Raw genomic sequence first — 252,945 nt, forward strand, 5'->3', positions numbered from 1 at the left:
GTATTGTAATCGCGAAAAGTATCGGTTTTCAGATTTCAACGGAAATATCCATTTTCATCATCCCTGATTTCATTTTGACTGGTTTCGGGGTGACCTCTGTACGATTGTCAAAATGTCTCTGCTACAAAACGGTCTAATTTTTACTTCTTTGTACGAAGTAAAGGAAGTATTGTAATCGCGAAAAGTATCGGTTTTCAGATTTCAACGGAAATATCCATTTTCATCATCCCTGATTTCATTTTGACTGGTTTCGGGGTGACCTCTGTACGATTGTCAAAATGTCTCTGCTACAAAACGGTCTAATTTTTACTTCTTTGTACGAAGTAAAGGAAGTATTGTAATCGCGAAAAGTATCGGTTTTCAGATTTCAACGGAAATATCCATTTTCATCATCCCTGATTTCATTTTGACTGGTTTCGGGGTGACCTCTGTACGATTGTCAAAATGTCTCTGCTACAAAACGGTCTAATTTTTACTTCTTTGTACGAAGTAAAGGAAGTATTGTAATCGCGAAAAGTATCGGTTTTCAGATTTCAACGGAAATATCCATTTTCATCATCCCTGATTTCATTTTGACTGGTTTCGGGGTGACCTCTGTACGATTGTCAAAATGTCTCTGCTACAAAACGGTCTAATTTTTACTTCTTTGTACGAAGTAAAGGAAGTATTGTAATCGCGAAAAGTATCGGTTTTCAGATTTCAACGGAAATATCCATTTTCATCATCCCTGATTTCATTTTGACTGGTTTCGGGGTGACCTCTGTACGATTGTCAAAATGTCTCTGCTACAAAACGGTCTAATTTTTACTTCTTTGTACGAAGTAAAGGAAGTATTGTAATCGCGAAAAGTATCGGTTTTCAGATTTCAACGGAAATATCCATTTTCATCATCCCTGATTTCATTTTGACTGGTTTCGGGGTGACCTCTGTACGATTGTCAAAATGTCTCTGCTACAAAACGGTCTAATTTTTACTTCTTTGTACGAAGTAAAGGAAGTATTGTAATCGCGAAAAGTATCGGTTTTCAGATTTCAACGGAAATATCCATTTTCATCATCCCTGATTTCATTTTGACTGGTTTCGGGGTGACCTCTGTACGATTGTCAAAATGTCTCTGCTACAAAACGGTCTAATTTTTACTTCTTTGTACGAAGTAAAGGAAGTATTGTAATCGCGAAAAGTATCGGTTTTCAGATTTCAACGGAAATATCCATTTTCATCATCCCTGATTTCATTTTGACTGGTTTCGGGGTGACCTCTGTACGATTGTCAAAATGTCTCTGCTACAAAACGGTCTAATTTTTACTTCTTTGTACGAAGTAAAGGAAGTATTGTAATCGCGAAAAGTATCGGTTTTCAGATTTCAACGGAAATATCCATTTTCATCATCCCTGATTTCATTTTGACTGGTTTCGGGGTGACCTCTGTACGATTGTCAAAATGTCTCTGCTACAAAACGGTCTAATTTTTACTTCTTTGTACGAAGTAAAGGAAGTATTGTAATCGCGAAAAGTATCGGTTTTCAGATTTCAACGGAAATATCCATTTTCATCATCCCTGATTTCATTTTGACTGGTTTCGGGGTGACCTCTGTACGATTGTCAAAATGTCTCTGCTACAAAACGGTCTAATTTTTACTTCTTTGTACGAAGTAAAGGAAGTATTGTAATCGCGAAAAGTATCGGTTTTCAGATTTCAACGGAAATATCCATTTTCATCATCCCTGATTTCATTTTGACTGGTTTCGGGGTGACCTCTGTACGATTGTCAAAATGTCTCTGCTACAAAACGGTCTAATTTTTACTTCTTTGTACGAAGTAAAGGAAGTATTGTAATCGCGAAAAGTATCGGTTTTCAGATTTCAACGGAAATATCCATTTTCATCATCCCTGATTTCATTTTGACTGGTTTCGGGGTGACCTCTGTACGATTGTCAAAATGTCTCTGCTACAAAACGGTCTAATTTTTACTTCTTTGTACGAAGTAAAGGAAGTATTGTAATCGCGAAAAGTATCGGTTTTCAGATTTCAACGGAAATATCCATTTTCATCATCCCTGATTTCATTTTGACTAGTTTCGGGGTGACCTCTGTACGTATCTCGTATAACTCAAAAACGATTAGCCGTAAGATGTTGAAATTTTGGGTTTAGAACAGTTGTAACATCTAATTGTGCACGTCTCGTTTTGATTGCAATCAAGCGGACCAAAAATGTACAAAACAGCCCGAAATCCAATTTTTGTTCGGATTTTTGAGGTTTCTTAACTGCAGTAATAAGTCCTCATCGAGAGCTTGTCAACGATATATCATAAGCGGTATTTATTTTCATCGGTTTCATAGTTATAGCTCAATAAAATTTGAATTAATGAAATATTTGGATCTTACAAAGGGAAGACACATCGGTTCAAATCTGATTTCATATACATATTTTTTATTTATTCAAATATATTGATTTATTAATAATTATTAACCTCTGATTGTAATAATAATTTTACAATAAATAATAATTCAGTAATAACAACAAAAAAAAGATATGAAAAAATCAGAAGTTATTAATGAAGTAAGATTTTATGTAATTTTCATTTAAAAAAAATATGTATATGTAATATAATAGGCGTACAAAGAAGTCATGTGGTATCCAGAAAAGATATTTCCTGTATGACACAAGTACATCTGGGAGGCTTCATGGAGAAAATCTGAAGTTTTTAATCGAAAGAGTACCATAACTTAGAGGAAAACAAAAAACTATTTTCAAGTTAAAAAAAATTTAATTAAATCTCTGAACGGGTGGGGGGTGGGTTTCGAAGTAAATAATACGGGATTTTTTCTTTACCTTCTGTTCACTAAAGATCACGTTTCGAAAATTTTGATTTCTTTTGCTTTCCCAAATGTCACATTTCTTCGGTCCATCCGTTCAGGTTTATACCTTCTTTGTTCTTTTTCACTGGAAACGTAGATTTCAAACCAATTTTCTAAATTTATCTCTGTCTTTACACAGATCATTATAATGTTTATTATTTTTAGATGTTTCTTTTTCTTTAAACAGGGTGGTGTTTGAGGCTCTGTTTATGTAGAGACTAAATAGGGTTTAGTCAAGCATCGATTCCAGTGGCGGCTCGTACTTAAAATTACTGGCGGTGCTGCTCCAGAAAAACCTTTTCAAGGCCGTGGTCAAATTTTTATGGAAATTAAAAGAACCGACAAAAATGAATCGAATAGAATAGCTGGAAGCAGGATATTAATCTTATTCTACACTCTATCGGGTTTTTAAGCACAGCACATTCTGCTTTAAAAATCGTATTCGGTTTAACCGAATAAATAATAAAATGTCAATACGGATAATACTTTTCAGTATTATTAGATAATAACTTAATAAAATGTCGGTTTAAAAACACTGTAGTCTAACGGAGCTTAATTTAAATTTCTATTACACAGAACGTAATTATTTTTTACTAATTGCCTTCTCTTTTGCCCTTCCAGCGTATTTTTGGACGGTTGTGGCGATCAAAGAGTTCTTGCTTTACACAATCTTCTGATCGCTACTGAAAAACAACTAAACCGCTTTCGTATTCCTTCCACCGACTAAACTAGAAAAGGGAACGAACGAGGAACGTTCCACACACGCGCGGAGTAAAAACAAAACTACCTTCTACCAGCACGCAAGGGTCAGAACTGCGGGAGCGACAGTGCTTTCTCTCCCTCAAAGCATCGTTCAGCGTTCTTTACGCGCACGCGTAGAATAGCCAAACAGCACGCCGCTGTAACTGTGAAGCTCACAGTTCCATATAAAGATTTTTGTATGTTTTCATAAACCGCGGCACGGCTACTGAAATTAAGCGTAAGGATTATATATTGTACACGTATAAAAGGAATCGTTATATTAAATGTTATCGATAATATCAAGTGGAAATAGGGGGTGCTGCAGTTCCACAGTGCCTGTACGAGAGTCGCGTGTTTGCTACTGAATATTATCGTCGCGTAATTTCTTTTATATGCATCAGCATATACAGGAGTTGCTTGCGAATCGGCCACCTGAATACTCACACGCGCAGTTTGTTTACTTGAATTCTATAAGGTTACCGAATAAGATATACCTGAAAAATTTATGATTTGTGACATGGAAGTAACTTAACTAGGAAGATTTCCTTCATTTTTAACCCGATTCAATATAATTGTGTCAAGAATGCGTAACTCTTGAAAAGATTTAAATAAAAGCTCTTTCTGCAGTTCTAAATTATTTTATCAGAGCAAAGGTATTATTTTACTTTTCGCTGAAAAAATAAGAAAATAACAAACTGTAGTAAATCATAAAGATACCCTAATAGATTTAGACAGATCTTAGAAATAATAATATGATTCGACACCCTCCAAATTTATTTTGTATATAATCGTATAATTGAGGGTACAAATTAAAATAAAGGACTATATAAATTTTATAATTGAATTTATTCATACGTATAAAAAATTTTACACCGCAATAAATTCATTAAATAAAAAGGCGAACCTTAAATTCACTTCTTTGATTATTTCTGCAGTTCTTTCTATTTGTATTGAAACATTCCTTTCTTGATTGTAATTAGCTTAAATTGTATGACACCCTACCACGTAATGCGTAGAAAATTGAAATATAGCAACTATTTTAATGACAATTGAACGCCTACCGCAAAAAAGTTGACGACACAGTTGTAGGATTTTCCCGTCACGCGGAATTTCTCTGATGCACGGCTTACACACGCAACTTAATTTAAAATATTTATCTTTTTATTTAAATATAATATTTTTTATTTAATTCGGTGATTCTAACTAGAGTGCGCGTGCATACAGTATATTATTCGCGAGTGTGTGGCGGTACTAGCGGTCACTTTAGATAATTTTTTATACTTTAAACATAATTCATTTATTTAATTCTACCGCTCGCTCTCTCTCTCTCTATCTATATCTCTCTCTCTCTCTCTCTCTCTCTCTCTCTATATATATATATATATATATATATATATATAGTGATTCAGGAGAAAGGAAAAATAACATAAAAAAACTGATTCTACAACTTGAAATAAAGAAAAATGTTCATACAAAATTAATTTAGTGGCTTCTAAATCAGCCGATCTTAGATTTAATTCCTGATAAGGGTTCGATATTTTTTCACCGATCAATTTAAATATATTACCTTAATAAAATATATGTCGCTTATTGGTGAGCCGCGACTCAACCGACCGATATTATTATTTTTACCTTAGGCTTGTCACCCGTTGATGAGCAGAACGATACCGGTCCTGACAAGCTGTTGCTTGCCGGTGAAAGATAAGAACCCGTGACTCAGACGCGCGTCGGCGACACGCTACGATATAAGATTCGGATTATCTTAATCGCGTGATATGCACGGCTAAGCCACGGCCTTTATCTTTCGGTAGTCACGCGCTACACCGGAAACATCCTGCTTGTCACCCAAAGGTTCAATAAGCCCAGTATCTCAACCGGTGCTCAGCCACCCGTTGGCGTGCCACGGTTTCACGGCACAAACCACCCGTCGATAAGCCCTGGGAATGTAGTATACGTCTTTACCTGTCTTCTGCTTTATGAATTTTATTTCAGTTACATGTTTTGAACTGTTGCTATGAAACAGTATTTATAATAATTTTATTGTTACTTAAATTTTATATACTTTAAACTTTTATTTATTGTTTTTGAATTTGTTTTTTTTTCACTAAATATTTTGTGTGTGTGTGTGTGTATATATATATATATATATATATACAGTGTTTCTAAAATGGTGGGCTGGCTATACTTTTTCGGATTCTACTTGTAAAACTAAACAAAAAATATCCTTAGGAAAAATGGCGATTTCTCCTTGGTTCTCTCACTGTCCGCCATTTTGTTATTTTTATATAAAAATTAATATCTCTAGTTCGGGTAGACGAATCACATTAATATTTGGTAATAAAGTTTTAAAATTACCAAAAATTCAGGACTCAAATACCTTCGAAAATTACAAAATGGCGGCCATGTTTATTTTTTAATCCGTTATATCTCCGTATATATTATTTTTATAAAAATTTATTATTTGCTAAAATATTAAGCCTTTTATTTTGAACAAAATGTCATTTTATTTTTTTAAATCGGTTAACAAATAGTCGAGTTATTGGAGAAAATTGATGTAATTTTGTGTCTGTTTTCATGTCCTCCAATTCTATAATATTTATTGTTAATTCTAGTATGTATCATATTAAGTAATAATTAAAAAATAAAACAACTACCTGTGATAATCTTTGTTATTGTAGAACATTAGGTGTAATTAAACGGTTAACAATTGTTAAAAGTTATCGTGCGTGTTTGAACACCACTCTTTAAGCCGCTCATCACGTTTAAGAATAAATTGTCAAAAACGTCAAATATTGAATCTGAAGCTGTGACTTTCACATAATCTTACATGTCACCGTCAAATCCGTTCTGAGATACCGTCCAAAAATTATTTTTTATATTTTAGCGGGTTTAATTTACGAGTGGTGTTTAAAAATATTTTTTATTTTCTACTTTTCAGTCTCGATATGTTTATACTTTGCAGCTTCGCTAGCGCACATGTTTGAGCGTATTTAGCGAAAGATCTGATCTGTACGTTTTACGTCGGGTGAGTGCGATAAAAATATAGGGCTAAACGATTAATTTCCGGATAACCAATATCCGGTCGATCAAGAGCGTACCCGATAAGTTAGACGGTTAGCGCTCGACCTGCCGATTCTTACGCCGTTTGAATCGTAAAAATCGGACCGGCGGTTGCCGAGATATTACGGCGGCACCCCGTTCCACCCCCTCCCCGATTTCCGAACGGCGCCCCGGGGGCGCTTGAAAATATTATCGTCTGACGGGAACGTTCAGACCGCTAGGACCGAGCGTTTTCGAGATATTTGCGATTTTCTTCCAAAAATTCAGATCCTGTTAAAAAGTACTAAATTTTCCCCATATATATATATATATATATATAATAATAATAAAAACAATTGTAAAAATTAAAAAATACACAGGAAAAATATTAAAATATCTTTTTAAAGAAAAAGACAGTTGAATTTTATTCAACTAAATAATATTAAAAAAGAAAAAATATTTAAATAAAGAAGGAAACAGTTACGCGGTATTTAAATATTAAATCAACTGAGAGAGGTTTAATTTTTAAATGGATTATGACGTTGTAGAAATAGAAGGTAATTAAAAATTAAATATACTCACCTGTCTTATATCGATAAGAAAACATTTAAACACGGTTATTTAAATATAAAGAGCTCTTTAATTCGATTAATCGAAAAATTCAATTATCAGAGACGTTTAATTTTTAAATAGATTATGACGTTGTAGAAATAGAAGGTATTTAAAAATTAAATATCCTCTCACCTGTCTTACAACGATGAGAAAACATTTAACTGCAGTTATTTAAACTTTAAAGAGCTCTTTAATACGATTAAACAAAAAAAAATACTTTCAAATAATTTTAATTTTTATATATATTTTTAATAGGGACGATTACGTATGTGTATACAGCGTGTTTCTAAAGTACTGGGCTGGCAGTATTTTTTCGAATTCTACTTGTGAAACTAAACGAATTTTTAAATATATTTTTAATAGCGACGATTACGTATGTGTATACAGCGTGTTTCTAAAGTACTGGGCTGGCAGTATTTTTTCAAATTCTACTTGTGAAACTAAACGAATTTTTAAATGTATTTTTAATAGGGACGATTACGTATGTGTATACAGAGTGTTTCTAAAGTACTGGGCTGGCAGTATTTTTTCGAATTCTACTTGTGAAACTAAACGAATTTTTAATAGGGACGATTACGTATGTGTATACAGCGTGTTTCTAAAGTACTGGGCTGGCAGTATTTTTTCGAATTCTACTTGTGAAACTAAACGAATTTTTAGTTTTCGAGGTACGCCCTTTTTTTATTTAACAAAAGATATGTCTGAGCGATCCCGTTTCTTATGTATAATATAAATAAAATAATATCGGCTGTCGATAGTTAGCTATTACAACTATAAAAAATTAAAAATCATCCGCTTTCTCTGAAAGTAATGGTGACTGCTCGATGCGGATATTCGTTATAAATTTACAGCGTTAACCGAATAGCTGTTAGATTATGAAAACCAACAATAATTTTAAAGGTCGAATCGTAAATAATGATCGTTGCGTATATTAAATAACGATCGACGATATACACACATATCGCTGAATGTAATGATGACCTACATCGTCATCATAAATTTAAAATTAATTGTTCTGTTTGCAGTTAAAAACATGTTTTATTATGAATTTTTCACTGGATCGACTGTTTCGACATGTGAACACACATTCGTCATTGGAATGTATTCGAATAAACCCGTGAAAAGAGACGTGGAGGTTCTACAGTCAATTTCTTTGTTGTAATTTTCTGGGCGTCTCAAACCCGTGTTTTATTACGTATTTTGCAGCAAATCCAATCTTTCAGCGGGAAAATTTTACTACATACACGGGATAATCGTGGAAAAAACACGTTTAAATTGGTTCTAGGGGTGAAAGGTTAAAGCGGCTATTGAATGTAATCGTTATACGCTACTTGTAATATATAAATATATATATTAATTCGAAACGATTGCGACCCCATACAAGTTTTCACTTCGGCCGTGCGGTGTGAAGCAATTTTTTTACCTACGCTCGCTGACATCGACAAATTAACAATAATGTTTTCATTATTTAAATAATAAATAATTGTCAGAATTACTGAATTTATTATTTAAATACTCAAAACATTACTGTGTTAATTAGGCAACGTTAGCGAGCGAAGCGAGCTTAGGTTAAGTTTGATTAAATTATATTTATAAAATAAATAACTATAGATGGTTATATTGAGTGAATTCCTAATATGTTCAAACTTGATTATCGAGGAAAAATATTTTTTTTTTCATTTTAAAATTATTTTTATGCCCAAATTCAAGGAAATACAGGTGATTCAGGAGGATAGGGCAATACTTTGACGACTCATTCTAGAGGCTAAAAATAAAAAGTTCATATAAACATAGGTCCGAAAACGCTTCGTTAGCGAGTTATACAAGATGAAAGATTTCACCCGAGTTTCAGTTCTTCCGGGTAAATTAAGGCTTTCTGAAATTCTGGGAAGGTCAATTAAGGGGCAAATTCAATTGTTTCTTATGGTTTTTGAGCTGGGAAATCGAAAAAATATGTCCCAGAACTGTATCTCTCTTAGTTTCTAAGATATCCCGTGTAAAACGCCAAAAGTAGGGTCAAAAAACACATTTTTTACGTTTGACGTCCGAATGTTTTGGAGCCCAAATCTAATAATAAAGAAACTTTTGACCTGAAATCTCTCAACTATACAACTGTAAGCTTTGAAGTTCCGTATTTTAAAAAAGAAGCGGTCCAATGCAAACGTTGCCAACGCTTTGGGCATACCAAAAAATCTACGCAATCGCCCGCACCGTTCTGTAAAATGCGGTACAGATCGTGCCACAACAGTCTGTTCTAAGGCACCAGGTTCCAGCTTCCTGCGTCAGCTGCGGCGAGTTACAAAGGGTGTAAAATCTATCGATAGTATAAAACTGAGGTATATTCTATCAAACCCGTCCTATCTTCAAGAATTGTAACTAATAACAATTCTACTGATAATAATAATTATACTAACGTCAATAATAACAATTTGAGTGCTAAAAGAGAGACGATCGTGTAACTAACTCTAGTAACAATGGCTTTCATAATTATAATAGTAGTAACATTAGTGTAACAATAATAATGAATATAATAATGGCTGAATATTTCCGGTACTACATACGCTGAAAAAGTTAAAATGAGTTGTCCCTATGATCAACAAACTATTGATAACCAAAATTTTCACGGGCCGATGAATGTCCTTGACCGTATGTCGCAAAGATTTGAGTGAACGCTTGAAAATATGAACCGGACTATTCATGAATCGTCTTGAGAAAAAAGCAATCTGGAATGATAACGGGTTGTCTGATAAAAAACTAGAATCAAAAGCTGTTTTAAATATTAAGAAAGACGTAATGCTTATATCTGAAACAAGGTTTACTGACACATCCTGTCAAGTTTCATGGCTAAACAATATATATATATTATGCTAACTGTTCGGTCTCCCACCCTGTTTAATAAAGGAAAATACAAGGTTGGACGTGTCTTTAAAATCACCCGCCCAAACGGATAATGCAGTACACGAATCGACCAAATTTATTCAGTCAGCGACATGGTCCCTCAATCCCAATTTGGATTCTGCTCCCTCCCCATAGCTCTCTTTTTTCCTGTTTAGCTTCCGGAATGTGGTCTAACCAAGTTTAACTGACGTAGGTGGATGCCCACCATTCTACTCCCCAGCCCCCTTCCACGCAGTGGTGATCCTCACTAACTCAGAAATCACATTCGATTATGTTATTCGTGTCTAACAGGTCCATTACATATCTCGCCCTTGGTTTTAGTCCACTTGATGCGCACGAAGATCACGTGCTCAACATTATCGAGGGTGCCTCAATAAAAGGACAAATCATACTCGCTGCACTACAGGTTCGACCTGAAGCAGTCATGACCTGGCAGGAAATGATTAAGGAAATAGTCTACATTGCAGCTGTTTCACACTGGCATCAGATGACATTATTAGGTGGTTTATTTTTTAAATTGGTTTAACGTATTTTAGAATGCGTTTGAAATAAATAACAGCTGATATAAACTTTTTTTAATGCGACTAGATATCTATAATTTGTTCATTCAGGACAAACGTACAAATGAGGTGAATGAATGTTTGCAAATGTTTTTAAGGAGTAAAACTCAACGGTAAAAGTTAAAAAATAATTACTTCTTACTTCCCTTAGAAGGATTTACTTCTTAAAAATCTTGAATTTTAAAAAAGGTCAATAGGATGTAAGCGTCAAATGCGGTTTGAAAGGTTAATCGACAGAACATTTGGATGACCGTTGAGTTTTGATTATTAAATTGAGATTTCTTCTATAACTGTAGGTATGTGAAGAGTCGTGTACTCTTATTTGTAATGGACCGAGGTAAATCTGTGAACTGTAAAAAACTGTGGATTGAAAATGTAATATAATTACGTTTAATTTTATTAATATTCCCAGTAGCCGGCTGCCATAAATCCAGATTGGGTTCAGGATGGCTTTGGAAATAATTAACTTGTTCAGAGATAATTTTGACTTTCAATTTACAATCCGGTACAACCGACAAAATTTAATATTCGGTTTTCTCGTTTTTCCAAACGCGGGCCTTTTGTCAAGATGAATACCAAAGTATTTTGTAGAATTTGATTGCGGTAGCTGAATGTCATCGATTACAACAAGTGGAGATTTGTTCAGAGAGTGAAACTAAAATGTGTACTTTTATTTTTGTTAGACTTCTTTATTTGCCACAACTTCCACCGTGCTTCAATGTTGTTTAACTATTCTTGAAGGTGCTGTGACACGGTGTCTAGTGATGCTTTAATTATTTTCACGCGGTACAAGCAAAGCACATAAGTAAAGGCGACTATTACAGTGTTGGGAGAAACCGACATATTTGGAAGCGTATGAATATTACACTTCCTTGAGCGATCCGTATATTTGTGGAAAATAGCGGAGACAACTGTCTGGAAATATCTATTTAACCTTGAAATATCTATTTCTTAAAAAATAACTGAAAATGTTAAAATACTGAAAAGATAGATGTTGATTAATTTTAAAAAGGCCAGAGTGCTACACCTAATCTGAAGACTTGGCAGATATAATAAAAACTGGTAGAGCAGACGTTCTTTGTCTGAAACTATCTGAATATTAGAAAGAACTCTATGAATCTGTTCGATGGTACTATGAAATGTTTGAAAGCCAAACTTGTAGCCAGATGTTAGTTTGTTTTGTTGAAAAAAGGTTCTATGTTGAAATCTTCTATGTAGAAATTTATCGAAAACTTTTTAAAGTACAGGTAGCATACTAATCAGCTGATATAATGTTATAAAAAAAAATTATTAACCTTTGATTGTAAAAACGTTTTACAACAAATAACAATTCGATAATAAAAAAATTTATATGAAGAAAAATCTGAAGTATTAGTAAAATAAAATTTTATGTACTTTTGAGTTTATTTCAAAAATTTTTACAGAGGTTAATAATTATTAATAAATCAGTATATTTAAATTAAAAAAAGCTAAAAAAAATATATATGTATGTAAAGTTGGATTCAGACCGATGAGTCCACGGTTAACCTTCTCGCTTCACATAACTACTTCAACAACGTGAAACAAAATTAATATACAAACTAATATAAAATGCTTATACGTATCATTTTTATTTATGTGTACCGGTATTTTAAATAAAAGTGGCTGTCAAGGTCTTTTGGCATTGCGTTGCAGCGATTCATAAAAATACTCGTTTACGTCTGATGTTTGTTTTTAATAATTATTGACTTCGGATTCATTGAAAGATTTATGTGATTTGAATCGATTGAAAGATTTATGTGATTTGAATCATTATGATTCGTTTCTCCCAAATCTAGATCTTTGCTGACCACTTTTGACTTGTCCGGTCTTCCCGAGTCAATTTTTAATTTAGACGATGTCACAAAAAAATGACAACTAATTTTTGTAAAATATGTTAAGTACATTTTTATAGAAGAAAAAAAAATAAATTTGGTGCGGTGTGCCGTTTCAAAAGTATGCATTTTTAAATTATCACCTCCGATCGTCATGGTCAAAAATGTATAAGTAATTAAAAATGATTACTGGCTGTTTAATTTATTAACGAAAATGTTTTGAATTTTTACGTATAACTACTGCGTTTTTGTGTTGCATTACTTGCTTAACAAAAACATTATTATTATACAGCATTATAACGAGATATCGTATGCGTTGAAGTATACAATTGCATTTGTTGGCATTATTGAACAATCATTAATACTGTGAATAGTTGTCTAAGACCGTTGTGAGGGAGGGGTTTATATTCTAATATAAGTATTATTTATTTGGTGGTGTTCACTTTTGTTTATCTGACGTAAGTAACTAATTTTATACCGTTCTAATATAAATTAATAGAATTTAAGTTTGATTTTTCTTTTATGATGAATTTGTCATTACTAATGCCGTACGGTTAATTGCTCTACAATGTAATCATTTCTTAAAACATTACTGTGTTAATTAGTCTAAGTTAGCGAGCGTAGGTTAATTCGTTAAATTATATTTATAATATAATTTTTATATCGGGCGATATTGACAATAATCCAAAAGTTTGCTGTTTATAGTTATAGATATAAATTAACCAAACTTAACCTAAGCTCGCTAACCTCGACTAATTAACACATAACCTATACGATAAAAAAACATTGGGTTGGAACAAACTGCATAAGTTCCGTGATTATCTTTCTATTTATTGGAAATAATAATACTCATATTCTACGATACTAACAAATAAGAACAGCGGATAGTTGACAGATTTGCAATAGACTGTTGAAGTTTTCAATTAGGTTATAAATACAATAGGACGCCGATTGTTCGTTACCCGTAAATTCATCTCGTTCAATAATTCGTCATCCCTCTGTAAAAATTTGTGATTTTTATTTTAGAGGTACAATAGTGATACACAAAAGTAAATTCAATTTTTAATTATTAATAAAAATTACACCATCTGTTAGTCCTACAGCATAAAAATTCACTTAATTGCGACTGATGTTTTTATATTAGCCTATTGTACATTATGTATAAATTACAGTAATCGTGTGAGAAAAGAACCGATAAAATTACTTTACATATCTTACAGACACTAGCTGGCAAACAGCGACCGAGGCGTGGCGGTTTAAATTGCCGTCTTTTAAATTGTAACTTTTATTGTTTTAATTGTAACAAGGGGTGCGCCTCCCCGATTTAGTTTTAATGTGACAAGTGAGCGGTAGGGACACATAGGCGGGTGCTGTACGGCGCCCAGCTTAACCGCTTACGCAAGATAGGAGCAATTAGGTAACGAGGTCGCAAATCTGTTTCGAGGCTCAGTAGCCGTTTATTGGCACAGTACATTTGGTCTATGCTCTAGGGCGACCGAATGGGGTGGTGGCGGGAGAAATGCCAGCTAACCAAATATCTTTCATTCATATAAACATTTTCATTTGGGCACTATTATTTAATCAGTTTTTTCATATTTCTTACACAGTATAGTACTTTATTATCAAAAGAACTGTAATTACATCATTTCCTTTTCGTTTCTAAAATTCATTACAGTAGTGAACTTTGCATTATGCGAGTCAGTTCATACTAGTGTCGTACTATTACTGTGTACTGTACTTACGAAGCAAAGATGTCTAGCAAATGTGGAAGTTATAAAAGTTTGATTCTTCAACACCTGTATAAGGGTGGAAAGTACCCGTTAAACACACAGGAGTTCGCAATCCCTCATACATCAGTAAACAATATTAAAAAAAATGCCTATAATTTGAACAATTGATGAGTAAAATGGAAGTTACTGATGGTGATGCAACAACCAGAAAGAGAATGAAAACAAGTCATAATTTAAGTCATGCGCAGGTGTATAACTGTAACGAAATGGGATTGTCCTGGAAGGCGCTTCCTTAGAAAACATTAAGCATCTTTTTCCGGAAGCTCTGAGGCTGGATACAAAGTAAGGAATGAACGCATCTCTAATCTTGTATGTTCTATCGCAAGTAGTTGTCATATAGACTTCCTCTAGCTGTTATTGGCAAGTCAAAAACCCGAGAGTTTTTAAACTCATAAATCGTGACTTATTACCGGTGAAATATTTTTCGCAATGAAGTGCTTGAATGACAAGATATTTTTAGCCAGTGGTTTTACGATGTTTTGTGCCTGAATTCCAGCAACATCTTAGAGAAAATAATTTACCAGAAAAGGCAGAACACAAAATTTAGGTCTTAATCGGCAAATTTTGAAAAACCAATTTTTAAATTATGTTTTTCTTTGAAGGCTGTGTACAATTCCAGTCAGCTTGTCTTACAGAGACACAATCCTTCTTGCCTGGCATCATTCAGCTGTGCTGATCATTGTGGTAAAAATGTTGGTCACATTTAATAACATTTTCATCAATTACGTGACTTGATTTCTTTTTGCCGATTTGTGGCAAAATTCCACTTGTTTTAACTAATTGTTTGGATTGAAGGGCTAAATACTGACCAACACTAAACTCATTTTGAATTTTTTGATTGTTCCAGCTTCTTGGTAATAAAATATTAATTTTTTCCTGGATTGATTTAACTGTTTTCATTTTATCTTTTATTTTAATGATTAATTCGTATTCCCTACCTAAATCAGCATAATTTTGTGACTAAATATTACATTTAATACAGTTTGTGAACATACATACATTTAAACATTTATGTTTGTGTACATTTATTACAGTTTGTGACTAAACTGGTTTCTTCTGTAGAAATATTTAAATGAAAGGATTTGTTTAATTTACTGGTAACCGACTCTGCTATTTTTGTAACATTATTTTTTGAAATTGGTACCTTTGTGCTTTTCGATAATTTTTTAACTTTATCGGAGGAAATGCCAAGTGTTGAACAAGCTTTATTCACAGACATGACTATAACATATTGAGGCTCAAATATATCTTCACATTCCGGTTCGCTTTCTGTATCATCATGTGGTTTTTGTATTTTGTTTAAGCATTTTGTACACAGTGCTCTGCCTGGAATTAATTTTAAATTTGGATTGCATGTTGAAAGTGTCAAAAGATATTTCTTAAAGAGAGATCACCTGCTTAGTGTGATTGTATATAAATATTAATACCCCCTTAAAATTATTCTGCCTCTTGTTTATTAACTTTTAATATGTAACATAAAATTTGTTGTTAGATTTGATGATAATTGAATAAATTGGTTTGGCCAATTGAATAATTGAGTAAATTGGCAGTACTCGCTAAAGCGAGTACTGCCATTTCCTGAGGGGTGCTAAGAGACCTAAGGATCACCTGGATTTAATTTAAGTTTAATAATTTATTTATTGAATTTAAAATTTTATATGCACACAATTCGAAATATGTTACATGGTGGTAAGCAAGGTATAACATAATGTCGAACTTAGATATGAGTAAACAAAGATGTACACAGCAATATTATGAATCTGTTTCACAAACATGACACAGTAATATAATAAATAAAAGTTCCATAAACTTGTGCATATTTTGACGTTTATATATCTAAACAAGCTTGTGTTATTTATTTTGTAAATTCTGTTTAAACTGATTAATTCTTAGTTAGTATTTTCCCCCGTTTTTAGTAACCTTTATTAGTGTGGGCATGTTAAAAAAAAATATTTATTCTAAAATCAGTTATTTATTGTCATCAGTTGAAATTGACCGTTTGCAAATATTTTAATGTATTCTGTTACAAGGTTTTTAGCTTAATTTATATGATTAAATCTCTCATAACATTCATTATACCGCATCTAAGTTGCTTCCACATAATTTTGCTGTTTTATTTTTAATTATTAAAATTCTGTATAATTTACATTGACTGCCAGTAGATATTTGTTGTGCTCCGTTAAGCATCAGGTAATGCATAAAACCGATATCTGGGCATGAGAATTATCTTCTTTAACAAGTCATTTAAATGTAATATTTATTAAAATTGTAACAAATACGCACATGTACAAAAACTCATTTGAGCCACATGTGGCTCACATAGCCTCCTGATGTTCTTTAGTTTTTAATTTGAGGTCCATGTGAGCCTTAGAGGGATCACATGATTAATTTTGGTATTATTTAACAAAGTATTCTTGTATAAACAAAAGTTATATTTATAACTCTTAACATTACATCAATTCTCTTCATAAATTCTATCATTTAATGATCAATTTTGTTATAAAGAATTCAATACAGAACTTTTTTACACAAAATCATGATCAACAAAGTTTCTATCAAAGATTTTATGTCATGACAAAATCAGTCAACAGCCGAAGCAATCAAAAATAAAAGAAGGCATCGTACACATAACATTTTGTCATCACCCTTTTGATAATTTTTGCTGAGGTTTCTCTATGATCTGTTTACCTCTTCATTTTGTAGCAGCCACTGCATCTCTGTCTTGCTGTTAACTTCTTACCTTCAGTGTTGATCAGCCTATTTACTCTTGCAGTTTCTTTTGTAGATGCATCTTGATTGACTTCAGTTTGCACATCATTGTCAAACATCTGTAAAAATTGTAAAGTCAATTATTCCCTAAATATTTGGGTTTTCGTTGGAAGTTTCTGTTCTTCGATAACAGGTTGTATGAAAACCAAGCACTGACAATTGATTTTTGATGAAAACAGTATTTCAAAAATGATTTTTTTATATCACTTAACATCAAGGCTGGTGGAATATGAGCTCATTTGGTCAGACAAATCTACACAGTATGTCTGAAAAGCTCCCGATCTAAATAAAGTAAAAATACAAATTTAAAGATAAACGAATTTACTCACATCAGCCCTCTACATAGAACCCTTCAATAGTTATACAACTGTAGTGCCGGTAGAGCCTGTGAAACGATCTGGAGAAATCACTTTGTGGGATCACCTTTTTCGGTGCAAGCCCTTTGGGTGGCCAAAATGTCGTTGAAAAAGCGGCCTTTCAACTTTAACTTGAGTTTCGGCAACAGAAAATACTCAGCTGGTGCCAAGTTGGGTGAATTGGCCCTTTAAGACGGTGATTTGATTTTCAGCATAATAATGTATTAAAAACTGCTGCCATGTGTACCAGGGGGTTGTCAAGCAAGAGATCGGGCATCTGCCCGATCCCGGTACTCGGGCTGGATTCGAAGGTATCAGGCCTTTCATTACCTCCAAATAGAATTTAGAATTCACGATTTGACCAGTTTGGACAAATTTATGATTAATCAGGCCCTTTGAATGGGAAAATGCCATCAACATTTTTTTTCACTCTTGATTTTTGCTGCCTGACTTATTCCGGTCTTTGTGTTCTAGGACTCAACCAAGCAGCGGATTCACGCTTTGTTTGTGGATCATACATAAAGCAGCAGCTTTCATCCCCAGTTACAATTGTTTGCAAAATATTTGCGTCACTATAGGCAATTTCAATGAAGTCTTGAGCGCAAGAAAGACTTTTTGTTCTGCAATCCAACAAATGTGGAATGAAATGAGAGCACACCTTTCAGCAGTTCATTTTTTCTGTTAAAATTTTACGTGCCGCATCTTTACCGATGTTTAACGTTTCAGCTATGGCCTGAAGGGTAAGATGAGGTTGTTTGAGCAGGAGCGTGCGCACTTTCACAATATTTTCATCATGATCAGCTGTTGACAGCCTTCCACTTCGTTCATCGTCATCTAACGACTCTATCACATTTATGTTGAAGTATAAGATCGGGTTCATCTCCGAATGCTTGTTGTATCAGAGAATAAGTTTTAACAAAAGATTTTTGAAATCGAACACAAAATTTTATCGCGCTTCTCTATTCCATATTGCAAGCTCCCACAAGGTCACAGGAACACAACGTATGTGGCCGATGATGTATAACTCGAGACGAGTGACGAAACGTGATGAAATTTTGTACACACATTTGTCAGGCATTGTGCAACACATTTCCCTGATTGTTCGAGACGCTACTTGTATCGAATACAGAAATTTTATTTAGGAACTTTTCAGACCTACTGTGTATGTAAGTACTACTGCAATGTTGTAATCTGTAACTACCTTGGGTTTCGTGGTGGGCTTTCCTTCTGTTTTGTTGAAATCATTAACAAATGTCTGTTATTTTTCCATTTCAATATATATATATATTTTTTTTTACCTGAACCTTGGGCTGTAACTACTTCAATTTGTTTCAGTTTGGTTTCTGTTAATTGTTTTGTATTTCCTTTTTGATTAGCCATTAATATACTAGCAAGATTTTTGTGTAACAATCAAGTAACTAAGAAGTCAACGTTACCCTTGTATACCAATTTCCAAAAAAAATGTTCATCCAACATCAAGTAATGGTCCAATGGAACCCTTTTGCTTGAAATTACTTCTTTTCTAGCATATATCTTGAGATTCCATATATACCCACAGACAAAGCATAATTTTATAAGTTTCACCCTGTGCTGATGTTTTTTTTATAGTTTTGATGAAAGACAAGCTGTCCCCCTGAAAAGAATTATTTTTCATAGATTTACATCTCTTCCTGAGGATTCATTCCGTCTTGAAACTTTGGGAGAAGCTAGTCGATGAGTTGTTGAATTTTGTACAGTCTTTCATCGTATGGAACATTTCCATTATTTGAAGCATGGAACATTCTCAGAAGAATCTCAAATATGTTACAATAAATTAGCTTACCAACTTGGTTATAATACAACAGACTTGCTATATCCTCAGCAATTTACTATCACCCATCCACAAAATTATTCCACAGAATCTTTGCATTACATTTATATCAGGTGTATACCATTTTTTCACTCTAGAGCTTTTTTATAATTATTGATTGCTCTGTTCTCCTTCAAAATTCAATCTTTTGTTTTGCATAATGATGTCTCATTGCCGTAAGAAATTGAAAATGCATGATTAATGAAAAGTGCATAATACACTTCTTGGGGGTTGGCATCTGTACCTTTGCTATTATTTTTCATCATTAACTAATAGTGCAAAGGCATTGGGATAAAATATCATGTATATCTAAGTTATTAGATTAAGTTAGATTAAATTCATTATCTCCTTTGTTGTTATCATTGTACCACTCTTTTACCACCTATCTCTCTCCATAAACCTCTAATTTTTTGTCTTGTCATTTACGATTGGTTTGTCAAATTTTGATCTGTATTCAGGGTTTTCATCAGTCAGTGTCAAAATCAGCATTTTCACTAGAACTCGTTTAAAAATAAATCAAAACATGAAAGTGTTATGCTGGATAACACTAGAATTAGGTTTAAAATAAAATAAATGTTTTTAGGTATAGAATAAAAAATTTTTGTTAATTTTCCAGTAGACAATTAAACATTTCTAGTTTGTAGAGAATTTACTTCTGAGGATATAAATGTAAATAACATCGGTTAAAATTAAACAGAAATTTAGTTTAATAAAATAAAAAAAAGAAACTAGATCTGGAACTAAATGAAAACAAATAGAAAACTTATCAATAACAGAAAAAATTCATAAAAAATATAATTAAAAAAATTAAAATCATGTACATTAGTATGTATCAAAGAATCAGTGAGCCAAGGGCCATGTCACATGGCCTCTTAGAGAGATTAATTTGAGCCACATATATGGCGTCATCTGTTAATATCATTCGTCTGTTCTTGTGTTCTCTTACCTTTTTCATTGAGAAAGCTTGCATCAGTATCAAATATAACCCCATTCAAGCCACCACAAAACATAAACAAAGAACAGTCATTAAGGAGTTAGAGTAAGACAGTTGTTTATGACAGCTTATAGAAACCTATTTATGAAAAAATCAACATTATTTTTACACAGAATTTTTTTTAAAATTTTTATTATGGATATTTATTTTGATTTTTGGTGTTTTTTTTTTTGTAGATAATGAATGGGCGTGTAAATAATACTTTTAGTAATGAAGCTGTGCCTCTTAATAAAAAATATTAAATTAGAGACTGAACAGGATAATGTAGCACAAATGATATCCTTTTTTTTTACCACATCATACGACTGAAACTGTGATGTATTCATCACATGAACATGTAAGTTTTTTAATTTTTTTTTTTTGTACGTTTGAGGCAATATTTTACTTTACATTCATTTCTTTCTAAATGTTTATTCCTGTTTTCCAACAGTTCTTCATTCTTTTGCTTTATTTTTCCCTTCTCTCTTCTGAGCAAATGTTGTTTCTCTTTTGTACCTTTCTGTGAAATCTTTACTGGTTTTCTGAACATTATTCTGTATTGTACTATCTCCTTGAAAAAATATTAACATTTTCATTTACAACCACTGAAATCTGTTGATTTTCATTCTTTTTTTCTGTAAATGTGGTTGAAGATCTGTTTTGTGAGACTGAAAAAGATTTGGCTCTTCTTTTTCGATTGAATTGACATTTTGTCGGTTTCATTGCATTTGTAAATGTCTTTATTACTTCTTAATCTGCATTCATTTTCTTGCATTCTTATCGGTTCTAGAATCTTTTTCAAGCTTTTACTCTATTTTCTTTTGGATTTATTTTATCTGATTTCAAAGTTAAGATGCATCTGATGCAGATTCCGCTGCTAAAGACGCATATAGTCAACTATCCTTCACTACCTGTATTACTACATCCAATTTTATTAACCATGTCAAACACACACTTTGTGCAAGGTGGCAAAATGACTGGATTGCCATGGTAGGTAACAAACTTTGACATCTCAAAGGTACTGTGTTACCACAGGATTCCTCTCACAGGAAAATTCGCTGAGAGGAAGAGGAAGTGGTTCTCTGCCAATTACAGATAGGATGTACAAAAGCTTCTCACGGGTATCTGATTTCAGCAGAAAATGCACCGATGTATGTACAATGAGAGTGCTGCTTGACTGTGTGCCACATCCTTGTGGATTACATTTGTTATGCGGCCTTGCATTGTAAATTTAAATTGTCCAGGAATTTTCATCATATCCTGGGCAGTAATAAAGAAGTTTTGGACTGGGTATTTTTATTTCTTCCAAGTATTAGTATTTTACATATTTTTAATAATAGTATGCTTAATTTTTTTATGTACAGTAGTTTTATATTTTTGTGTTTCACATTTTAGTTAAGTTTTTTATTTTGTCATTGCTTTCAGTATTTTAGTTTGAATTTAAATTTTTGTTTTTAAGTTTTTATTTTATTTTAATTCTGTTGCTGTCTTATTAGATTTTATACTTTATTTCTATATTTCATTTTTTTCCCTGGGCATCATAACGAAAATGTTTTTTGCCCAGAAAAACACTGAAGCAAACAGGTCCTCTGGTTTGATTACTGTATTTTAGTGCCTAATTTTGGTATCTACTGAGATGTCCTTTTTGCTCAAAATATCTTTTGTTAGTTGATCGGCTAATTTTATTTTTCTCACTTTTGTTTGATTGCCTTTTTCATCTAAATCATTAATTTGGATTATTTCTCCCATATATTTAAATTTGTTAACTTTAATTTTTACCCGAATTTCATTTTTAGGGACTTGAGGATTCTTGGTTGGTTGTGAATTATGCCTTTTTGAAAGAAATCTTTAGCCTTATTTTCCCTGCAAATTATTTTAAGTGTTTTACTTGTTCCGCTGCCTTTTTGAGGTTCTCCAAGAAAATTGTAATGTTGTCAGCAAGGGCTAAGCACTTACTTTCAATTTCAGACTCAATTTTATTTACTGGTCTGTTCCAATGTTTTTCATCTTGTTTTTCCAATCTTTTATTACTTTCTGTTGGTCACACATAAAAAGAATTGATGCTGAACTCTCTGTTGTCTTACTTCTGTTTTAATTTCTAATTCTTCCGACACTTCTCATATGAATTTTACTTCTGATTTTGTGTTTGGAAGAGTCTGTTTAGTATTGTTAATTATGTTGGGATCCACACCAAATTCTTCTAGGATCTTAAATAAGGAAGTTCTATAGATTGAGTTGTATGCCTTTTTGAAATCTATGAAGACAATTACTTAGTTTTTATACCTTGTAATTTTTTCCCTTATTATTGTTTTAAGGTTTGATATTTGTTCTTCGCATAATCTTACTTTTCTGAATCCTTCTTCATATAGTAAAGTGCATAGAATCACAGATTTTATAGGCAGCATATCTAAGAAAGATTTTATGTTGTATTTCTAGTAATTTTAATTGCAAGTCAGCAAAGGGTCGCCAGACAACAGAACCGTAATTGTGTACTGTATAAATGTATGAACTGCAGAGTTAATATTTTCTATGATTTGTTGAGAATCTCTTTAATAAAATTGACCATTTTTAGTGACTTAAAATCTTTAATAGAAGATACCTTTTTATTGCAGTATTATTCAGTTGGACAGTGTATATTAACATTTGCAATAGCTTCCAAATTGACTATGAAATCAATTTATTTTAAGTTAATATAAATACTATTTAAGTCAAATCATTTTTGCACAAAGTTCAATCGGAAGTAATTGAATATAAACTAGATTTGTAATAAGCTTAAATAATTTCATATCATCTGCAAAAAATAGAAAAAATGTGAATAGTGTATGAATAAACTATCGTTTATAAATACTATGAAAATTGGAGAACCCAAATGCATGCCGTGTTTTACTCCACATGTAACATAAATAGACTAGAGATAAAGTTATCGGTTTTAACATAGGGTATTTGTTTGTACAAAAGAAATGTATACAAGACAACAATTTATTATTAAATCCACATGCAGCGAGTTTTTTAATAAGTAATTTGATATTAACCTACATCAAATGCACAACGAAAATCAGTATAAATTGCATCAACATAATTACCATCATTTAGTACATCACCAGTATCTTCTGTATATTCACACAAGTTTGTTCGCGTAGATTACCTTCCAAAAAACCATGTTCTTCAGGAACTATATTAATTTGTTTATGCAAACTGTGATTTTCATACAAAAGAGCTTGGCAAAAAATTGCATTTGATGGGGTAGGTTAAATGATTGTTTCTCAATAATTATTATTAAGATTTTAGCCCAAAACTAGTATTATTGAAGCGTACAGTGTTTTTTACGAGACAACATATCTTTAGTTTCAATGATTATTTTATGGGGGAAAACACATCATTGTAATCATTGAAACAATTTGAATAAGATGACGATATTTTGAAAGTAAAGTATTTAATATTAAGCTTTTAATTGAGGTTGGGATGATTTAAAAAAGATCATTCAAAAAGTACAGCTGCAACTAGTAGTTCAGCATGTTTGTTGCTATAATGACCAGCAATACTCAGACATGGTTTAATAATGCCTTTCACACAGTTTTGTCAGACTACTTTATACATCGTTAATATTACAAATTTTAGTTTTTGTAAGTAGTATTATTATTATTACTATACTGTTGGTGTTGTTATTTCTATTTATTTTTATTTTTACAATTATTCGCAATATTTCTATCAAAGACATCTATATAAAAAGAATAACAGATTACATAAAGGCATTAAAATCGTATCTGTAAACATTATACATATTATTAGAATGCTGTAATTTAAAAAAAAAAGTGTAAAAGCGGTTGCAAGCAACCACTTTTTCTTAAAGCTACTGTTTTGATTTCAGCTTTCCTCCAGCTTTTGTGGTAATTTTATGTACCACAAAAGGGAGATAAGTTGTGTTATCTATTATTACTGCACTCCCATGTTGTAAGTTATTTGTACTTCATTCATAAACCAATTTTTATGATTTTCATTAACCCATGTCTCATCAATGTAAAATATAGCAACCACCTCCAATACCTCACACGGCTTCCTGGGGAACAGTACCTCCACGCAGTCCTCCAGTAGCCCCTCAACAATTCAGGTAACGCTCTCCTGAACTTTTTACTAACAATCTTGAAGGCGTCTCCCCATTCATTGCAAACCACACATTTTGATCTCTGTAAACTACTTTCAGTAATTCTTTCCTCCACATCATCGATAACTTCTTCAATAAGATTCTAAAAAAAAAAATGTAACTGTTAAGTTAAAAGTCTGTCGGAAAAATTTGTTATTTTTAATAATTCCAACTACAAATTGACAACTTATACTTTAATATTAAATATCTTATGTTCATATTTAAGCAAGCACAATATGTTTGTTTCAGAGTAGCAAAAATAAAAATTTCATTTGTATTAGCAGTTAAAATAGAGGACAAAATGTAACACAAACTATATGCTACATTGCGCAGAAATTAAAACTGGTCAGTCAACAGGCAATTTCATAATGCAGAATAAAAAAAAAACAAATTTAAAAATAATTACTGTAGTTTATTTCTGTTTAAATTAACTGAAAATAGAAACCTGACAATAAGTGTAGGTATTTTCCAAACTCATCCACAGATTAAGATATTGGTCATTACAATTGTTCTTAAAAAATCAAACACAGAGAAGAGTAATAAGATCAGTTTATCATTTTCATTAGATATTCATCCACTGGAAGAATTGAATGAAGTGAAAAATAAGAGAAAACAGGTTTAGGACTGGATGGGTGAGTCAAGTTAATAATGAAAGAATTATATACTGAAGATCCAAAATTATATTAGTAGATCATGAAAATGTCAAACAAAGATTTTAATTTCTCTTTAATACATTCTGATACACAAAAATGAGAGTGCCATGAGAAAAACAATGTATGCTGAGATTAAACTTGAATGAAATAATTGTGTTATTTACCTACAAGAGTGAGCTACACATTTCTCGAGAAATGTTATCATGTTTCTAAATCACATATATTCAGTTTCATACTACAAGTGTTTAATGCAATTTAACCTGCTGAAGAATAATTGGTCTTATTTAAAAGATTCTTAAATGTGTTCTGATTTTAAGAGAAATCTATGAGCAACAAACTTTAGATCCTTAAAAACATAACAAAATTAATTAACATGCAGCAATGACATTTAGCGTTAGCTAGTAAACATCTCCCTCTACGAACATGAGACCCTTGACGTTGGTATGGGGGCTTGAGTGCTCAGTGATACAGAGTAGCTGGACCGAAGGTGCAACCATATCAGAGAGGTATCTCTTGAGAGCCAGACTAAGGAATGATTCCTGAATGAGGGCAGCAGCTCTTTCAGTAGTTGTTAAGGGTGTAGGTCAGGACGACTTAAATGGTCATATCAACATCACTCAGTCCTATCAGTCATATCAGCAGTACTCAGTCCTCTGAATACTGCGAACTGAAACCAAGAAGTATAATTTAGTAGTTGCCAACATCCAGTTTAAAAATCATAGTAGAAGAATATACACACGGAAAAAGCAAAGCGATACTGCAAGGTATCAGATAGATTATATCATGGTTAAGCAAAGATTTAGAAATCAACTCACCGACTGCAAAACTTACCCTGGAGCAGACATTGATAGCGACCATAATTTGGTGATAATGACATGTAGATTGGGGTTTAAAAACCTAAAGAAAAGGAGTGAGATGAATCTGTGGAATTTAGAGAAGCTTGATGAATAGGAGGTAAGAGGATTTTTGAAAAGGACATCGCAAGAGGTCTCAGTAAAAACAATAAAGCAGAAAATGTAGAAGAAGAATGGGTGAATGTTATAAAGGAAATTCTTTAATCAGCAGAAGTGAACTTAGGTGGAACAAGAACAAGAAATACAACAAACAGGAAGTGCAAACTAGCGAAAGAAGAATGGATTAAAGAAACGTGGAAGAAGAAACCAAAGATGGTACACAGATTTATAATATGAAAGGTAAAGTCGATAGGTGGGTGGGATATATTGAAGAGTTATACGGAGGAAATGAATTAGAAAATTGTTACAGAGGAAGAAGAGGAAGTTGAAGAGAATGAAATGGGAGAAACAATACTGAGATCTGAATTTTAGAAAGCATTAAGAGATTTGAATGGCAGAACGGCATCTGGAATAGAAAGAATACCTGTAGAATTACTGCGCAGTACAGGTGAGGAAGAGATTGATAGATTATACACACTGGTGTATAATATTTATGGAAAAGGGGAAGTTCCTTCAGACTTCAAAAAAAGTGTTATAGTCATGATACCAAAGAAAGCAGGAGCAGATAAATGTGAAGAATACAGAACAATTAGCTTAACTAGTCGTGCACCAAAAACTTAACAAGAATTCTGTACAGAAGAATTGTGAGGAGAGTGGAAGAAGTGTTAGGAGAAGACCAATTTGGTTTCAGGAAAAGTATAGGGACAAGTGACGCAAATTTAGGCCCAGATTAATAGTAGAAGAAAGATTAAAGAAAAACAAACCAACATACTTGGCATTTAAAGACCTAGAAAAGCCATTCGATAACGTAAACTGGAATAAAATGTTCAGCAATTTAAAAAATTAGGGTTCAAATACAGAGATAGAAGAATGATTGCTAATATTTACAGGAACCTAACAGCAACAATAATAATGGAAGAATATAAGAAATAAGCTGTAATAAGAAAGAGAGTCTGACAAGGATGTTCCCTATCACCGTTACGTTTTAATCTTTACATATAACTAGCAATTAATGATGCTAAAGAACAATTTAGATCCAGAGAAACAGTACAAGGTGAAAATATGAAGATGCTACAATTTGCTGATGATATAGTAATTCTAGCTCAGAATAAAAAGGATTTTGAAGAAACAATGAACGGCATAGATGAAGTCCTATGCAAGAAATACTGCATGAAAAACAAGAACTAGAACAAAATGAAAGAAATGAATTGTAGTTAAAATAACGAAGATGGACCACTGAATGTGGAAATAGGAGAAGAAAAGATTATGGAGGTAGAAGAATTTTGTTATTTGGGTAGTAGAATTACTAAAAATTGACGAAGCAGGAGCAACATAAAATGCTAAATAGCACAGGGGAAACGAGCCTTCGTCAGAAACATAATTTGTTTACATTAAAAATTAATATAAATTACAAGAAAAGATTTTTTATAGTATAAATTTGGAGTGTCGTTTTATATGGAAATGAAACATTGAAAATTGGAGTATCTGAGAAGAAAAGATAAAAAGCTTTTGAAATGGGGTACCTATAGGAGAATGTTAAAAATCAAATGGGTGGATAAAGTGACAAATGAAAAGGTGTTGCGGCAAATAGATGAAGAAAGAAGCATTTGGAAAAATATAGCAAAAAGAAGCGACAGATTTATAGGCCACATATTAAGAATACCTGGAATAGTCGCTTTAATATTGGACGTACAGGTAGAAGGAAAAAATTGTGTAGGCAGGCAACGTTTCGAATATGTAAAACAAATTGTTAGGGATGCAGGATGTAGGGGGTATACCGAAATGAAATGACTAGCACTACATAGGGGAACTTGGGGAGCTACATCAAACCAGTCAAGTGACTGAAGACAAAAAAAAGTGAACATCACTTCGTATCAATTGTGAATTTGTTGCAGTATCAAAGCTATAGTTCACTGTGTTCATTTAGAAAAATTAGTTGATAATGAAGTTACTTATTTTTCTTCAACAGTCAATATTGATCAAATTTCGAGTAATGATGAAAGCATCTCTTTATAAATAAATTATATACATTTCATTGCTAAGATCTCTAAAATTGTTTAACAGGGCAAAGAAGGAGACTTTTTTCGTACCCTTTACAACTCACACAAAGCCACACATATTTTTTTCACAGCTATTTTGGTAACAAAATATTGAGTAACAAGATTAGCATCTTTTTAGAAAAAATATTCACCATCTAACTTGATGAAAATATACCATTCTAAAGCGCGAGCTCTAACAGGAAGTTCATAAACCAGTGCATTCGAAAAGTAACTACATAAATGTGATTATAGGTTGAGGAATTTTATTCTGTGTTAATATGAGTAATACAAAGGTTACAAAGGTTTTCTACAAAGGTTTGTAATTCTGTATTGAATGCAGTTAGCTTCCATGACCCGATCAGGATGTTGCGACAAGAATATGACCCCTCAACTAAAGAAGATATGATTCTTTCCTGTCACTGTTTGTTCATTACATTTAAACGATTGAGTCTGTCTTTCCATGTGCACACTGAACAATGAATATTTCTCATTTAACACATCTTCATAAGCATAAGGAGTATATACAGACAGTGAAAGATTAGTATTTTATTAGATTTCCAGGTATAGTGGTCGATATAGCGTAAGAACACTAATCGAAGACTTTGGGGAGATTGGTTCAGTTAAGAAATATGAGTGAAGTGGTAGACCATAAGTACTTGATGAAGACGTATCGACTACTATGTGATGTAGTCTTAACAAATCCGTGCAAAAGTTAGCTTAACAGAAAAACAACTGCAACAAGGCAATTTGTAATAAGCACAGTCTTTTCCCATAAAAAGCAATTCAAAAGTTATTGGCCAGAGACTGTGCAAAGTGAATTCAATACTGGGGATGGTTTCTACAGTTTCTAGTGGATGTTTGTGAGCTGCCAACTATTTAAGCACAAATTTTACTTTATACTACCATTTAAATATGAATTCAATTCTCTGTGAAAAGAAATTCTAAAAAATTAACTTTGTATTGAGGAAGCCGATACCCTCCATGGCTTCAAAAAGGCATGTTTTTTTGCTAAAAAATAGTAGTATTTCAATATATTCTACTAATTTTCAGATATCATGCAATAGTCATATTACTACTGCATAATCATTTTATTATAATTACCGTTATAATTTAATACACATGAAAAAAAGATTCTAATCAATGAGTACTGAAATACCATAGAGAAATCGCAAAAAACCCAAGGATCCCTCAGAAAACACATAAATACCACACTAAAAACTATACATGAAGTATTAAGAAGTACAATATTTCCTACATTTATTCATTTCTATGTTTTATGGATGATTCAACAGCAATAATGCAACATGTTGGGAGGTAAACAAACAATTTGTTCTGGCTGTGCCACATTTACAGTACCATAAGAGACACAATGAAGTAGTTTCTCTGAGGACAACATTGTTCTTCATAAAACTGGTTTCTGTGAAAAGATTATAAATTTACTTGCAAGAATATATCAACTGCATTTCAGTAGGTTTGTTGTGTGATTAGGAACAGTATATTTTGTCACTATGAAGAAAGAAACAACAACCTAATATAAAACCTTGCACGGAATGTTTATTCTTACTCAAAAGCAACGAGTTTTCAGTGACTTGTCAATCATACAATCCTACACATACTTTTGATCATTTCACATACAGTTTGGTATCACTTTTTTAAGTTTTAGTCAAAATATCCAGTGTTAAACAAGAATGCTAAATATTAGGTAAACCATCAAAAAGTAAATGAAAATATGTTACTTGTCTAGGTGTTGTCGGTTTATCATCTGCCATAGCAACAGGAGAAATAAAATGTTCTGTTCCCTCTGTTTCATGCTTAATACTAGAAGATGATGGATCTTCATCAAAAAATGAACTATCAGTTTGTACATCCATACTCTGGAGCAAAACAAAGTAATAATAATAATAATTTATTATCTTTATATAATTAACATATATTAAAAATATATCTATTTTTCTTATAATGATAAAACAAATTGGTTTTCATAGAAATAACTCATCCATGTGAGTAGTTCTATAATAATATTCAACTGGAACCTTTCAATATATAATCACACATGATAGTTCCAGAAAAGTGAAATATTGTAAGCATTGGCAGTAAATTAATATAAAAAACACATCAACCTTGTTTGGAAACAAAAATGCCATAGAATAAGAATTATCGAAACCTATAACAAAGTAAACAAGGTTCATAAAGGAAAGGATAGCTTTATATTCTTATAAAACATTTTTATAAACAATGTTAAATGTGGGTATAAAAAAATTACTATGTTAGTCACCTTCATTTAAGGCGTGAGGCACCTGCTCATTGTATTTTATTTGTTACGTATTGTTGATAAAATGTTAATGCAATCTGTTAAATAAAGTTATTTATTGCCCTATACTCTACTAAAATGTTTTTTACACCATAAACCAAAATATCTCAAGCTGGACATAAATGCAAAATAATTATATGTGAGCAATAAACAATAAATAAAAATATCATAATGAACAGAATAAATAAGAATTCTTACAATAACTAGGTTTTATGTTTATAACATAAAACAGGGTAAAGAAGAAAATATCTTGCTTGTTTAAATATTGTCAGACCATCATCTGTCTTGGCAAGATGTACAAACAAATATTCTTGTTGCCCTTTTTCATGCGTGCTTTCTTTTTTTAATGGGCAAGGATAATGGATTTTCTTCCAAAACTGAATCACTAATTTGTGCATCCATACTCTGCAAAAAAATATGAAGTAATAATAATATTCTATTATTATAGTATGACTATCAAAGCAGGTTTTAAAGCAATAACATGTATGTTATGTCTGGAAATGATTTTTTATACAAATAATTTATATTTATAACTAACACCACATGAAAACCACAGTTTATGGTATAAATGAATTTCTAAATCTCCAAAAAATATACATGAGTAGACAATAACAGTAGAGGTCATAATTTTTTATTACCAAAAATGATACAATATTTTTTATAAGAAAAGTATTCACTGGGTATATAGACTAAATTATAATGGTATAATTATAATTATGTGGTATGTAATGGGTATAGATACTAAATTAAACAAAGATTATTGCAAGTTTTTTTAAGTATTAATGGAAGCCAAATAACTTGTATAAAAGAAGAAAATTTAATTTTTACAGAATCAAAAAATTTTCAATGTAAAAAGATAATTCAAGAGTTAAGATGCCAGTAACATAAAATAAGGCTGTCTTCCATGAACTATTAGAAGAACGCGAGTCAAAAAGGCGTGTCCTAACCTGACCCTAGTTATAACTCTCTCACACAAGCATCTTGAACTGATAAATGCCAGAATTGATACTTATCGATTAGCATATTATGACATGACATTTCAATGTTATACTATGTTTTTAACACAAGCATAGTATTTGTTTACTGTACTCACAAGCTACTTTCCCTTTTACCTAACTGCCAGCAACATTTGACAGTATAACTTTTAATACTGCAGCTTCTCATAAGCCCTTATGCACCATTAATAAACACATTACTGATTTTTTGGATGAAAATTTCAAGAGAAGCATACGATTAACTAAACATCTAAATTTATTACGCTGTTTCTGGTAAAGCCAGATTGCATTAATTTTCTGTGGTACAAAGAAGCCATTGTGGAAAAGTTAAAAATTTAACAGAAAAATATGAGATTATCTATCTCTTCTTATAGAAAGTTTAAGAGAACGTTCTACAACTATCTTTCAGAGAACTGAACAATCACATCCAGTACATAAAATTTAATATATATGTAGGATATGATTTTAATTGAAAAAACCCTAGCACATCGAAATTTACTTATTTCTATAAATATGTTTACTGTTTTTCTTATACTTGTTTGAGAATACTTCAAAGTATATCGCCTCCAGAATAAGACTGAATATCTGTTTCTTGTTGTTCATGTCTAATTTCCCGTTTGCTAATTATGAAGTCTTTCTCCATCACGGGTGAGCTTCTATAATTTACCAAAAAATATGTAAGGATTTCTTACCTTCTAGCTATGCAAATAAGATTAATTATTAAATGTGTTATTATAGAGTTTTCTATATTATTATATTTAGTTATATTAATATACTTACGACACGTATATAAAACACACTTCTTTCACTTAATAAAAATAACATTAATGACTACCAACCACCATGTGACAGAACAGATTTCATATATATGTTACCGAGGATGTCACATGAAAGGAATGCATATCAATTATACTACTGTGCTATTGGGGTGTTCGTAATCTCACATTACAGTCCGCAATATATGTAAAAACAATGAAATTGGGTGGCAGTTAGCAACCACCATGAATTCTCAAGGCTTCTACTGAACAAACGTGTGTGGAACTAATGAGTTTCCCACGCCTTCTGTATCATTCTGAATATCTGTCTGTTGTTGATCATGACTAATTTCCTATATTCCAACAGGGCGGTTATCACTTGGTCCCATTATTTCACAAAAAATAAGTAAACTTTACTTATCTGCTGGCTTTCCTGATATGAATCAATATTGAATACAAAATAATAATTACATTGTTTTTTGGTTTTGTTGGGGAAACCATTCCCAATACTGGAAATGGTTTCAACAGTTTCTAGTGGATGTTTGTGAGCTCCCAACAATTTAAGCACAAATTTAATTTATACTACCATTTAAATATGAATTCAATTCTCTGTGAAAAGAAACTCTAAGAAATTAACCTTGTTTTGAGAAAGGTGATACGCTCCATGGCTTCAAAATGGCAAGTTTTTTTTGCTAAAATATAGTGGCATTTAAATACATACTACTAATTTTCAGATTTATATCATGCAATACTCTTATTACTATTGTATAATCATTTTATTATAATTACAGATTATAATTTAATACACATGAAAAAAAGATTCTAGGCAAAGAGTACTGAAAAACCCTAGAGAAATGGCATAAAACTACATTAAAAATCCCAAGGAACCCTCAGAAAACACATAAATACCACACAAAAACTACACATGAAGTCCTGGAAGAGTAGCCTCATGGCTGTTTTGGCTGGCCCCAAAGACCAATAGGAATGGTATTAAGAAGTACAATATTACTTACGTTTATTCATTTCTATGTTTTATGGATGTTTCAACAGTAATAATGCAACATGTTGGGAGGTAAACAAACAATTTGTTCTGGCTGTGCCACATTTACAGTATCATAAGAGACACAATCAAGTAGTTTCTCTGAGGACACCAATGTTCTTTATAAAACTGGTTTCTGTGAAAAGATTATAAATTTACTTGCAAGAATATATCAGCTGCATTTCAGTAGGTTTGTTGCGTGATGTGAAACAGTATATTTTGGCACTATAAAGATAGAAACAAGAAACATCATATAAAACCATGATCGGAATGTTTATTCTTTCTCAAAAACCATGAGTTTTCAGGAGTGACTTGTCAATTGTACAATCCTACACATACTGTTTTATCATTTCACATACAGTTTGGTATCACTTTTTTAAGCTTTTAATCAAAATATCTAGTGTTAAACAAGAATGCTAAATATTAGGTAAACCATCAAAAAGTAAATGAAATTATCTTACTTGTCTAGATGTTGTCGGTTTATCATCTGTCATAGCAACAGGAGCAATCAAATGTTCTGTTCGCTCTGTTTCATGCTTGATTTCTTGTTTAATATTGGAAGATAATGGATCTTCATCAAAAAATGAACTATCAGTTTGTGCATCCATACTCTGCAGAAAACATAAAGTAATAATAATAATAATTTATTATCTTTATATAATTAACTTCTATTAAAAATATATCTATGTTTCTTACAATGATAAAACAAATTGATTTTCATAGAAATAACTCATCCATTTGAGTACTTCTATAATAATATTCAACTGGAACTCTTCAATATATTATCAAACATGATAGTGCCAGAAAATTGAAATATTGTAGGCACTAGCAGTAAATTAATAGATCAATAGAAAAATGCGCTTAACCACAATCTAAATGGTTTGGTAAAAGAAACAGGTTGTTGGTGTAAATATAAAAAAACATATCAACCTTGTTTGGAAACAAAAATGCAGTGACATAGAAAATAAGGATTATCGAAACCTACAACAAAATTTCTCGTAACTAAACATGGTTCATAAAGGCAAGGATAGCTCTGTACTCTTTTAAAAGTGGGTATAAATGTTAAATGTGGGTATACAATGAATATGTTAATCACCTTTGTTTAAGGCATGAGGCATCTGCTCACTGTATTTTAATTGTTATGTACTGTTGTAAAAAATGTTTATCTAACGTAAAATGTTAGATGCAATCTGTTAAACAAAGCTATTTACCGCCCTATACTCTACTAATAAATGTTTTTTACACTATAAATCAAAATATCTCAAGCTAGACATAAATGCAAAATGATGATATGTGGGCTATAAACAGTAAATGAAAATATCATAATATCGATGTAAGTTTTGGAGTCGATCAAATAAATCTGTTTTCAGTATACTTTTCTATTTTCATTTTGTCTTTGTTATTTAGGTTTTAATTAGTAAATATTTTTCTAAAATTTGAATACGCATGTCTTTATTTAAATAGAGACATAACATTTTGGGAAGAGGAGAAAAATTTGTGTACCAGAAAAGTTTAAAAAAAAACTTTCTGTGTTTATACACATTCAAACAATTTTAGTTAAACGATCGACTGACGACATTAAATACCACGAATAAAAGTTGAATAAATAATCCTCAAATTAAATAATATTTATTTTATACTGTTTAAAAAGGATTGAAGCATTCGTTGTCATGTAAAACAAGTTCGACGAATATATTTCGATTAGTTTAGTTCTATTAAGTCTTCGAACGACGATTCACTAGGACGCGACTGTTACCAACGGGTTGTGATACGAAAAATATGATTCAAACAGTTTTATTTTATGATAGTACAATTTTGAAAAATTTTGTTTTTGGTGAATTTCAAATTATTTATGCAAAATCAAGAAATTACCTGATACTATTTTCTATGTCAAATAATTTTTCTCATAAAATATAATACATAATCTCAAAACTTGATACACAATTTTCAAAAATAAATAAATAAATATTCGCTGCAATATAAATAAAGTTTTATTTTTATGAACAACAATAATCACTGTTTTCAATACCCGTCTTCAGAAATGCGTGTATATAATTTCACATTAAAATATATATTTAAATGTGTGGGGAAGGCATGATTTGTAAGATCCCCGTGTAATCACATGCAAACTAACAGCTCCCCTCCTTAATAATATGTTGAACTACAGTATGTTCCAAGTTATCATGGGATCCGATATAAGCTCACCTAGGAAACTCAAGAACGGCCTTCCACAAGGGTCGGTACTTGCGCCTCTCGGTTTCAGCCTCCATGTTGCAGACGTGCAAGAGACTCCTGGTTCATGTACTTAAAACAGACGTTTTCTGAAATTAGTGATGCAAAAATTACAGAAGGATTATTTGTGGATTTACAAATACTGTCACTAATAGATAATGAAAAGTTTGAGAAACTATTGTGAATCCCCTGGAGAAAAAAGCTCGACAACCATTCAAAAATGTTACTCACAGTTTTTTAGGGATATCGAAAGGCGGAAAATTATTGTGATATTGTCGACAATTTTATAAAAACTTCGGTAGTAATGTATCCTTAAAAGTACACTTCCTGCACATGCACATAGATTTCTTCCCGGGAAATCTTGGCGTAGTGAGCGATGAGCACGGCGAACACTTTCCTCAGGAGATTTCAGTTACGGAAAAGAGGTATTAAGGCAAATGGAATACTAATATGCTGGCTGATTATTGTTGGACCATCAAGAGGGATGCTCCACAGGTGAAGTGTAGCAGAAAATCGTCATTTCTTACTTTCTAGGTGAGCCAAATGTTTGAATATTTTGTAGTGAAGAATGCAGAAGGCATTAAAATGCTTGAATTATAAATGCCTGTCTCTTGGAAACCATGCGTGATCGTGTTTGAATTCAGAAGAATAAAATACTCTCAGAATCACATATTTTTCTTCCTGAGACAAAAAAAGAATTCTTTTTTTTCCCCAGTGTAAGCTTTTGAATTATAACAATCAACATACATGTACAGATAAATTAAAATATTTTATAAAAGAATCACTTATTCTTACACGAATGGCCAAAAAGGATTGTAATGTAATTAGAATGTATGTAAATTATTATATAATTTATTAAAATATACATTATATATATATATTTATTTATATAGCCTGTGACACTTTCGGTAACATAAGGATTCTAATGCGGGGTCGTACATCTAAATCGGTTGAGTCATTGAGCTAATATGATGGAACAAACATACGCACACTCTAAATACATAACACTCCTTTTATCAAGTTTGGTTGCATCGTGATTTTCTATTGTATTAGTAAATACGCAGTTTCAATTTTGAAAATCGGAAGATTGATTGTGAAAATATAACATTTCTGAAAAATCATCATCTGTTAGATCAAGAGTATACCTGATGCATTGAAAAGTTAGCCATCAGTCCACTAACAAATACCCCCTTTTGAATTTTGAAAATCAGACGACTGTTTGCAGCGATATAAGAGCACCTCCCAAAACAGCGCCCTAAAATAACACTCCATTTTTTACAATTTGATGTTGATAACTGGTCTAACCTCGCAAGAGTTGCTTGCATGACACCAAGTTCCCGCAGGAATCCCGTTATTATAAACAAAAATTTTTTTAATTTATTTTTTATTATTTTATTTTATGTAAGTTTAATTCTATTATTTTTGTAATTTTATTCATTCGATTGATTTGATTCATTCAATTCAAACCCAGCTAACACAGTGATAGAGGCTCACAGTTCATTAAAGTTTGTACTCCCAACTGGCAAATCTCCACTAATAATATATTTTTATAAGTATACATACATATATACATATTTTTATAGCCTATGACACTCCTTGTAATGTAAGGATTCCAACAGCGAGGGGGTGGCATAGATAGTGTAAAATTACTTATACTTCCCATCGCCTTACTACCAGTAAGATAGTGGAGGAATGGAATTTCCCGGAATCCAGGAATAGCCAGTACAAAACTGTAGATGGCTTACTGATGCATCTGGGAAGAGGACATTGCCTCTCTGGTCTAATTCAATATTGTCGTTAGAACAGTCAGTATTACAAATATACAGCACTAATGACTTTTAACATTCAACTTCATCTACATCAACTTCCTGTTTTCATTTTTATGGCCATAAATCAGACCTTGCTTTTATTCGTATTATATTATATTTTTGAACACTACATAATGCTGTAGAAAGCAATTTGTGGTTCAGGTTTGTATTCACTTTCTTCACCATTCACTTGCCTCTCATGCTGCTGGGTAGAGAGTAAGATCACCGATTTTCTCCTTTTTGGAACATAGGAAACTACAATCGAGTCATTTGTGAGACGAAACATTACAGAATGAACTTCTTTTTTTCGGTCAGGCAAAAATTCCTTCAGTATCTCTTTCTTACTGGAACGCTGGATGCCAACCAGTATCATGTTTCATTTTAGTAGTTGAGCAGCCAAGGGAAAACCGGTGAAAAAATTATCAGTTGTCATTTTTGACAAATAAGAAGATAAGACTTTCCATACCAAGCAGGGTAGTCTCACAATCCCTCCAATGTATCCTGTCAATAATACCTACAAAAATCATAAACATTGGTCACTCACAAGTGTGAATACAATATCAATCATTTTAGATTAAAATCATGAAACACAACTATGTATGTCTTCGGATAAAATTATTATAGGAAAAAGTAAACCTAGATTATTCAGAATACCCTGCTTGGTAATGCAAGGGTTAAAGAAGTTTCTTTTGCAGTACTACTAACAGGATAAAAAATCATTATATTAAAATGATTTTTCATAATTCTGACAAAAACAAAATCAAAGAAATACAGTACTTATATTTTTAATTAGAAGTCATTATTAGTAGTAAGAAACAAGTAAACTCAATTGCGTTTAGTATATTTATTGCTCAGTGTAATAATCATTTGGAAAATAAGTTAAAATTCTTTCTGAACCCTTTAATATTTTAGTTCTTTTGTTCCATATTACATATTATCCCTCAGTTTCTTTCTTTGCAACATTACAGTTTCTGTCCCAGTTTATAAACTAGAACTAAGAAATCTAAAAATTCTATAGAGTTTTTCTTTCACTAATGGATTAGTTCTGAATAATAATTAGGCATTTGTTATGTTTGTAAACAAATTTTATGATTTTTAAATTCAGGAATTAACATATTTTTTATTGTAGCATTCATTATATTCAATAATTTTATTTATAATTTTTATTTTTATAGAAGCCAATTATAATGAATTCGACTGTAATTCGGTAATAAATGTAATCGATTCATCCTAATGGATAAATTTAAAAATAATACAAATGCTTTCAAAAAAAGGAAAAGAAAAAAGACATTTACGTTTAATTAAAAACAAAAAATATATACAGTAAACATTAAAAATTCAAAACAAATCGAGACACAGTTAACATGAATTCTCAATACGATCAAATTTGAATATACACTATGTTGTTATAAGATAAAATTATAATAGAACACTAAAATTAATTATGGAGAAACAATAAATACTTAAGTCATTTATATATCTTTATTGCGGGTAGAAGAAAGATACAGCTTGAACAATATAAATTAATAATTTCAATAAATTGCATAGAAATACCTTACAGTAGGCAACAGCACAATATTTTTAGATGGTCAGAATCATAATTAACAAAATAATATTCATTAATAAAATAATATCATTTGAAATGTTTGATAATTTTTTGCAATTTACAATTTATTATCTTCTAATCTTATTATCTGAATCTTCTTGAATCAGAAGATTCAAGACTTCAAGAAAGTTCCAGTACATTACAATCTCGACTTGAAAAACATCAAGACAGGATGCAGATGAATCAGAGAAATAAGAGAGGATCTGAAGGAAATTGGCCATGCACCAGAAGACACCACGGATAAGATAACATTAAACAAGAGAAACACTTGCTTCACACTCACAAGAAAAATACACACAAATATTTCTAACACTAGAAAGGACACAAAGAATGGAACATATTAAAAAAGTTGTGGGAGGACTGTAAGGCCCAAATAGTCCCATTGAAGAGACTTGGATAATGGACTGACTAAAATTTTCTTACGCAGTCATAAAAAATAAATTGTATATCTATATATATATATATATATTTACATATTCAAAGATAACAACTTAACCACCAAAACACAGTAACAAAAAACCTAAAAAAACAATACCCAATTTTTGCCGGATCCCGCATCATCAGTCTGAACACAATTCTATAATTACATCAAACAAATAACAAAGAAATAAAATCTTAAAAATTTAGAAAACATAAACACCCTACCACAATTTTTTTTTTAACATCCGGATCCATCGCTAAGTATTGCTTCAGAGGATGAGATGAATGATTTGTAGCGTGTGTGGAAATGACATGCCTAACCGGGATTCGATCCTGCGACCTCCGGATGAAAGGCAGAGACGCTACCACTCGTGCCGGCCAACCACAAAATTTGTAATAACATAACTCCACTTTTTTAGGTTTTTTGTTACTGTATTTTGGTGGTGTGTTTATTTTTTAAAAAATTTAATTAGCACAGTGGTCAATATTTGAATTTTCAAAAAAAAAAAAATTTTATATATATTGTTTAATCACTTTTTTTTTTTTTTTTTAAGAATTATGATTTTGTAATGCTGCTGTGATCAAGGTTTTACCACAGTTCTCCTTGGTCTATACAGGCAAATTCTGAAGTAGTTCCTTTTTTATAATCCACGGAGTAGCATAACGATGTATATAATGTATTATTATATAACGATCAGAATACAAGATTTAATTAACTCGTTTAAATAAACACTGTTGGATGCTAGTCAGTAACATAGTCAAGAGAAAAACGGTCTGTCATTAAGGGTGACGCTTATGGCATAACCCATACTGCTGGACTGAATGTACAGGAATCAGTCGATTCATTCAACTATAGCCAACAATGTCTGTTTTTGTGAAGGTAGATCCTGCCATCGGCTAAATTCATGCTTGTGACCATAACGGTGTACAGACATCGACCACATCGGTAATCGTACAGCTAAGAGAAGAGTTGTTAGCGGCAAATCAGTCTAGTGATAAAAGGAAAGTCTGTTCCTAGTATGCCTATGTACCCTATTATTTATTTTATACCTAAATATAAGTTTTAAATATTTAGCTTTAACAGTAAATTGATTGGTACGTAAGATTACAATTAGATCGGACTGTGGGTCTATATGCCATCGATACATAGCCTAAAGAGGTAGCAGAAGAAATATTAGTTAAAAAAAAGATTGATTCGTTAAATGTTATCTCCGTCATCTAAAGTTGAAATCGATTTGTTTGTTTACATCGTTCATATGAAAGGCACAATTCTGTTCATACATTGTAAATTGAGCATATTAAACAATCTTTGCTCATTAAAGCACAATAATTTTTTTATTTATTTATAATGGGAAAATAACTGATTTTTTTTTTTTACTTGCAATGAACCATCATTATAGATGTGTTTTTTCACTCAATTCTTTCTATTTTCTCCTGAAGATGGGGATAACAGGTAACAATATTTTATTGATAAGAGATTGTAGATCGTTATTGTAATAATTTTTGTTTTTTTTTTTAACAGGGAAAACTTACATGGTTACGCTATTTCTCTACATAGTTGCCACTCCAATTTAGACATTTGTCGTAGCAAGGTACCAACTTTCCGACACCCTCGTCATAGAACGGAGCCGCCTGTGTTTTCAGCCATGTTTCTACGGTGGTCTGCAGCTCGATGTCTGTGCCAAAATGTTGTCCTCCTAGCCAGCGTTTTATGTGAGTAAAGAGGTGAAAATCGGATGGAGCCAAGTCCGGGCTGTATGGTGGGTGATCAAACAATTCCCGACGACATTGCTGCAGGAGCTTCTTTGTTACAGCTGCAGTGTGCGGCCGACCATTGTCATGGAGAAAGACAATGCCTGATGACAACATTCCTCTCTGCTTATTCTGAATCGCCCTTTGTAAACGTTGAAAAGTCACGCAGTGATGGTCGTACCACGTTCCATGAATTCCACCAAGAGAACTCCATTCTGGGGCCAGAACACAGTAGCCATACACTTTCTGTTGAAGAAGGCTCGCTTGAACTTCTTTGGTTTACTGAGAGAAGGAGAATGCATCCACTGTTTGGATTGTTCTTTTGTTTCTTCAGTTTCGAAATGGACCATGTCTCGTCCCCTGTGACAATTTTGTTCAAAAAATCTTCTCCTTCATTGTGGTAGTGCTGGAGAAACATTAGGGAGGCGTCCATTCTCATTATTTGTGATGCTCGGACAGCATCTTGGGAATCCATCTCGCACACAGTTTGTGGTATTTTAGTCTCTCACTCACAATGGTGTACCATTGTGAGCAGTGTACTTTCACGTATCAGCATGACAATGCCGTTCAAAAGTAGATGATGTATTCAGCGCTTCATGGACTGGGTATACAAATTGGCATTACTCTACCAGATGTTTCATATACGTTACAGTCATAAAGATTGTTAAAGCATCACTTAAATGGACTCCTTTCAACGAGTTATACAATTTCTAGTAAGTTAGAAACAGGATTAACTAAATATAAAATAAAACTATATTTTTAAGATAAATGAAAAAAAAAATGTTTTCTAAAATTTTTTCAGGAAAAATTAAAGAATTTTATTACTATTTTTCTCAGTTTTTAAAAATACCCTAATTTTATACAATAAAAACAAATTTTTTTATGTTATAGCTAAAATTAATAATACAGTTTTGTATTGATTAATCTTTAAAGAATATTTTCGATCCCGAAATAATCTATCAGAAGAGTAGTATGAAACCTTTTCCCAAATCCCAATACATTTTCCTGATTGTCTATAGATTGTTATGAATACAATTTAAGGAATTTCAATAAAAATAAATTTTTGTAATAACATTTTATTAGAACATCTTGCTGCAAAATTTTTTGTTTAAAATAAATTATAATCACGTTAAAGCAAAAGGCTTTAATATTATTTAATTATTATCTGCTTTTCAAATGCATATGTCTTATATAAAATAACTTTAAATTGGTGTGTATCTGTATGTATTATATTTTTCTCAAAAAACCATAAGCTGAACATAAACTATTTACTGCAAGTCAAGCAATAATAACCGTGTGACAATTCTGTTTATTCATTTTGACATACCTAGAACTATTTAAAACGGTTTATCCCATGAAATGTTTTGCGTAAACGATGGGGAGGGGTTATTTCATTCTCTCAATACTCAGATAAATAAGTTAATATTATTAAACTCAAATTTTGTGTTTCGGTGTTTCAAATGCAGTTTATCAGCCCGTTAAAAATAAAAAGCATTAATTATAAAGATTTTTAGAAATCTAACTTTATTATCATTATTTCTACTTATCAGAATAATCGATTTTTTTTCAGTCTCTGCAACAACACCTGAATGGTGTTAAATTAGTTTCAAAAACGGTCTGTGAAAACCAAAAGTCAAACACCAAAAGGTCGGTGAACAGAAACCATAGAGGTTCTATAGTGTAGGGTTTAAAATGTTGCATGTGGTCTCAAAATGTTAATTTTCAATAACCATAAATGTATTCACAATTTTGTCCTACATGTCTCCATATTTCTTAAGACAAACTGAAAACAAGGAAATATGAATCATTTAATAAACAAGTTATTAAAAAGTTTTTTTATTAAAAGAATTATACATACATTATATAAATCATTTCAAATCATCTTATGTATAAAATAATTAGTTTTAATAATAGTGTATATGCAATAAAATGTTTTAGATAAAAATTACATGTAATATTTTTCTAACCAATATGAATAGAAAGGTGTATTTTTAAATTATGCTTTCGATTAAATGTTTTCCTACAAAGATTACAAGTGAAGTTCTTCTCAGCAGTATGAATAGAGAGATGTATTTTTAAACTACTGCTGTGTCTAAATGTTTTCTTACAAAGATTACAAGTGAAGTTCTTCTCAGCAGTATGAATAGAGAGATGTCTTAATAAATTACTCTTACAACTAAATGTTTTTTTACAAAAATTACAAGTGAATTTCTTCTCACCAGTAGGAATAGAGAGATGTCTTTTTAAACTACTGTTATGTCTAAATGATTTCTTACAAAAATTACAAGTGAATTTCTTCTCACCAGTATGAATAGAGAGATGTCTTTTTAAACTACTGCTGTGCCTAAATGTTTTCTTACAAAAATTACAAGTGTATTTTTTCTCATCTCTATTAGTAGAGATATGTGTTTTTAACTTACTGTGTCGAATAAACGTTTTTTTAGAAAAATTACATTTTAAGTTTGTTTTGACAACATGAATAGATAAGTGTGACTCTAATGTAGATCTCTGAGTGAAAGACTCCTTACAAAAAACACATGTGTGAATAGGAAGATGAGAATATATGACATTCCTTTCTCTAACTGGTTTTTCTGTAATTTGCAAGCACTTTTCTTTAAAAGAAAAAGTGTTGAAAATCATATTCTTCATCGCTGGAATTATCACATATGCACTTATATTTTAATTCATTGCAAACCACACATTTTGATCTCTGAAAACTACTTTCAGTAATTCTTTCCAACACATCATCAATAACTTCTTCAATAAGATCCTAAAAAAAAATATGTAACTATTAAGTTAAAAGTCTATCGGAAAAATTTGTTATTTTTAATAATTCCAACTATCTTATGTTCATATTTAAGCAAGCACAATATGTTTGTTTCAGAGTAGCAAAAATAAAAATTTCGTTTGTATTAGCAGTTGTAACAAAATGTAACACAATGAAACTGTACGCTACATAGCGCAGAAACTAAAAGTGGTCAGTCAACAGGCAGTTTCATAATGCCGAATAAAAAAAAACAAATTAAAAAAAAAATTACTGTAGTTTAGTTCTGTTAATATTAACTGAAAATAGAAACCTGGCAATAAGTGTAGATATTTTCCAAACTCACCCAAATATTAAGATATTGGTCATTACATTTGTTCTTAAAAAATCAAACACACAGAAGAGTAATAAGATCAGTTTATAATTTTGATTGATATTCATCCACTGGAAGAATTGAATGAAGTGAAAAATAAGAGAAAACAGGTTAGTACTGGATGGGTGAGTCAAGTTAATAATGAAAGAATTATATACTGAAGATCCTAAATTATATTAATAGATCATGAAAATGTCAAACAAAGAATTTTAATTTTGCTTTAATACATTCTGATACACAAAAATGAGAGTGCCACGATGATGATGAAGTAGTGTGTATACAAAGAAATTGACAAAGCAATTAAATACATAAAAGGAGATGAAAATTTAATAACAGATAGGAGACCTGAATGCAAGCATTGGAAAAGGCAAGGAAGGAAATATAGTGAGTGAATACGGGCTGGGCAAAAGGAATGAAAGAGGGGACCGACTTATAGAGTTTTACACAAAGTATAATTTAGTAGTTGCCAACATCCAGTTTAAAAATCATAGTAGAAGAATATACACACGGAAAAAGCAAAGCGATACTGCAAGGTATCAGATAGATTATATCATGGTTAAGCAAAGATTTAGAAATCAACTCACCGACTGCAAAACTTACCCTGGAGCAGACATTGATAGCGACCATAATTTGGTGATAATGACATGTAGATTGGGGTTTAAAAACCTGAAGAAAAGGAGTCAGATGAATCTGTGGAATTTAGAGAAGCTTGATGAAGAGTAGGTAAGAAGATTTTTGAAAAGGACATCACAAATGGGTGAATGTTAAAAAGGAAATTCTTAAATCAGCAGAAGCGAACTTAGGTGGAACAAAGAGAACTGGTAGAAATCCTTGGTTTCAGATGATATATTGCAGCTGATGGATGAACGTAGAAAATATACGAATGCTAGTGATGAAGAAAGTAAAAAGGAACTATAGACAATTAAGAAATACAACAAACAGGAATTGCAAACTAGCGAAAGAAGAATGGATTAAAGAAACGTATTCAGAAGTGGAAAAGGAAATGAACATTGGTAAAATAGATGGAGCATACAGGAGGAGAGTTAAGGAAAATTTTGGGGTACATAAATTAAAATCCAATAAGTGTTAAACAAAGATGGTACACCGATTTATAATATGAAAGGTAAAGTCGATAGGTGGGTGGGATATATTGAACAGTTATACGGAGGAAATGAATTAGAAAATTGTTACAGAGGAAGAAGAGGAAGTTGAAGAGAATAAAAGGGAAGAAAAAATACTGAGATCTGAATTTAAGAATGCATTAAGATATTTGAATGGCAGAAAGGCTCCTGGAATAGACGGGATACCAGTAGAATTACTGCGCAGTGCAGGTGAGGAAGCGATTGATAGATTATACACACTGGTGTGTAATATTTATGGAAAAGGGGAAGTTCCTTCAGACTTCAAAAAAAGTGTTATAGTCACGATACCAAAGAAAGCAGGAGCAGATAAATGTGAAGAATACAGAACAATTAGCTTAACTAGTCATGCACCAAAAAACTTAAGAATTCTGTACAGACGAATTGAGAGGAGAGTGGAAGACCAATTAGTTAGTTAGGAGAAGACCAATTTGGTTTCAGGAAAAGTATAGGGATTGAAGGGATAGGAAATTGACGCAATTTTAGGCCTTAGATTAATAGTAGAAGAAAGATTAAAGAAAAAAAACTAACATACTTGGCATTTATTAGAAAAGCCATTCGATAACGTAGACTGGAATAAAATGTTCAGCAATTTAAAAAATTAGGGTTCAAATACAGAGATAGAAGAATGATTGCTAATATTTACAGGAACCAAACAGCAACAATAATAATGGAAGAAAATAAGAAATAAGCAGTAATAAGAAAGGGAGTCCGCCAAGGATGCTCCCTATCCCAGTTACGTTTCAATAACAGTACAAGGTGAAAATATAAAGATGCTACGATTTGCTGATGATATAGTAATTCTAGCTCAAAATAAAAAGGATTTTGAAGAAACAATGAACGGCACGGATGAAGTCCTATGCAAGAAATACTGCATGAAAATAAACAAGAACAAAACGAAAGAAATGAATTGTAGTAAAAATAACGAAGATGGACCACTGAATGTGAAAATAGTAGGAGAAAAGATTATGGAGGTAGAAGAATTTTGTTATTTGGGTAGTAGAATTACTAAAAATTGACGAAGCAGGAGCAACATAAAATGCTAAATAGCACAGGGGAAACGAGCCTTCGTCAGAAATATAATTTGTTTACATTAAAAATTAATATAAATTTCAGGAAAAATTTTTTTATAGTATACATTTGGAGTGTCGCTTTATATGGAAATGAAACTTTGACAATTGGAGTATCTGAGAAGAAAAGATAAGTAGCTTTTGAAATGGGGTGCTATAGGAGAATATTAAAAATCAAATGGGTGGATAAAGTGACAAATGAAGAGGTGTTGCGGCAAATAGATGAAGAAAGAAGCATTTGGAAAAATATAGCTAAAAGAAGAGACAGACTTATAGGCCACATATTAAGAATACCTGGAATAGTCGCTTTAATATTTGACGTACAGGTAGAAGGAAAAAATTGTGTAGGCAGGCAACGTTTGGCATATGTAAAACAAATTGTAAGGAATGTAGGATGTAGGGAGTATACCGAAATGAAATGACTAGCACTACATACGGAAACTTGGAGAGCTACAGCAAACCAGTCAAGTGACTTAAGCCAAAAAAAAGTGAACATCATTTCAGGTCAATTGTGGAGTTGTTGCAATATAAAGCTACAGTTCATTGTGTCAATGTTTGGGAACAATTCTTGCACAATTTTGGCCAAACAATGTGATAAAACAGTACAATAGCATCTTAGCATGTAATTAACACCTGAGATCTAAATGCAATTACACATCATTTAGAAAAAATTATTTGAATATGAAGTTACTTATTTTTCTTCAACAGTCAATATTGATCAAATTTCGAGTAATGATGAAAGCATCTTTTTATAAATAAATTATATAAATTTCATTGCTAAGATCTCTAAAATTGTTTAACAGGGCAAATCAATCACTAAGTTGTTTGCATTCTATGGTCAATTTTTAAAGAAGGAGACTTTTTTCTCACCCTTTAATACTCACACAAAGCCACACATATTTTTTTCACAGCTATTTTGGTAACAAAATATTGAGTAACAAGATTAGCATCTTTTTAGAAAAAATATTCACCATCTAACTTGATGAAAATATACCATTCTAAAGCGCGAGCTCTAACAGGAAGTTCATAAACCAGTGCATTCGAAAAGTAACTACATAAATGTGATTATAGGTTGAGGGATTTTATTCTGTGTTAATATGAGTAATGTTTTCTCAAAGGTTTGTAATTCTGTATTGAATGCAGTTAGCTTCCACGACTCGATCAGGATGTTGCGACAAGAATATGACCCCTCAACTAAAGAAGATATGATTCTTTCCTGTCACTGTTTGTTCATTACATTTAAACGATTGAGTCTGTCTTTCCATGTGCACACTGAACAATGAATATTTCTCATTTAACACATCTTCATAAGCATAAGGAGTATATACAGACTGTGAAAGATTAGTATTTTATTAGATTTCCAGGTATAGTGGTCGATATAGCGTAAGAACACTAATCGAAGACTTTGGGGAGATTGGATCAGTAAAGAAATATGAGTGAAGTGGTAGACCATAAGTACTTGATGAAGAGGTATCGACTACTATGTGATGTGGTCTTAACAAATCCGTGCAAAGTTAGCTTAACAGAAAAACAACTGCAACAAGGCAATTTGTAATAAGCACAGTCTTTTCCCATAAAAAGCAATTCAAAAGTTATTGGCCAGAGACTGTGCAAAGTGAATTCAATACTGGGGATGGTTTCTACAGTTTCTAGTGGATGTTTGTGAGCTGCCAACTATTTAAGCACAAATTTTACTTTATACTACCATTTAAATATGAATTCAATTCTCTGTGAAAAGAAATTAGAAGAAATTAACTTTGTATTGAGGAAGCCGATAACCTCCATGGCTTCAAAAAGGCATGTTTTTTTTGCTAAAAAATAGTAGCATTTCAATATATTCTACTAATTTTCAGATTTATATCATGCAATAGTCATATTACTACTGAATAATCATTTTATTATAATTACCGATTATAATTTAATACACATGAAAAAAAGATTCTAATCAACGAGTACTGATAAACCGAAGAGAAATCGCATAAAACCACATTAAAAATCCCAAGGAACCCTCAGAAAACACATAAATACCACACCTAAAACTATACATGAAGTATTTAGAAGTACAATATTTCTTACATTTATTCATTTCTATATTTTGTGGATGTTTCAACAGCAATAATGCAACATGCTGTCTGTTGGGAGGTAAACAAACAATTTCTTCTGGCTGTGCCACATTTACAGTACCATAAGAGAAACAATGAAGTAGTTTCTCTGAGGACAACAATGTTCTTTATAAAAATGGTTTCTGTGAAAAGATTATAAATTTACTTGCAAGAATATATCAACTGCATTTCAGTAGGTTTGTTGTGTGATGAACAGTATATTTTGGCACTATGAAGAAAAAAACAAAAACCTTATATAAAACCTTGCACGGAATGAATATTCTTACTCAAAAGCAATGAGTTTTCAGGAGTGACTTGTCAATCATACAATCCTATATATACTTTTTTATCATTTCACATACAGTTTGGTATCACTTTTTTAAGTTTTAGTCAAAATATCCAGTGTTAAACAAGAATGCTAAATATTAGGTAAACCATCAAAAAGTAAATGAAAATATCTTACTTGTCTAGATGTTGTCGGTTTATCATCTGTCATAGCAACAGGAAAAATCAAATGTTCTGTTCCCACTGTTTCATGTTTGATTTCTTGTTTAATACTGGAAGATAATGGATCTTTATCAAAAAATGAACTATCAGTTTGTGCATCCATACTCTGCAGCAAAACATAAAGTAATATTAATAATAACAATAATAATTTATTATCTTTATATAATTAACATGCATTAAAAATATATCTATTTTTCTTACAATGATAAAACAAACTGGTTTTCATAGAAATAACTCATCCATTTGAGTACTTCTATAATAATATTCAACTGGAACCTTTCAATATATAATCACACACGACAGTTCCAGAAAAGTGAAATATTGTAGGCATTGGCAGTAAATTAATAGATCAATAGAAAAACAATCTTAACCACTATCTAAATGGTTTGGAAAAGAAACAGGTTGTTGGTGTAAATATAAAAAAAACACATCAACCTTGTTTGGAAACAAAAATGCCATAGAATAAGGATTATCGAAACCTATAACAAAGCTTCTCTAACAAACTAAACTAGGTTCATATGGCAAGTACTCTAAAACATTTTTATAAACAATGTTAAATGTGGGTATAAAATGACTATGTTAGTCACCTTCATTTTAGGCGTGAGGCACCTGCTCACTGTATTTTATTTGTTACGTATTGTTGATTAAATGTTAATGCAATCTGTTAAAGTTATTTATCGCCCTATACTCTACTAAAATGTTTTTTACACCATAAACCAAAATATCTCAAGCTAGACATAAATGCAAAATGATGATATGTGGGCTACAAAATGTAAATAAAAATATCATAATGAATAGAATAAATAAAAATTCTTACAATAACTAGGTTTTATGTTTTTAACTTAAAACAAGGTAAAGAAGAAAATAGCTTACTTGTTTAAATATTGTCAGACGATCATCTGTCTTTGAAAGATGTACAAAAAAATGTTCTTCTTGCACTGATTCCTGCATTTCTTCTTTTTTAATGGGCAAGGATAATGGATTTTCTTCCAAAACTGAATCACTAGTTTGTGCATCCATAATCTGCAAAAAATATTAAGTAATATTAATATTCTATTACAAAACTATACCTTAAAATAAGCATGTTAAATGAAATATTACTGAAACGTAAAATCTGATGAAGTCAACAGCTTGGAGCTAACTATTTTGTTAAAAATAATTTAAGACTTGTTATATATCAAAGCGGGTTTTAATACATTAACCTGTGTCAGTTACGTATTGAAATGACTTGTTATACAAATAGTGTAGATTTATATAACTAACACCACATGAAAACCACAGTTTATGGTATAAATGAATTTCTAAATCTCCAAAAAATTTACATGAGTAGACAATAACAGTAGAGGTCATCATTTTTTATTACCAAAAATGATACAATATTTTTCATAAGAAAAGTATTCACTGGGTATATAGACTAAATTATAATGGTATAATTATAATTATGTGGTATGTAATGGGTATAGATGCTAAATTAAACAAAGATTATTGCAAGTTTTCTTAAGTATTAATGGAAGCCAATTCAGTTGTATAAAAGAAGAAAATTTAATTTTTACAGAATCAAAAAATTTTCAGATGTAAAAAGATAATTCAACAGTTAAGATGCCAGTAACATAAAATAAGGCTGTCTGCCATCAAATATTAGAAGAACGCGTGTCAAAAAGGTGTGTCCTAATCTGACTCTAGTTATAACTCTGTCACACAAGCATCCTACTGAAAAACGCCAGAGTTGATACTTATCGATTAGCATAATATGACAGATGTAGTATGTAGACATACACATATGTTATATGTAGTTATATTAATATACTTACGACACGTAAATAATACACGCTTCTTTCACTCTTGGACCAAGGCCCTTTCATTTTTAGAGATCTTAACAATGAAATTTATAGAATTTATTTATATAGAGATGCTTTCATCACTACTCAAAATTTGATCAATGTTGACTGTTAAAGAAAAATAAGTAACTTCATAAACAACTAATTTTTTTTAAATGATGTGTTATTGAATTTGGATCTCAGGTGTTAATTACATGCTAAGATGCTATTCTACTGTTTTATCACATTGTCTGGCCAAAATTGGGCAAGAGTTTTTCCCAAACCTTGACACAATGAACTGTTGCTTTTATACTACAACAAATCCACAATTGACCTGAAGTGATGTTCACTAGCTAACACCAAATGTCATTGCTACATGTTACTTTTGTTATGTTTTTAATGATCTAACGTTGTTGCTCATAGAGTTCTCTTAAAATCAGAACAAATTTAAGAACTTTTTAATTAAGAAATTATTCCTCAGCAGGTTATAAATTGCATTAAAAACTTGTGATATGTATCTGAATATATGTGATTTAGAAACATGATAACATTTCTCTAGAAATGTATAGCTCAATCTTGTAGATAAATAACATACAATTATTTCAAGTTTTATCTCATCATACACTGCTTTTCTCATGGCACTCTCATTTTTGTGCATCAGAAGGTATTAAAGAGAAATTAAAATAATTTGTTTGACATCTTCATGGTCAATTAATATAATTTTGGACCTTCAGTATGTAATTCTTTCATTATTTACTGGACTCACCCATCCAGTACTAAGCCTGTTTTCTCTTATTTTTCATTTCATTCAATTCTTCCAGTAAATTAATATCTAATAAAAATGATAAACCGATCTTATTACTCTTCTCTGTCTTTGATGTTTTAAGAACAAATGTAATGACCAATATCTTAATCTGGGGATGAGTTTGGAAAATATCTACACTTATTGCCAGGGTTCTATTTTCAGTTAATATTAACAGAATTAAACTACAGTAATTTTTTTAAATTTTGTTCTTTTATTCGGCATTATGAAATTGCCTGTTGACTGACCAGTTTTAATTTCTGCGCTATGTAGCGTATAGTTTGATTGTGTTACATTTTGTCCTCCGTATTTTAACTGGTAATACTAATGAAATTTTTATTTTTGATAAATTGAAACAAACATATTGTGCTTGCTTAAATATAAACATAAGATATTTAATATTAAAGTATAAGTTGCCAATTTGTAGTTGGAATTATTAAAAATAACAAAATTTTACGATAGATTTTTAACTTAACAGTTTTTTTTTTTTAGGATCTTATTGAAGAAGTTATCGATAATGTGGAGGAATGAATAACTGAAAGTAGTTTATAGAGATCAAAATGTGTGGTTTGCAATAAATTAAAATATAAGTGCATTTGTGATTATGTCATCAATGAAGAATATGATGTTTTCAACACTTTTTCTTTAAAAAAAAAATTGCTTGCAAATTACAGAAAAACCGGTTAGAGAAAGGAATATCATATATATCTTGTCATCTTCCTATCACATATGTGTTTTTTGTAAGGAGTCTTTCACTCAGAGATCTACTTTAGAGTCACACTTATCTATTCATGTTGTCAAAAAACGTAACATATAATTTTCCTAAAAAATATTTATTCGACGGAGTAATTTAAAAACACATATCTCTACTAATACAGTTGAGAAGAAATTCACTTGTAATTTTTGTAAGAAATCATTTAGTCAAAAGAGTAATTTTAGTAAATTTAACAATCGCATGTGGCATTTTTCCACACAGTGAGAAGCCTAGAACATGATAAACAACAGATATATGGGATCCGGGCCCTTGTTTGGTCTTGACTTTACACCCAAAATAAAGTTCATTACACTTTAAGTAACAGAGTAAGTGTTTCGCCTATGGGACTAGAGCATTACTTCACCACATCCATAAAAAAAGAAGTTAAATGATTTAAAAAACTCTAGACATTTTGTAACTAACGACTAATTAAAAGAAATAAAATTGTAAATATGTAATACACAATAATTCAAACACACAAAGCACTTACAATGACATGTTTACTGGTTCACTACTATCTCATTGTTCCGATGACTACGCTGCACTAGATAACATTTGTACATATTTATACACGTCTAAATCTACACAACAATAGCAACACTACTATTAGAGTTAGCTCATTTGGTTCCATCATATTTATAATTTTCTATGATCTTTTAGTTGACAATTGACAAAAAAATTTTTTTTTAATATTTAAAAAAATTAAAATAACAAAGAAGCTGTAGGTAATGGAGAAATTACGAATACATATTTGAAAACAGGATAAAGAACTGCATTAAATACACCTATTGGTACTCGTGAGTCAAAAATCATGTTGACCATCGTTATTGGCAACATTACATGAGATATTTGGCACTTGAAGTTGCAAAATCAATCTCATGATAAAAGTATCCCATGATGAGCTTCCTTAAGAAATTTAGAAGTGAAGTTGTATTCAGTTACTTTCTTCTGTGAGCTAATCATACTTCTTTGTAAATTTAGGGTAAATCTTAAGGGATTGTATAGTACAACATCTCAATGTACCACAGGTTAGTTTAGTGTTTAAAAAACTCAGTTGGATAAACGGAAAAAGGGATCAAGGGAGAGAGTATATAACTAACTATATTATTGTAAATTAATAAACAATATGCGACTGTATTAGGCTTAAAATTCTCTTCCGCTTCAACTTTAAATTTTAAATAAATTACACCCATTTTTATGGATGATTTTGTCGCGAGCAGATATTTAATATTTATTTAGTTGATATAATCTATTTAGCTACACCAGGTCTTTTACAGTTATTAGTTTTTAAAAATCCAGATCTACAAAAAGTTCATACATCTGATATCCAAACTTCAAAAGGTATGTTAAATCATACTGGTGCACACTTGACGATGTTGCCACCATAAAAACGAATAAATCTTTTAAATATAATGAAGTGATTAGAAAGTTTTTTCCTCCAAAAAGAACAGATAGATCTGTTTCATCATATAAAAACACCATCTACATCTTTTAGCGGTATCGGACTACTGCATGCACAATTTAATTACAGTCCAGTCTATTTATATATATATATATATATATATAGACACATACTATGGCCATACACACATACTATATAGTATGTGTCTACGGCCTCATCGCACCCAGGCATACCCACATGTACGTGTGGGTATGAGTCCCTAGCGGGCCCCCTGCCCGCTAGGCACTCATCCAAGCACCAGTCTGCCCCCCGCGCCATTCTCCTCTGCTGGACTCCTCATATAATTGGAGCTTTCTCATGACCATTCTCACAAATCTTTCCACAGTCTTCCACTGTGCCTCGCCTTATAATAGGACTCATAGGATATCTTCAGGGTGAAACATATGCTCACGTCACAGGTTGCCGAGCATCTCTATACGCTCTACAGTGAATCGCAGACACAAAAAAAAACATGTTGAGGGGGTCTCTTCCACCTCCCTCTTCAGACAATTTTCAGATTGATCGAGCCTGAATCTATACAAATAAGACCCGAATCCCCCATGACCCAAGAATTGCGTTAACTCAAAACTGCGCACCTTGGGTCCTCCAGCAAACCCCCCTGATGTCAACAATAAGGCGGTGGGTCCACCTACACTTCGTGGCCCGATCTCACCGTTCTTGCCATGGTTGTGCGTTCTCTTCTTCTAGTTCTTAATCAGAATGCTTCCTTCCTCTAATGGGAGTGTTCACAGTTCCCCAGTTCTGCTACGCCGCATTATCATCAAGTCTAGAGAGAGGAATCTAGCAATCACCTCAACCGCCTCCCTGGACACCGTCTTATAGGCGGCCACTATTCTGAAGTCTATTTATATTGGGAATATCCAAACAAATTGGTAGTTAGATTGTACAATCTTTTGGGTGAATATGATGCTGGAAACAGAAGCGTGTTTCTAATGAAATCATATCCTTATTAAAAAATTAAAGATGTTAAATTTGAATAGATTATTTGTTTTTAATGTGATTACTACATCCAATATGAATTTGAAAGCTTATATAATGTGAACCAATGTCAACATGCAATCACCTATCAGTATCAAATTCTGCACTTTATGTTGCCCTCTCACTGTGTTCACTATATCTATTTTGAATTTGAAAGCCGATATAATATAAACTAATCCCAACATACAATCACCTATCAGTATCAAATTCTGAACTTAATGTTGCCCTCTCACTGTGTTAACTGTATCCATTTTGATTTTAAATCCTATATAATATGAACCAATGCCAACACACATTCACATATCAGTATCAAATTCTGCACTAATTGTTGCCCTCTCACTGTGTTTACTGTATCCATTTTGAATTTGAAAGGCTGTATAATATGAACCAATGCAAACAAACACTCACCTCTCAGTATCAAATTCTGAACTTAATGTTGCCCTCTACTGTGTTTAGTATATCCATTTTGAATTTGAAATCCGATATAATATGAACCAATGCCAACGTACATTCAACTACCACTATCAAATCCTGAACTAAATGTTGGCCTCTCACTGTGTTTACTGTATCCATTTTGAATTTTAAAGCCTATATAATATAAACCAATGCCAACATGCATTCACCTCTCAGTATCAAATTCTGCACTATATGTTGCCCTCTCACTATTAACATTTACTATTAACATTTTGAATTTGAAAGCCTGTATAATATGAACCAATGCCAACAAATATTCACCTATCATACATTATCCATTTTGAATTTTAATTGCTTCATATATTATTCAGGCTTTCGCCTGTATAATATAAACCAATGCCAACAAACATTCACTTATCAGTATCAAATTCTGAACTTAATGTTGCCCTCTCACTGTATTTACTGTATCCATTTTGAATTTTAAAGCCTATATAACATAAACCAATTAAGTAAATTCAATAAATTCAATCAGGATAGCATGGAGATTGATGTCCAGATCTGGAGGCATGTTGGCGGTGGAGTCGGATTCAACACTAGTGATTGGTGCCTATGTGTCTCCAAACTGTGACATACATGAATTTACTAGAAGACTAGACATAATACAAGGAGTAGTAAATAACGCTAGGAAGAAAGTCATTATTCTAGGTGATTTCAATAGTAAAGCGATTGCAGCAGGAAGCGCATACACCAATCGCAGAGGTGAGATCCTTACGGATATGATGGGGGCAATTAGCTGTCATTGTGTAAATGATGGCACCCCTACATATGAGGCAAAAGGACCCTCGTCAGTCTTGGACTTAACAATCATAGACGATAGATGGAGTAGGGAACACTGGGACTGGCAAGTGTTACCACATGATGTGGCGAGTGACCATCATGCCATTATGATTACCATAAAAGGCTCAGACTATGTGACTAGAGAGAAAATGCCCTATAGTAGTTTTACAACGGAACAGATTGAGATCATAATCGATAGAACGGCCGAAAGGATTATCAACATAGAGAATCTGACTCCAGTTGCCCTGAAGAAATGGGCAGAGTAGCTCACAGAAGAGCTAATAGACACTCAGTGTATTGGTGGAATATGGAGATTGAAACACTGAGAGGGCTCCTACAATCGCGCAGAAGAAGGAAGCAGAGACTCAGAATGCGAGGCGGACAGGAGTACGAGGAGGCATCTCTATGCCTCCTCGTACTTGTACTTTGATGCCGTCTCGTACTTTATAAGCCAGAGCGCTTAAACAAGGGTCTCTTAAAGAGACCAGACAGGCCTTAAACAAAGCTATTCGTATGTCTAAGAAAAAACAATGGCACAGACTCTGCGAGGAGTTAGACGGAGACCCCTGGGGACAGGCATACAAAATAATCACTAAGCGATTTGGAAGGTGTCTGCCCATATTAAATAATGAGCAGGTAGAACAACAAATTAATGAGCTATTCCCCGGTAGAGTAGAAACTGCCGGAAATGTTATAGATTGCGAACCCAGACGGTTCACGTTCTCTGAACTGCACTTGGCTGTAGCACAACTGGGTAATAGGAAGAGCCCGGGTCCAGACGGAATTCCAGCGGCACTCCTTAAAGGGCTGATAAAGAGAATTCCTTATGAAATGCTTGATGTTGCCAGCCATGGATTAGAAAACAAGACATTTCCAGGAATCTGGAAGGAATCTAGGGTGGTGTTCTTCCCAAAAGGCACAAATGACAATAGAGAACCTTTATACAGACCATTGAGTCTTTTAAATACCATGGCGAAGGTAGTGGAGAAGATGCTCGCTGGCCGAATCTTTAAGGAACTTGAGGAAGGAATAGGCATTAGTGGAAATCAATTTGGATTCATGAAGGGTCGTTCGACGATACAGGCGGCGACAAAGGTGATCGACTGGGCTAAGGATACTAGGAGCAGCACATGGAGAACGAGGCGTATTCCCCTATTCATAGCTTTAGATGTAAATAATGCATTCGGTTCTATCAAGTGGGAATCAATAAATAGGGCATTAGTGGAAAAAGGTATCAGTCCGTATTTAAGAAGGCAGGTAGGGGAATACCTCTTAAATAGAGAATGCTTGGTGGAGACGCAGAGTGAGTGCCTACGTTTCAATATTTATGGCGGTGTGCCACAGGGGTCTGTACTGGGACCCTTGCTCTGGATAATGGCCTTCGATGGGATATTAAGACTAGACTATCAGGATGGGGGTACAAGTAATTGCCTATGCCGATGACCTGGCGATACTCATCAAGGGTAAAACAAATGTCGATGTACAAGAGAGTGCTAACAACACGTTACGGACGATAGATAATTGGTTGAAAGAGAGGGGACTCCAGCTGGCAATAGAAAAATGTAAATATATTATGTTCACAGGGAAGAGGATTTTAGACCGTCCGGCCATCCAAATTGGAAACCAACAAATAACAGAGGTCGAAAAGATTAAATACCTGGGTGTGACTTATGAGAGGAATTGCCGGTTCACCCAGCATATAATAGACATATGTGCCAAAGGTGAACAGATGACTAAGAATTTGAATATAATAATGTCTTCGCAGAGAGCTCCAAGACCCTCTAAGCGAAGGGCGATAGCGTCCACAATGACATCCATGATGTTATATGCAGTACCAGTGTGGTGGCACTCAGTCAGGGTTAAAAGAAATTGAACAGACTGGTTAGTACTCATAGGAGGCTGTTGCTGGGGGTTGTTTCAGTTTACAGGACGGTCTCCTATGAGGCGTTGTGCGTGTTGTCTGGGGTGCCACCAATAGACTTAATGGCCCTAAATAGAGTCGAGAGGGCGCAAGGCCTCAAAGCAAATGAAGAAAAAGATAGACATAGATGGCAGGAGGATGGACCAGCCAGACGCACGGTTTCCAAGGAGCTGATTCCAGATCTTGCACTATGGTTAGACAAGAAACATGGTGAGTTAAATTATCATATCACGCAGTTTTTTACAGGTCATGGCAATTTCAATGAGTACCTCCATCGTGTTGGAAGAAGGCCATGTCCAGAATGTATGTACTGTGAGAGAATTGACAATGCAGAACACACATTTTTCTGCTGCGAGAGGTGGGCAATTAAAAGGAGGAACTGTGGCATAATAGGTATGAGCCCAGCAGAGGTCCTAGAGCACATGTTGAGGAGCAAAATAAACTGGAAGAAGGTTACGGAATTTATAGTAGCAGTATTAACAGAGAAGGATATAGATGAAAGGCGACTAGGTTACTAGTGTAGAATAGGGTAGGGTGGACATCCTCAGTGGTGAGAGACGGTACACTGAGGTGTGTCGTTCTCAATGATCCACTGAGGACTCCAAGGGTTTAGATAGGTTCTGATGAAGAAGAAGAGTAAGAAAAGACCCGGTTCCACGTTACGGCTATTCGAGGTATGTCGTGGTTTCCAAATGGGCAAACAGAAAATCACTCAAAAGAGCTGACACCGGCGAGCCAACCTGCCATGCCGGACGTTCAGCTGGTAGGCGGAGAGGCTCGTTAGAGTTTACCAGACACTCCCCTGGGTGGCGCAATACCAACCAGTCGAACCGGCCCAGGGGAGTAGAGTGAATAAGAAAAAAAAAAAGAAAAGTTAATCTGATAGAATACTAGATCCTGGATACCGGTGTTCTTTGGTGGTTGGGTTTCAATTACCCACACATCTCAGGAATGGTTGAACTGAGAATGTACAAGAATACACTTCATTTACACTCATACATATCATTCTCATTCATCCTCTGAAGAATTATCTAAACGGTAGTTACCGGAGGCTAAACAGGAAAAAGGAAAGTGTAATCTGCGATAAGGAAGTTTGAGATTTTCTTGTCATTGGTTAAATTTATAACGGCTTTCGCTGTCTAAAAGATAGTTATAGAAGTAATCTTTGAGATCCTTGAAAGTTAAGCGTAATCTGATATACGGAAGAGTCAATGTTTCTTGACATTGGTTAAATATTTATTGGTTTTCGTTCTCTTATAATATAGTTATGGAAGTAATCTGTGAGGGTGTTGAATCTTAGATACGGAAAAATGAATGTTTCTTGACAATGGTTAATGGTTAATGTTGGTTGACAAGTGCTGTTTGCGTGTGGCTCAACACCCAACTTCTAAGACACTGGTTGAGACGTCAGAGCCCCCTTGAGTGGCCAGCAAGTAGTCCTAACGTAACACCCTGCGACTTTTTGTTTTTGCGGTGGGCGGAAGAGGAAGTTTATCGCACAAAACCAAAAATTCTTGATGAATTGGAGGAGCGAATTCACCTAGTTGTTGGAAACATCGTTGGATTATCTGCAGAAATCTTTTGCAAACATCCCCATCCGTTTATGGAAACTGATGGATAATGGTGATGCTTATGTGGAAATTTAGCAATGCTTAGCAATTCTACCATTGCAAGGAACAAAATGTGTTTTTTTTCGAGAAAGTTAGTTAAGTAATAAAAGGTTACAAACAATTTTCATTAAGAAGTTAATTTCTGCCCACTCTGTACGTGTCGTTCATGTAAGTGTTGAAAGTGTTGGATATGCTTGGAGCAGAGCCTAAACTACAAATGAAGAAAACTTTTTCAGCCCCCCCCAACACCACACTCCATAGTCCCTGTTTAAAAAAGACCTCAGCCACCATTTCAAAATGGAAATTTTATGAAAATGTTACAAATATGTTGATCTATTTTCTAGCAAGCAGCCATTCTATAAAGTTTTATAAAAACCAGAAAACATATTTGGGAGTTAACTGTGTCAGAATGATACAAAAGATTGGATACCAAAAGGTTTAATTAATACTAAACCACAATTTTCTGCTTCAAATTTATACTTTAAATTTTAAAAATAACATTAATCATTCACACATTTTACGCTTGTTAGAATAATATAAAAAATAATTAAAATTAAAAAATACATAAAAGAATTATTCTTTTAATTTATACTGTTATTATTTATAATGTTTGGTAATGAAAGTTATTGCAAAACATTAGGCAGATGTGTTTAATAGAAACCAAACCAAAATTTATTGTAATACTTTTTTATTAACTTCCTTTGTATTGTTAATTAATCTTATTGTAATTTTAATTAATTGCTGCCATTTCCTGGTGAGGATTTTTTAATTTATGATGTGGTCAAAAAGTGTATATTTGAATTTGTAAATAATTGTGTATTTGTATATTCATCTATGCACCTGGTCATATGTAAACTAAATTTTTTTTTAAAACCTCTGGGATCACTGTTAGGTGTTGTTTCAGAGAATGATATGAATGATTTGTAGCGCATATGAAAATGCCATGCTTGACCGGAATTTGAACCCGTGACCTCTGAATAAAAGGGCAACGTGCCACCACTCGCTGGCAACTAACTAACTTGTTAACTAACTGTAAACTACTTGGGTATAATGTCCTGTAATGGAAAAAACAGGATACAACTTCAAAATATAAATATAATTTCATGATATGGAAATTTTTTAAAAGATACAATGAGCAGTTAATTATTTACAAATTAATTTTACATTTTTACACATAAATAGAAATAAAAACAACTTGGGTATAAAATTATTTAGAAACAGGAAATAGTTTAAGTATTATTTGTCAGTACATCTAATTTTCCTGTTACAAATAATATAAGGTTATTTAAATATATTTTTCCTAAATTTTTTTTATGTAATTATTTTCTAGGATTGCATTAAGGAAAAGTGTAAATTATGATATATGTAGTTCCTAAACCCTGTGATTTCCTCTGCACGTCATATGTTATATGTTATAAGTATATGTTATATGCGTTCTACTTGGCAAAACATTAACTGAAGTATCATCAAGAATATTAAATTAACTAATGAAATCATTATTTTATTTCTGACTTTATTATTCTGAATATGTCAATAACTTTCATCGAATGTCAACTTTTTTGTACAAGTTGTGGCATGTAAAATACCTAATATACTAAATTACTTAATTTATGAATATTTATTTATCAGAACATTTCAGTTACAATTATTTTATTTAGAACAACAAACTTTTGAAAAAACAAACTAAGTCAAATTTGATTCAGTGATAACAATTTATATGTTTTCAGTCATCATTCCAATCATCCTCAGTAAACAAGCTTCTAGATTTTTTTTGATTTATGATCCACAAACATATTCAAAACCACACCTATTAGATTAAAACCATAAACATTTCAACATTGTAATATAGGTAGTACTCTAAAGTAGATAAAATAAAAAACCAAGATAAAAAATACATCACATTAATATACAAACAAAGAAAATAACAGAGAAAATAGCTTACAAACTTAAAAATTCTGGGTACAGTGTTGCTTTCAAAATAATAAACAAATCATTAACTCATAGGACACTGATACTACACAAACATAACGTCCCTTGAACATGTAAATTGAACTCAGATCGCACAGTGTTCTACATTAGTCAAACAGGATGCAGCTTCAAAGACATAATGAACATTTGAAAGCTCTCTGTAGGACCAACATTAGCTAACCACCTCATAGACATAAATCACCAAACCATTACTATTGACAACAACCTTGATGTCCCATAAATTAATATCACGACATACACATAAAAATACATCGGAAGCTGTTGCCAGGTAAAAACAGTAGCACCATACTCTGAACACAAGGATAACAGAAATATTTTTTTTTTATAAAATTTGGTTGGTAAAGTTCGGTCAGAAGATTATAATTGATTATAATTCAGTTGACAGAATTTTTAATATTCTTTATAAAATAATTTTCATTACAAACCAAATGAACAGTAACACAGAAAAAGCTAAGTTTTTACATTAATTTCTACTTTTCCTTAATAATAGTGACTGTATTGCATGAAGACTGAGGAAAAATATTTAAATTGATTTTTTTTTTGGTGTAAGTGGAAAAAACTTCTAAGTGGATAAAATGCATTGTTTAATAGGAATGAATATAAATAACTAATACTCTCTTTCTGGGATATATTAACCTCAGAAAGAGGGTACTTTATGTTGCCGGTCTATTATCTCAGACATTTTGAAACCGTTATTAAGTATGAAATAACTGATGTATAAGAAGCATTAATCAGAGTAGTAATGTTCAGTATACAGCCTCTCCCTGTGGAAAACAAGGTAACGATACTACTTCATATGGAAGAATAATATTTCTTTAGAGTGAGAGGTGAATATCAGTTCTTGTAAGTATAATAGTATAATTGGTCCAATTAAGGAAGAAACACAGAAACAATTTGTTATTTAATTTCCTAAGTAAGCTCTTGGAATAGTGCACTTACTACATTTGGAAATTGTTTTGCTGTTTAGAAGCGCGAGTTGAATATAATATAGAATACCTACAAGCATGACAGTTATGGTACTTGATAAACTGTCTGGAAAATATCTATGAAACAATACATTTTATTCTGCGTTCAAGATTTAAAATTTTTAAACATTTATCTTAATTTCTTGTAATTTAATTTTTCAAATAATTACCTAAATTTCAAAATTATTATAACTAAGAATGAAAATGATTTTTTTAAACATATTTTACCTGGTTAACAATTTACTTATAAAATGAGTGCTGGCATCTCTAATAACTTATAAAAATATTATTCCATGTTTATTATTCCAGAAAAAAATTGCGGTTAAAAGTTTAAATTCTTATTTGTAGAGCTGTCTAAAATTAAGCATATCTCAACATAAAATTGGCCATAGTACAGTGTTTCTCAGTCTGGAGTGCATCCCCCTACTGCTGGGGGGAGGGGGGCATGATAACACTAAATGTGGACGTGATCATATCACAAACTTATCAATACTAAATTAAAAACAAGTTTAATAATAGTTAGTGACTTCCTTGGGCCTAACTTCAGAGCAAAGTTTATCAAAGGAAGGTTTAATATTAGAAATAGATACACTGGATTCATTTTCTATATTTAGCCGAGATCTATATTTTGTCTTCAAAGCAGCCACCAAACAAAATCCGGTTTTGCACAGGTAGAAAGTTGAAAATGGTAATAGTATACAAACAAAAGCTCTTGTTTTCACTGGAGAAAACTCCCACCCTTGCTCAAAATTCAAAGAGTGATTTATTACTAGCTGTCTTTCGATTTCACTACTTGCTGTGAAGTCTATGGAGATTTCTTCTTCGGCAGTTGAGAGCCATTCAGGGTATTTTGAAATTGATCTCTAACCCGCTTGTAACTTGCTACCAAGTTGTCATCAGCAAGAAAATACTTTTTAAAATTCTTTGCCAGCATGGTTAAATGATTTTCAAGGGGGTTACAAAAACAACTTTCACATGTTCTTCAGCCTTGTATGTTTTGACACATTCATCCACATTTGCAAACATTTCTAGGATTCTTTGTTACGCTGTCAAATTTGCTTGATTTCACAACTGTTAGAGTTTTTACAGACTGAGTCAGTCTGTAAAAACTACATACAATTTACTTCTCATACATACGAATATCATCCTCAGTTCTTTGGGTGGGGGGTTGCTTATTGTTCACTAGTTGAACAAATCGTAGCGTACACATTTTCTTAAAAATGCCGACATTGGCAATGTAACTTTTTCACTTAAAAACCTTTTATTTAGGTTATTTATAAGAAATTTTAATCGAAATTTACTACCTGAGAAAATATTTGTACAAAATTAAAAAAATAAACATCGAAATCAATACATGTGTTGAATATGACTCGAAATGAGAATCTCCTGTTTTTCTACACGATTGAACAAAAATGAGTGTAATGCATTTAGGGTGTATGTATGTATGTTCCTCTGCATAAACTCAACGGCTGAATCGATTTAGATTATGACCCTGTGTTGGAATTCTTATGTTACCGGAAGTGTAATAGGTTATATATTTATTTATGTGAATGTTTAAATAAAAAGTTATATTGTATACAAAATGTCACCCACATGATATTAAAGAGTAATGTTGTTTTTTTTGCATTGTAATTTTTAAAAGTAAAAAATATTTTTATTTGTATAAGGAAAAATTTAGGTTTGAATTATTACAAAAAAAAATAGCTTTCTTTTTCTGTTTAGCCTCCAGAACCACCGTAAGATAGTACTTCAGAGGATGATAATGAATGTAAATAAAGTATAATCTTGTAGTCTCAGGTTGACCATTCCTGAGATGAGTGGTTAATTGAAATCCAACCACCAAAGAACCTGATCTCCACGATCTAATATTCAAATCTGTATAAAAATAACTGCCTTTACTAGGATTTGAACCTTGGAACTCTCGACTTTGGGGAAAAACCCAAAGATAGTGCAGAACAATTATTGAAATAAATTTGGGAGAAAAAAAGGCTTGGAAAAAGAAAACTATAAAAGACATGTTTATATAAAGTAAAATATTATTTTTATTCATTAAACTATGTTAAAAATACTCAATTTTTTTATAAATACTGTATTATCGATTATTTAAAATATTTGATTTGAAATACTCTATTTTTAAGAATTGTCTATTAACATTGTTTATTATTATTATTACTTTTAACTTCCTTATTAAATATTTACCATTTTTGCAGCATCTGCTGATATTTTTTTTACAATCAGAATGGCCATTTAATTTTAGATTTTGAATAAAATGTTTGTAAACAATTTGAGTTTTCCTTATTTTCAGATTTATTTGTAATATTAACTGTTTATGTTTTATAAATTCACAATTTTCTTAGTAACATTGGCTAAATAAATTTATGCAAAAGGTGGTCCGTTATAATGTCTGCACAGTTTATTTACAGATTATACAATCTCTAATGACAGTTATATAATATCACATTTCGCGTTTTTTTTAAACGCCTATCATTAATTAATTAATAAAAATATAAAATTTTGTATGACTGTACGATTTGTTAACATATGTGTATATTAAAAAATAAACCACAAGTATCATCTTTACATTGATTCTATTTCCTGTTATTCCAGGACCCAAATTCAAATCCAATTTATTTATTAGTTATTTGTTTATCTACTGTAGGTTACAGAATAACTGCACAGTGACATGATTCAAAAATACTCTGCAGTGATGCCAAGGCATCTGTGCACAGTCCGGCGTGTATTTGTAGTAGTAAATGAGTAAATTGTGTAAATGTGTAGTCTTGAACAGAGTCAGGCCAACCACTCCGAGATGTGTGGCTAATTGAAACCCAACCACCAAAGAACATCGGTATCCGCAGTCAAATGCATATAAAAACAACTGCCTTTGCAAGAACTCGAACCTTAATACTCTCGACTTCAAAAATCAGCTGATATTGTGATGACTCGTTAATAGTGTAGATGTTGAAAATTAAACGCACGTGTTATCAGTATTAGCTGTTGCTTAACTGAGGGATTTCTTTATAAATAATTAGCCTGAATATAAGGTCAAGGAAGGAAAAATAGAGAGAAAAAAAATTACAGATATTTGGATACTATAGTGACAGAAGATGGAAGAGTGCAATAGAAATAAAATGAATACAGTAATGGCAAAGGAAGCCTTTAGAAGAGGAAATTGCTAAGTTGTGAAAGTCTGAACTTAATTAAGGAAGAGGTATGGAATACTCTAGGTATGGAATGTTTTGTTGAATAAGTGCCCCTGGATTGAATCTTTTGAGATGTGGATAGAAATAAATAGAAGTGGAATCTTGACATATAAATGGAAGGGCCAGTAGAAAGAGAAATGAAGTGAACAAATTATAAACTGCAAGAGGACAAAGGAGAAATCTTGTGAAGAAACATATGGAGACAACGGTAGTGTAAGGAAGCTGCTACCAGGCAAAACAGCAGATGATGAACCTGAATATGGACATGACGAATATTGTTTTTTTACTGATATCTCTGCTTGATATTAAAACCACTTCAATAATAATATCTGAGAAATTTAAATGATGATTGTTGTTATATTTAAACTGGTATGTGGTTTCAAAATAAACTACCAGAACAATTTAAAAAAAAATCAGTTACAGTTTGTTAAAATATTATGTTAATTCAATTACCATATATAGTATTACTATATATATATTACCATATATATATTATCATATATAGAGAAATTTTTTTCTAGTGGGAGAAGGTGATTTGTTTCTTAGAGTAGGGTACAGTTACGTTTAGAGTAGAAAGAAGAGGTAATTTAGATAATTTCTTCATGGCTCTTTTCTATACTGCTTATCCCTGGTACTCCTATCCTGCTTATCTCTGATCATTATATATAAACACAGAAGTTAACCTCAAAAACATGATTCTCCACAACCAGTATTTTTAGTACAATTTGGACTAAAAAATTTGTAAAATCAAATTGGACATTTTTTTAGATCTCATTGTCCAAAATAAATAACTCCCTGAAGACATACTTTTTTCAGAAAAATAGCACTTCATGTGATATTTAAAAATTAATTAATTTAGATGGATTTATAAATGAAATTCATTCAAGTGGAACTGGTAACAAAGATTTTATATCCACTGTTCACTTACACAGATATACACTATCTCTCAGTCTCTCTTTCTTTCTCTCTATAAATGAGTATTTGTTTGTATATATTTTAATTATGCTTCCAGTTAACAAGAAATACTTTCACTTACTCATCATAAATAAGTATTCTGTTGGTAGTTTGTTGCCATAACTGTAATTATGAAATAATTTGACCTTTGTACATACATTATTTTTTTGCTGGAACTCCCTTAATACTTCTGAGAAATTAGGAAGACCTTTGTTACATGTCATTTTGTCACATCACTGTCACATTTTTTTAAAAATTATTCTTCGTAATAATATTGTAGATGGTATATTTTAGATTTACTAACTGTATTTCATAATAACTACTATAAAGTTTAGAAATTATAAAAATGTTATTACCCAAGATTGAATAAAAAAATTTTGCACAACATAATTTTAACTTATGTATGATTCTCAAGATTAAAAAAACCCTAAATTTAATTCCAAATTTAAAGACTAATTATAAGGTATATACCTCTGAAACTTCTGACTTGTTCTAGATTTCATTCAAAGACTTAACTCTTTGTTTTCTTCTACCCTTTCCAGCAATGAGACAATTGATGTTTTTCTACATGAAATGTCAAACAAGGAAATTTACTGTGATACCAAACAAAGCCAGATGGAACCAGGTTTTAGATTCAAAAGTGATGTGGTTATTTTATTTTATGAATGTTTGTCATATAGTCATGGTTTTATGTCATATAGTCATAAAATTACAAATAATCAAAATTCAAAATTTTATAGGAAGGTTTCTTGTAACTAGATAAAATGATGTATATTAACTATTTTTCTTAAAAAATTTTATTTAAAATTAGTAATCATAAAATTGTATTCAGTTGTCAATAGAAACTGACTGCTAGTCCTCTCTTAAGAGTAATTTTTTGGTGAATACTCATTGTCCATATTACTTTTAAATATTAATTGTATATTCTGTTGTTAAAAAGATTGAGAAATACAAAGAATGTAAAAAAGGAAAAAATTAGGATGTACATGAAGTACTTCACTTCTTGTCTTTCAACAGACAGTGATATCTGGGCATTCCTAGAAACATTATTTATGATACGGTAATATTACTTTTCAAACTGCCAAAACTTTCCACAAACAATTATAACACAAAACTCCATTTTATACATTATTTTAATTTTTACTTTATTAATTCAAAGGTAGAATTTTTAAGATTGCCTGATGATGACATACTAGACTGATGAGTTAGCATCTCTAATTAAGAGACATCAATTTAGGGTGGATATATGCTACTACTTTCTCATCTAGATAGCACTATAGCAGAGCTATAGTTCTAAAAGAGAAAGTATTGTAATCAGACCAATTTGGGTATATGTGATTTCCACTGGATCTTGACATTTTGGCACCTAAGGAATCCAAAGAAGCAAAAAACTGGATGGAAATTTTCCTGATGTTAATGTTCGTATGAACGTGAGTCTATCTAGTATTGGCTTCTAAGTTACCTTATATTTCCAAAACTATTGGACCAATTTTTAACAAAGATGATCAGAATACTTCTATATCTGGGGCATTATGCAATTAAATTTTTAATTTACAAGTGAAGTTTGTTCTATGTTGTGAAATTATATTAGTTTAGTTAGTGCCAACTGTCGCCACTACCACCACACAACTTATGCTTGGGGATATGGAATGGTAGCAAATGAAAAGACCGTGCATTACAGGATCCAAGCCCAGGATGTTCTAGATGAAAGGCTAAGATGCAACCTCCCACTACAAAATGAAGGATGATATTAATTGAATATCATAAACCAATATGATATAACCAATAATGAATATTATATAACCAATGAATATCATATAACCAATATTTATTGGTTGAATCAATTAAATTGAAGGAAAAACCATCAAAAGGGAATATTATGCAGCAATAATAGATTAACTGAACTGTGAAATCAAGCAAATATGACCGCATAACAAAGAATCCTAGAAATGTTTGCAAATGTGGATGAATGTGTCAAAACATACAAGGCTAAGTATTTTCTTGTTGATGACAACTTGGTAACTAATTATGTTATGCATCAAGTTTTGTGTTAAACTTGGTGAGAATGCTACTGAAACGTTTTCAAAATTGAAAAGGATGTATGGAGATGACGCTTTGTCACCAGCCCATGTTTTTAGGTGGTTTAAAGCATTTTCAGATGCTCGGAAATCAGTTGCGGATGATCCACGCTCTGGAAGACTTATCGTTAAAAATTGACGACAATGTTGAGCAAATCGAGACTTGATGTGGTACGACCAGTGAATTACTGTCAGAATGATTGCAGTACAATTGAATTTGAACCACACCACAGTCCATCAAATTTTGATAGACGAATTGGATGTTATAAATGTTTGTGCAAAATTGGTCCCAAAAAACCTCACTACTGAACACAGAAACAACAGGGTGGAAGTGTGTCGCGATCTTCTAGGGCAGATTGAAACTGATCTTGATTTTCTAAAAAACTGTTATTACTGGTGATGAATCTTTGATATTTGAGTAAGACCAGTAACAAAACGCCAGAGCAAGGAGTGGCACACTTCAAACTCACCACATTCAAAAAAGCAAAAATGAGCAAATCAAAACCATGCTAATTTGTTTCTTCGATAGTAAAGAGTTCATGAGTTGATTTTGCCTACAAAACAGATTGTGAATCAATATGTATACCGAGAAATTCTTGAAAGACTGGAAAAAGAGTTGCCTGCGTGAGACCAGCCATCAAAGACAACTGGATGCTGCATCATGACAATGCACCTTGTCATACTGCACTCTCAATTACGGTAATGAGGTTTTTTGCATTTCCTGTAGTTCCTTAACCACCTTATGCATCTGACTTGAGTCCCTGCGACTATTTCCTGTTCCGAACTTTAAAAAACACCTCAAAGGACACCATTTTGGAACAGTAGAAAATATTTTTAAAAAATATAACCAACCATCTGATGGATATTCCAGTTTCTGAGTTCCAACTCTGCTATGAATAGTGGGAAACCCGTTTGAAGCATTGCGTGGCTTCCCAAGGGAACTATTTCGAAGGTAATAGAGTCCATGTATAATTGAATTGTAAATAAAAAGTTTTTCTGAACCGGTCTCGTTACTTTATTTACAGACCTTGTGTGTCGGTATCAATTCTATTGGCCTAAATTGCAATGGCACTGAGGAAGACACAGCACGACACAATTTTTTAATTTTGCTATTTCATCAGTTATATAATGAATATTTTTGTTTAAGTGATTTTACTAATTTTATAATTTCTAATTTTAACTTGTATTCGGCGTATGCGATTTTCTTCAATTTTAACCGTTCGGTAATTTCAGATTTTCGGGTCGAAGCGTTTGGAATTTTTTCAGTTTTCAGCCAACGGTACGGCGCATTATCCATTAGTATGATGGATCCTTCAGTCACAATTTTGACAATTTTTTTAAACCTTTGCATAAAATTGTGTTCATTCATTTCAACATGATATTCTCAGGAAGATCCGATTAAAATACCCATAAAACACCATTCAAAAACCTATTTTCACTTCCTACGTGCATTACTATTAATCGTTTACCTTTTCTAGCCGGGGTTTTCACCCCAGTTGACAAACTTTTATAAAAAATGTCTTTTGCGCTCTTTATTTCTCTATTTTTTCCCCTACTTGTATCGCATTACCAACCTTTCATCTAGATATACATTATCTTACCCTCTTCATGAAATCTCTTAGTTTCTCTTGAATATTCCCTATGCCGTGAAATAATATATTCGTATTCAATCGATAAATAATTATTTTTCCTGGACATAAAACAAAAATTCATTGATTTTAAAACACAATGTACATTCTAGAAGTACAATCTTCTAAAAAAATTAGGCGGTTCAGAATCTGTATTCACGGCATTTAATATTTTGTTCCAAGCTAGGAAGCTCGTTATTGAAATAAAACCAATGAACTTTTCTTCTGATACCGGTTTTAGTAAAATCGTCCTTAATTGGATTGAGAATAAGTTATTTCAACTATTTCTGCTTGAACTAGGTCGTCTAGACCCTTTAATTCGGTCTTTCTAGTAGGATAATTACGTCTAGCTGGCCTGTGTAATTCTTTCACCAAATCAATTTTAATTGACATGTATTCTAAAAAATAAAATAATAATTTACTCGTCTTCTACTTTTGGTGATGTGATCTTCAACGTATTAAAAGATTTTTCATTCAACAAATCCAACTTTTGAATAAAATTAAAACACATTTAAAGTTTATGATCACAAAAATGTAATAGGTAAAAGAAATGTTGGCAATGAGCCTGCAGATGATTTCCTTATAAAAATATCAACTGTCAATTTACAGAAAAACTTTGTAAATAAAACAGAAATTTTTATATAAATAGGTAATACAAGTAAAGTGACTAGCAACAGATTGTCATTATTAACCCAGACCCAGAAATAAAAACATGCATGGGAAAGAATTACAGTAAAAAAGGAATCACAATAACTTTTTAAACTAAATAACGTCACTTGATATAAAATACAAAACATGATAAAAAAACTGCATAATTAAATCTGAAGTATTAATACTATTTTTAAAGATAATAAAATAATGGCCAATTGTAAATAAAATTTAAAAAATTACAGACAGAATAAACAATTACACCAGTGTAAATTGAATAGAAAATGAGCTCATTGTAAAAAAAAAAGAAAACTTATCTCCTCTTAGCAGTTGGTGGTGCTTGAGTATGATGCATACAGCCTGTTGGGGAAAGTTATAAAAATAAAATTACACATAGCTCGTATTTGCCAAAAGAAAACTGGACTTTATTTTTTACAGAATGAAATCAGAATTATAAAAACAAATTATAAAATTATAAAAACAAGAAAAAATGCATAAATACATTATTACTAATTATTGTTTTGTTAAGACAAATGCTTTGCACAAAATCTCCTTGTGCGATATTTATATACAACAATCCGTAAGTAAAGTATAGGTAAACTTGTTACCTTTAATGTTTCTTTTACATACACAAAGTATATAATAACAATACAGAGTATAATGATAATATCTTATTATTTAACAGACGATTACCCTATTATTTAGCAGGCAATTACAGTTCAATGAAAAACACTAATATCTTGCTATTCACTTACGCAGGATGTAATCTGGACTATCATAACAGAAAGTTTAACAGACGATTACTGTACAAAGAAACACAATATCTTGATATTCACTTGCACAAAATATAATCTCACAATCATGGATTTTATATATGTCTACATAAATTTCTTTGTGTTTAATATTTTATCATACAATTATAGAGAAGAAAAAACACAAACAATGTTTAAAAGATTTTTTGCCATACAACTAAGATTCATAAGTATTAAACAAAGAATATTCATAGAGTTCACACAACAAAGATTCATAAGTATTAAAACATAACCAAAGATACTTTCATAGTTAATTTGAAAGATACAATTTTTTTTAACAAGAAAACTTAAAAAACTTTTTAACGTACGAAACAAAAATGACATGTACATTACAAACGAAATGTTCACAAAGACAGCTTAACAACTTGAGAAAGAATGTATCAAGAGAGTTTTTTTACATTGTCGAGTCAAATACATAAAATTGAAAGAATAAAAATGAACTTGTGTAATTATGAAAAAAAAGAAAAGAAAACAATACAACAATCTCAAAATGTTCTTTTCCTCTTGTTCACAATTAAAAGTTATTACCATTCAGGATATAAACACATGAAATAATACAGAGTTAAATCTTAATAAATAATCAAAACAGAAGGCATAAATGAAAATCAGCTGAGCATATATTTATATGTTGAATGGAAGCTACTGCATTGGCGTACACACAGCCTTCTATTTTTCTGGCCAATCACAGTCATCTTCATTCAGGTTGAACACAAGATTTGATGGGCATGGCATGTGATATTTTCTTTCACCTTCACACATGTAGTACATAGTGCAATTTGCTTTATCTGGGTGGTATGAAGTATGACTAACTTCCTCTTCACCTAAACTGCATTTTCTGTGGAAAAAATATATTCATTATACTCTTGCTTTTCTAAACATAGATATTCAAATTTTTAGAGGTTTTACTAGTTTTGCGACTTAAAAAAGAAGGAAAAATAAGGAAATTATATTGTATTTTTCCTGATGTACACTATTCATTTCCATTATTTTTTATGATTATGATGCACATACAGCAACTGAGATAAAGAAGGCACCTGTCAGACTAACTTTCTCTGATAACAATGATTTTCACTATATACAGTGGCCAGTCCCTACAGTGAACAGAATGAAAATGTAATTTGTAGTACTGAACACCAGTTTTTTTATCGACAAATGCAGCAGTACATTCATTTCAGTGAAGGCACTGGAAAATACTCCTCTTAGAAAAGGAGCTTTCCCTAGTAAGATCATCGTGTAGCAGGTATCTTTGAGTATGGCTATGTCATTTTGTGAGTGACTTGTATTACATAATAGTAGCCTATTACAGTACAATACTTAACATGCATAAATTCCATAGTTACTCCTAGATCACAAAATGCTTTTGAATTTAGTAGAAATATAATTGTTTTACCTAAATGTTTTTTAAAATTTAAACTAAGGTCCAACTCTTGAAAAGTAATGAAAAAAATGATTTTTCAACTAAGAAAAACCTATAAAACTGTATATGCAAACTAAATTTTATACCTGGTTACTATAGTAATTGCATTCCTTTCAACGTAATAGTTCTATAACTCCTGGGTCATCTTAAACATTTTTGACAATAAAATTATGTTAAATAAGGATCAAAGACCTACTATGTTAATTGTTTTTAACACTGACAACGACATATGTTTAAAAACTATTAATCATCGAACGTAAATTACAAGGTTGTGTGCCTTTATGATAGACATTTGAAAGACAGAAATGCTACTACTACTTTGGCTTTGATGTGATTGTTCTAGAGCATGTAACTATTCTCATGGTATCCGGTAGATACTGACCACATCAGTTGATACCACTTAAAAAAAAATATAAGTAAAAATACACTTAAGATAGAAAAAGAAACAGGCTGGTAGAAAACATAATAGTTGCTAAACAGCTATAGAACAGTGAATAGAAACATAAAAGGAAATTGTTATACTTGGATAGGTTTGTGTGTTGCATTACTCCATCCATCTCACAACAATTATCCAAAAGGTGCGTGGCCTTGCAGCATTTCCTGATGAAGGTATTGATTGACAGGTCTTGAAAACCTCAATAATTGATTTGGAAGGATGAATATTTTTGTATTTTATATAGGTATGTGATAATTATGTGTAGAATGTCTGTCATGTTATTTTGGTATGTCTACATTTGGAAGATTTATAAAGAAGATCCAGCTGCTTTTAAGATAATATTTACAATTATAATTAAAAGAAACAAGTAAATAACCTCACTTAGTATTTGAGTACGGCTCAAAGAACTGTAATCTTTACTGCTAGTAAAGAATATAAAAAGCTACTATAGAAAGTAATATCTTAAATTTCAAATTTATTGTACTTTTTTATCACAAATAATAGAAAATTCACTTTCATTTGTTTTAAATAAATATTGATAAAGCTCTCTACAGTATTTTATAGATTTCAAAAGTTATCTCTTGATTAACGATAATTAGTGTTTAATAATTTTAATTTTTATTTAATTATAATTTTATTTTTTAAAACTTATTGAATTATCGTTTGAACAATATATTTTATGTTTTTAACACAAAATTAAAACAATAATAGATAATTTAAAAAAAGGATAACAAAAGTACTGAAAATTATATATCTGGTTAGGTAACATTCTATTAAGTATCATTTTATAAAGTATTAAAGGGGAAAAAATGAAAGTAAGAAGAGGAGACTTACAATAAAGATTAAAGAATAAAGAAGTTATAATGAAATAAAGAAGGATGTACAGAACAAGAAAAATGTTCAGTAAATAAAATAATACAAATTTACAGAAATAGAAGAATTGTACAAAATTTATGGCACATCATTTTGATGCGTTTGATATTTTATTTTGTTTATTTTTCTATTGTTTTGTATGAAAAGCCTTAAAATACCCATCTTATTATAAATCTCAAATACAATTTACTTAAAAATTACATTACGTTAGGGATACAGGCACAATTACATTAAGGGTCTTACATCAATTCAATTTCAGTGACAATTCCTGAGAAAGTTCTGTAATCTTGAAAAAAGTAAAGTTCTATGAAAAAAGTACAAACAGTAACATGTAGGGGATTCAAATCTATTAAAATTCTAGTTTTAGCTAACTACTTGAACCTGAGGTAGCAACATCACAAATCAATATCAGGAATATTATCTACTCATTCAAGTTAAGGATTACCACCACTTAACCCTCCATTAGGAGTCTGGGTGAATAATGCAGTCACATAATTTCACAGGGTAGCTGTTTAATACGTAAACTATTAGCTGTTAATATGCACTTGCTCAAGGAAATGAAAGTGGAAACTAAGTGTCCACAGGGAAGCTTGAAATACTCCTCCTGATGGGCTGTTTTTCTTATTATGTGATCCTCTACTGACAGATGGACTGGATTTTTAATTATTCAGTCTCTTCATTGATCCTGGATCCATTCCTCCCCTGGAGTGTCTAGCGGGTTATATCTGATTGCTAACTGGGTCTGTGCTGTGGATATGGACACTTTAGATTAATTTAACCGGTATAGTGTCAAAAATACAACCAAGGAATAAAGAATGCATTGAGAACTAAGTAGTAGTAGGAAAACTGAAACTTAATAATGTTGATTTCTTTTAACAGAGTGCGTTAGAGTAACAGTACTTAAAATAATTTGTAAAAGGGAATGAAAAAGATTTATTGTATTCCAGAAGATGAAGGAAAAGTAGTAAGAGATTAAGAATCCAAAAAAGTCTATGAGAAATACAACAAATGGGACTTTACAATTACATCTACCAAACATAAATTAAAAGTTAGTGAGAGAATGAAACAAATAAATAAAATTACTATGAATAAGTTTTCACATATAAATAACAAAGTATGAGGGAAATTTATTGTAAATAATGAATAATGAAAGATAGCGCTTATATTTTTTATATTCATCATTTTCCTCACTTGAAGTCATTTATTTATTTATCTTTAAGCAACAGCAGTTTTATACTCACTTGCAGTCACTTAGTGATAACTGAATTTTATAGTGAATAAAAAATTCCAAGCCTTACTGGAATTTAAATTTTGTGACAGCCACTCTGGCAAATTAATGGGTTTTAAGTTATGGCAGCTAATGAGCATCCTCAGTAAAGAATAATTTATTTAACTACAGATGTATGAGCAGAAATTTAGTGGAAACAAATTCTGTTGACATTTATAAACTGACATTAATAACTCATAACAATCAATTATTATAAATTTTAATTTATTCTCTATATATTATATATTAGATAATGAGATCATTATTAAAAATGTGTCAAGTCTAAACAAACAGACTGAGGAGGATATGGTTTCTTTAATAATTATTTAACCTGGTTACAAAAAGTAAAGGTTATTTGGATACTCAAATTTCACAAAAAAAATCTATCAAATAATATTTCTATTCTACTCCAAAGTTAAACTAATTTCATACAGCTTGAAACAGTAAAATAATTCTTACATCAACTAAGTAAATTAAACTGGTGAATTAAAAATTAGTTATCGTTATGCAGAATGTATACAGTATAATTTATTATTTTATTTTTGGTAAAGAACTTACGATCTTTAGTTGTATAACCACCCACAGGTTTAGAAGTTTCATAAGGACCATCATATTCCAATTTTACTGTGTAACCATCTAATTCTTGTCGAATTGCAATGGCAATTTTCCTGTTCCAAAAAAAAAACTTCTGACCATCCATATCTGCAGACCAAACCATGTTACCTCCTAATCCTTCTTCTTTTAATCAAGCCATCTACAAATGAAAAAATTAAATATAATTAGTAATAGTTTAATAATACCTTAACGGTTAATACCCACGTTATAATACCTTTAAAGACCTTTAATACCGTTATAATACCTTTCATCTTGTAAGAATCTGTAGGTGTTGCTGTTTACTGCCACAGTAAATAGCTTAATCACTTTACACATTGATTGCCAACTATGTAGGATTTATGAAGTCTCCTTGTGTGTTCTTAAATTTTGAGTCTGTTGTTTATGGAGTTTCACTATTGTTTAAAACTCTCCTCTATTCAGTTGTCATCCGTTTACCATGTTTATTTTATTTTAAATACACACAATATGAAATTTACTTCATCCTAAAGTTGGATTAAGGGATTTTTATTTTTGTAGTGTAGTAATTTGTTCAGTTTGGATTTTTGAGATAACTCGGCAATAAATTTTTTTTTTTCATTTAACTATTTTTAGTTAACGTGATACACAACAGGCATAGATTTACAAATACCTTATACAGTCCACTACTATTGAAAAAAATCAGAAAATGTCCTTCATTGGCAGAACAAAAGTCAGTTAAATTTATCAAATGAATTTACTTCAGAGTAAATAATAATAATAATAATAATAATAATAATAATAATAATAATAATAATAATAATAATAGAATAATTCACTCAATGAAATAAATGATAGATTTACATAAAATTAACGTAATAATTTATTTTATTTAATGGAATTTACAACTACACAAATACAGACGATGTTTGGCTATCTCTGTCGTAACCATTGAATTGTGCAGACAGTGATTATTAGTTTGCAGTATAATTATAACAACATTTATATTATACGAGTATATGCAAGTTTACCCATCATGCCTGATAAAGGTATTCAACACAAGCGATGAAAGAGTTAGTTGGCTACAGGCATTTTTAGTAGCTGAATCCGCGTGGCTAGGGATTCAACAGAAACTCACAATTGTAGCTATTTTTTCATATTTAGTGTCATCATCATGTATTTTATCTTAATATTATTTCATGTTTTTTTTATATTTAATAATTAATATAAACTTTAATCAAATCTATTTTTGATATTATAATTAACTATTTATTTTGTGATCCTGCTTTGAACAAGGTTTTACCTGGATCCATCCCGATAAATGCTGGAACAGTTCCTTTTACATCCATGAAATAGCATAACTATCCATTCCTGACATGAACTACATGTATTGTTACTGGGTCTTTAAGCATAATGGTGTTTTCCTCTAGTTGTTGTATTATTAATTTATTTATAAGATATTTATTTTTACAGAATTATAATAATTCCTCTGACAATTCATGCAAATCTGAAGGACCACTATTTTCTGGTTGTGGGAAACTGACACAATAAAGAAGCGCAAAGTTCACAGAAAGGATTACAAGTGAAAATATAAGTTAAGGTTAGAAAAAACTAATAATATACATGTGGTTGAAACACAACCGTCAAAGAACACTGGTATCCACAATCTAGTATTCAAATTCGTATAAAAGTAACTGCGTTTACTAGGATTTAAACCTTAGAAATCTTGACTTCGAAAGTAGTTGATTTGCAATGACGAGATTACCATTAGACCAATCCGATGGGTTGGTGACTTCTTAAGTTTGAATTTTTAGAGTAGTTACTGTGGAATTTAGAAGTGCTCAAATAAAAAAACAAGAATGCTAATAAAAAAACGGTTTTGCACATAACAATACACTTTTGTTCTGTATCCTTAAACGCAATACATACTTCCAAAATCCTTCTTATTTATTTAATAAGATAGATTCGAAGGTACGGAAGGTGTCGCAAAACCCTATTTTAAAGGTTGTAGAGATACTGTCGCCGTCTCTGTCATACTGGCGATGCCCCTCGATAATAATGAAAATATAAAATGTACAATTATTATCCTGCACTAAACTACACGCAACTCAACAATTTATTATTCGCCAATACCAATAAAAATGAAAATAAAGATTTACACACACCTGAATCAGTACGCTACATAACATATTTAACTCTGTCAAAATTATTATCCAGTAATACATTATTATGGACTATAATAGCATTTATTATATAAAAAACTGTTTTGGATCAAACCAGTTAATTAACTGTAGTTAATTCTCATAGGAAAAACTAATTTTTTAATAATTGAAAAAAAAGAAAAACACTAAATAAATAAATTACATTAACTTAGCGTATGTAATAACGTTAGTGAAAATAACTTTGTTAGAAATGAATTAACGATTGAAAAAACAGTAATAATAATATTACCGTAAAAGTCTTAGTAGACTTTCCATTGATAACTGCTTTATTTTATTTTTAAGATTCTTAAAATTAACCTGCTAGATGGTGCGCTTATAATCTAGATTGGGATAGCTAAGATGAAGAGACATTATAACTATCAATGTTTTACTTTCCCATTAATAGCAGAGCTATAGTTCTAGAAGGAAAAGTATTAAAGGTATTGTAATCCATCCAATTTGGGTACATGAGGTTTTACCTGAATCTTGACATTTTGTCATCTAAGGAACCCAAAAATCCAGATGGAAATTTTCAGAATATTAATATTTGTATGTACGTCTGTGTGTTTGTTGTTGGCCTATAAATCACATTATATCTCCAAAACTACTGGACCAATTTTGACCAAACTTGATCAAACTACTTCTATGTATGAGGCACTGCCATTAAACTTTCAATTTATAGTCAACGGGATGAGGCTGTAGAGCAAGGTCACCCTCAGTATTTCGAGATTTCGCTTATTTAAAGTATATTTGCAAAAAGAAATATCGCATCCTACCCCAAAAAATGCTGTTGTAGTCGCCTGTTATGTTGTTACGTCACAAGTGAGCAGTAGAATTAAATAAATGAATAATTTTTTTCCTCTGGGCCAAATCCTGCAGTTAAGTATTACACAGCCCAGGGGAGTATCCTTATGCTTACGGGCCTCCATGTCTCAGCCCACCGGTCAGATCTCACTTTGTGCCCGCCTCTAACCCCCCAGAATCCACCAAGCCCGGCTATGCCGTCCCTGCTCCGGAAGCCGGTACTCGGCCTTTATGCCAATGCCTCTAACGGGGACACCTCTTAAGTATTTTTTCTGTGTCGGTTTAAATGTAATTCTGAAGACCCTTCTTTTAGCAACAAAAGATTAGAATGTGATCGTTTGTGTCACTCGAAGTAAAACTACCAGAAACATCAGAATAATGATATAGTACACCGGAAAAATCACTCACAAGACTAGCGCAAAAATCACAACTTGAAACTACACTGGAATGCGATGGTTTCATCATTCGCAAATATACCAAATATTAAGTAAAATTCAACTCAAGGTAGACTGTCTGGGGAAGAACCTTTTCAACAAACAAAGGAACTTAGCAACCTCAGGTTAAGATTATGTATGGATCTTAGCAGTTTACCTAGCATAACGACATGAAACACATCACCGACACAAAAAAGAATATATTGGAACTTTTCCATCGTTGTGGAGCTGACTTAAATGCACACCTTTGTGCAAACAAGCAAATCAACATAACAGCATGCGAAGCATGTTATCAGACAACATCCTCTATCTGTCTCTCTTAGTCGACTAATTTTCTAATGAAGACAATTTATTACTCTCACATTGCATTGTCATCTACAATAATTCGATATGCAAATTTTGACCTACTTCAGTTAACAGGAAGAAAGTAAAAAATCGATGTCCAAGTTCAATCGACGGCAAGATCATCTTGCCGTCGATAGAAAGACTTACAGAAAAAACGAGTTAAATAAAAGCATATAAAAAAAACGCCAAAAGTTTTACGTAACCAGAAAACTTGAAAAATCTTTAAATCGTACTTACACTGACAAAATCAGTAATCACATTTTTATCAATAGTATGGTTTTTGAAATAATTTCTTATAGAAATTATACTTTATCAAGATCTGAAACAGAATCCTCACAAAACATCATTGCTGAAGCAATTTTTAATAATCTCTTATCTATTTGAGAATACTATGTATAAATTCCTTGTTTCTGTCCAAAAAGCTCTGAAAATTATATAAAGATATAAATTGTGTTCTTTCCATGTAAGCACATAATTCTCAAAAAGCATTCACATTCTAATCTTTCGTTGCTAAAAGATAATGGATCTTCAGAATTACATTTAAACCGACACAGAAAAAATACTTAAAGGTTGAACTCTGAGTGTGGCTCTTTTATTGAAACTTTTTTAAGTTATATTGTTATATACTCATTTGTAGTGATGTAATTTGTTGTCATGGATTTTGGAGTGACAAAAACCTATGTGGTTATTCACCCAAAAAACAATTAATGGCAAAAAATTAATTGAAGCCTTCTTAAAATTTTTGAATGAATATTTTCAATATGAACTTCATTTTGTAGTATCAACATTGTATAGCAGAGAGTATGAGAAGAAAATAAATGCCAGGTGTGCCAAGTTTATAACACTGTTTCTTTTGTGAGCTTTGTGATAAGGAATTCAATAAATCACTGTAAAAAGCTCATTGTACATAAACAAGACAAATGAAGTGAAGTTCTTAAATTTATTAATTATCTACACTCGTCAGAAAATAACTGGCATACTTTAAAAAATATGTTGGTATGAGGTAATTTATTATATTGTAATAAACAAGTCAATACTCCACAACATACTTTTATTAATTGTTTTTATGATAATGATTCCCAATATCTCAGAGTTTTAGAAAATATGCTCATAAATTTAAACACATTATGATATGAAACTAGAAAAAAGACGAGCCTATAGCCCACCGTGTAAATGTTAATGAAACGTCTGATTTTGTTAAATGTTTTTGCCAGTTGTAACTAAATAACTTCATGAATTTAGCACCCTATCAACAACAAAAAACTTTTACGATGAAAAGTTTCAAAATTCTGAACATTTATAGCAGTTTCTTCGGTTGTGATTTTTAACACAGCTCTAACCCCATTGTTTTCCTTTTTTATCCCCAAAGATCAATAAATTTATTAAAGGTATATTAATCGCTTTTATTTAAATATATTAATAAATGTAAAATATAAAATTAAAGAAAGCTGATACGATTATTCCAGAGCATTTATTCAACACAATCCTTTTGTTTAACCAAAACAATAATTATTTGTTAAAAAAATATATATATAAGCAATATCCTGCAAATAATCTCATGTCCCTTCTATTTGCTTCCTTTCTATTTGCTTTGTCCCTTCTATTTGGTTTTCATAATAAAAAGTGAGCACATGTTTCGGTTACGAAATCGAAGCACGGTGCATCAGTTTCATAACAAATCGATGCACTACGCTTCTTTTTCAGATTTATAGATTACTTGGGATAAATTTAACTATACTGATTTTTATTTTTTAAGCGTAAATAAATGTGTATACAGAGTGGCCGAAAAGTCGCCATACCCCTAAAGTTAACGAAAAATATGAATTTTTTTTAGGATATGTTTATAACATACGGTATTTTCATTGGGATCAGGTGGCAACGGTTTTTTAGAACGTCACACTGAGTCAAAGACAGTTGTGCCAAAATAGCTAAAAACAAGTAGGTACAGCATCTAGGACAAGTATATGAGTTCATGAATGACAACATACGAATCAAACACATCTAATCAGGGATATGTTTCGGCAACGCTTTAATAAGCAGTCACCATCATGAAAAGCAACAATGTTGGCTTGAGAAAAACATACGTTTAAATGGGCAGTGTTAAAGATAGGCCATGGAGTGGACGCAAGTTAATGCGGTTAGAAACACGAGCTGCTATTAGTTTCCATCGAACAATCCTCAATGAAATCACTTGTAAACAGTCAACAAAACTTCGTGTACTGAATGCAAGATCGTATGAAAAAGAACTTGAGAATTGTGTCATTTCGTCTGATGTTCATCAATGAACTGTCAGATGCCAACATGGAGCGTCGCGCTGTATCCTGCCGGGCTTTATTAGAAAAATTCTCTGCTGCAGTGCACCATGGAAAGGTGCTTTTTACTGACGAATGTGCAATCTACCGCAGTTCGCGTGCCAGAAATGTGATATTTTGGGTGAAAGAAGATCCTTATTACGAGACACAAAAGGAAAGAAATTCACCGCACGTCATGATACGGGTTGGAATGACAACTCGTTATTTGTTTGGTCCTTATTTTTTTGACGGGCCAGTGAATGCACAAACTTATTTAGAGATGTTGCAGGCACGGATAATACCACAGCATCAAGAGAAGGATCTCATGGAACAGCATGGTTGCAGCAGGATGGAGCACCTGCACATTTTGCTCTATCAATATCAGCATTTCTAAATCATAAATTTTCAGTTCAATTATGGAGTATCAAGGCACATGTATCTGCATGTCACTACACCACAAATGAAGAGTTACATGACGCTGTGAGGGACGCCTTCCATAACGTAACACCAGAAATGCTCTGTCGCATATCACAGGACGTGGTGACGTGTAGAATCGTGCGTGCAAAAATGAGGGCAAGCACACAGACCCACTGAACCATTAAAATTAATACTATTTATCAAGCGAGTCAATAAATAATTCATTATTGCATCGCATTTTTCATTTATAACTTATTAGAAATTTTTAGTTTTTATTTTAGGGGGAACGGTGACTTCCTGGCTATTCTGTACATTTTTCAAAACTATCTTTTATGATTTTTTTAAATATATAATATAGTTTTTAATATATTTATTTTACAATAAGAAAGGCTTGCTTGACCTCTGCTAATATAGTATTACCATAATCTAATTACCCAGCAGACCATGATTATTTCTGCAAGCATTATTTTTTTCTATGATGAAAATAGTTAATTATCCCTGTATGTATTATTTTCATGAGAAATAATTTAAGTTTCTTGTATACAGTAAATGATTTATAAATAAACTGTTGAAATTAAAAGTTTACTGGATAAGGAAGATTCTCATATCCCATGCTGCATGGGATTTGCCAAATTTCTACTGACAAAAACCTCCCCTTCCCTGTCCATACTAAACCCTTTTTTTTTCTTCTTTTACATTGGAGGAGTGGAAAGCTCTGCTAGTCGCCGCTTACCCGTACAAGATGACAGTGTCGGGCTTTCACAGACTAAAACCCCTCCTCCATTACTAACAACTAATATTAGCTTACCATACCATATAGATGGAAGGAGATTGCAATACCTAGTCAATGGATCGGGGTTTTGCGGTTACTAACAAGAGGGGCATAATCGACTGCATTAACCTTGCTTGGCATATGCTATTGCGCGAAATCCCATAAACATGGAAGGACATTTCAGTACTTATTCGGTGGAGTGGTGGTTCTGCGTTAGTAATGAGAGGTAAAATCGCCTGAAAATCTTGCCAATATATATATATAATCTCACTTATATTTCGATGACAAAAAACTTTTTTTTAAATATATTTAAATCAATACGTTTTTTATGTTAATTGATTCTGGATTGAAAAGATAATTTTTTCTGCCTAAAAAAATAATTTCTAATTCCTCTTTGTGACAAATTCAAGCATTTTTTACATGAAAATGAACAAAAGTAAGATAAAATGTTATAAAATGAGCAATAAATAAACAACAGAAAAATGATCATACAAAAAGTCCTAGGAAACAATAAAATACGTTAAGTATGACTGACTGAAATGTATTGCAATGAAACCGGTAACCCAAACCATTTTACTATGTATTTTTTAAATTTAAATCTATTAAATAGTAGTATATAAATTATTTTAATGTTTAAGGAATTTAATGTGCGACTCATCAAAGAAATGAGACCTGTGAATTCATAGCAAGCCATATTCATCAAAAGTAAGCAAATGGGCTACATATTTCAATAATTTATAACAAATTCACTTAAAGTAAATAACATTACCATTCAGTATTTTGAATTCTGAAACAAAATCCTTATTTTTTTTTAGATGGGGATTTTTCCCCCTTCAGCAGGCTCTTCTATTATATCAGCAGCATACTGTAGAATGAAAAATCACTAATATAAAATGAACATGTTACATCATAGAGAATATAATTACAAGTATACTTTAATAATTATGACACTTGAAAAAAATGTACTAAGAGAAGAATCTGGATGTACTAAGATCTGGAATCTGGAAGCAAAGGATAACTGATTACTTAATATTCCAGTAAAGAAATATGTTAATTGCCCATGTTTCGCTTATTTCACCCAATAACATATGGAGTGCCAACAGTTACCTTTAGCATACTGACTGAGATTAAAACAACAGATGTTTTAAAAGAAAACTGTTCATACTTTTTTCATATTTTTTCTAATTTTTAAACTTTGTAAGGTAAATCCCCTTCCTGGCACATTGCCATACTATAATCACAGTTTGGAATTAATATATTACAAAAAATAAAAATAAAAAACGAATTATTCTGCTTGCTACAACCCAAAAATTATAAAATCCTTACAGATTACAAATTCTTTTTAGTTTCACAAAAAAAAAAGAAAAAAGCTTCCTATTGAAGTAATTTTTTAAATACGAGACCTATTCCAAAATTCAAGCATTTTTAAAACACAAAGTAAATGGTTATTTAAAACAGCTGGCAACTAAGGGCTTTAATGCAGCTTGGGGCTCCAAAAAGGTGTCAATGAATAGCTGAAAATGAGATGACAAAAATCATTGATTAAGGGATACAAAAACTCTACCACAGATATGATAAATGTCTACATTATGTAGAAAAGTAGTTTAAGAGATAAACTAGTTACTCTCTGGACAGCCCTATTATTTCTCATAATATATTTCCCTAATTTTATTTCTGGGATTAGACAGGATTATTTGTAGTTGGAAACTACATTCTTCTAAAGAAAATGAAATATAGAAATTTATAAGCTGTAAAAAATACAAAAATGATCAGGAATCAAACCCACAACCTTATGGATGAAAGATGGAGGTGTTACCACTCCAACACATCAGTTTATTATATTTTCTCACCAAAATATAATGCCAACAACATTGAAGTGTACCCAGAGTTCTTAACTCTGATGATTTACAGGAACCATTCATCAAACAGGATAAAAAAGCCCTTACATACATTCTCATATCGTCCCATCTAACACTTCATCAGAGAAATAATTTCAAAAATGTTTCTGTTTAATGATTTTTCATCTTTTAATAATTTTTTTGAACAATAATACCAATTTTAAAACACACTATGACTTTAAACATTCGCTGCATTTCTCAAGATACGAGGAACACTCAAAAAGTTATCAACCTACCTTAAAAAGAATGGCGGTGGAAATATAGTGTCATTTTTATTTTTCAGTGTAGATCCCTTGCACTTCCACACACTTGCTCAATTAGTCTGCACAGAGATTACGCCAGAGTAAAAAAAAAATTGTAAAAGAAATTCAGTCACAATTAGATTGTAGCACATACATATTATGAAACACAAATAAGTATCACTCATCTCAATATGAAATTCGCAACACCCGTAGGTAGATAACTTGCCCCTCATATGTAGTAACATTTTTAAAATAAAACAATCAATTTGACTGATTGTCAAACAATACTGACTGAATATATAATTATTATGTAATAATAATTAAATTTAATTAATTAATTATACAGGTGTGATGGTAAATTAATTACATATGATTTTTATTAATAGCAATATACATTTTCTATCTTTTATTTTTATATTCATTTGAAAGCACATTCTACTTGTATTGTATAATTTGCAAATTTTTTTATTTAAAAAATTTATATGTAAATTTCTTACATCAATAATTGTAGTAAAAAAAAATGAAATCCATCTTACTGCACTTGTACACCTCATATATAAGTAATCCTTTATGCAATAACCGTGCCCATCCTAACTATACATTATTATATCCTAATTATACATTTACGGAGACAGTCTCAAAAACAAATTATTTTAAAATTAGTTACCACCATCCAAAATCAACTTCAAGTTGTGAACATTGACTTTAAACATGCACACCAACCGTAGTTAAACTACATGTTTTCCAAAAATCTGGAGAAATATGGAAAATAAATTCTAAGACACAGTGAGTAACAGTTGATAGCAGTGTATAATTACATTATATTTTCCAACATTTTAAATTATGGACACTGAATCTAAAATAAGGCTCGTCTAAAAATCCTTTATTTTAATTTACAAATTAAAATAAAGTTATAAATTAAAATTTTAAAATATTTTAAGTTGTTTTTTTTTTTTAAAGATACTAGTGTTTTTGCATTACATAGAAAGATTTAATATATTAAACAATTTTATCCATACATCAGTCGTTTATAAACAGATTTGAACAAATGAAATGTGATTTAGTTCATAATAAAAGGCTTAACATTTTATTTAATACATAATTTGATTGAAAAATTTAAATCCAAATTTTTGAAAGGTACATGTGCACCAAATTTCATTAAAATATTTCAATCTGTTCTAAGATGTACATTTTTATTGAACAAACAAGTATAGAGAGAGAAAATAACCGAAATATGGAATTTCTCTACTTTAACATTTTTCTTTACTTCGATGTCCTGTAAATTTGGCCAACACTTCTCGAGACACCTGTACATTAAGTCGGTGGTAAATAAAAAATGTGTTAAACCATATATTTTACAGGGTTATATTTAAAATTTGATATTTAAAAAAGTTGTGCCATTTACAATGAAAATCAATGGATTAATATTTCTTAAAATGTTATAATAAAATTAGAAATTAAAACTCTTTATTATTACTATTATCATTATTGAACTGCTTCAAATTGTATTATTACTATTATCATTGTTATTATTGAACCGCTTCAAATTTAACAAGATTTTTCAAACATTCAAAATTACCGGTTTTTCTGTAAAAGAAGTCTTCTATTATCATTATTTTTCTTCAGAAAGTGACAAAAACGGTTGAATTCATTGTTACGCAAACGTTTTTTAATTTCGTTTCATCTATAGCAACGTAATGCGTTCTTATAAACACAAGGATGACTATGACGTGCTAAAAGGTTACAATTTATATTAAAAGCTTAATAAGAGGGTTTATATATCAGCGTATACATTGAAATAAACACACGCTAGGAAAACATAAGTACTCTTTTACGGATACATTACGTAACAAAATTATAATACTGTCTTCGTCAGCAGTTAAAACGATGACGTTCGTCAGGAGAAAATCCCGTAATAAGGTACGGAGGTGACCGTACATAAGTATTTAGTATCTTACCGATCGCAAAGTTATCCTTTAAAGCCCTCAATCTATATAAAATAAAAAAAGATATCAGATTGGTTCTCAAAGAAGCAAAATGTTATGAAAGTTCATTCTTATATGCCGTACTGCATTCCAAAAAGTAAAACTAACATCATGAAAACGCGTTTGCTGCGATAGAAACACAGTAACATAGGAATATCCTAACGGATTTGATAAATCAGAATACGTCTCAGTGGAGTAATTATAGTCATCATAAATTCGCTTCGTCTTCTAGCCCCAGGTACAGACTATCTCTTCTAAGATATTTTCAAAAGAAAATATCGTGTAGTGTAAATGATAATGATAGTAACGAGTAATAATAATAACAAAAATAACTTGTTCTAATCTAGTTTTCAATTTCACAGCCCTCTATTTTCGGTCATCATTAGCACTTAGGCCAACATAAAATTTATCAGTCTTTGTATTCTACCTCGAAGAAGTGTCGGTAGATGGACTTATATACATTCAGGCCGTTCTGCGGCTTAACAACGGTATTGGATTTGAAATGTATCGGTATTACGGACGAAGATTACGACTTCCTAGTTTTTAACGGTGTGACAAAATTCATACGCGATGATTGCAGAATGGTGAACGTAAACCGATTATTTGTTCTTGTAATCAACTTTAAATCCCGGAGATAAAACGACAGTATTTGTTAAATTTAACGATCTATTAAAATTTAAAAAATGAGTTTATATAAAAACCGGTTGTGCGAAGATCAAAACCGAGGATAAAGGATACAGGACTTTTCATACGGTCGTATTACAGTGTCATAATGAAGGGGTGTTGACCCAGAGTTCTGGCCGAAGAAAATGTTTCCCTTATATTTTATGGAGCGCTGAAGGAACACAAAATATATAACGTAGACGTTGAAAACTGACATCAAATTAGTTACATAACGTTGATGTTTTATATCGAAACGTTAGAGGATTTCGAACGAACGCAGTTTTTTACATCGGTGGAAACAGTACAACGTGATATTATTACTTTTACGGAGAAATTTCTTTTCGATACCAATCTAACGGCGTATTTTCCTGGCTGTTGGATATATTTTTTTCTGATAGAAATACACTGAAATTATTAAACGTTGTGTAGGAGATTCTCTTATTGCTGTTGACAAGAAGATTAAATCTTTCCGAACTTTACACAAGAAGAAATTTACGCGGCTTAAAATAGCGTGTTGCATCATTTACTCTCCTTCATGAATTACACTTGGATACGGGAACGCAAGAATGGCGGGAGTTTCGATATTTCTCCCTACAGATCGCAGAGCCTGGACAATGTCCCTTGCTGCTGTATCTTTCTATTATCGGGCGGATTTCATCGTTATTTAGTGGCGGTTATAAATTTTAAGTTTTATTTACGGACGGATTTGGTAATTTTCGTTCCTATCCGTATGGACCATCGTGAAATTTATTTACCGGTTCTGACCGTGAGACACTAAGCTTTTGAGTCTAGTAATCCCGGCGTGATTTCCCTTCAGTCCATCCACTTAAGTCCTTTCGGTACCAGCATCTATGGGCTAGCAGGAGTGCCCCTACCGGAGCCCTAGTTATTTGGAGGAAGAAATGCACCCCGTTCTCCGGAGGGAGTCGCATATGCTGACTAAATGAAATTTTCTTTTATATAAATAAATATTATTCAATTCATTTTTAAATAATGCTAATTAAAAGATAATTTAAAAAAAAATTGATTTATCTTGTTCAGCATGTACATAAATTAATTTTCAACAGCAACTTCTGAATTGTGAACCAATTTGTGGAAATATTTTGTTTAATGTATTTACCTTAATATTATTTCATGGACTTAAATCAAATATTTCTTATAATCGGTTTTTATATTAATAATTTGTCTTATACTGATGTGATCTATATAATGTATTATTCTGTTCTGATCAGAATAAAGATTTATTTATTTTACTTAATTTTAATGGTATTTACCTTTATAAAGTGGAAATGAAATAAAATATTTTTATGTGGTTAGGATACACTAAATGGCACATTGACGGGGCATAATTATTTTCAAACTTTGCTGTATGGATAAAACCGTTGCATGTAGAGCATACTCTTAAGGTAGATGTAACATTGTTAATTGAATGAGCAGAATTTCCATTAATGATAATGATAATATTTATTGCCCATAAAGTGAAATTTCTGGTTGTTATATTAGATGGCAAATCCTCTAAGAATCAAACTGATTTTTTTGTAAACAAAATCAAACCTATTCTTTTTCTTTAAAACACCTTAATAAAACGGTAAGCTTGTAATCATGACAAACTACTATATTATGTTCTTATCTGAAATATGTCATCTGTTGAGGCTCCTTCAAAAAGTCAAAACAAGTTTCTAGGATATGGAAATGGGTTGTTAGATCGTTATTTCACAATCATAAGTATAAATTTGTAAACCAATATTTAGAAAATTAAAAACATTTTATTCAACTGTTACATATTCTTGAAAAGATATATATATCTCGTATCTGTAACAAACTGGAAAACATTAAGTATTTTCATATAACAACAATATTTTGGCTTACAAGAATTGCTTCCACTGTCATTTTTAATAAATTATTGAACCATTTAAAAAAAATCTTGTTACCAGTTTATTTAAAATATAACTAAAATATTTTATTTTATTGAAATGATAATATTCAATTGATAAATCTCTAATATGAGGGTTATTTTTTTTTGAAGGTCCAATTGCTCACGAAATTAAAGCACAATGAAAATAAAAAATTTTTTATTTGTAACAAGTACTTACATAGTTACGCTATTTCTCTACATAGTACCCACTCTGATTTAGACATTTGTCGTAGCATGGTACCAACTTTCCAATACTCTCATCATAGAACAGAGCCGCCTGTGTTTTCAGCCATGTTTCTACGCTGGTATGCAGCTCTTGGTGGAAATCATGGAATGTGGCACGACCATCACTGCAGCCTCATACTGCGTGACTCTTCAACATCTACAAAGGGCAATTCAGAATAAGCGGAGAGGTATGTTGTCATCAGGCATTGTCTTTCTCCATGACAATGCTCAGCCACACACTGCAGCTGTAACAAAGAAGTTCCTGCAGCGTTTTCATTGGGAAGTGTTTGATCACCCAACATACAGCCCGGAGTTGGTTCCATCTGACTTTCAACTCTTTGCTCACATGAAACGCTGGCTAGGAGGACAACATTTTGGCACAGACATCGAGCTGCAGACCAGCATAGAAACATGGCTGAAAACATTCTATGACGAGGGTATTGAAAAGTTGGTACCACGCTACGACAAATGTCTAAATCAGAGTGGCGACTATGTAGAGAAATAGCATAACTATGCAACTGTTACATTTGCATAGTTACTGTTACTGTTACAAATAAAAAATTTTTTATTTTTAACATACATAAATATTTACTAAAACAATTTAAATAAACTTGTAAATATTTCTGAGAATTGTGAATCACAAGATTTTGTTTTAAATAATTAATATTGAATTTAATCACATTTATTTTTTATTTTATAATAAAATTTTTACCACATTTTCCTTGATCCACTCAAGTAAATGCTGAGGCAGTTCCTTTTTATAACCATTTAGTAGCATATAATAATACAATGTATTATTACGTATGGATCAGAATAAAAAATTTAATTTACTACAAACTTAAATGTAATATTTTATCATTCAAGATTTCCATTAATAAAAACATTTTTTAATAAGTCATCGAATGCAGATATTTAAACTGATTTTACTATTTTTATTTTCTCAATTTTCATTGTTTTCTGTTGGTATTTTGTATGTTAATTATTAGATTTAGTTTAAATATCACTTGACATTAATAATATTGATGAATGCACTAGATAATTATTTAATGTTTCATTTACTGTTTTAGAAATGTATATAATTACATTATATAATTCCTTTTTTATAATGTAATGTTAATTACATTTTTTAAATCTTCAATAATGGATTTCTACTAAATAAATTGATTACGTAAGTAATGTTTATTTTATTTTCACTCTAACCTACAACAATGCAAGTGGAAATGTTTTGTATTCCAGTGGTTTCCATTTTAGAAAGCTATACTGTGTACATAATAAGATATGGTTGTATCAAATAAGCAACTGAGCGATGATTTTCTGTAAATCAAGAAATTCTAGATCTGACTTTTATTTTATCTGTACATAAAAGAAATCATATGATTTGCCCCATCTGTTAAGTTCCTAACCTCTTGGTATAGATCCCTGTGGTTTTTGGTTATTCCCTGAGCTGAAAATTAAAAATGCTCCTGATACAAGTGGAATTTGTGCGCTTATTTTTTGTTTTTGATATTAAATGATCAGGAATGTAATTTACTAGCCATAACTTTTATACAGCCAGCCAATTTATCAACAAACCAAATTAAAAATCACATAATTTTAAAATAAAGCTAAATAAATTATAGCTACAAAAAAACATAAAACTCTTTTGAAAGTCGTTGTATACAGAGGAATGTTATTTGAAGAATTTACAAAAATGAGATGGGTGTAAAATCAATCACTCAAGATAAATAAATTAGTAAATAAACGGTCAAAAACAATAAAATAAGAGGAAAAAATAATCTTTAAAATAATTAAATAATAATTTACATACATGAATCGCAAAAACATTGAGGAGGGAGTATAAATACTCCACCAAAAAATAAATTTTACAAAAAATGTAATTTTAAATGTTTTCTATTTTAGCCTCACTATGATCTAAAGACAACCAGTTTTATTTTTTAATATGAATTTCCAATGCACTACTGTAAAATGTATACAATCAAGGAGAATGTGATATTCTATCGGTCAATAGTTTCCAAGGGTTATATTGAACAACAGACTACATAACCAGATTATAAAAGTTATCCATTTATTAATCTACTGTATGCCAAATGAAAATGATAAATTCTTTCTGGAGATTAATAATGTCCATGACAACCCACAAGCTTAAGTATTAGGCAAATTATTGTTGATAATTATTAACCAATTATTGTTTATAATTATTAACCACTCATTCTGTCATACGTCTTCAGCCATTTTCAAAATCATGTACAGTCTAAATAAATTAAACGATAATCAAAAGTCAGTTAAGTGACTTTAGTAATTGCATAACCTTGTTTTCATTTTAGAAAATATTTTGTTCACTTTCCTGATCCTTTTTTTATTGAATTAAGGAACCTATTATTAATCATTAATAATAGGTTCCTTAATTCAATAAAAAATATAGTTTCATAACTATTTTACGGTAAATGTATATTAATTTCATATTTCCATATATTAATATGGAGCTAAAAATCCTCTCATTTTAATTTATTTATAACGCAACAGTACATTGTTCAGTGTTATTTTCCTTAAACCTCACAAGTAAATGTAACATTTTTTTTTTATTCCTGATACCATTTACATAACCAGTAACTGAGCCCACCCTCATCTGTATAAATTATTATATACAATATAATAGTCTGATCTGAATAAAGCATTTTATATACTTGTTTATTATATATTATCTTAACTAATAAAAAAATATAAATTTTTTTAAATGTCCAAAATTTCAATTCAAAAAGAAATTATGTAGTTATTGATTTTCATATTCTTACTAAATCTGGTCATGAAAAGTCATTGAATAATAATCATATTCCACTGACCTCCATGATGAAGAGATATATCTATCCTTCATCCAGAAGATTCTGAGTTCGAATTTCACTTCTATCTGGAATTTTTGATACACTATAAAATTAATCTTTTAAAATGATTGTAAATTAGGTGTAAGCCGCCAGCCATTTATTAAAAAAAAGGAAATGTATTCAGTTATACTGTTTCTAAGAATTTGTATAATAATATCTATAATGTATTTTAGTTATTTTAAATTTAAATCCTATTCAATATTTTGTTAAACTTGAACAATTTTACTATAATAATAAAATTAAATATAAAGAAATGTTGAAGAAAATTATATAAAATATAAAAATTAATAAATTCAGAACAGAAATTTACAAAAAAAAATTGTTCATCCATTTTCTTCCCATAATTTAAGATAATTACACTAAGTTTACGGACACCTTAGAAAAACTTTATGTCAGTTTGTCTTTAAACTTATGAACTACATACAAATCTTATTTGTCTGTGAGAAACAGCTTTAAAAAAATACATCTTTTGGTGAAAACCAGAAGCTTCTAAGTTAGATGCTTCAAATTTTATGGACTCATTTAAATATTCTAAATGAGCTAAAATTAGCCTGTTTTTTTATAAAGAAATTACTATCTCTCGTAAAATATGTAACCTAGGCTAATGAATGTGATATCATTTTAAAGCTGTGTTTTAGAGTTTTTCGATAGAGTAATAAGAAAAATTCTAAAAAAATTATTTTTTGAGTTAAAAGGGCTAAGTAATGTTAAAATTTTCTTGGAATTTTTGTTTTTAATAGAGTAATGTTCAAAAATGTACAAATCACTTTAAAGTGTCAGGTACACCAACTTAAGAGTCTCAGGCATACCAACAGTAATTAAAAATGTCAAGTTGGCACTATTATCTGCTGTTTCCCACCAAAACGGTGATGAATTAGCATTTGTTTCTTTGAGGTTAGGTTGGTGAAAAGTTTTTTATTAACAACGGTAAGAAAAGTGTTAGTGTAGAAGTAAATAAAATAGTTAGTCTCTGGAAAGCAAATAAAATATACAGAGACATTGCTGAACGATTAAAAATATCAAAAACATGTGTACAGCATGTCGTTAAAAAATATCATGATCAAGAAACTGTCGTTGATCTTCCACGATCTGGTCGACCACGAAAAACGTCAATGAGGCAAGACAGAGCAATTATAAAGGTATCAAAACTTAATCGAGCTGCTAGTTTGCCTGATATAGTGGCAGAAGTAGCACAAAATCATGGAATTCAGGTTAGTACTGCCACTCTTTCTAGACGTTTAAAAGAATCTGGAATGGAATCGCATTTCGCATTAACAAAGCCTCTTTTAAGCGCTGTACACAAGTCAAAACGTCGTCAGTTTTGCAAGCAAACGAAGAACTGGTTGAAAGAAGCTTGGCGAAGGGTTGTCTTTTCTGATGAAAGCAGATTCCAGTTGTATTCAAACAAAAAAATTAGAGCCAGGCGAACAAAAGCTGAAAAGTTTCTACCAGCCTGCATCATTCCTGCTGTGCAAGATGGAGATGCTGTCTTGGTCTGGGGTTGCATAACTTCAGAGGCGCTGAACACCATAGAATAACGGATGGGACAATGAACAGTATATAGTACATAAAAACAACGGAAGAATTCATGCTTCCTAGTGTCCATAACCTGTTGGGTGAGAATTTCAACTTTCAGCAAGACAACGCACCTTGTCATAAATCACGAGTTACCAAGGCACAGTTTGATACAAATGATGTGGAACTTTTGGCCTGCTCGTAGTCCTGACCTAAATCCAATTGAAGATTTATGGAACTGGATAGCACTGCAACTTGCTAAAAGAAAACCTAAAAATAAGGCTGAGTTACTCAGCCTTATTAGGCTGAGGTTTTTAGGTTTTTTCTTTTGCTTCAAATCGCAAGTCTATGGCAACAGGTGACGAAAGAAAAATATCTGGGATTGAATCAATCCCCGATAGAGTAGCAGCATGGTTAAAATTGTATGGAGGTCATACAAAATACTAAACATTTAAAAAATGATGTGGCATTATCTCTGTTATTTTTATTTTTAATTTTTACTTGTATAAAGATTTTGTCATGAAATACTGATTTTTCGGTTATTTTTAACTTGTCCTTAAACTTATGAAAGATAATGTATCTAAAACTTAATGAAACCAAATTTTTTATTATAATTTTTAAAAACAAATTCTAAATTTCTCATATCGTCATGCAATAAAGTATTATTACGCATTAAATGATCAATTTCTGTTGATATGTCCAGTTTAGTATGTTAACTGAACTCGGATGTGAAAAAGCTGACATCTATAATAAAAAAATTATTACTAGCCCATGATTAAAGAATTGGATTCCGTAGATTTTAATTTTTTGTTGTAAAGCTAAAAATGTCAGCACTGAATAAACGAAGACCTGAAATCATAAAAAAAATTGATCAAATTTTCTATAAATTTAACAATAATTTTTATTTATCAAGTTTAATGAACCACAAAAATGAATTGAAAAATTAATTTATTAATTTTTTAGATTTTTTTTATGCATACATCATCAAAAAAGTTCTTAATTAGTAAAAAATACCTTATTGTAAAACAATTGTCAACAATAAGACTTGTTCTGATCATGGCCAGGCGAACAATACATAATACAAAATTTATTAAACAAGTTATTTCATCAGTCCTACCCACTAAAATCATGGACTTAATATTCAACTGTTATTATATACAATGTAATATGTATGCATGTAGTTTTAGATGATTTAATGTTGGTTTATATTATAATTATTATCTTTCAGTTAACTTATTTATGAATAAATTAATTACATAATTTATAATTAAAAAGTCAACACAAGAAGATATCTAGTACATGTTAATAATAGCTGAACAACCAGACTTATAAGACTTCTAACAAAAAAACAAAAGAATGTAATAATAATAATATACATCTAATATTTATAACAAAATTGCTCACGTTTTCAAAAGGAAATAAAGTTAAGCTTTCAAAACCACAAACAAAAGTATAAAAGATCATACAACATAAAAAAGTACAAAACAGATAAAAATAGCAATCAGGTAGTAAAAAAATTAAAACTTAGTGACTGTTTAAACATTATATCAGGCAAACAGGATGCATATTCATCAACATATTCTGAGAACAAAAACAAGACCTATACCACTTTATTAAAAAAAAAAAAAAAATTTATCACTTACTGCTTTTATTTATTATCTTTAATAATTACTTTTAGCAAAGTTATCCATTGCATCACGATCTTTTATGTAATTAAATTAAAAGCACATATAAAGATTACACAGGTACAAGTATATTTAATATGTCAGTGAGCGTACCTCTCTTTAATTTATATATTTTTTATTTAATTCCACATAAAATCCTCTGATCAAGCAGATATCTATGAAAAAGTATTAAATGTAAAAGAAGAAAATTAAGCAATGACTAGAAAAATTAATTAATCATCATTTTATAAAAGAATAATTATATTTTCCTGTTACCATGTAATTTGCTAAACTAGATATATATTTTTATTATAGTTGGTAGATAATAAAACCAATACCTTGACACCATATTTGAATATATAAAATATAAGCAATTTTGGAATAACGTAATTTAAATTAATTATTTACCTGTTATTATCACTGTATTCAAATTTCACTTGTTCGTTGATAATTGCTATTTTTTACAAGTGTAATAAATTTTAATTTATTGCCATTGATTTCTAATATTTTCATGTTTTATATGCGTAATATTGTTTTCCCTGATGTAATCATCACAATTAAAAATTATTTAAATAAAAATTTGTATTTGCTCCTAAAAGCACTTTCTGTTTTGTCATTCCAATGTAGAATGGATTCATCATTTTGTGCTCCCCTCTGTAATATTAAATTAAATATGTTTTCTGTGTAATACCCTGGTGGCAAGTAACAGGCTATTCTTTTTTGCTGAAGCAAACATAACAGGAACTGCTAATTTGGATATACAAAGCACTCTTTACTCAACTGTAAAATAGACCAAAAAATTCTATTTGACAAGATGATGTGCCTTCTTAGTAGCACAGGAACTCTGTACTGGATCGGTTGAATGATATTCTCCAAGACTGCAGGATTGATCAACATTAACTCCAGATGATAGAATCTGTTTGTGGTGGCCCCCAAAGTTCACTTGATCTGACCCTATGTGATTTTTTCCTTTGGGGTTTTGTAAAGAATCTTGTGTATGTGCCTCTGCTACCTTCTGAGATTTGAGACAGAATTGAAGTGGCTGTCACTTCCATTACTCCAGACATGCTTGTTAGTATGTAACAAACTCTCCTATCGTCTGGATATGTGCCATGTGATGATAGATGCTAACATTGAACTCTTGTAAGGAAAAACGATGAGTTACTCTTTCATTTCATTTATAATGACAAAATTGATATGACATAAATGATATTCTTTTCTGTACGCCATGTACTTTACAAAAATCTGGTTTATTGTAAATATTAAAAAAAATTGTAATAAATATTATTAGATCTGTTGTGATAAATTTAAATTTAGACATTTGTTTTTTTGTTTTAAGAGTAAAAAAAGAAATTTTTACAAAAGTATGCAAGATATTACCTAGTTTTCTCAAATAATTATTACTTATTTAATGGTAATTAATTGATCAATTTGGAATTTTGCATATACATCACTCTGAATATGCAGAATTTCATTAAAAAAAAAGCGACTATTCAAACTAATAACCAAAGGAAGGTGTCTTAAATTATAAATTAAAAGTACCTTAAATAATATAAAATTATGTTTGAAAGATCCATTTAAAGCATTGAGCTTTTCTGAGAGAAGCAAACAGTTATTTGTTAAGTGAAGAACGTAAGCAAAAATGATTAAAAAAAGACTACATTAAGCTAACCTGAAAGCATCTCTGGTAACAAACGAAGAAATGTAATGAGAACTAGAAGTTGTAAAAAATTCAAAAACACTGAACATTTCTTGGCACAACACTTTTTTACATTATTATCCAGATAAGAAATGACTTCACTGCAGACAGCCGGATCTAACATAACCGCTTACGTAAAACATGACATCTTTAAAAATGCATAATTGTGTAGAACATTGAGGTATGTCAAATTCAAACCTAATTTTTTACAAATTTTACTTTTACTCCAATCTGTAAATGAAGAAATAAATATTAACAAGATCTATAATATTGTTATAATTGTAATACAAACAATAGAAATTAAAGTTAATTGACAACTAAAGCAACATTTACCAGATTACATAATAACAATCCAACTTTTACAAAATTTTCCAGACTAAAATATTTATCAAATTAAACTATTTTTATTCATTACAGTCATTAGACTGTTTTATTCAAACAGCAGCAATGAAAGTAAATTAGAATATAACTGACATTTCGAAATATAAGCTTGTTAATGTTGACAACATAATTATGTGACCGAAGTATATATAGTTAACAAATTACTAGAACATTATGTGGCATACACCACTGGTTTGATGTAAAAGTTATGAATTGACAGAACTATCTACTAAACATAAACCTCCAAATTATTACAGTTTTCTTTTTGCATTTCTAAAGTAAAGAAACATAACAAAAAAAGAGATTAAAGTGCACTTTTTTAAAAAAAGAATCTGACTATCAGTTTCAAACTATTCAAGCTGGACATGGTGAATCCTCTTTCAAAACAAGTAGAATATTCAAAATAAAAATACCTAGTGAAAGTGTATTCTTCAGAGACAAATTCAATTGTTCTTGTAAAAACACCAGACATTATTTTTAACTTTTGAAGATAAACTGTTTTGGTGATAGTGGTAAATCAGTAGTTTAACCTTTAGTGACAGGACTGCCATAAAAAGAAAAAGCATTATTTCTCTACTACAGTCAAAAATCAAAAATTTTACTTTATTTCTACAAGCACTTTAAAGGTTGTCTCTTGTTTTACTTTTATACGGATTTGAATACTAGATCATGGATACTGGTGCTCTTTGGTAGTTGGGTTTCAATTAACCACACATCTCACGAATGAGTTCACCTCAGACTACACTTCATTTACATTCATACATATCCTCTTAAGTAATAACATATGGTGGCTAAACGGGAGAAAAAAAGGAAAATATCCTCCATCAGTATCTTAGATACTGATGGTGTTTGGTCTGATTGGAACTATGATAAAAGATAGAAGAAACCTTTTTTCTTTCTTGTCATTTCTGGACTCAAATTCAAGTTCTTGAAATAATTAGATGATTCTTTTACTTTATGTCACTTTGTTATGTATTTAGCCAATTTCATTCAAGGGTTAGGGGCAATAAGATAACAATTTTAACTTTTTTTTACCAGTAATTGTTTTGGTTGATATCTCTTGACTGGATAAACTGACTGCTATAAAATGTTCTATGATGATTTCTGAATATTGGCCATTTAATTCTGGTTACAACTGATCAATGGAGCAGGGAGATACGGTCATCGTGAGTTAAGTAACTTCTCTGGGAAAGTTATGACACTTTTCTGTTTTTTTTAAATTTCAGGTTTTTTAATACAAAAGTTTTGTTTAGATTGATTTAAATTAAATAAAATATTTACTTTTTATTTTCTTTAAGGGCACCGTGGATCCCTATCTAACAGAATGTTAATGTTGGTAGTTACCTCTTGAACCAAATAAGGTATATACCTAATTTTTTTTTTTAATTTTAAACGATGTTTTACAGATTTTGAATGTACAACTTTACATTTGGTCTAAAAATAAAATTTTGATAATTAAAAAAGTCTTTTTTACATTAAAATTTTTCATTTTTCCCCTCAAAAAATGTTTAAAATTTTTTAAAATTATACATTCAGTTGAAAGAGCAAAATGAGTTGTACATTCACAAAAGATTTCTAGTTTCTTATAATTTTCTTATTTTAATGCCCGATTTCATTTGTTTATTGTTGGGTTGAGATGGTCTTGGATTAATTTCTTATCGTTTGGTTATTTATTTAGTAGCTGAGAAAAGTGTACCCAAACACAAAAAAAATCAAATTTTATAAAAACTGCATCTAAAAAATTGTATAAACAGAAAACATACCTTTAGTACTGTCCACCGTTATAAGATGGTGTTTTTTGGACTTCCTGGTGTTCATAACTATCCTCTTTTCTTCTGCTGAGATTCCTCTTCTGTCTATTCTTTTCCTCTAGTTGGATTGTTTCACTCAATCCTCATCTAGTTTTTTCATTGCATCAACTGTGTATTTGCGTGGATCTAACTTCATTTCTCCTAAAGCCAAAAGTTTTGATATATTTCAGTCAATAAACTTGCAAATGGAATGGTATATTCCAAAACGAAGTTTTAATACGAACAAAAATTATTTTGGGTATTGTCGACCAAATCGTATTGTTCAAACTTTCACTGACATTTTGGGTTTTGCTAGATAAAACACTTTTCGAGCTACACACTATCAGATAAAACCTTAAAAATTTGCTTAATTTCAACCGTGATTATTTTACTGAAATGGAAGTGCTGGTTATGGTCGTAAGGTATTTTCCTTCTTTCAGCATCCCAGTACTTACGTCCCTCGAGGTCGAATTTTAATCTTGGCTAGAGACAACAGAAGAAAGATTTTGGGTTGTTGGAGCTTGTAATTTTACCCACCTTTTCGTTTTTTAAAACCAAGTTTCAATGTAGGCATATTAGACTAAAAATACAACTATTTACACTATAAAGAACGATACATTAATAATAATTATACCAATCCAGTCTGATAAATAATATCCACAACGGATCACTTCTAACAAAACATAATCAAGTTAGCTTACAACAACGGAACGTTACACTCAACTCAATAAGGTTATGTTATAAAATATTGAAAAGCAATGCTACTAACTTTTAAAAAAAATACAGTAGCAAAACAAAAAAATAATCAAGAGAAAAAATAATAAAATGAACGAAACAACAGGAAGTCCACATTTTGTTATAAAATAAAAAACTTGTGTTGACAAAAAGAATCATACAAATTTTTATATACAACAGAAATAGGTGATTAAAACGGCATTGGAGAGAGGAAATTTTAAACAACATTTTAGAACAAAAAATTTGATGTGACTACATGACTTCCTTGCTCACCTATTAAATTACATATATACATTTTTTTTTAAATGAAAAGTACATTCTTAACAAATGCTTCAAACTTGAAACAATATTTTTCAGTATTACACCACCACACTCCTCCAAGTTCTTATAGGGGCAACTTAAAAATTTTAAATGAAAATGGTATATTTGTATTATTGTTTTAAAGGGCATTAAAAAACATAAATATTGACGTAAATGACATTTAGCAACAACAACCCTAACCGAAATGGCAACCATTTAATGTTTGAAAACTGGCGTATAGTACCTCTTACATAACAGCTCAATAATAAAACACTGAAAAAATAAGTTAGTAAATGCTACTACTTCAACACGATCTAATTTTCAGTAGGAAACCACTACTTGGGGTGTAACCCATTTTGGGCTGTAAGCCATTTTTAAAATCAGTCGTGAAAAGTATGAAATGACTGTTATTTCGGTTAGGATTATTACAGTCCAGTGCCTTTTACATCAACATTTTTTTATTTCAATGCCCTTTGAAATGCCTTGTCACAACCCTATTGTTTCAAGTTTGAAGCATTTGTTAAGAATTCCCATATTTATGAAGTGTGTTTGTGTATATATAAGTGTATATTGGCTTAATATAAAATACTGAATGATGTTTTATTTAATATAAATTTCAATCATATACGTGTGATGATTTGTATTTGTATAAAGTAAAAGTAATGGTTTGTGTAATTTTTATATACATAAAATTTATTTATATATTTCTAATGATAAAAGTGAATAATATAATAGTAATTATGATTATTTACATGAATTTTGATTAATTATTGGCTAATTGTTTTTATCTAATTATGACTGATTAATTTTATTGACTTCAATTCAATACATTGTTAATTTTTTTCTTTTAAATTTATTGAGCTATCCTCATTAAATATAATATTCAAGGACAACCAAATGTTCTGGTGTTTTCCTCTTTTTATAATAATAGTAATAATAATATTAAGCGTAAATATGGTTTTTATATGTGCACAGTTGTTATTTGAAATATTACTAATTAGAAATTTATTACGTATTCTACATTGTAAACCAAATTCTGTCTCTAATTTTTTATGTATCTTTATTTTTTCTTTATTTTTATATCTTAATTCATATATTCACGTAGGTTTAATTTGACCTTTTTTTTGTATTAAAAATGTTATTTAATCATAATCTGCTGATCTCGATAGTGGAATGTAAGAGCCCCTGCCTTTCATCCAAAGGTTCTGGGTTGGAGTTTGGATTAGGCAACGCATTCTTTTACATGCTACCAAAAAAAGATTCATTTATAATTATCATCAGTCAGCAATATGTTACAGGGTGGCAACCTAAATAAAATGGAATGTAGATGAGTTAATTGCTGTTGGGGTTTCTCTCCTTCAAGTCAACTGCAGATGTCAACATGTCTATTCATTGATCCAAGGGAACAGATGGTAGATATTTAATTGTGTTGTATAAAAAAGAAACACAGAGTTTATTACCTGTTTCTTTTTATTTCTTATATTTTATTTATTAATATAAAACATAAATTTGTTTTTTATCCATATAAATATAACATGTATCAAATTTTGACTAACGGATGGGTTCTGGTTTAAATGACTGCAATTTTCAACCAGAAGTATTAATTCTAAACTTTGATTATATAGTCCCTCAATATCATCATTGTCATAGCATAAATGTTTTTGGATTTTGAGCAGACAGATCAAATTATATCTTTTTTTCTGAAATGATATAATCATACGCTGTCTAATCATTATAAAATATTTATTATGTCTATGAAATGAAGGATGTATGAAGTAAAATAAATATCAAAAAGCAGACTGGCATAAGCAAGAAGAACTTTAATCTGAAAAAAATTATTAATATTAAATAGTGATCTAAGAGTTAATAAGAAAAAACTTGTTGAATATATTTATCAGAGTATAGCTTTATGATAACATAACATAACATGGACAATATGAAAACCAAAATGAAAAAAATGGAAGTGTCAAATGGGATATTAAAGAGGATAATAAGTGGTCTTAAGACAAGTATCAGAAGAAAGAGAAGTGTGGGGCAGAATCTTGCAAAGTTACCTAGATTTAAGTTGAAAATAAATTTAAATCCATCTCGCAAGTTTGTATTTAAAATGTAAAAAATCTTAATTTTTTGAGAGCCTTTCTCTTAAGTATTTCTTGACAAAAAATGTCCACCCCTTCCAAGAAAATTAACCAGAGTTTTAGCTAAATAAAATTTTAATTAATGTAAAATTTGGATCTAAAAGGGGAAAGGCACATCGGTTCGAATCTGATTTTATCTCCTTTTTTTACTTTTTTTTTAGTTTATATATATGTTGATTTATTAGTATTATTAACCTCTGATTGTAAAAAAAATAAAAATAAATCAATAATAACAATAAAAAAAATATATGAAAAAATATCAGAAGTTATTAATAAAATAAAATTTTATGTACTTTTCATTTAAAAAAAAAAAATGTATATAAGTAATTTAATAGGTGAGCAAGGAAGTCATGTAGTCACATCAAATTTTTTGTTCTAAAATGTTGTTTAAAATTTCCTCTTTCCAATGCCGTTTTAATCACCTATTTCTGTTGTATATAAAAATTTGTATGATTCTTTTTGTCAACATAAGTTTTTTATTTTATAACAAAATGTGGACTTCCTGTTGTTTCGTTCATTTTATTATTTTTTCTCTTGATTATTTTTTTGTTTTGCTACTGTATTTTTTTTTAAAGTTAGTAGCATTGCTTTTCAATATTTTATAACATAACCTTATTGAGTTGAGTGTAACGTCACGTTGTTGTAAGCTAACTTGATTATGTTTTGTTAGAAGTGATCCGTTGTGGATATTTAGCAGACTGGATTGGTATAATTATTATTAATGTATCGTTCTTTATAGTGTAAATAGTTGTATTTTTAGTCTAATATGCCTAGATTGAAACTTGGTTTTAAAAAACGAAAAGGTGGGTAAAATTACAAGCTCCAACAACCCAAAATCTTTCTTCTGTTGTCTCTAGCCAAGACTAAAATTCGACCTCGAGGGACGTAAGTACTGGGATGCTGAAAGAAGGAAAATACCTTACGACCATAACCAGCACTTCCATTTCAGTAAAATAATCACGGTTGAAATTAAGCAAATTTTTAAGGTTTTATCTGATAGTGTGTAGCTCGAAAACTGTTTTATCTAGCAAAACCCAAAATGTGCCTTTTACAGTGCCTTTTACATCAACATTTTTTTATTTCAATGCCCTTTGAAATGCCTTGTCACAACCCTATCCTTTTAATTTAAAATATTTTAGTTGACTCCCCAAATAATTGAGGAGCTTAGGTGTGTTGGTCTCAAACAAAAAAAAAAACTTTCAAGGTAGGAGTGTTTCTAAATTTAATTGATATTGATATTTATGTTGATATTTTGTGTAGTATTATTGTTTTATATATATATTATAATTAAAAATAATTTTTTTTTGGTTCTATAACCAATGAAGCAAAAGTAATTTGTCTGTTTCATTCACTCATACTTATGCATCTTTCTGAAAATATTGCATCGTCATATATCTGAATGTTATAAAAAATTCAAAATTATTTTGATTTATTATGCATAACTTATTAAGTAGTGGCATGTTTAGTTTATGAAAATAATCGTAGCTTATTCAACAACCTGTTGAATTACATTCTACATAATTTCATCCAACAATAAAGTTTTGACATCCAGATCTCAGATTTTGATCAAACTTTGTATATTTAATTATTGTTTAGATATTTAATTACCAGAAAGGAATTTTTTTCTCTTAAACTCTTTACGATTTTCATTTTACAGCTGTTTTTCCAAACATAAAAGATTTATTTTGTCAAAGAGATATTTTTTAGTATATCAATAAAATTTCTGTCTTCTGATTGGAGAAATTCCTTTGTTATGTCTCTTTAAAAACAATATTTTTATTTTTGTTCCAACACTTAAGCACTGTATTAGTGGCAATGGTATCGTCTATAATCGGCAAGTTTGCTTTAGGGTCATATAGAATCTGTTTAAAAATCACAAAAAAAAGTTTTTAATACATTCTGATCATCAAATAAAACATAAAATTCTAAATTTTAATATTACATGTATTTAATATTAGTATGATTAAATTATTTGGGTGGCATTATGCTAAATTTTTGGTTATCATTAACAATAAATAATCTTTTACTCACTTTTACATAAAATATGGTCAGAAATCAGTTGAAAATATTAAATTGTACAATAATTATTCCAAATTATTACTCAAACATGCTAAAATGAACTTACTTGTAGATAGCAAGCCATCTACAGAACATAGATTTTTTTATTTTTTTCCGAAGACATGAAAGAATCTTTTTGAACCAAATTATCATGTTACATGAAAAGTATTTTTTTTTTAAATTATCATGCGAGTGCTCAAGAGAAATTAAAATGTACCATACCCCACAGAAATAAGCACTGATGGGAAATGTAGTCAGATTAGAACACACGAACTGATAGAATGAAACCTTGCAACTGAGGGTGCAAATGCAATGTGCCACTATGATCATAATTGTGATGTTCCTCATTATTAGGATTAAACAATATCATTATATCAGTAATTGAATAAATAATGCTGCAAAATGATGATTTTGATTGTTATTATATAACAATCAAAATCATCATATAGTTTTAGATTTATATAGTTTTATATTTGGTAAAAGATTTTTAAGAGGGTATTTACCCATTTTATCAAAAATATTGTCGCATGTTTTGCGGCTCGACCAGGATATTGAGAGGTTGAAAATTAAAAATGTTTATATAATTACAGTTATTGGTTTAAAATATTCATAATTACAACCAGACAATAAGTCACAAATAAGTGACAATAATAAAACAATGAACACAAATATTAAAATAGTAATTATAACCAGGATAATAGTTTCCATTTTCTATATATCTTTCAGTGAATGTCATTTCAGAATAATAAAAAAGTACAGTTATAAAATCAATAAAAGTTTAATCTAACTTTACATTAACATATACATTACTTTTTCAAACATTCATTCACACAACATAGTTTTCATTTATTTATAATGATATTATAGATTTATATTTTGTTAAACTTACCATCAAAAATAAAATTAAAAGAATTAAGGAAAACATTTACACTATAAACAATGTCTGCAAAACAAACTGTAAATAAAATCACATCTTTAACTAATACTTAGATGTTATTTAGGACTAGATTCTAGTCCTAGATGTTATTTAGGATAAATTATGTGCTCTAAATTGTAGGTATTTTTATATACAAAAGCCTTTGAAATATAACCTGTTAAAATAGTATTATTTTTACAATAGTGTAATTAAATAAAAACTCAGAAAGTGCTGAAGGTCACTCCAGCTAGAATGGTCCATCTGTTAAGGTATTATACAAATGATCTACATCTATCTATACTATTATATAAAGAGGAAGAGGGTTTTTGTTTGTTTGTTTGGGATAAACAAAAAACTACTCCGATCAATCACAAACAAATTTTTATCCGTATTTCTTAGCATAACTGTGAAGGTTTTTAAATATATTTCATCTCAAAAATTTTTGAAGAAACAACCGATCAATTGCCTTCAAATTTTCAGGATGCATTAATATTATACCATGTTAAGTTAAGCCCCAGACTGGGGCCCTAGCTCCCTTGAAGGTTAAAATATTAAAAATATTCATTAATTCTTCCCCCTCAAAGAGGATGAAGTTGTAAATTAAAGATATTCATTAAAGAAAAAGTAGATTAATCCTTTTACTGCATTATATAAATTCAACCTGATGTTTCTACTATATTATTTTTGTAATTAAACTAATCCTTTTATTGCTATTATTATCAGAAGTACTATTATAATTCTGCCAAATAAATTCTGTATAATTATTTTCATGAGTTTTTTTATCATCAAAAATTACAGAATAATTTTTTTGTTTTTTAATTAAATATGATCTAATCAAATTAGGTGAAGTAAAGTTAGGTAGGTGAAGAAAGTATTATTTCAATATGTTTTACGTGTGTTTTAAAATAATTGTTTAAATTAGCCTTATTGTTTAAATTAATCTAAAACTATTAGGAAATGACTTAAGACTCAAACTGTAACAAAACATGATTAAATTTCAATTAGCACTTACAATAGCATTTTAAAGTGTATTTGTAAAAAGAAAATTGTTCTAGTGATTTCTTGACACAATGTCAAAAAACCATTCATACAAGAAGAAGTTTGATAATTTTATAAGACTATGTAAGCTTTTTTAACTTTATGAGACTTTTTAAAAAAAGAAGGAATAAAAGCCAAAACAATAAATGGAAGCGGCTTATCATTTTAAAGAAACAGTTACAATAAAACATCCTTATCTAAAAAAATCAAAAATTAAGACACTAAAAAGCAATAGCTTTGCCCGAAGTCTTAAGCAGTTAAGAAGGCCTACAAAATTTTTAGGAAAATCTAGTAAAAGAAAAAAATTACTTTATGAAAAATCCAAAATAAGCTAGTTCAGAGAAATTGAAAAAGATCTAAAATTATTAAGTATTTCCAATGAAATAATTTTTGACAAATAAAACTAGTAGATAAATCTAAATTTTCAAAGAAACAGAAAAGGAAACAGTGGATGAACATAAGGAGAGAGAAGTTAAAGGAAAGAACAAAAGAATTTTATAAAAGAAAGAGGTCATGACAGGATGCGAGATCCTTAGGAGGTCCAATCGCAAACAAAAAAAATAAGAAAAGAAAAAGATTTTCATGAAGAAAATTATTTAGTAAAAGAATGTAGTTACACTGGTAGAAATGTTTAAATATACATTCTGATCTTAAAATGGCTAGCAACTATATCAAAGTGCAGTTTCAATTATGATGTGTTTTTTGGGTGGGGGGATAGAATACTTGCTTTTATTACATATAAATATGTAGGCTGCTTTTAATTACATACAGACACACTCAGAAACATTTATTGTGTGTTCATAATGTATGGGCACACACAAACAAACACAATAAATATATTACTTATGTTCATAAATTATAATAAAACTTTAAATAACTTTTCATAAACCACATCTCTACCCACAATGGGGATAATTGAAAAAAGTTTAATGTAAAGAAAAAGGGTTATGACATACCATTTTAAAGATCATCAAAAAACAAAAGTTTTGACATAAAAAATGATCATACAACTCTTACCAAAATGGAGGCTATTTAACACCTTTCACAGCTAGTTTCAATAGTAGCTTATAAACATAAAAAGCGGGTTTCTGCGGTATGAATTTCTTTCATACCATAGAAACAGATTATACTGTAGACCACTTTTGAAAAACATTAAACAGCTGCCATTTTGATTAGAATTGCTGTAACCTTTTGATTTTATGGCCATTTTTTTATTATTTTTTTAATGCTCTTTAAAATGAGGCCTTATAACCCTACCCTTCCCATTAAAATTTTTTGATTAAATCCTATGCCCCTTGGGTGGTTCAAAGTGTGGTGGTATTATTATGAATTGTTTTGAGGAAAAGCAATAACTAAATCTTATTTTTCTCTGGTTAAGGAGTAAAAATTTAAAAAAGAGTTGTCATACTTGTGAACACTAAATAAATGTGTATATAGTTGTATACAATCATTCACAATTTTAGATAAGAATGCAAAATTCAGTATTCTAGGTTGCATAGTTTTTCAAGTTAAGGTGTAAATTTTATTCATAAGAAATTTTAATTGTTTTTAATACCTAAATGTTATAAAACAAAAGAAAAAGATAATTCTTTAATGGTTACAATAACAAGTGTAATTTTCTTAAATTAAGTGATTTCGGTCTTTAAATGCAAGGAGGGATTAAAAGATTCAATAAGAAAAGTTTTATCCAGTATCCATTAAATTTTATTCATTAAGTTTTAAATTTTATCCATTAAATTTTATCCAGATTTAAAAGAAATTCTTCCGTAATAACAGAGAATTGTAAAAAACACCCAAGAAAAAAATGAGTAGAAGAAAGACAGGTGAGTAAAGGAAATGGAAATATATAATATTCTTATTTGGGTGAGGATTGTAAGAGAAGTGGATATTTGTAGAATATATTCTGTCATGTGAAAAATTTAAAATGAACTGCATTTAGATGAATATGAAGAGGATACATGAAAAAATCGCTGATCCATATATATATATATATATATCAGATTACATTTATAATATATCATTTATAATATTCGATTATCATTTTATAATATATCATATTACATCTATGGGTAAAATATGTATACCCATATATGTAAAAATGAAAATTTTCAGTTTAAATAAAAAAAAACTGATGTAATGAAAAAACACATGAAACATAATAATATAATCCAAAAGAGGGAATTTATACATTATTTACTTGCTTACTACTTTTCATAATATAAAATTTTATTATTGAAAGAACTTACCTAGTTTACGTGTAAAATTCCTTACAAAACGGTTGTTTACATTCATATACTCCTGATATACTGAATACACATAATAATCAAGTAACAATATTAATACTGATTCGACAACGTTAATGGTTAATAAATTATCAGAAAAAAATATTATATATAAGTTTTGTTTATTTTCATTACATCGCTTTATATAATGGAATAAGAATATTATAAAAATATATAATTTTTCATCACTGTAATACACATTTTGACACACGTAGTCGTCAAAACAACTGTTTTGACGAATTCGGCGCGAACCAGGTGGATGGACGAGTAAATCGAATACATAAAGAAATTACGCCATTTGTTCCATTCTCTGTACGCAATCACCACTACGTACAAGTTACCACAGTTTTATTTTTTTTTTCACTGATCGTTCAGAAGCTATCTTTTTTTTACTATTATTTCCTTATTAATCTCAATTAATTAGTTTTAATTATCCAGTTAATGGTTTTTATATTAAAATATTTTTAAACTATTTTCAATATAATATATTTAAAAATGTATTTTTTAAATGTAATTAATAATTTTTTTCACAAAACAAAAAAAAAAAATACAATAGGATTTATAACTGACAGTTCGATTTGGTTCGCTTTTAATTTTTATCTTCAATTAGAATTGCATTATCTTAAATAAATTTTAATGGTTTTCTGAGGAAAAGAAATTATGACTATTAAAAAAGTAATCAGGTATACGTAACTTTGTTGCTTTACAAGCTGTTAACTGCCACCTTGACTGTAATTAAGTAGCGTTTAATGATTTTGTAGTCTAGGAACTCTTTATAACTTTATTTGAAAATAAATAAAGTTTCACATAATAAGTAAATATCCTCGATGAATCGGGAGCTAAAAAAAAATTAATTGGTTCTGAAACCTCTTCAAAATTTGTTGAAAAACAAAATGTTAAATTTCTCAGTAAACAAAACCTATTCATATTTAATTTATTCTGTAGTGAAAAGATTACTTAAATAATGACAATCTACCATCGCTTACGCTGTACTAAATATTTTACAATTCCATTTCAGTGTTTCCGATATGTGTGTCCGCTATAGACTAAAAAACTACTGGACCGATTTATGCGCGGGGAAAAAGGGAGAAAGGCAAGAATAGGAAAAGGGAAACAGGGAAAAATCTGAAAAGGAAAAAATCAAAAAAGGGGAAAACGGGAAAAGGAAATTGAAAGGAAAAAGGAGTAAAAGAAAGGGGAAAGAGGAAGGGGGAGGGAAATAAGGGAAAGAGAAACGGGGAAAATGGAAAAAAGAACGTGATAATATGAAAATGGGGAAAAGGAAATGGGGAAGGGGAGGGGAAAAGGATAAAATGGAAAGGTTAAATTTTATGAAGTTCCGTAATGTTTTTTTGTTAATGCTCTGTCTAACTTTCAATTGTGTCTATATTTACTCAAATATAGCGCATAGTGAAGCATGCCGAGTCTGGTAGTTCAAATTAATAAATTATTTAGATAAAATAGATAAAGAATATTTGTTTTAATAATGCGTGATGAAGATAAGAGTTGTTTGCCGCGCTGTCTAGCCAGCTTGTCGTTGCTGACACAGTTATTTTGTAAACATTCCTCACACCAATCGACCACGAACGTTCAAGGTTAAGAGAGTCTATCACTTTTATAGATCCCTTACGCAATAGCAGGATTGAGTGTTATCTTATAAAACAATTAAATAAAGTCAAAAATATAAAATAAAAGATGCAACTTTACACTGTACGTTCGCTTTCATGGTCTAATGGTTTTTATTTATTTATTTCTGAATTTGTTGTCGCCTTAAGAATTATTTTTATGTGCGAACTAAGAATTAAATATTAAAAAAAAACCGCTAATTCAAAGAGGGGAACCCAGTATCTTCAGTTTTTTTAAAAATCTGTTAACCTTTTTATTTTTTTGTTTAACCTCTGGGACTACCGTCAGGTATCGGTTCAAAGGATGAAATTATTGATTTGTAGCGTGTGTGAAAACGGCATTCCTGACCGGGATTCGAACCTGGGACCTCCAAATGAAAGGCCGAGGCGCTAACACTCACGCCACGGAGGCCGGCAATGAGGCTGGTTAACCTTTCTTTCTTTTTCCTGTTTAGCCTCCGGTAACTACCGTTTAGATAATTCTTCAGAGGATGAATGAGGATGACATGTATGAGTGTAAATGAAGTGTAGTCTTGTACATTCTCAGTTCGACCATTCCTGAGATGTGTGGTTAATTGAAACCCAACCACCAAAGAACACCGGTAGAACACTTATCTAGTATTCAAATCCGTGTAAAAATAACTGGCTTTACTAGGACTTGAACGCTGTAACTCTCGACTTCCAAATCAGCTGATTTGGGAAGACGCGTTAACCTGTGGCTGGTTAACCTGTAGATATGTAAGATTACGTCTAAACTGAGAAACGAGCCCGAAGTTTCCAGCGTGTCCAATTAGTTATTTTTCAAAATTTCTATTATGAACTTATTTACAGATGATTCTTACGTAAGTAAAATTTAACTGTGTAAGGAATAAATCGATTTCGTATCTAATATTTATATGAATATAAGCGATCTGAGGAATAAGCATTACGCAAATAATTCTGTGCGGCAACTAAGAGTCAATCACAGGGTATTAACGTTATGAACAATGGTTTTTTTTTTCTAAAATGATACTCGGGTAAGCATATTACGCTGCTAACTTTCTCCAAGTTGAGTAAAAACCTTAGATCTTCAGACTATGAGTAACGTTCTTTTAACTGGCAATATCCAGATAAGCATTAAACATGCGAGCTAAAGTCCAAGCCAGGAATCGAACCCAAAACCCTCAGTATATCATTCGGTTGTTCTATTACGGAGGTGACAAAATAGATTACAAAAATCTGACATCCTACAAAATTTAATTCCATTTCACTTAAAGAACTTTAATATAATTTTTGGATTAAATTGTTTCATTCGCTGAGAGCCAAGTATTAGTTAAAAACGACGAAATATATTTTAAAATATCTAAATAAAATAAAATTACGCTTTACATGTATAGTAAAGTGAATTAATAAATATATCTACGGGTGTATGTACGCGCTTACACTCCCATTTGATTTGGATATTGTAGACGGGCTGAACCGTGAAATATGGAGGTCGGCTAGATGTGATAACTTTGAAATTTAGAAATAATACTAATCGTTCATTACCTCCTTACGTACCATTCGCGGTTTCTATAATCTACATCATAAAAGATGTGGTTCTGTTATTTTTATTTTTGTTAACGTTATTAGAGACTGCGCTATTATAAATTTCCTAGATCCTATCCGGGTATCGAATTTCGAACTTTTATTCTAGCAGGTAAAGTAGCTACTTCTCTAATAGCATGGAGGTCATGTTACATCTAAAAAAGATTAATACATTTTTTTTTAAATTCCTGATTTGATATTTAAAAAATATAGTAACACTTAATAACAAAATTGTATGTGCGCGCGCGTGTGGGTCCGTATTTACATGTACTATATATTGAGCTTGATTACGTATATAAAATAATTATTATATGTAATTAAATAATAAGTAAAAATCTCGTTATAACCCCTTCGTGTATGGTTGGCTGTTGTAGTAATATATCTATTTACAGTTAAAATAGATTAAAATAAGTTAAAATTTATTCTCTTTAATATTTATCTAATTATAAGTTCGGCAAGATTAATAGTAAATTTTAAAAACAATTTAATTTTAAACGACGCGTAATGGATGGCCTAATGTTAAAAAAATTGATGGCGAATGAAACAGTTTGCGAACGAAATTTTCGATGGAATAATTTTTTATGATAATTTTGTTGTTTATAACCTAGTGTTTATCAATGTCTATCGATGACGGTCGAATCCGTAGTGGGGGAAGTGGAGAAGCATCATGAGGGTAAAGTAACGAAATTCACACAGATGTTTTGTCTTCTAGTTAGTTATTGGCGGGAATTATCGGTAGATGACTGAATACGCAGTGCAATTATGCCTCCACTTAAGTGTTGTTTAATCTAACCACTTGTAACATCATCTAATTTACATCTTTTTACAGAGATATTCCGTATTGCTGATTAAGGTGAGTTGTATTTATTTTTTTTTAATATTATTACAATTTTTGGAACAATAACTTGCGGTTGTTTTATTCTTTGTTTGAATTACTCAAATTATTTATTAGATTAAAAATGTTAGATTCCAGTTAACGCCGATTGATTTTTACAAAATAAATTAATAAATTTAATAATAATAAATAAATACATTTGTTGTATTTATCTCTTAATAATTTATCCAATAGTTTTATATAGTGGCTAAACAATATCGAAAAAATAATTAAAGAGAAACAAGTTATATGTTAGGTTGTATTTAGGTTATTTGGCCATTAACAACGGTGTATATAATATTTAACTGAACTGATATAAGCAAAGGGTATTTCGTGAGTGATATATTAGATATATTTCGTTTTAGATGTTTTAAGTCGGGTAACGAGAATGAAGCGTGCTATGCAAGAAAATAATTCGCGTCTGTATCGTTATCAAGAATATACTGATTTATTTGAGCTCCTGGGTTCGACACCCAAAATAGCTTACCGTTTCTTCACCGATCTCAGTTAATGTCGTTAAATAAGTATACTCGGGAACATCACAAAAATGTGAAAAAAACTATTTTTTGATAAATTTGTAAAAATATTTTTAGAAATTTATCGGCGTAGTTTTTATTTAAAATATATATTTAACAATAATTAACCGTAAGAAAGGAAAAAAACATCGGTAGTGAGTTTGTAGAAGGCGACCGATATTTTATAATCTATGTGAGGTTCTGAGTTCGATACAGAGTAAGGACTCTGTATAATCATATATCTTAATAATTATGCCTACATAATATTTTAAGCAGAAATTATTCGTAAACAGTACAACGACATATATACGACAAATAGTTCATTACAAATTTTTATATTTAACATTTCCCGTGTTTAATTTATATTTTAAAGCTAAATTTAAAAAAAAAATCACAAAATTGTTGAAAATGTATAGTCGATCATTCTTTTAGAGGAAAACTATTTTTAAGAAACATTTAACCTCCTTAGATCGATCGGTTGATAAATTAAGCGACTGATATACCGATAATTCTGGGTTCGAATCTCGGCATCGTTTGGCATTCCTTATCGGTTACAGTTCATCTAATTCTTTACGTACAATTATAAACGACGCGAAGTAAAGAAATTACAAAAAAACTATGTTTCTTTGGCTGATCAAAGGAGCACTGAAATTAAAAAAAAAAATTGAAGTAACATAATTTAACGATGTACTCGTATTTTCGAAATAAAATTCTATACGCGTAATTTTTTATTACTACAAACGACGTTGTAATTTTTCATCTCGTCGGGAAAAATCTTTGGATCAGAGGTTAAATTTTACGTAAACTTTTAATTTGTCGTTACCGTTTTTTTTTTTTTGTTATAATTCCAACGAGAAATTTTTTAATGCTTTTTCACGAACGAATTAAAAAGCGTCGAAAACCTTAACAGTCAATTTTTTTATTACAAAGTTTTTGTAAAAATGCACTTTGAGTGAGAAAATTGATAAAAAAACAAAACATGTTTAAGTAGCCCACCGCATACAGAGAGTGATGGAGAGGGAGTGTGAGAGAGGGATTGGGAGAGCGAAGGGGTGAGTGAGAGACAGTGCTGGGAGAGTGAGAGAGAGAATGGGTGGGAGAGAGAGTGAGGGTGATGGAGAGGAATTGAGAGACGGGTGATAGGTGGTTGAGTGTGGTGGTGGAGTGGAGAGGGAAGAGAGAGAGGAGGTGATGGAGAGTAAAAGACAGGGCGAGATAGAATAAAAACATAAAAATACATTTTTATTATCTAGTAAAATTTGTTATAGCAAAGGTTTTGATATAACACGTTCTGAATGAGAAAAAAAATTATATTTATTTAGAAAAGTATATTTCAGTATTTATATATAATTAAAATTGAAAATTGTGCGTGCGTGTGTGAGTATACAAATAAATAAATAATATAATGTTATTTATAAGAGATAATAAAATTTACTGAAACTGAAAATTACTTAAAAATTATTTAAAATACCCGTTCGCTACGGTTAATATACAGAGAATACTACTCTTAATGAGTGGTACATAAACGCACCTCTAACATTTAGCGATTGACAGGTGCTATGTTGCCATTTATACTGACTTTTCCTTCCGCCTTGACCGCGTACCTGCCAAGTTCGGCATCAGGTAATTTGCTGCGTTGCGTTTGACTTATTCAATACCTCCAAGCTTCCAAGCAAGATGAATACAAAAAAATCATTTTTAATAAAATTTTTATTTATAAAAAAAAAAAAAAAAATTAATAAAATTGTGTTAAATTCTCCATTTGACAATAAGGTTGTATTTAATAACTTTTTTATTTTAATTTTTAGTTAGTAAAATAATCACTGATCTTATACATCCGACCTCTCAGTTAACCGGAATACATATTTTATTTATCCGTAAAATTTACATAAATTATTGCTTGTTTTAAGTACTCGAATTATCAGAGAGATTTTCTTGCAACAAAATTCAAAAATTAATTCTGATCCAAATTATATATAATCTGAGATTAATGTTTATTAAAACGTTGATTATTCGGACCTCCATATCCCAAACATTTTGCGACTTAAAAGCGATGACAAATCTAAGAGAAAAATAAGTTTTTTAATACTGAAATAATATCGTTTGTTGAACCAAGATTCAAATTTAAGCAAATGTGTATTTATAACGAAGGTATTCGTTATGTAATTTCACAGCCGATGGTAAACAGTGACGCAATGCGCTAGCATTTCACTTTATCTTCCTCAATCATAGATTTGTAGCGTATGAAAAATACCAAGTCTTGCTGAGATTAAACCCAGAACTTTCCATTGATTCTATCACTCTTTCCGTCGTGCGAATTTCCTCAGCTTCATTCGGGAAATATTATTATTCTGTTTTATATTTGCGCTAGGTATATGTTCACACTTTTTCATCATCTTTTATTCATTTACTAATTATTAAATCGTAACAAAAATAAAGCTAATTAACCAACCCGTTAATTTAAATAGTAATCGATTCCTCGACTGTTCCATTCACAAAAGGTTTTTTCTGCATTTACACCCTCAGGCTGCGTAAAAATAAAAATTATAGGAAAGCAACTTGGAAGTCGTAACTTTTTTATGCATTTTACTCAAAATGTATTAAACTTTCTAAATTAATGATCGTCTACACAATTTTATGGGGCCTGGTGCATATAATTTTTTGGCATCTTATAAAATTATCTTTTATACGCTTTTTATTATTCTTATAATTTTGAAATTGAAAAAAAAAAAAAAAAAATTGTACTTAAATTGTATTATTTTTTTACTTATACTTATCCGAGACATGATTAGGCATAAATGTGCCGCAAGGTTGAGTGACCATTGAGCAGCGCCCGTGCGAAGTTAGGTACGGTAATTAATTGTACTAATTGCATCTTAAGTGAAAAATAATATTGCTGTCTCTTTTACCCCATACCGAGCGTGGGAACGCACGCGCAGGTTCGGAGAATTTCAGACCTTTTTTGTTGTAGAGAAATGCGGTTGTGTAAGCCTCGACATTTGTTATCTTATTCGATCTCTTAGGAGCAGGTCGTGTTAAATATAAACGGTTTGAATATTTAATATTTCCTTTTTTAAATATGAATGGAACCAACCGGATGGAGATTCAGGCAACTTCGATTATTATTTAGTATTTTTGTTTTACTTTACCTGTATGTAACGGTTTGATCTTTTTTTGTTAATCGATGCGTTCCCGTAAGCTGCGAAGTAATATTTTTGAAAAAAAAGACAATCAGTAAAGAAAGAATGCAGCTAATTCGCGTAACATATTCTTATGCGAATATGTTTACTTCCAATAAGAAAGGGACAACTGACTGGATTACGTACATAGCTCTGTTTAACGCATTTCTTTTTTATTTTACGCAAGTTCGATATTTATTTCATCGTTTAACGCCTACAGGCTCATGCTCAAACTTAAAATTGTTTTTTTTTTTTTAAATATGACAGTGAAGTAGATAAATATTTTCGTACGTAAAAAATTAACGGGATTCGAATCTAGAACCTTTCGGACATGTCAGTTATGTGATACATTTAATCAGATAAAGTAAAATAAAATGTACATTTTTGTCAACCAGAACGGTAGTAGTAAAAAAATAACCAGAAAATTGTCCTGTTGCCATTTTAATACGTATTATACGTCGACTGTGTTAGTTAAGCGTGTGTCAGTTGACCTGAAATTTCTAATGCAAAAGGATGGATCCGTGATTTACAAAAAATATTTTAAATTTTGAGTGTTGCGAAATTAAAGAATATTGAAGGGTGCGCGTACACACAATATTTTTATTTAACTCTTACTCGTATATATTGTTAAAACAGTGTGAGGGTAATATTGCATCTGAAGTTCTTTTATTCCGTTTTATTAAGTTCTTTTATTCTTTATTCCGTTCTTTTTGTACAGTAAATAATTCTGGGTTCGATTTCCAGTTACGGTGGACATTATCTTACATTATTATCAGAATTCATAACATGAAAAAACAAAAAAAAATAATGTAAAAAAAATGCGCGAGTAGAAAGTGACGTTTTCCGGCCTCCGTGGCGCGAGAGTTAGCGCCTTTTATCCGGAGGTCCCGAGTTCGAATCCCGGTCAGGCATGGCCTTTTCACACGTTACAAAATTGCCATTTCATTTCATCCATTGCAATACATATCGGTTTTCTTTGAGAAAAGAAAAAATATAGATACTTGTATGTTGTCAATACGAGTAAAAAAAAATTGCTATAAATATTCGTTTAATTTAGCGCGAGATAACTTTATAAATTAACTAATCATCGGCGGAACTGCTCGGCGAAATGCTGTTTACAATTCCTTTGCTATGAGGCTTATGGATTATTTTTTATTTTACTTCTTTATTTTTTTTTTAATTTATTCATAGTATTTTTAATTGAAATTGTGTTAAATAAATAAAAATGTCTTCTGAGGGAACATCAAGTCTATTCTTTGACGTTATGTAATATTTATTTTAATATTAAGTATGTGATTTTGTGCTGAAACTGGGAATCGAAATCGCGAATTTCAACTTGTAAGTTTTTTTTTACTAGGTAAAACCCAAATAAGTATTTTTAAAACCGAGAATCCCCGAATTTTCACTACATCAATCTTTTTTATTTCTTCTTTAGTTTTTTTAATGAACTTATATATAGACAAAACTTGCATTAGAAAAATTGAACTCTGTGGGAATCAAATTAAGTCTAAATTTACTTATTTAATTTTTTTATAAGGATTATGCGTGCAATTAATAACATTTCTTTAATTGAGTCCTCAATTTAAGATAATTTTTTTAATGCATAAAACTCATACAAATATTACATACGGACTGATGCCGACCTGTAACCGAACTCTAAAAATTAAATATAAATTTAATACAAAGAATTTAATGTTATTTAAAAGTAATTCCAAAATTTGTTTTTGAACATAGGGCGGTTAACGATAAGAACTAAATTATACGACTCTTCAACTCGACGAGTACAAAACCTGACTGTTCGCAGAAACGATAATACTATTTTAATTCAATAATTTATTATTATTAAATAAATATTCGCTACATTAGGTCGGAGGTTGTGTGTGGAAGTATGTTATTGAAATTTTGAAATGAATTAAAATTTCAGGCCTGACCGGGATATGAACCCGGGACCTTTAGGATGAGAGGGAAGATATTAATACTCCACCTCGGCGACTGGCGACGTCATTAGTTGATACGTGCTGAAATATTAATAACATTAACTTACTCATAAACTTAAAAGAATTGTAATGAAAAAAAAAACACGCAATACATGTGAAATTTTATAGGCTATGATTTTTACTGACGATTAACAAAATAATTAAACAATTTAAATAAAAAAATTTTGCTTTCACCGGCTTATTTAATTTATTTTTTTTGTTTTCTCATAAGCATTATACGTAGATGTAATTATTGAGAAAATACTAATTCTAAACCGAAAACTGAACCCGAGATTTTCAGTTTATTCTTATTTTTAATATGTGAAACCTGGCTAAACAAATTGTGATCCGGTGTCCAAATCAAGAATCAAACCCGTGACTTTCAGTATATAAGTTGGTTTCTTTATTGCGTTAATGAGGTGACAAAATCGATCACAAAAATGAAACGAGACGCGAAAAATTACTTTGTGATTTCTAAGTATAATTTGTGAATAAATCCTTACTAAATGTGTATTTGTTTTATAGACGGCTGGACTGTACTGTGAAATACGGTAGTCTGCTTGAGATAAGTTTAGTAATAATCGTTTTATATCGTGAGTCCCTTATGTACTATTCATTAATATTTGTTATTATCTATATTAAAACAAATGTTCCTGTTGTGTGTTTTTTCTGATTAATTACTAAAGATTGTATGGATTAAGTTGTAAAATTGTCTTCAGATCCTGACAAGGAATCGAATCCGACGCCCTTGGTGTAGCAGGCAAGCACGCTACTTTCTGTGACACTAAACTGGTGACATAAGATTTTTATTTTTAATTACACTATTACATTTTTTAAACTGTTGTTTTTATATTAAAAGAAATAATAGCAGTATTTAGTAAAAAAGCAAAACATTATAACGGACGCTCAGTAGTGTTTTATTTTATGTCCAAGTGCAATTATAAAATATGCGTCAGTGTAAATTATATCGTAAATTGAATATTAGGTAAAACGAAATAATTTAAAATCTTATCATTATCGTTGGTTACGTTCCTTTGTTAACGTGTGCATAAGTTTAAGCGAAAATTTGGTTTCTATTATTATTCTAGATAAAAGTTTTCAAATCTGAAAAAAATTAATATTCAGTTATCGGTGTCGGTTGTTATTATGAGAGATGAAACGGTGTAGTATAGGAAATTCATTTTACAGGGCGCGCTTATTTTCATTTCTTTCTGTGGTAGTAGCATAGATTTGTCATTTGAACGCAACGCTAGTTGCAGTGGTGGGGAACGACAGAAAAAATTAAGTGTGTGAGAGAACGAAGCGTATGATATCCTGCAGTCTCGGGCTAATTAGAAAGAAATTACAGATGGCGTGCGATACGCAGGTCAATTTGGATTGTTGTGTCTGTCGTGATTCTTGTTTACCATTATTATTTCTTAAACATTGTTTATTTTAGTTAGATGATCTCATTATTCATTGATGTAAGTCTTTTTTATATTAATATTATTGTAATATAGCTTAAAATAAGTGTCATTATTTTTTTTTGTTTTATCCATACTTATCACGTAATGAATTTTAGAATACAATTTGCACTCTTATTTTTACAAAATAAATTATTACTATTTATCTCTTATATCCAAACATTTCTAACATTGTTTTCTATTTTTAATACCAGCGAAATAATATCCCAAAAATAAACAGAAATGAAACATTTATTAATTTATAGGTTGGTTATACATTTTAGGTTAATCGGCCAATAAATAATTAACCAAGGAAATAAAATTATTGTATTGTACTCGTGGGTTAAGCAAAGTATGAGCAAATATCAAACCTCTTTTTGCCCTAAATCATTATCAAACTAAAGAAAAATTTACGCTCGATATACTCGTAAAAATAATAGTACGCATTTTACATACTTACAATGTAGTATAATCATGAATTTGTAACTCGCCAGTTTGATTTTTGTATTGTGCAAAATTGTTGATTAGGAAAAAAAGATTACGATAACTTTTGTTTTTAATTTTGTAAAAGTACTTTTTAAGAAATAAATAATTATTTTGGTAGAGTAACTGTCTGATAGTCTTTAATTACTACTCTACATTCCACACAGACTGGAGGCTTGTGTGTAATACACAAGCGTACACTCCCTCTCACAATCAAAATTATGAGCAAAGTTATCGGTTAGTAATTTTTTTTTTCACTCTATCTTTGTTAAGAAGCCATCTTTTTATTTAAATTGTTAGGCTTTTTTACTTCCTTGTACGAAATAAAGAAAGTATTGTGATCACGAAAAATTCCTGTTTTCAAATTTCAACAGAAATATCCATTTTGACTAGTTCGGCGTGACGTCTGTACGTACGTATGTATGCATCTCGCATAAATCAAATACGATTAGCCATAGAATGTTGAAATTTTGGATTTAGGACTGTTGTAACATCTAGTTGTGCACCTCTCCTTTTGATTGCAATCGACTGAACCAATAAAGTCCAAAAAAATTTGAATTTAAAAATTTTTCTTAACTGCAGTAATAAGCCCTCGATGAGAGATTTTTAACGATATGTCATAAGTGATATTTATTTTCATCGGTTCCAGAATTATAGCCAAAATAAATTTTAATTAATGAAATATTTGGATCTTACAAGGGGAAGGCACATCGGTTCGAATTCGACTTTATTGAATTTTTTAACTTTTTTTATTTTCATTTACACGGTCTTAATGTGATGAATAAAACTGATAGCCGGATAAGCATATTACGCTACGAACTTTTGCCAAGCTGAGAAATACTCTTAGATTTTCAGCCTAAGGGTAACGTTTTTTTTAATTGATAATACCCAGAAAAACATTAAACATGTCAGCTATCGTTCAAGCCAAGAATCGGACCCAAAACCCTCAGTATATCATTCGGTTTTTCTGTTACGGAGATGACAAAATAGATTAAAAAATCCAACAAAATCCGAAATCCGTCTAAATCTAATTCCATATTATTTAATGAACTTTCAGTTTATTTTTTGGATTGTTTCATTCATCGAGAGCCAAGTATTATTTAAGAACGACGAAATATATTTTAAAAGATCTAAATAAAATTAAATTAGGATTTACACGTGTAATAAAGTGTATTAATAAATAGATCTGTGGGTGTACAATATCCATTTGATTTTGATATTGCAGACGGGCTTAACAGTAAAGTACCGAAATCGGCTAGATATGATAACTTTGAAATTTAGATATAATACTAATCATTACCTCTTTACGTACCATTTGTAGTTTTTATAATCTGTCATAACAGATGTGGCTTTGTTATTTTTCTTTTTGAGCTGATAACTATTAAAGTAATTAGAGAATGCGCTATTATAAATTTTCCAGATCCTAACCGAGTAACGAATCCGGAACATTTAGTCTAGCAGGTAAGCAACTACCTCTCTAATATTGTAGAGGTCACGTTACATCTAAAAAAAAATAATACTATTTTTTTTTTAATCCCTGATTTCATATTTAGACAAACACAGTAATAGTTAATAATAAAAAATGTACGCGTGGGTGAGGGTCCGTATTTACATGTACTATATTTATATCTACTATACTAGCTTGATTACTTATATAAACTGATTATTAGGTGTAATTAAATAATAAGTGAAAATCTCGTTATAACCCCTTTGTGTCTGGTTGGCTGTTAGAGTAATACGTACATTTATAGTGTAAGTGAAAATTTATTCTCATTAATATAAGTTCCGCAAGATTGATAATAAATTTTAAAAATAACAACAGTAATTTAGTATTAGACAACGCATAATGGATGGTCTGATGTTAAAAAAAATTGAGGGTGAAAGAAGCAGTTTGCGAACCAAATTTAAAATGGAATAATTTTGTTGTTTAAAAGTGTGGTTGTTGTGTCTATCGGCGACGGTCGTTGAGGTACGGGAGGGGTGAAGGAAGACAAACGCCATGATTGAAACTAAAGAAAAATAGTCATGCAGTTATTGGCGGGAAATTGTCGGACGTAGATTACTCAATTCACCGTATTTAAAGCCTCTAGTGAACAGTGTTGTTTAACCTAATCAACGCATCCATTGTACATCTCTATTGGTATATTCCGTATTACTGATTAAGGTATGTTTTATTTGCTTTTTTAATATTAGAATTTTTTAAACAATTATTTGCAGTTATTTTATTCTTTGTTTGTATTATTCAAATAAAATACGAGTAAATTAAGCAATATTTTTAACAAAAATTCTTTCGTATAAAGATTAGAATTACTGAACAAGAAAGCACTTCAGTATAATGTAAATACACCTTAAATAAAATTTCACATAAACACATACACAAAATATTTTATTAAACCTCCTCTTTGAGATTATTGAGTGCGATGTAACACCCGATAAACCGTCTTTATTCTGTTCGTTATTTACACACAACTACTGTCATTGTATTTACTAAATTAGTATCTACTCAATATTCCATTTTAAAAATATTTATAATTAAAAATGTTAGAATCCAGTTTACACTTGTTTATTTTTACGAAATAAATTAATAATTATTTATCTTAATAATGTATCTAAATAGCAGTGAAACTGTGTCGAAAAAATAAATAAAACGAATCACGTTATATATTTGTTATATATATTAGGTTATTCGACCATTAATTAAGAAGGAAAGTAAAATATATTGTGTATCAAATTAACTGTCTCATATAAGCAAAATGTATTTCACGAGGAAAAAGAGAGTTTTTAAGTATCGAATTTAATATTTCATTTTAGATATATTAACAATTTTTAAGTCGGGTAACGAGAATGAAACGTGCTACGCAAGAAAAAATTTGCATCGGTATCGTTATCAAAAATATACTCTGATTTACTGGAGCTCCTTAGTTTGATTCCCAAGTAGCTTACCGTTTGTTCACCGATCTCATTCGTGTCGTTAAATATTCATAAATGAATAGATTTAAGAGGATAGGTAGTTTGACGAACTTATCATTGTTCTGTCACTCAAGAAAATATTTTTAAATAGCGAAGGAAATAGTGAATATTTGTAAATAGTGATATTTTTTGAATAGTGTATTTTTTAAATAGTGCTCTCTCTCAAAAATTTGAAAATTTTATCTGATTTAATTTTTGTAATTACAAAGGTTTTGCTATAACAAATTTTGAGTGAGAAAAAAAAAATTATATTTATATAGAACAGTATATTTCAGTATTTATATATAATTAAAATTGTGCGCGCGCGCTTCGGTTACTATACAGAGAATACTATTCTTAATAGGGAGGGAGCTTGTATATGAAACAATTCTAACATTTTGTGATTGACAAATGCTATGTTGCCATTTATACTGATTTTTTTCTTCACCGTTTACTCTTTACCCGCCAAGTTAGGCATCTCTTATTTTACCCCGTTGCGTTTAACTTATTCAATACTTTTACATAATAAATCTTCCAACCAGTAAGGAAGATGAATAAAAAAAAAAAAAAAAAGTCAGTCTTAAATTCTCATTCAAGAATATGGTTGTACTATTAATGATTTTGTCGTTTATGTAGTAGTGTTAAAAAGTTTAAAAAAATCATACTTAATAACTTTTTTGTTTATGTTAATTTTTTTATTTGTATAATACAGTTAGTAAAATGATCACCGATCTTATACATCCGATCTCCTGATTAACCGGACCTACATATTTTATTTATCCGTAAAATTTACATAAATCATTGCTTGATTTAAGTATTCGAATTATCAGAGAGATTTTCTTGTAACAAAATTCAGAAATAATTTGTGATTCAAATTAAATATAATCTGAGATTAATGTTTATTAAAACGTTGATTATTCGGACCTCCATATCTCAAACATTTTACGACTTAAAAGCGATGACAAATCTAAGAGAACTTTGACAAATCTTAAATAACCTTTTTGTTTATGGTAATTTTTTTATTTGTATAATACAGTTAGTAAAATGATCACTGATCTTATACATCCGATCTCCTGATTAACCGGACCTACATATTTTATTTATCCGTAAAATTTACATAAATCATTGCTTGATTTAAGTACTCGAATTATCAGAGAGATTTTCTTGTAACAAAATTCAGAAATAATTTGTGATTCAAATTAAATATAATCTGAGATTAATGTTTATTAAAACGTTGATTATTCGGACCTCCATATCTCAAACATTTTACGACTTAAAAGCGATGACAAATCTAAGAGAACTTTGACAAATCTTAAATAACCTTTTTGTTTATGGTAATTTTTTTATTTGTATAATACAGTTAGTAAAATGATCACTGATCTTATACATCCGATCTCCTGATTAACCGGACCTACATATTTTATTTATCCGTAAAATTTACATAAATCATTGCTTGATTTAAGTACTCGAATTATCAGAGAGATTTTCTTGTAACAAAATTCAGAAATAATTTGTGATTCAAATTAAATATAATCTGAGATTAATGTTTATTAAAACGTTGATTATTCGGACCTCCATATCTCAAACATTTTACGACTTAAAAGCGATGACAAATCTAAGAGAACTTTGACAAATCTTAAATAACCTTTTTGTTTATGGTAATTTTTTTATTTGTATAATACAGTTAGTAAAATGATCACTGATCTTATACATCCGATCTCCTGATTAACCGGACCTACATATTTTATTTATCCGTAAAATTTACATAAATCATTGCTTGATCTAAGTACTCGAATTATCAGAGAGATTTTCTTGTAACAAAATTCAGAAATAATTTGTGATTCAAATTAAATATAATCTGAGATTAATGTTTATTAAAACGTTGATTATTCGGACCTCCATATCTCAAACATTTTACGACTTAAAAGCGATGACAAATCTAAGAGAACTTTGACAAATCTTAAATAACCTTTTTGTTTATGGTAATTTTTTTATTTGTATAATACAGTTAGTAAAATGATCACTGATCTTATACATCCGATCTCCTGATTAACCGGACCTACATATTTTATTTATCCGTAAAATTTACATAAATCATTGCTTGATTTAAGTACTCGAATTATCAGAGAGATTTTCTTGTAACAAAATTCAGAAATTAATTATAATTCAAATTAAACATAATCTGAGATTAATGTTTATTAAATTGTCTAATATTCGGATCTTCATACCTCAAACATTATGTGACTTAAACGCGGTGAGAAATCTGAGAGAAAAATAATTATTAAAATGCTGAAAAAATCGCTTGTTGAACCAAGACTCAGATTTAAACAAGTTTGTATTTATAACGAAGTTATTAGTTATGTAATTTCACAGCCGATGGTAAATAATGGCGTAATGCGCTAACATTTAACTTATCACTCCTTCATTCGAGATTTGTAGGATATGAGAAATACCAAATCTTGCTGGGATTAAACCCAGAACTTTCCATTGACGCTACTACTCTCTCCGTCGTACGTGTTTCCTCAGCATCATTCAGGAAATGCTATTATTCTGTTTTATATTTGGGCTAGTTATAGGCTGAAATTTTTTCATTGTATTTTATTCATTTATTAATTATTAACTCGTAACAAAAATAAAGCTAATTGGCCAACCCGTTAATTTAAATAATTATCGATTCCTCGACTGTTCCGCTCACAAAATCGTTTTTCTGCATTTACACTCTCAGGCTGTTCCTTCATAAAAATAAAAATTATAGGAAAGTAATTTGGAAGTCATAAAATCTTTGTAGGCATTTTATTAAAAGTGAAGAATTAAACTTTAAAAATTAATGATTGTCTCCACCAATAATATTTTATGGGGCCCGGTGTATATGATTTTTTTGGCATCTTATAAAATTGTCTTTTATAAATTTTTTATTATTATCATTTTTTTAATTTCAGAAATTAAAAAATAATAAATTGTATTATTTTTTATTGTTATATTTATCAGAGACATGATTAGTCATAAATGTGTCATAAATAAAGTACGATTCATTTGTCCGCTTGTTTAAATGTAAACATCTGTCATTTTTTTCTTAATTGTTAATGAACGAACTTAATTATTGTTAAAATTATTAATGTATGAATCTTTAATTTCCTTTAAAATGTTGAAGAAATAACAATAGTAAGTTCTACGTCTGTTCTAGCTAGGCAGCATATTTAATATACAATTAAAAATGTGAACTTAATTAAAAGTATGAAACTATTGCAACAATATAATGAATGATTAATTCAATGTAAATTTCAAGTAAGATACTTGGTTACTTATTACTTGGCAGTTATTTAATGTATACACAACCAACGAATTACTCCGCGGCTGGAATTGTTGTACAGGTATATACAGCCTTCCCTGCGGTGAAAGAAGTAAAGTTGTCATTTGTACGACTGAACTTCATTTCCGTTTTCAAAAGGGTAGTTACGTGAAACTGCTTCTTCCTAATTCTCCTTAGCGAATTCGCCAGCCGTAACTCTATAACAAATTTTTTTCGGACATAAGTTTGTAGAACTTCTTAATTTCAAGCTCTGGAATCGGTTCCCAAGTTTTTTCACTTTCTTCCTATATCATTTTGTGTAGGTATATGTATATATAGTTACATAAATTAAAATATAAAATCTATAGTTTATATTTTTTATTGTTTTTAAAAACATCATTTACGGGAAGATATTTTCTTAACTAAAAGTTTGAATAAAGTTTATAAATGCAATGCGTCGATGAACTTGAACGTTTAAAAATATCTAGATGGGATTGCTCTCCTGTCACGGTGAGTAATATAATTTTTTTTATTTTACGAATTAATTTCAAACAATCGGTACACGGTACATAAAAAATATGTCAGATTAAAATTAACTTTGATTTGGCTATATTTATTCCTTATAATATTTAACAGAACTATGATTAGGCATAAATATGCTGGAGGTCCGATAACGAAATTATTGCTGGGAGTGCATTTTTGGTAAGGAATTAAATGATCTTTCGACCACTCAAAATTTGCGCGCGCCCACACGCACCGAAGAGAGAGCGAGCGAGAAAATTCTCGCGCTGTCTGAGGCAGACTAATGTTTAAGAAAGGGGGTGATGATACTAACTGTGATGTTACTTTTACTTTCCAAGAGGGACTCTTACTTTTATAATTGTGGTCTCTTAAGTAAAGTATACGTTTTCATAATAAATTCTTACAGTATTTTGTATTTCATTTTATTCGCTTGTAAAATATTAAATCTCGCATTTTAAAATATTTAAACGTTACCAGAATGATAATGTTATTACTTATATTTACGAGAGTAAACAGTAAAAAAAAATTTGTTTACTGTAGTAAAAAAGTAGTACTAAGTACTTACTACCGGGTTCGAATTCCGGTCAGAATTGGCTTTTTTATCAGCTTTATTAAAATTTAAAAAATAAAAGTAAATGACGAACTGGATGTCGGTATATTGTCGATACAAATAAATATATAAAAACACGTATTTGATATTAATATATATAAGAAGCATTAATAAATTTAATATGAGATGACTAATAACCGTTAGTAGCCGCGTTATTATGGAGACAATACCGCCCTTCTGTCGGAGACTCGCTGACAAACTAATAGTAGAGCGTTAAACAGCCTTCAATAAACACATGCCTTACACGCTGCAATATAAACTCATATTTCGATAAATAATTAAACAAGTCTATAATATGCATTATAGACGGTTGGATTAAAAAATTCCAACCGTGTCCCCACCTACGAGGTCGGTCGGCAAAATGTTTAGTTGATGCTTGTAGAAGTATTAAATAACATTATATTTTCTGTACTTATAAACATAAAAGGATTACATAAATGTAGGAATGTAGGTTGTTTTTAGTCTTAACGCAACGTTGTTGTATTTATCTGGCCATCTTGTTAGAACCTGAAATTTAATCGAGTTAACTACAAGTTTTACTGATTATTCTTATCCTTTAATGCTTTATTTCATTTTATAATTGTTAGCTTCTAAATCTGCTGGTCTCGGGTTTGATTCTGGGCAAGAATTTTGTGTTTTTTTTTTTAAATATCTCACTAATTTCATCTACCTCTTATTCCACGCTCGTTAAAATACAAGTGTAGGATATTACGAGGTCGTACTGTAAATAAAGCTGGAAAAATTTGATCTGTTATTATTTAACATTAAAGTTTTTGTTTAGTTAGAAAACTACTGTACAAAACCGATCAATTTTATCGTAATAATTTTAATATATTTATTAAAATTAAAGAAGATTAATTATTATTTTTAATAAAATGTAAATATAAAATAATCGACCAATCATAATTTAATTTAATTATGTCGGGTGTATATATAAGAAAAAAGGCTATTAACGTTGTTACTCACATGTAAGCAACTGTACATGTATTTTGTTGTATTTTAATTGTACCATCACGTGATCAGTACTGTCCGACGGCAGCCAATCAGAGCGAAAGTAGCCACCTGCGTTGTTCAACAACCCCCCTCACTCCGTCACACCATCACTCGCATAGTCTAGACTGACTGTTGTTTTTACTTGATGTCATCCCATAAAAATTAAACAAAAAAATAACTAACTACCTCTAATATTCCTCTTTCCTAAAGTCCTCCATCAGCGTATGACCCCGATACAATTTTATAAATTATATTTATCATCGGCTATTGAACAATTTTTATATTTATTAAAATATTTGTTACTATAAAAAAAAATATTTTATTACGTTTATTTATTATTGAACATATCGTTTTAAACGTAATCTGAATTTTTAAAAATATAGTGAAAAAATATAGTACCTTCAAAACTAAAGTGATACACCGATGGTACACTAGGGGAAGCTTTTTATTTAATCACACACACATAGAACATTTGATTACACATAGAACTCCATGTATACATGTGTTCATCAGTAATCAAAGAATTCACACACACGTGCACATGGACGTTGAATCCCGGTCAGGCATGGCATTTTTCACAGACGCTACAAATCATTCATCTCATCCTCTGTACAGTAATGCCTAACTGCGGCTCCGGAGGTTAAACAAAACAAGGGATAAATCTGTTACCAGATTTTTGCTTTTTAATTTTAATTAAAATAATAAATAACATTTACTTCTTAGCAAATGTTACGCATTCGTACACAATTTACTAAACAATTTACACGAATCACGTTTACCGGTACAAAACAAAGTTCTGATATTTATTTATTTTTTATTTTATTTACAATTTAAAACTTACATGATCATCCGTCAGACCTAAGTCTGTCGACAGATATACTAAAGAATTATTATTACATTATTAAGTGGTTAATGCAATAACCAATTTTATGTAACAACTAAAGATATTATTAGTTTTTATAATAGTTATAATAGTAGTACAATTATAAAAATTAATTTAACAAAATTAAACTATATACTTAAAAACTAATGAACAAATTATTTCTTTAATATTTGTAATGTATTAGATTTAGTAACTAAAACTATATTCAAGAAACAAAACTATACTTAATTACAACAACGAATTACACAATATCTTGTTGCAACAATTACATAAAGAAAATAAATAACTAAGCTTTAACCATTCAACAATACATTATTTATTGATTTACAATAATTATCAACATTAAAAAAAAAAAAAATATAACTATAATCATGTTATAATTATCTGGACTGCCAGTATAAATCCAACATGAATCCTGTTAGTACCTATTACGTTATAGTTAATGCCCACTCGATGAGAAGTTTTTTTAAATCATTTTTTTTTCATTTTTACATTATTGAGGTGATTTAAAGAATTAAGTAATGCAGGAACAACATACTTCTTTAATCGTTTACCGTAAGTATTATTATATCTATCTGTAATAAAGCTCATCGCTCTCAAATTGTATCCACTTTCTACATTTACCCTGTATTCACTGTTGTAAAAGTTCCTAAAAATAATTAAGAATTTAAGAACTTTTACAATATATAGCCGTAATTGCAAAACTTAGTATTATATTTTAGACAGGGTATACGTAAACGTAATAAATGATAACGATGATGCAAGTTAGCGTTTTATTAAAACGCTTGAAAGCAACACAGTGTGATTTGACTCGCTGTAAATGAAATCGGTTTAGTCGTCTCGTTATAATTTGCTACCTAATTAAACGGTCCAAACATTTTACATAATGTACAACAGAAATGTTACTATTAATAAGAATAGTATTTATGCAATTAGCAATGTTATTTCTTACTGAGAAGTGGATCGCACAAACTTTATCCATGTTTAAAGTTAGGATTTGCACGCCGGCTCGGTAACTTTATGTAAGAATTTAGTTTCCACGAGAAGGTTTACAAAGGTTTATTCTGTTTTTGTTTGTTGATTAATGCATTTCCAAGTTGATGATACAGTGAAATGTATAACAGGACTACAATTTAATTTATACTCAAATTAGTGACAGCGTAAATCTAAGTAGGTTTTCAAACAATGAGAGTTATATTCAATGGAAATATCTGTAATACCACTAAGTTAACAAACGTATCAAAATTCTAAAAAAAAAAGTTGTTTTTCTCTTCGTATATTTCTGTAAACTATGTTTGAAAAATTCATTCTGTTCTTCGATAAACGGTAAAATTAATATTTTTTCACGTTTCAGGGCCGGCCCAAGGCAGTAGGCAAGGTAGGCGACAAGTCATAAAAATATATTTCGATTACTTGAATCTAGAAAATAGAGTATTTAAATCTTCTCTGAAAGTAGTAGGTACTAGTTTTAGTTGTCGGTAACTCGTTAAAAATGTAATTTTTTTTTCAATAAAATAATTATCGGTAAATCTGTAGTAGTATTATTATCTTAATTTAGTTATATGCCATTTTTCTGGTTAACATGGTTTTTTATAATTCTGTTTTTTTTTTTTTTTTAATTTTTACATTTTTTTTAAGCTTGGGGTGGAATTTTTGGGGTTTGCCTACGGCGGCAAAAACGGTAGGGCTGATCCTGCGTGTTTATCTGTTTTAATTTGACGCGTTAACTTTATTCTCATATAAAATGGAAGAGTAATAATTCAAAATTAATCGAGATAAAAGTTAATTAATTAATAACAAAGGAAAATTTATATTTCAAAAAAAGTCGATATTTTAAGGCGCTAACAGGAAGCGGTTACACCGCTTATAAGGCTGTTATCACAAGATCTGACTGACAAACACTGTGTTAAATGGCAGTAAGCATCTCATTGTAACGCACGCTGTTTATTTTCGTGCCCCTTTTCTCATAATGTTCCAGTACTGGGCCTTTACTGGTGAGTCCCAAGAAACCGTAAGCATCAGTTTTCCTGCGGATGGTTGGGACTTGAACATTTTTTTGCAGGGAAACTTTTTTGGGTGTTTCCATTCCATACTCTGCCATTTTCTCTCTGGATCCATGTTTTGTCACCAATGATGATGTCCCGTTCGTTACCATAGCGATCCAAATGTTTTTGGCAGATGTCCAAGGGCGTTTGTTTATGCGACTGTGTGAGTTGTTTTGGTACCCATCTTGCAAGAATGTATGAAACCCAAGTCTGTTGTGGATGTTTTCGTAGGCAGAACCGTGACTAATTTGCAGACGATGTGCCAGTTCATCAGTAATTACTTGTCTGTTTAAGAAAACCATGTCACGTGCTCAGTCAATGTTTTCCTCATTTGTGGGGTTAAACAGACATCCGGCTCCTTCGTCATGTGTAACACTTGTGCGACCATTTTTGAACTTTTCAATCTATTCGTAGACACTCTGTTGCGGCAACACACTGTTTCTGTACTGTAGCAAAAGTCTGATTAATTTCAACCCCTGATATACCTTCTGACCACAAAAAACGGATCACTGAATGTTGCTCTTCTTTGGTGCTAACAGAATGCGGAGCAGCCATGGTTAATAGCAGGGCAGTGATAAAGGAACTAATCTGCATCATCAAATCTGCCCAGACATACTAAACTTAAACCACGCATGCATCATCTACGCAACACGACAGTACTACATAAACAAAAATATAACTAAATTGCAGATAATAATTGACTTACCCTCCTATTTACATACAGAGAAAGAAAAAATGGACTCTAAAAAGGCTAATCTAAATAAATTAATAATATTTTTATGGGTAATAGACATTTTGTATTATCAATTTTCTTGTTCTTATTTTATTTTTAAAATAAAAAAAGAATGTTACAAAAAATAACAAAAAATGTATATGGTATACATATGTATCACTGCCCACATGGTAAGTGCACTGACTGTGAATGGTCCGTGGTACATATATGTATGTACCAAGGCCTGACTGCCACAGATTTGGTAATGGATGTCCACTTTTGATGGAAATTACATTATTTAATGCTTAAGTCTACCAACCAAGTAAAAAAAATATATTTTTTTAGGCCCCAGAGTTGTACCCTATAAAAGGTTAAAGAGATGAATGAATCTCAGTCATTCAATTCTTGGGTTGAGATAAGATGATGATCAAAATGAAAAAAAAAAATGATGCGATTGGAAAATCCGTAAAATAAATTTACGCTAGTGAAAATGATTCTAACAAATATGACATCAACATTCAGCCTTAAAGACTCATTACAAGTCTTATTAAAGATCTTGTGCGGCTACTCTTGTTATAAAAAAGTTAAAAATCTTACAGTAATAGAATGTAGATTAATGATGCGTCCAAGAATTTGTGGATATTTCAAACAACTTTTCACTTGTTAAAAATAAATATTTTTATTAATAGTCTATTAATTATGATTCTGGCCATCTAAAAATATTCTGCTGTAAGATATTTGTATGCAGTTTATTCAACTTATGAATTTATATTGTTCAAGCTGTAACTTTCTTCTACCCACAGTAAAAATATATAAATGACTCTTATATTTATTGGTTGTTCATAATTAATTTTAGGGTTCTATTATAATGTTTATTTCATAATAATATACTGTATGTTCAAAAATTTTAATGTATTGAGAATTCAAATTATCTACGTCCTGATTTGTTTGAATTTTTAATGTTTAATTAAACATAATTTCTATGTTTTTAATTTTTACGTTTTTAATTAAACGTGAATGTCTCTTTTCTTTTTCCTTTTTTTTGAAAGCATTATGTATTCATTTTTTAATTTATGCATTAGGTTGAATCAATTACATTTATTACCAAATTACAGCTGGATTTATAACAAAAGGTCTTCTATAAAATTAAAAACTGTAAATAAAATTATTGAAAATAATGAATGCTATAATAAAAGATAAAGTTAATTCTTGAATTTAAAAATCATAATCTGTTTACAAATATAAAAAAATAATTAATTATTCAGAAGTGATGCATTAGTAAAAAAAAAAAAAAAAACGATATACAATAGTTAGGTTTCTTAGTTCTAGTTTATAAAACTGGAAATGAAACTAATGTCAAAAAAAAAAAAGAAAAAGAGGGGTAGTATAAATATTGAACAAAAGAACTAAAATTTGAAAGGATTCAGAAAAAATTCTAACTTGCTTTCTAAGCGATTATTACCCTGAGCAATAAATATAATAAGCGCAATTAAGTTTATTAATTTCTTACAACTAATAATGACTACCAATTAAAAATATAAATAGTGTATTTCATTGATTTTTTTGTCAGAATTATGAAAAATCATTTTAATATTTTATTTTGTATTCTATTAAAGTAGTACTGCCAAAGAAACTAAGTTAATAACCGGGTCTAAGCCACACCATCAGCCAGGTGAAAATAAATTATAGTGTGTGATTACAACAAAGAATCTTCTAATAATTTGTAATTAAAGAATATTTCTAATAATTTGAAAAGTTATATTTTACAAACCAGGAATAAATACTAGTTAATTTGTGATATAATATACATTATACTTGTTCTTTTGTGTGTATTTATTATTGTTGAAGTTTGAAGAGAATCTTTAGGAATTCTGAAAATTACAAATTCATAATTATTATTTAAACATTTAGAGTCTTACATAGCTGCACAATGTTCAATTAAAATAAAGATGAAAAAGGACTGTAAATCTAACAAGAATTTCCACTACAACTGTTGGCAATCTTGGCCATCACTTAACAATTCTACGCAGAAAAAAAGATTTGCACTAATTAGCATAATGTTGCTAGCGTACAAGTATTCTACACAAACATGGAGAGACTATTTATTTTTAACCGATGACTGAGACAGAGAAGGGTTTCAAAGAGAAGCTTTCTCTTTTGTATACAACTAAAAAGTTTTACTGAAAATAAAAACTTGTTTTTCCTAAATTTAACTAATATTGTACTTATGTTTACACTAAGATACATTTCTCGTACAATATTAAATAATTTAACTGTAATCTGGTGAATATTTCTTGCTCATTGTTTCAGATTCCTCCCGCTAAAGTTAATGAACAAGAAAAGCTGTAATCACGGCAAACAGGGCTGTAAATAAGAAAAAAGTATATTAAACCCGTTAGCATAACACCGACAAAAGTTAACAATTTTTTTATCAGAATAAATTATATGTTAATATTGTGAAATTTAATAATTGATATTGATCACCTTAATTCATTATTTCTGACAATAATAATTACAAAATAAATAAATCGCACATTTGATTTAAATAGAGAATTATATTTACCATTCCTCATTAAAATAAAAACAAATTGCTCTCTTCTCAATTATGTATTGTTAAAACATATTACCATGAATTACACTATAGAGAAATGCTTTTAATATATAGTGTTTTTTGTGCAATTCAAATAATTTTTATCGTAGCATTCAATATAAGTGTTACAGACTTGATTTTACATCAGATTTACTTCTATAAATCAATACATACACTCCTCTTCTAGTGGTTATATAAAATAATCAAAAAATTCAAATAAAATTTTTAAAAATCACAGTATTGTTAAATTTAAAGAAAAATTTTAACTTTAATAAACATCAACAACTTGTCGATTCCCACCGTTTTAAAAAAAAATGTTATTCTAGTTATATGCATTTAATAAGGTGAATACTTTTACCTAATAATAATAATAAGGTGAGTACTTTTTATGTGGTGGGCAGGGCATTTTGTAACGCAAATTTAAAGAAAAACTGATTAACAAATTACATAGCCTAATCAAAAAATTACATAGCCTAAGTAATAACATAATATGTAATAATAATCAATATGTAATATATGTAATATTAATCAAATTACATAGCCTATGATATTACCTTACCTAATATCTGTTTTCTTTAGTTTTCTTCTGAATCATCATCAGGAATACCCTTTTTCATTCTCCAGCAGCAATTGACAAGCGTCTTTAGGCACCATTTTCCCTAGAAGCATGTTTCAGTCTTTGACATATTTTGAGGAAAGAGTTCATCGGACTTATCAGTTATATTATTAAAGTTAAGTGGAAAAAATTTCAAACGTGAATGTAAAATATGTAATTCTCCTCTGTTAATTTTATCCATTCATTTTTTGCAAAGTCTTTTTTATAATAGTTATGATGTTATGTTTGTCCCAATTTTTATTTCATGTCCTTTTTTTTGTCTTTATTATCCCATTTTTTCTTTATCTTCTGTACCCAACTTCACATTTAGACACAACTACATTGTGGTAAGAATCAATGTCTCTTCGTGAATGTAATTTACATCCTATAATTTATTTTGGAAATCTCAAAGCAGGTCAGCCCACTTAACTCTTCTAGCTTGACCTGTCCTATGTGCACGCCTGGCTTCATTAAGTGTCCCTCTAGCTTGGAGGATGCCTGGACAGTCACCACCCCTAACAATCTTTGCAGTCGCCTTCTTGCTCTGAGGCACTGGCTATGTAGCTTCAACTGGATGGCTCAGCAGGAGCCTCTGCAGCCTACCACAGAGACAGGCTCATACTTGGCCTAAAGCTGTCGCCCCGCAAAATTTCACTGTGAAATACCCACTGGTCACACGTGAACCGTCCACCGACCATGATCACATCGATGAACCGGCCAGTACATCCCACCCTGCCGCAACTGAGAACACACATCTATTTAGATATATTTTTAACTAAACAAAAATATTGTTTGGCAGCTTCTTCCTAAGTTTTTGTTTGTCTACGGTATTCTTTTTTTTCTCATGTGATCTTTGTTCTTCAGTAAATGTATTACATTTTACCATCAGTAGTATATCTTATCAAATTACAAAAAGAATTCTATGATAAGTTTAAATAAATTTCATTGTGAAATACAGAATTGATTGTATAAAATATTATAATCCAGATAATTAAAACTCTGCAAAAAAAGTAAAAAGATTTTCTCAGTACATTATGAATCTTTTTTTAATAAATTACAATAATAAATAAATAATCCATGTAGAATTCAAAGTTTGTTATCAATAATTATTATTATTATTATGTTTCAGAGGATTTGAACCAATTTAGTAAAAAAAATTTCTTCATGTATTTTGGGAGAGAGGAAAATACAAAATTAATTTTTGACTTTGCCAGAAGAATCCAACAACCTGATAGATTTTCCAAGTCAATGTGGGATAAGGCAATTAAGGTAAATTTTGTTGAACTTTTAATGAAGAGATAAAATTTGAATCTAAATGTAAATCCTGATCATTTTCTGAAATTAACTGATAAATTTATGTAACTAATACATACAGGTATGTTCACGCCTTACTTTTGCACTTAATCTTTATCGCTACTGATTTATTGCATTTACCTTGTTCTTTATATCTAACATTTTAGCTTTAGTATTCTGTAACATCTGAAGAAGGTACTGTGTATCTAAATACTGTTATGTCTAAATAAAACTAGAGAAAATTAAAAATATATTTCTTTTCATTTTCCAGTTTTTTATTATGGATTTTCACCAAATAAAATCATCATCTGTCAATGATTTCCTCACATTTGGTTTTCAACCAAAAGTACCTTACACTAAAGATAAATGAAACTTAGAACTGACAATAGGAGCGCATCAGCCAGGAAAGTACAAGTCGCAGGCGTTAGGAACTGGATACTTAATAATAAAGGTAAGATAGAAAAACTCAATGGTGAAACTGGAATATTTTAAGTCCAAAAAGCAAATATCACCCTACAAGCTAGAAACTATTTTCAAATGGAAAATACTTTTATTCCACTAAATCTCTTGATGAAACTACCACATTTTTTTTCAATTTTATGTACAAAAATGTATATTTTTGTTTTTCTGGTAATTATTTGTATCACAATATTATATTTTTACTAATAATGGACTTAAAATAGTTTGGCTCAATTAACTTCAATTTGTTTTTGGACTTGGGAGTAAAACCAAAGTATCAAAAAGTTTTATTTTTTAGAATTTTCTATTTCAATATAAACTTTCACGGGCTGGTTATAAAATTTAATATTTTTAAAGATTCAGGAACAAAAATTAATGGAGTAATTGAAAGTTATGATTATTTAAATTATAGTATGCAGGTTTTCTTTAGAAAGTAAGTCTATGTGAAAATATTTTTTTTAATAGATAAAATTAGCAAAATAAATACAAAATATTATTTAAATTGAACAAGATAATAAAATAAATTGCATAGAGCAATAATAAGAAAACAAAATAATATTATGTCAAAATTTTTTTTTGAATAATGCATCATTTTCATTGTGAGAATCTTCCTAAAAAAGGTAGCCTACCAGTCCTATTGAAATAATAAAATTTAGCCTACACTAATAAGAAATAAGTTATAACATCAAAAAAAAGAACAATATTTTCTATATGATTTATTGTAAACTCGTTAATTTTAACAATATCCACAACAAAATAATAATACTGTGTTTAGTAATAATATTATGTCCATTCACAATCTAAATAATCATGATTAATATTCTCAGTTGTTGGTATACTTCTGAAATATAGATATTCTTCATCTATTCATTTTAGATCAGTACATAAATCTTCATACTTTTGTTTACTTTGGTCTTTTATCTCTCACAATTGGCAAAAAATCTGGAAAAAATTAAATTTTTTCCTTGTATTTCTTCTCAGGTCAGCTTTTTGAAAATATTTTTCAAATGAAGTCTTGTAGAAATATACACCATGTTTCCTCTTAGCTACCTGGATCCACATCATGTCTGTAATTCGAGCGTCTTGTTCAGTTAAATTATTAAAAATAAAATGTATAATACTTTTTATTTAAATACAGTATTTTATATTTTTTTTATTAAATTACAATTTTCATCCTAGTGTAATAAAGAATTAAAATTTTTAAAATAGCTACAGCCATTCTTTCAATGTAGATATTCTTTCCACTTTCTTTAAAAATTTTCGCCAATCAGAGCATGTTATTTCCTCGGTTTTAATTGTTTTTTTCTTCTTTTTAATTATGCTGTGATTGTATTCACTTTTGCACGAGTGTGCCCAGGCAACAATTATTTGTGGTTGATAATTTGTAAATTTTTCTATTAATTACATGTACATTATAATCATATCGTGTTTTTTATTTTGGCTTGAACAATTATTTATCAGACCAGATATTAAGTTCATATCATCTTGCAAATATTTCCCTGCTCATTTTAAGAAGCATGATGATATTTCATTTCCTCTACACCCTCCAGTGGTTTCATCATAATCGTGCAAAATGAATCTGTTGTTTTTGGATCATCATTGTGAAAATTAATGTCCATAGCTCTCCGAGATAAATTGATTGTTTGTCATAAAGGAACGGGATAGGCAAGAGTTTCTGTAAATCCACCATTAAAAGTTGGCTTCCTTTAGGATTCACTGGGAATGCAGTCATAAGATTTCTTGAAATTTACAAATGTTATCTCCTTGTCTGTTTCTTTTCCTGTTGTAATCCTTTATTAGCTTGAGATTTATGATCTGGTCTGGACAGTTCCTCCAGGATCTGAAACCTCCCTTGTATTCTCCTAGTTCTTTCACAAGTTGTGTACCGATCCTGTTGAGGATGATTCTTGAAAGAATTTTGTATGTTTTGTCTAGGAGTGAGATTCTCCTGTAATTGTTAGGGTCTGTTTTGTCCCCTTTTTTGTGTAGCGGATGGATGAGAGCTGTCGTCCAGTGTTCTGTTAGTTTTTCTTTGATCCAGATGTTGACAAGCTGTTGAAGGACAATTTTATTTATCTCCTTCCTACATGTTTCCAGATCTCTACAAAAGTCTGATCTTCTCCTGCTGCTTTGTAATTCTTCATCTCACCCAGTGCTTGGTAGACTTCTTTTATTATGGGAGGGTTAATATTTTCTGGTGGTGTTGTTGTTGGGGTGTTGGTGTTGAAGTTCAGGAGTTCTGTCGGTTCTTCGCAATTTAGGAATTTTTGAAATATTTAGCTTGTTTTTCCCCTTGCCTTTATTGTTATGGGTCAGTTCACCATTTTCATTCTTTATTGGTAGGGTTCGGGGTTCGTATTTTTGGAACTGATTTTTGAAAGTTTTGTAGTAGTCTCTTGGCTGCATTTTAGTGAATTCCTCTTCTATTGGCTTCAGTGTGTATTTATGGTGTTGTGTAGTTGGGTAGGATCCATTTTTTATGTAGTTTTAGGGGTTTAGTTTTGTTGCTTTCTTTGGAGAGTAAATTTAATTTTAATTTTGACTACATAGTAATCTGAGCCTGTGTCTACTCCTTGGAAAACTTTTACATTGTAGATCTCTTTGTGATGGTGTTTGACCATGAAGACATGGTCTAGTTGCCATTCTCCTTTAGTGTAGTCAGGTTGTTTCCAGGTTTTGAGTTTTTCAGGTTTCCTCTTGAAATATATGGATTCAAGACTAGGTTGTGGTTTCTGCAGAGATTGATGAGTCATCCATTTTTGTTTGTTTTCTTTTGGGCGGACCATTTTCTGATGATGTCACGCTAATTTCTTTCTTTGCCCAGTTGAGCATTTAAGTCTTATTTAACATTGTTTTTGGGGGTGTTATTTATAGTCAGGTTGAGTAGATCCCAGAATTTTTTTGTTTCTATGGTCATTTGGAGAGTTAATTTTATTGTTAGTGGGTGCACGGGTGTTTATTATAGTGTAGATTTTATTAGATGCTTTTAGGGTGAGTGTTGAGATTCTTGGGGATTATAACTTGAATTCTTGTATAGAGTTTATTATTTTGAGGCTGACTAAAAACCTGTTCCAAATTGTGGGATATTTTTCATCACTCTTTTCCCATTTATACATCACCTTTGTAGAGTCTATTTCCTTGAGATTTCATGGCATTCTGGTCAGTGTTTCTTATTTCCTGCAAACCCATGATGAAAATTTTGTGTTGGTCCATTACGCCAGTTATTATTTTTAGCTTACCAGTCTGCATGAGCTTGTTTACATTGGTGTGGAAATGTAGGTAATTTGCTTTCATTTGATATTGGACTTTTTCTTGTTTATGTGTGCATTCTAGTTAATCATGTTAAATATATAATGCATTATTTTATTTTCTCACTATAAAAATATCTAATGTATTTATTCATTTTTTATACTGCAGCTTTTTTGTGTATACAGTTTTCCTGGCTAATACAGCTAATTTAGCTATTAAAGGGAAAGTATAGTAATTGATTTCAAAAAATTATCAAAAAATCACTTTTTTTTAAACTGTGCCTCAAGGGGACATTTTATAAAAAAATAAATTTTCACCAAAAACAAAATCCTTACTTTATATGAATTACAAAACAATTCTTTGATGTTATCCCTGAGCCCAATATGACTGTTTTTATAAGTGAATTTTAATACATGTTTGTATGTTGGCTTATTTGAAGTTTAATAACTATGAAATCTCTAAACCAATTTTCTTCAAACTTGTAGGAAGATGCCGTCTTTAGAAGAATTTATTATATTAAATTTTTGCAAAATTTGGGAAAAATGGTTGTGGGATATTTTGGCCAAAATAAAGTTTAAAAACTTTAAATTGATCATATTAACAAGAAATTTTTCGTATTAAAGTTGAAGTCTTTTTTATCAAGATAACAAATTGTCCAATTTTTTTCTTTTTTAGCTATTTCTTGCTTCACAAAAGGAGTTAATGGGATATTTTTACATGAATATTTTTTACATCAGTGGACCTTTAAATGACTATAAAAAATTTTTCCCATTCCATTCCTGTAATCCGTGGCAACAAAACATCATTTTTTGAATTTTTTAAAAGTTTAAAAACTTAGTGAATACCCATTGAGGTTTAAAATGTGAGTATTGATATCAGGGTTGGATTTAGCCTTTAAACCACTCTGTGTAAAAGTAAAAAAATTGCGCCCCTCTGTAACTACAATGTAAGCTTTCTAAAAGAAAAAGGAATACAGGCTTTTTTACATTTTTTAGCGAACGTCCAAAAACAACTCGGTAATTGACACAAATACTTATAATAACTTTTCACTTAAAATACTTAATTTTAAAAAAACCGTTAACAGGAGTGTGAGAGAAATTTTTTTACAAACTTTTCGTTCAGAGAATTCTCTAGTTAATTCAGAAACATCTTAACTGTTATTCAGTTCATATTAATTCCTAATATAGCGAGGTCTGACAATCTTATTTGTGATGTTCGCAAATAGTTCTTGTTTATTTTTAGTTTGGAAAACTACGTTCCCTGGTTGCAACACTTATTGGAAGAGTTAGTAAAATTCTTAGAGCAATGCTCAAGTTTGGAGCAAAATTCATTTTTGTTATCAGTTATCAGTTGTATCAAATCTTCCAAAGGCGGTAAATCTTTTTTCAGTACAGAAAAACCATTAGTATATAGAAATGGGGAGTCTGGGACAACCTTGACCTTTGACCCTCCCCCCACTGACGTCAAAAAAAATCCCCCCTTTGACATCACAAAAAAAATTAATTATATGTAGGACAAAGGAACAGATTTGAATAGATGAAGAAACGGAAGCACTAAAAATGGGAAGAGGAATTAGGCAGGGATACTGCATATCACCAATCCTTTTTAACATTTATGGAGCTCAACTAACCGAAGAAGTTTTGGAAGATGTGGATGAGGATGATTATGTGACAGTAGGGGTAGAAAAAATAAAGACAATTAAATATGCCGATGATCAAAATTTGGAGTAAGAAAGATGTTATTTTTCTCTGTAATTTTTTTACATTGATTTATTTTGACTTATTTAATATTTCAGTTATGAATTGCACAAAATACTTATTTTATTGAAAATCTTGATTTATTTTTTATGTAATCAGTTTTTTTAATATTATTTTTGTAGTTACTCGGTCTAACAGGATAGGAAGGTACTATGGGTACCCTTCTCTGCTTCTAAAGCTTACTTTTGTTTATACTAATTAAAACAGATGCAGACTATATTGTGATCTTTAGCAGCTAATAATAAAATATATAATGTGAATATAAATATTTTGTATTTAATTTTTTATTTTCAGTTATTTGTTAGTTAATTTATTTAAGTGTTAATTAACTGGGATTAGTTTTTTTTTACCAGTTCAGTCTTTAACATTTTTTTAATTCCTAAATTGTGACATCCTGTAATTTTTAGTTAAATTATTGAAATTTTGTGTCATTAGAATTTCTGTGAAATGTATTTTTTAGGCATTATTTCTTTTCAGTTTTATTTGCTATTAATTCTGTTACTATTATTAAAAAGTTAATTTCTGCTATTATATTTTACTTAATAATTTTATAAATAATATTTGTAGGAAAGTGAAAATATGATGCTAATCGATGTACGTAATGGACTTGACAGCATACTTACAGAAGTATTGAATGATGAAGCTGATAAAAAAGTTTATCATGATTATGTGTTTAACACTGGAACTGGTAATAGGGAAGGTAATATTAAAAACAATAATTTGTTACCTTTACTGTTTTGTTACTGTTTGTTACCTATTTTATAGTTATGTTATAGATAATGATTGCAAATGTAATTGAAAGTATTGAATAAGAAAAAAAAAAGAATAAGTTTTTTATCTACTTTATTATTAGTAAAATTTATTATTAGTAAAAATAAGAAAAATGTATGTGATATGTCGTGCAGTTTAGATAAACAAAATATCATGGTTTTATTTTTAAGTTTTAAAATATTACCATGAGTTAGCCATTAATGCATGGCAATACTATTCATTGAAACAGCACTACCATTATTATTTAATGGTATTTATGCAAAAAGTGATTAGTAAAATGTGACTAGTTGTTGGCATTAAATCTTGTTTTCACACTCTTTAAATTTCAGAGCATTGAATGCTGAAATAAAAAAAAATTCTAAATGTGAAAGATTGCTCAAATTTTTAAGCAGAATTAATCGATATTATTATTCACTAAAATTACATTTGTGCAAAAAGATGTCGAACAATCATTTTTGATTAAGAGAGCTGCCTTGGAATATTAAAAAAAAAACTACATAGCCTAAGTTTGAGTTGTGGACAAAATTAAATAACTCTGTGGGTTTAATTAAAAATGACTAAGCCATTTCAAATGTGATGCCTACTTTAGAGGGAAAACAGAAAATAAGTTGAATGTGTGTTATCTTTGTAATTTATTTTTACTGCAGTTTTACACTTTTAAAAATTATTCATCCTTATATTATTGTTCAACATACTTCTCTCTTTGTTCTGACCCTAGCTGAAAAAAATGGAAAAGAAGGATAAGAAATACAGCACTTCAATATTATTTTGTGATGATGCTAAAATATTAGATGAATTGGTTACTTCCTTGTAGTGATGAATCATCTTGGTCTTTGGTGCAGCACAATCTTGCCAGTTTTCCAGTACAGCATAAATATGTTTGTCTAGTTAGCAAATACGTGAATCAAAACTCAAGAATCAACAAGATTCTAACATGGAATTGTTAGTAGTGGATATGTAGAATTTAGAATGTGGATAATGTAGAATGATTCATGTCATGGATTGGACTTTTGTCTGAAGACTGCAATGATATCATGTATCACCTCCATTATTATTTACTAAAAGAATTATTCATAAAAATGGTGGAGTTAAGCAAAGAATGCATCTATGAGATTTTTCGTATGTCTTGTGTCTCATATGCTTTGAGATTCTTCTGCTGCGTATTCTTTGGTGGATTTAATGATTGTAAACAATGTTTCAAGTTGTACTGTATTGTAAAAGGTTAAAAAATAAATTTCTTATATTTGGTAGTCATATGGTGATTACAAATGATACAAATTTTATCGTCTTTTATTAATGGTATCTCCTTTTGTGGAACAATACCTGGTTTTCTGATTTGATACATCAGAAATACACTAATTTGATCATCAGTAAATTTATAATATCATGCCAATGATATTGATGATGAATTTCAATTTTTGCTATCTATTTTTCCAATTAAAACAACTACCTGTTACTGAGCCCACACTGGGAATACAGTAGCCATTGTTGAACTACCTTTAGTAGCTTGACTTGTGGATCTACGTAGTTGTCAAGATCATTAAGTTATACTAAGAGTTATTTTGTTATACTTGGGCAGAATAGAGAATCATAGCTTTGTATTTTATACATCTAGTACTCATATATCACTGTTTTATTACATCTGACCAACTATTAAATAATGTATCCAACCAACCATCTTTTTTTAATCAACAACTACTCACTTTTACTAATTTAAAAAAAAATTGAACTGCTACTGCCAACTGAGCAATCATCTTTACTTATCAGTACTGACTTTTTGTATTTGATCAGTATGTTATCAATTTAAATTTAGGTAGTTAAAAAAAAGGTCTATTTTTTAATACTTTTGTTTAGAATAGATTAATAAATTTAATGTTCTTTTCTTTTTTAGCTTTGCGTGTTTCATCAGTAAAATAGATAGTATTCAATTATGGTGATGGTGTATTTCATTGGTACTCATTATCAAGATTTAATTATATATATTTGTTAGGTCTTGCTGAAAATAAGTTGATTAGTATTACTGGTTTGCAGCAGATACCACATGATAAAAAATTGAAATTGACACAGACTGAAAGAGGTACTTATGAACTTTCTTAAATTTATTTGTTTTTTAGTAATTTAAACTTATTTCTATATTGCCTTCTTCTGATGTGTTAATGTACCAGAACAGTTTTTGTTTGTTTGTATAAAAAAATTGTTAACGTTTCTATTATTAATTTTATAAATGTTTACTGGTTCTTTGTATGTTTCAGATGTTCCTTCAAAACCAATATCTGCATCAATGTTTGAATGGTGGAATGTTACCTCAAAAACAACAGAAATACTTTGTGTTATTGCACACCAATAACCAATCTTTCATGGTACAGGTTTCACAGTGAGATGCTGGTAAAGTTATTTATTTTTGTTATTAATTTGTTTATCTGATGCTGCTAAGTGGTAAATAATTACTGTAAAATTAGGCATTTTTTGCATGAAAATGTGTAACTCAAAGAATTTTAGATCAACTTATTTAAGGTTAAAATAGTAAAATTATCTTTATTTACCCGTACATGGTCAGAATGAAAACCTTGACAATACGAATCGATCTTTAGAGTTTGAAAAGTAACAAAAAGTAAATTTTTGTTGTTAATATAATATTTTGGTAATTTAAATGCAATCTTAGTTTACTGTCTTGATCTAAGCTTTATACGTTACTCAGATACAGCAGTTTGCTTTACAAAATTCTCCAAACAGTTGTAAACTTTGATTATGAATGAGGATGTAAAAGATAAAAAAATGATATGATTGCCATTATGAAATTTGTCAATGTGTTTGTATTGTAATTCTTTATTTATTAGAGAAAGTGTAAACATAGACATCAGATATTATAATGATTTCTGTATCAGGTCTTAAGGTATAAATTTTCTTTATAAAATATAAAATGGTGTAGGGAAGAAAAACAAAGGAAACAACCATTGTTTCAAAGAATATTTTCTAATAATTTCAATTATAGATTCCAAAAATGAAAGCCAGGCATACTTTTATCACGTGTGTAAAATGTTATTTATAACATAAAATTTGCAAAATTCATAAATGCATACGGGCTAGGTCTGACTTTCAATTTAGATAGGTTTCTGAGTTACGTAGTACCTGTGTATGTTATGTTATCACTTACCTGGTAACAATTCATTTTTAGCAATCATTAAGGTAATTTACAGACACAATAGCAAATTATAACCAAATTTATGAATAACTTAACAAAAACAGAGGTATTTTTTGTTCACTATATTCTATCACGGAAAATAGGGTAAATAAAATGTACTGAAAATTAAGTCAGTTAATTAAATCAGTTTTTCATACGCTTTGGTATCTATTTTAATACGGTCTTAAATAATAACTTATGTGTGGTTAACCTCTGTAAGTCTTCCACTTACAGAGGTTAACATTTATGTACTCTAATAAGAAAAAAAATCAGGTACAGTAATTAGAAAAATTTCTGGCATATGCAAGGTTTGTTTATATACATTTTACTGTGTAATTATATTGTATATTATATATTATGTAACACAATTCAATGTGCATATAATCTACATAACTTAATAAGTTATGTGGAATTTTATTTTTGCCTAAAATAGGAGCAGTTCTGGACCTGGCCTTATTATAAATCTATAAGTTATTTAACTGTGATTCAAGTTGGATTTAATTTTAAGCTTATAATTATAAATGATCAAGATAATTCAATTGATATTTATGATATTACATTTGAAAATGTGAATCAAAATATGTTTACCAGAAGAAAACCATATTTTGCGCAAGTAGATAATGTACCTTTCTGCCTAGAATATGTTTAAAATCTGAATAGTTAATAATTAACTGCTGGATAAACTGCAATTTTTTTGTTGTTGTTTTGATTGTTTAATTAGTCCAAACATTGAATTTTTTAATATAGATAAGTTTGTCTGAAATTTTAACAAAATATTTCAGGCATAATAATTATTAAAAATTGTTGTTGATATCTTGCATCTTTAAACGGTTAGAAAAACCCTTAGATAAAATAACATATTTAATCTGCAATGTATTCTTTAGTATGTTGTTTTTTTAGCTATTTCAATTTGTTTCAGCCATTCAGTTTTTTTTAGCTATTCTGGTTTTTTTGGGTCCAAACGTACCATAAACGTACAATGAACCAAAATTGTCATGGTGGAGGACCCAATTCTTCTCTTGTCAGAGTGCAGGCCTTTTCTTTTGCATATTTTCGCACTAACACTGAAAGACACTAATATTCCTGGTTATACTAATAAGATAATATTCCTGGTTAACTGTCAGCTCCCTAGGGGCGAATTTGTGATGCATTTACTCATAGATTTGAAGAAAACTACCAACATTGTCTTCACCTTCAACCAACTTTGTTGTGCTTTTTTTGGTTGTGACGAACTTGGACCCTTCCACTATGATGATTGTGCCTTTGTTTGTGGGTCTTATCCCTAAACCCATGGTTTGCCTGTAATTAATCTATTTTACAAATATGGGTCATTTCAGCCCAATTAATCAGTTATTGGGACATTTCAAGTGGGTGTTGTTTCTGCTGGTCTGACAACAATTTCAGAATAAATTTTGCTGACACACAACACATGTTCAAACCATCAGTTAAAATTGACTGAACTGCGTAAAAACTTAAATTCAGTTCATCAACCACCTTTCTAATTGTAAGTCTACAGTCAGAGCACACTAAATCGTGAACTTTCACAATATTTTGATTCGTAACAATCTCTGAATCTGTTAACCAGATAAAAACGTTTGATCAGCTCAAACATTTATTCCAAATCTGTTTTTAAGAGTTCATAAGTCTTCAAACTTGATTTCCTGGTTTTTAAATAAAATTTAACCAAAACTCATTCAGTTTATTCACCCATTTTGCAAAATCAATAATCCTCCTATTGAGTAGTAGCAGCAACTGCCTTAAAACTTTCCAATCGCACCTTGTATTCTATCATGAAATGCTATCTTTACATTTGAAAGCATTTCAATGATAAGGGATTGACTCACATCAGCTAGCTTGTTCTTCAGGTCTTCAATATCTGCTTCAGGAGTTTTGTAAATGGTGGACTTCACACATCCCTGCAAGAGAAATTCCAGTATAAGATCTGAAGAACATGATGGCCTGTCTACTGATCCTCTTCAACCCATCCATTTTTCTGGAAATTCAGTATTTAAGAATTAATTTGCATACTTCTCTGTTGAACTGGGGTAATACACCATTTTTCTAGAAAACAGTTTACCTTGCAGTAATTTTTCCCATAATTCAGTCATAATGTTTCTACTTACTGATGTGATTTCCTTTCCTAACATTGCAGTTACATAGCTTCTGTAAGATTGCTATCAATGAGTAAAGGTCCAGTTGACTAGAACGGCAACCCAAATGGTACTGGATGTTACTTCAAAGTAATAAGTGTTTCAAGTAATTGGTATCCCAGTTCCTACAATTGTGTCTATTAACAAACCAATTATTATAGAAAGTGCATTTATCACTGAAGGAAGTATTGTTGACAAATTATGAATTATTTGTTAAAATATTGCCCATTTCCTTACAAAATTGAATTTGGTGATGAGAACTATCTTTATTGAGTTTTTGACGTAGCTGCATTTTGTAAGAATAGAATTTATTATTTTTTTTAAAGGTCTGTTAAGATATATGATCTATTTCATACTTACTGCCAATACAACTAGTAGACTGTTCATTATTGTCCAAAAAAACACAGAGTATAATTTTTTTTGTAATAAACTAGAGGAAATTGACATATTTTCTTGTTTTTGTTAACACTTCCACTAGCTACTAACTTTCTAAGGTAGCTAATTGAAACAGGATGATCAGGAAGAAGACTGTTGAAGTGTCATTTTGTTTTGTGATAATTTATACTGCCTACTTAAAAAAATAAATATTGTTAAATTTTTTCAAAAATTTATACTACCACTGTGACATAGATTCCAGTAGAGAATCACTGAATCAGTAATCCTGAGAATCCAGTAGAGAATCATTTTTCAGCACCTACTGCTGAAAAAACTGAATAATTGGCAAAAATGAAAAGAGGTACTAAAGAAAAACGTATAAAGCAGTTAACTTATAAAGCAGAAAAAACGTTATAAGCAGCACTACATGTTTCAGTATTACTTTTAATTGTAACATAGTAATTGTATCACTTTCTTAACAAAACAAAATAAACAATTAAATTCTTAATTCAGATTGTAACTTCTATTATAAATAACAGTATTGTTTGAAATAGTCTAAAATGATATTTAAAATATCAGGTATTAAATGAATGTTGATGATTTTGTTTATAGGTATTTGCTGACCAATAGTACGAAGGATTTTAAGAGAAAATCAATAAATGTAAAATGAATCAACAAATTTTCACAATTCTAATTGTTTTTGAATATTGTTCTATTTTAGGTTTAAAATGTGTTCTATTTTTGGTTGTCCAAAGAAGTCAGTATGTTCTTTAATAGCTAATTTCTTGAAAATGGATAGAGATATCAGTGCATAGCTTTTGCCATTCATATTTTCATCAAATTTTACATAGAATGATAAAAAACAGATAAATTACCACAATACCCTTTAAAAAGTTAAGTTGAATCCAATATGGCAGAAAGAAGATGGCAGATGAAATTTTAGATTATGTTAAAAAGGTATTTATGTCTGAAATAGATATGCCCCATTGGTCAAGATTCTCTAAATTAACAATAATAGGAAAAAAGAGGAACTTAATTTATATACACTGTATTATCCATGTGTATACAAGCCTAAAGATTGTTTTGTATATCACACACCCAGTAAAATAGTGTTGTAAGTCTAAAATGACTGTTTTAAGAAAAATCCAGTTGAAATGCAAAATGAAATACTTTACTCAATTTCACTAATATTTCACAAGAATATTTTGTAACATGGATATGAGTTACAAGAGGATTTTTCTAGAAAAGAACAGGAATTTCTCAATTGTTGTGTATAAAGATCTCAATCTGACTCAATCAAATCTGACTTATAATGTTATTTTCTGGGTGTCTGGTATTATGATTACTGTGCTACCAGCTGCTGTTATTTAGAGACTATATAACATTGGATAGCTAGCTGTATTTAGCAAAGAATTATATAAATATTTTATCAAATAGTGATTAATTAGTGATAAATATTTACTAAAAACTCAGTTTAATTTTTTCCAGATTATCACAAAACTTACCATTACTTTGTCCAAGTTGGTCTTTAGCTCTAAGTTACATAGGAGATTTAATGTATTTATTCGTAGCTCAAAATGAATTGAATACTATTCTTGAATATCGAACAGAAATTTCATTAAATAATGAAGTAATTAACCATTTTAAACCATACAGTAATTTTTCTTATGTTGGAGTAAAAAATATAACAACATTTGTTACTGCTCATCAGAATTATTTAGCTGTAACTGGGGAAAAATCAGCTGTTTTTAAAATAAAACCAGATGGTACCCTTATTCATGATTTAAAAGGTGAATTAGGTAAGTAAATTAAATTCTTTTGTATATGTATTTGCACAACTGAAGTACATTGTTCATTACTGTGTACTACAGTATTGAAGAAACCATTTGTAAATTAATTTCTACCAACGTAACATTTAATTATTAAGAAAGTAAAGAATTTACTGACTTTTTTATTGCAGGATTGAGTGCAAGTGTATTTTCATGTTTAATATGCAGCTCTTTATGAATGTTTAATTTGGTTTCCTTAAATGTGGAAGATATTTCACTTATTAACTATTTCATCTCAAATCCTGTCTGCCATGTCTATGATAGTAACGATTATAGTAATGAATTAGGCAATTATGATGGTCAGGCTATTGTTTCATTACTCCCTGTGTATTTTCATATAAAACAATTATTGCAATAATTCATTATCCCTCAAGTTAAATTCTCTCAAACCACATCCAAAGTAACTAATCACAGTTATAGTGGGCTGGATTAAAAAAGATATCAAATTTTAAAAGAACTTATAAGACCCAGAAACATTTATGTTTGGTGAATCTCAAAGATATTCCACTGTACCATCTGGATTGTCTGTATCCATTATCTTAATGTTAGGATGATTCATCTTATAACTTAGATAAAAAAGCAGTTTCATGACTAAATGTAATCTTATAAAGGATATTTTTCTAGCCTTCATTCTGTCAGTCACTGTAAACAAATATCATTTGTAATCTATATTACATAAATTATGAACATCATGTTGATATTTCTGCAGTGTGACCTTGTTCTTAACTAACATGTTTAATTGAATTTTTGGGGTACCTACTTGTTTGATTGTCTCACCTATATTTGGATATATATTTTGATGTAGCAGCTTCTGTGTTAAAGGATGCCAGTTTTAAAAAAATGATTACTTTCAAAAAAATTGTGAGTTTCATTTTCTAGTAAATGATTGTATCATATATTAATAACACTGGTATACAAAATAAATTTTTTTTAATGTTTCTCTAAGTGTGATACCTTTCCTTGCATTGTTTTTTTTTTTTTTGTGTAGGTTACAGATTTGTAAATAGACTATTCTATTTACAGATCTGTAACCCACAGTTAAACAGAAATGGCATATTAAAGATCTATAACAGTTAATACAAATACTGTTGTGGAATGTCATATACTTACATTAAAACTTCTTATAGCAGATGCCCTCCTTTTGTGGGTAACTTCAGGTACATCTTGAATTCAACAGGAATCAGTTAACATAATAACATTTGTCTTTGTAACAGTTTTCCGACACTGAAATATTTTTGTGTAAATGTTTACACTATATTTTCATGTTCATCACTTACTGCCCTAAGGTTTGGCTGGAAGAAATCCAGATTTGAATGCAGAAAATGGACTCTTTGTGGCATATTACATCCCATAGCTCTGTATGAATTTTTTTTTTAAACTTTTCAATCAGCTTTGATAGCCCAATATTTTTATATATATTTATATATATATTTAGGTAAATTCCAATCATGTAATCTTGAGGCTAAAAGTTCAGTTAGATTTTTTGATAATTTTAAATCTTACAAAGTCATTTAGCTCTTCTTGTGATGTAAGATGTGGCTCACTGGATTGTAATTCAAAGTTTGAATCTTGATTATCTTCTTCCACTGTGTCACTGTTCTTGTTTCTTCATCACTGTTTTTGTGAAACAAGTTTTCAGGAACTTGGATTGGATTCATTGTGAGGTATAGGTCTGAGTGCCAATGACGATGAAGTATATAGTAAAGTGTGTTAAGATTTCTTTGAAATTCCAAACACATTAGTTAAACAAAAATAACAATCATTTAAGTGTCTTTTCAACCAAACCATAGGGATACCTAGCGGTAAAGCCTTTCATGTGCCTTTTAGCCATCCTTTCAAGTTAATTGCATAGTTATTACTTATTATATGAGGAGCCCATGTCTTATCCTAATCACTGATTAGGTAATTTGTGTCACTGTGGTTAGTTTGACAGGTTACTATCACAGGATGTGACGGTAAATCCACAAAAATATTGAACACATTGTATACTATAAAATCATCCTTAGAATACATCAGAGGATAATGAAAGATATATGATTTTGCATAAAACGTAAAATGGTTTAAAAAACAAATGGTTTAAACAAAAAAATGTCTTCTTTTTTTTGCTTTCTTGGTTGAAAAAAAATTCTTGCACAGTTTTGCGTAAGACCACTTCTTGTTATTTTATTTTATATAATTATTGTATAAATTTTTGCACAAAAAATATACAAAACATAAATGAGGAAGCTAAAAGAGGTGTATTTATTTTATATTAAAATATATTTTCTGTTTATAAGAAGATTAAATTATAATCAAATTTGATGACATAATAAAAGTAATGAATAAACCCTACACACAAGCATTAAGTTTAAACTCGCTCACCACTATAAACTCACTGCATAAACGTGTATGAAAAATACATTCAGATAACTCCATTTAAGTTATGTTGTCTGTTGTCAAATTAAATTGAGCACAAGTGAAGAATGCACAACCAATCTTCATCAAATTCTCACATGCATAACTTCAGATAAACTACTACAACATAACTAAATTTCAATGAAATTAATTTAATAATTTTGGAGATTTTCCAGCAACAAAATTTTCAAATTTTTTGGAACAATTGAATGGAATTCAAGAACCACTAAACCAATCCATGTCAAATTGTGATGTCCACAACTTAGATAAAATGTTACAGAAAATCTAAATTTCAATGAAATTTAACTAGTAGTTTTGGAGATTTTTGAGCCAAAAAATTTTATATGTAAATGGAATTTTCATAATCTTCATACCTCAGTATGTAAGGAAAATCAATTTTTATCCTTCAGTACCATGCAACTGAAAAAATACTCCAATTGAGGTTATGTTATCTGTTGTCAACGTTAAATTAAGTGTAACTCAGAAAAACTTTAACCAATCTTCATCAAATTATCACGTACACAACTTCAGATATATTGATCCTACTGCTTATAAAATGTTTGTATTTCTATGAATGTTTATCTTAAAATTTTTTTTTTGACTTCATTTCTTATATTATATATGCATCTACATGAAAATAAATTAGCTACGTTTTATCAAAGTTTAATTAATTGTATTATTTTAATTTCATAAGGTCTAATTGATAAATGGGTGCCGATTAAACTTGACACATATCGTGATGATACTCTGTTACTAGCCCATGAGCAAAATTCTTCATCAATTAAATTTTTTAAATGGAGTGGTACTCTTGGAGGATTTATACCACTTTCAGATTATCCATGTAGTTTCTATGATGATCAAAGTAACATAACTGAAGGTAAGCATTATATTATTTTGAAATTTATTCTGAATTGTATAAGGACTCATTGACTCACATATTGTCATATTTGTTTTCAAAATGATGTATTATACACAGCGATTCAAATTGCATGACAATACCAGTTGTCTGAAAAAGAATGGGTTTCAAGAACAAATATAATTTTTATTTTTTAGCTCTCAGTAGTGTTTTATGTATATCTTGTAATGATAACTATTAAGTTTTAGTTTACACATTCTCCATCAGATAGCAGCTGTGTTACATATAGTCTACTGTTACATAGACCAAACTGTTATGAGCCCAGGCTTCAGTACCATGGCATCACTATAAAAGAAAGCACAGTAGTAGTATACTGATTTCTCAGAAACAAAACCAGTGACTTGTACAAAGAAATTATATGTAAATCTATTATAGTAATTGTCCAAATGATAAAGCCATGTGTAAGTGGTATGAACAGTTTTTGGAAACTAGAAATATATTGAAAGGACACTTACCAGATAGGCCCAAAAGAAGTACTTAAATCAGAGAAAGAATTCAACTTCTACTGTCTTTCCATTGAAATTCAAAACATTCAGTTCATAGTGTTAATCAACTGAACATTCTTAAAAGCACTCCCCATGATGTTCACAAGTGATTAAAAATTTTTATATACAAACAAAAACTTTTTCGTGAAATTAAACCTAACAATAAGTCACAAAGAATTCAATTTGTAATGACCATGTTAGACTCATTATTTTCTGCTGATGAAAACTACCTGTGGTGTATTTTATTTTCTGATGAAGCAACTTTCATGTTTCTAGAGCCACGAATTGCCATAATTGTCAAGTATGGGGCACTGAAAATCCCCAGGAATTGGTGGAATTCATCCATAGTTGTCCAAAAGTGAATGTCTGGTTTCATGCATAATCAAATTTTTGGGCCATTTTTTTCCCATGGCCATAAACTACGAACAGCCTTCTTTACCGACAAGATGGAGCCCCTCTACATTATGCAGAAGTCGTGTGGTCTGTGCTCAGTGACAGGTTCCTAGAAGGCTAGATGGCAGAAAAGCTTCCGTAGCTTGGCCAATGCAAAGTCCTGATTTGATGCTGGTTTCATCTTTTGGAACTATGTAGAAGACATCCCAAAAAAAGTTCTAGTTACTTGAGATCACCTGTGCCAAAGAATAACAGTAAGCGTCCTTGCATGAATAACTCCAGACACTGATGACACCACTGATAGTAAATGATGAGTTACATTGAGGTAAAAAAAAAAAATTTAGACTTTGTACTTTCATGTAATAAAATACCTACTTTTGTAATTCTAAGTAAATTTAATAATGTAAATTCAATTTAAAAACATGGAGTTCTTTTTCGGACTTCATTCAGAATAGTTTTGCAATCACTAAAATCAACAAGCAAGACTTCCGTTTTGTCCCAAATAACAGTAGCCATAAGCTTCTTTGCCAAATGTTCTTGTGTGAAATTATTCAGTCTAGGAGACAATGAATGCTGTCATTACATTGGACTGCTGGTTTACCTCTAAATTTAAATAAGAAATCCCAATGAAATATGTCGCAAAAATTCATGCACTGAGGCAAGACATTTTTTCTTGTGTGCGTCAGTTAACGTCTTTGGCACCCATGTGGCACACAATTTTTTACAGCCCAATTTTTCAGCCAAAACTACATAAATCAAAGATTGTGAAGCAACAGGAAATATCAAAGACAAATGTGACATGGTGAAGTGAAGATTTTCTCAAATTTCTTGTCAACTTTTTTAGTTGAATTATCTGTTATCACTGATGGTCAGCGCTATATTTTTCATCATTTACGTTCATTTCCAATAAAAAATGAACTTGTATTATTCCAATGAACATCACAAATTTGTGTGTGAATTTCAGTTGCAGAATTGTTTTTTGGCATCAAAAATCAGATTAATCCTTGTACTTTACGCTTGGCAGCATTACAAATTGTAGTGCTCATTATAAATGGGTGAATATAAACAACTAACAACAAAATGACTTAAAATATTGTGGGTACAGCTACTGTTGATTGAAATAACTGAGCTGCAAAAGTGCCATCTGTTTACATTGTGTGCATAAGCAGCAAATTCAAAACGGATCTTACTTTAAAAACATGCTTCATTCAAATAATCACATTCAGAATGTGTTTAATTCTTTGGCTTTCTCAAACATTTGTATTATTTTTTGGTAGAAATTCTACTGTTTAATCTCTTTTATTATTTCTTACTGCCTGAAAGTAAGATTTTTTAAAAAAAAAGAATACAGAGATCATAATTTATGATATTTGATACCAATTATTAAATGTTGTTATGACCCATAAACACTTATTTAGTCTATGAATATTATTTCTATTTATTTGGTATTGAGTATAGGCAATCAGTTTATTTGAAAAATTATATATTCCCATGTTAGAAATATAGATTTTTACGTCACATAGAGTTTTTATGCTATATTTGGCTGGTTTTCACATCTATTGAATAAAAATTTGCCAGTCTCCAAAAATTTTTTAACTGTCACAAACTTGCTAACATTATAATTGTATTTTCAGTTTTTGATAGATTTATTGATGGACGATTTAGATGAAGAAAATATGTCAGTTTGTAGTACTACCTTGAATATCTACCTCAAATCTGATACAAAATGTTTTAACAAAAATAAAAATCTCTTACAACTTGAAATAAATATCCCATTAAGAGATTTTTTATTGTTTAGTATATTTATTGTGGTATTACTACCATACAAATTTGGCACAGTGGCTGAAATCACACTGAGACATAAAACTAATTACTAGGAAGGTAGAAGGAATGAAATTGTGTACATAACTAATGCAGTTCACAGATTATAAAGTTATGATGTGGGCTAACGCCTACTCAAGGGTTGTGGAAGACTGAGTATAATTTGCATCCAACAATTAACATTCAAATATTTTCATTATATGTTTTGCAGTACTGTTAAGAAGGAATTTATTTATTTTAATGTTGAATACAATTAAGAAAATTATTAAAATTATAATAGATAATCAATTTTATCAAATGAATATAATAATGACAGATATTTTACATATTTTTATAATCATTGACAGTCTATGCACAAATAATCATTGATAGCATAGAATTTTAGTGATTGGCAGAGAGTTCATGATATGTAATAACTAGTATTTGTATTATGTTACTATATTAATGATTTGTATTGATAGTATACACATTTTTATTTTGCATGATGTATTCACATGAGGATGCCAGTATAGCTGCATGTGTTATAAAGCGTATAACTAAGTATGATTATTTTGCTAGATGCAACTAAAAAATGAAGTGTTAACCAACATATATTTTATATTAGTATCCTAAGCTTGTTCCTGAAGTATTACCAAGTAATTTTGAACCATTTTATTGAATATTACTACTAATATGTTATGTATTAGTATTAACAAATGAACTACCTAATAGTGTAATAAAACAAAATTCACTATTTGGGAGATATGTGGTTTGTCCCAAAAGCAAGTGTATTCCTACAGACAAACAGGTAATGTAAAACGTACTTGATGTATAACAGTAGGTCATTTTGGTTGCACCTGCATAATTGTTTCAAATGGTTCAATTAAGTCAGTCCCACACTACTGCTGTTTGTGTACGGTTATGTTTTAATCTTGTTATGTTTATGATGGAAGAAAATATTGAACAACGTTACACTATCAAATTCTGTGTGAAACTCTATAAGTCTGCCACAGAAACATTTTGATTCCTTAACCAAAGCTTATGAAGATGCCACTCTGTTGAGAAGTATGGTTTTTAAGTGGCATAAAGCTTTCAAAGAGGCCGAGAAAATATTGAAGACAACTCTTGTTCTGAAAGACCAGCCTCATCAACAAATGATGAAAATGTGAAACTGGTGCAAGCTGTACATTGTGCACAAAAAATCTGTACCTCCAGGACAGACAGTTAATAGCGCCTTTTACAAATTTATCTTGGGTAAACTTCGAAAAAGGGTACAGTTAGTACAAACAGACATTGCACATGATTGGTTGCTACACAATGATAACACGCCAGCTCACACTTTGCTTTCAGTTCATGAATTTCTGGTGAAGAAAAGCATTTCCCTACTTCCGCAGGCTTCCTACAGCCCAGATCTAGCTCCGTGCAGTTTCTCCCTTCTCCCTAAGTTGAAATTGAAGTTGAAGGGTCATCATTTTGGTATGATGAAAAACTGTAATTGATGAGCTATACACATTTAAGGACAATGACTTCTGGTACTACTATGAACAATGGAAGAAACATTGGAGCTGCTGTGTAACTTACCACAGGTCATAATTCAAAGAAGATAACTTGTAATTTCAGGTAAGTCCAATAGATAATTATATAAAAAATCAGTTCACTTACCTTTGAGATAAACTATATATATTTAATTCCATGACTACCCCAACTTTAGTCTTAATTTTATAAACTTTTACTGTTAGGGTTCCATCAATACCACTGTTTCATGATATGAATACTTGGTTTCATAACCAATACTAGCAATGCTAGGTTTGTAATCAGGCCGGCCTCTGTGGCGTGAGTGGTAGCGTCTCGGCCTTTCACCCGGAGGTCCCGGGTTCGAATCCCAGTCAGGCATGGCATTTTTCACACACGCTACAAATCATTCATCTCATCCTCTGTACAGTAATGCTTAACTGTGGCCCCGGAGGTTAAACAGAAAAAAAAATAAAAAAAGGTTTGTAATAGTAGGAGTTGCAGAAGGTTTTACTGCTTAAGCTCTTAAGGGTGGTGAAATTCAGTGGTATTTATGGAATATTTCACTCCAGTAATATTTAATTTATTAGAATACTTTCTACATTATGTTTAAAATAGAAATAAAGATATTTAAGTATTTAAATTAATTCAGTTTCTTCACAAATAAATAATAAAGCTTTTAATGCAAGAGATTATCTAGAAAGTAAGTTCTGAAGGACAATTAAATAAAAATCAACATGTTCATATAAAATGTTATCTTGTTGAAGCACAAATCTTACTCTACTTTTCTACACAGTTGCTACCATTGTTGAGGCAATTATCAACCAGATATCCCTTCATCATAGAATGATGCCACCTGCAGCATGAGCCACATGTTAACAACTTATTTGACCTCATAATCATGTGGATCCGTTGTCAGCAAGGAAGGTTTTAAAACATAAGAAAGGAGATAAGTCATTTGGTATGGTACAAGATCCAGGCTTAATAAGATCATCGAACTCCTCCCAGTCAAAGGTTGAGATGTGACATTGTAATGTGGTGGCAGTGTGGGTTTGTTTTATTGTGATTAACAGAACAGCCTATGTAAGCAAGCCATGCTCTGAATTGCATGAGCCAATTTTTTCATTATCTCCATTAGATATCACTATTGATTGTGAAGAAGTTTATAAACAAAACTCCTATTTTTGTTTCAAAAGACTGCGCACATGATCTTCCATGTGGCAAAAATTGGCTTGCATTTTGTTTTTCTGAGCAACCAATGAAATGTGTCACCATTCCATATGTTGCTGTTTCATTTCAGGTATTAAATGCGCCACCCATGCTTTGCCACAGTGACTATGTGGTTTGGCGAGTCATTGCCTTGTTCTCTGTACCAAGTCAAAAATTCTAACGTTCAACCCATCCATCCATTTCATTTTGTGATTTTCCATAAACTTCTTAGGTACCCAGTATCTGGACAATTTCTGACACAGTTCAGTGTTAAAGTGAACATGAGATTTCTGGAAAATGCACAGCATTAAATGTGATTTGAATTGAAAGAAGCATGTGTGTATTTATTAATTATAAATACACACTAAGAAGCATTCTCTAAAATAATAGTAGACAGCTGAATAATAATTATGTCAATCCTTTTCCTATATTGTGAAACTCAGCATGAGAAGAATTGCAACCATAGTATTGTAATGCCATTAGAAACTTACTTTCTGAATATACCTTGTAATGTAGTTTTATTAGACATTTTGTATAATCTTCAGTAACGCTTTCATTTTTGTCATTTTTTTCTTCAGAAAACGAAGAATCATGTCATTGGGACTATTCTTATGGCAAAAGCACTGTTTTTCTTTTTGGACCAATTGCTTCATCAGTGCCATGTTTGTTAATACCATATAAAAATGGAAATTCAAAATTATATTATATTAATACGACCTTACAAGAGTTAGATAGCCCGTTATCATGGGAAATTCATAAGTTAGTTGAGAAAAGAAATTTCATTCAGGTATGATTTATTTGTCATTTGTTATAATGTAATTTTCTTTTATCCATGTCATTCTGCTGTAAAATATAACATACATTGTATGAAGCGCTAGTTATACTGATAGTTGTACAAAAAACTGCCAAAAAAAGTAACCTTTATAAGTAACCTTATCTACTAATAAGTTTGTTTACTTCAGACATCTATTGTTAATGCATTTGTGTCAATGATAAAGTCTTTGTGTACAATGCATGTGCTTGATGATATTGCAATATTTTGTTTACTAATTAATTTGTTTATTTTAAAGTTATCAAATGATAAATCCTGTGAATTCACGTGTTCTACTATAATTTCCACTGTGTTGCTTCAGACTTGATTGCTTCTTTGTTACAAAGTCATCAAACGATAATGCATTTGTGTCAGTGATAAATACCCGCCAAATTTTCATTGTGTTCATACCTAACACTTTTAGTCTTCAGTGTATACTACATTGTCATTTTACTTTTTGTTATTATTTACATCATCTTCGATCTTCGCTATCTTCATTTTCATTCAGGTGAATGAAACAACTCTTAAATAATAATTATGGTCTTTAAATATTAAAAATAATTAAATAATAATTATGATCTTTAAATATTAAAAATAATCACGCACTTTAAATAATATTTATAAGCAAATGTATTTGTTTAATTTCTATAAAATAAGATATTAATTGTACCCTAGAAGTAAAATTAATATTTGGTAGTTCTTAGAGTTAAAATTGGACAGTTTAAATAAAAATATCTGCATAGAAACAAAATTAATACTGGTTTGAATTTGTATGATGTGTGAATTTATATATTTTATTTTCTGAATAAGAATTATGCACTTTAAATAATACTTAAATTTATATTTATGAGTTTAGTTTATATAAAATAAGATTTATTGAAAAATTATACACTTTATGTTTTTACTTTTTGGTTATATAAGTATGTGTTGAAAATAAAATTAAATAATAAATTGTTTAAGTTAAAATATTAATTACAAAAATTAATTTCTTTTGTTATAGTGATAGTCCAAATTATTGCTAATTGTACAGCAGCAACTATCAGTACAATAATGCCAACAAGTACAGCAGCATCTTAATCACCAATAAGGTGAAAATTATGAGGGAACGTTCTTGTTACTAGTCTATATCCATATACAAATGCACTATTTTGTTGTTACATATTTTAAATAATATTTATAGGCAGTTGTATATTTTTAATTTCTATAAAATAAGATATTTTCTGTAAATGCATAATTTCTGTAAAATTGCTCACTTTATATACTTTACTTTCTCTAGTTTAATTGTGCACATAAAATAATATTTATAAGCAAATGTCCTAGTTCAGTTTCTCTAAAAAATAAGATATGAATTGCAAACTGGAAATAGAATTAATATTCATAGTTACTGTTAGATTAAAATTAATACATTTAAGTAACCTCTCTTAAGTAATAAAATCAATAGCCATTTACATGCCTGTGGTGCAAATTTATATTACATTTTTCAAATAATAATTATGCACTTCAAATAATACTTATTTCTATATGTAAGAGTTTAGTTTCTATAAAATAAGATATTAGCATAATAATTACACACTTTTTATATTTTACTTCCAAAATAATTATTACACACTTCGTTTTTTTTTGTCTTAAGTCATTTGACTGGCTTGATGCAGCTCCAAGATTCCCTATCTAGTGCTAGTTCTTTCATTTCGGTATACCCCCTTCAACCTATATCCCTAACAATTTTTTTTACATATTCCAAACGTTGCCTGCCTAAACAATTTTTTCTCCTTCTACCTGTCCCTCCAATATTAAAGCGACTATTCCAGGATGCCTTAATATGTGGCCTATAAGTCTGTCTCTTCTTTTAGCTATATTTTTCCAAATGCTTCTTTCTTCATCTATTTGCCGCAAAACCTCTTCATTTGTCATTTTATCCCCCCATTTGATTTTTAACATTCTCCTAAAAAAAAGCTTCTAATCTTTTCTTCTCAGATACTCCGATCATCCAAGTTTCACTTCCATATAAAGCTTATATGGCGATATTTCCATTAAATTAATTTTTGATGTAAACAAATTATATTTCTTACTGAAGGCTCGTTTAGCTTGTGCTATTCGGCATTTTATATCGCTCCTGCTTCGTCCATCTTTAGTAATTCTACTTCCCAAATAACAAAATTCTCTACCTCCATAATCCTTTGTCCTCCTATTTTCACATTCAGTGGTCCATCTTTGTTATTTCTACTACATTTCATTACTTTTGTTTTGTTCTTGTTTATTTTCATGCGGTAGTTCTTGCGCAGGACTTCATCCATCCCATTCATTGTTTCTTCTAAATCCTTTTTACTCTCAGCTAGAATTACTATATCATCAGCAAATCGTAGCATCTTTATCTTTTCACCTTGTACTGTTACTCATAATCTAAATTGTTCTTTAACATCATTAACTGCTAGTTCTATGTAAAGATTAAAAAGTAATGGGGATAAGGAACATCCTTGTCAGACTCCCTTTCTTATTACGGCTTCTTTCTTATGTTCTTCAATTATTACTGTTGCTGTTTGGTTCCTGTAAATGTTAGCAATTGTTCTTCTATCTCTGTATTTGAACCCTAATTTTTTTTAAATTCTGAACATTTTATTCCAGTCTACGTTATCGAATGCCTTTTCTAGGTCTATAAATGCCAAATATGTTGGTTTGTTTTTTCTTTAATCTTCCTTCTACTATTAATCTGAGGCCTAAAATTGCTTCCCTTGTCCATATACTTTTCCTGAAACCAAATTGGTCTTCTCCTAACACTTCTTTCACTCTATTCTCAATTCTTCTGTACAGAATTCTAGTTAAGATTTTTGATGCATGACCAGTTAAGTTAATTGTTCTGCATTCTTCACATTTATCTGCTCCTGCTTTCTTTTGTATCATGACTATAACACTTTGTATGTATTACTTACTAAATAATAATTATGCACTTTATATACTTGCTTGCTTCCAATCGTCTAATTAAGTGCTGAAAATAAAATAATGATAGGCTGTTTTAAAGTTAAAATTAGTCCATTTAAATACTAATAAAGAAAAATTAATTTGTTTTGTTACAGTGCTTTAAACTTGAATAAAAAACTACTTGTAAATCAACAACAACAGTATCGAATGAGGTGAGAATTATAAGGGAACACCATTAATTATGCAATTAAAATAAATTAAGATTGAGTGCTGTTAGATTTAAATAATATTTATGTTTATAAAATTAATGCAGACTTTGTTTTTTTAATAATTTACTTTGTCATAATGCCTATAAATTGTTTTCAGGATTAATTTATCTTCGATGAATAGTTTTGTTTTCAGCCAGTCTGATCCTTTGTTTCATTTAAGGTAATAAAGCCATATATTCAAAATATATTATCTCTGATTATCAGGATAAATTTCTTTGTTTGTACGTTATGTATCTAACAATTTAATTTTAGTCTTTCTTTTAAGTAATATAATTTGTTAAATAACTATCATTTATCATGTGAGTTTGCAGTAAAGATTTATTTTTGTGATTTTTTCCAACAAACCTTTACTCAACACTTTCCATTTATATCAGCATTAAGGTTATTTTCAATAAAATCAACCTAAGTGTATTCATTTATTTAAATATGTACAGAAAGAAATTGCATTATGGTATTATTTAGATGGATATTATGTTTTTCTTTGTTTTAGAAACCATTCTGATGCGGATGCATTTTTCAGTGAAGTTTCAGATATTTAATTCCAATGTAATTAACATAATAAGAATTCATATTTCAAAAGGGAAGTTTTTCTGCAGATGTCTCGCACAGGAAGATGCAACCTTTCCAATGATGGAGAGGTCATTGATCTTGAGCAAGCCATTCAAAAACTTCAACTGGGTTCCTTCCAGGTTAACAAATGGAAGGAGATGACCTCTTTTTGAGTTGGATGAGCTGTGTTATTAGCTGCAACAGCAGAGCCAAATGTTTAAAACATGCTGAAAGTTCACAATGAACTGCAGCCAGGTCCATCAGGTCTTCATCAGTTCAGGGACAGCGATTATTCTTGGTTAAAGCTGGCAGTGTTCTCTTCCTGCCTCAACATCTGGCCGTAAACAAAGACATTGCTGTAAATGTCAATTTACTCGCTGTTGTATAATTATATTACATATACGGCTTAATGTTTGTAATCTTGGGGCAGGAGGCATTGGGAAGAGGGGCTGAAAAAGCTCTATCCCATCATTCACTGACAATGAAGGCAGTGTTTCAAATTTCAAAAATCTTCAGTCAGCGATATCCTTCAACAAGGATATTGCTACCCGGTAGCTGTGGAAGGAAATCAGTTGGCACAAGAGAACACTCTCTGCACTATGTTAACATGTGGTGAAATGTTAGACATAGCATGACCAATCAACTAAGTAGATGCTAAACAGTTTAAAAGAACTGAAATCGATGAACTATGGACCTTTATGAAAGTTTCTCTATTTCATAAGCAAATGATTTATCATATTTCGACGAAGAGGTGATCTTATAGCAAGTTTCACTCACTCACCGTCAGTGGATATAAAGCGATAAAACAAACAGTTTCTGGTGTATATGCTGTATAAGAAGATATTTACTGAACAGTAAATACTATGTTTCAGATGGTATGAAACCTGGAGATAGAAAGTGTTTCATTCAGAGACTGTTAAAAATAATTAAAACTAAGGTTGAGATCGTATTTGATGAACAATTCAAAATGTTCAGTGATATGATCTCAGCAGCATATACAAAAATTTTCAAAGGCAAATGGCTTCAAAAAAGTCATTAGACATATTGCGCCATTCTGTCCCCCATTAGTTCCAAGGTTAAATGGAAGCTTTATTTTCAATTCACAAATGTTCAATTTTTAATTTAGAATTACTTTTTCAGAAACATGTTGTCCGGAGAAAACTGTTACAATAGGGGCAAGTGTTGCAGCGGTCGAGCAAATCGGGTGATTTATTCTTATTGAAAATGCATTTACCTGCAACTTAATACTACTATAAAACATACTAAAATAGTACATACTACTATAAAATTCAAAGATTTGTTTAAAAAGTGTTTACTCAATAGTGCTACTGTTATTATTAAAATCATGAAAATATTAGATCCAAGAAAAATTTTATTGAAACGATTCAAATGAATAAATTAGCCCTTCGTAATTTCAATGATATATGCATTTCTGTAAATAAAATTCACACCCTGCCATGGGCCTATGTTAATACTCCATTAAAATTGAAGCAGCTACTTTCAGAATGATTTAAAAAAGTTGAACATTTATGATAAAATTTAATTAAATGTAATTATTGTTTAAAATCTGTAGTGACCAGATTAACAATGCCTCTGAGTTATTGAGCAAATGTTTGTATAAATTTATGTAATGTAAAAATGAATTGTAAAAATGTATTGATGTAATAAAAATAAAATTTTAAATTATATTTGTTGATGTATGTAATTGTAGTTAATTGTGTATTGTAATACTGTTCAACCAGTTATGAGTTCAAGAAAGAAGACTGTACTTTCTTTAGAAATACTTAACATGGCGTAGGGTGCTGAGCAAACTTAAAATGGATATTGAATGGTCTGAGCCTGACTCCGAAAGAATATAAACAGTTTGTGTATATATGTACAGGTAGCTCTCAGACGGCAGCCTGTACATGTCTTATTGAATGGGATTTCTTATGGCTGTTATACAAACCCTACTATGTAATGAGTATGGAGTATTTATAGAGTACATACGAATAAGAGTATGTTATTTTTTACCTGTGATGGTTTCGTCAAACACTGCATTCACAGAGTCTAAATTTATTATCTGCCTGTTCATTGTTGTAAGACTGAAATCTAAATATTTGAGAAAGCGCATGATTTCTTGCGTTAACCATTTAAGCTTCTCGTATCGACTGTCCGATGGAGGGTCTGGGTGAGGAATTTTTATATTCTCAATTATCAATGAAAATCAAACCCGTCGTTTCAGCTTCCCAAATGCAGCCTCATGGTTAACTCTTTGCCTCTGAGGTTTATTGGGTTTGCTTCTTGATTGCTTACACACTCAGTTACATTCTGCATGGATTTGGTGTTAACCAGTAAATAATGCTGTAGGTAAATGATGCTGTGAGGCACTTCATTTATTTTATATCCCCGTCCAACCTTCAGAAAAAATTTGTGAATTATGGCTTTCCCTGTTCATGTACGAACCACGAACGATGTTGCAGGTTATGCAGATGGCATCGGATAAAATAGTGGCTGGTCGCTCAAACTCATGCCACTCGTACGGAGCCAAGACCACCTCATCGAATCCTAAGAGAGTGTGGGTCGAGGAGGGTTTTGTAAAATCTACTTTTTTCAAACATAAAAGCCACGATCTCATCAACCATGATCTTCAGCCTGCATTTTAGTGGTTTTTTCTTGTTACATTGGTGCTGTTTCCGTTATTTGTCGTGAAATTCATCAAGAATATCCTCTCAAGTACACATTTAATTCACCCTATGGTAGCGAGTCCTGTTTTTAAATAGCAATTCTTTTGGAAAAACTATATTATATTTTTCCACTTGATGTTTATTTTTTATTTTGATATTTGAAATTATTGAAACATTTTGTAATTTCTGTATGTTTTGTTTTTTCAGTTTATATTTCATTGTGAAATCTCATTTAACAGTTTCTTAATTCTTTGAGTATTTTAAATTAAAATAATATAATGTTATCATTAAAAAGAGCAGAGTTAAACTAACTGAGCCAAATCTGCCATTATGTTCGGTTATTGATTAAACAAAACCATATTCTATACTACTTTTTTTTCTAGGAACTATGGAATCAACAAAGAAGAAATATAACTGAAGCTCAAAATAGAGCAAATTTTATTTTTAAAAGAAATGAAACTAATGTAGTAACTGGAAACTGGACAGTTGATGAAATTGTAACATCAAAAATATTTTTTGGCAAAGATGTTGGTTATGAAAATGTTACAAATAATCTTGAACAAGATTCTTATAGTATGAATATGGTTAAACGAATAAATACAACAGTGAGTGAAATAAAGTATGAATTAGAAAACAAAGTTTCTGTCAGTGATTTATTACGCAATTTTGGAAAAGTTAAAGGCAATGTACTTGTGAAAGGGAAAACATTTGTAAAGAATGCTGAAGTATCTGGAAAAATTAATGGAATGTTCGTCATTGATTTATTATATAATACTTTCAAGTAATTTTTTTTTAAATTAATAATAATGATTAAAAACTTTTAGGACAAAATTTTATTTGAATGTGGTCTATTTGTAAAGTTTTGTTAAGTAAATAAAATTGAGTTTTATTTGTAAAGTTTTTTTAATTTTCAATTCTCTTCTCCATGGTTTTCAGTTAATTTAGGAAGGATATTATTTGTGTTGTTTGGATGTGACTGGTATTGACAGAAATTTGACTAAAGTATTTTTCTCATATCTTGTTATAAATTAGATTTAAGAAAATTTAAATTTTACTTTCCTGGCAAGTATAGCTAGAATAACAAGTTATATCTGCTTTTGGCCTTATATTTCAGAATTGACCAAACCAATTTTCTTTAATTTGACTCAGATATTTCTATACATGGGGCTTTGATCATGTTAATGTTTTTTTTGTTTTTTTTTTACTTGTCACCAGGGTTTGGAGATATTGTAAAAAAAACAATTTTGATTTTCTTCAGAGGAATTTTAGAGAAAACTTTATTAAAGCAAAATTGTTACCTGTAATGATATATAAACAAAAAAATCTTTTTTTAAAGTTTATACAACATATATAGAGCTATCAAGAAATATGTACAATTTTTTTTAAATTATAGTCCCCAGACCTAAAATACAGAAAATTGCATTGTTTGACTTGACCGGCCAAGCTGGGAAATGCAAATTTTTTGCATCCTTTTTTTTCTTTGCCAAAAAACAATTTTCTCAAAATTTTTCATAATTGAGTTAATGCAGTTTCACTTCATCTATTATCTTTTGACTTCTAATGTGATGGTTTTTTTTAGAATGCATGTCAATTTACTGACTGTAAATTGATATCAGGATTTATGTAAAAAAAAAGGACTATAAATTGACTAGTTCACTTATCTTTTAATGAATTTTTACTTTCTCTAAACTATTTTTACCTTATTACTATTTACTGTATTTTTGTTTAATTGGTTATGCAATAATTGGGCTGAATGAGAATTTTGCATACATCAGCATAGAGAATATAGAGATATGATTGTGGTTTGACATTGCACTATCCTTCAAATATGTAGAATATAGTTTCATGAAAAGTATGAAATGTAATATTAACAATATTGCAAATGGAAAAATTAACAAATAATCCTGTAAATACTCTGTAAGGAATATTTAGCCCTGCTGGATATTTATACTATTTGGAATTATCATTTCATGCAGTTGTCAAGATGGATAAATTATTCCTCAAATTTCTTTCGTAGGGTTTTGTGCTTACAAACATTACACATTGATGATTTCACATTTCTCTCAATTACTTTCCAGGAATGAACTCAATTAATGTTGGTTTGTTGATGCTATTTTTTTTAGGAATTATGACCAATTTATTTTTTATGTATTAATACTTCAGTCAGTAAAAAATCTAGTTGGTAAAAATTGAGTATTTCAGTCATATGTAACTGTGTAATCTGAGGGATAGTGGTTAGTTAATGAGGTAAAAGTATTTAAAAACTGTCACCTAGCTAAGCATAGGGTTTAATATTAGTTTTAGTTTACAGTTATATATATCTGCTGTCATTCCTCAGGAAAAAGTTTTTTATACCTACTGTAAGCTTTTATTTCATTTCAATTGTAAAATATATTTATTTAAAGATAAAAATTTCATAATAAATATTTATTTTTTATTATCATGAGCTATTATTATTAAAATCTGATAATGTTTATTTTTAATTTAAGAAACGATTTGGCATCTACTCTACAAGTACAGTAGAATTATGTAAAAAAAAGTAAATTTATATTAAAAAAAATTAATTAAAGTTGTGTTATGGAGATTCAATTCAGTTTTTGTGTTATAAAGAAACAGAGTTGCATTGGGAAATAATTTATTTGGTAATTTACATTATATTCTGGTTTTTCTGCCTTAAAAAGGGAAGTACTACATTGAGTAATGCATTATACTGCTTCCAGAATTTTTTAATTGTTGGAGCACTCTGGAATCTCTGTTTGTGGAATTGTGTACTGGTTCTTATCTCTTCTATTATTTGATAATGGCAGCCTTCAAGGCTTCAACTTCCAAGGTGGATTTTACTTTTTTTTTTTAACAAAAACATTTCTGTAGAAACATGGTTATGATTGGGAGGGGAGTTTAACAATATTCTTTATGTGTTAAGTACACAAAACAACCTATATTGGCAAAATACATACGTGGTCAAGCTATGATTTTTTCCAAATTTTTTTTTAATATGATGACATGATTTTTGATAACAGCCTTCAATAACCTTGACTATAATTCTAGTTAATTTGGAATGATAAACCACATATAAAACTGTGTACAGTTTGTAAATTCTTCTCAAAACTTGATTGTAACAAATATGTCATAATGCAGCTAGTGTGAGAATTGCTAGAATACTTGACTACACTCTATTAGGCATATGACCCATACATAGTACTTGGGTAATAGTAGATTTGGACCATTGTAACTTGGGTTACTCGTTTTTGGTTTCTTTTTGAACAGTTATCATAGCACTTCGGACATAATTCACTTCCCCAAGTTATCTAGGCTTTTTATAGAAAAATTACGGTGGTTGTGGAGGTTCAATTAAGTTTTTGTGTTGTTAAATATGAGATTATCACAAAATTAGATTAATTTTTATTATTTTTAATTTTCTTTAGAGTAGATAGACCCAAGAAAATTAGAGGAAATAAAGTAATAAGTCATTTAAAAGCCGATCATATTTATATCAAAAAAATTAATAATATTATGGCAGAAAATTTAATTTTTAAAGATGGTCCAATTATGATTGATGGAAATTTAACATTAAAAAATAAGTTAGTAGTTCATGGTGACATTATTTTATCATCGATAGGAAAAGTTAATGGAATTGATCTGTCAAAGGATGTATTACAATTTGGTAAAAAATATTCAGGTAATATTTATTTTTTATTTAGATAATTAAGGAATGTCTTCTTATGTAGTTTAAATGGGTATTTTAATTGATTAAATTAAGGAGTTTTTATTTTATCTGATGCTACTCTATGTTGAGTAAAATACTTAGTTCATCAGGCATCTGTGAGATAAGTTAGTATTGTTGATGAAAGTAGCCAGACTGCTATTTAGAGTTCTGTTGTATAAATTTGTTTTTAAATTGTATTAGAATACTTCCTAGGACACTTTTGCAGCATCCCACACATTATTTTAAATGTTCATTAATATAATCACATGTACTTCTTTATGCGTTGATAATTTGCTATTAAATGGCTAGTAAATCACATTACACAGTCCATGATATTTTTTAGAACCTTATTACTTTATTATTACAGCTAATGGCTAGTAAATCACATTACACAGTCCATGATATTTTTTAGAACCTTATTACTTTATTATTACAGCTACTATGCTATTATTATAGCAGGTTGTTATGATTGGTATAATAGTGACTATAAAGTTTATATTCCTTAAGTTCTTTATGATATCAATAGATAGATGCTTCCCTGTGATTGTTATTAAGATAATTAAAGTATGTTTACCTTCTAGAATCCACCTTCAATGTTTTTCACTGGCAAAATTGTAAATTGTTAGATAAATCTTTTTTAGTATAATAAAAGGAAAGCAGTCTCTCTTTTTTATTAGTTTTTCATGAATATCTTTAAAAAAAAGGAAAGATAGTAAAATTATTTATAGTTACTCATCTGTTTTGCATTTTTTCTTTTTATGTATGGTTACAATGATCACATTTTCCAGTATATGTGGAAAAATGTAAAAACATCAATGTGGTTATTCCTTACTAAGATTAATTAAATATATTTTAAATGACAATTCTTTTTATTGTCTTATTGCATTTTTCCTTTATTGTGATTACTTTCATAATCTAGTACTACCATTCAGGTAGTTCAATTCATTCATCTGACTGGTTTTCTAAATAGGCAAATTACTCTTGATCAATTACTATACACATCTACTTAATTTAATCGTGTGCAATAAAATAAGTTTTCTTGATAACACTTTTAAGGTAAGGAAATTGTTGAGCTTCACATCTGGGCTATATGTAGGGTATGAAAAAATGTCAAAGTAAAGTTTCTGAAGAACATCGGTATTGTTTCTTTCGTGCATTTTTATGTTATCATTTTGATTTTTCAACAAGTCTATTTTTGTTATTCAAGGTCTAAAGTAGAATTTATGATTTGTATTTTTTTCTTTTTTTTGTTCTTGATGAGTCTGAGAAATACCATTTACGTACCTCCCATAAATGACGGAGTGTTGGACTTGCACGGGTTCGGCTAGATTTTATTAAGAGCATATATGTTCCTGCACCCTACTGACTAAAACTCCTATCTCACTGTACCCCCCACCCAGTGCCAGATCATTCCAACCCCATAGGGGAAGACACCTGCCTTGTGACACTTCTGGTCATCACACCATTCCTCCCGTTTCTAGCCCTGATGGGCTTTAATGGGAGTCATCTTTCGGCCTCTAACTTTTTACATCTTATAGTAATAAGTCAGGCCTCATTGGAATACCGCCAATGTAAATTCCTTGGTAGACATTTGCATCAGTGATTTATAATTCAGCTTTTACCTTTGCAGTAGGCCTCGTCTAGACACCACAGCTGGATCAGCATTTAAGCACTCAGCTTCGGGGGTGCGTTCCTCTAACCACCAAGGAGGAGCTGCACCAGGCCTGACTATGTCATTTCCAGCAGCCCCAACCAATGGCTGGGTCTTGGTCTTTTTCACTCAAGGGGTCGGGAAAAGTAGTCCCACTGCTTCATTGCTGCTGCCCATCCAGACAAACAACAACTATATGGAGGGCTGTTCCGACCCCCTCTTCCTCCTTTCTCTTTTATCTGTATTTTGTGTCAATCTTTAACCCAGATTCCAGCTTCATCTTCCTTGGTCTTTGTCAGTGGTTCCTTTAGTTTGTCAGTGGTTAACTCTGACACCTACTCCCACTGAGCGCATCCTCTCAGCATATATTCAGCGGTATTATCTGTTGTCAGCCACCCCAGCCATAAAGATGCCTATCCTGATCCCACTTATGACAGTTGTAAAAGGTATATTCAGCTGTATCTTCTAATCTGCAGTATTGATAATCAGGTGTCCTTCTTTTGAACCTAAACAGGAAAGTGGAAAACCCCCTGTGTTCTGACAACAGTTGTGTAAGCTAACAAGTGGGTTCACCATGTTTTCTCCTAAGCCACGGTGAGAGCTGCGGTATTAGGAATTTAGTCCATCTGGCCTTATTTGTCTCATCACTTTGCATCTGCCCTTCCCTCATCAGATGTTCCTTGGTCATTGATTTGGAGATTTCCTCTCTTCTTCGCACCAGTTTTCTAGCCCTTAATGTCACTGGGGATATCCCAGCTACAACATCAACAGGTCTGAATGTAGTTCGATGTGACAGTTATTCCTAACGCTGCTCTTCGTTGAAGTGAGATTAGGCAATTTGCATTACTCTTTTTCTCTAACGCTGAGGATCACATAGGGATCGCGTACAATATTATTGATGTAGCAACAGATAACGTCAGTCACCTCCAGCTAGCACGTGGGTCCCTTCTAGATGAGAATAACTTATTAGCTTCAATTATCATTCTCTCTGCATGTTGCGACACTTCTTTCACTTCGGTTGAGAAGAGTCCAGACCTTTCTACTCACACTTCAGATACTTTGCACTTCCGGATTCTATTTTGGTGCCATCCACCGTCACCGCCAATCCCCTCAGTTTTCTTCTGCCCACTACAGCAACTACAGATGTTTTATTCAGGGTCAGAGACATTTTCCTCGTTCTCAGCCACTCACTTATCCTGCATATGGCACTATTTGCAGTTTCCTCCGCCTCATTTTCAGTATGATCTGTCACCAACAGTGCCAGGTCATCCGCATATACCATGTGACTGTCACCCGAAAGCTCAGTACTCAAGAGGCCATCATATACTGCGTTTCATAAAATTGGCCCAATACAGAACCTTGTGGCACTCCACCATATTAACTTCAGCGAGCCCATCCTCAGTGTCTGCAGACAACTTCTGCTCTTATAGGTAACCGTTTAGTGTTGACAGCAGGTATTCACTGATACCCCTGTCCCTCAATAAATCCATAACAACTGGCCATAGTACTGGTAAATGTGTTTTTCGCGTCGAGTAAAATTATTAGCAGTGCAGTATCCACCTACTGTGCCATGTGCCCACCGCCCTGTCTCTCACCTAGTCCATCACATCTGTGGTGGACTTCTCCTTATGAATCCATATTGATTTGGGGGTAGCCCACTCTTAGCATCTAGCTCATCCCCCACGCTCTCAGCAACCATTCTCTCGAACAACTTGCCTAACATATTAGACACAGAGGTGTGTAAGCAATGCCCCCACTTTTTTTGCACCTGATTTTAGGAAGAGGACCAATTTGGCCTCCTTCCAGCATCCAGGGATTTTGCAGTTTGTTAATGCATCATTCACGGTTTCAAGAATTGTTCAAGGGCACCTTTCAACTAGACCGCTTATCATCGCACCAGGAACACCATCAGGTCCTGGGCTCTTTTATTGATTCTAGCAGCAGCGCTGTTCAAGTCATCTATTGTAACACGTTGACCATGGGTGCAAGGAATCTCTGTTCTTTCTGTTTCCTCCACTGAAGAAAGGGACAGTACAGCCCTTAGTGTCTGGCCCCTAGACAGGTTTGGGAGTTGCCTACCAAATTTCTTCGTTACAATCTGGTAGGCTTTACTCCATGGGTTATAATCAAACTCATTAACGAGTTCTTCTTCCCAAGCATTGGTCTCTGCTTTCTTTATAGTTGCTCTAAGTCTCTTTCTGGCCATATGGTATTCTTCAGTCTTAGCCTCTGCATTTGTGTTTCCCCATTTGGCTCGTTGCATAATTCTAACCACCAAGCTGATTTTCTTAACAAGGCGTTCTCTGTCCACCAATATACAGTCTTTTCTATGGGTCTCTGAGCCATAGAATTTCTACCTCCAGATGATCAGTAAAAAAAAATCTGATCCAAAAGCAGCACTAGGGTGTTTTATGGTTAACAGAGGAAGAGTTATGGTTACATTTCATATTCTACCTTTTTTCTCTTGACATTTGATTTATTATTGATTTATATGATATTCCAGGATGCTCATCTGGAGACTACATGTATCTAGATTTTGCCTGCAATGCATACCTATCTATTATAACTCTCTTGATTTGGAATTTGTAGCAGTTATGCCTCTTGATTAGCTAATAAACATACCTGTAGCTTGTTACACCCATTAATCAGTATTTCAGAATGTGTTGTTAATGTGGTTATAGAATGATGGCTGGGAACATTTTTGAGTGCCATCAGCATTAAAATATAACTATCAGCTAGGTCTCAAACTATTAACTTCCTGAATTGAAAGGTTAGCATTACTTATCATCGCTATTCTATACACCTTACATTCACCTTTGTTATTGGAAATTAATTTATCTTCATGATATTGATATAAGAGTTGCTTACTACATTCACCTACTCTTCATTTACCCTTTACTCCTAATACTTTACAATACCCAGTGAGCTAAGTCTTTTGATAAGAGATTTGATTAAAATGTGATAAAACACATTCTTTTGTCATTTCAACATTATATGACACATTTTTAAGTTAAGTGATAGTGTTGTTTAATCAATTAATTGGTTTGAATTTGATGCTTTGAATCTGACATGGAAACTACATTTTTGGGTGGAGCCCTAAGAGAAGATTTTTGTAAAATATATAGTGCAGTGATTAAGTTACTATATGGTTGACGTTTTCTGCCTGTTTTGTCAGTTATAATTAAGAAATTACCAAATATAGTTAGAAAGAAAAAATTCTAGTTCTTGGACAAGAATAATAAAAACAAATAAAATAACAGATATTATTTGAATGTCATATGTAGTGGAATAAACCTCCTAAAACCATAAAATCACCAAAATATGTGCCATCAAAACTTAAAATGTATTTTTATAACAGTACTGCTGATTTATCAATTTATTAGAAGTCATTATATTACTGGTGTATTTCTTTTTAAGTAAATTTACTTGCTAGTATATTTTAAATGTTCTTATTAATTTTGTGTTGATGTTGCTAGATTTCCATATTTTATAAATAAATTTATTTTTTTTAAATTAAGATTAAATTAAGAGAATTAAATTTTGATTCACTCTCTGCAGAGGATCTTATAGTTGAGGAAATTAATGGTAAGAACTTATCTTCATTATTTCCATCAAATGATTTCGTATCATCAACTTCATGGAAGAATATACTTACTGGTCCTAATTTAACAGTTAAAAATATTAATGGAAAGGAATGGAAAACTTTGATTAAATCTCCTGTTTGGCTAAATAAATATAGTTTTGTTAATGGCACAACTATTGTTAAAGGAGTACGTTATTTTTAAATCTAATTTCAGTTAATATCAAAGATTACTTCTATTAATAAATTATTTAAAAAATAGAATATCTATCCAAATAATCAATATTTATTTTATATCAGAATTTTTTTCAGTTACCGATTTTTATTTTAAATAATGTATTAGATTATTAATTAAATTGAAAATTTTATCAGTATTAGAATCTTTAATAACAGTTGGTGTGTGAAAATTCATTTCTTAAACACAAAACAAATTTTTATAGTGCAGTGTGATAATTAGTATATTTTGCTTTTGTATCAATCATAGTCATGATGGAGAGAAGGTACTTCATTTCTCTAGTATGCTTGTTTTTTTTTTAAATGTCTATGCCATATACCTGAGTTGTAGGTGTATAGTGCCATTATTTCACTTTCAACTATTGTGGTTATGATACTTAACATATTTAAATTGTATCACAAAGTGAAGATATTAAAACTATTTTTCACTTATTTTTAATGATATATTCTTTATTTGTGAGAAAGTTATTTATATTTAATAAAGTATGGCAGTTCAAAATAAGTGTTCCAAAATCTAATCTCTTCTGATTGTTACAGATTGTTTATATATATTAGCATATGTAAGATTTATAGTTTTAGTTGTGGAAGAAATCGTTAAGGGTTAAACGTTTTTGAATAAAAATAGAGATTAGATTACATCAGTGTGAAAGTTAGGATTTAGCACTTACGTATAGGTTTAAAATATTAGCATAGATTAGAAGGTACTAAATTAGAAGGTACAATGTAGAGAAAACAAGTTTAATATGATGTGATGATAAAAACTTAATAATTTTGTAAGTTGTACCAAACTAACCTATCTTTTTGAAAATTTTTTAAAGAAATGCCTTTAATTTTCTAGTGAGGTAAGGAAATCCAAGCAAATAAGAGTTTGTGTGTAGTAAATTTTATGTCGGTCATATCCTGAAATTAATTTAATTAATGGCTTTTATACAGCTGGATTGTCCACATACAAAATTTGCTTAATGTCAAAGATAATCTTAAGGTAGTATCACATAAAAAGAAAAAGCATAAATAAAAATAAAAATAGATGTTTGATAATAGATAAAATAATACTAGGTGTACAAAAAAAAATTATTGAAGTTTAGTTTTTTAATCTCATTGATGAGATGTATAGTGTTGCTAGAATCAAAGAGCAGAAAGGAGTGTTTTATTTGCATGCCTGACCATAGATTGATTCCCTATCTTCCTTCTTGACAGCATGACTAGTAAAGGGTGGTGGACTCCTGCACAGAAAGCCTTCTATGTTTTGCAATTTGCTAATTGTGAATTTGTCATTACAGTTCAATGTGCATTCCATAGAAAGTTTAATTGTGATCTTCCAAATGATAATAACATTCGTCGGTGGTATAATCAGTTTGGAACAATTAGATGTCTGTGCATAAAGAAGAGTACGAAATGACCAAGAGTGGTAGAAGAAAATTTTGAATTTGTGCATGCTGATTTCCCAATTGAAATGTTGTAGCTTAAAAATCATGACTTTCTAGATCGTATCATATTGTATTTAATAATGAGTCAACATTTCATCTTTTGGAAAAGTTAAAGTTAATAATATATCTGGGGTTCAAAAAATCCCATTTGCTTTCCCCAACTGCTGAATTGGTCAGCGTGGACTCAATAACAGAGCTTGTTTGTGGAGCCTGCAATATCACCCGACCTGACATCATTTGATTCTTTCCTTTGGGGTTTTATAAAGGATTCTGTGTATGTGCCTCTGCTACCTACTGATTTACCCGATTTAAGGCACAGGATTGAAGCAGTTGTTGTTTCCATTACTTCAGGCTTGTCTCTTCAAGTACAGATGTACTCTCCTAATGGTTGGATATGTGTCACACGCTGAAAGGTGCTCACATTGAACATTCAACTAAAACTGTAACAGTTACTCTTTCATTTTATTTGTGATTCATTATTGTAGCTCATAATTAAGAGATTAAATAGTTGTACAATCTCTATATTCTTTTTTTTACATCCTGTATTTTTATGCAGTAATATTATTTTATAAGATATTATTTTAGAGAATATTATATATAGAAAGAGAAATTTATTATTAAATAATAGATTAAATTGCTTTCTTTATTCTTTAACGTACAGACATAAAAACATGGTGGTTGATGATAAAGATCTTCAAATATATTTAGGTAAAGTTTTTTTAACTTTCTTTAAAAAGTTATTTAAATTTATCACATATTTTGAGATACAAATTTTGCGAGTTATAACACTTTTTGTCAATTTTTTAATTTTAGAAAATTTCTACTAATGGGGATTTATATTACGGACATAAGTTGGGGCCGGATGATAATGATGTAGCATCTGAATTTTATAGTTATAATGGAACTGGAAGAAGTGAAGATGTCGATTCATTAGAAGATAGTACTACAGATTCTCACGTAGGAAAATTTTAATTAAATTAGTTCATTGTAATAAACAAGAGGTAATTAAAGTAGTATTTTAAGATAAGAGCAAAATATGAAATTTTCTATCAGATTTAGATGGTCAGAAAGTTTCCTAGACTTACAATGAATATTGTAAGTGATGAATAAAGTATAATCCTGTTCATTTGGATTAGGCAGGATCAGACCTAGTTTGGATAACTAAAAGTCTAAAAAATCTAGAAATGTCACAGCTTTTTGTGGTTATAAAAGGTTTACAGTGTTAAATATAGAAAGTTTGAAATCATTTTAATGTATGTTTGGCAGTCCTCAAATGTGGAATAAGTGAATTCTTGCATTATTGTAGTTACAATAGCTTATGTTTTTATTTAAACAATTTATGTTCCTGGTGGTCTACAATCTCCTAGACATTAAATTTTTGAAGAAAAAATATCAAAAATATAAGTTTACCAGTGTGAAAAATTAATAAATAAAATTAATTTTACTAGTTCGTAGTATAGTATTGTACAAACTTGAAATTTAGAAAGGAATAAACCAACATTACAGAAGAAAAGGGGTTCTGGACTTTCATGAAAAAAAATTAATATTTAAATTATCCTGATGCTGAATCAGTCCAGATGTGAAATTGATTGAGGGAGAATTGAGAATTTGTGTAAGAGGGTTATTCTTTAGTAAATAACTTGTAGACATTTGTGGCAAAACTAATGGTTGGTTATCATTGTAAGAAAATATGTGGCTTTCCTTGTTTTATTTTACCCTGATTTTTTGTTTAGTAATCTAGCTAGCCATGTATCTATAATTGCCATTGTGCAAATTTCCATTACTTCTAATAATAATAAAAAGTGAGACTTTTTTTTGTAAAACATAATTTTTTTTTGTTATTTTTAATTTTTATAATCCTGTTTTATTCATAAAGGAAAACTGATGATTATTTTCTATTTTATTTTATGTAATTAACACAATTATTATTTCTCTCGTTAATTACTGACCTCAACGACAGAATGATAATATCCCTTTTATCTGAAAGGTTCTTGGTTTGAATCCTGGACAGGCTTAGCATTTTTAATATGCTGCATAATCCTGTCTTAAAAATAAAGTTATTGTGGCCTTTAATGGCATTACACGTTTTTTAAAGAAAATTTTAATCTTTAAGTTTAACATATTTTCAACAATTTTTATTTTCTATTTCTAAACTTTTTTGATAATAAATCATGAAACTTCTTGAAACAGTTTGCATTATTCTAGAGTTGAATGCGTTAGAATAAGCTGTTGTTAAAAGGTATATCAAATGAAGCCTGGTAGTCTAAATTTGTCTTGGTAGAATTTTAATAGTACAGTTTAATTAACACAGCAATGTTTGTATATGTACTAGTACATACTGGTGCAAATGTAATGGTATATTAAAAATCTAAGTACAGATCCTGTAAATAATTCAAAGTAATTTAACTACTGCTTATCATTTAAATGTATATATTCATGATTTTTTTTTACAGGATTTTAAACTAAAAAAGCCCGAACCATTGATAATAAAAGGTGATGTGGTAGTTAGTAATGCTGTGATTAGAGGTTCACTTTCAACTATTAAAAAAAGTAATGAAACGTGGGTAGAAATATTGACTGATATTGTGAGTAAAACAGATGATAAACTTGTATTCATAAACGGAACAAAAAAATTTGAAAAAGGTCTTGAAACTAATTCTACGTTATTTACAACAGGACTTATCAATGGTCATAACATGTCTGATTTCATTACTACTGATATAGACCAGGTATTTGAAGGTAAGAACAATCATGTATTCCTTTTTTATAATATTGGACATTTTCTTTAATGGTACCTTAGATGTCATTAGCTATTTACATTTAAAAAATTTAATCTTGTATTTTTTATGAATAAAAAAAGGAAATATGTCAGAAAGGAAGTGGATTCCTGTATAGAAAGAAGTGTGCTATTACAGATACAGACCTAGAAATTAGACACTGTTAAAAATGTTTGTAGCGGTGTTTTGAGAACAAAACATAGATAATGAGGAAGCCAGAAAAGAAAAATATTTAGATTTTTATATCGTGCAGTTATAGGACAGTAGTAAAGATTTGACGGACTGATGAAGTGAAAAAGTGTTTTGTAACAAATTGAAGAATAGATAAATTTTCTAATGTTTCTAATAAAAAGAAAAACCGTAATTTGACAATGAAAGAAAGGAGATGATAGAGTTTCAGCTGTTATAATTGTGAAACAAACTGTTATAAAAATTCTTGTATATTTAAGTTGAAGTATGTTTTTGTAATTAATTTGCTTGGCTATCGTATTATTAGCTGAGTAATAGCATGTAGCAATAGTTAATTTCGGTAAGTTTATCATATATGGCTTAAAGAAAAGGTTTCTTCTTAAAGAACACTAATTTTGAATAACAGACAGTGTGTTTTTCTTACATTAGCTTTTCATGTGTATATCTCCTTAAAGTTTTAAACACTTCTTTTAACAGAAGGTTCATTTTTAATGTTATTTTATTTAATTTAATATTTTAAGTAGCATTGACCATTTTCCATTAAAAACTCTGATAACAAACAGAGTATTACATCCAGTATTTCCTAATTTCAGTGATTTACATGAACTGGATCAGTAAGAATATCTTTGACCATTAATATTCTACTTTGCTTTATATCCTTCACTTTGCAATGTGCTATTCCCTAAGATGTCCCAATCTCACAACTCCCTGAGACATTGTGGAACCATCAGTTCTGCAAACCCAAGCTCAAATTTTCTTGTTTATTTTCTACGGAATTTTTTTGTACAATTCATTTTTCTTTTGCAGAGTATTTTATATCCTATTTTAAATAAAGTTAATCAACAAAAAATGAATTTTGAAATTTGTGATATTTTGTTTTATATTGTCAGTGATGAAAATTATATAAATTATTAGTTTTTAATGGTAAAATCGTACAGAATATATAAGGTCTGTTCAGAAAATAACCGAACATTTTTAATTACGCGCCAGTGGAGATATTTAGCGACATGTGATTTGCAGCATGTGTTGTGCATAACCTCCTCTGTAACCACATGTTCTTGGATTATTGATATCTCATTTAGTTTTCGTTTTATAGTTATTTAAGTGCAACATGTTTAAGTGTTTAGTAGCGATTTTTGTAATATGCAACTTTCAGGAGCAATGTAAAATTTTGCATGAAACTGGGGAAAACTTTCACAGAAATGTTTCAACTTTTGAAACAATTTTATGAAGACGATGCTCTGGGTCAATACGCAAAGTTATGAATGGTTTTCACGTTTTAAAAGTGGTCGTTAGTCAATCAAAGATGACCCTCGACCAGGAAGGCCTTCTACTTCAACTGATGACACCTGGATTCAGAAAATCAACGATCTGGTGTGTGCAAATTGTCTATTTACTGTCATAGAACTTGCAGCAGAGATTAGCATCTCAATCGGATCATGCCATGATATTTTGACTGAATAGTTGAACATGCATCAAGTTGTAGCAAAGTTTGTTCCTCATGAGATGACCAAACAGCAGATAAAAACATTGAGTGGACATTTGTTGGCAACTTCTTGAACAAGCCAATGACGATGAAACATTCATGAAAAGGTTCATAACGAGAGGTGAAAGCTGGGTTTACGGCTACGATATCGAGACAAAAGTTCAATCATCACAATGGATTGGCAAAGGATCTCTGTGCCCCAAGAAAGCACGTCAGTCTTGATCTGATGTCCAAGTGATGCTCTCTGTTTTTTCAATTTTAATAGAATTTTTCATTTTGAATTCTTGTCTCAAGGTAATACAGTGAACTATGCATGTTATCAAGGTGTTTTACAATATTACATGAAAAAATCTGCAAAAAGAGACCGGAGTTGTGGCAAGACAAATCATGATTCCTTTACCATGACAATGTGCCTGCACACTCAGCTTTGTCAATTCATCAGTTGACTACCTCCCTACTTGCGAGACTTGACTCCTTGAGATTTTTTCTTATTTCCGAAATTAAAATCAGTGATAAAAGGATGGCGTTTTGAGATTATTGATGACATTAAAGCAAATTTGTCATGGACCTTAAAGGTAATTTGGAGTGAAGCTATCCAGGACTGCTTTGCAAAGTGGAAACACTGCTAGGAAAAGAGTGTGAATAGGGGAAGAGTAGTTTGAAGGGGGCAATAATCTGTAAAATTAATAATAAAGATTAAAAAAAAAAATGTTTGCTTATTTTCTGAGCAGACCTCGTATAAAATTTTTATGAATTATGTCATAAAATTTTCATCAAATTTTTTGTCAAGTTTTCTGTTCAAATGTAATTGAAGATGATGGGATTAAAAGAAAAGGGATTGAAAGTGTTAGGACAAAGTAAATTTAGTTTAGTATTTGATTAAAAATTGGTAGTTTTGTAAAAACAAAGTTTTTACAAAAAAGTAAATCAACATTTACTTTTTGTATACACACATTTGAAAATTTCATGATACAATTAGTTAATTGTATAATCTATTGCTCATGTGTGAATTCTCTTTCTTTTTCTTGTTTAGCCTCCGGTAACTACCGTTTTAGATAATAGTTCAGAGGATGAATGAGGATGATATGTATGAGTGTGAATGAAGTGTAAGTCTTGTAAATTCTCAGTTCGACAATACCTGAGATGTGTGGTTAATTGAAACCTGACCACCAAAGAACACCGGTATCCACGATCTAGTATTCAAGTCCGTGTAAAAATAGCTGGCTTTACTAGGACTTGAACGCTGGAACTCTCGACTTCCAAATCAGCTGATTTGGGAAGATGCATTCACCACTAGACCAACCCCCGGTGGGTTGCTCATGTGTGAATTAGTTATAATTATCTTTACTTGGATATTATATGTAAATCTAATTAATATTCAATACATCTACCTGCTATTTTTTTTGTGATGCCGGCTAGTTGCAGTCTACATTATTTTACTATAGTCACTGAAGGAAATATGAAATGATTCTCTTTGTTTTGAAATATTTGGGAATGGTAAAAACAAACATGTATAGTGAAGAGCTTTCTGAGTCGCCTTGGATTTTCATCAAGAATGTGTTTGAAGAAATGCATGTATTGTTAACCTGAACATTTAGGTTATGTAATTAATGGAAGGATGAATAAAGTCAGATGGACCGATAAAGTAAGGAATAAGGAAGTCATGAATAGGATTAAAGAAGAAAGGGCCCTTGTGCGGGAAAACACTAAACAAAGAAAATTGATTAGGATGTGGTTATAGGTAGCAGCATCTTGACAACTGTATGGAGTGGTCAGTGAAAGGAGGAAGAAAAAGGAGGATGTTACTAGTTGAAGTGAAGTTTGGAAATTGCAAGGAGATGAAGGAGAAGGTTTGGGACAGAAAAGGATGGAGGCAGCATAGGCATAAGGGATCTGCCACCAAGCAGAACCCTACATGATTAGAAAGTAATAGCCACTTGAGATAAGTCATGTCCATTATTTATTCTTAGAACTGCATTTTCTATGATCTGTCAAAGATGTAAATCGTGAACACTAATGTATTAATACAATTTTCATGGAGGTAGTGTAACAGTTATTTTGGTTATTTTATTTACTGTAAGGTTTTTGATATAAGTAGCACAAGGAGTAAAACTTTTAACTATTAATACATTTTTCTTAGGTTTAAAAATATTTAATAAACTAGTTGAATTTAATAATATTATGCTTGATGGTACTTGGGATGATATTAATATAACAGAGTTATTTTTGAACAATCATTTTCATCATTATCAATTACAAAGTCGTTCTTTAATGGATGCAGAACCAGCTAATAATCCAATAATTAATGGTTTAAATTCGACTCAGACTTCTAAAAGTAATGTATCAAAACATAATTATAATGATGGTAATGTTGGTCATAAAAATTTTAAAGAGAAAACTATTTATTTTGATCATATAAATGATTTTGAACTGAAAATATTTGGGAACATTACTGTGGATGGATTGGTATGTATTATATAACATTTTATTTTATTATCTGTTGTGATTGTGTGCGTGTTAAAAATTATAACTATAACAATATATGATAATTGTTTATCAAATTAATCTCAAATCAATTGATATATCCTGAAAGTATGTCAATTTTTTGATTTCATAAGAAATCATTTTCTTATGATTTAGCAGTTTTAGCTTCTTATTATAATGTTGTTTGATTACCTCATTAGACAAGTGGGTCACTGCTTGATACTAGTATAAGTTTTCCCTTGTTAAGGAAATTCACACAGTATTATTTTTAACTAGAGCGTATCAACAAGAGAGTTCAGTTTTATATGGTTGTTTTTCATTTGCATCTGCCCTTGTAGTTCTAAAATTATTCCACTGATTTTTTTTTTATGTAAGATAGGTATAAAACTTCTGTTTTAGTTATGTCTGTGATACTGATTTGAAGAACACGGAATCTCTAAACACTGTCATCTGCTAACAGAAAAAGTAGGTTGAAATTCATTAAATTAGATATCAGATTTTTAAAAGTACTTGAAAACTGTACTATATTTATGATAAAAAAATTCCATAAAAATATTATGCATGAAAAATAGTATTAAAAGTTATAAACTTTTTTTTTTAAAGATATTTATAATAAGTTTACAAAAATAACTAAAAAATCAAATTGAAGATTATGTAATAAATCAGAGAATACAAAAATTAATATGAATTTAAAAAAAGATGTGTACTTTATTAAATCATTGAAAATTCTTCAAAGAAATTGATCAAAATTGGTAGTGAAAAGAATTCCTCTACTGAATTAAAGCAACTTACATAATGCTTAGTTTCTCAGCAGATAGAGATACCCTAGTTTCTGTTTTGCAATGTCTGACCCAGTTTTCATATTGCTGAGACACACATAAAGTACCTGAGATACGTACAAAAGGCTTCAGTAATTTTCTTAGAGTAATGATGTTCATTATACAGCCAGTCAGATCCTATAATAAACAGAATGAAAGAATTTTGTGGGGCAGTTCTTTAGGAGTTTGACTCTGAAGAAAACAGAAACTACTTCATTTTCACCTAATTAGCAAGCTAAGATCTTATTATTTTAGAAAATGATTGTTATTTTTTAGAATAACTTGTGATTTATGTCAAATCACGTAATACCATTATGGTTAAGGTATTTAATAAATTAATAAAATTATTGATTACATTTTGAATATTGACTTCACAACATTTAAAAGAATTTGATTTTTTTAAAATAAGGTTATCAAACTTTATCTGCCCTTCAAATGATAAACTTCCTTCAGGCATGTTGCAAAACATTTATCGTGCGTAAACCTATAAATAAAATTTTGTTCACATTTATGCATATATATGCTATTCAAGCAAATATAAATTTATTTTATATTAACATTAATTGTCAACAGTTCAATCCCATTTTGTCCTGTAAAAATGTTAATTTATTTTATGCCTTCCCTTAAAATTTCTTACCCACTATATGTTAAACATTTAAATTTTAAGAAACTTCTATTCTCTTAGTATGCAGCTTTTTTGATTTCCCACTAATGATTCTTATTATTACTGTATGATTTATTTTTCTTATGAAATTTATTTATAAATAAAAAAGAGTAATTATAATGACATTAAGTTAGTATTTTTTATAGTACGCTTTTTTATTTTGTTCTTTAGTTTGGTGGAATAAATTTGACATCGTTTAGAAGTTTACTGAATTTTAATGATTCCAATATTGAAGATAATATAATATTAGAAAAAACATCATTTGAAAATTTAAAACTTAATACTACTAATGGTTTTAACATTAAAGAATTAAATAATCTAAATTGTGATCAACTAATTATGTCTGGTGAAATAGAAGATGTAGAAATTGATGGTAATAATTTTATTAATATTTGTCATTTTTTATTTTTGTTTTTTTAATTAATTAAAAAGTGAAGATTGAATGACTAATTATAAATTCATAAGGAATTGGTTCATTGTGATATCCATTGTCTTGTCTAAAATATTTTTGTATTATACTAATTTTAGTAAGTAACAGTTACTTAAAATTTTAAAATAGATTACAGAAATAAGTTGAATTCTTTTTACCTCAGGTATGCATTTTTACACTTATTTAATAGGAATGATGAGATTGTTGATATAATAACTGAAAAAATGCTATTCTTGTGTTTGTATATTTTATACATTGTACACAAGTTAATTGTAAAACTACTACATTTCTGATTATATTAAAAAAAGAAATGTTTATTCATCTAAAGAAAAGGGCACCATGAAATTTAGTAATAGGTAAATTTATTAATGAGTAGGAAGTATAAATTATTAATGGCTTGGTTACTAGAATTAAATGCCTTCTATTAATTTTTAGGGCAAAAATGGTTCTATAACAGTGTTCTAAGAAACAAATCTGTGCATTTAATAACCATCACCATAATTGCATGAAATTATGTAATAAAGAGTCATCTTTATTATAAAATAATACATAAGAAATTTTAATTAATAGAAAATATTGGGTGGCACTTGAGGGCTAGACCCCTCCTGAAGAATACTTCCAAAAGTTATATAGTTTTTTCATTAATTTTGTTAAAATAATAATATAATATAATAGATGTGTAAGTTCTGACCCAAAAATAACAGCACAACCATTTTTTAATTGTGCGTGCATCTTTTCAACTAAGTTTATATTTTTCCTCACGTGATGGCAGCACTGCCTTTAATGTATATTAATATTTTCAGCCATATTAGACATGTAGTTTAAATTTGACAGCAGAGTAATTAGGATGCATTTTGTTTAAAAATCAAAAAATAAAGGATTTGCATTAAATCTTGTGTTAAACATGAAATAAAATATAGTGAAGTGGTGAAGATGTTATGAAAGTTTTTGTAGAGGACGTTATGTTGACACCAATAGTTTATGAGTGATACAATATTTAAAAAGGTATTGAAGATGACAAAAGGATTTGAAGCCTTATCACATCAACTACCTATGAAAATACCTACAAAATAAAGAATATTGTGATCAATAATTGTCAAATGACTATTAGAGAAGTTGTTGAAGAGGTGGAAATCTCTTATGGCTTGTGTGAAACAATTTTGACATTTTGGGTATGAAACAAATAGCAAATTTGTTCGAAAACTTTGAATATTGAACAACAGCAACATCGCAGAAAAATTTTTAGCTGACATCACTGATGACTCAGAATAATTCACATGTGTTATGACACATGTGAGTTATTCTGAGTTATCACCTGTTATGACAGGTGATAAAACAAAAGTCCGGTCATTACAATGGAAGCTTTGTGAAGAAAAAGTACAAAAAAGGCACTCAAAATTTGATTGAATGTTAAGGCTTTCCTTACCTTTTTTTTTCAATTATAATATTGTTGTCCATTATGAATTCTTACCACAAGATGGAAAAATCAGCAAACCGTATTAATTAGCAGTTTTACAATGATTACATAAAGCAATCCAACACACTGGCATAAGTGTGTTGCATCTCTTGGGGACTATTTTGAAGGAGACAGTAACAATATAGAAGAATAAGTAAATTATTTTTGATAAATATTTAAATTCTTGTTATTTTTTTTATCACACCTCAATGCTTTTTTTTTAAATTTATTTCATAATTCAGACAGTTTGTAGGTCTTATTTATTTTTTATGCAATGAATATTTATTCCTAAATTTTGTTTTTTTAATTCAGATTTTAGTATTATTTTCAAAAATATACCTGGATTGTTAAAATAATAACATATGTTAGTTTTGTTTTTAAATTTCTTGTAAAGATTATGTTTTTCTTACTTCTTTTCCAATACTAAATGGAGACTGTGTATGTAACATTATCTTTTCACAGAAAGAGGCACATTGTTACTTTTCATTAACTGGTACTGCCTTTTTTATGACTATTGTGTATAAAGTACTTTATACTGACCAGTAGGTGACATGTAATGGTTTGTTTATCTTGGGATTGGATTCTTGGCAAGAGTCTTTTATTTATTATGTCAAAAATCTTATCTTCCTTGATAAAATATAAGTGTCAGATGAAAAATAATACTGTTTGGTGAATGCCTATTTCTATTCAACCTGTCTCATTCGAGCACCTTCTTACTCTGCAAGTTCTAATTGTAAACATGTATATTTAAAATTAATAAAAAAATAGAGAATGATGTTGTATATGAAGAACTGTGATTTGATTTCTTAATCCAAGAAGTATGCAGCTGTCATAATTGCCATTAAATCAAGGAAATTTATGGAGGTGTGTTGAATGAATAATCAGTATGGCAATGTTGTTAAAAGTTTATTACAAGAAGAAAGAATGTCCATGATGATAAACGAACTGAATGCTACCTTTCATTATGAGTGATTTGCTGGCATCATGTTACTTCATCAGACAGGATCAACGTACCACAATTGATGAAATTAGTGGATATTTTTTGTTTGTTTCTTGTACTATTATCCAGTTTTGTTTGCTACACAAGAAAATAAACATCAGTTAATAGAATGGCATCATCTATGTTTACTATCCAAATTAAAAATTTTAAACAGGCAGTCTCTACTCAAAATATTTTGTGCCCCAGCACATCAATAACTGATGAAAACGTGGAAAAAGTAAAAGAAATGATTATGAATGATCGCTGAATCACAGTCAGAAAAGTCGCTGATGATGTTGGAATATCAATTGGCTTATGGCATGAAATTTTTTTTGATTTTTTGGGTGTGAAATGTGACAGCAAAATTTCTTCCAAAATTTTTGAATTTCGAACAAAAACAGCAGTGAATGGAAGTTCCTCAGGAGTCGCTAAATGAAGTCAACAATGAAACAGAGCTACTGAAACATGTCATAACAGGTGATGAAACATGGGTTTACAGATATAATTTCGAAACTAAGGCTCAGTCGTCCCACTGGATCACCAAGACCGAAAAAAGCTTGACAAGTATGGTCAAATGTGAAGGTTTTGCTCACTGTGTTCTTTGATTCTAATGGCATTGCGTACCATGAGTTCTTGCCACAAGGTCAAACAATTAATAAGGAGTACCTCAAGTTCAACGCTGTTTGCGTGAAGCAATCTGAAAAAATGCCCGGATTTGTGACAAAAAAATTCATGGCTTTTACACCATGATAATGCACCTGCTCACACTTCATTGTTGGTTTGACAGTTTTTAGCCAAAAACAAAACTGTAATGATACTCCAGCTGCCATATTCACCAGACATGGCTCTCTTTCACTTTTTTCTATTTCCAAAAATAAAGAGAACCTTAAAGGGCTGTCGGTTTACAAGCAGAGATGAGATTAAAAGTGAATAGCTGAAAGAGCTAAACACTATTTCAAAGATCAAGTTCCAGAAGTGTTTCGGGGATTGGAAAAAAGATTGGCATAAGTGTATAATATCTAATGGGAACTATTTTGAAAGGAATAACATTAATGTGGATGAATAAATAAAATTCTTTCCAAAAACAAAAATTCTTGTTACTATTTGAACACATGTCGTACACTGCTGAGAAAACCAAATGGTTTCTTATTAAATTTAAATTGGAAATTAATTTTTAATCATCCAGCTACTAACAACTTACAGCTGTGACTTGGTTCCTAACGATATCATCTGTCAACTAAACTGAAAGATTCTTTGGAAGGAAACTATTTTAGAGTTATCCAATGAATTGAATAATCCAGTTAATTAATTGAATGATTGAATAATCCAATGAAATGGTGGTAGAGGAATAAAAAGATCAGCAGGAATAAAACTCAGGAATAAAAAGATCGGCAGACTATGGTAAGTGTTTAAATATATACAGTGACTATGTAGGAAAGAAGCTTAAAAATATTTTTAAGTTAAATAAAAAATTTTGTTCAAAAATCTTAGCGGATATTTTTTTAATTATTAAGACACTACTTTCCAGACAACCTTTGTACATGTAAAAGCATGCTCTGGTTTGTAGTAATAAAACAAGTAATACTATTGTAAATTGCTACTCTGAAAGTGATGATGTTTATAATATAACTTGTATTATGAGCAGGAGTGAAGGTACTTATAAGGCCAAGTGCCAGCCTGCCAACCTGCAGTTCAGGGAGTTTTAGATGATTTTATCCAACAATGTATTCAGTTGGTTGAAGAAAATTGACAAACACTTCACTCTTCACCTCCTTATTAAGGCCTGCCTTATTAAGGTGCTTCTTATTTTTTTAAAATGACTATGCTGTTTGAATGAATGAATTATCTCATTTTAGATTGTTTGCAAGCTTGGGGGGTTAAAAGTAGTAATATTATTTGGATCATTGAAGAATTGAAAAAGCACTTCACTCCTTACATTTTTAATAAGTTCTGTATGGATGCTTGTTCTGGGGAATTACATTGCCATTTTTTTTTTTTTTAGAAGTGATTATCGATGGAAGTATTACTACTCAAAATGGAATCAATGGATATAATATCACAGAAATTAATAAATCAGCAATTGGTCTAGAAAAAAATAATTTCATTGAAGGAGAATTAATTTTTGAGGTAATTATTGATTCAACCTTTCTTATAGCCATTATCAGTTTTGCATCATAAATGTGTAAAATTTATAATTAAGATGTTTTAAAATGTAATATTATCAAATTATAGCATCATAATTAATTGTATGCAGTGTAACTAATAATTTCATAACTAGAATATAATTGTTGTCAGCTCATAGAAGGGTATTTATTCATTGTTGATAAATAAAGTAATGGATTTTTACATTAACTTACGGTGTATGTTTGTTTGAAGTGTAAGGGAAATACTCTTTTAATTCATAATAATTCTTGGCTATTTTACATAATTAACACAGTCTGGGCTTTACAGAACTGCTGATTTTAACATTGGTGAGAGTCCATCTATATTTTTTAAATTGGTTTATGTATTGAATAATATTAAAAAGATTGTTAAATAACTTTCTTTTTCTTTTAAACATTTATAGGATGAAGTACACTGTAACAGTACAGATGTCCAGGGTTTTATTAATAACAAACTTATTGATTTTAATGCATTTTATGAAGATACTGTTAAGAAAACTGATGAAAACATAGTAATCACAGGTCCGTATTCACTTTTCAAAAATAGTTTATTTATAAAGTTTTTTGTTTAAATGTAAAAATGAAATATTTCTCATATAATATTTGAGGTATTTAAAGCTAATTCCATCACTTTGTTGTAGATCTGTATTAGTATTTATTTCTTGTTACATAACAATTTAACTAATGTATTTTGTATAACATAGATAAACATGTGGAAAATGTTTTTTTAACCCCTTACTGGACTATGACGGAATATTCTGATGTAGCCAATATGCACAAAAAGGGCCTTTGTTGGAATATTCTGTCTAATTTTAATTTACTCTGTGTCATAATATTCCGGCGATTATTTTCGAATGTAGTTCATCATTATTCTGCAATGATATACAGCGCTAGTAAAGAGTTTTTGTTGCATTCTAAGACATTTTTCATATGTAAAACAGCTGATACTGCCTGTATGGCGTGTTATTTACATCTTGTTCATGAGTGATTGTATGAGTATTTTTGTATGTTTATTTCAGGTTGTAGCCATTGTTTTGTTTTTAAATATTAGGTATATGCTTATAAACTTCACCATATATTTGTAAACTGGACCAGTAGTTTTCACATTTTTTTATAATAGCTTTATGCAAGTTGTTTTCTTACATTTGAGATGGTATCTACTTAAAAAAATGAATATTTTGACATTTTAGACTAGTTACTAGATACTAGTTACTAGTTACTAGATAGCGATAGTGACAGTTTAGATGATATGTGTGAAGACGTATTGTTGTTGTTATTACCTGATGATGATGAGGATTATGCTAATGAGGTTGGTGCAGGTGATTCAGATAGGCCTATTCAAAGATATACAAGTAATATCAAATGGGTAAATTACTATCAGTCTGATTCCTTTTGTAGGCCAATTTTACTAGACAGTCAGGTATAAATGTTGCTATTCCTGATCTAAATGATATATTTAGTATTTTTAAATTTTTTATAACTGATGAATTGGTTGATATAATTATAAACCAAATAGATAATTTTCTGTTAAATAAAGTTCTGAAGCAGTTTTCACGATTTCAAGGGTGGAAACCAGCAGATAGAAATGAAATATTTTTGCTAATTACAGTCTTCATTTTGCATGGAATGATCTGGAAGCCCGAAATTAATAAATGTTATACAAGAAAACCATTATTTGCAATCCCAGATTTTTCGGTTGTTATGGCACACAAATGTTTCAAACTTTTACCTAGGTTTTTACATTTTACAAATAATGTCCCAGCTCAAAAAACAAAAGAATACATAAAATTAAACCTGTCTTATAATATGTAAATGACAAATTTTTTTCTGTTTACACACCAGAGAGGGAAGTAGCTATCGATGAAAGCCTTTTGTTGTGGAAAGGTCAGTTGAGTTTATCCAATTTATAAGAATCAAACAAGCTAGATTTAGAATCAGAACCTATGTTTTGTCTGAATCAAAATCAGGATACATTTATAAGCTACTTTTATATACCAGAAGTGAAACAGAACTAATCCATAATGAAAATTATGGGCATGCAACTAATGTTGTACTTACTCTGATGCATGACCTACTTCAAAAGGGATATTATATTATGTGTATTCTGACAATTTCTATTGTTTTGAAAAATAAAGACACTTGATCTGGTGGGAACCGTAAGGTGTAATAGAAAAGGTGTCCCTAAGGATTTTTAAATCAAAAATTGAAGAAAAATGGAATGATAGCATTGAGTGAAAACTCCGGTCAAATGATGCTATTGAAGTGGTGTGATAAAAGGGATGTGCTATGTTTGTCAACTCAGTATGAAGTTCTTCCAGTTGAGGTAAGAAGAAAAGAGCAAAATGCCATCATTCCTTCAATTATAAATGATTACAACATTTATATGGGAGGGGTTGATAAAGTGGATCAGATGCTTGGTGCATGCTCTCTTGAATGAAAGTGACAGAAAATTTGGAACAAAAAGGAATTCAAACGCCTTCTAAATATGTGCATATTCAATGCACATATTTTGCATCAGAAATGTGGAGGACCGTACACACGTCTGTAATTTAGAGAGGCTTTGGTAGAAGCAATTGTTGGGAAACATTTTGTAGCCAAACGGAAATCAGGAAGACCATCACTAGAAGAGGATCCTCTGAGGTTGAAGAAAAGGCACTTACCAGAGTACATACCCACAAACAGAATGAGAGCAAATGCTTCAAGAAGATGTGTAGTATGTTCACACAATAAAAAGTGTAAAGACTCAAGATACCAGTGTATGGAGTACGATATTGGGCTGTGTGTAGCTCCATGTTTTAAAATATTTCATACACTAAAAAAATGTTAAAAACAATCGTGATAGAATAAAACTTTTAGTAGTAAAGGCAATAATTTCAATTACAGTGTAAAATATAATTTAGTTACGTTTATGGACAATACGAATACATCATTAATAATTAACATGTTCAAGGTAGGTTAGGTAATTAAGTTTTTGTAAATATTATAAAATATGTTTTGCAAGAAAAATTACTGATTATTATATATATATATACTAGGCCATTATTAGTCAAAAAAAGTTATTAAATTAAAAAAAAAAAAAATAGATCAACATAGCATTATTTTTAGTGAAAATAAAAGGCAGTAAGGGGTTAAATGGTAAATTTTTTGTGCAGACTTTTTTTGAGTTTAGTTTCTGTAAAAAGAATTAAAATAGATATAGTTGACTATTTTTTTTTTGTAATAATAAGGTTAGGTAGTTCTATACTATTATATAAAGAGGAAGATGGTGTTTGTTTGGAATAAACAAAAAACTACTCTCTCAGTCCCAACCAAATTTTTACCCATGATTCTTGGCATAACTGAGAAGGTTTTTAGAAGGTATATTTCACCTCAAAAAATCTCTTAAAATATACATATATAGCAGTGGAGATTTGCCAGTTGAAGCACAAACTTTAATGAATAGAATTAATTAACTGCGAACTGTGAGTCTCTATCATTGTGTGAGCTGGTTTGAACTGAATGATTCGAATCAATGAATGAATAATATTACAAAAATAATAAAATAAATATACGTTAAATAAAATAATATTAAACAAATTAAAAAAATTTGTTTAACAGTAATGGACTTCCCTAACAGATGCGTGTGAGGCTAGAGTGGTGAGGTATTCGAGGATCTCAAGGAAGGGTAGACCAATCATCACCATTAACTGGTAGTAAACGGGGTGCCCCAGGGACACTGTTTTGGGAGGTGCATGTTCTTATAATATCTCTGCAAACAATTGTCCGATTTTCAAAATTCAAACGGGGTATTTGTTTGTAGGTTGAAGGCTAACTTTTGCATGCAGAAGGTTACCTGTGATCCAATAGATCATGGTTATTCAGAAATATATATGCATAAAGTTTGTCTGTTTGTTTGTTATCACATAACCAGTGTGGTAACCAACCAACCAATTACTTTCAAATTTGCAGAATATGTTCATGATACCCAAGGGAAGGTTTTAAGCCACTGACCGAGGCCCTAGCTTCCTTGAAGGTTAAGATATTAAAAATATTCATTATCTCTTTGGTCCCAAGGAGGATGAAGATGTAAATTAAAGACATTTATTAAGGAAAAATATATTAATTCTTTTACTTGCTTGTCTGTAGACTTTAATAAAAGGGAGTTTTATCTTCTACAATTTAATTTTCATTAATTGTTCTATTTTTAATCATTTTCTCAATATTTTAAGCGGAAAACATTGTAAGCATTCTTATTTTTGAGTCTTCAATATTTACTTGACTGGTTTGATGCTATACTCCATTCCTTTTTGTTCTGTGTGCTAGTCTTTTAGCATCACTAATTCACTATACCCTATATTGAAAATTATTGTCTGTTTTGTATATTCAGTTTTTGTCTTCCTCTATAGTTCTCATCTTCTATACTACATCTCTGCAAATTAACCAAACTAGGTGTCGTAATATGGTCGATCAGCCTAGTTTATGCATATATTGCCAGAATCTTTTAGTGACTAATTATGCAGATGAACTGAATAATTTTGGGGCAAATCTTTCTCCTCTCTCATTCACCTATAGATTTTTCATTCTGAATTTTATTGTTCCTCCTAATTTTCAACCTTTACTGTATCGCTTTGGAGAACTTTGAAGTTCTCTATTCTTTTCCAATTTCTTGTTATCCATGTTTCACTTCTATAAATCATATTCCATGCTAATATTTTCAGAAATTTCTTTCTGACCATAGATTTATATTTGATACTACCAAACTTATTTTTAGAGTGAAAGATTATTTTGTATTTCAACACAGATTACATTAATGTAAAACTTTTGCACTATATTTATTATTTATTTAAAACAAAATAAGTAATGTTTTTATTTTAAACTAACAAAATGGGGACCGTCAGTTAATTATGTAACCAGACTTCTGTGGTAAGGGTAGTGCCTATGCCTTTAATTTAGAAGTTCCTGAGTTTAAATTCAGACATGCTTGGAATTTTTCATACATTACAAAATTGATATGTCTTCAGCACCTGAAATTGTCCAAAAACCTGTAATTTTTATAAAAAGGAAATAAATAAATGTAAGATGAAGGGTGTTTACAAAATCTTACTTGCAGGAGATTTAAAATTTTCTTACATAAGATTCATGGTAGAAATTTTCATATTTAGTAACCTTTGTAGATGAGAAATAGATCAATTTAATGAAATTAATTAAACAGTTTTAACTTATAGAGAACTGTCAGTTTTGAAATAAAATATACGAGGGTTATTTTTTTCAAGGTCTGATCAATCGAGAAATAAAAACCGGCGCAAAAATTGGATGAACCTTTGCGCATATGTGTTGCGCAGTGTCTCTAGTATGGCCTTCAATCACGCCGCGTCACTTCGTTTAGTTCTGAATATGCAGCTAGCACATAAACATGTCTACAACAATAGTATCTCCCGCCAAGGATGAAGTGCGTGTGGTAATTAGATTTCTTCAGGGTGAGGGGTGTAATGCAGCTGAAAATCATTGACGAATAAGTAATGTGTACGGTGAAACTTCAATGAGTGACAGCAAAGTGCGACAATGATGCAGGAACTTTAAAGCAGGACGTGCAGATGTTCATGATGCAGACGGTCAGGGAAGGAAGCGAGTGTCAATCGATGATCTCGTTGAGGGAGTGGATGAGAGGCAATTCGAGAAAATCGATGGTTCACAATTTCTGTATTCAGCGATTCGTTTCCTGAAATTTCAAGGTAAGCTCTCTATACAATTGTGAGTGAGAGACTTCAGTACCGCAAACTGTGTGCGAGATGGGTTCCCAACATGCTGTCCGACCATCACAAAACAATGAGAATGGACGCCTCCCTAACGTTTCTCCAGTGCTACCACAATGAAGGAAAAGATTTTTTGAACAAAATTGTCACAGGGGACGAGACATGGGTCCATTTCGAAACTGAAGAAACAAAAGAACAATCCAAACAGTGGATGCATTCTCATTCTTCCAGTAAACCAAAGAAGTTCAAGCAAACCTTCTCCAACAGAAAGTGTATGGCTACTGTGTTCTGCGACCGGAATGGAGTTTTCTTGATGGAATTCATGGAAGTGGCACGACCATCACTGCAGCCTCATACTGCGTGACTCTTCAACGTCTGCGAAGGGCAATTCAGAATAAGCGACGAGAAATGTTGTCATCAGGCATTGTCTTTCTCCATGACTATACTCAGCCGCAAACTGCAGCTGTAACAAAGAAGCTCCTGTAGCGTTTTCGTTGGGAAGTGTTTGATCACTCACCATACAGCCCGGACTTGGCTCCATCTGATTTTCACCTCTTTGCTCACATGAAACGCTGGCTAGGAGGACAACATTTTGGCACAGACATCGAGCTGCCTACCAGCATAGAAACATGGCTGAAAACAGGCGGCTCCGTTCTATGACAAGGGTATTGGAAAAAGTTGGTACCATGCTACGACAAATGTCTAAATCGAAGTGGCGACTATGTAGAGAAATAGCGTAACTATGTACTTGTTACAAATAAAAAATTTTTAAAAGATTAATTCTGGTGGAGGTGAAAATGAGTCAATCTCAGAAATTGAGGGTTGCTGGTCTGTCACAGAAGATAGTTCTACAGAAACTGCAGACGAAACTGATTAAGGACTGTATTATAGTAGTATTGATTGTGTAATTTAGTAAATTAATATAAAATATCATTTTATTTTTTATTCTGCAACTATATTCAACTTGTGATTCGATAAGCCTGCATGTCCAAATTATTACTACCAATTTTGAATATAATGCTGTAAACTATGATACCATTTTAGTGAAAACATTTACTTAATTAAATTATTGTAATTAATTGCAGCTTAAATTTATTTCATTTATTAATACAGTAATGTAAATTAACTTTTTTTATTGTGTTATTACTGTAATCAGAAAGAAATTACAGGTTCTAAAAAATACAGTAACCTGTTTTAAACCAACAACATTTCTTGTTTAGATCAGATTGACAAGCATGTTACTTTGTTCAGTAGGAATGTTCTGTTATATCTCCATCTCTGTCTATAGCCAAACAAAACAACAGTGCTGCAGTCCTCTACGAATTTGAACGTCACGTTGACTTGTAAACAATATAGCTTGTTTACAAGTTGTTGAATTGTAAACAGTATGATGTTTTAAAAAATTTCAAAAACTTTCTCTGCTTTTTATTTTTCAAATTTTATTCTTAAACTAAATATTACATAAGAACAGATGGAGTTATTTTAAAATCTGATGAATCATATTTTGCAGAGAGATGAGTCATAAAACCATAACTTTATTTCTTCTTAATTTATGGACTACCATAAATTTTTATTTTTAGCTTTTAAGTTATTATAGTTAAAAATTAAAAGTAAAATTTCTGAATAATTCTGTTCATCATCAATTATGAGAATTTAAAGCAGTTCAATTTTTTACTGGAAAATAATGTAAAACTTTTTAAGCACTGATAAAAATTGATCGTTTGTAAATTCAAATCTTATGTTTATTATGTTTTTCTATTGGATGAAGCCAATTCCAAAATTCTTCTATATGTTGATTATTTGTAAATTTTTTGTGTTTATTGAATTAATGTCATATTAATATATTTATCTAAAAATTTATATTTTACAGGAAATGCTAAATTTAAAAATGATGTCAGTATTGACAATTTATATGTAAAAGGACTTGTAAATGATGTTGATTTTACTTCATTTGTTACAAATATTTATCTACATTCAGATGAGAAAGTAGAATTTTCTGAAGCACAATCATTTGATAAAAATGTAAGGATACTTAACATTATTTTGTTATTGATCAATTTCTTAGGGTACATCCTGAGCATGAAGCTATCTAACATCTATTTTAAATAGCAGAGGATTCTGATAAGAATATTAAGTAGAGCAGTAAGCATGTTGTGCTTTATCAATTAGACTGCAGCAGCAAGTTATAAAACAATTGAAATTGATTGGTTGCTGTTTACATGGATTTTAAGCAGTTTGTTATGCGTTCTGTTCTCAGAAATCGTTTTGGTAATACAATAAAGACCTGAAATGATCCTTTCATTCACTCTTGACTGAAATAGCAACTTTCTACAGCCAGTCGGTAAACAAAGTAAGTTTATTTGCAATGGCAGAAGAAATGGCTTCATACGTTTGAAAGACCACACTAACTTTAGCCTCTGTTATTTTTTTGTATCATAATTTAAATTTATGATTTAATAAATATCTAGATTATCTTTATGTTTTCTCTGCTGATGACTTATGTGGACAGAAGGATTCAAACAGTAACAAAGAGTTTTGCTCTGAACGGATGCTGCAGTTTGTGTAGAAATGTATCAATAGAAATACCTTCTATTGATATAAAAGATGTTCAGATTTAATAAGTCACTATTTTAAGTTACCTTAATGGACTAGAAATTTGCAATACAGTTAGTTGTTCTTGATATTTATAAGGTCTGGTCAGAAAATAACGGAACTTTATTTTTTTAATCTTTATTATTAGTTTTACAAATTATTGGTCCTTGTACCATTCAAATTACTCCCCTCACCTTTCACACACTTTTCCCAGCAGTGTTTCCACTTTGTGAAGCAGTCCTGGATAGCTTCATTTGAAATGGCCTTCAAGACTTATGACAAATTTGCTTTAATGTCATCAATAGTCTCAAAACGGCATTCTTTTATCAGTAATTTAAATTTTGGAAATAAGAAAAAATCGCAAGGCACCAAGTCTGGCAAGTAGGTAGGCTGAGGGAGGACAGTCATCTGATTTTTAGCACAAAACTGATGAATTGACAAAGCTGAGTGTGCAGGTGCATTGTCATGGTGAAGGAACCATGAGTTGTATCGTTACAACTCTGGTCTCTTTTTGTGAATTTTTTCACATAACCATTATAAAACGCTTTGAGTACATATGGTTCACTGTTTCACGTTGAGGCAAGAATTCAAAATGCACAATTGCATTAAAATTGAAAAAACAGAGAGCATCACAGATTGGATTGAGACTGACTGCTTTCTTGGGGGTGTGAAGATTTTTTGCTAATCCATTGTGATGATTGGATTGCAAAAACCATTTGTAACATTGTGTACGACCAAGAGCATCATCTCCATGAGCTTATTTCAAAAGTTGAAACGTTTCTGTGAAAGGTTTCCCAGTTTCACGCAAAATTTTACATTGTATCATTGCTACTGGAAATCGCACATTATAAAAATCACTACTAACACTTAAGCAAGTTGCACTCAAATAACAATAACATAAAAACTAAATGAGATATCAACAATCCAAGAACATGGTTATAGAGGAGGTTATGCGGAACACAGTGCTGTCAACTGCACATCACTAAATATCTCAGTTGGCACCTAATTAATAATGTTCAGTTATTTTCTGAACAGACCTTGTATTTTTTACTATAAAACATAAAATTTAAAAACTGTTTAATATAAATATATAGTATAAATATATCTTTAGTGTTTCCTGTCATGAACTGTCATGAAAAAAAATTTAGGCTAACTATAAAATTTACTAATACAACTAACTGATCCAGTCATGACTTATTAACCTTGCTGCTGTTTTGAATCTTGTGCATCCAATTTTCTGGCTGTTATACAACTAATAAAACTGCATCTTTTAAAAATGACTTCTATATTTGACTACTTAGTAAATATAATACATGTGTACATATATTTTTAAAGGGTACAGTTAGAAGATTATCATCTATTATTATTATTATTATCAGATTATCATCTGTTTTTAAACAGGATGACTAACAAGAATTCTAGTATTATTAAAATAGCCAAATAATCTAATCTAACCCTTGTCAAATCCTTTTCGTTTATAAAAAGTAGCAATGCTGGTGGTATTAAAATGTTATTTATATGTATAATGAACAGACTGCCACCTTGGTAGATTGTTCTCGGGATGCCTAAACTGGGGTTGTTTTCCGACTTGTTGGAAGGTGGCTTTGGTGAGGGTGCTCTAAAATCAGGAAAGGATTCAAGTGAGGTCAGCAGTTTTCGACCCATCAGCCTCTTGCCAGTAATCGGAAAGTTGGTTGAAAGGCTGGTTGTGGAATGGCTCTGGGAAAGCATCGATATGAACTCATTTTTAAGTCAAGGCCAGTATGTTTTTATAAAATGGGTTGGCACTGAGGATTGCATCTTAAATGTTCTTGCTGTGGTGAAAAGCGCTGAGTGTAAATATGTTTTGGCAATTTTTATAGACATAGAGACAGCATTTCCTTCTTTGTGTTGGAGTTTTGTCCTCTATGAGTTGGAATGCCACAATGTTCCTGTAGCCCTGAGAGGGCTGGATGGACATTCAAAATTTAAAGATTTCTGTGCACAAGATGAAGTTTATGCTTCTAAAGGGTGCAGACAAATTATCATATAGTCACAACCCCCGTATTAAGTATAAAGGCTGTGTAATCAGCCGAGTTCAAGTTCATAAGTACATAGGTGTTTTGTTTGATGAGAAATTGCTGTGTAGCAGCCACATTAGGCAAGTAACAGCAGATGCTGTCTCTGTGATGCACAAGCTTGGAAGGATTACGAACTGTTGAGCCGGCATTTGTACATGGTGTATTGAGGCGTCTTCGAAAGTATGACCCCTTATGCGGCGTCTGTTTGGGTGCATAGGTTGGAAAGAAATCGAGCACTTATTCAAAATTTAAGGAGTGCGCAGTGCAGAGCCTTAATTGTATGCACTGCTGTTTTTAAAACAACCTCCTATGAGGCTACCACTGTATTGGGAAAGTCTTTCCCAGTTGATTTAGTGGTGAAAGTTCAGGCGGCCATATGGAAATTGCAAAGAGGCAGGGAAGCCGAGGTATTTGGGATGGGGTTTTGAGCCGGGCCTGTAACAAAGCAGAACAGTGATATCAATGCACTAGTTCTAAATTTCAAACAGCTGCCCTTCTCCCGCCTGTGGAGGAGTCTTTACAGCCTCACAATGAAAGCATGGCAGCAAGAATGGCAAGCCATGACTAAGGGCTGTATAAATCTATCTTCTGGATAGATTTATACAGGATCTAGGGGGGATGTATGCCTCTCCTTCATTTTTAAGTTCAATGGGAGCCCGAATGCTCTCCAACATGTAAATTTAAACCAATATTTTTTTGGTTCCACCTGGCAACTGATGAGTGTCCGTCTGCGGATAGGTCCAGTCGAATGAACACATAATGTTCGACTGCCCAGCTACTGGTTGGAGGGGGGGAGGCAGAACTCAGGCCATCCTGGAACTTAGAGGTGGACCTCAGGAAAAAGACTCCTATCACGCTGCTGTAGGAAGCTAACGGAGAGATATGGCTGGATACCAGTCAGATTAAGACTCCAAGTGCTTTAATGGTGGACAGGTACTTGCTGGCATTCAGTGGCCTAGGCGTGGCAGCGAATTGCTGTCTTTGACAAGATAAATTAATTATTGATAGTCATATATGTTTTAGTAGTTGATGGGGTGCGTCTACCCATTTTAGTTATATGTGACAAATGGGTGGTTGGACACGCAAGCAAATAGTGTATGATACCACTCATATTCCGCTCATGCTTTTAGGTTGGCTAGGAGGTAGTTTGGACACTGGTCGCTAAACTGTTTCGAGGCTCACTAGCCGTTTGTGGCACAGACATTCGATCTTATGCTTTAGGGCGACCGAATGGGGTGATGATGGTAGAAATGCCAAGCAAACCAACATATGTATAATTAATGAAGATAAATTTATTGTACAGTTTGACAAAATTTCAGCAGTTAACAGTATCATCTGGATGGAACTTCAAGCCACACTGTTAGATTAGCCATAAATATTTCTTGACCATTTAGTCTTCCATTTTCATAGCTGGTAATTGGCAGTATCCTTGTTTATTCCAGACAAAAATTTCTTAGCTTGCCTTTATTTATATGGAAGTATTATGTTATCACATATATGCGTAACTTAATATCGGTGGACAGAAACAGTAGCAGCTCGGATGTCAGCACATGTACGTGCTGGTATAAGTGCCACTCCCCCCCTGCAGATGATCACGCAGTTCTCCCAGCGTAACGGTGCTGCAGCCCCACCACTCTCAGGTTCCAATAAATGAGTGTGCACAAGAGTGAATTTTTAATTCATCGTCAACCACCACCTGGAGAAGACCAAGAAGAAGTTCCGTGGCTGCCTCAACATGGGACCTCCCCGGTGGATGCCAACAACCCTGTTGGAGCAGCAGGGCTGGCCGGCCTGCCGAGGTAGCCGCTGGACGTAGACGCTTTCTTCTCACTCCAGCTCGCTGGGCTTCAATTGCCCTGGCTGGCTGACTCAGCAGCAGGAGCTGGCCCAGTGTGGGATCGCTACTGAAATTTACTAATACAACTGATCCAGCCAGGACTTATTAAACTTGCTACAGATTCGAATCTTACACATCCTATTTTCTGGCTGTTGTACAGCTAAAACCGAATTTTTAAAAACGACATATTATAAACATAACATTTCAAATTAAGTTATTTGTATTTCTCATGTTCAAGTTAGTAATATATTATGTAGATCCTTAAAAAAATTTATGCTTTAATGAAAATAAAAATGCTTTTTTGAAGATGATTTCCGTCTCCATTCATATTTAGTTAGAAAAGAAGCCATTATCCTCTTCAGCATGGATAATTATTATTCTGTCACCTTTCAAGATTGAAATTGACACCCCTTTTTGTTTACATGATTTTTGTTGGCACTGGGAATTAAAAATTTAGGTCTCATCAGTAAGTTCAAGGCATCTTTCTTCAACACAATATTGAGCAATTTCTTTTATATTGCATATCAGATATTTGAAGAATCGGTCTGATATTTTGAATTCTTTTCCACCTAGAATCAGTTTGTCCTAACAGAATAGTTAAACTACTTTTGTCACCAACAAATATTCAACGGGTTTAACTTGATAGAAAACTTTCACAAAGAATGTAAGCAACCTTCAGGTGAAAGAACATGAATTACTATGCAGTGAAGGGAATTGTTATCAACTGTCTGTGTCAGTCACTTTCCTTGTAGTGTTTTTCTGTTAACGATATGATACTAGTGATTTCAAACTTGGCTCCTTCATTCTCTTAACTTTTCTTTTAGACATAATATTAGCACTTGCAGAATGTTCTTAAAATTTTTGGGTTTTATAATAAAACTATATTGACATTAGCATCAAGTATAATTTTTTTATATCTGTTGTTAACCAAACGATAAATAAATAAAAAAGGTCAGCTGTTGTAAAAAAGTTAATAAAAACAAGTATTAATAAAAGCACTTATAAACATAACAAAATCAATGCTTAGTGTGTGTCCACATGGTCAGGGCTGGATTTACTAATAGACAAATGTCTAGGACCTGTAATTCAGAGGGGCCCAGCCTCAATACAAGTCAAAGTAAAAATAATTAATTTATTTTTTAAAAATAATACATTTTTTTAAAAATATTATATTATTTATAGGTAAAACAAATAAATGTCATTATAATAATTGGCAAAGTAATAAAATCAGATTAGTACCACAGATGGATCTAAGGGGGTTATGGGCCTCCTTATATTATTTCTGTATGTAAATAAAAAATAAGTCTAAATAAAATTCCTTTAGTATTAAAAGACTGGAAATTATAATATGCTGATAAAACATAAATGCACAGTAGCGATGAATCATTTATTATTACTAATACAATGCAGTTTTTTTTTAACTATTGTACTGTTGTACATAGGTGAGAGGATTGGAGTATGATGTATTTGTATGAAATCATCTACCAGTTTGAAATGGACAAACTGTAATTTAATATTTTCCCACTTAGTGGTGCTAAAGAGTGAAGATGAATCCACTCCCTGTTACTATAGAGAGATTTAATATACTTATCAAAAAGTACTTCTAATTTTTAATGAAAGACTGAACTAAATTTAAGATAGATTTCTTTAGCTCTCATCATGATGATTTATCTCACTTTTGCAACCGTTGTCAATAAGTGCTACTGTTCCCCATATTGGTATTGTCAGTTAGTTATTTGATGAGATTTTTTTTTAGTAAGAAGATTATAGCTAAAATGTGTTAAAAGAATGTATTATGCCTTACTAAGTGAATTTATCATTAAAAAAAAAACATGTTATTTACACTATTTCTAAACATTATTTGTTTAAGTATAAAAACAGGCTATTTTCTAGATTACTGTTTATTTTTAAAAAAGTATAAATTTTTAAAATTTGACTTTCAGTGATTTTATTTTATTTAAAAAAATAAAAACATGAGAAATTATAACTAATAGTAATAATAAATAATAAATGTAAAAATTAATGAGTAAAAAGTTGGAATTAATAAAAAACAATGGACTGAGTGGTAAAAATAAAAGATGTAAAAAAACCCAATGCCACTAGTCTACCAAATTATAAGTATCCGTGGTCAATCAAACAACAAACTAGTTGCCTTTGAAACTAGTAGCACAACTCTTAAAGACATGAATAAACTAAAAAGAATAACAATTGTTTGTTAATTAAGATATAAGCAAAAGTAAAATAGTAGAAATACTGAAAATGTAATATTATATCATGTTCTTTCTGATTGCAAACATGAGAACTTAACATCAAAGGCCAGGCAAATTGTGCTTATTCATTTAATATATGATTTTTATATGTTTATATATCTATTATGTTATAACTGAATAGTTAAGTTATTTTTATAGCTTTTTAATTTATTGGTTTTTTTTTTTCTAGGATCCATGACATTTCAGAATGCCATTGTAAATGGTAACATTACTACATCACTTATTGATAATATTGATCTAAACCATGTATTTGCTCTTAATAAAGAACAAACAATATTAGAAACAATGACATTCAATAATATTACAGTGCTGAGTGACGTTGATGTTGGAAATCGGGTTAATGGTGTATATTTAAATCAAGAATTTCATAATACATTATTTGTATGTAAAAATAATAACTTTGTTGTGTAGTTTATTGGAGGCAGGCATTCCATTCACAACCCACCAGGTTGGTCTAGTGGTTAACGCGTCTTCCCAAATCAGCTGATTTGGAAGTCGAGAGTTACAGCGTTCAAGTCCTAGTAAAGCCAGATATTTTTACATGGATTTGAATACTAGATCGTGGATACCGGTGTTCTTTGGTGGTTGGGTTTCAATTAACCACACATCTCAGGAACGGTCGAACTGAGAATGTACAAGACTACACTTCATTTACACTCATACATATCATCCTCATTCATCCTCTGAAGAATTATCTAAACGGTAGTTACCGGAGGCTAAACAGGAAAAAGAAAGAAAAGGCATTCCATTCATAGGGTAGTGCTAAACTACATGTACTATTCAAAAAACGACATTCAGTGTTTCTCATTTAAGATATTGTGAGGCAGCTGCAGTTGATTTTCATGAATTACATATTCCGGTATCTGTTTATCACCCTCCAAATAGAAATCTTCATATATTTGATATTCTGGAAAATACATTTACTATAATTGATTAATTCAATTATCTTTCTTTGAGAAAATTGTATGTGGAGGTATAAATATAGATAGATATCAGGAATGATTTACCACCTATTAATTATCTTCCTTAATGTTTTTTGAATGTATGTATATTTTTATGCCAGTTACAATCCATCATGCTTGAATTACTTTATTGATAGTATTTTAAGTGTTCTTAATAGATGGGAGTTTAATATTGATATACCTTCTTCATCAGATCTTTTAATTTGTACGTTGAGATATCTCCAGCAGTCTTAAAATCCGTTAACAGTATCTTGCCCAATGTCATCAAATATCCCTTTTAGACTTATGATTGGTTGTCAAATCAGTTTCTTCAATTCAACTCAGACAAAGAGAAAGGTTTAGATAATAATTACAGTATTGAACTTCCAATTTTGAAAAACAGTTTGGAGATACTTTATATCATGTACAAATCTGGAAGGTCTGAACAAGACAGAGAACATTATTTAACTTGTAAAAATATATTTAAAAAAAAAACTATACTGTTAAAAAGAAAATTCAATTGCAACAGAAATTTTATAAATCATAAATTTTTCAAATAAATGTCTGTAAAAAATGGCTGTCTGTTAAGATTATTAAAGGATAAACAAACAGACATTCAGTAAATATCATTTAATATATATGATTTTTTTTGTTGACAGTGTTTCTTAATTGTGCAAAAATGTAAAAAGAAGTAGAAGGTCTGTTAAAAAATAACCTAACGTTTTCTCTGTCAGGTGTTTATAAAAATATTTTGAAATGTACAATCGGTATCACTGTTGCATTGCATAGGAACTAATGAACAATCCCCCTCTATTGCATGTGTCACTGATGTTTATGTGTACAGTTCATGCAAAGTAGGTGTTTGGTCCTACTTACTAGATCGCGGATACCGATGTTCTTTGGTGGTTGGGTTTCAATTAACCACACATCTCAGGAATGGTCGAACTGAGAATGTACAAGACTACACTTCATTTACACTCATACATATCATCCCCATTCATCCTCTGAAGTATTATCTGAACGGTAGTTACCGGAGGCTAAACAGGAAAAAGAAAGAAAGGTGTTTGGTCCTACCCACCGGGTTGGTCTAGTGGTGAACGCGTCTTCCCAAATCAGCTGATTTGGAAATCGAGAGTTTCAGCGTTCAAGTCGTAGTAAAGTCAGTTATTTTTACACGGATTTAAATACTAGATCGTGGATACTGGTGTTCTTTGGTGGTTGGGTTTCAATTAACCATACATCTTAGGAATAGTCGAACTGAGACTGTACAATACTACATTTCATTTACACTCATACATAACACCCTCATTCATCCTCTGAAGTAACACCTGAATGATGATTCACGGAGGCTAAACAGGAGAAAGTAAGTTAGGTGTTTGGTCCTAAACCCACCGGGTTGGTTTAGTGCTAAACTTGTCATCACAAATCAGCTGATTTCGAAGTCGAGAGTTCTAAGGTTCAAATCCTAGTAAAGGCAGTTGCTTTTATATGGATTTGAATACTAGATCATGGATCCGGTGTTCTTTGGTGGTTGGATTTTATTTAATCAACATCTCAGGAATGGTCGTCCTGAAACTGTACAAGACTATACTTCATTTACATTCAAACTTATCATCCTCACTTATCCTCTGAAGTAAACTTTATGGTGGTAGCAGAGGCTAAACAAAAAGAGAGAGACAGGTGTTTGGTGCTGGGGAATTTAGTGACGACTGACATGAACAAAGAATTACAGTGAAGTTTTGTGTCAGGATTGAAAAAATTTTACCAAAATACACAAAATGATTCAAGAGGTTTATAGGGAGGATTCTCTGAGCCGCTACATACTGCTTTGAGTGGTGTTACAGGGGTAGAGACTACCACAAATGATGCTTATCATTTGTGGAAGTCAACAGATGTCTCCATGAAAATATGTCCTTGATCATAGGTTATGTGGTTCTTTTATCATGAAAATCATCAGCCCATGCATTGCTGCATATTTGTAGTTCTACACAAAAAATTTACTCAGTTTTCTCCCTTCCTACCATGGTTAGCCAACGTAGTCAACTACCCCCTGCAGACCATTTGTTTATTTCTAAATTAATTCCATAAAAGAAAATTCACTGAACACCCTGAAAATTATTTTGAAAAGTGGATTCCAGTGTTGCTTCTAGAAATGGAGTGGATGCTAGGAAAAGTGTGTACAACAGAAACAAGATTATTTTGTAAAATTCTGTTAATATTCAACAAGTTTTTTTTTTAGAAAAAGTGCTGTTACTTTTTGAACAGACTTTATACATTGACCTATTTATCTTTTTCACTTTGCTGGAAATTAAACCTATTTGGCTCCTTTTAACTAAAGAACAGTATCATGCAAAGATGTGTCTTTCATTACAAAACTGAAGTTCTAAAAGTGGATTGAACTGTACTATTTTAATATGTCCCTATTAATAATTATAATATACTAAGTTTTTTCAGTTATTCTCTTAAATTCCTGACCGTGTTGACTAAAAAATACTGGTAAGATATAAATTTAGAATTCGCTTTCAATATACATGAAAATTTTTCACTTGGAAAAAATTTGGAGCTAATAACCAGACAACTTCTTCAGTAGAGTTATTTTGCTGCTATCCTTAGAATCATCTTTAGCTGGTTAGAAACCCTTTCAGCATGCAGTCAAGTAGCATATAGGTTACTTTTATGTGTGTGTAAAGTGATCCCATAATCTGAAAAAATAATTAATAACTATCAGTTTTTTAATGTAAAAGTGAGCATAATGAAAGACATAATTATTTATAATTTTAATAATACAGGTCCATTAGAGTTCAACTGTGTTTATTCAAACAGTGATTTGGAAATAGATTCAAATATTTTATCTGGAATTGATGTAAAAGACTGGGAAAACAGAGCTGTTCTTATCGATAACAATCAAATCATATCAGGTAGTTGGATTGTTGATGGGAATATTTCATTTTCATCAATAAATGGAGAAGGAGATTTTAATAAATTAAATGTATTTCAATTGGAAAAATGAATTTTTTTTTGTCTTCAATCAATTGACTGGTTTGATGCAGCTCTCCAATATTCCTTATCTAGTGCTAGTCATTTCATTTCAGTATACCCCCTACATCCTACATCCCTAACAATTTTTTTTTTATATATTCGAAACGTTGCCTGGCTGCACTATTGTTTCCTTCTATCTCTCCTTCCAATATTAAAGCGACTATTCCAGGATGCCTTAATATGTGTCCTATAAGTCTGTCTCTTCTTTTAACTATATTTTTCCAAATGCTTCTTTCTTCATCAATTTGCCGCAACACCTCTTCATTTGTCACTTTATCCAGATATCTGATTTTTAACATTCTCCTGTAGCACCATGTTTCAAAAGCTTCTAATCTTTTCTTCTCAGATACTCAGATTGTCCAACTTTCACTTCCATATACTTTTAAAAACTTTTCCTGACATTTAAATTAATTTTTGCTGTAAGCAAATTATATATCTGACTGAAGGCTCGTTTTGCCTGTGCTATTCGGCATTTTATATCACTCCTGCTTCATCCATCTTTACTAATCTTTAGTGATTTTTAAAATTCTTCTACCTCCATAATCTTTTCTTCTCCTATTTTCACATTCAGTGGTCCATGTTGGTTATTTCTACATTGCATTACTATTCGTTTTGTTCTTGTTTATTTTCATGGGGTAGTTCTTGCATAGGACTTCATCCATGCCGTTCATTGTTCATTCTAAATCATTTTTACTCTCATCTAGAATTACTATATCATCAGCAAATCGTAGCATCTTTATCTTTTCACCTTGTACTGTTACTCAGAATCTAAATTGTTCTTTAACATCATTAACTGCTAGTTCTATGTAACGATTAAAAAGTAACGGTGATAGGGAACATCCTTGTCAGACTCCCTTTCTTATTACGGCTTCTTTCTTATGTTCTTCAATTATTACTGTTGCTGTTTGGTTCCTGTAAATCGTTCTTCTATCTCTGTATTTGAACTCTAATTTTTTTTAAATGTTGAACATTTTATTCCAGTCTACATTATCAAATGCCTTTTCTAGGTCTATAAATGCCAAGTATATTGGTTTGTTTTTCTTTAATCTTCCTTCTACTATTAATTTGAGGCCTAAAACTGCTTCCCTTGTCCCTATACATTTTCTGAAACCAAATTGGTCTTCTCCTAACACTTCTTCCACTCTCCTCTCAATTCTTCTGTATAGAATTCTAGTTAAGATTTTTTTATGCATGGCTAGTTAAGCTAGTTGTTCTGTATTCTTCACATTTATCTGCTCCTGCTTTCTTTGGTATCGTGACTATAACACTCTTTTTGAAGTCTGACAAGAACTTCCCCTTTTTCATAAATATTACATACCAGTTTGCATAATCTATCAATCGCTTCCTCACCTGCACTGCGCAGTAATTCAACAGGTATTCCATCTATTCCAGGAGCCTTTCTGCCATTCAAATCTTTTAATGCTGTCTTAAATTCAGATCTCAGTATTGTTTCTCCCCTTTCATCCTCTTCAACTTCCTCTATAACACCATTTTCTAATTCATTTCCTCCATATAACTCTTCAATATATTCCATCCACCTGCCTACTTTGCCTTTTGTATTATAATTCGGAGTTCCATCTTTGTTTATTAGATTAAACAAAAATTATTAAATTTATTATGATTTAAATTATTAGATTTTAATTTATGTACCCCAAAATTTTCCTTAACTTTCCTGTATGCTCCATCTAAAATAGATGGAGCATACAGGAAATGTTCATTTCTCTTTCCACTTCTGAACACTTTTCTTTAATCCACTCTTCTTTCATTAGTTTGCACTTCCTGTTTGTAGTATTTCTTAATTTTTGATAGTTCCTTTTACTTTATTCATCACTAGCATTCTTATATTTTCTACATTCATCCATCAGCTGCAATATATTGTCTGAACTCCAAGGTTTTCTACCAGTTCTCTTTGTTCCATCTAAGTTTGCTTCTGCTGATTTAAGAATTTCCTTTTTAACATTCTCCCATTCTTCTTCTACATTTTCTACGTTATTTTTTTTTATTCAGACCTCTTGCGATGTCCTCCTCAAAAATCTTCTTTACCTCCTCTTCCTCAAGCTTCGCTTAATTCCACCGATTCATCTGACACCTTTTCTTCAGGTTTTTAAACCCCAATATACATTTCATTATTACTAAATTATGATCACTTATCAATGCATTTTGAAATATTCTACTCTTTTCCCTACCTTCTTGTTCATTATGAAATCTACTCCTGCCTGCCCATTATTTGAAGCTGAGTTAATTATTCTAAAATCACCTGACCAAAAGTCATTTTCCTCTTCCCACCTAACCTTACTAATTCCTACTACATCTACATTTATCCTATCCATTTCCTTCTTTAAATTTTCTAATCTACCAACCTTTTTTTAGACTTCTAACATTCCATGCTTTGACTCTTAGAATGTTATTTTTCAATTTTCTGATGACTCCTTTCTTAGGAGTTCCCACCTGGAGGTCCAAATGGGGTCTAGTTTTAAACAACTATTTTAATAGAACTTTTTTAATCAACTATTTAAGCGATTCTGGATAGTGCATTAGCACTATTAAACACTTCCAAGTGTCATATTATATCAGACAAATAATTCTATTTACATGTACTTAAACAGTAATCTCACTTTTGGGAGATGAAGGTTCATCTCAATGGAGATCCTTGACCTCCACTATTATATTTTTTGTGTTTTTGACATTTTTTAGTTCTATGTGACTTTTTTGTGATAATATTTATCACATAATATGCTTGGTATTTTCTAACTTACTCTAGTGTATTGTATAATGTTTCTTAATATTTAAATTAATCTTCATGTTGATTGTCTTTTATACTATTCTTTTTAAAACTTTTTTTGTGTCATTCATATAATTATTTATATTTATGCTATTTTAAATTCATTATTATTATTATTATGTGATTTAGATGAATTATATTAATGAGTGTAAAGAAATTCATAATAGGACAGAAATTGCAAGAACACAACTATATGAATTGCAGAATTTTGCTATTTCACAGGAGTTACTTTTTAATAGCGATGTTGAAAGCATTCATGTAATAAAAGTAAGTATTTTCTCACTTTTTACTTTATTTAATGGTATTTATTAAATACCACTATTAATAGAACTATACTGGAACATAATTTTTACAATACATTGATTAATCTGCGGTTATTTGAGGTATTACTTGATAGATCCAATAAATAACTGATTGTGATACTCTTGTGTTATAAAAAAAACAATGTAGTTTTTTTTTTAGTGAATTTGAAAGGTTGTATTACGAGGACTCTTTGGTTGTTTGGTTTCATTTCTTGTCAATGCTTGATGCTGGATAACCAACTACTGGACTTATAATTAGACTTACAGTCTGTTGTGAGGTATTATAGCTAAAGAAAGTCCATAATAATAAATTAATGAATAAATAAAACATTTAAATGCTATTAGATCGAGTGAAAAAACTTGATTTCTAAAATACCACTGGGTTCAAAGTTTTACCAACATGTTTTTAGAAATTCTTTTCTTTAAATTTAAATTTATTTGAAAGAAAGTTGCTTATTATGTATTTTGTGTTTTCTTTTCGAGTAATATTTTAATTCTTATTTAACTTAATATTAATTGCAGTAGAGAATTAAAATTCAATATTGTTTGCAACCTAAGTACAAAATGTTGAATTTTTTCGTACGTTTTGCTTAAACTATTACAGTAATGTAAAAGTAAAACATTAAAATTAATTGTGATAAAGTAATGAATACATTTCTTAATTAAGGTTAATGCTAATGAAGGTTGAGCACAACGTAAACTTCAGCTTAAGGCCAGTGTTGATAATAGTTGCATTTTGTCATCTTCACAGGAATTCTCATTAGCACAAGTTTCATTTTCAAGTTTTATATAGTTGCAAGTTGCACCGTTGTTTAAAAATTGAAATTCTGCTGTATCGTATCAATTTTTATTTGTTCCTTTAAATTTTCTCAATTACAACCTTCCTACCTGGGATCAGGAATTGAACAAAAATGATTTGACAATTTCTTTCATGAAAGATTGTGATTTTTTTGTAACTTAAGTATAGTTAACATTAAAAAGGATATACTTTCAGTTTTTCATAAGTCTCATAAAGAGAAACGTAACGCCTTTTTTTTATTATTATTAACTACATGTTATTAAACATTACTGTAAATATATAGTATACATGCCAGTACCAGAATTTTGATGATTTAAATCCTCCATGTTTTAATGTAATTTTAAATTCTATGAATGTTTATGCTGTTTTATAATACTAATAATAATAATGATGAATCGTGTAGATGAAATAATTGTTTCAGGTTAATGCAAGTATATTGTCATGTGTTTGTAGTTCGACAAGGATATTGAGAGATAGCACACTAAAAATTCTTAATACAATTTATTTACTCTTAAAATAATTTATAATATATAAAATAAGTCACTTATAAATAGCAAAATAGAATTCAGATTTTACCATATACCTAATACAAAAATAACAATAATACAAAATTAACAAAATTTTTAATAAAAAAAAAAAAACAAAATTGCTAATACAAAATTAATAAGAGATATATGATTTTAACAGATATGTTAATTTATATCATATATGTTAATAATATTTTAACATCTGCAAATCTGTAATTTACTTAACATCAAATTTTAGTAAAATATGATCTTAAAAATAAAATACATCTCAAAATCAAAATTCATTTTATGCAAGAATTATTTACTGTTAATGTTTACAAAACATAATTAAAAACATAGAAACTAGCATACACTTTTATAAATTAGTAATGAAATGAATAACAGCTTCTCATTATACTGCTTTTATAGCTTTGTGATATTTGGTAAGATATTTATTGAAGACATCGGTAATTCCTAAAAGGAAGCAAATAGGGAAGAAGTGATGATTATATTACGTAGATATTATAAAGTCATAATAATTCTGTAGTCAAAAAAAAGGCTATAGCTATATTTTGTGATAAGTTTCGGTGCAGTTTCAGATAGTTATCTCTTCATTTATTTCTTTGCAACTATGTATATGTTATATTGTGCTGTTTAATGGCTTTAAAATATCAGAATCATTATTAAAGTATACTAATACAATATCCTTGGTAAGGCATATTATCTGAGAGTCTCTCAAAACTAATCGCTTTTCTTCAGAATTGAAGCAGTAAATATAGTTGCTACTGTATGACACAACTGTGTCATACCTTACCTGTGTGGAAATTAATACCTCTTACATGGATGGTATCGAATCAATAATTAATATACATTTCTTATTTAGGTTTGATTGGTAAAACCTCAAACATTTTAAATAAATATTCTTCCACCTTAGAAACCATTTAGACAATAAAGCATGCCTACATACATCTTCTACATTCCACATTTCAGGCAAAGTGCCTGTTTTAGTAATTCCTCATATCATATGCAGTTTTACATGCAACTTTTCATGAGTTGTCCAGCCTTTTTACTTGCAGTCAGATTTTTTTTTCAAAAGTTTGCAGTCAAACTTTTTTTAGGTATGCCATATTAGGCATCCTCATTAAATGGTTATATTACCTTTTCCATTGCCATTCACTTTTATTGTTAATGTCTTAAATTTAAAGAGCCATCAAGTTGCTTATAATTTATTCTGTTCGTCCTAGAATAATCCTTAATGAGTTTAATAATTACATTTTCCTTGTTTTATAAGTTTATGATTTCTTTTCTTTAGCACCTAGGCATCACTATCATTGTCTAATTGAGAACAGTTAACTATACATATTAATATTTATGTTTTTATTAAATTGGTTTTTAAAAGTAAGCTAGAATAGTCTCACACACATTTATTTTAAGTTATTTTACTGAAATTAATCTTTTAAAGATTCATATTATTTCACTGTACTGTTAAATTTTATTTAAATTCTATTAAATAGATCACCTAGTGCAGAATATTGAGATAAGACATATCTTGCCTTAATTTTTCATTGTAGTACTTTCAAGGGATACCGCATCCTCAGTCATGATTGAAATAATTCTGTTATTGCATAAATAAGAAAAAAAAATTTATACATTTTTATTATGCAATAACGGAATTATTTCAGTCATGACTGAGGGATGATAAATTATTCCATGTTCACCAGAAACTGACACAACAAGAGCGATATGTATGCATGGATGTATTATCAGCCTGGAAGTTTTATAGTATTTCCAGCCTTTATTACATTTTTCATATTCTTCAGCTAATTTGTTTATGTTAAACAACAAAACATATCTAACTTTTACAATAATTTCATTATGGCGAAAAAATTGTCAAATTTATTTTTAACTTATTTTAAAAATTAAACTTATTTAACATTTTTAAATTTATTTTTAACATTACATTGTATAAAAATAATATAAAAACTACTCTCCATGCTCCTTATACAAAAGTTAAACTTAATTTATACATATTATGGAGTTAAACTGCTCATTTATCTCTTCACTTTCTAGAAACCTTCTGAATTTTTTTTATGAAATAATCTCTTATATTATTAGTCTTCGTTAAGAAATAGATTATAAATTAATTATGATAATCTTTTGTTTTTTTTTTCTTTAATATTATTTATTACAGGTTCAAGAAGAAGATTGTTTGGTTATTAGTATTAGTAAAACCTGCACATTATTAATGTATAAATGGAAAAAAGAAAACGGCTTATTTGAGTTACTGTTTGAACAAAATAGAATTAATGGAGTGAGAAAAATAAAAGCCATAAACCACCAAAATGAAACATTTTTAATTACAAAATCTGCATCTAGTGTTAATTTATATAACTGTGGTAGTGATACTGATAATATTTTACGGAAATATTCAGAAGGTGATACACAGGTATTATTTTGTTTGTATATGTTATTAGTATTAACTAATACTAATTAGTTACTAATACTAATTTGCTCATTGTTAAACATGAGAAAATTTAGATTATCACATTTTATTCTTGTATTGTTAGGATATGAAGTTGGGAGTTAACTATTTATTTTGCTATCTTTGTTAACTAGAATGAAGAATGGATCTGATTTCAGGTAAACAATATTTTAGATAATATATGGAAGTTCTTTTCTGAACAGTTACTTGATCAGCTTCAATATTGTTTTCGTACTTTAATATACCATAGTAGATAAGCTTACAATTTTTAATTACTTTGAAAAGACCATCTAAGAAAACAAAAATAAAGGTTTTTAAAATTCATCGATGATATTATTCTGTTAGCTAAAACTAAAAATGAGTTAGAAAGATACATATAAATAGCATAAATTCGTTGATAGGAAAGGTATTTAATTTGAAATTAAAGATAAGAATAAAATAAAAGCAGTGAAATGTGACCGAAAAATATATATGTTAGAATAAAATGTAGACTTAGAAAATGGAAAGACATATTTTTAAAAATACTTATTTGTAATCGTAGATTTATTTTAAAAGTTTCTAAGGCAAATTAGAGATGATAGAAGTATCTTACAAAAATAAAAACAAAGCTTGTGGGCTGTAAATTAAGCCATTCAGCAGTATTATAAATTTGATTCATAGAAGGAAATTAAATATTAGAATATGTATAATAGAACTATGCTACTGACCTTCATGGCAGAGAATTATCCCTCAGCGTTTCAGCCAGAAGATCCTGGCATTGAATTTCAGTCAGGCTTGGAATTCTACGAAACTAAAAAATTTCCATACTGTATTTTAATGCACAAGCTTCAAGATTATAGATGAATTAAGCATACAAAAACAGAAGATAATTAAGGAAGTAGGATATAATAGATGTGTGCCAAGACTAGAAATTGGCAGTAGATAGAAAGACATTTTTGGTAAATTCATTCGACAAGTGTATCATCAAGTTTCAGTCAAATTTGTTAATCCCACTATATATATATATATATATATAGGGAAAGCTTCTTTTCCCTAAAAAGACAAATTATTATTAAAACTTAAGTGATAGGTTGTACTTTAAGATACTCATAATACATTGTTAGTTTATTATTGTATTTAATTTTATTTTAGAATACTATTTTTTTTTTTTTTAGTTACAGTTTGTTCAAAAGTTAACTAATTTGGGTGAACTCCTTGATGACAATGATAATGAATATTACAATGGAACTTTTTATTCTGTGAATGGTAATTGCATCTGTAAGTGGTCGACATCTGGAAATAACATAAACTATAAAGCAGGTTTATGTAGGGAAGATAATTTAGGTAAATATTAAATTTAAACAGTAATCATAATTCATACATAAAATCATACTGTAGGAAAATAAAATATCACCACTTTTTAGCTTTCTCATTTAATTAATTTATAAAACAAAAAATGATTATTATTATTAAACTATTATGAAATATATTTTTTATTTCATCCTTCATTTTAAAGTAACATAAAATTAATTTAAACTTACAAAATGTTTACATTTTAATGTGTACAATAACATTAAAATGTAAACATTTTTAATTTTCTCATATAATTTTTAATTAGCAACTTGGCATCTGCAGCATGCTAGATCCACTCTGCTCTTTGGATGTGGATTTGTATAAATTCTGGTTAACAAAAGATAGTAGGTATATTTAACTGCTTGTAGCACAACCAGGCTGGGGTACCTTGAGATGCAGTAGCCGGTTCTAGCACAGTGATGTCACAGACACACTCACCATATGACGTCAAGGCGGAGGCCTTGAGTTTGTAATGTATAATAGAACTATGCTACTGACCTTCATGGCAGAGAATTATCCCTCAGCGTTTCAGCCAGAAGATCCTGGCATTGAATATTTCAGTCAGGCTTGGAATTCTACAAAACTAACAAATTTCCATACTGCATTCTAATGCACAAAAAATGATATTTTTTTATGGGTAGCCAGTTCTAGCACAGTGACATCACAGGCTGAGTGTATCTCGATTGGGTGATGTCACAGGGAGGTTGCCTCAAGACTGTCTATCTGTCTAGATGCAGAGAGCATGTGATGTCAGAGCAGTTGTTGCCTGCAGCTGTAGCTCGAGGCAGGGTGCATATGAACATATATACAATCAAATAAAACACAATCCTAAATTATATGCAGTGTGTAAACTATAATTTAGGTTAACCCTCCATATAGATAGATATTACATAGTCTAACTCTACCATGGAATCACTGATGAAGTTATACAATTACATATCTTTCATAATCATTAAAAATTCATAAATATTTACAAAATTTTTTTCACTAACATTCCACGAGTGTTTTATTAAAGAACCACCACCCATTCCCTTGTTTTTTTTTGTATCTGGTATTTGAATATGCAACATCAGTTCAGAGACAGATATTTTTTTATTTAGTTTGTTTCAATTCAGAATAATATTCAATTAAATCATCAAAAGCGCTATCAATAGACAATTTATTTTCCATGAAAAATTTTATTTCTTCCAATTTGTTTGATTTATAAAGATTTTTTCCATACGAAATAAATAAATCTTTATTATATTCACAAATTAATTGCGTAGTAAATGAAGTAGAAGTGTATTATTTATATAACTGTTTAATATCATCTTTTATATTATCTAAAAATATAATTAAATCATACTTATCAGACAGATTTTTATAACAAAATACTAATTTACTACCATTATCAATTCGTTCAAAGTTTATGGTTTCTTGCATTCGTATTATAATGTAAATAATTTTAATAATGATGTGTTATTGATGTTAACATTCACTCTATATATATAGACATGTAAAAGAGTGGGGATTCTCCAGTTATTTTTATTTTTTTGTAATTAATGAGTATTGCACAATCTTCTTTAATGTATACAGTTATTTACTTACATATGGGGCCAATCTTCTTTAATTTATTGATTTATTTGAAGAAAACAGAGTCGTGTTTTTCTGTGCTTTTTGTAGTAAATAGACGCTTTCATGGTGAGAATTTAACTAGAAAGTGGGGGTCGCTCTCGTGAAAAAACCTTACATACAGGGCCGATTTCAGGCCACTTTTTAATGTATTCCCTGGCCCCGTATGTAAGGTTTCTATACTACTGCGGTACGTTTCAACCTTTTACAATTTTCAGTGTAATGCTCGCTTTGTTTACATTTTAGGGTCGATGATCTTTGGTAAATGAAATTGTGGTTATTAATTTTGGGGGGTCAAAGGTCAAGGTTAGTCCATGAGGAACATATTCTATCTACTTCTGTTATTAACCGAATTCGTTCTTGTGTGCATTCCAAAAATATATTGAATTTGAATGATTTTTCATGATGAAGCAGTTGGGTCAGGAGCTCTACAATATTTTGTTTTAAACTTTGCATGATTATGTATATGTCCTTTACTACACCTTGTTTGTTATTGTAGTAGTATGTTACCAGATTGAGATCGAACGCATTTTCAACAGTACTAAATATTGCAGGTTGCCATATATCTGATTTTTTTCCATTTCCGCACGTTATCGCTACTGTCTAGGCAGATAGACCGTCTCGATGCAACCCGCCTGTGATGTCACAAGCTCGAGACACACCCAACCAGTGACGTCATTGCTAGAACCGGCTACCATCCAAGTCATATGACGTCACATGCTGGGGGGAGTAGTGGGGATAAAATCTACGCTTCCACCCGACCAGGGACTCTGCACCTAGGCAGACAGACTGTCTCGAAGCACCCCATCCTGTGACGTGATTGTGCTACAACCGGTACGTGTGTGACTAAAAACATATTGTTACTCACAAAAAATAAATTTTAAAATCTTTTCTGTAAACCTGAGAGGCAAGATGTTACTACACATAACAGCACCAGCAGTGCCCAAACCACCTCCACCATATCTAGCCTACCGTATTTGTTAGCTGTTATGTTTCTTACTGGAAAATTTATTTACTGACTCAATAAAATAGTAAAGCAAAAAATAAGTCACCTCATCTTTTAAAAACCAACCAAACCAAATAAATAATAATTTCCTATATTCATAAACCTAAACTATGTTCTAAATGTTCATTGCAATTGAAATAAAGTTTTATTGTAGTTTTAGTGTCAAGATATTGTATAAAATATTTTTAAAAAAAGATAGAAACAAAACTAAAGAGTAAACCTAAAATCAGAGTCACTGAGAATGGTCACAAATAGGATTGAAAATGTTTAGTAAGTTTTTGTAAATTTATATTATAAAATCTGATTTGGTTTGCTGTAAATGTTTATATTTTATGTATATGGTATGTTTACACACACATATATTTGTATGTATATATTTAAGTTCTATTAAATAACCTGCTGCAACAGAATATTGAGATAAGATGTAACTTACCTTAATTTTTCATGATAGCACTTTCACAGGATCCTGCATTCTAGGTCATTATTGAAATAATTTCATTATTGCATAATAAAAATTTAATTCTAAAATAATGAAAATTGCATGTTACTTTACAAGAGTGCTACTATTTGTTGCAGTTTTTATAAGACCATCTCCCTCAAACACTGTCTGATGGTTAAATGTCAAATTGAAATTTTGTGTGTATTAATATGTGTAATATTTTCTAATATTTAATTCTGTCAGGTTTATTAATTTATAATTTTTTGAAACTTTGGTAGTTATTTCTAGAACTAAAAAGTCATCTAGAATTATCTTCGTGAATGTTATTACTTATGAGCAATAGTTGTCTTCTGTCATGTAAATGATTGGCCACATAACAACTTATTCCTGATAACCATTTCACCCATTTCATGAATTTATGAGGACCCAGATTCCTCTTAAAAAATTAATTACATAATGCCCTCTTCTTGAATGTTGATTAATAAGGGTATATAATGCTTAATGTGTTAGCACTCTAGAATGAAAACTTTCACTGAGGCCAGCACAGTGTTATTTGACCCAGGAAGAATCATATTTTTCCATATCACTTGTCCAAGAAAGCTTAAACCATTCCTTAACAATAGATTTGAAAAAAAAATTACTTTTTAAACATCCTCATGATTATGAGGGCGTAAATATTTTTCAAAAATTCTAATCTGAAGTTAAAAAATAAATACTAGTAGCAATTCTGGTAAACTTAAGTTACATTTTTTTATTGAAATAAAATTCACAATGAAATTTTTCATGAATGGTTACCTTCTCACCATCTGAGACACCTTGAAATGTGTAATGGTCATCAAAGCTGATCAGTTTGTTTTTTTTTTATTTAAATAAGCTAAAAACATTCTAGAAAACTATTTTTTTCTAGATATCACTACAAATTTAATAAGGATTTTTTAATTTCTTAAGTTTCTATTAACTCCGACTTGGCTTCAAAGCATAAAGTAATTCAATACATAGAACAAAAAATAAATAAATTCTTATAAATTTCATAAGTATGATGTGTGAGGAGAATAAAAGAATGAACCAGATCTAATGAATAAATTTCAGAACTAAATTCTAGTGACTGAATATATCAAATGACTAATTTACTTTGTTCAGTTTAAGCAAAGAAGCACTTGTTTTTATTACTAATTTTTCTTCCTATAAATAGTTTATGTATTGACTTCTTAATTTACAGGAGTGACATCTAGTCAGAAACTTATTGCTAATATTAACAATAACAATCAAAATTTCAAATTATTAATAAATTCCACTGATAACGATACAAGGATTACAGAATATAGTTTACATCCAAGCCGGAACTATTTGGCTATAGCTGAGATAGATTATCCAAAGCTGCAATCAACGACTGATTCTATAAAGGTAATATTTCATAAATTACTATTTTTTTTTAAATGAAATTAGTATTGATTTTATTTTATTCAGTACATTAAATGCATTACTGAAATTCATGCCACTTCAGCTTTTTTGTTCTCCTGCTCTCCTGGGTGGCTGAACAATCAAGTATTACTCAGCTCAGGGGAGTGTCCTTGTGACTCTAATGAGCCTACCGGCAGTACATCTGGCATGTTAGGTCAGCTCACTGGTTCCAGATCTTTTCCTTAACCCACCAGGTTGGTCTAGTGGTGAATATGTCTTCCTAAATCAGCTGACTTGGAAGTCGAGAGTTCCAGCGTTCAAGTCCTAGTAAAGGCTTTTATATGGATTTGAATACTATATTGTGGATACTGGTGTTCTTTGGTGGTTGGGTTTCAATTAACCACACATCTCAGGAATGGTTGAACTGAGACTGTACAAGACTACACTTCATTTACACTCATACATATCATCATCATTCATCCTCTGAAGTAACACCTGAACAGTAATTCCTGAAGGCTAAACAGGAAAAAGAAGAAGGATCTTTTCCTTATTTTCATCTTGCCTCTGCCTCTAACCGCTTAGGCCAGGGGCACCCTGTACCTCTCAACATATGCTTTGTTGTAGTTTCCAGGGTAATCTATTTTATGTTATATCTGGCTTTTAGATCCTCCCAACAAGCACATTCACTTCAGCTTGGACATCATCAAGCTTTCAGCAAAACTTGATGCAAATGTTTAATGTGAATATATAAAGACTGCAGGATGATGACTAACAAAGAACAAAGCTAGAAAATAATTTTGGTTTCAAAGTTAACTACAGTATCTTACACCAGGTATAGGTAACTTAATGACTACAGATGATTGGACTTGCAAGATGACTTCTATGGCAATACTCTAGCCTTAATGTTATGCATCTTATTTTTAACAATTTCAACATTCATTCTTCCAAGTTGCTTTTAACAATTATATCACCTTATTTAACCAACCAGTGGTTAACATGATCCATAAAAGTTTGCTGAGCACAGGTTTCCGTAGAAACTACGTAAGAGCTTTCATTGCCTGGAATTCCTATGAAAGAGCTAGAAGCCCAGCAGAAACTGTTGTGTGTTACATATACGCTGACATTTGTTAGAGATATACCAGTTAATGCATAGAATATTCATTTCAAGGAGTCTTAGACTGTTTGGATAATTGGCACATTATGATGTCATATTCAACTTGATTTTAACATCTCTTTTATTCACAGTTTATGTTTATTTTTAAATCCTTTACACTCCTTCAGTTAGTTGTAATGTCTGTTTCATACTCAGTACTCAGCACAGATGGTATTTAGTAGTATTTCTTTACATCTTCTCTCTTTTTTAAATTTATATCAAGACAAAGGTTTCTGGCTTTTGTAACTGGCTTTCTGGCCTTCTTATAAATTACTTTTTTAGCTAGACAGTTTTTTTGTCAGTTTTTCCATAATTTAAATAAAATTAAAAAATAAAAATTGTAAAATAAGATTAACTTAATAAAAAAAAATTATTTTATCTCTTTATTGAATGAACAAAAATCCTGTTTTAACTCAGCCTTTTGATATTTTGTCTGTTTGTGTTTTTGATGCATAGGCAGTCAAACACATTTTCCCATTTCTGTGAAATTTGCATTAATAAACTTCTGCTTGACAGAACAAGGTGTTCTATTTAAAAATGATTGTTAGTAAATGGCAGCTGGTTGTAACTCTTATAATTTGAAAGATAAGTCATAACGAATGATCTTATAAACTAATAACACTGGTCAACAAAATTTAATTTTTTGTTTGTTAAATGAGAGTGAATGGCTGATTCTTATAGTATTTTTTATGCGGATTTCATATATGTTAATAGATGTTTTCTATGGATTCAGTTTTTTTGTAATTGAGATCTCTTTTGAAACAAAAAATGTATGATGAATGTAAAATGACAATACATTACATGCATTTTGTTGCATGTAATGTAAAATCTATTTCTTTTGGATTTTCTGCTGTAATTTTCTGTAGGTAGATCCCTCTTTAGATTCCAGTAATAGTTGGCTAACATTTTTGGGTTCTACTTTCCCTTGTATTGTATTAACATTGTAGATATTTCCTTGTGAAAGCATTCATCACTAACAGCGCTGAGATTGTTAGGGAAAAAATCCAACTGTGAATGTAAGAAATGGATTTTGGGTGATATGTTACACCCAAGTTCTTTGTAGTTTTGAAGGAGTTCACTCACAAGTTCTCTGTAGTTAATGCTCTTATGGTTTCCAAGGAAGTTATTTACCACATTTTGAAATGATTTCCATGCAGCAACCTCCAAGTGATTCAAATATTCTTCAAATACTGGATCACTCATTAGTTTTCTTATTTGTGGTCCAACAAATATACCTTCCTTTATTTTAGCATCGCTTATATTAGGGAATTTGTTGTTTAGAAACAGAAACCTTGCACTACTGTGATCCATTGCTTTAACAAAATTTTTGAATAAACCTAGCTTAGTGTGAAGTGGTGGAAGATAAACTTTTTCTGGTTTTACTAATGTCTGACTAACAATATTCTTGTTGGATATTTTTCTGTGTGGTGTGTGATGGGGAGTTCTCCCACTTTCTTGTATGTGTTTGTTGCTCTCGGTGTTAATTGAGTTGGGTTGATGAAATGCACATAATGTCGATATCTTATATTTAAATCCCAAAGTTTCTTTAGTGTAATGGTATACAATTTTCCATGGAGTGTAAAGTGTTGCAGAAGTTTTATCCATTGCAGGTATTCAATGACACTTTCAATCTCCCAGTGCTCCACACTTCAGCGGACTCTGGAAATCATCAGTCAAACTTGTTAAGATTCACATGAAAAGAGTAATCGGTACTAACAGTCTGACAATAGTAGAGTTTACCACTCTACTGACTCAAATCAAGACGTGTGTAAATTCCCGACCCTTAACTCCAATACCGAACAACCCTTTCGATCTTCTTCCTCTAACACCGGCACATTTCCTAATAGGTGATATCATTAGCAGCCTTCCAGAACCAAATTTACAACCCTTTCCTGTAAATAGACTTAATCACTGGCAACAGATTCAGCAACGAGTGCAGTACTTCTGGTCTCATTGGTCCAATGAGTATCTGAACAATCTTCAGCAATGATCACAATGGAAAAACTACTGCAAGAAAACAATTTGGTCGTCATCAACGAGGACAATTTCCCTCCATTCCAATGGAAAATGGCTCATGTCATCAATATACATCCTGGAAACAATGGAAAAGTGCGTGTGGTGACATGTAAAATTTCAACCGGAACATTAAAAAGACAAATTTCAAAAATATGTCCATTACCAAAACAATAAGTTTATTGTTACATTATGATTTTCTTGTATATTATGTGCATGTTCTACTTTTTTTTTATTATGTAGTCTCATGTATTATTGACATTCATGTAAATTAATTTTATTTTTTGAAGGTGTTCCTTCAAGGTGGGGGGCATGTTGGATATTTATCTGTGTACGTGTCTGTGTGTTGTGGGGTGGGGAGTTCTACCACTCCTTTGTTCGTGTGTGTTGCTCTCGGAGTTGAGTTGATGATGTGGACGTAATATCCACTTATTTGTTAGGTTTTAATCACAAAGTTTGTTTAGTTTAGTGGTATAAAATTACCATGGATTGTCAATCTATATAATAATAATGTCAATCAGTGACAGTTACTTTCAAAATGTGTCATTTATTATACAGTCCACTTAACCAATTTATAACAAGCAACCAGTTCTTCTCTTCTACAGTCAGTACCTCTCTCTTTGGCTACTGCCCTGTTATGTAATGAGTTTTCCTATCCCGGCTGTCCCACTTGCACAAAAAGCAACAGAACATAGTGTATCTGCTATTACTTTTAGATTTCCACAAATATGCATAAATATTTCTCATACTGAATCCTGCTCAGAACAAGTTTCATATTTTCATAAGACTCCTTCATGTGAACAGTGTATACTAATGAAATTGATGGGTATTTATTTCCAATGTAATGTAAATCTGCTTTCAAAAAACTAAGCTTTGACGAGTCGATAAAAAGTCGCCATTCGTCAGGATGGTGCATACGTCCCAAAGCTTCCAGAGTCCACATCATTACAATATACTAAGATTTTGTATTGAGAGAAAAAATGTTCTAATTCTGACTGTCTGTCACAGAAAGCACTTATTTTAGTGTTTGGTTGTAAAAGTGATCTTTAAATATAATCCTTATCATTAGTCAATTATATCCAGGTCATAGGAAACTGTGCTTATGTTACTACTAATATAATAAGTTTATTTTACTATCAGCTAAACTGAACACAAATAACACTAATAAAGATAATTTTTGTTTCCTAATGTGCGATACATGATTGTAATCCGTTTTTTTATGCTGAAAACCAATATGAACTCAATCTTTCTATCACCCATCATTTTTGAAAATTTTTTAAATTTTAATTAAAGGATTATTTTCAACGTATAGTTAGCATTTTAAGCTCCTATATTGTATTTTTTTAGCTCATTTTTTTATTGTTTAACTTTGTTAACATAATTCGTAAACAATACTAGACAAAGAATTAAATCATATCACATATTATGACATCATATCTAATACTGAAGAGTGAGCCTTCATGGACAAGATTAATCATGTCTGTGCAGGTCAAAACATGTAGCTGAAAACACAGCTGTGTTCATTCCTAATCCAGTGCATTAAGCACTGGATTTAGGAATGAATTAATTTTGTTTAGTCTTATTGCTGTAAGTTTGTTAATAGTGCAGTCATAATGCCTTGAAATTGTGTAAATGATGTGGATGCCTTTTGTTATATATGTGGTGAATTTACTGTAAAATCAAATAGAAAAAACATGACACCTTTAATTAAAAAAAGCATATCATTTGTACTTTCAGTCTAAAATTGGTGATCAGGACAAGATGTGGGCTCCTCATATAGTATGCAGTAATTGTTCTGTATATTTAAGAGGATGGCTGAAAGGTACACGGAAGGCTTTGCCATTTGGTGTACCTATGGTTTAGCTGAACCAAAGGATCATGTGAACGAAGGATTGTTACTTTTGTTTAACAAGTATGTCTGGAATTTCTAAAAAATCTAAACATACTGTAAATTATCCTTCATTGCAATCTGCAATCAGGCCTATACCTCACAGTGAAATTATTCCAGTTCCTGAGCCACCTGTGAATGTATGTTTCAAAAGCAGCAATGAAGAATGAGGCAGTATTGAAGAAGACAACAATGATTTTGATTTTGAATTATCTTCCAATAAGCCACATCTTATAACACAAGGTGAATTGAATGATTTGGTTAGGGATTTAAATTTATCAAAAAATTAAATGAACAATAAAAACATATAAAGTTATAGCTATTTTGTTAGGCATGTAGTAAGGCTATACTAAGTACATATGTTTTCTTTGCGAATGGGACAGCCGAGCTTGGGATAAACATAATGTTACCAAAGAGTGGAAGAAATGAGACAACTTAACTCCAAATGGGAAAAATATTATTTGTGAGCCCTTAGTTGACCCAAAAAAATATTTTTATCCCCTCTCCATATAAAGCTAGGAGTAATGAAAAATTTTGTAAAAGCTATGAAAAAGGATAGTCCCGGATTTTTGTACATCAGGCAGAAATTTCTGAATGTAAGTGAAGGAAAAATTAAAGAAGGAATATTGTTGATCCTCAAATAAGAGAGTTGGTCAAAGATGATATATTAAAATCGATGTTAAATAATGTACAAAGTGCAGCTTGGGCTTTATTTAAAGATGTTTAAATAAACAATTACCACGATATTATTAATCAACTTCTTAATTCACACAGAGCTATGGGATGTATATGTCTTTGAAAATACACTTCCTCCACTCATATCTGGATTTTATCCCGGACAACCTCGGAGACGTAAATGACGAACTTGGTGAATGTTTCCACCAAGAAATTTCAGTGATGGAAAGCCGCTACATAGCGAAATGGAATACTAACATGCTAGCCGATTACTGTTGGACATTAATTCGGCACGTGCCTAAGGCCATTTATAAAAGAAAAGCATTAGTGAAATCGTTTTAACACAGGTATGACGATGCAAAAATTATAAATTTTACAGATTTTAAGTATATTTCCCTTAATTTTTTTTTAATCGTAAAATAAAATATTTTATACTACCATCTCATAAAAAAGGGCCCACAGTCTTCAGTGAAAGAAAAAGAAGCCTCTATACCACTAAAAATGTTGATAATATGAAGGCAGTATAATTTTTTAAATAATAAATTTATTTTGAAAGCCTTTAGTTTTACCAAACTGTGAAGCTGGATAAATAAATAAATAAATATTTATTTATTCTTTTTATTAACAATATGCTAATGCTCAATTACACTCCTGCCACATCTCCATTCTTGTTTGATAATAAGAAGTATGAATTTTATAAGTTTTGCTAATAGAAAATAAACATAATTAAAAAAAACCCTTAATTTTTTTGTAGATTTATAAACTTGATGGTAAATTGCAAAATAAAATTTTGACGTTAAAACCTCATGCACTGAATTGGTTAGATATTCCTGGACAGTATTGGATATCTTTCATTGAAAATAGAACCACACTTCAAGTTTATCAGCAAAAAGGTAAGTTGTGTTTTTTCAATTTCTAATTTTTATTTCCTTATTCACATTGAATATTTTTATATAAGATCAACAAAATAATTCACCCATTTTCAATCGCTTTTTTACATTCTACAGAACAAATACATTTATCGTAAATTGAAAAAGAACAATAACAACACATTGAGCTACTAACACTGGCCATTATACTGTTAAGTTGATGCTTTGGATTTTAATTCAAAGACTAGAAGAATATTACTCCACCTTGGTAATCAAGACATCACATGGCTCAACTAACTAAAGAGAGAATTGACTAGTTATGGGTACAACTTCTTTATTATTTAACTTACAGACCCAGCACAGCAACAAGAAATTTCATTTGTTTAATCTGATAAAATTCACTCGGTGGTAAATGTTTTGTAGTGGATTATGATGTTAAACATAAGGTACAAATTTAACACTGCAACAGCAATTCAATGATTAATTTATGCAAGATAATATAGAGGACTAATAAAGTGTAATCAATATCAGTGGAGATTATATTGAAAAAGATTAAGTAATCTTCAAGTAAAAATCTTATGAGTAATTTTTTAATAACTAAATGTAACTGATTTACTGGTTTGATTTTGAGATTGTAAAATGCAAGGTTATTTTCAATAACCCTTATGTTAAACTTACTATATTGTTTCAGTTCTTTTGAAATGACAGTTCAGTAATCCAATACAGGAATTTTGTTTATTTTTATAAATACAGGCAGACATATTTATATTTTGCTATTTTTCTGATCTTTGTGGTGGAGTAGTGCGTTTCAGTCTTTCAGCTGGGGGGTCCTAGGTTCAAATCTCAGTCAAGTATGGCATTTCTCATATGCTACAAAATTCTCCATTTCCATATTCCCATATACAAGCTTCTGTGTTGAATTAATTCATCAAGAAAACTACATGATATTCTGTCATCAGTATTATTATGGATATTTTCTGATCTTTCAGTCACAAGAAATGTTAAGCTTTGATTATATGACCACTTATTTTCTTCTTCACTAACTGCCTACTCTTCAGAAATCAGAATTTCTTTCAGCTAAAGCTAGGAAGCTTTTCTTCACCTTCCTTGTAGTTGAATAAAAAAAGATTACATGCAATTAAATAGGGTTGTGATTAACAAATTTTTTACATGTCACGTAGTCTTCTATATTTTTAATGATTTCAAATTGTTGTTTTTACCTATTGTTTTCATTAATTATTTAATCAAAATTTTTTTTTGGAAGTGTCTTTGGACCAAAAAGCATGTAATTCACCGATTAGAAAGGGTTTTCAGCAGACTGATGTTTTGTAAAAAAAATAATTTACCTGATTCAAATGTATTGTGGAAAACCATGGAAAAAAATAATGGAAGAAGATGCTTCAAAAAGGTTTGTAAACTAGAATTCTACCAAATTGATCAAGCAGTTGTGCAATAGTTTTGACAAATAAGGATTTTAAATATTCCAGTAAACAGCCCTTTAATAACTTGGCAGAATTCCTTGGTTTTCCAAATTTTAAAGTTTTTGATGGTACCTTACCCAATCAGAAGGCTGGCAAAATTCAAGCCATAATATTATAATATTTTGTAAAAATAAATTTTAAAGCTAAGGATGTTGATTTAAATTCTGTAAATACTTGGTTAAAAACTATTACTACATTCAGTGGTGATGAAATAGGTTTATTTTGTAATTGCTTCCAGAAAAAAATATTAAATTTTAATGTGAAAAATATGTCAGCAAAAAAATATCAATTAAAGAAGTTGCTACTGTGGCAGCATATATCAGAAATAGAAAAATGTCCATTATTATTAATTGATAAGTTACAGAATTTGAGTTGTTTTGAAAAATATTAAAAACCTATCAGTTAAGTATTAAAGTAACAAATCAACAAGAATGAGTTGTGAGATTTTTGAAGAAGAAATCCATCCATTCATGGAATAATGAATTTAGAAAGGTTAATCAGAAAATTTTGTAACTGGTAGATTGAACAGGGCACATTGATATCAGTTAATTAAAAAAGTTAAAATTGTTTCTTCCCAACCAATAACACATATATTCTACAGCCAATGTACCATATAAAATGTATTCAAGATTATTATCAAAAGAAAGTGTTTTGACTTGCTGAATTTTCCCTTCCAAAAGATTTTTTTTACAGTGCAGTAAGCCTACTGCAAAACATGTGAAATACAACTACAACTGTAAAAAAATAATTTTGACACACTGGCCTTGTTCTAAATCCAGAAATGAAAACTACTTGGATGAAAAAGATAACTTTTTTGTAAGCGGGTAAATCAAACAGTTGAATATTTGTGTAGTCATCTCAGGAAATTGATTAGAATTTTTATGTAGCGGTCAATAACCCTACATAACATTCCAGTAGGACTCTGCAGGCCATTGACGATATTGAAAGGAGAATTATTGCCAGTCCAAAATTGCATACTCCAGCTTCTATGGTAGCTTTTGTTAACAATATTATTATCAAAAGTGTTTTCTTGAGAATAAAGGAGTGAACAAGACACAGAAATTGAATCACATATATGCCACCATCAAATAAATAAATTTTAGCGGCTATTTGGCCAATTTGATCTAATTTCATGACATAAATAAAGATTTTCTAAAACAAATCATAAATATTAAAAATAAAATTGAAAACATTTACGTCAAATCAAAATGCCAGCATTAAACTAATTATTTTATAATATTTAATGCTTGACTAATTATTTTAGTCAAGCATAAAATTTTTCTGGGACTGTCAAAATAACTTGTTTACTTTGAATATTGCTAATTACTTTGTTATATACGAGCATATTGTGTAAATATTTATTTTATTATTTTTATTGTAAATATCGTACAGCATGAGCAACATAAATCCAAACCCATAATGAAACCACTACCCAACACTATTTATGAAAGACTCGCACAACTAGCACGACTAGTGGATGTATGTGTTACTACTGATTGTTGCTGCCATTTGTCAGGTGGTTACATGTCGGTGCAGTATATGTTTTGTTACAGTGCAGTATAGTGAGTGCAGTTGTGTTTGTGTAAAATGCCTTATTCAATCCAGGAGAGGATAGCTATAGTTAAGGTTTATATTAGTTCTGGATTGTTTGAAGAATCACGTCAAGTAGTCATTGAAAGATTTTCAAATGCCTGTATCTCAACAAAGAGTATTGTGCACGGTTTAGTTAAAAAATGGTTTACAAGTTTGGTTTTAAATGCAAAACGAATAGGCAATGTTCCGTTAGGACTTCATAGGCCATTGCCGATTTTGAAAGAATAATTATTGCCGGTCCAAAAATATCACTTTGCAAGTTATCCCAACAGTCTACTGTTAAATACACATCTTGTCGTAAAATTCTTCATGAATTAAAATTGAAACCGTACTGCGTTACAACTGTGCAACAACTGAATGAGACAGACAAACTGAAACGACTTAATTATTGTAATTGGCTTCTCGAAAACATTGTTGGTAGACAGATAGACCCACCAAAAACAGAGTTATCTACTTCCTTTGGGGTTACTTAAAAAAGAGAGAGTTTATGCATCTAATCCCCACAATATTGATGAACTGAAGGTGAACATTCAATGAAAAATCAACACGATTGACAAGAATGTTTTGCATCAGACGACTCTCAATATGATTAGTCGGTTACGTTATGGGCTTGGTTTTATGTTGCTCACTCTGTATAATCTGTATAATCTTCATAATGTGTTTTTGCATAAAGCTGTATTGTGCGTCAGAATATTTTGCTCAAATTACATTATTAAGTAATTTATATTCATTATATGGAAAAGAATTGTACTAAATTGTGTAACAATCAATAGAGCTGAATATTGAGGTAAGAGGTATATAAAATGCTAAACACTTATGATATGAAATATCTTATTAGATAAAAAAAAAAGAAATAGATATTGTAAAAGTAACTGTGTAATAGGAATTTTAAGATTTCCTAAATTCTTGCCAATGTACAAACACACTGAGAAAAAATTTTGAAGCTAATTTTTTTAAAAATTGTGTCTGCATAAAAATCGGTTATAAAAATGTACAAAAATTTATATTTTGTATAATAATCTACATTCTGTGTAGATTTCTTGTAACCAATAAAATCTGTTTGAGGGAGCATGAAGATTATGTTGTAAAGCAATGAATTAAGGATTTCTTTAGAGAAATGATTTTCTCTAAAACAACGTAAAATCATTTTACAAATTATTTTACGTTGTTTCTTACAATAGTATTCTAATCAGTCATGTGTTTTCCATCGTTTAAAATATTTAATGGTAAGAAAAATGTCTTCTTTTTCAGATGAAAATATTGAATTTTTAAACATTTTATCATATTGCATGCCATCAGAAAATTTAATTACCGTTACATTACCATATCAAAGTAAACTGAATCAAATACCATTAATGATTTTACATGGAGCTAATATAGTGCGTGTTATAAAAGGAAATATGGCTGGTGATCCTTATAATGGAATATCACCAGATTGTAACATCTGAAAAACAATACAAGGAATAAAGGAATATATTTATAAAAATATATCTTAAAAAACTGTTCGATAATTTATTGAATAATGTGAAAGTTTATAGTATTTATAATAAATAATGGTTTACATAAAATGTGTATTTAAATAATTTGTTTACCTTTCCCAAAAATACTTTCAATAATATATATTATATAGTATATATAATGCATGTTTTATAATATTAAGGTCTACTGTAAAAAAAAAACAATGAACTAAACATCAACCAATTCTTGTGAAAAAATAAAAAAATCCAATCCTCCTTTTTTATTTATAATTTTGGATGTAATAGACATTACATATTACATTAAAAAAAAAATTGATATTTTTTTTACCTGTGGTATTATGTAAGGAAATTCATTTTCTTACAAATTTTATAATAATCTTTTTATTCAACTAAAAAATGAAACTTATAGCAACACATTGTATTTCTATATATGACTCACCTGTTCTCATTTGAATACAAAATATGAGAAAAGTCTGTGAGAAAAAAATTTATACTGAAAAAAAACCATGAATTTTATTCACGGTTTTTTCTGAAACCAATATTTTGGAAAACATAAAAATCTAACAATACTTTTTTATATATAAAGTAATATTTCCACTTACCAACAATGTTTAATCTAAGTATGTGAGCGCCTTTGGAGTCACTTCTCCATCATCAGGGATTATTTGAAGTTATTAATTTAATATTCATGTATATAATTTTTTATGTATAATTATAATTAAATTGGAGGTAAAATTGGACGTTCATAATAGTCAATTGGCAATTAATAAAATAAGTTATACATTAATAAAAATGTAACGTCTTGTCTGTAAGATGTTTACAATTAACAAACACTGAAGAACAAAATAAAATTTTTTTTTTCTCGGAAAGAAAAATTGTGATTCTGATAGTATTTTTTCTTCCGAATTCAAATTTGATATTGGTTTTTTCCCATCATGCAAGGTTTCCGAGAGACAGGCATTTATAATTTCAAACAATTTAATACTTTCTGCATTCTTAACTACACAATATTCAAAATTTGACTCGCCTAGAAAGTAAGAAATGATGACTTTCTGCTGTATTTCACCTGTTAAGCATTCCAACAATAATGATTTTGTCATTAGGTGGTGAATGACAACACATTCACCTATCAGATTCGCATTATACACTCAACGTTGCCCTCTCTCAATGATTACTAAATCCAATAGGAATAGGAAAGCCAGTAAAATTTAAAGCGACAACATATATTCAAAAGTCACTATTCAGTTGTACACTTTCCATTGCCCTCTCTCAATGATTACTAAATACAATCAGAATATGCCCCCCGATAAAAAATAAACCAATAACTACGCACATTCAACTTTCAATTTCCAAGTTTACACTAAATCTTGCAAGCCCTAAATAATTACTAAATTCAATCAGAAGAAAAAAGTTGATAAAATGTAAAACATTTAGCTGTCAGTATCTAAGATTACACTTAATGTTCCCCGCTCTCAAATATTGCTAAATCCAATTAGAAGATAAAGTTGATAAAATGTAAAACAATGAACACACACGTTAACCTATCAGTATCGAATTTTACACTTACCATTGCCCTCCCTCAATGATTACTAAATACAATCAGAATACGACCCCTCGATAAAAATAAACCAATAACTACACACATTCAACTTTTAGTATCAACGTTTACACTTAACTTTGCCCGCCCTCAATGATTACTAAACCCAATCAATAGGAAAGTCGATAAAATGAAACAAATGATAACACATTCACCTATGAGTATCAAATTTTATACTTACCATTGCCCCTCTCTATGATTGCTAAATCAAGTCAGATTAGGAAAGTAAAATAATGTAATCCAATGAGAACACACGTTCAACTATCAGTATCATAGTTTACATTTAACCTTGGTTGCCCTCAATGATTATTAATCGTATTAGAAAATAACAGTCGTTAAAATGTAAACCAATGACAACACATGTTCATCTTTCAATATCAAATGTTACAAATTACGTCGCCTTATCTCAATGATGACTAAATTTGAGCGGAATAGAAAATCTGTTGCAAGGAGAAAAACATCCGATTTTTGTACGTGTCCTTTATTTTCCAACTGAAAATACAAATCCGATATCATTTCTTCACTAGTTTTTGCTGCTGATTCCTTTGCACTGTTCATTTCTGGTCTAACTGGTTTTGTTACAGGTGCTCCTGAACTTCCGGAGACTATAACTCAGTTCATTTTGAAGATTTGATGAAACAAGTCAGTTGGGGCGAACGCGGGGAAGAAGGAGAATAATTTTGTGGGAGGGGGAAGAAAATTATTTTTGGTCCGAGGGGGTGTTCCCCATGAAACTTGAGTTGGAGGTAGGGAGGTCCGGCCGAAACCCAGCAGGGTTTGGTGTTAGGAGGCCCCTAGGCTTAGATATTAGGAAAAGTAAATTTTCCTACTAATGACGAGAAGACTTGAAAAATTTGATGTACTGAGTCGTTCCACCAAGAACGACTCGCAAATTAAAATTTTTCAGCTTTTCTATTAGTTTGACAATATGCTTTATTTTTATGTAGTTGAGTTTGAAATTCAAATGTTAAGTTTTAAATGTTAAGCCAGATTGCACTGGTACCTGCAATGTTTCATCATACATACCCATATGGTATGTATGCTTAAGTAATTAGAATCTAGTTAAACTTGTGAAGGAACTTACTGATAGTAGATTTTCAGTTCTTTTCATTTAGCCATTAACACAATTAAAATGAAACTCAAACCTGATTATCAAAAAACTCAAAAAAAATTATCCCCATACTCAAATTATGATGATCAGCAATATTAGAAACAACACAGAATTAGTTCCAAGATTATTTATTTGATGGATAGTAATAAATTTGGATGTTGAAAACCTTGCAAATAATTGTTTATCTTGTGTTATGGAGAAACAACATCATCCTGAATATAGTGGTAATATTGGGTCTGGAAATATTGGGTACCACATACCTAATATTTAATACCATAGTTACAAATAAAGACTTTTATGATGTAAAAACTCTTACGTTGTGTGGAGTGACTTTATTGAACCAAATCTAATCCATTGTCTAACAGGTTTGCTGAAAATTTGGTTAAGTTCACAAAAACAAACGAGGATTTAGAAAAAAACTTTGTATTAAAATTAAGTAATTATTTTTTTTTTTTTATTTGCAGAAACCCTGTTAATTTAATAGCTAATGGAATGCCTATAAAAGATTAATTTTTAATAGTTCTTTAAGGAACAGATTTGATTTTCTAAGATTTACAGTAATGTACAAATTAGTCCAAACACAGGGAATTTTTTGTTTATTATGGCAACACTGTTTGATCTTTAAGACCATTCTTTAAGTTGTCTGTGTAATGTGAGGTATTGTTTTCTGATGTGTTTCTCTTTCTGAGCATGCCAGTATGACACAATGACAAATAGCTTCTAAGTGTGGTATTGGACTGGGGATGGTGAATGCTATTTTAAAACAAATTAAAGAAATTGTTCCTTTTCACATTAAAGAAAAGGTAAATGAGTCCATAAAAAAAAATCCTCAACACAGGATCAGTTAAACTTGGTCCAAAATAATATACTGTCGACTTAAATTGAGAATTAGCAGTGGAACAGATTTACATGTGACGATTGTTAGACGTTGACTTCTTGCAGCTGGATGGAAAGTTCGTTGGCCAGCTAAATAGCAGCTTTGTTCATTACTTCCAGTTGATGGTATTTGAAAACCGATGGATACATTAAGATTCTTAAGCAAAGGGATGTGACACAATTCAAAACAAATTACCATCAGGTAACTGAGTGTTCCAACAAGATTTGGTGCCATGCTATACTACCAAAAAACTGGAAAAAATCTTTGGCTAGATAACTCCCCAAATTTAAACCAAATTGACAGTGTTTGGGCAATAGTTAAAAAAGACTAAAAATACAACAATTGACCTCATTAAAGTAATAACATCAGTATGGTTCATGATGAATAAAAAAAATATGCTCTGCCAAATCATGTACGTGAAATAATTAAAGGAAAATATATTAATTACTAGATATCACAAATTGTACAGGTATGATCTTTTTTTCTAAATAAAGTTACTTTTGATTAAATAACATCTATGTGTGGATTATTTTGCACACTATAGTAATTTATTGCAAACATTTCAGTTAAAAATAAGAAAAATGGATTATGTTTGGGATATTAAATTATGAATTTACTATAAAAACATGCTATTCAGTTAATTTTAGTAGCTAATTATAAAATTAAAAATAAATAATAAATAATTAAAATTAAAAATAAATAATTTTTTAGGATAAACAGTAGATTAGATTGCTGCTGATGGCATAATTTACAAATCAACAGCTGATTAATGATCCTGAAAGCAAGAAAGAAGGATAAATATTCAGCTTTCACCGAACAGGTGCAGAAGTGATTGAGAGATTCATAGAAAACTGAGAAAAGGTAAATTTTGCTGTCCAAAATTAATTTATCATCCATAATAAATTAAAATATTTTCAAAAAACAATTTTGACACATTAACAAATCATAAATATTATATTTTTATAATAATTATAAAATTTAATAACTGAAGATGCGGATCCTGTGAAAATTGATTCTTGAAATTAATGTAGTAAGTTTAACTTATCTATTGTTCAAATTATCTTTGTTTTGGTGGTTTATATTTAATTTTTTTAGCATAGTGGTCAATATGTTAAATGGATTATTTGAATTTTCAAAAAGAAAAAAAAATACATTTTCATTGTATTTTTTCATTTGTGCACCCTAATCATTATAGATTCTTCACAATAGTGATTTTGTACATTATTCCTAGATAACTGTATTTTATTTGATAGGATGTTCTGGATCAGATGTTATGTTTTTTAAGCTACTAACTGCCTCTTTTTAAATGTATGAGCTGTTTTCACTGAATCTTTTTTCAATGTAACTAAGAACAGAGAAATAGAGGAAATTGTAATAATACATTTCCCTTTATTCTTGGCTATAGCTAAGGAAAAAAACTGTTTTTTTACTACGTATTAAGAAGAAAAGTTGAGGTTTGTAATTATTGTGCCTCTCAATAGCTTACAGCATAAAGACTCAAGCCAACCAGTTTTGTCTACTAATTGAACCGTGACAATGAAATTGAAGAATTAAATTTAGTTAAGGCTGGGGTCAGTCAGGTATATATTGTTATAAGCTTTAAAAGAGATGACATTTTTATGGATCTGACACTAGTTGAGTATTAGTTTGTCAATAGTTACACAATTTCATTTAACTTACCCATTTTTTAAAATAAAAATCTACAGAATTTGTAGACATTATAGAATTATGAAACTGGTATGGTAACTAAAATTTAAGATTTAGTGTAAACTTTGATACTGATAGTTGAATGTGTGTTTTCATTAATTTACATTTTATCGGCTTTCCTATTCTGATTGGATTTAGTAATCATTGAGAGCGGGCAAGATTAAGTGTAAAATTCGATACTGATAGGAGAACGTGTGTTGTCATTGGTTTACATTTAATCGACTTTTATTTTCTGATTGGATTTAGTAATCATTGTGGGCGGTCAACGTTAAGTGACAACTTTGATACTGGTAGATGACCATGTGTTGGCATTGGTTTACATTTTATCCACTTTCCTATTGTGATTGGATTAGTAATCATTGAAGGCGGGTATCATTAAGTGTAAAATTGAATAGTGATTGGTGAATGTGTGTTTGGTTTATATTTTAACGGCTTACCTATTCTTATTGGATTTAGTAATAATTGAGGGCGGGGAACATTAAGTGTAATCTTTGATATTGTTAGTTAAATGTGTGTGTCATTTGTTTACATTTTTTCGGCTCTCCTATTCTGATTAGATTTAGTAATCATTAAGGACGAGCAACGTTCAGTGCAAACTTTGAGTTCGTATTCTGATTTTATTTAGTAATCATTGAGGGAGGGCAATGTTAAGTGTAAAATTGAATTGTGATTTGTGAATGTCTTATTTTTTATCGGGGCTCGTATTCTGATTGTATTTAGTAATCATTGAGGGAGGGCAATGTTAAGTGTACAGTTGAGTAATTTCTGATTCGAAATCACATCTAAATACATATAAGCTTTGGATGTTTACCCCACTGGGTTGATCTAGTAGTGAACTCATCATAGCAAAAAATGAGCTGATTTTGAAGTCGAGAGTTCTACGGTTCAAATCCTAGTAAAGGCAGTTAGTTACTATTATACAGATTTGAATACTAGATTGTGGATACCAGTGTTTTTTGGTGGTTCAGTTTTCAATTAACCACAACTACACACCTCAGGAACTGTTTAGACCCAGAGGCTAAACAGAAAAAGAGAGGTTATAGATGTTTCACAAAATTATTCTGTAATGTGTGATGATTTTTACTGCAATATAAAATAATGACTCAGATTAATAAAAGGATGTTTAAAAAAAATATAAAAAATTGTTTACTTGTCAAACTATACATATTACAATATATATGTAGGTAGTAGTATATTTACATACATATTTTACTAATTATTACTAACTATCTAAATACAAATTAACAAAAACAAAAAATTAATTCAAAATATAAATTAGTAATGTATTTTTTGCTTGCATAAGCAAATTACACATTTTGTTCTACCTATAAAAATGATTAACTATATTATTTATACAAAAATAAAAAAAAATAAACAAAGGAACAAAGTATAACAAAAAGCAACATCTAGAACAATACCCATACATTAACTGTATTTTTATATTATTCTAATTATGAATATTGTAAATATTCATAATTCTTTAATCACAATTATAATTTTATTCTTTAAATTATTATTATTATAAAATAATTTTAATATATTCTAATCATAAAACTATACATTTATTTTTTCCAATGTCTTAAAACTGTTTCTTTTTTCGACTGATTGTCGAATGCGGAGCCATTTTGCTCTTTATACACTTTTTTTTATAGTTACATATTACATATCCAATATTATAATATATATATATATTTACGTATAAGTTGATCCTGTTCTTTTTTAAAAATCATTTCTAAAGGTTTTTTATACATGTATAAACAATAACAATATTTTTATGATACTACTTATAAATATAAACATTTTTGTATAATTCTAATATATTTAACTAACACACTAATTAATTTACAAATAATTTTTCAGGAAATAATATACATATTAAACAATATACAATAATGTTTTTTATTCTTTAATAGATCAGATGATAATCCAATGCTTATTGACACAATTTTTCTTTAGGATAAGTTAAAGGATGTGGAGCACCTATCTCTCTTAAATAAAAAACATTAAATTGGCACGTTAAAAATATTACATAAATTAATAATAATAACTTACTTTTGCTTATTAGGTTTACATTTGAATATTTATTAAAAGAAAAATTGTTTTTATTTCTAAAGCAGGTCTACAAAAACGTATGGACTGCTTCATAATACTTCACATAGATTTCAATAGTCACAACAAAGTGGCTCTTTCTTTCTAAGATGATCTTCATTGGATTAACAGATAAAAAGACATGCATTTGCTTAAATATGGATTCTTTTCTTTTTTTTTTAAAAAAAATAATATAAGAATTTAAAAAGTAATTATTTCATTCAAAGTAACAATAAATAACAAACAGGAAATATTAACTCATTTCACACTGATATATCAATGAATAAGCTGGCTACCATTTATTTGTGAAAAATGCACCCACCCTTGCATCGCCATATGATCATAATTAAAATATGCTTTTTTGATTTACAGACATGGTTTTCTAGTATTAAATATATGGGTTGTTTTTTTTTTTTTTTTTTTTTATCTGAATTTTTACGGGCATCGACTGCTAAGGTCATTAGCCCTCGTCACATTCTTTAAAAGAAATTATTATCTCCATCAGGATCGTCATATGTAAGGGTGTAAAGGGCCCTTACATTTTATTTAAAAACACAAACTTCACAATAAACATTAAAACATGAAAGACAAGGACAATCACAAACACTTACGGGGTGTAAAGGGCCCCAATATTAAAATTTGAGATAGGTTCTCAAAAGACCATGAACTTAAAATTATAATTAATCTTATCAATACCATATCTTTCTTCTTTCTTCTATATGTATATATAAAACTACCGCTTAGAGTATCTTTTACCACAGCTTTAAACTTCCATTTTATAGACTTTTAAGAAGTCCACTGGCGTGTAAAAATGCAACTATATTTTCTTCATTTCCATTATCCAGATCAGCACTAATATTATTTGTAAAACAGAACCTCTTTCTGAGGTCCTCATATATGGTACACTCTTCTATTAGATGCTTGATTGTCAGTGTTTTATTACAAACACCGCACATTGGTCTCACTTCGCCGGTTAACAAATATAAATTTGTTAATCGCGTGTGACCGATTCTAAGTCTGGTCACCACTACTTGTTCACGGCGAGTCAACTTAAAGTCGCTTTTCCATTTATAAGGAGAAGTTTTAACTGAGTTTAATTTTGTATTTAAACTCCTCCATTCAGCGTTCCACTTGTTTCTTACTATGTTTGTTAGACGGTTTTTAACATCTGCCACTCTTACAGGAAATGCATCCAAATCATCGCAGACTGTTGCCTTTCTGGCAGCTTCGTCTGCGATTTCATTACCTGTAATACCAGCATGCCCTGGAGTCCATACAAATACGCATCGCTGTCCTCGTTGTTTTAGTACGTATAAAATGGACAGGATGTTTGCAATTAGGACATCCTTAATGTTCTTGTTCCGAATTGCGACGAGTGCACTTAATGAATCGGAACATATTAGCACTCTCTCTTCGCAATAGTGTTCAGTGTAGCGAAGAGCTTGCTGAATTGCAGTGAGTTCTGCCGTGTAGACACTGGCCACATCTGGCAGTCTCCAAGAGTGGGCTTCTTCATTTACATATATCGAGCATCCAACACCATGTTCTGTTTTAGAACCGTCAGTATAAATTCTAATATGTTCTTCGTAACTACTGACGGTTGCTAAAAATTCCTGCTGGATGATCACTGCTGGTTTTTTTTTTATTTCTCCTTGAGAGAGATCCAAACTTGTATTTACCGCTGGCAAGAGCCATGGCGGTATTTCTCTAGTAGAAATTGCTAGTGTCTCTGGTATAGCAATTTCATATTTTCTTCTTAATTCGTGGTACCTAATTCCGGTTGGTCTGGAATAGGTAGCACGATGTTCATATACTGCAGCCATAGGATGATTCGTAAACAATTTATTATTTATATGAGCAGGGAAAGCCCATACATTTGCTGCATATCTTAACAAAAGGATCTCTCTTCTATAATGTAGTGGCATTATTCCGGCTTCAGACATTAGACTAGCCGCCGGACTTGTGCGGAAAGCGCCTGTTGCATATCTTATTCCGCTATTATGAACTACGTCTAACTTTCTTAAGTGCGACTTTCTAGCGGATGAATATACGATGCATCCGTAGTCTAGTTTAGATTGAACCAATGCTTTATACAATCTCAATAATGTCTCTTTGTCTGAGCCCCAATTTAAATTCGATAAACATTTTATAATGTTTAGGGCTCTTTTGCATCTATCACTCAAGTCCTGTATATGTAATCCCCATGTAAGGGATTTATCCAATACTAGTCCTAAATATCTTACGCTATCTTTATATTGTATTGGATTATCGTCAATTGTCAACGCAGGACTTTGATGAGGAATTCTCTTCCTACAAAAGTGTACACAGCACGTTTTCTCTGGTGAGAATTGGAATCCGCTATTCCTTGCAACTTCATTTAGAGCATTGATCGCTCGTTGCAATTTGTACCTCACCATAGCAGTCTTGTTGCTGGCATACACAATTGCCAGATCATCAACATAGACGCTTTTGCTGATTTCTACTGGAATGGCTAGTATCAATTTATTAATGGCAATGGTAAACAAGGTACCGCTCAACGGCGAACCCTGCGGTATGCCATTTTCCAAGATTCTTTCACATGAATATTCATTTTTGACGCGTACTTGGAAGGTACGGTCATTCATGTAGTTGCTGAGCAGTATAGGCAGATTGCCACGAATGCCCCATTCATGTATCTGGAGCATTATACCATGACGCCAGGTCATATCGAAAGCCTTCTGAAGATCAAAGAAGACTCCGACACAATGTTTCCTTTTAATAAAGCTGTTATATATAATGTCCTCTAAGCTGATCATTTGATCAGTGGTAGAATGGTATTGCCGAAAACCTGCTTGATACGGTGATATCAGGTTTTCTTTTTCCAAAACCCAGACGAGTCGATTATTAATCATTTTTTCCAGTATTTTTCCCATAGCACACGTCAAAGAAATAGGACGATAGCTATTGGGGTCTGTTAAATTTTTATTTTTCTTTGGTACTGGAACAACATGAGCTTTTTTCCACTGCTGCGGGTACGTTCCATCCCGCCAAATTTTATTATAAAGTTCTAACAATCTGCGTTTTGTAGTGGTATTCAGCTGCCTGATCATATTATAATGGATTTCATCCGGACCAGCAGCTGTGTTACCTGCTTTTTCCAACGCTTTCGCGAGTTCTTCCATTTTAAATGGTACATTATATGAGTAATTATACTCAGTTCTAAAATTTAGTAGACCTTCGAGTTCTTCTTTTTTGGCTCGAAAACCTTCCTCGTAGTTGGCCGTTCTGCTGGCCTTTTCGAAGTGATTGGATAACAGCTCTGCAATTTCATATGGAGTGTCTTTTATTTCATCTTCATCTTGAAGGCTAGTTATGGGAGCAAAATCATTACGCCCACAAATCGCCTTCACTTTCCTCCAAACATCTGATGCAGTAGTAGTTTTGTCGATGGATGACACGTATTGCTGCCAGGATCGTTTTTTCGAGTCTATCATAAGACGTTTTGCATACGCCCTGTATTTCTTAAAGGCAAAAGATTTTCTATACTAGGACGCTTCTTAAAGGCGTTATACGCCCTTTTCTTTCTTTTTATAGCTTCACTTATTTCATCGTTCCACCATGGAACGGGTTTTTTCGTAAGTTTCCCAGATGTTTTGGGAATATATCTCGATGCCGATTCAATTATTGCATTTGTTATGGCGTCGACATCGTCTCCAATAACTCCAGTTGTTTCTGGGAGTATCGTTCTAGCTGTGAAGCTCGTCCAGTCTGCCTTCTCAAATAACCATCTTTTAGGGATGGAATATATTGTTCTTGTAACATCAGTTACAATTTGCACCGGGAAATGATCGCTTCCATGCAGATCATCTATGACATGGAAGCTGTACCTTGGTGCTATCGATCCGCTTATAAGTGCAAGATCTATACAGGACGTCGATCCATCTCTGGCATTGAAAAAGGTTCCTGATCCGTCGTTTAAAATAACAAGTTCTGAATTCATCAGGAACCCTTCCAGTTCTCTTCCACGGGGATCTACTCGATCTGATCCCCAAAGAGAATTATGAGCATTAAAGTCACCCACCAGTAAAACAGATGGGGGAAGCTCGGAAATTAGTCTTGCTATGTCATCCTTATTCCAATCAAAATACGGCAAGTATATGCTGCAGACAGTGACCTGGAGCGGATGCTTCATTCTAACGGCGACCGCTTGTAGGTTTGTGTTTAGAACAACCGCTTCGGTGGTAGCTCTAGTCGATGTTAATATAGCTACTCCACCTCTAACTCTTACATTTGGCGGTTGATCTCGCCGAAATATATCGAATCCTTTTAATTTAAAATTTTCATTTCGGCGGAAATGCGTTTCTTGCAGACATATACAAATCGGGTCTACGTCATGTACCAAGCGTTGGAGCTCATGGATGTTTGAAAAACATCCATTGATGTTCCATTGTACAATCGACTCGCTAATTTTTAATTAAATTATTGCCTGGGTTTTCCTTTCGGCCATCCCTTTTTCCTTTTCTTCTCCATCCTACGAACAGCATCGTGTTCGCGGAGAAGGTCGTCGCCTGTAAGGCTTCCGGTCTCCGTATCGGAGACCACCGAAGCCGCCGACGACGACGGGCATGAGTCGGCGCCGGTTTCAGGCGCCGATTGAGAGGCGGCAACCTGGCCGCTCCCCAACACGGGGGTCGCACCGGTCACCGCCTGTGGGAGGGGGGACACTCGCCCCCCCTGTGTGATTTTTTGTGGCCTCTGAGGCTTAGAGGCCACTTCAGTTGCAGGAGGCTTGGAAGCCTCCATAACAGTCTCTGTCGGTATTATTGTTTTCTTGACATCAAGAATTCCGCTGAGACGGACTTGACATTCTGGTTTGGTGTCCGTTTTCTTTTCTGGAGGAGCAACTTTTACTTTTATTGACTTATCTTCAGCAGGCTGTACCACTATCTTTGGCTTAACAAATTCTTTATTGCCAAAAGGTTTCATCTTGTTTTCGATGATCCTCTCAATCATGTTAGCCAAAGTAGGCGCAAGTTTATTTATAATTTGAGCCTCATCTACAGCAATCGGAGCAGGAGCGGGAACAGTAGCCGCAGCCTGAGCATAAGATGTTGTTGCTCTAGGCTTACGGGCGTTAACTATCTTCTTTGCCTCGAAGTAGCTGACTTTTTGCAGGGTTTTTACTTCCTGCACAGCTACTTCATCTTTGTAGACAGGACAATTCCTTGATCTACAAGAATGCGCTCCTTTGCAGTTAATACATGTAGGAGGCTCTTTACACGGCTCTCCCTCATGCACCTCTTCACCGCACACGCATATTTGCGGTCTTTCGCATCTAAGAGCGGTGTGGCCAAAGCGTTGGCACTTGAAGCACCTCATTGGCTGCGGGACAAATGCCCGCACATCCAACGGTGAATCCCCGCTCTTATCTTTTCTGGCAAAGTAGGCCGGTTGAAAGTAAGGACATGAGAAGCTGAGGGTAGACCTCACCGTTCCTTCTCATGTTCAATCGACGGCACTCTATTACTCCTTGTGCTGCCAGTTCCTCTACAATCTCTTGCTCCGAACAGTTTAAAAGATCCCGACAGACCACAACACCCCTTGAGGTGTTGAGCGTGCCGTGGGGATCAACACGTACCGCTAGCTCTCCAATTTTCTTCAGCCCTAAAATCTTCTGAGACTGTATATCATTAACAGTCTCTACATGAAGTCCCGTAAAAGTTTTCCTTATTTCTTTAACAGGGCCTCCAGCACATTTGTTTATTTCTCGAGCGATGAGAAAAGGACTCACCCTCGAGAAATTTCCATCCTCCTTTGTAATGACCAAATATTTGGGTTTCGGTACATTACTACTTTTAAAAAAAGCTTTTTGTAAGCTTTTTCTAGCCTCAATCTCTATTTTTTTATTTTCCGTACTTTTCCTCAGGCGAAACGGCTGGTTCTAAACGAGGGTGTTTACGTGCACCCTCTGCCACGTTGGTTTGTTCAGGAAAATTCATGAACAAATAATCCCTTCTGTAGTAAGGCTAGCCGCCGGGGTACACCCCCACTCCAGGGCTACCAACCCTGGAGGTCCGTTCCGGTACTCCGGTGGAACCGGCATATGTCCTGGCAGAGAGCGGATGCGCAGTCTCTGCACTGACTCCAGGCCCCTACACACCGAAGCTTTCAGGGCTCCCATGCTCCGAACATGGGCACCTTAACTACATGCTTGCCATCGCGGGGGGCATGTGGACGACGAAAGGTCTCCGTTACACCTGCAAATAACTTTGACCGTGGCCGCCACATCGCCAGCTCTAACGGCGGTATTAATCCATTTCCGTAATCGTTAATAATGTCGTATCTGCAGGTGGCCGTAAAGTCCAGTCCTGTAATTCGGCCTATAGATGTAAATCGACCGAAAAAAGTATATCCGAGAAACAACACTCGGAACCCCGTTAGCCAGCTATATGTAATGTACTTGAGTACAGCTGTTGCCGCCCTGGACGTGGAACGTAGATGTTGTGTTCCGGACGTGGGGAATATCTACCTCAGGACAAATACTGCTCTTTACTGCTCTTGACAAATACTGCTCTTTAATATAGTATAATTAAAGAGTGTGCGGGTGACAATTTTCTATATAGTATAATTTTTTTAAATTTATTTAAACATATATATAAATACATATACACTCCTGGTAACATAAGGATTTGAACGTGGGGTGATACATCTAAATCGGTCAGCTCTTGAGCAGTCATGAAAAAAATTAAATATTTACAAATCTTTAATTTATATTTTTTCAATTTACTGTAGTAATTTGTGAGTTAGTATTACAGAAACTATTTTTTAGAAACTAATTAATTTTCATTAGCTTCAGCCTTAACCTTATTTTCATTTAATAAATAAGGTTAAGTTAATATAACTTATCACTATTACCCTAAGGTTAAGGCTGCTCAATTGAATACTGAGTGCCACACTATTAGATTGAAATGTCATTTGAAAGAAATGATTTTTGGGAGCTAATAAGCTTTATATTTTTTTTTTTGTTTAAGTGTTATAATGTCCAAAAAAAAATGACGTAGGTAGTTAATGAAATTTAGTGATTTAACTCATCCTTCTATTTTGTAGCAAAAAAATTTCATAAAAAATGTTTTAATGTTAAAATTAGTAGATGATTTCTTATGAAATTTATAGAATACAGTGACAAGTTTTGTTATTCTTAAAATTCACTAAAATACTGACCAATTTTTTTTTTTCAGCTGAAGATTTTATATCTAAAACCACTTCCAAACATATTGGAGGTAGATGAAATGATAAAATTCTATGTTATTGTCATTTATATTGTTCAAATTTACACCTACTCTTAAAATGTTAATACAAAAAGAAAATACATTTTTTATATGCTGAAATAAAATGTCCCAAAAAATTAACTTTACACAACATTTTAAAAATATTGTTTTGTAAAAAGAATTATTTATTATGACTATTCTTTGTTTTCATATAGAATACTACTATTATTGTTAGTTTATTGGCTATTTTCAATTTAAGATATCTGTTTGAAATTACACAAAATTGAACATTAGTTTTTATTATCTTCAGTAATTACAGATTAGGTTCACAAATTTGGAAACAATGTTTTTTATACATCTTTCTTTGCCATCCAAAAAATATTGCGAATATTATGTAAAGCTAAGTTACAAATAATAAACATACACCGTAAGTGTTCATGCAGGTAGATGATGATTTTATATTTATTCACTGACTAACTAATGTTAAATAATAATTTATGTAAATATCAATAGCAGGTAACACTATCATTACTATGCAAGAATGCTTTTACTAAACCGCATGTTATTCTCCAAACTGTACAACTGTCAATTGCTGAATTTTAAATAATGCCATTTCAGCTCGTAGAAAAACTGTTATTCTATGTCGTTTTGTGATCAACCCGTTATTACTATCATCGGAGATTATAAAGCCAATAAAAGTCTATGTTCGTGGAAAAAATATAAATTCAAATTTCTATTCTTAAAATACTAAAGCAAAGAGAAAGTAGATTTTTTTACCTAAATAAATTAATTTTGTTAACTAAAAAATTCTTACTTTCCTTTCCTTAAAACAAAAAATTCAACATGCTATCAAGAAATACTGAATAACTGCAATTAAAGCTTTTCACTGTTGGTAAAAAATAATGCCATATTATTCTTTACCAAACTATTATTATTTACCTTTGGATAAATTATATTATTAAAAGTATGAAATCATTAAAATCTGTAGTGCAAAAAATAAATTTTAATGTTTAAAAAAATATGCTTATAATTTTTGGAAAATTTTTAACAGAAAATCTTCGACAGATAAAATTATATGGTGTAACTTATTTTGTGAAGTTTATAAACATAAATTAATATATAGATTTAATTTAATAATTTTCATATATATATATATATTCATATATATATATATATATATGAAAATTACAGCCAAATCAACTTAATTAACCTGTTAAGAAAAATAGCAAAAAAAAAACCTGGCTTGCTTTCTCCTTTTCAAAGACAGAAGTGATGACAAGTGTCAGTAAAATATCCCAAAAGGACAATGGAAACAGAATAAGAAAAAATTATTATTAAAAACCATTTCAAATATCTTTGAAAAATAATTAGTATAAACAGAACAGATAACTAGTGCTTGAAAAAAAGAACAAATTAGAACACAAATAAACTTACAATAAAAATAACTAGAATGGGAAATCTTCAAGACACAAAGAAGAATTTTAAGAAGGACCTATACTCCATGAAAAACACAAGAATAGATTGAGATCAAACAGAGAGATATATGACAGAATGAAAAACCTGGAAGTAACAAAAAGAAAAAGATGACTAAAATTCTACGGACAAATAATCTGAAAAAAAACCAATCAAATCTAAACAAACAGATTTTTAATAAACTGTGGAGCTACAAGGATCAAGGATGATGTTTAACAGATGAATGAAGAACTCAAAAAGTTCAATAATTCAAAAAAAAGACTGTTTGAATCAAAAGGAATATAGAAGGAAGTCTTTTAAATTATTCCTGTAGATGAAAAGAAACATTTCTAAAAAATGAATTGAAGAGGAGCTAAACTGTCCGAGAGATAAACTTCTGGAAGAAAGAGAAGAAACGAAAAAATTGATACTTGCATGGTCCTTGCTGGCCTATCTGCAAAGAAAAAAATAATAGAGACTGCTAATAATATAAAATTGGAATACCAATCACTCAAGAAGAAACTGAATATTTTAAGACTAAAATATTTCAAAAAACTTTTTCACAAAATGTATGTTCTTATGGAGTAAAGTAACAAAAAAAATTATACACATAAAATCACTGAGTATAATTATGCACAGATAACTGAAAATTATATATAAATTTAAAATTAATACCATTATAGTACAGTTAAAAATGGAATTAGGAACATTACAAGCACCTGATTCTGAAGTATATTTCATCAATAATATATATTTATAAAAATAAAATCAATTACTAACATTTTTTATTCTTAGGCAATCAATTGCATTGACATTATTTTATGAAAAAAATATTACAAGGATAACTTGAAATTGATGATCATTTTTGTTTTAAGATAACTAATACTGAATTTTATATTTATATACACATAATCTACATATTACTTGATAGTAACAATAAATATTATTTTATTTACAAATATAATTTTTTTTTACAATAATATAATAAATTTTCACATGTAGAATTAAATACTGTATCAAAAATACTTTATTACTAGTATTATTTTTCTTCCTTTTCCTTTATTAAGCAGTCCATTTCAGACATCAATACCATATATATATATATTAAATAAATTATAACAAGTAACAATGTTAAAAAAAAAAATGTATATATATATATAATATTACTTTTCAGTAAAAATCTGAATTTTTCTTTGAACTGATTTTTTTTTTTAAGTGTGTTAAATATTTTTAAAATATTACAATTTTAATATTTATATTTTATACATCAGTTTTAATATTTTAAATCTTGCTTAGCAAACTCCTTAATTGTTTATTATTAATTATATTAACATGTATGCTAAGGATAATATACTTCAAAGTGCTTCATATGTATGTTTTTTCTGTAATAATGTTGAACGATTTCATTTGATGAGGCTGTATTTTCTTTACAAATTGCAATAAATGATAGTTGAATTTCAATATAATTATACTGCTTATATATCAAATCATGAAGCGTTATGGCTAACATATTCTTTAAACTCATTCATGTATATTGTTTAAATTAAAAAAAAAAAATATCTGATATGAGTCAGCATTATTTTGTTAGATAATAATGATTAAAACAACAATTTAAAGATACAGATGGCACAAATATAACACCTCAAATTTAGTGAGAGATTTGAGCAAAAATGCATTAAAAAGACCAAGCTGTATCCAAAAAGTAAGGATACATTGCATGTAAACTGCGGGAATAAATAATTTTATAATATATTGTTGTACTGATAACACTGTCATTATATTTGAGATTAATTACTGACAAAATATCTTAAAGGACCATGAATTCTCAGAAGGAAGGCCTGATTTTAACAATGAACAAAGGAATGGTAGCCAAGTTTGCTCTATTATAATTTTCTTCAACAACTGAAGACAGGATGTGCACAGATCAGTGTTTGATAATAACAGAATTAAATGAACAGATTCTTGAAGTGTCTAAATCTACAGTACAGAAGTTATGATGAAAAAATCAGACTATAAAAAACTGAGTGCTTGTTGGATACCAGTAATGTTAACTGATGAACACGAGTAAAGTTTGATGGATACCATGATATGTTTCTACCATTATATAAGTGAAAAAGGAGAGGTCCTGGTTTCTAGTAGGCTGTGATTAAACCTGGTTTTATCACTACAGAGCTGAATTGATGCAACAATGATTAAAATACATCAAGAAATTCAAAACAATTACTTCAACCTAAAAATACTAAAAGTATAATTTTTTGGAAAGCAGGAGATAAGATGAGTTCGTCTGGTAGAATTCATGCTTCAAGGTGAAACATAACTGTTGTTGATACATAATATGCATCAAAACAGTAATCTGCATAATATGCAGTAATCTGTTGATGTATATGACCTATTGAGACATCTTTGGCAGGCTACAAAAAAAAAGAAAAAAGGGGAATGCAGAAATATGGTATCTCTCTCTGCTCCACGACAGTAGTTGGTCTTACACAACACGTGTCATACATTTACACTGCTTGACTATTATAAATGGGATAAATTGGTCATTTGTTGCATTTCTTTGACCTTGTGCCAAGTAATTATTATTCCATTAGGAAGCTGATCGTTACTCTGAATCTTTTGTATGTCCATCTAGTTTGCACCACAATTCATCAAAATAAGTGCATGTGACAAAAGAAATGTCACTTAATTAATGCACGTGACAAAAGTTTTGATCAGCATAACACTATGCTGAT

General features: G+C 30.6%; 3 protein-coding genes and 1 long non-coding RNA gene across 16 annotated transcripts; all 4 read left to right on the forward strand.

The window, feature by feature from the left end:
• Positions 1-12,397: 12,397 nt before the first annotated feature.
• Positions 12,398-42,854, forward strand: LOC142332352 (uncharacterized). Its single transcript, XR_012758269.1, has 3 exons — positions 12,398-13,018; positions 20,495-20,655; positions 40,772-42,854. It is a non-coding gene; the product is annotated as an uncharacterized LOC142332352 (long non-coding RNA).
• A 61,455-nt stretch (positions 42,855-104,309) lies between these two features.
• Positions 104,310-168,701, forward strand: LOC142332333 (uncharacterized). Of its 13 annotated transcripts, none has more exons than XR_012758256.1 (12): positions 104,310-104,390; positions 137,956-138,095; positions 138,391-138,570; positions 144,152-144,284; positions 146,247-146,432; positions 146,608-146,740; positions 151,550-151,860; positions 154,979-155,161; positions 161,178-161,386; positions 161,670-161,918; positions 164,482-164,538; positions 168,194-168,701. XR_012758256.1 is itself a non-coding variant. In XM_075378713.1 (11 exons), the coding sequence occupies exons 7-10, from the start codon at positions 151,617-151,619 to the stop codon at positions 164,497-164,499; spliced, it is 654 nt and encodes a 217-aa protein (XP_075234828.1). In that variant the 5' UTR covers positions 104,310-104,390; positions 137,956-138,095; positions 138,391-138,570; positions 144,152-144,284; positions 146,247-146,432; positions 146,608-146,740; positions 151,550-151,616; the 3' UTR covers positions 164,500-164,538; positions 168,194-168,701. The 13 variants fall into 13 exon arrangements, 2 of the variants coding, with proteins under 2 accessions (XP_075234828.1, XP_075234829.1); XR_012758261.1 differs by having other exon boundaries at positions 161,733-161,918; XR_012758260.1 differs by lacking the exon at positions 168,194-168,701 and adding an exon at positions 166,285-168,184.
• A 16,301-nt stretch (positions 168,702-185,002) lies between these two features.
• LOC142332553 (uncharacterized) lies at positions 185,003-206,680 on the forward strand. Its single transcript, XM_075379007.1, has 6 exons — positions 185,003-185,326; positions 186,998-187,199; positions 191,694-191,818; positions 192,258-192,375; positions 199,456-199,607; positions 206,514-206,680. Exons 1-6 carry the CDS (start codon positions 185,042-185,044, stop codon positions 206,520-206,522), a joined length of 891 nt encoding a protein of 296 aa, XP_075235122.1. The 5' UTR covers positions 185,003-185,041; the 3' UTR covers positions 206,523-206,680.
• A 6,554-nt stretch (positions 206,681-213,234) lies between these two features.
• LOC142332223 (uncharacterized) lies at positions 213,235-234,224 on the forward strand. Its single transcript, XM_075378515.1, has 6 exons — positions 213,235-213,373; positions 216,905-217,159; positions 218,350-218,518; positions 222,803-222,987; positions 229,468-229,606; positions 233,908-234,224. Exons 1-6 carry the CDS (start codon positions 213,236-213,238, stop codon positions 234,102-234,104), a joined length of 1,083 nt encoding a protein of 360 aa, XP_075234630.1. The 5' UTR covers position 213,235; the 3' UTR covers positions 234,105-234,224.
• The last annotated feature ends 18,721 nt before the right edge of the window (positions 234,225-252,945 follow it).

This window comes from Lycorma delicatula, chromosome 11 (assembly GCF_047948215.1).
Source record: "Lycorma delicatula isolate Av1 chromosome 11, ASM4794821v1, whole genome shotgun sequence".
Taxonomy (NCBI): domain Eukaryota; kingdom Metazoa; phylum Arthropoda; class Insecta; order Hemiptera; family Fulgoridae; genus Lycorma; species Lycorma delicatula.

Coding starts and splice junctions, on each gene's coding strand:
- LOC142332333 (XM_075378713.1), top strand. CDS start 151,617: ATGTATTTATTCGTAGCTCAAAATGAATTGAATACTATTCTTGAATAT. Junction 151,861..154,978: donor TGATTTAAAAGGTGAATTAG/GTAAGTAAATTA, acceptor TAATTTCATAAG/GTCTAATTGATAAATGGGTG. Junction 155,162..161,177: donor TCAAAGTAACATAACTGAAG/GTAAGCATTATA, acceptor TTTTTTCTTCAG/AAAACGAAGAATCATGTCAT.
- LOC142332553 (XM_075379007.1), top strand. CDS start 185,042: ATGCTTGATGGTACTTGGGATGATATTAATATAACAGAGTTATTTTTG. Junction 187,200..191,693: donor AGAAGATGTAGAAATTGATG/GTAATAATTTTA, acceptor TTTTTTTTTTAG/AAGTGATTATCGATGGAAGT. Junction 192,376..199,455: donor TGAAAACATAGTAATCACAG/GTCCGTATTCAC, acceptor TATATTTTACAG/GAAATGCTAAATTTAAAAAT.
- LOC142332223 (XM_075378515.1), top strand. CDS start 213,236: ATGAATTATATTAATGAGTGTAAAGAAATTCATAATAGGACAGAAATT. Junction 222,988..229,467: donor CAACGACTGATTCTATAAAG/GTAATATTTCAT, acceptor ATTTTTTTGTAG/ATTTATAAACTTGATGGTAA. Junction 229,607..233,907: donor TCAAGTTTATCAGCAAAAAG/GTAAGTTGTGTT, acceptor CTTCTTTTTCAG/ATGAAAATATTGAATTTTTA.